The sequence below is a fragment of the Hirundo rustica genome, chromosome 6, assembly GCF_015227805.2.
Source record: "Hirundo rustica isolate bHirRus1 chromosome 6, bHirRus1.pri.v3, whole genome shotgun sequence".
NCBI classification, from domain to species: Eukaryota; Metazoa; Chordata; class Aves; order Passeriformes; family Hirundinidae; genus Hirundo; species Hirundo rustica.
In genome coordinates, this window is record NC_053455.1 from 12,374,928 (window position 1) to 12,653,502 (window position 278,575).

At 42.9% G+C, this 278,575-nt stretch overlaps 3 protein-coding genes across 8 annotated transcripts; 2 read left to right on the plus strand and 1 right to left on the minus strand.

The window, feature by feature from the left end:
* The first annotated feature begins 19,106 nt into the window (after positions 1-19,106).
* CCDC85C (coiled-coil domain containing 85C) lies at positions 19,107-128,687 on the plus strand. 2 transcript variants are annotated; one of them, XM_040068145.2, is made up of 6 exons: positions 19,107-20,176; positions 86,653-86,729; positions 102,799-102,903; positions 117,136-117,231; positions 123,210-123,308; positions 124,952-128,687. In XM_040068145.2, exons 1-6 carry the CDS (start codon positions 19,465-19,467, stop codon positions 125,039-125,041), a joined length of 1,179 nt encoding a protein of 392 aa, XP_039924079.1. In that variant the 5' UTR covers positions 19,107-19,464; the 3' UTR covers positions 125,042-128,687. The 2 variants fall into 2 exon arrangements, with proteins under 2 accessions (XP_039924079.1, XP_058277136.1); XM_058421153.1 differs by lacking the exon at positions 102,799-102,903.
* A 96-nt stretch (positions 128,688-128,783) lies between these two features.
* Positions 128,784-146,144, minus strand: CCNK (cyclin K). 3 transcript variants are annotated; one of them, XM_040067821.2, is made up of 12 exons: positions 146,031-146,140; positions 145,311-145,417; positions 143,863-144,129; positions 142,806-142,887; positions 142,092-142,223; positions 141,181-141,286; positions 140,983-141,040; positions 138,618-138,787; positions 137,408-137,697; positions 133,366-133,399; positions 132,245-132,319; positions 128,784-130,108 (listed from the first exon to the last, which is right to left on the minus strand). In XM_040067821.2, the coding sequence occupies exons 3-12, from the start codon at positions 144,057-144,059 to the stop codon at positions 129,486-129,488; spliced, it is 1,767 nt and encodes a 588-aa protein (XP_039923755.1). In that variant the 5' UTR covers positions 144,060-144,129; positions 145,311-145,417; positions 146,031-146,140; the 3' UTR covers positions 128,784-129,485. The 3 variants fall into 3 exon arrangements, with proteins under 3 accessions (XP_039923755.1, XP_039923757.1, XP_039923756.1); XM_040067823.2 differs by lacking the exon at positions 146,031-146,140 and adding an exon at positions 145,814-145,860; XM_040067822.2 differs by lacking the exon at positions 145,311-145,417 and having other exon boundaries at positions 146,031-146,144.
* A 342-nt stretch (positions 146,145-146,486) lies between these two features.
* SETD3 (SET domain containing 3, actin N3(tau)-histidine methyltransferase) lies at positions 146,487-208,803 on the plus strand. Of its 3 annotated transcripts, XM_040067092.1 has the most exons (14): positions 146,512-146,583; positions 150,292-150,350; positions 170,077-170,186; positions 171,799-171,891; positions 174,900-175,048; positions 176,165-176,237; positions 176,757-177,013; positions 193,718-193,776; positions 195,611-195,725; positions 199,990-200,064; positions 202,651-202,817; positions 203,450-203,535; positions 205,250-205,410; positions 206,015-208,803. In XM_040067092.1, the coding sequence occupies exons 3-14, from the start codon at positions 170,084-170,086 to the stop codon at positions 206,456-206,458; spliced, it is 1,782 nt and encodes a 593-aa protein (XP_039923026.1). In that variant the 5' UTR covers positions 146,512-146,583; positions 150,292-150,350; positions 170,077-170,083; the 3' UTR covers positions 206,459-208,803. The 3 variants fall into 3 exon arrangements, with proteins under 3 accessions (XP_039923025.1, XP_039923027.1, XP_039923026.1); XM_040067091.1 differs by lacking the exon at positions 150,292-150,350 and having other exon boundaries at positions 146,487-146,583; XM_040067093.2 differs by lacking the exons at positions 150,292-150,350; positions 199,990-200,064; positions 202,651-202,817; ... (1 more) ...; positions 205,250-205,410; positions 206,015-208,803 and adding an exon at positions 196,034-196,923 and having other exon boundaries at positions 146,487-146,583.
* The last annotated feature ends 69,772 nt before the right edge of the window (positions 208,804-278,575 follow it).

The window sequence follows — 278,575 nt, forward strand, 5'->3', positions numbered from 1 at the left end:
AAAAGCATCCCTGCTCCTGGTGCTCTGGCTGTTCATCAGCTAAGGAGGATCCAGTGCTTTTTCTAAACGCTGACTCTGTTTTATGGAACACAGGCAGTGTTCCATGAAATAACCACCATTTATCCCTTGACTGAGAGCAGCTTCTCAGGGCCTCTCAGCTCTTTACTGCTCCTAAATGCTGTGAATTGAAGAGCCGAGAAGGTGGCCTTTCAGAGTCACTCAAAGCCCAAGGAAGGCACTGAGGTGCTCCAGGATGGATTGGCTCTGGACTCCACTGGAGGAGACAGCTGTCCCCTGTTGGGATAGTGCAAATCATTATAGCTGCTCTGAGCTTTCATGCATGAAGTTCTGCCAGGGTACAAACTCTTCTGCCAACAGATTCTCAGTTAAATTGTGGTGTCCAATGCATAGCCTGCTACCATATGGATATTTCCTGTCTCTGACATGGCAGAGATAATGGGATGGATCTAGGTAAAGTATCAGTACTTTATTCTTTATGTGACATATATTATGGTGGTTTGGTCTCTAGTGGAGCTAAATCCGTGTTTTCACCTCGGAATCTGTTTCAGATATACTTCAGTAACACCTAAGAGCTGTTACCCTATAAATAGCTGCCACGTGAGCTGCATCCAAAGGCATCATTAATTTGCCTCTATCTGCTTGCTTGGGAAACTGGCTTGTTCACAGCACTGTCCTCACAAGGGAACACCCACACTTTGCCTTCTTCCCCTCCATGCCTCTTCATCCAAGCATTCAGCATTGCCAGCTTTCTTATTTGTAAGGTCCAAGAGAAAATTTCCCGAGTATCTCAGCTAAAGATCCACTCCGTGAGGCAAAGCATTGCCTGTGCTGATGCTTCATGTGGCACGACTCCATCTCCTGGTAACCAGGGGGAAATAAAGCCATCTGCTATTTGGGAGTCCCAGGATCATTCTTGGCTTTTTGCTGTCACATGGAGTGTGTGTGTCCCCTGACTGTGCCAGTGACGTCCTGGAGGTGTAAATGGAAGCTGACCACAGGGTCTGGATGCCTCCAGTGTGAGACCTTCCATGGTCAGGCCAGCCTGATGTGGCCAAATATCTCTCTGTTGCAACTACTGTACATGAATTAGGAGTATTTAGCCCATACCTGTACAGATCTCTCCTTTGATGCTTTAAGGAGCATTAAGCCCAGCCAGCAGTAAGCAGGTAGCCTGAATGCTGAGGACTTGGATTCAATTCCATTATGATGAGACCACCATGAATTAAAGGTGCTTGGGATACCCGAGGCAGGAGGTTAGAGTTTGTAGCCCAGCTTCAGTGCTTAAGTCTCCTCTTTCCCCCATTTCCATCAATAAAAAGGGGAGGCAGGTCTTTTATACTTCACAGTACTCTAATATTGTACCAGTGCAAGCCATAAAAACACACAGAAGTTCTCTTTCCATCTTCTCAAATAAAGACTTATTCATTTTGGACAAGAACATCTTATAAGACTTTAAAATATATAAGAGACACAAATATTGATAATCATAAAAACAGAGAAACTGTAGAGAAGTGGTAACTGATGCAGCAGTTCACTACAACAATGTGAAAGGTTCCTAGAAATGGAAAAATTCCTCCTTCACAGTGATGACTCTTGCCCTTTAAAAAACAGCCAGATGAGACTCTTTCTACCCACAGGGCTCTCCTGCAGTGACAGCTACATTAACCTTTGCTGACAAGCACTTCTCTTTGCTTGTAAAATCAGCTTAGTGAGTGCAAAATTCTTCCAGACTTTAAAATGGTTACTATTGAATGGAGATACGCTCCATGCAAAACAAAACATCCTCGTGCCTTACAATTACTCCTATGTTTTTTTGCTTTGAGATCACTGGGTGGGCTGATACAGGATGATGTCTGGGCATCTGTCTGCTTTGGCTAATATTGCAAAAGAGATGTGAACGTAGGAAGGGACACTGAGGTTTTTGCTGCATTTCTCTCCCTGGGCAGTTTTCCATGCTTATCACCACATTGTCTGGGCAATGAGCAACAAAGCAGAGAGCAGTAATATATGCTTGGGCTGCCTGTCTGTTGCCATTAGAGAAATGCTTCAAAATTGCAGAAGAAGCCAGCCCGCTCCCTCCTGCGCACGGGCACATGCGCACACGAGCACATGCTCCATCCCTGACATCCTATTTCCCCCTATTAATTTCACATCCTTCTGGATTATACATCTGAGCTCTCTCTTACGTGTAAGAAACTCCTCCTGTGCAAAGGGAATTCTGCTGGGCTTGGGCAAAAGGAGAGTGTGCCAGTCTCCTCCCACCCCATGGCAGCGCCAGACCTTTGAAACTGGGTCACACGAGCTCTGCCACCTTGTTGGGGTTAAGCTTTCACATCACCTGGGGCCATTTCAAAGACTTCATAGCCCCATGGATTGAATTGGAATCACGCAACACATACAGCTTTTATGCACTCAGCAGTTCTGTGATATTTCTATGGCATTTGTAATTGCTGACCAGAAATCTCCAGGACTAGGACTTTGGCATAAAATGCAAGTCAGGCTCCCAATCCAGTGCCACCTTGTCACCAATCTGTGACATCAGCAAGGCACAGGAATCCAGTACAACACTGAAAAGATAAAAAAACCTGAATAGAATAGAATAGAATAGAATAGAATAGAATAGAATAGAATAGAATAGAATAGAGTAGAATAGAATAGAATAGAATAGAATTTAAATAGGTTAGAATAGAAATATAAATAAAATATAAATAGACTAGAAGGATTAAAAATTTGTAAAGATGCTTGAAATTATGATTTTTATATCCGGATAATTTTTCAGTGTAAACACAATGTATTCTTACACTGTCTTTTCTTTAAGTGTCAACTTAAAAGAACACTGCCAACCCCTGACATTTATTGCAAAACTCCTGCTGAGCTCTAAGATGCAAACCTTGCATTCAAGCCTGTCTCTTCACTGGTTTTGGTGGGGCTTGAATTGCCCAGGCCAAATAATTGACTATTAAAACCTTAAAGTAAAATATTACATTAAGTGTCAGAAAGAGCAACCTTCTGCTGCAAAAGCAGTGGGAAAGTACTTTGCTGCAAACCCAGACGCATATCAAGTGAAGTTACTTTTCTAATAGCTCCCAAAATAAGTCACTCTTATTATTTGCATTATTCTGGGATGTTGGATTCAAGATATCCTTGTAAAGATGCAAAGTTAACTAGCAAATCAGACCAAGAATGCTGAATTTCTAAGCTAATTGCATCTACTTAGTATTGTCAAATTAAATTTTAGAACTGGCCTCATCTGCTATGTGATAAGATTTAATTGTGTCATATGGTTCATTAAGGAAGAGGTCCATGAAGTCTTGCTGAAACTAGACTGAATTCCTTTGTGAAGTATGTTTATGAAAATTTGTTTGCTGTCATTTAGAGGGGAAATTATTTTCTGTCTCCTTTATACTCATTTGAAGGCCTACCATCATCTTGTTTAACACAGATATAATTCCATTATTTTGACACCAGGGGAGAAACAAATTCCAATAGAGATGTGAGAAATCAGACCTGCTTTCTGCAGATTACAGAGGCACAATCTCCAGCCATGTTAGTCAATGGCAGCACAGTCCTCGGCTTCTTTTGGGCCAGGATTGTAGCCAGGATATTTCGTCATCCGAGCTTCCATGTGAAAAGCTTTAAAATAACCTACTAAAAAAGGAAAAGATCATGGCTATTGTAGCCAGGGTGCATCACTCAAATGGAGTTTAGAGACAGCTTGTAAGCCAGAGCTTTAAAACACAGCACAGTTGTTTGGATGGTGAGGTCCTCAGGACTGAAAACAATTTTTTGCTTCTTTTGCTGGGGCACTGAGGTGCTTCTTTCATTGACGGACTACTTACAGATAGTTAGGAATCCAAATTATTCCAGTGAGAGGAACTAGTAAGACATTAAAGATGTGCAAGTTTTTCTTTCCCACTATCACTGACTATTTAACAACTTAGCTTTATGGCTGGTGGTGGTCAGCTACAGGCTCTAAGGCTTCTTCCTAAAGAGGGTATCCATCCCTTTGCTAAGGAAAAGAGATCATTTGAAAGTCGTGTACAACCTGTGTCCTCCTGGGCACGGGTCCACTCCCTTCAATCTAAAGTGTTCTGCTGCCACAGGGTCCCAAACCTCCTGGCTGCTCTGTGCCCATCTTTTTCAGACTTCCATACCTTCTTTATTTGCACCTAAATTGCTATGAATAATAAAAACAGCAGTTCAATTTCTCCGCTTTAACAGATGCATCTGACTTCTGCTTTTGTTTCAGTTTCAGCTATGAATAAAACTAATCAAGGCATGTGAAGAAGCCATGGGGTCAGAACAATTCAGAAAAGGGTCACTAATAATCTAAAACTGTGGTCAGAATGTCTGGCTTTTAAAGACTGAAAGAGCTGTGGGAAGGGAAGGCAACCTTTTTCCGCTCTTAAATTCACATGTAGAAATGTTTCCAGTTTAATATCTGCAACTCTTTTGACTTAAATGGTCCACAGTTTCTGGAAAGAGATTAACAAATCCTGAAATTGGTATTTGGGAGGTGGTGTGATTATTATTCCAGTCTGATCCAAGATCTAAAAGAATTTCTAATTTATCATATCAAGGTTTCCTGATGAGTAGCCATGAGGGAGATTTCAAAGGTCAGGAGAAATGAAATGCAGATTTAAATTCAAATTAATCAGAGGCAGACTCCAGACTGGCTTACACGTACATGGGTAAACATTCACCGTGGACTATATATCACTCCAAAACATGGAAATGTAATCTGGAATTGAATTTCAGAGCGCTGAACAAAATGTAAGCCATAGGAAAAGAGCTGTGGCCGAAGGTGAAAATCACCCAGCAGAGACTGGGGAGCAACAGAGCAGGGAAACGGGTGGACACAACCCCTGACTCTACCTGGCCAGTCCTTGACACCCTGGGGCAGGGAAAAAGCTGCTCTGATTGATCCTATTGCTAGCCTCAAGAGGATTTCCCAGGATTGGATCCCTGACTTGCTACTTTTTTTGGATTTGTCATTTTTTCAGAGTGGGAAGAGACCCTTAAGGACTTGTTGCCACAACTTTAGGAATGGCTGAGCTGTGTCACAGAGATCACAATGCTGACCAGGCCTGAGGCTTAGAGACTTCATATGACAGCTGTTGAAAGTCTGAAAGTTTTGGTCAAAAGTTTGTCAGGCATATAGAAGCTCTGGTAGATGTATTTGCTTTATTTAATCCATATATTTGTCCATTAAATAATTCAGAAGATGTTGTATTAAACAGACTTCAGAGAAAAGTGATGGGAGTGCATTTGCTGAAGCAAGAGCTTGTATAATGAGACATTTCATAAAAGAAGCTGGACTTTTAAAGTCAGAATGGATTAAGGGCATGAATTCATGTGTCCCATGAGAACTTATTATAAACTCGAAGGACATTCAGAGACCTTCAGCAAGAAGCAGCTCTCACAGATGAGTTTAATTTTAGTACCATTGCAGTTGTAAATAAATAGTTTTTATAGCTGTTCCAGTGTGAATAAGAATTTGATCTGATCACCCAATTATCAGTATGGGGGGGGGTTATAAAGAATGAGAAATGTATTAGGCATGATTTTGTGCATTTCTGAACACAAAAAAAATTTGTATCTATAAAAATTGAACCTTTCTTTTAAGGCCACAAAAAATGAGAACTTAAATTATACCAAATAAACCCCTATGAAAAAGCCAAATAAGTTTTTTTCCATATCTGTGGCATTGTATTAACACAATCAGTTGGACACTGATAACTACTTATCATATTCATGGCTGATTTCATATTCGCATACAGTAATAATCATATTATGATCACGCTAACGACTGTGTTGCCAAGGCTGCAGGAAAATGATAACCTGCCTGAACATAAAACCTTCAGAAGTGGTGTAAAAGACAGAAACACAAGCTGGAAACTTTCCCATTAGTCCCCAGCTGCAGGTGAGGTTTTTTCCCAAACCTGGCTGTGGACACAGCCAGAGCAGTGAGGATGAAGGAGATGGGATCTCCTGCTGCCAGCACCTCGAGCTGGTCTGTCCTTAAAGAGTTTTTCAGAGCCTATTTTGCAAAGCAAGCTCCAGTGTGGCTCAGGTAACACAGACACTCTCTTCCCGTCCTATTCTATTTCCCTTTTCCCCCCTCATTTCCACAGAGACTTCAGCTTTCTTTTGGCCAACCCAGTTACAGGGAAACCACCCTTCTTAGTAGTGATAAAACATAGTCAGTGACTTAAAAACAAGAGAACAAGAGTCCTGCATTTAACTTTCACTAAGAATTAAAAAAAAAAAAAAAAAAAAAAAAAAAAAAGCTGTATAAATGGTCATTCTATTTTCATTCCTCTTTGATTTTTCTGTAGCAGAAATAAGTTGTCCCTCCTGTTTATTTTAGAAGTGCTTTGGGGCTGTTCAATGTCATTCTTGCTTTGGACGTGAGCTACCACAGTTACAGGTTTGTGCAAATTGTGACAGAATAGAATATTTCAGTGTGAGGGGACCTACAATGACCACTTAGTCCATCTAGGCTGCTCTTACATGATGGACTGCTTTTGCTCAGCTCAGGGGCAGGAGGCTTTTATGTCTCACCCATCAGGTGCTCCTGCTGCTGGGAGACACTTTCCTGTGATTCTTCAGCAAGGTTTGACCTCTGGTATGTGGCAGGTGAAAGACAATGTCTGATCTGAGGGCTGGATCTCATCTGGTGATTCTGCTAATGAAGTAGCATGTGGACAGGCAAGAGCCTTCATTATTTGTCCATTTTTTTCCCTGCAGCAGCTGCTGTGTTTTAGGTTCACAGCAAGAGTTATGCAGAACTGTAGGATGGAGTCTGAGAAGAGAAAATATTAAGCTCACTTAGGCACCAGGTTGCCTTCTCATCACAAGCCTTGTACTAAATAATGATATCATTCGTTACCATAACGATCTTTATTTTAAAAATATATGATATAATTTATCAACTGCAAGCTAATTTCACTCTTCTGTCCTATGAATTTAAGACTCAAGTAAGACTGATCATGCTGTAAGAGAAAGCAAGTCCTATTTTTACTTAGCCAAAAGAGTATTTGCAGTATGTTAAAGCAATAGTTGCATTTCTTACTGTTCTAAGCCTTTTGCATTTCAGTTGTCAAATGCAAATATGTAAAAGTTGCACTTCTGAGATTTTTAAACTTCTGGTGTTGTGGCAGTGGGGGGATTTTTTAATTTTTTTTTTTTTTTATGGAACTATTACCTGAGGACTTAAAGCAGTTTAATGATGTGATTAAAAAAAAAAAAAAATCCTCTTAGTTTTCATTCTCTTTGTTTGGCTGCTCTAGATACAGATCTGCCACCTCTTGCCTTGCACAGGTCTCTGGAAGGACAGGGACAATTTCCCTCAGATTTAAGAAGACCAGAGTATTTTAGCACTATCACAGTAAAGAGCAGGAGTGTGTGAAGTTATTGAAACAACAAGGCTTGGTACCTCTAAAGGCATCACCCTTCTGTATATCCCAGGGGCAGTAAAGGGGAGGGACAGTACACCACCAGACATTTTTCCCCCATCAGCAGCCCCCATTCCTGGCTGGGACCATTTTGCCAAGCTCGTTCTGGTGACTGGGTAATTCGTGTCTGGGTACCTAGGGAGGGATGAGGCTGATAATTGGTTTCTCTTTGAGGTGCAGAGATGGGGACACCCGTTCATGAGAAAGCTGACCAAGGACACCAGCCCAACTGACACCAAGTATTTAGCAGCTGTCAGGCAGTAATGACCCCCAGCCACTCCTATCTCGCCTGGGTTTGAACAAGTAACCCGGAGACAAAGGCCTCGTATCTCATTACTGCCCCTCCCTTGAGCCAGCCCACTCTTTTCCAGCAGATGTCTATCGCATTAGTGTCAAAATCGCGTATTTAAAGGAAGATGTTTGCAAAGGTACATCTGTCCAGCACCCAAAGGCTCCCTCCTGCGCCCAGAAAGTTCTGTCTCAGGCTGCCAGCTGCCAGGGAGGTGCTGCAGGGTCTGTCCCCAGCTTGGGCTCCTGCATTCCCACATCCCTTTTGCCTCCCAGTGCCCACCAAAAGTCTTTATTATATTCTTCCAAACTAGAAGTCTTTATTATATTCTTATTAAGAGCACCATGTGTGGCCTTTTAAAATAGCTGGGGGACAAAGGAAGGGGCACCAAATTATAGACAGGTATAAAATCCATTCAAGTTAACTGAGCTGCTCCCACTTACCCTAAGAGGGGATTCAGCTCACCCAGTGGAAATAAAATGAGCAGGCTTGTCTAATATACCTGCTAAGTACAGGGGCCACAAAATAATCTTCCTCTAAGGACATACGTGAAAATATCAGCAGCCAAACACATTTTGGCTTCAATTTATCAGGAGTCTGATCCAGATTGTATTCAGTAGTGAGCACTAACCAAACTGTATTTACAAGCTCCAAAACAACATGGTTCTGGGATAGAAATGGCAATAAAATGTTACCTGAAGACATTACATGCAAAAATAGCTCTTGCATCTTCCTCTTTCCCTTCCCCCTGCTTTCAACCTGGCAGTGCTGAGCTCTGCCTAGGGAAATGAACAGCCCCTGCTCTGGTGGGAATGCTGCTTCCAGCAGGTCTGGCGCTCGCTAGTGGGCAGGGTCCCCTCCCAAGCCCCACGGCAGCTTTTCCAGCCTGTCAGGTCAGGTCAGTGCCGTGAAGAACAAAAGCCTTGCTGTGTGCAGGAAGGAGAAGGGATGGCAGCAGTGACCTGTGGCTCTCACAGCTCACCTCGCCCCTGCCCAGCCCCCGGCAGTGGGGAGAGGCCTTTGCTCAAGGGTCAAAGCATGGGGAGTGCCGCTGATGCTGGTGGCGAGGTGTGAGTAGGAAGAGAGGTGGCATATCTCTCAAATCCTCGGCATATTAGTATTAGTACTGCTATTAGTATTGCTGTTGTTTTTATTATTGTTATTATTACGCAGTTTTATGACAGTCACTTCTGTGGTGCCCAGTTGCAGACTCCCTCCCTCCAGGGTGACAGTGACTGCAGAAAGGCTTCCTCTCTGATCAGCACATCTCCCAAGGATGCCATGTTGTGTTCCTCTGAGGAATGGTTTTTCCCCTCAGAGTCCCCCTGAAGCCTGTGCTATGTAGTTCAACCCTTTTTCCCTATCATACCTACTCCTGACCCTATTGTCTCAGGGCCAATATCTTTCCTTGGCCCACAACTAGGTATACCCCTGTTTCTTCCTGGTTCGGTCTCTCTCTCCTCGGCCTCCTGGAACATCACATCGAGAATAAAGCCTGGACGGAAGCTGGGGGTGAGAGCCACTCTTTTGAAATCTCTATTCTGTCTCTCTGAAATATATTTCCCTAAACCCCCTGAATAACTGAGCTAGCGAGAGCCGGGGGATGGCTAGAGGGAAGTATATTTTCAATGCCAGACTTGCATCTAGGAATTCTTTGCTGTGGATAATCTGTGCAAGAGCAGCAACAGCAATCCTTCTGTACAGTAACCATGCGAGATGGTGACGTGCTCGGTGACCAAGGGGTAGGAAAGGGAGGTGGAGCTCTTTTGCCATCACAGATCTCACACAGATGTGGTTCTGGGAGTGGTGATGGCAGCAGGCAGGCTTGAGGGGATCCTGAGTGGCCAAAGGGGCTGTCTCATGTGCAGGAGGATCTGATCGCTACTCTCTGCTCCCTAGGCACTGTGATGACTCCTGAGGGATATTTTTATTGCTCCCTAAGGAGTTAGGTCTAACCTAGACACATTGCCTGCCAAAGAAGATTCCACCTCTTTTTTTCCCTCTCTCTCTTTCCATTACTTGCACAGGGTTTGCATGGAAATATGTCTCCCAGTTCAGGCAGCATGAAAACTCACAGCCTCTCTCCTTCACTCTTGTCTGCATGTGCCTCAGCTGCAAACAAAACAGGAGTACCATGTATAGCAGTAGCCACGGTTTTTCTTGGCACCGAGAAATCCACTGTGTGGGACTATTCCTAGTCCAGAGATAGCTTACTGAAAGAAGCAGAGTTAAGGTAAAGCTTTGGAAGCTTTATGGGCAGACTGGGCACAGCTTTCTGCTGGTGGCAATGTGTGCTGCTCCCTTGTTGCACTACTTAATTTGCCAGCACCCTGCCGTATTTTGTACTCCTGAGCCTCCAGAAAGCCAGCCCAGCATGAGAGAGCCAGTCCAGGGGGCCCAGCAGGAAGCACCAGGAGGGTTGTTCAGTCCACTGCACATTTTAACAGGCAGGCAAGCAGACCTGAGTATCCTCTTCAATAGGATTGGTCCTCATGGTGATGCTGTTGGTGATCCCAGCAATAAGGCTGACCTAAAGGACAGGGGTTAAGCTGCAGGAAGCACATGGGCATAAGAAATTTGCTTTGATTCGCTCTGTTCAGCTGGAACTTTGGTTTCCGGAGATGTCAATTCTGGAAACTTTCCTGAGCGTTACATTCACTTCTAATGAAGGGAAAGCAAGGAGTACAACAAATAAGCTCAAATGTGCAAGCAGAACTGATCAATTAAGCCTGGTACACCCTGCATGCTATCAAAATCAATGTACATCACGGCTGAAAAGTAGTATCTGCAAAACAAAGCTCGAGTTGTACCCAAAATGTACATCCTTGAGTTTGTTTGCTCTGGTAATGAAGAGACTAAAAATAAGATTATAAATATGGGGATCTTTGCTGCTCTAGCTGCTCGGCGCTAGAACGGTTTCTGTGTCTGACAGATTATCTCCGCGCCACTAAAAATGATCAGAGCCCTAAGGCAATTAATTCCTCACTTTCAGAGTTTTACTTCTGCGGCAACAACCCTTGCCACGGACAATAACTCGGGCCGCCGAGAGGGGCGGGTTCGCGGCGGAGGTGAACGAGCGCCGGCAGATACGGAGCGGTGAATACAGAGGCACGGCCACCTGCTTGCTGCGGGGAAAAGCCCGAGCCAGACCAGCGCTGCTGCCACCCACGGAGCCGTGGGAAATGCTTCATCACACTGCTGACACACTGCAGGAGATGCAATAAGGGGAAAGGTGCCTCCTCACCTCACCTTGGCAATGCGATCACCCCACGCCTGCTGGACTTCCACTGGGCTCCCGTGGGTGGAGAACGGCGTCCTTCTCCTCTCTATACCCAGATGGCATCCCTGCTGATAATGGTGACCCTGTCTGGCAGTGGCAGCAGATGTGGGCAGAATGCAGAGAGGCAACGGAGTCACCAGCCTCCAGGACCTGCTGCGGTCACCCAGGCCAGGAGGGGGATTTTGGCCGCTCCAAAAGGTGTGTTGACTGAGATCACCTGCTAGGAGGTCTAAAATGACACCGCCTTCCTGCTTGGTTCACGTTTGCAGAGCACATCACGGGGTCCCCAGCCCCACAGCACGGAGCTGGCAAAGTGTCAGTGACATCCAGCCTGAAGTATCAGACCCAGCAAGGGTCACCCATCCAAACTATGGGCTGAGAAAAATAGAGTAGAAAACAGATCTGCAGCCTCCAGAGGATTTTTTACTTTCACACATGCAAGGAGAGACAAGCTGGAAGTGCTACTTTTATGTCAGAAGTGCAAGTGTGATTTCCTGGAGGGCTTTCCCTCACTCAGTTCAGTGTGATGGTAAGGGCCTTTTGAAAAAACATGAGTCTGGCTTCAACCCAAAACATCCTCTGAATTCCCAGACTCCTGATGAACCAGCAGCATAAACACCTGATCTCCAGCCTTTGCTTTGGATTTGTTTTGAAAGGCAGGTGCTATAAGGAGCAGAAAGTGATCCATGGCCTGGAGACCTGTGACAGCAGCCTGGGATCCACATCTCTGTGCCAGGAGGAGCCCAAGGGGAAGGGCACTTTTTGTTGTCCCTTTTTCCAATCCAGGCCAAATTTTATTTCATTCCATTTCAAATACCACACAAGGCAAAGGTAACGGGTAATGTGTCAACTCACAAGGAAATCCCTGTGTTTTGTGTGTCACCCCACTTCATGTACCACTGTTGCAGCTCCTCCTTGTAAAGACTGATGATGGATTTTGTGTAAAAAAGAAATTTATGGAGTATTAATTTTTGTGCAGAATGTACCAAAACTGGACATTGTCACCTAAGCCACTGTTCCTTTAAGTTGTGCTGCTTGACACTATGAATTATTCAGATATCTCTATGATATATAGAAGTGGTGTCAGCATTTTAGGGCATGATTCTCCTCTCTTATCTGCTATAAAATCCCAGTGGCTTCACTGAGCTATAAAAGGCAAAATTAGGTCCTCAGCAGCATTGTTGTCTTGCAAGCAGAAAATACTCTTTAACACTGAGTGAGGAGTACCAACAGGCCTTCCTTACAGTATGAAACCAGATATTTGTAATTCCCTGGTGCATCGATACATCTAAAAGGTCATTTATTCATTTGGGAATGAGAAATCAAGAGTGTAATGAAGATGGGGGATAGTGTAACATTGCCTATTTTCTCTGTTGCAGAATTACTCAGGTTGCATCGACCTCCTGCTGCTAATACCAATGGGCTCATCTGCTCAAAGAGCGAGGTGTCTGTGCTGGAGCCAGCAGTGCTGAGCCTGAGCACAGAGCTGTGCCAGGGAAAAGGAGGGTGTGTGTGGAGTGGAGGAGCCCAGAATAGCCCGGGGGCTGCTGCATCCCCCAGGACTCAGATGGTTCAGGGCAAACCCGTCGTGTTCAGAGGCTGATTGGGCTACAACCACTTGCCAAGAAACTGAGCAGTCCCTGGGAACTGTGCTGATGATTTTTCTATCCTTGCATTGATTTTTTTTCTCCTGTTTTCAAATCAATGATGTCAAAGACAATTCAATTGAAACTGTTATAAATTCATTGTCAAACATGGAAGAGCACTCAATCTACCTCTCCAAAACTGAGCGGTTGTTAGAGCCATAAGAGAAACAAGGATAGAGGTGGCAAGAGAAACAATAAAAAATGCATGTCATGTGAATATACTCTTGGCAAAGCCAGGGCTTAAATCAGTGGCTTAAATATTAGGGGTTTAAATTCCTGGAGGTCCCTGTGCCTTGTCAGTGGGTGAGTGCTGCACATTTAGGAAAGATGCAACTATAAACCATAAAGTGCTTTTGTCTGGCAAAATAACCTCCTGTAAGTTCCTCAGCCTTCAGGAACCAAGTTCTGTCCCCACATATGCAGAGCCCCCTCTATGCTGTGAGCTCTGTGTGTAACTCAGGGCACAGTTTGTCCTCAGTGATGCACCCTGAAGGCAGCGTGGCTGCGGGCTACAGTTTAGTGATGCCAAGGCAGATGTAAATTCTTACCTTCCATTTCTCCCACCTCTCTGTTGCAACACTTGTGTAGGTATTTACAAAAGGGGTATTTACAAAAGGCAAAGACATATCAAGCATCTCTGGCCTTCTTCCCATGTTAGATAGGATGGTAAATATTTTTGAAGGCATGTAAACCTTAATGCTTCTGGGAAGAAGCCAAGAAGTGCCAGATGGCAGAGAGGAGAAAACTTACCCTATGGGCAGGTTTTTCACAGTATTCTCATCAGCATCTAGTATTTGCCACTGGAAGAGACAATACAGGGGCCAGCACTTTGATCCAGTCTGCCTGTCTCTCAATTCCTGCTACTGATTGATTTCTTACCTATCCAGAATAAGTTCTGTCCAATTTCCTGACATACATTTGAATCCAAAATCTCAGTGTGTCTCCTCTTTGGGTAGATGATGGTGGAGGATGTGACAGCTCCCTAGCACAGCTTCAGCTGATTCAAATCTTGTAAGTGCAGTCAGAAGATTTTTCTTAATACTTTAAAAAATTACTCTGATATTGTATGTAGCCTTCTGACTACACAATACACTAAACTAGGAGTGAAACTTTTGCTCTAGTTGTGTTTTAGACATGCCAATTGCCTGTAGCTCCCAGGTAAGAGCAGCATTGACTACTCACTCCTTCTTAGGATTTATCTTCCAGTCCTTTCCCAAGGTACAGATTAGGGATGAGGGAAAAAGCTTCCATATTTAGAGTTGCACAAAATGGTTATAAACTTCCATGAAAATGAAGTGGTAGTAAACACTGAGGGTGAGGGGATTTTTATGGGCTTTTATTTTTGGCTTAAACATACTGTGTATGCCCACTCTGTAGCTGCCACTACAAGAGATCTGATTTGGTGTTGCTCCATCAGCCCTGTACAGAGGTGATCTGTGCCTGTACAGCGCAGATCTGGACCCAACATGTGAATGTGCACCTCTTGGGTGAATGCAGGACACTTTGAAATGGACTGGAAAACAGAATTTAAGGCACAATTTGAGGAAACACACCTCCCACGCCTTCCTTCAAGGAACAGCTCTTCATCTCTGCTGGTCTCCAGTTTGGATGCTACTCTTTGTAGCAATGTTTAAAGGCTACTGCTTATGCCTTTTGGAGCACCTGTTTTTCTGGCAAGGCAAAGAGTTTGCTGGTCACAACCATAATACTTCTTGGAATATCCTGAAGTCCTTTAAATGAGTTGGTGCTTTGTAGAAGTTTACTAGCAGTTTCAGGGCACAAAATAAAAAGGCTTTGTGGACACAAGATGAAATCCTCTGGTAAAACATACTATTTTCATAAGGAGAGAGAATGAACTGGATGGCCCAGTTATATTGCCAGAAGCCGGCATTAAGGAGTGCTGCATATTCTTCCAAGAGACTGCGTTTTCCTCATTGCTCAGCCAGATGGGCAAACGGAGGCACAAAGGCTTTTCACAGGATGGTTCAGCTGATCTGGGAAAAGGAAGAATGACACAAGAAGGCTCTTCAGGTCGTTGCTACTTGGAAAAGTGTCCTGGCTGAAAATACTGATTATGTATAGGCTGGAAGTGAGGTGCCTATCTTGACAGCAGAGTTTGGAGCATTGCTCATTTTTTGTTATCACACAGCTTTGTCTCACAAAAAAGCTCCCATTGTTGCAATCTGGATGTTGGAAATTTCAAAGCATTAATCAAGGATTAGGCCTTGGTGCTGATTTATGGGAAAACACCAGTGCCACAGCGGATACATCACATGTAATTGATTAATAGAGTATGTGTTCTTTGAGATGGGTCCTCAGCACATATAACCTGGATCAGGGTCTGGATGCACAGTGTATTTCTCAGGCTGCCTCAGAAAACCAAGGTCTGGGGGAGTCTCACTGGGATTACTCCTGCCCCTCTGCCCACTCCCACACCTATGAGTGGGCTTTGGAAGAGCCACCCCTCTCCGGGGAAGGGAGGGAAGCGGCAGCATAGCTCTGAGCTGTGGTATTCTGTAATACTGATGTATCCCTGTAGAGGGAATGCTTTGGTAAGACTTCAATGAGGCTGTGTATCGCTATGTTCTATCAGGGACCAAATTCATTTTTTGCATCACCTGCTGAGTTCAGGAGTTAACATCAAGAGCATTTTTACCCAGTAGGTTGCCGGTAGTTGTTTTGTCGGGATTTTTTCTAAAGTTCTTATTTTGCTACTATTCACTTTAAAATTTCATCCCTGACTGAACAGGGTGGCAATGCCCATCTGATTCAATGCAAGGGATAGGCTTTGATGCTGTCTTACATGAGCATCAAAAGCTTAAGATAACATGCATATTAAAAGTGTTTTTCACTGGCAGCTTGCAGAAGGCCCCATGGCCAGATGTAACAAGAGGGAATCCATAGCGTGCTGTTTACCAACTGCTTCCACATTTCATTGAAATTGCACGAGGAAATCACAATGCCTTCTGAACAATGCTGGGAAATAGGTTTGTTTCACTAAAACTAAAACTACAAACTCTTCAAAAATACCCCAACATTATGTATCATTTGTGTTGATTAAAGCACGCTTTGCAACACTGCATTTGCTATTGACCATAAAACTGTGCACTGACCTAGTCCCTTCTCTCCAAGCTATCAAAGCATTTAAAAACTGATCTCAACCCAGCCCTTGGTTCCACTGTGCCCATAAACCACGAGTGCCACGGACACATTCTGATACCTTTGCCCTAGCACTGCTGCCTTGCCTTTCCAAAATGAAGGGATTTTCCTCTTCTGCACTGCAAGGTCCACTTTGAAGGGAAGATGAGGGAGCAGTACAGGTGATGATGCATAGTGTCCTCTTTATTCAGGTCACAGTCACTCAGACCATTTGCCATCTGGACACTGGCAGCTTCAATGCCACCTCCTGAGCATACAGGCCTCTGGATGCCCAAGCACAGCAGGTCCCAGCTCTCAACAGCCACCTGGACACCAGGATGGCAGCACTGACAGCAAACCCCTTGTGGATGGCATCAGGGCGATCTGTGGTGTTAACATTTCCAAAAGCACAGACATATACCCACTGAGTACTGAAAGCAAGCCTTAATCATCACAGGGACTTCCTCTGTGGATATTAATAATCTCCTCACTTCCTTTGAGGAGCCCCCCTGTCTGCTGAGCTCCGTGTCTGGAGAAACATCAATAATACTCAAATTTTGAAAGGTTTCACCTAGGAAAGACAGCTTTCCTTGGGAAAATGATGAAGTAAACATCAGGTGAGCCCAGCAATAAACTGCCCGTGCCAGGCACTGCCGCAGTGTAGCTTCACCCATGTCTGTGACACAGCTGCTAGAGGCTTCTCTCTCTTTTTGACTTTGGTCAATGATGAACAGTTTCTCTGCGACGTCCCCCTGCTCTGCTCCTCCTTCCCCCAGCCACTGGCCAGGGACCTGCTAGTCAGATCAGTGCTTGGGAGGGTCTGGGAGAAGCACTTTCCTCTTCCTGTGGGGAAGGATATGATTAAAACCTTGTAAATAAAAGGCTCGGCTGAAAAAATGCCTGGGTGCCTTCTAGACACAACGCAGCCATGAGCTGTGGCTCAGGGTGGTGGGGAGCAGGGGGTGGGACACGGCATGATGCCAGACCACGCTGGCCATGGCCTGTCTGCCCCAGACCCCTGGGGCTGTGACCTCTTGGCACAGACACCTGCTGGTTTCCATGTCCTAAGGGCTAACTGAGGTGGCAACCTCAGGAAAACCTGACCAGCCACAGCCAGGACTGCACCTTCCAGAGAACTATCACCAAGGTGGAACCCAGGTCAGAGCACATCTGTGGTTCTGGGTGGCTGCTGTTTTACTTTCTCGGAGCCGTCCCCCTTGAAAGGAGCAAACAGGCCTCACCACTGGCTGCACAATGTGATTCCCTCCTCTCCAGGGAACTACCCCAGTGTGGGTTTGTGCTGGGGGAGAACTGTCTTCTTCACATCTTCAGATCTGTGCTGTGTGCTACCAAGAATCCACCTACAAATCCCACATGAAGCGAACCAGTGTCCATGCTCTGTCCTAAGCTCTTCTTACCCTTTTGATAATAATGGGATAGAAAGCTTTCTTAGGAGAAAAGGGACAGCAGTGCCCACGGAGGGGGTGAACTCCTCCAGGAGCAGGTGTACTGCTTTAGTAGGGAACAGGCAGTTGTCTAGTTTGCCAAGGGAATATCTGGGCTCAAAAACCCAGCAGCATAGACTTGTGCAGAAAAACAAGAAGAAAATGCAGCTTTACCAAGACTGAGAAACAAAACATCAAAAGGCAGAAGTTGCAATCTTCCATCCTTCTCTGTTCCGATGTTCGCTCCATGCACAGGCCATATGCTCTGCATCCCATGCTCTGGCATCAGATTTGATGTCTCTTTATAGCTAGAGAGAGCCTTGACCAGCTTTCCAGTGTGGTCAGAAACCTGATGTTGCACTGGATTAACCCTGGAGTCAAACCATTTACTCAGGTTCCTAAGAAAGACAAAGCCTGCAATTCCCTTGGGCTTTTAAAGGATACTCCTGCTGTGTCCTGGTGTACCTTTCGTTTTAACAGCGTGTTACTGGCTAAAAAGCAGCCCATGGAGAGATATCATAGCCCAAGGAAAAGTGCATTAGACTGAAACTCGGAGGATGTGATGCAAAGATATAGGAAATCTGCCACATGTAGCCTAGGAAATTAACATTATGAACTTTCCATGCCCTTAAGTAGGTTCTGCCCGATGTGTGCAGAAGTCGAGGCTGGTACCCCAGCCCCGACAGTAAGGACGACCAGAACCTGTGACGATTTTACCGAGGAATAAGCGTTATCTGCGACTTCAGGGCCGTTTCCTCCCGCACCACTAAAGGAATATGCGGTTCCCAGGAGCAGAGAGGTGGCGGGGATGCTGGAGCCAGCTCTTTCAACCTGCCGAGGCAGGAGGGACCCGCGGACAAAGGCGGCCACCCCTGGGGGAGGGTGGGCAGCGGGGCAGAGAGGCGCGGGGCCGGGGCCCGGTGACAAAGCCTTTGGCGGAGATGCCCCCGGAGATCCCGCTCCGCTCCCAGCCCAAGGCGGCCGCCCGTGGCTCCGCGCCTGGGCAGAGCGGGACCGGGGCCATTTCGGCGCCGCTTCCCCGGCCCGCTCGGCAGGCGCGTTTTCCTGCCTGTCCAACCCCACCCTTTCCCGGGATGGTGCTCCCTCCGGTACCTTTTTTTTAAAGAAAACCCGGGGAAACCCATCTTTAAAAAAAAAAAAAAAAATTGGGGTGGAAGCCCCGGGGGGCAGCGGCGAGCCGGCAGGGCCGCGGCGGGCAGAGCACGGCAGGGCACGGCGGGGCGGGCGGAGGGCGGGCGGAGGGAGGGAGCGGCCCCGTCCCTTTGTACCTGCCGTTCGAAGGCGCCAGGCGGCCCCGCATTGGCTGCGGCGGCCGCGGCTCCCGTAACCCGAGCCGGCGGCGGGCGCGGCGCACCGGGCCCGGCCAGCGCCCAGCCCGGCAGCCGAGGGGCGGCTCGGCTCGGCTCGGCTCGGCTCGGCTCCGCTCCGCTCCGCACGGCTCCCTCCGCTCCGCCGCCAGCAGCCGACTCCCTTCCCTGCCGCTCGGCTCGGCTGGGGCAGGGCCGCACCGCCCTGCCCGGCAGGAGGTGGGACCAAGCCGAGGCGCTGCCGCCCCCCTCCTCCCTCGCTCTCTGGCTCCCTCCCTCCCGAGGGCTGAGCCATTCCGGGAAGGCGCCGGCTCCACCGCCGCTCCTCGGCAGCGCCGCACCGGCATCGGCCGCCACCGCGCCGGGCTCGGCCCCTCGTCTCCCCGGGGCAGCGGCGGCGGGTGCGCGGTGCCCGCGGCGGGCGGGCGGCAGGACAAGTGGACGGAGCGCTCGGGAGCGGGGGGGCGGCCGCCGCGTAGTTGTTTTGCCCGGGGTAAGTTGGCCGATTCCTGCGGAGGCTTCGCTGGGAGAGTGCAGCGCTTGGCTCCCGGCTCCCTGTCGCCCTCAGCCTCCGGGGCAGTGGGGGCGCCTTTTTTTTATTTCATCCCCCCACCCCACCCCGCCTTTGGTTTGTGTTTTCTTTTTTTTTAATTATTGTTGTTATTATGGGGTCTATGGGGGAGCTGAATTTCCAGTCCGGCGTTGCTCTTCTTCCTTGTCCAACGCTCAACGGAGAACTATAATATTTCTTCCCCGAGATGCTGCAGTGAATTTTAGTTCTAGGAAATCAGGCGAACAAAATCATCCGAATAATCCGAACCATTTGTTACCCTGTGAGAGCAAACGCAGCCTAGGCGCAGATGATGGCAAAAAATTCCTTGGAAGGGTCTAAAGAAGACCTGAGCAAAATTTCGGAAGAGGAGATGCTGAGATGGAGCAAGGAGGAGCTGGTGAAAAGACTGAGGAAAGTGGAGAATGAAAAGATGAACTTAATGGTGGAACACGGCAACTTGATGAAAGACGTGAACCGGCGGCTGCAGCTCCACCTGCACGAGATCCGCGGGCTGAAAGAGGTGAACCAGAAGTTACAGGACGACAACCAGGAGCTGCGGGAGCTCTGCTGCTTCTTGGATGACGACCGGCAAAAAGGCAAGAAGCTGTCAAGGGAATGGCAGCGCTTCGGGAGGCACACGGCCAGCGTGATGTGGAAGGAGGTGGGCATGTACCAGCAGAAGCTGAAGGACCTGGAGGCGAGGCAGGAGACCCTCCTGCGGGAGAACGTGGAGCTGAAGGAGATGGTGCTGATGCTGGACGAGGAGCGGAGCGGGGCCGGCTCGCGGAGCTCCATCGACAGTCAGGCCAGCCTGAACAACCTCAACGGCGGCTCGGCCACCAGGGACGTGGGGGACGGGAGCAGCACCTCCAGCACGGGCAGCGCGGGCAGCCCCGACCACCATCACCACCACCTTCACCACCACAAGGCCGGCGACAGCAAGGCCGGGGCCATGCGGAGGTCTATGGATGACCTGTCCGCGCCCCTTCACCACCGGAGCATCCCCAACGGCCTCAATGGTGAGCCCCTGCCCTCCCTGCCCCGCCCCGCTGGCCCCGCACCGCCGCCCCGGCACGGCCGGTCCGCCTTTGCGCTGGGGTGAGGGAGGTCCTGGCCATTCCCCACCCTGCCCATCCTTGGTGACCTCTTTGGCAGAGCAGCCCCGGGAGCCGGGGAGGGGCACCTGTGTGCGGGATGTGTGTTATCAGTGTGCTGTGACTGTGTTATCGACGTCCTGGGCTGAGGGTTGGAGCCTCTTTTATCTCCAGCAGGGTTGGTGTTTGGTTTTGTTTGTTTGTTTTGGGTTTCTTTTTCGACAAAAAACAGCCTGGGTTTTCAGGGTTAAATAAACACTAATTGTGTTCCCACTCTTCCTCCTCTTTCTCTCCCCCTTTAAATATTTTGGTTTATGTTTGGGGTGTTTGTGTGCTAGTTTGATAAGATTGATAAAGATGGGATGAGATTTTGGAAGCATCTGATGAAAGTGCAGGTTTGTCCCACAGAGCATCACCTGTTAGCTCCATGGGCTCTCAGGACAGGCTGGCTGTGAAGTGTTCAGCGGTTTGGGAGAGGTACAACTCGGCTTTCTCCTGTCTCCACTTCAGAAAGAGGAGTTTTGTTTGTAGAAAAGAGATTGCTCTCGAAGGGACGCTGTACTCACGATTTTGTTCGGGCTAGTCATTGAAGTTAGAAACAAGCTCCACAATGAAATCGTGCCAAGCCTCCTCTGGCAGTTCGTGTTCAAGCAAAGTTTCTCATGTTGTCTAATAGTGATCAGGCATTAAAATAATATTGGAATGTCTTAAAAATGGAGATTTTTTTTAAAAAAATATTTTAAAACCAACAAGACCAAATACATGATTTCTAGAAGGAGTAGTGTGGTCAAGAGGGCTCAGTAGGAATCAAACCAGGCAGCAATCTAAAAAATTCTTATATATAAGACTATTTTTTAATGTTCCTAATCCTCTTTTCCAACCAGAGAGGACTATTTTCTGGTTGGGGTTTCCTTTTCCCACCTCTGAGCACACAGAGGGGGAGGGAGCCCCAGAGGTTGCCTCTGATTGATGTCAGCAGTGGATGTGTTTACCAGACAACCATGCTTTCAGCTCCCAGAGCTTTTGGTGCTCCTTTTTTTTTTTTTTTTTTTTTTTTTTTGGTGATTTGTGGCAAGTCTTTATGTCCCAAGAGAGCTGAAGGCATGGAGGATTGATCAACTCGTTTCACAAGTGTTCATGCATGAATGTGCTGTTTGCAGTCCTGTTGCCCCAGCTGTGTCTCAAACTCACGGCTGGAGATGTCCTGGCCACCTTGCCCGGTAGTCAGGGATTGCTGGTTTCAATCACCAGATGGTGCAGAGTACAGCAAACCTCTTTAAATGTTCGGTGTGGAATTTTTTAATCTCTCTCTTCTAGTGCTGTGTAAATCAGAAGTATCTGGCTTGTAAATCGGCAGATAGCTTCTGCTCTTGACGTGACTTGACTTTATTTTCATAAAGCATTGCTCTCCGCAGAGGCTTGAAGAGCACGTGACAGATATTGAATGTGCTGTTACTGTTTTGGAACAGAAAGGCTTCACAGTTATGGTTTGTGAACCTTAGATTGTGTCCCTTTTAGGTATTGGTAGCCGAATGGGACAAAACCAGTTGAATTCATCTGTTAACTCAGGGCTCTTGAGTATGCAAAATACCTTAGAGCTGTCCTTTCAATCCAGGGTGAAGGCGCAGTGGGATGCTTCACCTGGGATCCAAAGTCGTCCCTGGCAGCACAAAGAGGAAAGGCTCTGCTTTCAGAGCTCGGTCCTCATTGTCCTGCTCAAGCGCTGTGTGTGGGGCTGTGCCCAGCAGCGTTTTTGGAGGGGACTGAGAGCCCAGACCCGTGTCCTACCGTCTGTCTGTAGGGTAAGGTAGGAAAGGGAGGCAGACCATCCGCGCACACGTGTTTCCATGCGTGCCCTTGCACACCCCTTCTCATTTCCTGTGTCGGAAGGCTGGGAATGGCTCGAGCATTGTGACCTTTAGGTTTTAGTGACTTCTGCTTCTGGGGTGCCTGTGGAAGGTGGTCTCTGTGGGAAGAATGGAATCTCTTTCCTGTGAACCGGTGCGGCTTCATCGCTGAGGGTGCGAAGGATATGATCAGCACTTTTAAAGCGAATAGTCCTTGTGAAGATGTAGACAAGGCTGATCTCTCCACTTAGGTAGTGAAGCTGTAAAATTACTTGAATAGTTGTCATTCTCAGATAGCATCGGTATTCAGCAAGGCCATTTCCCTGGCTGTGCCTTTGGAAATGCCTCTCAATACATATGCAAATGCAGGGCTTATCAGGCTCCTTTTCTGACTGACAGCAAGAAGTCTGGGAGGGGTGTTTGCCTGGGACGAAGCAACACTTCTGTTAAGCCTGTGACGGTGTAGAAGAGCCGGGCAGGAGCAGGTGAGCATGAAAAACCACTCCAGTGAGTCAGGTGGGTGGTGGAGCTGTCACGGAGCAGCCCCGCAGTGAGCATCCTGCTCCCGTCCCTGCCTTCCGTGTGTGCAGCCGAGATCTCAGCCTTGTTGTACTCTTTTCTTGGGGAGTTTTTCCCTCAGGAATAAAACAGAAGGAAGGCAGAGGAAAGAGAGTGCGTGGCCTTTCTTTTTTTTTTTTTTTTGGTTGTAAGCTTGAGTCTGGTTTGCTGTTGTCTCATGTCTTTAAAGCACTGGGGAACTAAGTGGGTGAAGCAGACACTGCCCGGCCAGCTCAGCTAATACTGAAAGGAACAGCCCTGTGTGCTTTCTTAGGAAGAGGAGGTGGCTGAAAGGGATGCACTGCAGAATTTAGCATCTGTAGTAAGAACACAGCAGAAGCTTGGGACAGCTGGTGGGAGCAAGGTGGCTACTTGTGAGCTGCTTGCTAGAGTATTTTTGCTTATGGAAAAGCTGGAAAGTCCCGAAATTGGAAGCTGGAAAATGCAGAACTATACTGCCCCTGCTAGTGGTATCCATTGAGCTTCACTAGTTAAGTGCTTTTCTAAAGCAGTCAGCAATATGGTGGCTGTTAAAACCCTTGCAGGAAGGTAGATTTTTAATAGAATCTTAGTGAGCAGAGGTGGGTTAAATGTTTCTCATTTTCTGTTCAGCGATCCTTGGAAGTGAGTTGTTGAACCAGGGCTTGATTTATTGGCCCCAGTGACCCACCCCAGTGTGAGGTGATGAACTCTAGATTTGTAAGGTGAATTCAGAATAAATGATGTAAGTGTAAAAAAAACCCCAACCCAACTGGTGGTCCACCTTTGCTTCACTTTTCTCAAGTCTGTTTACTTCTGCAAGTTGTCTTTCAGAAGCTGACGATTAATTATTTAATCATGGAAGATAAGATAACAATTATAACCTAGTGTGAAAATGGCTAATATTAGAAGACATGTAATCCTGCTTGTTCTGACAGTGAGCGGTATGGCCATTCTCTGTGTGCACAGGGACGTGGGCTGTGGGGCAGGGGCACCTCCAAACTGTGTGATGGAAACTGGCCAGTTCTAATATGTCATATGTCACTGCTCTAAACCTACCAGACTTAGGACAGAAATTGAGTGTGTGGACTGTGTGTGCTTGTGACTGCTTTGGCTTTCCTTTTTATGCATGGTGTGGATCTCTGTGTGCACACACAGTCTTTCTGCCCATCCAGCTTTAGACAGCTCTGTTGAAACAGCTGCTTGGCTCCTTTCAGAATTAGGTTTAAAAAAGAAAATTAAACAAACAAACAAACAAAAAACCAAAAAAACAAAAAACCAAAACAACAACAACAACAAGTCAGGCACATTTGTTGATATTGATATTAACATGACCTGGAGGAAGAAAAAACCCTCAGGTTTATTCCCACAGGATATATCCCTGGACTGTGAGGTGTGTGGGAACATTGAGAGGAGTGACTCAAAGCTCCCTGAGGCCAGGGCAAGGGCTTCCACAGGTTTTAGCCTTATCTAGATCTGACTGGGGCAACTGTTCATCCATCTTCGAGCCTGGAGGCATACAGACTCAACTAAGTGATGTGCTTGGGACAAAATCCTCTGCATATAGGCAAAGTGTTTGGGCTTTAGTTTTGTTTCACACCCATCAACTGAAGTTGTCATTAGAACTTCACCTTCCATTGAAACTGTTTTCTCTAGGTTCCCAAAATAAACTGGGTGGTTTCCAATGTCTCTGACTTTATTCCGGTTGGGTGAAGTGTTAATTTTGATGTTTTGTTTTTATAAATTATTGAAAACATCAACAATTAAAAAGTGGTGAGAGAAGCCCAGAGAAAAAAAAAAGCCGTGGGTACAGCAGAGAGCCCGTAGTAGCAGAGATATTAATCTATGGCCTCTTATTGCTGTCTTCTCCAGTGGAAGAAGAACGGTCTCTCTGGGTGAGGGGGTGGGAAGATCTCTAGTTCTATTGATTCCCACTTGTAGATGTCCACATATTTACCTAGAGGGTACAATATATTGCAGTTAAAATGGTGGCAGAGAGAAATGGCCGTTCCCTGTGGGTTGGTATTGATTGGTAATGCAACTGCCCTGTACTTACTTCTCTTCTTCACACACCCTTAAGGCCAAAATACTTTGTTTTATTAGTGTATTAATAATCAATATACTTATTGATTGTTTATGATGGCATATTAATGAGGCCTTTGAGACAAGAATATGCAGGGGCAGAAGCAAAAGATGAGGTTTATCCCATTTAACTTGAGATATCTCCAGTATAGGCTTTAACATCTGCATTCTGTTGGACATCCTTTATTGGCCATGTGGAGAAAGGCACTTTGGTGTCGTGATTTATGTGAGCAATGTCTGCATCAAAGAGAGCAGAACTGTGTGCTGGTGGTGCTCTTTCTCTCTGCTGGTGAGGAGGAGGCCTGGTCAGCTCATTCATATGCAACCATCTAAGGCCAGATGAGATCAGCCCTGTTCCAGGTCTTGTGGTGACCATTGCCCACTTTTGTGGTGCACCTGCCCTAGCTGTGGTGAAAGAGAGGAAACTGCCTTTCTCAGCAGTGCTCTGGTGTCACCCTCTTATAGTCCCCATGCTGCATGGGCAGCCCAGGTCAGAGAAAGTCCTGTTCTCTTTGCTGGAGACCTCTCAGTGGCTCCTGCCAAGCTTAAGCACAGGTTTGATTACTTGACCAATTATTTTCTTATATCAAGAGCACTCCTCATTCTCTGAAAATGGCTTTAATGTTCTTTTTTTTAATACTGCTGTTTTTAATGTGTTGGTATTTTTGGTGCTGTAGGCTGTTACATACAGACTCCTTGTGATTAAGACAGGAAATCAGCTCTGGGGTGGCATACCAGATGAATGTAAGACCTCTGGAGAAACACCTCTTTCCATCTCTGCTGTAAATTCCATGTGTTCTGCTGATTGGCTTATCAATGCTGAGGCCTCAGACATGAAGGGTATGGCTTGAGTTTCTTGTAGCCGGTACTTACTGGCCACTCATTCAAAGGATTTCCATTGAGTGCTTCATTTGAGGCATCTTTGTTGTTGCCCACTCCTGCCTTCTTGCTGGGGTGCTGCCTCTGTGCCAGCCTGCTTGGCCCCCAAACTTCGGGGTAGCTGCTGTCCCTGAAAACAAGGCTCAGGATGCTTAAATTAAAATTGGGCCATATCTGAAAATATATTCTCCATGGTAATGTGTTCTAATTTTGTTTTCCTCTTTCAGTGTTATATAGAGATATCTTATTCTCAGCTGTCCTGTTGAAGGAAAAAAGGACTTGTATTGATTAAAAGACAATTTTCTATGGGCCTTTGATGGAATTATCCACTTGTTCTCATCGAAAGCAATCAGAATAAGGGAAGTAGACTGTGTTGGTTACATGTAAATGATTTGGTCCTCTGGAGACATTTTATCAAATAAAGCTGAGGATCGAATTAAATGCTGATTTAATAAAGTGGCAGGCATGGGAACCCAAAATGCAGCCCTGGCAGGTGTTACACTCTAAGAAAGCGTGGAGATGAGGGGCATGAATGCCAAGACTGACAGAAGCATTGCGTTTGAAAGCTGAAGGGTAAATACTTTACTGGGACGAGGGTGCCTGCATCCATGTGACCTTGTGGACTCTGGAGGCCCTCCCTGGGAGGCATTGGGCTTTTTATCTGCCCACAGCATGGCTGTGGCCTTGCTTGCATCTCACACAGACATATCCATGGCAGGGTCTGCCCTTGTCCCCCCAGGCTGCCCTTGCAGCATCCTTCTGTAGTGGGTCTGCCCTTTGGAGATGCTCTGGGAAGGGAGCAATGGACAATAGCTGATGGTAGGTGAGGTGCTTAAACTGGCAAAAACATCTGATATACATCAGGTGTGGAGTGAGGCAAATGAAAAACATTTAAGTGCATTTAAAATTCAGCTAAAATGCTTGAACCCAGAAGGCTGATGTTCTTTCCACACTCACACGAAGGCCTTAATGCATCCCACTGCAAGAGACACAGCGTTGCTCTCCTGGAACAGGGAAGGTTTGGAGGCTGCACATCCAGTTTTCCTGCGAATTAGCTGCAACTGGCTGGGTTTGCTTCTGCATTCTGTATTTTTAACCTGACTTTTTGTCTGCCAGCCAGAATTCATCCTGCCCTGTCTCCAAATGTCATCATCCCCTCGTGGTTAACTTGCTGCAATTCATGAAACACTTGGCTGCCATAAATAGTTACGTGCAGAGGTTCCTGTGCGCGCGGAGCGGGCGGAACGGCGCGGGCAGCGCTGCCAGGCACTCGCGCACGAACATGTCCACCAAGAGAAAGTTGACCCACTTCTGCAAATAGATAACTCCTGGCAGAAAAAGTAACACTGTCTCAGACAATCTATCTTCCCCTTGCCTACTGAATTGTGAAGCAAAAAGCAAGCCAGCTCCATCTTCTGAATTAGCAGCGATGTGAGCACAGTAGTCCCCATTGAAACCAGGGTGTGTAAATCGGCCCTTGATCTCAGGAGGGCTTAAAATGGCCACAATTTGGTCGTGTTTTTATTTTTTTTTTTCAGTATAACGAAAGCTTTTGTTAGTGAATGAGGTGCGTGGAGTTCAGGACTCGGCTGCTCTTAGGCATTAGGAAACATTTATCACCATGGCAATTGAAGGCTGCTGGGCAGGTTATTTTGAACACTTTTCTGGTGACTCATGTCTGGGTCAAGAGCATTTATGCCAGGTTACTTTAGCCCCTGTACACACAGGTATATATAGCCTTCCTTCCCTTAAATTGTTTCTTGCCTTGCTATTTTGCCCCTCTCAGAAAACTCATTGCTTGTACTGACTTATGTCTCCAAGGTGATGGTGCCAAGTGTTCACCTTGCTCAGAGCCTCTTCTGTAAAGGGTCTTTGTGACCTAAAGTCCTGGTGAAGTAGATTACAGGTTAGTTTCGACCGCCTTTGAACTTGCAGTGAGATTGAAGCAATCCTAAATCTGCTGTGAGTTATCTCATTGTCTGCTTGGGCTCTCCTGTGGGCTCGTAGGTCGGGATGTCTCCCGTTTGCCCGCGGTGGCTGTGGCGGGAGGGCTGTCTGCAGCAGAGGGAGCACCCTGGGTGAGTGTCAGGCTTTTGGTGTCAGGGCTTTGGCCGGCTGTACACTGCAGTCACAGGGTGACACGCTAGCTGTCTTCAGTCGTTGTGTCAACGCCAGCTTGCTGGCAGAATTAGTTCAATCAAAGCTGGAGTGCTGTGAAAAGCCCTTCAGACTTTGCTCCATCCCCCAGCTCTGTGCAGTGACACTCAGGACTGCATGCTGCTGCCTTTTCCCTATTTCATCCCAAACTCCTCTGCTGCTGGGGTTTCATTCATGTACAAGAAGGTCAGCTGCATTTGAATGTCTATATGAGATGAAAGATGAAGTGAGAGGAGCACATGGATGGAGTAGGGCTCAAGGTAGGAAGCAAAGGAGATACTTAGCTGCTCTTTCAAACTATCCCCAGGGGCCTGGGGGTTTGACCTGTCCCTGCATTCCCAGGACAATGAGAGCATCCAGGTGCGGTGGGGAAGGATGCAAAGCAGCTGCCTCTCTGTCCTTGTGCTGTAGAAGATCCCCGAAGAGGACAGGAGCAGGCAAAAGGACTACTCAAAGCAGAGCAGCAAAACCAAACCATTGTTTTAGAAAAGAAAAAAGACAGCATTTCCAGTCCCCAAAGCATGATATTTCTATGGAAATAGCAGGAAGAGGCTTGCTGTCAGTCTCTGATCTAGCGGGACTGACTAGATTTTGTTTGTTCTTCCCCACATCTTCCATCATCTCTGGATCATCTGAAGACAGGTTGCTGTGCATCACAAATGTGAGATTCCTGGTTTTTGACTTTTGATTAAGTGCTAAGCAGTCTCTAGAGGGCTGGCATCTGTCTTTCATCTGCAGTTTTTTACTTGCTAAGGTACATTTCTCTCACTCTATGACGCTCGTTGACAATGCCTTGTCCTTTAAATGCCACCTCTGTGACACTCTGCTCCTGGCTGTGACTTTGTATGTGGCCGTGGACTGTTCAGTGGTGTGGTACATCCAAGTGACCAGTGAAGTTACTGTGGGACACTGTTGGACTTGAATGAAATTGAGACTTGGACTCTACACTTGCTTTGGTATTTTTTTGAAGGAAATCCAGAATGTCTTTAATCTCCAACAAGGGAAGTAATCTGCTCTGTTTAGGCAATGTTCTGCTTGATTTTTGTGTTGCCCGAGGACTACTGCTGGTTATATACATGCAGGAATTTACCAGTTTTGTGTTGATGTTTTCACTGTTTCCCCCCCATTTTCTTTTTAGTAGGATCTAACAAAATAGGTTCCAGGACAATCTGCATAAGAGTCTACTGCTTTATGCCAGAGTAACATCATCATATGCTAACAGAGTATCAGTAATTAAAAAGAACTGATTTTCATTGATGCTGAATCTTTTCCAGCCCCTAACAAAGGTGTTAAGAAAATCTTATTTTTATGTACAATCTTAAAGGGCTATTGTGATGCACAGTATTCTTTTGTCTTCTTGGTCTCCTTTTCTTATCTCCCTTACTGGGATTTTCAGTCTCATATTTATCTGTTTCCCAGCAGCTGAATATAACTTTGATCTATGCTTTGGATCTATGGAGCTTTTAATCCCTTTCCCCTGAGTTAAAAGCTTGTTTGCTGTTGAATGTGATACATAGGTATAGGTTATATGATCTTCACCAGTGGCTCATGCATTGCACAGGGATGGCACACTGTGAAAAACTCTGACAAAATGTTCCCTTGTTCATTTTCCTGATTGCAGCTGAAACCCAGCATGGGAGTGAGTCAATCATTCACTCCTGGTCAAACTGCTGATACATCTGTCCTTTGCTGTTACAAATACCTCTGCACTTGCTAGCTTTATTTCAATTATTCAGTCATTTCTCTGTGATGCATATTTTTGAGCCTACGAACCAGCTGAGTATTTCAGTCAGTGCAGCAGCCTTTCCATCTTTCAGTTCTGATAACATTTAGAGGGTTATCCTTTTCCACCCTTTTAACACCTTTTAAAAATAGGGATCCATTTTAAAAGCCTATGTGTTTATTCCTCTTTGATGTCTTGAAGCATGATAATATATGCCTTGTTTGTGGAGATCTTCTCTTCTGGAGTGGCTGTGGTTTCCACCTCAGGAGCAATAATGGTTTCTGCAGCTCTGTCCTCCAGGCCACATGTGCATGTAGCTGCACATGTGTGACTGTATTCCACCATCTTCTGAAAGGTGTTCTTTTCAAGTTTTTGGTGCAGCTGTTTGCTTCCTGGATTCTGTGCAATTTATTTGAAAGTCTCCCATGCTTGTCTCCTGACCTCTTGTAACAAAATGCAGTCCTCTTTTTATGACATCAGTTAAGACTGTATTGGTTTAGATGTAAGCTTTAAAATAACAAGAGGATGGATGGTTCTGCGAGTTAGAGCACTGAACTGGGACTCAGACTCGGAGTGCTGTCTCATTGTTCCACGGCTTTCTGGTGTAATCTTAGCTAAATTATGTGATTTGTGGTTCCCCTTTTATACAACCGGTATAATATATTTCCTTTGTCTTCTCCAAGTTTATTGTGGTGCTCAACAGAAATAGACCCTTACCTCTAAGAGGGCCTCTGACCATTGCTATGATACCAGTGATAACAAACAGGTTTTGAGTTATACTGAACTGGCAAGGAAGGAGAAGTCTTTAGGGTAACTCCACACATTTCTAGTGCCCAGTTTTGGAGTTGCTTCAAATCCTGTTTCAGCTTTGCTGGGATAAAAGCATTTTACATGTTGGGTTGCTTCCCTCTGTATTGTATATACTTCTTGGAACCACAGGATGATAAAGTGTGGTCAGTCTCCTGTCAACTGTAAAAACCCAGAAACTTGTCAAATAATGATTCTCCCAAATGAGAAGATAAGCAAAATTAGATAAAAGCAGGGTTTGCCTCTCCACAAACACAGACAAGTGTAGAGAGCTGCTGCTGGTGCTGTCACGATGACATGTTACCTTGATAATTTTCAGAGAGTGAACACAGCATTTGTTGTTATTTCAGCTCATCCCATCTGTGTTGTCCAGTTGAATATCATGTTCTATATGTGTATATAAAATGTTTATCTGTCAGCCTAGTGCAGTTCTGGCTGAGGTGAAGAATCACAGCTGTGAAGCAGAAGGGTCCTGCTGGTCACGTTGCTCCCCATGTCACTGCAAAGCAGTGGTGTCTTTGCTGTAATTGCTGAAGGCACTCTTCCTCTTTCCAGTTAAATTCTTACCTGATCCCTTGATTGCTTTATTTCTGATGCTGGTAATTCGGTAACTCCTAACGAGTCCTGACTGAAAAGTCATCAAAGTCACTCTTGGGTGTGAACTCAGAGTTTCTTAACCACCTGGGCTTTTATTTCCATTTGCTCGGTGGAACTGGGAGGGAGGATCTATTTGTCAGTGTATCACTGACGCGTTAGGAGGGTGACAAGACCGCAGTAACTCTTCCTAGGCAATTATGTATGAAAGGTTGTCAGCATGAGTAGTATGGGAAGTTAAAAGCCTTTATTTTCATTTGGAATTGAAGCCCTAATCACTTTCCACTCCCACAGCCTGTAAAGACCATGCTTCAGCTACAATTTGACCAAGAAAAAAAGGGGAGGGAACATCTTTTATTCCAGACTTTTCTGTGCAAATTTTTTAATGAAAAAACAGATTTATGAGTCACTGTTCTTTGTACAAAAAATGATTACTGGGGTATGAACCTCAGAAAAGTGGCATTTTATGGCTTTGCCACTAGCCATGCAATGTGAGCTTTTGCTTTCTCTTTTTTCAATTAGTTACGTTAAGCAACACCTCCGTTTGAAAGGACTAATTTTATTCCTGTTTGTTGTTTGCCTTATGTGCTAATTATTTTCTCTATGTAAAGCTAAACAGCAGAGAGGGGAAGAGAAAGGATCATCCCAAATGAGTGCTCTTTAATTATTCAAAATGATGGGTGTAGTTTCTATGGGGTTAAGTGAAGTGTTGTATTCAGTCACATCCCTCACTTGCAGCGTAGTAAGGAGGAGAAACTGGATCACGCAAATTCTTTTGTTAACCGTAGGAACATAAATAAGTTCCTCTGGAAATTTGTTCTTTAAAAAGACAGCTCTCTAAACATCAACATTGTTTAATCTGTGCTTAAAAGTAAAGCTATGTTTTTATCCACTTCTGTGTGTTTTGCTGTGTTTTATTATTATTATTATTATTATTATTATTATTATTATTATTATTATTCCCCCAAGAAATAAGGGAGCATTTTGTAACTCAGTAGCATCTGCTGCCCAACACAAGTGAGAGCCGAGGGCAGGAGTGCTGGTCGAGGTGGCTTGTGCAGGTCACAGTCCTGCTTTGGCTCTGTTGCAGCAGGTCAAGAGCTCACGTGGTGGCAAGTGATCTTTGTCTTTGTGGGCATCTTTGCCTTTGTGGCTCCACCAGGGACATTGAAGGGCATCTTCTGTTCAAAGCACAGGTGCTCAGCATTTTTGGAGTATTAAGTATTCTGAGACTTGATGGAAACTTTGTTCTTGGAAGTGGCTGAGGTGACTAGCTAATTTTCTTGGCCATGGGGCTGTGTTCTTGAGAAAGCATTGCTCCAGAGCTGTAAATGCCCTCTGTCCATAACAGCATAGGTCAACTGAGTTCTCTGATCCCACAGCTGTGGATTTAAGTTTGCTCAGAGACCTACAAGATGAGGAATGGATCATGTGAACAGCAGCTGATACAGTTGTTGGAATGGCCTCTATTTTTTCTTTCTTCTTGTTACAACATCTTGGCCAGGTTGGACAGAGAAGGATTTCAATGGAAGATCTGCTGTCCTGTGCTTCATTCTGCGTTACTCAGATAAAAATTATAGGACTGTCCTTTTAAATTTTTTCTTCTGTTTGGCAGTGTAAAGTGAAGGAAAGACAATATTTTTGGGAAAGCCTTGGAACTACCCCTGTAAAAGGAATGCTGCATAAAGAGTAAAATTCCCTGACTGTGTTATGTTCAAGGTTGGTGATATTTGAATTTGATCTTTTTTTTTTTTTTTTTTTTTTACAGGAGAGATTTCATGTCTGGATTTAAACCAAAACTGTGTCATGCACAAAGGGACAGGTTTCTTGAAAACAACATCTGTAGAGCTGGAGGGAAGGGCTGGGCAGCATGGAGTATGTATCCTGGCATGGGGAGCCATGGAGGTGCTGACTTCCTGCAGCTGCTGTGGGAGGGCAGGGAGCAAGAGGGCATTTGGGGGCAGAGCTTTGGTCAAGCTCAAATGAAGCTCTAATGCAGCCCTTGTGCTGTGCTGGGGAGAGAAGATGTTCTTAGTGTTCTCAGTGTGTGAGGAGTGGCAGCAAGAGTTGCCTGCCTAGCTCGAGATGGAGTTGGAGACCATCACAAAGGGATATGGCAGCAGCTGAATGAGGGGATGGAATAAATCACTGCAAAGATGTGGTTTGGGAGCTAGCTGTTATTTTCAACAGCTGATTTTGTTGAACTGGATTGAACTCCCTCCAGCTCAGCATTGATGATGGTGCCTGGAGCTATAAAGATTGTATTTTGATCAGCAAGTCAAAAGCAAGTGTACCACTAGTTATGAATATATTTTCAGAATTACAAGCAAAGGAGATCTCAGAATAATAATGGACAGAAAAAGTTGCCTGAAGGAACCAGTTTCCTTGATAAATGCTGGAAGAGGTGTAGACCTGAACTTTGCACTCCTTCCCATATCAGCTTTTTAAAAATGTGTAAACAGATCTAGAATCTGAGTTTTGAACCTGTTAAAATCCTGGGTAGACATAATGCAATATGGCAGGAAAACCAATAATGTTGAGGTTTTGAAAATACAAATGGTTCAGCTGTAGATGTGTGATGTGGGTTACAAAAGGGCATGTGTGTCCTGTGCTGTATATCGTTGACCCAGTTGGTTATCCACTGATGAATTCTGATCTGTATGTTTCGAATGACAGATCTGGGTTCTGAAGTGCTGATGATTAGATTAAGACAGTGTAGTAAACCTTAATGGTGCATGAAGAGCTACTGCTGGATTTGCAGTAATACGTACTTTTCTGCCTTAGAACAGCATGCATAATACTTTATGGTTGTATAACTCCTTCCAGACAAGGAGTCTAGGAGTGCTTTGTAAACGCTAATGAGTTTGGCCTCATAGCATATTTATAAGCCTGAGAAGTAGCATTATTCCCCTTTTTTACAGTTTGGATGTTGGCTAGCCTAAGTATGCAAAGAGCAGGCAGCAGAGCTTTCATCTGCTGACCCTCAGTCCTGGGTCTTATCTGGAGGACTTGGTAGGCTTCCTAAGTGTGTCTGAGGCATGCTCAGAAATTTACCGCAGATCCATTCCAGAAAAAGGGTTGGGTTTTTTACAAACCTCTGAGCGTCCTTTGTAAAGCGTAAAACATTGTAATTATTTGATGATAATTTCTTGCTTGCCTTTTTGTTCTACAGCAGAAGAGATTGAAACTAATCCTCTACTGGAATGAAATCAGACTGAGCATTATGAATATTGTTTCCTTGCCCAGAACAAAGAGACTTGGTTAATGTGAATGCAAACTTCTGTTATCTTTACATGGGAGTTGCAGGTGGGTAAGGAATGTGAGGTCAGAAGGATTGGGAGCAGATAATTGCTGGTGTCAAAGGGCAGTGAGAGTGATGCCTGTGAAAAACGCCTCGCAAAGTAGATGGGATCAGACTCTGCAATGGGCAGACACAGATTTTTCCTTAGCAGCTTCCTCAGATGTCCATCCCAGAATGTCTGCATTATTTCTTCAGATTTATGTGTTAGGATATTCTGCAACATTAGCGCCGTGTGGATTGTAGCTAAATTTTGTGAATATTTTGTGTGTGAATTTAGTGTTTGGTGACACGTGCTGTACAGACAGTTCTAGAGGGATAAGTCCCTCCTTAACTGTAGGATAAGCATGTGCTAGCAGACATTTCACATAGTGCTTTCACATCCCTAACCTGAAAAACTGCTTCCAAATCTCACTGCTTTTTCAGGGCCTGGAGACCACTGAGGATCCCAGCAAAGAGTCTGTAAAGTTCTAAATGTGGAGGTGGTGTTCTTCATGGCGTGGTTGTTAGGATTAGCAGCATTTCTGATCTCAGAGAATCACAGAGTGGTTGGAAGGGACCTTTAGAGATCACCCAGTACAACCCCCCCTGCAATGAGCAGGGACAACTTCAACCTGATCAGGTTTCTCAAAGCTTCATCCAAACTGACCTTGAGTGTTTCTAGGGATGAGCATCCACCACCTCTCTGGGCAACCTGTGCCAGTGTTTTACCACCCTCATTGTAAAAAAATGTCTTCCTTAGATTTAATCTAAATCAACCCTCTTTTGGTTTCTAAGCATTACCATTATCCCTGTTGTATCCAAAAAGGTACTAATAAAAATTTTGTCCCCATCTATCTTACAACCTCCCTTTAAATCCTAAAGGCTGCAATGAGGTCTCCCAGGAGCCTTTTCTTTCTTCTCCAGGCTAAACAACCCCAACTCTCTCAGCTTTTCCTCTTGGAGGGGTGTTTCTGCCCACTGATCATTTCTGTGTCTCTCTTCTAGACCTGCTCCAACAGGTCCGTGTCTTTCTCTTGTGAAACCATGTTCAATGTGTCGCTGCACTTCAGACCTGTGTATGGCACTGAATCAAGTACCATTAAAGCAGTTGCCTGTTCCTTATGACTGGACTGGGATTTTCATCTGATTATGGCATATTAAATGTAATATTGGCATGTGGCTTTTCCTTATCTGGCTTCTTCTGGAACGCAGCTTAGCCTTAGCTCTTCAGCACAGAACAAAAGCTTTCCTGAGACACTGTTTGCATATGGCTACAAATAGAAACCTCAGGTGATTAGCAAGAGGTTTTGGCAAGTCGTGCAGATACACGGGGTATTTCAGTATGTGACGTGGCATCCTTGCAGAGCTGGGGCAGGAGCATCCTGTAGGGAGGCTCTTAGTTGACTGTGCAGTGCTTAATCTTTCTAATACACCCCATAATGTGTAGTGGAAGATCTAGATAACGCAAGAAAACAGTTATTTATCTGAGATTAACCTACATAAAACATTTACATTGAGCAGAAACTAGGCCAGATACCACTCAGTCTGATGAGGAGTAGCTGAGGGACCTGGGGAAAAGGAGGCTCAGGGGGGACCTTTTTGCTCTCTACAGCTACCTGAAAGGAGGCTGGGACAAGGGGGAGGCTGGTCACTTCTCCCAGATAAAAAGCAATAGGACAAGAGGAAATTAGCTCAGGAGAGGTTGAGTTTGATATTAGGAAAAATATCTTCAGCAAAAGAGTTGTCAGGCATTGGAACAGGCTGCCCAGGGAAGTGGTGGAAGCATCATCCCTGGAGGTATTTAAAAGGTGTGTAGATGTGGCAGCTGTGGACAAGGTTTAGTGGTGGACTTGGCAGTACCGGGTAAACAGTTGCACTCAATGGTATTCAAGGATTTTTTCCAATTTAAATGATTTAATAATTCCATGATCCTATGAATTGCAATGTGGTACATCTAAAATCAAAAGAGCCTTCGCAGTTCTTTCAGTGAGTGGATATTAGCTCTGGATTTTGTTTTAGTACCCCCTTTTTTGGTTTGTACCACTTGACTTCAGCTTAGTAGTACAGTTTATGTGTACTGATGTTCTTGTATTTAAAGAAAACAAGCCAACCAACTTTAGCCTCCCAAGCACCCAAACAAACACACCAAATAAGTAGAGCACAATTAATATCTTTTCAACAGACAGGTTGGCTGGTTATCAGTACTCCTTATGAAGAATAGCCTGCCTGCTTTTCCAAATTCCTGCTCTGTTAGTGGTGCACAAGGCATTCTCCGGAAGATTTATTATGGTGAGACCTACAGAGTAATCTTTGGTAAATAGATTTATACGTGTGACACTCTACTGAATGGGAGATTTATACTTGGCTATTCCATTGCTGCTCATTACCATATGATGTTTCATTGAATGCAATTATATATCTGCCTCTACTCTTTAAAAGTCCAGAAGGGTTTCACAATATTACTATCTTCCTCTGCTCAGCAGAGCCTCACAAAGAGGCACTTTCCCATGTGATGGATGGGGTTTGAGGGTGGCTTTGTCCCTGGAAGGCCTGGATGTGTGAGGGAAGGTGGCTTTTGGCTGTTAGCAAGACTCACGGAGCTGTCGTGCTGAAGATGTTTGACGAGTTTTGCTTAACTTTGCCTGAACTCTCACAGATTTGCACTGTAGAACTGACCTGGTCTTATGTGTTGTTAATTGTGAAGACTCTTGTAACTCCTACAGGTCTTAAAAAGGCGTAGGTCTTTCCTCTTAATTAATTTAGTGTAACATATTCATTGCACCAGCTCAAGATCAGAATATTTTCTCTGACACTAGAAGGATGATTTAGATTTTCTTTAGCTGGTATTTTTCACCTAGTTTCCTTGGCCCATATTTTGCTGTTTGCTGCCATTATCTGCTACATTTTAAATCAGAAAACATTAAATAATTTTTTTTTTTCCTGCTTTGGGAATCACTGCGAAGTGAAATCTTTTCAAAACTGTGCCCTAAAGCAATGGGGTCTGCTAGTATTTTATTTAGTAGATATGTTTTGCGACACACCTTGACTGCACTGAGTTCTGTGGCAAAGCTTTCCTCGCCTTTGAAAGGACTGGGATTTTACTTTTTATTTTCTGTTTGCCTGCAGCTTTTCTTTCCTGGTTGTTGCATATTACATCTTTAATGCTTTCTCTTCAACGTGGCTTTTAGAAACCATGACCTTTGCTGTCCCTGGTCAAGCCCTGTTGCCGCACCCCCGCGCCCATTCATAAACATCTCTCGGAACGCGGCTCTTTATCCCGTGTCCGGGGATGCGAGAGAATCCCAGACAATAGCGGGGCTGGGACAAAAGGCGGCATTGTGGAGAGGGCGCCAGGGCGGGAGGGCTGCGGGGCCCGGGAGCCTCTCCGGGCTGGGACCATTGTGCCCGTGATTGCATTCGTGCTGGTGGTGGCCGGTCCGAGGGAGCGGGACGCGCCGGGAGCCGCGGCCGTAAACCCGGCGCGGACGGCGGGAGGCAGATGACCTTTAAAGTCCGCGTTGTTGAGCGAGACCTAACACGGTACAAATGCACCAGGTTGCAACTTTATTAGTGATTAGACACAGAGATAAGCCTCGGCACGCTGCCTAATCTGCAGGGTCTAATTCCAGGCGTTGAAGCCGGGGATGCTGATGCAGACCGAGCGAGCTGGGGTGGTTGCAGACAATAGGAGAGGGAGTTTGTGGGTGACCTGGGTGTGGGCAGGTTCTGATCAGCCCCAGCTCTGGGGGATGCTGCGGCAGGGAGGCAGGCACAGAAAGTATGGAACTGGGGGAAGAGTCATACAATTGGGGAGTTCAAACCCAGCTTAACATTTGCAATGGCTGATCAGAGATGTTCACATTGACCAAAGATTGGTCCTTTCAGACAAAAATAAAGGTGCAGCTATTGCTCAAAGTGAATTGTAGAGTATTTAAGAGCGAAACAAACCCTTTCACTTTTCAGTTTTTGCATCTGAGGCTGTTCCTGGCGCTGAGTTTTTTTGTCATCTTCTTTTAGTCTGGGCTCCCTTTTCTGTGATCCAGGGTAATGTCTTAGGCGGGTTTGGCCTGTGGTGATTGATCCATGCTGGATGTAGTAGTCTGTGACTGAATCCTAGTAATGTGTCTGCATGAATGGCGGTGGAGAATGCCAGAGGTTGCAGGCAAAGATGAATCACCACAGGCCAAGGGCTAAGACAGCACAGCAAGTATGATGCCGTGGTATGCTCTGTTACTGGATTTCCTCCAAGGACTGCTCTTTGAGGAGCTTTGGCCTGATGGCATGCTGCAGAGACCTGCTGCTTGGTGCCGTCCCTTAAGCACAATGCGGGAGCCTCCAGCCGGACCGTGTGCAGATCTTCGGCTGTGCTACAAATACACGCGTTGAAATGTTTGGCAGATTCACTCTGCAAATCCAGACAAGCCCATGCAGCTCTAACTTTTAAATCCATGGCTTGGAAATCTGCCTCTCAGAGCCACTGCAAACTGCCTTGTCCTGGACTCTCTTGGATGGCATCGATCTTGTCTTCAGACCCATCTAGACAAGTACGCAAATACGATCTAAGAAACTAGCTTGCTAATAGCCAAATCCTCAAAACTTTGTTGTTCAGAGGAGCTGGTTTTGACCTTTATTTGAGCAAACTGGTATTAAACTAATTCCACCCAATCTCTGTAGTGACAGTGTGACCTATTTCTTTTTAATCCTGTAAAATTAAGTTGTTAAAGTTACTGCCTCTCACTGCTTTTGCCCCCTTCCTCCAGGCAAAACCCATTTGGGATTCCTGCTTCTCTAGTTTTTCTCTTAGCCCTTCCTAACTGTGTTTTGACTTGTATTTTGGAACATCTGTCTCTGTATTTGGGACTGAAAAGGGGTGAAAAGCTTAGTTTGCTGTAAGAGAAGTATCACTGGGTTAACATTTGCCCCCAAGCAGTGACAGACCACAGAAATTAGAGATTCTGGAGAAACCAAAATCTCGTCTTTGTGATGTTAAATTTTTCAGTTTGTCAGGGGGGAATTTGGAGATGTTAAATTCTCCGATGGTCTGTTCAGGACTGGGAAGTGATGTGGCCAAGGCCTAGCTGTAGGAGAGAACTTGGCAGGTCCCAGGTCAGCATCCCTGTCCCTGGGAGAGCACTTTGTTGGACTTCTGTGTCAATTTCCCTGTGGCTTTGCATTGTTTTCCCTTTTATCACCCAGCCAGGGCTTGTTGTTGGACTTTTGCCTCCAGAGTTTTGGAGAGGAGCCGCTGACTTCCCTTTCTGTCCAAGGCAGCTCTGCATTCACTAGTCTTCTTTTCTGTCTAAAAAAGTGTGAATCCAGAGAAGAAGTTTCTGTTGCTTTAAGTAAATGTTGGACTGGACTTGATTTTGTGAAGTCAAAATCTGTGAATAGCAAATGATACAAACTAGATATCTGGCACCAGGTGGCCTGTCCAGGCCATTTGGGCATCTTACCTGCATGTGTAAAGTGGATATTGCTCCACCAACGTTGTGTTTCATGCATCACTTTCCTCAGGATAGGATTATACTTTGTTCTGGAGATGCTTGGAGAAGGTGAAGCAGCAGCTGAAGTGGAGAGAAGATGCTCAGCCCACAACTTCATGGCTTGTCTGTGGTGGGTGATATGTGCGAAGGTCTCCTGGACAGATACAAATTTTGGATTTGTATATCTGTTTCTGTTTTCTGCTTGCATGCTTTACTCCAGAGCACTGTTACTGCTGCTGTAGATACCTGCTATGCCTTAGCTTCTGCTGCAGCTGATTAGAGCCGGATTTCTCCTGAAGCCTTAAAAGAAGCCTAAAGCCTTCTGCCTCAGAAAAGGGAACTTCTTGTTTGCTCTGTTGTCTTAGAAGGTGGTGGTGTGAATTCTTCCCACCCCCTTCCTTGGTGGTAAGGACAGTAGAAGCTAGACTCTTGAGAGAAGAACTTGTATTGGTCCTGTGAGCAAGCATTCATGTCCTGGGAGGAGGTTTAGTGAGCAGCAGGCTCCTCACCACCTGCTGGCAGCTCCTTTCTGGGGGCCGGTGGTGCTGCATCCTCTGCTGTCAGACCGGGGCTCCCGGCACCGTGGGCTTGGGGGAGCACTCTGGAATACTCTGTTTGCTCATCTCCAGACAGTGTGGCCTTGGTTAGATAAATCCATGCCTGTAGGCGTCTTTCTGGGGCTCATTATAATACTAATTCAGTTGAATTCCTAATTAGAGACCAGTGGTTTTGTGTAGGTATTTGGAGTTGGTGTAACTTTCATAGGCTGGAGGAATCATCCACTGAAAGCTGCTTTGAGGGACAGAGGCTGAAATGAGGTTTGAATCTAAAAAAGGATGTCTACAAAATAAAACACTCATTTTAAGTGTGTTATATAGCTGGTGTATTACTTCAAATCAGCCAGAGTTTGGAATTATTATTTTAGTTGACTTTTTTGTGTGTAAAAATGTTCATAGATGAGGAGATACCTTTGCCTTATAATAATAGGAAGGCAAGTTTTCAAGCCCAAGTCCAGTGTTTCTCCTTTGGAGTAAGTGAGAGGGCTGATTCAGATAATTTGAATTATGATTAAATAAAAACAGGTTTTGAGAGACAGAGAGAATCCAGAGTAAGCCTTATGTGACCCCTTGATAACTGTGGAGAAATCCAAGCATTACCCCTCTTTGACCATTCAGGGCTAGATATGTCCAGAACAAGCAGAACAACAATTAATTATAGCCCATGTGTTTTAATTTTGTAAAGTGGAGGAAGTAATCTGTCCACACTGCACCATGTCCTGGTTAGGCTTATGATCTCTTCTATTTATATTGCCTCTTCTGTTTGAAAGGGCTGTGTTAGAAGGGCTTAGCTCAGGGAGTGTTTGTGCATGTGTTTTTGTGTTGGTGCAGCACTCTATCATTGCTCTAATGGGTCTCTGGGGAATGTGATACAATAGTTAATGCCAGCTATGCTGTTAAATAATAGCTCTTTCAGGAAGGAAGTGAAGAATAATTTATGCACAGGAAAACAGAGCAGGTATACAGAGAACAATAAAAATAGATAAGCTGTGATTTCATTAGAACAGATGAGCCAAAAGTGGCTTGGGCTCTATGATGCCTGCTGGTGCCCTCCTGCATGCTTCCAGCAGCGACAGCTCCATGAGGATGCTCCATGGATGGCCAGTGGCTGAGGCTCCAGGGGCTGGAACACTCAGGAGGTTACAGTGAGGAGTGGGCCAAAGCCTGGAGTTGATCAGCCAGTGCAGAGATGTGCATTCAGCAGCCCAAATGCTGTGTCCTTGCCCATGCACTGCCAAAATCCTGCACTGGTAAGGGTTTCAGGAGGGAAAGAGTGTTACCCCTAAGGACAGTTCTGGTGTGAGGGGCACCGGTGGAGCTTGTTTATACAGAGAATGGATTATAAACTGTGACCTGCCTTTTGATTGTACCAATATGCTCACCCTTATCTAAATAGATTTGTGCATTAGCGTACTTAATTATCTGCTGGGGACACTCAACTTTTGTTTGGATAGCCTTCCTTTTGTATTTAAAGGTAAATAAATACTGATAGAGTAGACTGGGCTCCATGTGGGCTGAACAGGACTCTCTGCTGTGGCTGTGCTCCTGTGAGCTCCTCAAATAAACAGAGACCTTCTCGAGTGCTACCGGGAGAGCTCCCTTGCCAATAATCTTAAAAGTAACCTATAAATCAAAAGCATATCACTCTCTTTCCTCTAGCATTTCACTTTTAGAAGTGGTTTCCTTTTGCAGTGCACAGCTGAAATGGCAGCTTTTGGTTAGTCCTAGCCTTTAGTCACAGAGATGTATTATTATGCATTGTGTGAATGTATTGCTTCATGCATTCGCATGAGAAGTGGTATCCTGTGTCTAAGCTGTTGGGAGGTGATCACTGTTTATCTTGTCACAGAAACTTCTTACCCTTTCTGCAGGCTTCATCTGACCCACCTCCCACCTCTCCTTCCCTGAGCCCCAGCCCCTCTCTCCCCATTTCATGTGCGCAGTGGCCCCTCAAACAGAGAAGGCACCAAAGCAAAGAAATCCCAGTTGCCTTCTTGTAAAGAAACAGACCACCTATGTGATGGGGCACCTGGGCACGTAGGTCAGCAGCATATTTTGAGACTGTGGATTACCTGTGGTGGGGCTGCAGTTCGCATTCCCATGTGACAGGGGATGGGGTAATGCTATCTGGTACCTCTGCCTGTAGCACCGCTATCGCTTTTCTACTAAAGTTCAGACGGTAATTTTAAACCATGGGAAAATATTTTTTCTCTTTAAAGAGCATTGTTAGTCTCTTGGAGTCTCCTCCCTTGTTCCTTTGCTGAGTTCCTCAGCCCTCGATCAGGTTGCGGGGAGCCCAGGATTCCCCGGGTGCTGTGGGAGGGGACTGCCCACCGCTGGGGCGGATGCAGGGGACAGAGGGGTCGGATTTTGGATTTTCTTCTGCTGGTCTGTGTTTGTGAGGGCAGGAATGCGACAGACACTTTTTGAGTTACTCTTGCATCAAATTAACCAACATTTCAGAAAAGGACTCTTACAAATTCACAAATTATGGTTAGGTCAAGAAAACACTAATTGCCTGCAATTTTCCTTCTACCCCTTCTCACCTCTCAGCATATCTGTGTTCCCTCACTGAATAATATTCCACTTCTCTGGAAATGTACTCAAATGCCTGCATGAATATCAGTGGAAGTGTCATTACAGTAAAAATGCTTAATGTGTTATATACTGCCAGGTGTTATTGGCACAGGAGGGAAATCTGCACTTTAACAGAACCTTGGCTTAATAAAGAAGTGAAAATGATGTCTGGTATCTTAGGGTTGGTTGAGGGTTTTTTTTAATGGAAAAGCTATCCCTGATCTCTTATGAACAATGCACAGTCACTATAAAGTACTTGCATTTCAATAGCACTGTTTTTGTTTTTTTTGTTTTTTTTTTTTTGACTCTGTGCTGGTTTGAGGGAGATCTGATAATGCAATCCAGGGTGGAAAAACCTTGAAAACTTGAGCTGTTAAAATAAAACATAAAGTACTGTGTTGTATCAAAAGATAAGGCTACAAAGGTGTGGTGCTTATTTTGTGGGTTTTTCTTTTCTACAGGCAAGAGGTGGGTTTGACAGAGTCAGAGCAGAGAATGGGGTGGAGGCAAATCTGTTGCAGGTGGAACTGTGCTGGTGATGAGTGCATGCTGCCAGGCCAAAGATCTATTTCTGTTTGTTAGAAGTATTAGGCCTCTCCTAGAAGATAATGAGAGATGGTAGGAGGCAGCTTGTGAGATTAATGTAATGCCTTTTTGAAGCTTTCTGCCTTTTTTTTTAAATGGGTTCCTGGGAGCTGTTTCCACCCAACACCTCTCCAGTCCCGGGGAGGGTAAGGAAATCCCCGCCTGCAGCCGGGTGCGTGCCAGGCGTGATGTTGCCCTTACGGTAAAAACAAACCTCCAAGAAAACCCCAACTAAACTAGAGCTTGTGCAGCTTCAAAGGAGAGGCAGGGCTGCAGGCAAGGGTATGCTGAGAATCTGACCCTGGGAGCACAAAGCCAAAAGGGCAGCGGAGGAGCAGGTTACGGCCATCCCGGCACGGCGGCTGTCAAGCTGTTTGTTCAGTTGCAGTTTAATTAAAAGCTGGGCTGGCTGCAGCCACGTTGTTATTTGTTTATTTGTGCTGGTAGAAGCCCTTCTCCTTAGGGAAGTTTATGTTTCTGGAAGGGAGGTGGTTTGAGTGTTGAAGAAGCCTTTTTAAAGGATAGCTTGTGGCATTGCCTGCTCTCCAAGGACCTCAGTCCCATCTCCTTTGGTGGGCACGGTCCAGTGGTAATCTTGCAGATAGAAAACTGACAGTAATGCTGTTTAGCTAGAATTAATTAATATAGTTTTGTAGAAATATTTAGGTTGGAAAAGATCCTTAAGATGACTGAGATCCCAGCACTCCCAAGTCCACCACTGACCCATGCTCCTAAGTGCCTCATCTGCACCTATGTTAAATACCTCCATCACTTCCCTAGGCAGCCTGTTCCGATGTTGCACAACCTTTTAGGTAAAGAAAGCTTTTCTAAAAGCCAGTATAAACCTCTCCTGGAGTGACTTGAGACCATTTCCTCTTGTTTTTTGTTAGGAACATCTCCTTCTACTAGAAACTAGAGACTCAGACAATGCCCTTTCTTGGTGGTTGATTCAGTTTACTTTCCCTGGTGTAGATGCCAGGCCAAAGCTCACCCTCTGCCATTTGTGTCCCTGCCTTGTTACTGCTGTTTCTGTTGCAGAAAGGTAAAAACACCAATCCAGGTAGCTGTGTGATCCAGTTAGATCTGCGTAGGCGCAAACATTCCCAAAAACATGATAAACTGATAGAATTTTCTTTTTTCCAAAGGGGTAGAATGCTGTCAATCCATTCATACCAGAGGATTTTTAGATATATTTTGTTTCTGTGCACCAAGGCCTGTGATCTTGGTGACATTCATGACTTGACTTTTTGTGAGGTTTTCAATTAGAATATTGCATTAAAATTCTGCTCTCTTTAATGATACTTACGTGGAAAGTACAGGCAGGTAATTACATGTAATTTTCATGGGGTTTTTCTTCTGAGATAGACAACAATCTTCACATATACTAGAATGAGTGACACAGAACAATCTTTCATCGAGTATGCCTTAATTAATACAAATGTTAACTAGTCTTACAAATAAATCTCATTTAAATGTCAAACATTTGTTATTCTTTGCCTATGAGTAATTTTTCTTGCTTGCATAAGTGTGAATTAAGCATATGTTTTGAAGTCATTAAGTATCCGAGGTCACAACTAAAAATAGCGAGTGTACATTGTTTGCCATCAAGGGTAAAAGAAATTCTTGATTGCAGACACTTTCTTGCTGCGTGGCTCAAGGGAGAGAGAAGTGCTCTGAAGCATTTGTGTGGTGCTATGGGACCTTCCTGAATGCTAGACTTCATAGGTTAGGGAAGGATTTCTTACTTTTCATTACAGCTTTCCTTGTTTGTACAGTCTGCACCGGAACCCTCACTGTATGGGTGTCATTCCCAGCTGTGAATCCAGATATTACACTTTAAAAAGGATGAGTGACAAGGCACAGCCCTTCTATTTGCTTTCCCCCTGTATTCACCAGTGTGTTTATCCTATTGCCAAATGATCAGCAATGAGGTAGCTACAAGACTTTGCATTTCAACTGTCTTTATGTGGAAATAAGTGACAGCTGTTTGAACCCTGCAAGCCTGTGTTGGCTTGAACTGTTTCCTGGTGGTGTTGCTCTGGTGCCACCGTGACCAGAGCAGCCTGCCCTGCTCCAAGCTGGCACAGAGCAGCTCTTCTGCTGCTGGGGTGTTCAATCTTAGGCAGGGCAGGCTGCTTGGTGGCCTGCTTCAGCAGTCACTGCTGGTGGGAGTACTTAGAAGGGTCATTGGTCAGGATGTTTGGAAGAGTCTCTCTTGGGGATACTTGGAAAAGTTCTTGTTGGGGATCCTCAGAGAAGTCCTCAGTAAGGACACTTGAAAAAGTCCTGATGTGACCAATTCTTGAAGCTATTTGTCTGGAATGGATGCTGGTTTTATTTCCTTCAGGAATCTCTCACTTGCAGCTTTTGCTATTTGAAGAGGTGGAAAGCGAGGTTTTCCTGTGGTGAGGGAGGTGAAAAGGGAAGCTTTTGTAGGAAACCACAAGGCAAGTGCCAAGATGCTGCTTTCCAGTTGTGCTTTAAGGCTTTGTGCACCTGCTGGTGCTACTGCTGCTGCTGAGATGACTGGTTCATGAAAATGCTGCTGGAGCTGTAATTCTCTCGGAGCAGCCATCTCATGAGCTTGGCCATGGGACTGTAAAAGCACCCAAAGGAAAACCAAGCTTGTTCTGCTAGAAAGTCCATCCAGAACAGAAAGGCTGGTTTGCAGAGCAAGCCAGGCAGTCGGATCTGGAGTGTTTGGACCTACAAATCCCCTCACTGCTGCAGGCTCAAGAGAACTGGCTCTTGCCTGAGCTGGCTTTCCATGTCCTCTGTGGCCTGGCCATTGAAACTGCTGGAAGAGATGGAGGTGCAGGAGCTGAAACTGGAAATGATGCTCTGCATCAAGGAATGCTACAGGGAGGAAGTCTCCAAATATTGGCCTCTCCTGCAAAACATTTCATATCCATTTACAACTCTTCACCGTAGCAGAGAATTTTCTGAATTTTTTTCTCTTTTGTGGAAACGACTGGGACAGGGTGAGGGAGAAGCTGCAAGGAACAGCAGTCTGTGGAGGAGTGCAGAGGTTTAAAGTGTGGAGCAAGGCTGCCAGGAACGAGTAGACTGGGGCAGTTGTTCTGGAGCAGAGCTGCTCCCCAGACAGCCTGGTCTGGGGGGAGACTGACCTGGCTAACCTCCTCCCCACTGCCTGACCCTCTGCTTCCTCTGATGCTTGCAACTGGGACCTGGGAAGAGGCCTCTGATTATTTTATTGCTGAGTTTAGGGCTACCTCTGGAGCTGTCTTGAGCATGATGCCTTTGAGGAGGGTTAGCCTGTGCTTTGATTTGGCAATCTGTGCTTTGAGCAGTAAAGAACCTTAATTCTGCCCTGAGAGTTTTGCAAAGCAGACATGAGGCCTGGAAAAATCAGATTTGAGTCAAGGAGTCCATCCTGGGCTGCTCAGTTCCTTGGCACGAGGTAGGAAAAAAGTATTTCTGGTTCTGATGGCTTTCAATATCATGGCCTTGGGTGATAACAGGAAAAAAAAAAAAAAAAAAAAAAAAAAAATCCAAGATTTTTCTCCCCTGTAATGAAGGAAATGAAGAGTGACCCCTTGGACTGTCCATAACCTCCCATCTTGTCACGGATGCTCTCGCGGATTCCCCTGCCAGCCTGGGTTCCTGCCTTGAAACACCTCTGATTTATCTAATCTCTGCTAAAGCATCCTAAGTGATAAGGGGCGTTTTTATTTCTCCGTTCCTCCTCGTGCTTTCTGGGAGGCTGCCGTATTTCATACAAGCACAAAGCTGCCGTTTTAGGCAGCAGAAGCCTTGTTAGCTACTTGAATCAGGTGCCCTGTCTTTCTCCAGGTTTTGTGCAGGACTGATGCCACGGGCAGCAATCAGTAACAGCAGTTCCCTGTTGTGCAGATGGAGGTATTAAATGGTCCTTGCTTGGGTGTAGAGAGCCAGCCCTGAGGGTTGCCCACAGTCAGGTTTGCAATGGCTGCATTGAAATATTGGTGACACGGTCCTGTTTGTATCCCTCAGAGCTCGGTGTGTATCAGGAGTGGCTGTCAAGCTCTAAATTGCCATCCCTTGAGCTGGGACTGCGAGCTGATCACTCTGCTGAGCTGCCAGAATGTGCCTGTGACCTGCTGTGGGGTGGACTTTAGCACCTGCCAGGCTCTGAAGTTGTACTTGTGGGGCCAGACTCGAGCTGCTCCCTCACCCTGAGCCTTCCCCAGAGCCAAGCCAGCAAAACGGGTTCAAACAGGCTGCTGCTGCTAATCTGCTTAATGTCTCGACACGACATAACACAGCACTTCGTCTGCTGCTGCTGGGGGGAAACAGGGCTCTTATCACCGCTGGCTTCAAGTGCCCCGTCCTGCTGCCCAAACACATACAATTCAAGTCACAGAGCTGATCTGTTGAAATTAAAATTAAAAACTTGTGTCTTAAATTTATTTATTTATTTATTTATTTATTTATTTATTTATTTATTTATACTTAAAACAAGTCATCTTTTTCACAAAAGAGTCGAACTCCTCCAAAAGAGTCTCCAGCCAATCCTCATCCTTTAGCTGTGGTTTGTTTGATGCTTTTCAGTCTCTTTTTGTGGTGTGTCCCTCTGGTTCCTCTCTGAGGGAGTGAGTGCAATGCCAAGAAGGAGAAAGAGCACGTGGTGCATGTCCAGCTCTGTTCTCACATGCTTCCAGGACTGGGAGGAGGAGGAATGGGAGCCTCCCAAGGTGTGTCATCACTGCAGTACATACCCAGGTCTGTGTGTTTGGTGCCTGCTTCTGGTGCTTGCTTGCTCTCCCCTGTGCAGTTCCTTCTGTCTGAGGTGTAGCTTTCCTGCAGGAACATGCTGTACATCACTGTTCTCGGTGGCAGGGTGTGGTGGAGGTGGTGAACACATGTGTATGCTGGTATGATGCCATCAGAGGAAAGATGGAAGGGGCTGTTTCTTCCTTTGCTCCACTGGCATTGTTGTGATGATTTATGTGTGTTCAGACAAGGGTTTGGGCACAAAGTGGTATTTTTGAAGATGGTTGGCCTGGTGGAAGAAGTTGCTGTTCCCTGCAGAGTGGGACCAACTCACTAGTGTCTCCACTGATCTGGCAGTGGAGTACAGGCTGCCTGGAGAAGCTCTTCATCCTTGGCCAGAGTCAACAATGAATTTGCTGGGGCAGAAGTCTTTTGTTATAAAGGGAGGAATAGGCATTTGTGATTTTGTTTGTAATACATATTTTTTTAAATACGTGTTCTTGAAATGAAAGTAAAGCATAAAACAGCAGCAAAAGAAGACAGAGAAGCAGCAAGAAGTGAAGATGAGAAGGAGGAGGAGCATCAGCAAATGAGTCTAGAAGAGATGAAAATGTAGACAGGATCTAAGAAATAAATGCAAGGCAAAGGCATGGTCAGACGTGGCTTTCCTTGAGCACAGGGTATGCAGAGCGTCTCTCCAGGCAGCGGTGGCAGCACTGCAGGATCCGTCTGCCTTGGAGGTAGTGGGTGATCTCCCAGGTCAGGGTCCAGCCTCCTAACTCCACTTGCATCAGCAGGGGTGTAGTCTGAGAAAGGACCGCTTGCTGAGCACTAGAAAAGAGACCAGCAATACAGCTGTGATCTCTTCAGTGAAAGAGTAGAGACTTCGGTGGATCTTTTCTTTTGCTTGCATTTGAAAAAATAAGGATGAGAAACCTTTTCTGAAGCATCTTGGTCTTTCAAAGCCTACAGAAGATTTATTTTTTGCCTGTTCCACCTATTTGAAAAGATGTGGGAAGAGAGGTAGTGCTCCTTAGCACTCATCAAGGTGTACTTGAGCTTCCAGTACAATAGCTAATGAGATTGCTATCAAAAGCTAGTCAGTGATTTATACGAGGGTGGCTGCTAGCATCAGGCTTATGGATTGCTCTGGGATTTGAATAAAACTTTGTATTTTATAGGAAATTACTCTCCACACTTTAATAAACAGCATTTCATCGTCAGAACTTAAGAATTTCCAACTCCTTCATCTGAGGGCAGCATTTCAGCACATCACAGTTATTTGTCTGTGATGTTTTGCTTCGCTGCCGCTGTCCCACCGTGGGGTGAAAAACTTCAATACAGAAGCCCAAGGGCCTTGAAAAAGAAATCTCTTCTCATAGAACTATATTGCTTTCACACAAATGTGGAACACGAACAACCTCTTCCTTAACAGACACTTAGAGCAAGTTTTTAATTGTTTTTTAATTTTTCTCTCTTTTCTTTGAGAAATTCAGAAACCATCCTCTCATATTCAGTTGTGTGGGGTGAGTTGTCATCTGCTGTTCTCAGGCTGAGTTAAGGGTTTTCTGGGAGCTGCCTGAAGCTTTGGAGACCACTGTGGTTAATGTGTTCAATCTCACCTGTCTCTGTGGTTGGGAACTGACCTTGGGCTCCCTGCTTTTGTGGTGCCTGGGGTAATGGGGCTGTGAGCGCTTTAGGAGTCTTTAAGCACTTCCACAGGTGATATAGCAATTAAATGCTCTGCAGGAGAACACAGGCAGGTCCCCGGTGTGTACAAGCAGAAGGTGGGATGGATTATCGCAGCCTGAGCTGGGTCGGTTCTACCTCAGTGGGCACCACTGCAGGATCTCGTGCACTTGGTGCAATTATTCTCTGGGCACAAACAGGGAGGCAGCCCTCGCACGGCTCCCGCAGTCCCTTGTGTGTCCCTGCTTTAGCTGTGATATCTCCAGTCACCTGGGGATGAAAAACTTGACTTTATTTTGTGTCTGAGCAGCAGCTCAGACAAGGCTTTTTGTCTGTCTGTGACTAGGCTTATAATGCATACAATGCATAATGATTACAACTACATAATAACAATAACAATAATATTTAAGCAAAAGATTGCTAGCAGGATTAGGATTGCAATCTGTTTTAGGATTTTTTTTTTCTTTTCCCAGTTTTTCCTGGGGTTTTGTTGTTAGGTAAATGCTCATCAGCTCTGTCTGACTGCTTGTCACGCAGCATTTATGGAGATGGAGTCTTGTGCATTAGTAACATCTTTTTATAGAGGTTCGTGAGTTGAAACTGTGTAGCTGTTTCACTTCAGAAATGCTCTTTTCAATACTTCTGGGTTTTTGTTTCCCGCCATTGTTCCCTTCCTGTAGGACTGCCATTTAATATGAATTGGAGCTTCAAAACAAATCCAAAGATGTCCCTTTCTTTCAACTCTTTGGAGTGGAAAGAGGGAGTTTGAACCTTTTAAACTCAACAGATCTATTAATTTACTTTGCTGTAGTCAAGCTACCTGCCTGCCTCTAGAAGTAAGGTGCTAGATTTGGAACTGGATTTTAGGAGGGAGCCTAAGGAACAGAGGCATTCCCAGTCCCTGGCCATGTCCTTCAGCTGTGGGACAAGGCTTTCTTCTCTCATCCACTTCTTTTGCTGAAGAGGTGGCCAAGGGAGTTGGTGCTAGAGCTGGTCCAGGCCAGGCAAAGATGAGCTTCTCCCACTTGGGAAGAGGAGTGGACAGGCTGGTGGCTTGTGTTTATGTGGTTTCAGTCTCTTTGAGAGAATGGGAAAAGCAGCAGCTGCTGAATTCTGGTTTTATTCCTGCCTTAGCTGAAATGGCCCTTTGCCTTGCTGCTTTCTGATGTTTTCGTATGCCTCTTGTGCAAGTGTGGAAGTAACAGGATTTTGGGAGAGTAGGTCTGTAGTCCAAATTCACAGCATTGTCTAAGTGCCTCATAGCCCTTGAAGGAAAATGCTCATTGATAATGATGTTGACTGCTTTGGTGTTTTGATGAATTATTTCCTCTATCACTTGGCTAATGTCCAGTCTCCAGCTTAAGGAAGGGGCTGCACCTTATGGCAGCAAAACTATTGTGACTGCTCCAGAGTGTTTTTATTTGGAGACTGGGGCAGCCGGGACCCATTGTGGCTGTGTTGTATCGCCCAGCCCCTAGCAGTGCTTCTGTAGTACCACCCTGGGCACTGCAACCAGTAATTCTGCACTTGCCTTGGGGTTTTGTGTTCAGATTTTCCCTAGCAATTCTCTGAAGTAAGGGATGCAGGAAATTGCAGATCTGGCAATCCCAGTCTTGGGTCCTCTTGACCCTTTCAAAAATGGAACAAACATCATCTGACGTGTTAAAACCTTCTCCCGCTGGGCAGTGTGGATGGGAAGCTGAGCGTGTTTAGCTCTTGCAGAGCTGAGCTGTTAAATTGATAGTGCCTGTAGTTACTTGCTACTCCCGTGAAGGGAGAGAAACATCTTAAATCTTTAAACCACTCAAACCCGTCCTTTGGTGCCATGCTGTGAGAACGTGTAACTGCATCAGCAGAAATCCTACCTGAATGTAGCCACGCCAAGGTGCGCTTGCGGATCGCAGCCTTCTCCTACTGGGCATGAACCAGCGCCCACCACGGTCACCATGGGGGTCTCTCAAGGCTACTGAGGGCTGTTGTTACTGTACCTGGCTTTTGAAAGCATTGCACGTTTCAGAAAACCACAGTGATGTTGTAGTTGCTCCATTCACACCGTGGAGATCTCAAGGATTATCGGTTTCTGTGCTGAAATATTCTTTTCTAAAGGAGCAGTGGATGGCATGTATGTCTGACCAGATCTGTTTTGAGCTCTGGGATGAGTGTGCTTCGTGCTTTCATTTTATTCAGATTTGGTTTAACTAATGAGAAGCACAAGTAAATGTTCTTTGTTGCCTAGAGGGAGATCTTGAATGTGGATCATTAAGAAATGGGGTCAGATGAAGAAGAGAAAATACCATTGTCCCCAAACTGGAACTTGCAAACCCATGCCCTGTGCAACACCCCACGGAGCTGGAAATCTTCTGTCAATGCTCATCTGACTGTGATGGTCTGCAGTGATGATAGCAGTGCCTGGCTCCAGGGGCTGTGCTATCCCTGCTTGTCACAATCACTGTGTTTCAGAAGCCTGGATTGCATTTCCTCCCGGAGAGTTGGTCTGATTGATTGCCCACAGCACATAACAATTTGAAAACGAGTTTGTTTTGTGGTAATAAACCTTTACGGCTCTTGCAAAGTGGGTCTTTGCGGTCTGTTTGGGGCAGAACAGTTTCACCTGACCTCTGGTTTGGGAAGAATGCCAGCCCATGGGGAGCTAAAAGACAAGGTTATCAGGAAAAGGGGAAATGAAAGGTTTTTCTTAAGCTTAACACTTACTGTGAGCTGAAAAGTCACAGCTTGGCAAAATATATGTTTCTCCAAAATTCTGAAGAAAAATACTGAATTAATGTAGCTGTAAGTTATGTGAAAGGAAATCCAAAGGAATTAATTAGAATTCTGAACCATATGGTCATGTGAATCTGGAGACCCACACAACTGCGTTTTCATATCTGATGTTGACACATTAAAATTCATCAGTTTGCAGGCAGAGTTGTCTTAGTTAATTTAACTAATACCATAATATTCCTGAGATGCATCATTACACCTCATAATGTAAACATAAACCAGGATGATTAGTGGAGAACCACTCGCTTCAAAGAATTAATATAGCTGAAAAACTGCTTACAATTTAGAAGGATTAAAAAAAGATGCTAAATATGTCTCCTAATGTCCCTTGTTGAAGCCAGACCTTTATCAGTTTACACAGTACCTGATTTCTGGTGGTACACAAAAGCCAATGGCTTGTTTACACTTGTTTTTCTACCATTGAGGTGCTTGTGTCTTTGGGGCTGCCATGAACATTCTGAAATGAGAGTTTTAAGGAAGAGGTTGTTCAGTTTGTTGAACTGAATCGTCCACTTGGCTCCAAAATGTGTATTCCCCGATGCAAGCTGCCCCTTGCCATGCCTTGGAAGGAAGAAATGATGCTCTCAGGGAGAGGGAGCTGGAAGGGAAGCCAGGATTTCAGCTGAAATGCTGACTAGTTGTTTGGCTGCACTGTGGTGGGAAGCAAAGCCTGGCCCACCTCTGTTGATTTTAACCAGGTCGAGGTTGGACCTTCCTGTTGGTGTCTGATTTTTGGGGGAGGGAGGTGGAAGAGGTTCGACTCTGCTCTCATGCACAGGTTCAGCTGGAGATTTTCTGCTCGGAGGTGATGCATATCAGAGGAGAATATTCTGGGTTCAGAAGGTTAATGCATTCTTGATGTCTGCTTAGACACGGTGCTTTTACCCCGATGGTTACTTGTCGTGTTATATGTTTTATGTGTCTGTGGTGTGTGCATGTACCGAGAGACAGAACATGCTCCTTGTGATTACAGAAGTCAGCTTGCAAGATTTTGGTGGCTGGCGGCAAAAGTGTTCATGGGGCTTTGAGGATAGCTTTCAAAACCTCTCCATTTGTGTGCACGGCTTGGGGCTGCATTGGTCACAGGCTGACCAAGGGACACCAGTTCAGGAAAGCACTGGCTGTGCTTCAGAATTTTGTGTGATCCTCTGTCAGCTCCACCATCATTTGAGAATCTCGTCCTTGTGAGCAAGACCAGCTACTTTGGACTTCCTCCACTTCATGGAAAACAATGTGCAAAGCAGACCTGCTCTTGTGCTTGCCTGCTTTGTTGGTAGGGGTCTGGGACCAGCCTTGGACACAGCAGTAGTCCTGGGAGGACTGGGCTTAGCACAAAATATGCAGACATCAATAACAGGCCTCAAACCAACCAATTGATTTGAAAATTGTGATATTGACTTGTGAACCACTGTTACTAATTGATTAAGCAGCAACAGGATGCGAGTCTTTCAGGGGTCATTTAGCTCATCTCTCCTCCCTAAGGCGAGACCACCTCATATCTAAATAGGTGTTTTTATAGCCTGGTCTTAAAACCTCCACAGATGGCAATTCCATGACCTCAGCAGGCTGTGGCTTCCAGTGTGACACTGGCATTCCCAACTGGAAGGCTTTTCTTAACCTCTAACCCAAATCTTTATCACTGTGGTTTAGGTCTGGTTTTGCCATGTCCAGTCTGCTGTGGCAAAGGAGAACAGGTTATTCTTTCCACCTACTTGTCACATATTTCAGATACAGTTATCGTGTCTATTCTCAGTCTTCACTAGACTAAACAACCTAGTTCCTTCAGTCATCCTTTGTAGGTCATGTTTTCTGGGCTGCAGAGAAGTCTTGTTCCCCAGTGGACTGTCAAATCAATGTGCTTCCTTTTTTGAAGCGTTATGCCCCAAACCAGCTGGCTGTGTGAGGGCGATGCTAAGCAGAGAGGGAGGAGCTGGTACAGGCCCGCTGCTGGCCACCAGGAGCTCAGGGTGCTCATCTCTGTGGGAGTAATAAAGTCATGGCCTGCCCGCAGAGAGGGGGAAACCACCTTGGCACAGGGGCTGGTGCCTTTGAGGTTCCCACATGCCCAAATGGGTTGTTGGAGCTCCGGCAGGGTTTGCAGCCTGGGCTGAGTTTTTTTACAGGCCTGCTAGGTCTTGGAAGTATCCATGAGCAGGTTCTTGCTTTTGTAGTCCCGACTTCCATTTAGATTGTTACTAACTTTTGTATCAGGCAGAAATACCTGAAAAAGAGGAGGCTGAGGGAAGGGAGTGGAGTACTTAGTTTCTCTGTTTCTCCCCTTGGCTCATGCAGCGAGCTACCCGAGTTTCCAGTGAGCCACTCAAGATTTGCCTCTTTAAAAACTTGGCAGGTTGCCATTGCTTCAGGAATTTTTTTTTTTTTTTCCTTTGCTCCTAGTACTCCAGCTGATTTCATAAGAAACTGTTGGAGTGGGAGCAGGAGGGAATGGAGGCATTGCACATTACCTTGTGCAATAAAATCAAACCAAGGGACCACCCTGATTTCCTTAGTGTGACGTGAATTGCGGGACCTCCTCTGCCCTGGAATCACAGTGTATGCTTGGGCTCAAAATAGACCTTACAGGGTGACAGGGAAGGGTCCAGCTACCCAGCATGTTTTCTTCAGTGGCAAAACTGGTTGCTTACCAGTCTCTCCTTCCTTGCCACCAGTCTGCTTGTTCTGGTCCAGGAATTCCAGCATCAGAGTCAAGCCAGCTCCTGCGTTCACACTTGGAATAAAGGATAAAACAAAGCAAGTTCCCAAATCATGGCCAACAGGTACCTTGCAGCCAAGCCGCTTGTCCAAAGCAGGCATCAAGCCCGTGTCCCAACTGGCATTACCTGTGGCGAAGGAATGACTAAAGGAGCCCTCCAGCCTTTTTCCCAGAGCTTAGGATCACACCCCTGCGCATTTTTCTCTCTTCTTGTTGATGGGTGCCGCTTCCATGCTTTCCCCTCCCTGAACCAGTGGGCTTGGTGCCAGCCCTGGAGTTGTGCAAGCGCTCAGCCTTGCAAGGCTGCCAGGCACAGCAATGGTGCAAGAGGACACAGGGCTCTTGCAGCATTTGGAGTTGATAATCCTAATCTAATTTCCTTTTTTTTTTTTTTTTTTTTTTTCCTTTTCCCCAGTTCTGGCAATAGTTGTAATAGTTGTAAAAAGATGGACGATAATTACCCTGTGAAGCAGATTTGATTTCTACCAGGTCTTTTGTCTCTTCCAGACACTTTCAAAACTTGAGGGTTTTGGAGGGAGAATTTCATAACACATGAGCGATCATTCAGCAGTCCACGTGTGGATTTGACCTTGGAGTGTTTATACAGACTTGGTGGAGCTGCTGAATACAAATATTTTTTTTTTCCTTCCTCTGTATTTGCAAAACATTTGGGTCTCGATCATCTGCTGTGCTGCCATTTGGAGCTGCACACGCTGACATGCCGTTTGTTCCACTCTCACTCTGCAGGTTAAACAGTAACCCGGCTGGGACACTCATTACGTGGTGAAGCATCTCTCGGAGCTTGAAACCAAGGTTCTACTGCTATGCACAGCAAGATTTATGGCCTGGTGGATAAATTGGATTTAGCAGAGCTAAAGCAATAATAAAATGATTGTATCAGATTGCAGTGTGTGAATGTGGGGGTGAGGGTCATGTAGGACTCAGATACCTCCTGAACATACTCACTTTTTCTTGTATGTCCTTCCTCTCCTGTAAAACTGTGCTAAAGCAGTGAGAACAAAACAAAGCAGCTAGGTTTGGAAAGAATCACTTCTGACTGACTGACTTCAGAAGGATGGGTAATTTTAAAACAACAGCATTGTTTCTTTGAGGTTGAAATGGCTCAGAGCATTTCTTCTCCCCCTTCTCTCACTCCAAGGGAGAAAATTTTATTATCTTGCAACTACAGGTCCAATCTGAGGAATTAAAAAAAAAAAAAAAAAAAGCTTTTTTCTCATTAAAAGTTTTGAGGGAAACCTTCATGGAGAATTCAACCAGAAATGGACTGTACTTTGATGCATGTTTCTTTCTCTACTCCTTCACTTGTCCCTCCTTGAACCACCTGTTACCTGAAATGGGGAGAAAGCAAAACAATAAAAAAATTCTGGCAGTACAAGGAAAGAAGGATGGAAGATCAGCAGTCTTCCTAGTCTATCCAACATCCTACTGGGATTACTGTTAGGGCCTGTCATTGTTTGTTGGTTTGGTTTGGACAGAAGATGAGATGTTACTGATGAAGTGCTGGATGAAGGCAGACCAAACCCAAGCTAGGCCAACAGTGTAGGCACAACTGTTGATGCATCTGGAAAGGACAGGCTTGTTCCTGGTTTCAAAACTCACTGTCAGGTTGTTGGTGTGCATACCTGAGTATGCCTCTCACTGGCTAAAATGGCTTTTGGTCTGTATTTTGGGTTTAACTGCCCATTATTAGGGTGCTCTCCCTGGCTGGGAAGGGTAGACCAATGGCATATCCATATTGGAAGCTGGTCCTGTTTATTTCTGTGCCTTCTCAACTCAGAATTGATGAAGAGAGATTCTTAGGCATGGTTGTATATTCCAGGACTCCCTGGGAGGGGATGAGAATCAGCCAGCTATGCACTGTATGATAATTGGGATTAAGTGATCTCTTCCTGGGAAAAGAGGATGGAGGGAGACTGATGTGTGGAGGGCATCATGATGAGAAGTGTCTCTCCCCTTCTGGAGCAAAGCAGCTGCCCTTCCATGTACTTCAGAGCCCCACATGATCTCCATGAGCCTCCAGCCATGCAGGCTAATATGGATTACATTAATATAGTCAATCCAAAGATTAATTTTGTAAAGGGAACTAGGATGGGCGGGGGGACAGGTTAACTTTCTCCCTTCAACCCTTTTTCATTAAAATGATTTGGAGGGTGTGCCTGTACCTTGTCATGGAGTGCAACCCAGGGATGGATGGATGCCTGTGGGAATGAAGGCTGTAGCGGAGGATCCGGGCATAACGTAAGCTCCTCCAGGGTTGGTAGTATGTCAGGACTTGCTTACTTGGCCACAGCACTACCCTGCTCCACTCGCTTGAGATCTGCCCAGCAGTGCTCTTGGTTCTCCCGGCCACACCCTCCGCAGGCAGCAGATAAGTGCTTCTGGGGATGATGTAAGGTTTTCCATGTATCAGGGCTACAAAGTTGATCTTAGGGCAACACAGTTAAATTACATCCTGCCTAATAGTAAAGCCTGCTTCTTGGATAGATTTCACTGAGTTTCAGGTGTTGTATAACCTAGAGTAACAGTTGCTGTTCCTGAGAAAGAGGCTTTCCCCATACAAATGCAATGCTCAGTGAGAGTGGTTGACAGCTAGGAGATTTATTTACATTTTATCTATATATACATACATATTTACAGAGATAATAGTAATAGGAAATCAAAACCAAATAATAGCAATAGTGGTTGCAGTCTGAGAGAAGCGTGTCTGGATATTTTGTGGACACAGACATTTTCTGGCATTGACGACTATAGTTGGTAGAAACCCTGCTCGATCCATTAAAAATAATGTTCACAATTGGTCAGTTCAAAATTCACCAGTACAGATCATTGCTTTCCAGAAGCAGCATTTTATGCTTTTCATTGGACATTGCTTACAGCATCAGTGGACAGTGCAAGGAGAAAATGGGCTCATTAGATATGAACTTAATTGAGAGTGACATGACTGGGTATTAATATTAGTCTTGCCTCAGGCTTTTCCTTTTTTTTTTCTTTTTTTCTAATGTGTGTGTGTTTATAGTCATGCTAGTAGATACTGAACATGTTATCCATTTACCAAATTCCACAACAGTACCTTCAATAAAAGGCATAGATTTCCTTTTTTGTTTCTAAATAGAGATGCAGCATCTGATGCCCACCTCCTCCAGATGCAGGAGCAGCAAAGCAGAAGGGCAGGGCTCTGCCTGGCTCCAAGAGGAGGTCACACTTGCTACCGATGTGACCTTTTTGATGATCTTTCTGTTTGCAGGAATGCACATTTGTGGTGGTTACGGTGGCTTATGGAATTTAACTTGGCATTTATTTTTCTGAGGAATGGTCTGGTGACAAGGAGCTGACACAGATTTCTTTGGGGTCCTGTCCCTGGGCGCTCCTACCTATTTCCCCTCCTCCCCTGAAATCTGCTTGGGAGAAGAGAGAAATTGTTAGATGAAATGGAGGGATCCATTTTCATCGGGAGCAGGAGGGGCGCGCAGGGAGGGCGGGTGGACGCGGAGGGAGGCGCCGGTTTGTGTGAATAGCGGGATGCGCTCCTTTGTGCTGGAGAGCTTTCCCGTGCGAGGCACAGCAAAGATGCCGGGTGTGCTGCTGTGACGATCCAACCGCTTCAACTCTCTTTGGTACCGGAGCTTTTCCTTTAGGGCAGGCTTCTTTCCCCTCTCCGTCCCCCGTCCCTGCGCAGCCCCGCGGATGCCGCTCGCAGGGCGGTGTGTGGCTGCACGGTCCCTGGCTCCCAGCGCTCTCCTCCCGGCCAGGGCGAGCAATCATCGGAGCGGTTTGTCTCACAGCTCAGTGCCATCTGTGCAGGGCGCCTCGTTCGCCGAACAAAAGGATTTGGAGGCGATGAGGGGCTATGGCTTTAAAAGAAAACCCCGTTGAGTGGAAGAAAGGATGCTGTCACCTGCTTCTAACTGCACACGGAGCATTGTTCCCTCCCGAAATGCTCAGCATCGCTTTTATTACCTGCAGCCATGCCAGCGCCTGGCAGCGTGGTTTTTGATTGGGGGATAGGGTAATAGATTCAGTCATTCTGCCTGCTGCTGATACGTTTTGTTTTGTTTATAGATATTTGATGGGGTTTGGTCAGGCAGTTTTGTCTTCTGGGTAATTAAGCTGAATTATTGAAGGCCCTGAAATTAACACTGTCATTTTTAATAATTAAAATAAAGTAAATCTCAGCCTGTTTCTCAAGTTAGGTTATTTCCTCTTTCTGATTTTGAAGGGGTGTCTGAACTTGTTTGGAAGAATGTGAGCACTCGGGTAGCTTGGTTTTCAAATTTTGTTTAACAAAAATATGGGGGGAAACCCTAGACCTAGGTAAGGTCTCTTAAAACATCCAAGCCTTAAAAGAAAAGAGAGCAGTAGGTGGGAGAAGATCAGAGTATGGTAAGCACTCCTGGTCAGAGTTTTTCCTGGCCAAATATTAGAGAATAAGAGTTTCTTGGAGATTATTCTGGAGCAGGGAAGGAGCTTTAAAAACATTTTTTTTTTTCCTTTTAGATTGTAATACTGGCAACAAAATTTTTGCTGGCCTGATATTATATGTGTGTCGGTTTTAAATTTTATTTCTTCAAGCATTCAAATTTTTTTGTTGTTACTTCATTTTTTAGTATTTCTTTATTCAATATTGGAATTTCTTATCTGCTGTGGATTTGGGAATCCTCCTCCTCTGCTTTCTGGGAAATCCTCAATGGTGGATTTGCAGGAGCCTGATTTGGTTAACCCCAGTGTTAACACCGAGGCTGTGGCTTTTGTTCCCTAGTTCTGGGTCAGCTGTACCCAGCCTCATGTCTATGAATCACTCAGGCTCCTTTCTCTCAGCAAGGATTTACAAAATCTGGCTCTTACTTTTCTGTCCTATCATTTCTTGCAGGATCAAGATCTGTAAGCATGGATTGTGACATCCACATATTTGTGGAGCTGCAGCAACGATAGGGGCTGCTCCCCATGGGGATGGTCAAATGGGAATTGAGACACTCACATCCCATCAGTGCTGCTGCCTGTTGGGAGTGAGCATTTTGTGCCTGTGAAGAAGCAGTTGGAGTCAGAACAACGGCCAGGAATAGTCAGAGGGTAGCTCAGGCTGGAAAGGGCCTCAGGAAACCTTTTCTCCACCATGCTGCTCATAGCAAGGTTGTTCATGGGATCAGAGCGGGTTCTGATGGGTCTGGAGCCCATGCAGCCTCTCAGGTCAGTCTGTTGCAGTGCTGGACTGAAGCAATGAGAAAGCTCCTCGGGCCAGTAAGTCCTTCTGTGTCTCTGCTTGTGCATGTGCTGGTGTCTACAGCCACAGAGGAGGTCACAGGTGTGTTAGGACAGCTTGAGAACAGGAGGAGTGGCTCCAGGCCCAGCGAATTACACCGGTTTGTCTGTGCACACCCAACACTTTTTATTGATAAGCATATTGTTGTATTTCCTTGGCAACGCTGTTATGGCAACAGCTGACTTCCAGTTTGCAGACTGAAGGTAGAGGAGAGGAGAGGAGGTGGTGGAGAGCCTGGCATTGGCCAGGGCGAGGGCTGGAGCCAAGGGGCTACTTTTTCTAAGGGGAGAAATATGAGCCATGATCTCCAGTTGCTGCATGAGTCTTCAGCGCTGCTCTCAAAGTTGCTGGCTGCTGCATGACGCGTGCCAAGCTCGAGGATGTGGCTTTGCCTTGTGAAACATCAGCAGCTCTTCAGCTTCTGCCCGGTCGCCACATTAAAGAGAAGAGCTGGTGTGTGGTTAAAGCAGTGGATTGGGCCTCGTGGGACTGGGATTGGCCACAGACTTTTGGTGTGACCTTAGGCCAGTCACTTAGCTTCTCCGGGTCTGGGTTGCCATTGGCGAAATGGGCACAGCGGGGTTGGTTCCATTCAGCCTCTCCAGCTGAATTATATGCTCTGGGCAGTGTTGGCTTTCCTGGGCACTGCAGAACCGGGCTTCAGGCTCTGCTCTGGGTTGCCTGGGTGCTGCTGTCGCTGCCAGCTCAGGGCTGAGGTGCTCAGGTAGACCACTGCTTTACATGTGAGGAGCATTGCCTTAGGAGCCAGGAGCGCACAGCTCCCAGGACTGGCACCCGCCGGCGGGTCTGGGTGGGCTGAAGGGCGGAGTGCCTGGTCCCCAGCTTTAGCCAAGGCACAGGGGCTGTCTCTGCTCCGGTCCTGCACAAAGAGGCCCTGCTCCCTTACCTCTGCACAGCTCTGCTGTTGGCTTTCTGAGTTCTCAGAGCCTCTGTCCTCCCTGCAGAAGCAGAAACACCAGCTTATCCCATTTGGGTTCCTGCATGGCAATGAGTGGCTCAGACCTGCCTAGAGAGAGATTCAGCATCTCACTTGGAGGATTTCTTTGGTCTGACTTTGCCAAGCTCAGGGAGAAGATGGGGTGGTAGAATGCACCAGAGGTGCCCATCTCCAAGGCATTTGCAGGTTTCTGTGTCATTGCTACATCTTACTTTTATTTACTGTGCGTGAAAATAAGCAATAGTCTCAAATAATGCTGTTTTTAAAGCATATAATTTAAAGGTTTTAATCTTTGTCTACCTTCTGGCCCACATTCCCTTTCATTCCATCTCAGAGGAATGGGTGAAATAGGAGATCACTGGGGCTGTGTGTGTTTCTGGGGAATATTCACTGGAGCACCTCCCAAATCACTTGCAAAGAAGCATTTTAGCATTCCAATGCCAAGCCGGTACTTCAGAGAACTCCTTCAAATTAAATGTTTGGTGAATCCGTTTTCACATCTCTTAAAAGTGTGGGAAGATTTTTTTTAATTCGAAAATCTGGTTTGAGCCCTTGCTAATTTTCAGGAAAGACTGATGGAAGGATTATGACCAACCCTAATTTTGCAAATGAGGTAAGGGAGCAAAGCTTGTATAACAAAACCACAGGATAATGTGTCATCTTGTGCCCTTTCTTCACTCGCCGGCTGAATACAATTTACTTGTAATGATGTGTGAACTTTTCTTCAAGTGAATTCTGGAATATATTTTGCCAAAGGAAAGAAATCTCAGGACTACCAGATCTCATGATATCTCCCTGCTGTTCGGGGCATGCAAATTTTGGGCGAGTTTCTATTGTGTTAAGTTCCCACAAGCCTAACCCAAATCCTTAAGGAGAAGCCAATGGGAAAGACATTTCCCAAGAACTGCAGGACCTTTTTTTTTTCCCCTTTTAGCCTTGCAAAGAGCCTTGGATTTGGTTTGTTGGGTTTTTTGTTGTTTTTTACTTTTAACGAGCAGCAATATTAGCTAAGATTCCTGCTCTTAGGAACACAAGGCATAAACTTTCCCATTGCTGTGTGGGCATGTTGTGCGAGCAAGGAGTGGTGGATTCAATCCATTGGGATGGAATATTTTCATATTGATGTCTTTGAAGTGAGTAGTGGGTGCTGGGCAGACGAAAGCCTGGGTGCGTGCAGGAGGGGTGAGGAAGGGCCCTGGGGCGAGCGAGGGCAGCGGGGCTGGGAGGGCACGGGGCTCGTGTGCGCATGGGTGCTGCAAGGGCAGGTTTGGTGTCTCGCAGGGGCTGTGATGGCAGGGAAAAAGCCTTGCTCTGGGATCACACCTACCAGTACTGGAAAAGCCTGACTACTTTGCCCTGCCATCATCTCCCCAGTGCTCACTTTGAATTTGTTGTCCTCCCAGAAGGCTGCTTTTCCAAGCTGGTGATCCCTGGATCCAGCTGATACCTGGCACTGTTGTTGTTTTCTTGGATTCCAAGTGCTGCATCCCTTTGCAGTCTGGAAACCAGGCAGGAATTGTTTGCCCAATATTTTTCCTCAGGTAAACATTGCTTTAGATGCAGCAGCTGCATTATGCAACGCAGATAGGTGGGGACAGCCTTTTCTTTCTGCCAGCGGTAGAAAGGGAAAGTTGATTTGGTGAAGTAAAAGTGGGATTTTCTCCAACAGCTAGGTGCACAATATAACATCTCTTCCTCGACTTTGTTACCCTTGGCACCTAGAGGTGGCTGGAGCTCCGCTCTTGTAGGGAGAGGTGGGTGAATCAGACAAGGTTTTCAGAGCGCAGCATTTTTGGCCAGGCTTTGGACAGATCCCTGTTCTCCAGGGGCGAGGGAGGGCCCGAAGTGGGCTCTGCCCGCACCTGGGGCAGCACGCAGGGCTGCTCTGAGCGCTGGCTGTGCCTGCCCCTCCAGCTGCCATCCTGCCCGTGCTTCTGGGCCGGCATTTTGCTCCTGCTGCCGGGGCTGTCCCCGCGGCCCTCAGCTGAGATGCCGCTCCCGGCCGTGTCCTGTCTTTGTTACCCTCGGCGGATCTCACCAGGGGTTTGCCGTTCTCGGGGCTCAGCCGCTGGCTGCCGGCTGCCCGTGTCTGCACGGCAGACGTCCTCCCCAGACGCCAGCAGGGCCGTGAGCGCTAAAATTAGAGCGGGTCGTGGGTCCCCAAGGCCGGCGGTGGCACGCGTGTTGTCGTGGGGCTGCCTGCAGCCTGGAAGGGTCTGGCAGCTGCCTGTGCCCTCGGTGATGCCCAGCACACCGATGGTGTGGGCGAAATAAAACGTTCTGTGCCCTCATGCAACAGACTCGCTGGCAGTTTGGGGGCCGAGAGGGAAGAGGGCGAAGAGTTAAATTTTCTATCCGTTCTTTCTTGTCCTTGGTGATGTCCTTTATGGGAAAAACCGCAGACAAGTGTAATATGTGCGCATCGTTTTAGTATCATTAGTTGTAATTTCACAAAAGGTTTTAAAAAGTCAAGGATGACCCAGTTGCTGTGGTAAACTCCCTGTAATAAACTTTCCAAGGGCCTTTTGTGCTGAAGGCCCCATGGCTTTTCTGGTGATTGGAAATCCATTGAGTCGGTGTAGAGAACCTTGACAAGCTGCCAGTCATCTCATAGGAACATGAGAATATTTGTAAAATATTTGGTTGGGTGTTTTTTAAGTTATTGTCATTGAACCTATGGCTCTGGTGTCCGTGTATTTGAATATTTATACAATGCCAGTAAAAGCAAAAAAACCCAAAGAGCCAATCTTTACCCTTTGCCCACTGTCTAAATTAAAAGTAATTACCAAGAGCAAAAGTATTTGCACTTCATTATATGAGGACTGACTTTTCCAATTGAGGAATCATGAGATTGTGGAGAAAATTCAGTTCAAGGAAGAGCCCAACTTGGAGTCTGTTAGGTAGTGTCTGTCATCTTCCCTTCTTCAGTCAAGCTGTATTAATCTGTCTGAAAGCTCGTATTCCCAAGGGCCACGCAGAGCTTGCTATACTGTGGCAGTGACCTGAAGGAGAGTGTGCTACTTGTGTTATTTTGAAGAAAAGCTGAAACTAAATTTTTTGGCTGAGCAAAAACTGTGGTGAAACTAGCAGATGAGTGCCAGAGAATCCTAAGCCAAGAGGCACTTTTATCCATTGCCTCCACCCCAGACGTGCCCATCTCTGTGTGTGATCATGCTTGTCCAAAAGACCCATTACCCCTTTGTAGGTGTACAGCTCATCTGGTAATAATGAGACATGGGTATTCAAGCCGGCTGAAGTCATCCCTGAGGTCATTTCAGATGACTCCAGGAGAATTAAAACAGGACTGAATTTGCTCCTGAATCTTTGTGTTTGCAAATTAATTTCTGTGAAATCTATTTTTAATTATGATGTACCTAATTATACCTGGTTTGCTATCACAAGGGAGAAATGCTCTAATGGCCAAAACACACGCTATTTTCTAATATGCAAAGTGGAGTGAGTATGGGCAGCCCCTTGGATTAATCTTACGCTGATGCTGTGTGTGACATGGTGATGGGTATATCCAAAATGCACCAGTACAAGGACACAGGAGATCAGAAGGAACGTTTGGGGTTAGTGAATGTGGCCTTGTGCCACAGTGAGCACACACACTTGACACTGCCTGCCTTCAAGTTTTGTTCCTGATGCTTATATTGCAAGGCACATTATATTCCTGAATCTCATACCTTCCTTTCTATTGTAAATGTCTTCAAATTTAGTCTGTGTTCATATTTTCATCTCTTTCAGTTGCTGAACATTTTGCTTTTCCTGCCGTAATATTGCCCAAGGCAAATGCTGCTGAGTCCTGGAGGAGCACAAGTCTGTCGGTGTGAATCCTGGGTTCTGCTATCACGATGTTGCTTTCATCCTAATAGCGACATCTGACCTCATGCTATGTGCTGTGAATGTCATAGGCAGCCTTGCAAAACGAGCCCTTCATCTCCCACCTGGGAACCTGTGCTAGTACATTACTTTGGAAGGAGACCTATACCAGCACAGTCAAGGGCACCTTAAAATTCCCACTTGGTTGGTACATTTATGGAGAAACGTATTTGGGGCGGCCTCGGCTCACAGAAAGGTAATGTAACTCCTGTGCCTGGCAGCTCTGTGCTCAGCACTTCTACCTGTGCTGGTGAGCAGCACGCAGCCCTGCCCTGTGGGCTGTGCCAGGCTGTGGCAGGCAGAGGAAAACCTGCTCCCTGAAGTGTGGGGATGGGGGTAGGCGAGGAATATGCTGCTCATGGCTGTGCTGAAGGCTTGTGATGCACAACTCCGATCCAGAAAAGCATATGGAAGTATGATTGACTCTAGGCGATGGCTTTTTATCATTCCCCAGGTTATTGAGGTGTTCAGCCAGGGTTTAACACTTGCTTAGCTCTGCAGGAAGTTTTGCTTAGTAGATATTAAATTTATTCAGATTTTTTGTCTTGATGGGGAGGCCCAGGTCAGAACTTGGGATGGGGAAGCCATACAGCACCCCTGGAGCCTGGGGGTGCCAGGCTGGTATTCAGAACTTTATCAAGTTGCGTGGGAAGCTCTGTAAGTACTGTGAAGCACACTGGCAGTCCCAGATTTGCTAATGCCGCAGAGGCAGCAGGTTTGCTACCCAGTGTGGCTGGGATGCTGCCCTGACTGCAGTGCTCTGTAGAACATCACAGCGCGCTCTCCATTCCGCTTAGCCGAATATCCTGCGCCGTGGAGGGGAAAACCAGCGGGGAGCCATTAGCTCCGGTTCGACGATGAAGCACCAGGCGTGCGGTGTCACAGGCAGCTTCGACCGACCTCGTGTTGGGCAGCTGCCAAGGGCTGGTGCTGGCTCCCCGTGCCCAGCTGCACGTCCCCATGCCTCGTGCCAGCCCCAGACAGGGATGCTCTGCGTCACCAGGTCATCCCGGGATGTCACTGGGAAGTGTCGCCCCTTTAGGCAGCTGCCTGCGGTTGGATGGGCACAAAAGCTGAGGTCTTGCCCATTGTTAGTGGCAAGCTTTCAAGCAGAGTGTGGACTTTCCAGGTCCCAGGCTTTGGCTCCCTGCCTCCCCCACACTCCAATTCTTGCCCTCTTTGCAATCACTGTTACAGGATTTCCCAGGTCTGAGGCCTCTAGCCAGCTCTGGTTTCTTCTGTGACCAAAACCAGCCCTTTTATGCATTGAGGGAGTAAGTGGGAATGCTTTTACTTTTGTGATACCTCTCAATGCATTTTGCTTGCGGAAGCCTTTGTTAAAAGGGTCGAGTAGGGTTAGAAAAGATAAATTTGAGCCTCTGGGCATTCTGTGGCTCGATGGGCATGAAGCTTTCTGTTTCTGCCTCTGTCAGAGACTTGCAGTGCCATGATGTCAAAGGCTGGCACTGGCTACTGCAGCACCATCAGGACGTGCTTTTCTCCTCCTTCTGGTAAGAAATTTGCTGAGAAAGCATTTGTATTATTTACTAATGATGACTGATACTTGAGAATGGGTATCTGAACAATGCAGGAGTGTGCCTGTCCGAGGTCTCAGCACTTACCATCTGGGGTTTGGGCCTAAGAACACAGCCTTCCCTAAAAAGGTAAAAAAGCTGAAAAATATTTTGTAGGAATCCTTTCCTACTTTTTGAGAGTGAATCATCCTGAAAATGAATTCTTTAAAAATTCTCATCTCAGTTTTTGTTGAGGCAAAATTGGGTGATGAGTAGTTTTGGGGGAGAAACAGAGAACTCCTGGCATCCCTTGTCTCTTCTGGGACATGCACTCCTTTCTGTGTGTGTGGTTTTTTGTCCCTGCTCTGGGTGACAGCCAGATCTCCAGCACATTCCTCCTTCCTCCTTCCTTGTGTGTAGACACAGGTGTAGGGACTAAGGGCTTGTATCTCCATTCTTCTGAGGCTGTCAAAGGCAGGTCTTGGCCCTTGGCAGCAGCCAAGGATGGCTGGAGGAGCCCTGGACTCTGAGGTTGAAGGGCAGATGAGCCTTTGCAAATGTAACCCCATGCAGTCCCATTCTGGTTGCTGCAAGGGGAGCAGCAGCCCAACAGCCTGGACACTGCACACTGAGCTGAGTCCAAACAGCTCCTTGGAGCCTCTCATGCAGCTCAGGGTGATGGAGTAGCCTGACAAAGCAACCCAAAATGAATCTACTCTGTGACACATGCAGCTGGTTGGGCTGAGCTCACCAGGAATGAAGCTTTTGCCTCATGAAGGGCATTTTTGGTGTCTTGTGTATTGCTCTGCTTTTGCCTGAGTGCCCTGCTGTTGGGTACTCATGAAGCCTCCATGGTCTCAGAAGTCTCAGAAGTCTGTGTTTAATTTAATTTTAATTTTTTTTAAAATTATTTACCCAGTTGCAGTCTTACTCTTTTCTCCACACTGCCTTTGAGGACAGCACCTGCTTCCCTCCTGAAGAAGCCATAAGCTTGCGTGCTCCGAACCAAAATGTTAGCTCAGCTGTAACAGATGGATGGATATGGGCATCATGTAGCAACTTAATGAATAATATCTATCACCTAATTTCCCAAAAGTTGGCATGTAATGAGGCTGGTGCCATGATTATTACCTCTGTAAATCATGACTTTAGGATGATGACAACCCCTCCTGCCCCGAGGATACGGGACAGGCAGACAGTGATGTACATTTAATTGCTGTGTGAGAGAGGCGATGTGTTTGGGAGCTCACCGTTGCCTCTAAATCATCTTGTGCAGCACAGGCACTGGAGGAGACCGGTGCAGATTGGAGGGGAGGGGGCTGCTGGGTGCATGTGTGTGTTTATTCCCTGGGGCCAGCTGGTGGAGGTGGTGTGAGCTGGCCAGTGTGGGATGGAGGTGTGACTCCCAGGCTGGCCTTTTTGGTCTCTCCTCAGGGCAAAAGAAGAAGGGGATGGAAAGGAGATTGCTCTCAACTGTGTAGAAATGTTTACTTTGTTTTTCTGCTGAGTGTTTGTGGTGAATACTTCTGTGGACAGAGGACTTTGACCTTCCAAACCCAACCCTGGCTTCAAGGCTGAAAGCTGCCAAACCTCTGCCCACACCTCCTCCCTCTACAGGAAATCTCTGTCCCTGATTTCTTCCTACCACAAACCATGTCTGGCCATGAAGCAGAGCCAATGCCCATATTGTGGGCTCTCAGCTTGCTCATGCAGCTGATTCCTAGCCAGGGGAGGCATCACTGCTTGCAGGGCCCTCCCACACCTTCTCATTCTTCATCAATTGATTGTAAAATTATTGTTCTGCTGGGCTTTTAAGGTGTCTTTCACTAGATCCTCTGCTATGATGGTAGATAGGGATGTGGATGAATCAGATGCTGCAACTTGGAAAGCATCTACTGCCAGTCTGCCTGTACTGCTGGCTAATGCTGCTGTTTTGCTCTGTTGCCTCCCCTGCTTGGGTACTTCTGTGTGTTTGTTTAATTTCTCTTTTCCTTTTAATTCTACTCCATCTCATGGTGTGTGGGTCAGCGTGGTTATAGCTGGCTGGATGTGGGGTGGGGCAATGGACGTCCTGATGCTGTGGTCCTCTCCTCCACTGCAGTGCCTCTGAGCCACGTGATGAGCAGGGGTGAAAATAGCTTGAAAACTGTGGCAGTGGCTGCTTTGGGTCAGACTGAAGATCCCCCTGGCCTGATGTCCTGTCTCCAGTAGTGCTCAGGGGAGTTAGAACTAGGGCGAAGTGATGACCAGGTGTGATGATGGATTTCCCTACAACGCTCTCCCAGACGCTATGCAGCCACCACTGTCAGAATCATAGCTGCTCTCAATTCCTGCAGCTCAGGCCCCAAACCCAGATGCTTGCCTGGTTTGTGGGGAGATGACTGTAAAATCAGCAATACTGTGAATGTCTGGATGATGTGAACCATAGGTCATTTCCAAAGGCACTGGGTGCTCTGGGCTGCATGGGATGGGACTGCTCAGCCATGTGCCAGCGCTGAGGTGCTGGAAGAGGAGGCCCACAGTGCTGATGGACCATGTCTTATGCAGGGGGTGGCATGCCTCAGTTAGGCTCTCCTCCCTCTCTCATGTTGGCTTGCATAGCAGTGACCAGCGTCACCCCAAATGGGTCAACTCCCAGAGTGCTGACCCAGTGTCACCCTCATCTGACCCTGTCTTGCAGGGCTCCCTGCTGGAAGTGCAGGTTCTGCAGGAGGGAGGTGAGGGTGCGAGCAGCCTGCCTAAGTGCAGAGTCAGAGGGGGCACATGCAAATACCTCTGCTCTGAGAGCACACACTCTCAGGCATTTACAGCCAAAAGATGCCCTGGAGAATTTCCTTGGTTTCTTTTCTTCCCCCAAGTAAGCAGATACCATCCTGCCGATGCTTTGTGGTGTCAGACGTTCCCATACCTGCTGGAAAATTCCCATCTGCTAAAGCAGCGCTGGCCATGCTGATGGATTTCCCGATGTAACACCAGTTTCTTCTCTCTAGCTCTCAGCAGTGAATTGGCTGCAGTCGGTCTGAGTCTGTGTTGAGCCTTTTTGTCACTAAAGACATTGTAGTGCTTATGGCATTAGTGGTTACATAAGCTGGCTGTCTCCAAGGGGCTTTGCTCTGGCACGATGCTCCTTTAGGGTAAGGGAAGAGCCTGGCTCAGAAGAGGGGGACACGAAAAAAAATACACATATGTAGTTGACTTCTTTGAACTTAACACACCCCGCAGGAAAACCCGCATTTTGGAGTTTTCGTGTGTTCTCTCTGGCTCCACAGATTAGAAGGGGACCGTGGGAAAGCTGCCAGGGCTTGGAGATCAATCCAGCCTTTGTAAATCCTTTCATCTGACTGGCGGCTTCATACAATTGAGTATTACCCACTTTATTATTGTTGGTTGATTAAATTCCTGTTGGTCAACACAAATAGCGCTGTGCAGGCTGTGCGTTCATGGGATGGAGATTGGCATTGCAAAGCACTTCCTAGAGAAAGGCAGGGGTGACCTGTCATTTAAAAACACATTCAGACGGTGTTTGGCAGTGATGGGGAGGAGGGGGGAAGAACAAATCCCTCCATGCAAGCAACTTCCCAGGCATTTCTCACATGCCTGCCGAGGTTCAGTTGGCAGTGAGGGAGTGCGAGGGTTGGGTCTCTGCTTTTCTGGCAGTGGGAGCAAGCAGCCTCAGCAGGAATGCACTCACCAAGCCCCCGTGTCTGCAAGGTGGGGGAGGTGTGGCGTGGGGTGACTCCAGCCTGTATAACCAGGATTAATGGGATGAAATTAGGTGAAGGAGAAAGTTGTCAGGAAGTGTTTCCTCAAGGTGAAAGCTCTAAGGCTGCAGCACAGTTTCTCAAGGGAAACGATGGGCGCTTTCCTGCTTAGGTAGTGTTTAAATGGCAACATGAGAAAAATCTGGCTTTGGGGAGGAGATGGATGTTATCAGTGGCTTCAGGGGCTCCAGGGAGATATGACTGCTCCCCAGGGACATTTCTGGGAGGGATGGAGGAGACTGCAGGGTCTTCAGCTGAGGTTCAAGTTCCAGGGAGCTGTGGGCTGCTGTGTTCCAAAGCAGGATGTTACCAGTAATCTGGCAGCTGGGACTTGTCCTGGTGTCAGTCAGGGCTCTGGTAGGTCCTGAAACAACACCCTCTAATTTTATTGGCCTTCCAAAACGCTGTCTTGTAAGAAGCAGGGCATAGAACATATTTCTCAAGAGTGGGAGTAACTGGCAAACAAAACAATTTGGGACCCTCTGTGCCTAGATGGCCTAAAATATATTTATGCTTTTATGAATGGCGTTACTTTGACCATCCGTGTATTTCACTTCACTATCCTTGTGCCTGAACCAATGAAACACCCTTTATCTCTGGGTGAGTGATTTGTTTCCCATCTCTGTGCAGCACACACCCCTAGAAAAAGAACCTGGCTGATTATTTGGGGGGCAGATAGGGGATATCAGCAGCTTTAGGGAGCTGTGCTGAGCAGTCTTTAGCAGCACCTCTATAGGTGCAACAAATAGCTGTTCTGTGGAAATGTTGCCATCTTCTCTCCCTCTGCTGGTTGTCAGACAGTTCTGAGATGTGGACACGGGAGCCCCAGGTGACCCTCTGCAGTGAGCAGACAGGAAATGCCTGGAGCATCAGGGTCGTTGAGAATGAAGATGTTCATCACAGGGTCCCTTCCTGCACTGCTTCCCTTTGCCCCAGCTCTGCCATGATGTGTAGCGAGAACCTACTCACCAATGTGACACGAGGGAGGGAGCGGGGTTTCACTCTGCTGAGAGCCTGCTCTTCAAGCCTAAAACACAGAATAAATATGCATTTGAAAGTGGATCCTATGGGCCCCCGTGTGCTGCTGGAGCCGTGGGGCCGGGTGTGAGCTGTGAAGGCTGGGAAGGCTCCGTGCTGCTTTGTAGCCTAGAAAAGCACATGTCAACCTGCCTGGCAGGGAGCCGTCAGCGGCCAGTCCAAAGGGCTCGAGGGAGAGGCAATAAACCGGTTAATAAATAACTGGGAAAGCTGGCTGCGTTGCATTGCTTTAGTTTCTGCATGTAACCTCAGAGAAACAGGTTTGCAGAGCCCTTTGCAAAGCTGTGGGAGCACTTGCTTGGCTTGGGGGGATCAGAAAGTCTCCTCCAACTGCCTGCGCTGTGAATCATTGCAGGACTGACTTTATTATCCCCGGGGGTGAAATGCGTGGGATCTCCTTGGCTACCCCAAGGTGATGGTGCAGTTCCCTGCTTTGCTGTCATCACCAGGGACTTTTCCTGTGGGGTGTGGCCAGGGCACCTTCCCTCACAGTGAGGGTTGCTCTGCATCCCCTGTAAGCGGTCAGCCCTGGCACAGACCAGCTTTGTAGAGCGCTTCCCTAAAATTCCTGGCTCAGGGTGGTAGCATGGACAAGAGTGAGTTATACTTATTAGGGAAACTTATCTGAGGATGGATTTGCTGCTCCTAAATGGTATCTCCTATTGTTATTGTAGTAGCACTGTACTATTAACTTCTTTTAACACAGGTTTAGTTCCCTTGTCTCACTGTTTCAATCCAGCCCAGTGATACACTATAATCTGTGTCTCCACCTTGTTTCTACTCCCTTCAGACACTGTGCATTATGAAATTCTTAGGTATGTATTGTCTGGCTTTTCTTTCCAGGCATGAATTACACATTTGCTGCATTTGGATTCTTAAGCCATACCCTGTGTCACTCGTTCAGGTATCTAGAGTCCCTGCTCTGCTCGGTTCTGGGTTATAGTGTATTTTTGGTTGGCCCACTGCTGTTTGCAGCCGGTCCTGACAAAGCCCGTGCTGCTTTGGCACAGCCAACACATTACACTTGAGAGCCCTTCTCCTGTTTAATTTCCTCTTGCCGACTCCCTTGGCAGGGCAGCGGGTGCAGGCAGGAAAGGGCTGCAGGTAGGAGCAGGGGCAGTGTGGTTTTCCAAAACGAGGATTTCCCTCCACCCTCAGGTGAGAACATAGGCAACTGTCTCTGCTCCCTTTGTGTAATTTGATGGCATAAAAGGTTTCCTCTGTGAAACAGTCGTTTATGGTTTTTTGGTTGAATTTTTTCTCAGGTGAAAGCTGGTAGGGATTGGATCCATGCCATCTTCCAGCTTGACGCTGAAGTACAGTGAATTAAATGCACATACTTTATCATTTTTTATGTGTGGCTGTTTCTCCTGGCTGCAATGAGACCCTAAAGATGTCAAAGAAGCACACCTTTCATCTGATGATCTCACACCACCGCTGCGTTGTGTTTATCAAAAGCCTGTTAAGTTAGAAGGCAGCTGCAACACGTAATGTTTAACTACAGTCTGCAATAGGAGAGTGAGGCTGAGGGGTTTCTGCTGCTGGATGGAAAGGAGAAACTGGGCAGGGGAAGAGAAAATAAATTCCTCAGAAAACCCCCAAATCACGGGGGAATGGGTGGAGGGGAACAGGGTCTTCTCCTCTGGACTGCAGCAGAGCATTTCTTCCCAAAACACTGGGTCTCTGGGAGAGTCCAGCACATTAAACCAGCTAACTGCAAAACACACAGAGATCCAAAACTGAACCGCAGGTGCCCATCCTTGCTGGTAGGAATCACTGACTCTACAACTGCAGTTATTTTTGGTGAATAGGACTGAGTGTGGGGTTTCTGCCTGATGTTTAGGAAAGCTCCATGTCCCTGGCCGCAGAAATTTGTGTCTTTGACACACACACTTACAGTCCCCAACTCCAGAAGAGCTTAGTGTGCAGGGATTTAGACATTTCCTGGTGATGGCCTTAAGCCACAGACTCACAGCTATTTTAGACTTTCTCCCCTTTTCTCTCTGAGGATCTGACCAGAAATTTCATCCAGAGCTAAAAATTGCTTGAAACTGAGCGCGTGGGATATATTAAAAAAAAAAAGCTATTTTGATAAAACAGCGTTTTCCTCCAAAAAAATGCTTTACCTAAAACTTCCCGAGCAGCCCTCATCCCAAACAGTGTGGCACTGTGAAACCAGGCATCTTCCTCGCCTCTTGGCCAGGAGCCCTCCCCCTCCATCCCTCCCCGTGTGGGAATCAGGTTTGTTGCCATCCTGTGCATAAATGCCAGCTGTAACTGGTAAATGCTTTTTGCTGGAAAAAGCATTAGCACCTTTGCTGCCTTGCACTTGTTTAGGCTCAGGGAGAGAGATGGGGGCAGACGGTGCTGAGGTTAAAGATGAGCTGTGGGGCGGCCCGTGCGGTGTGGGGGGGATTAATGAATTCATGGGCACATGGAGACCGCTCAGCAAGCTTTGGGCTCCCGTGGGCCCCTGGCTGGAAGGGCTTTGATCTGACTCCAGCCTTTTCCCAACAAGGCACTGCCTTTGAATGCGTTCCTGCTCTCAGCCTTGCTGTGTGCAGCAGACAAAGACGAGGGGAGCAGGGAAGAAGAAGGGGGGCTGTTTACCCTCATCAGAATGGTCGAGTGGCCTGAGTCAATACAGCCTATTTTTCATTAACCTAATCATTAGTTTTTCCTTGCTGCCAATTAAATTTTTCCTGTCAGTACTCAAAAGGGCATCATTTGCATCTATGATATATCTTTTTTTTCTAATAGGGAGCTTCTTGGACAGGGTGGGGTTATTTGAGGAGTGGAAATGAAAGTTTAATTTCTCTCTGGACGGAAGAAGATTTTTGAGTTTTAATTATCACGCAGCTTGGATTCCTGACGGTTGAGGACCGTATTGGAAAGGCTGGTTTCCATTGTGTGGAGTGGATAATTATGCAGCCCTCTCCCAGGCTCACTGCATTTATTGTCCAGAAGAATCTTCCCAAGCAAAAAGGGGGAGAGGATTTACAACCCAAAATGCATTTTTAGAGTCAGCAAAAGTTTCAGCTTGATGTTTGCAAAGGAAGACTTCTGCAACTATTTAAGATTTTATTTACCCTTTCAACAAAATAACCCCCATCTATTAATCTGGTAATTTGCCTTTCCCCTCACAGGTTGCTTAGGAAATAGTTTGAGTAAACTCAAGAGAGCCCTTCTGCAGCTGGACTGCTTTGTGCTATCAGTTCCTAAGCAGAATTCCTTCAAAGGCAGTGGGAATTTCTGTGTAAAATCTACTGGCCCATTTGTAGGTACAGTGTCAAATAGAAGATTTACAGCCATCTGAAACCTGGCAGTGCTTCTTACCTAGGAGGTAATGTTAATCTATCCAGGAGAACATGTTAAAGGATTCAAACAAACCTAAAATGTCAAAGCAAAGCTCATTTACAACTCTTCTCTTTCACAAGCCTTTGGATTAGCCTCGTGTCTTTCTCAGTGGGTTTTTAGCCATCGATGGTTAGAAATTTGCCATGAAAATAGAGACATTTCAGCAAATCTGGGGAAGTTTTTGGAACTGCAACAATCCCACCAAATCCTCCAAGGGTGGGTTCAAATATGAATGTGATTGGGTGTGTTCAGATTTGGGGACAAGCATCCTGTGCAATTTTGATTAGTGTGATGAGATGAAAGAGAAAAATGCTCGTTGTGGATGGTCACTCTTTTTCTCCTTGCTGAGAAATGGAGCAGCAACAGTGCAAATTAGGGACCAGGGAGGAGATTCTGGAAGCACTTATGCTCATTTCAGTAGATTTGTAAGAGATAATTTAGCAGAGCAGCTGTGCAGGCAAACATTTCAGATAGACCTTATTTCCAGAGCTTTCTGACTGTGACAGGGTGAGGAGGACTCTGAACCCTGCTTGACTTTCATTTGCAATTCTTTTTGGCTTAACTAGCATGAACCCATGAGGTTTTGGGCTTCTGATAGCTACCTTCCAGTCTCAAAGGACCATGTGGCTCTTTTGAGGAAGTTAGCAACTGATTGTGGAGCTTTCTGGATTACTAAAATAGCTTAAAACCACCCAGTCTCCATTCCCTACCCTCAGTTTTCAAATCAGTGCTTTCACTTGTGCTGCCCAAAGACTCATAGACATGGACTCAGCTGTCTCCATGCCTCCTCAAGCCCTTTCCTCTGACAGGGTGCCTATGAGCCTTGACCACAGTTGGACTGTCAGTGCTTCTGAGGCTGTTTCCTAACCCACGTGGCTTCCTGGCATTCTCCAGCTTGCCTGCATACACTGAGCAGCCTCTTTTTTAAGCTCTTTCAGCTAGAGACCATATGTTGTTACTATAGTCATACCAAGCCTCGTGCATGTTGGCCTTCTGTGATTTAGGACTGTGAATTTATGTGGAAAAGCTGGATAACTCTTAAAGGTAAAAACCCTCTTTTTTTTTTTTTTTTTGGGGGGGGGGGAAGTACTAACTTTTGAAATCTCTGTATTCTACACAGGCATCTGTTTCTAATAGAACCTTTTTATTGCAAACATCCCAGTAGTGTCAGAAAGCCCTACCCCAGCACTTGTTCTTCTCCCCACAGTCTTTCCAACCCTCTTTTCTTCTTTGCCAGCCACTGTGCAATTAGGTGAAACTTTCTGCAGGTGATGGAAAACCAAAAGGCATGGATGATTTCAGATTGCTGAATCTGACATGACAACAGAGCTTGCTTAGTGATTTCATTTTTTACTTCCAAGTAACTTGGGGTGTTTGCTTTCTGGAATTAAAGTGAAACATCCACAGATTTTCCTCATGTGATATTGTATAGGGTGGACTTGGAAAACAAGATTGAAAGGCTCTCAGTTTCACCTAACCAATCCCTTTACCCCAACTCTGACTGGGCTCTACCTCAACTGCTCCTGACAGATGTTTGTTTATCCTGCTTGTGAAAGTCATCATCAATGGCAATTCCACTGCCTCCCAAGGCAACCTCTTCTAGCCCTTAAATATTTATGTTATTAGAGACCTTGCTCTTCCTGGATGGAGATGGAGTACAATTTATTCTCTCTTTATTTTTCTGGCAATCATTTACATATTTGAATCCATTACTGCATCTATGTTTGGTCTTTTCTCCCCCAGGCTAAGCAAGCTGGATTTCCCTCAGGCTCTCCTGCTAGATGATACTTTCCACACTGATCCTCCTTATTTCTCTCCTGATTTTTTTCCAAATAGCCTGCATGAGTCTTGAAGCGTGATGCCTAAAACTGGACACAGATCCCTATTCAAGATCTTTAATAGCACTGGCGAAGGAGGATTATTTCCCCTGTTTACTTCTGCATCATGATACGATCTCAGATATTGTTTTCAGCCTAACAACTGGTTCATGCACAGTTTACAAGTTGCAATAGCCTCCAAGATCCATTTTCACAGGACTGCTGTGTGCTGAGTGAAGAATCAAAGGATGCTGCCACAAAAATTTGGGTTGACCTTGGCAGAGGCTGTGAGCTTGGCATGCTGGCAATGGGATGGACTGAGCCTTTGGTTGGTGCTGTAGAGACAGGGACAGCAGCTACCACAGCAGTATCCAAAGTTGGGCAGGAAGGGTTGGGTTTTGGCAATGGGAGAGAGGAATTGAGTAACTGGACTGATACAAATAGAAACGAGTACAGCCTGTCACATAGGTTTCAGGGAATTTCCCCTGGGACCATACTCTCCTGCTGACTTCTAGAGGCCACAGTGTTCATCAGTGCCCCCAAAAGGAGGTTGTGGAGCAAAAGGGGCCACTCTTGCTGAAACATCCACATTACCCCAAATGTTGAGTCCTTTGTAGCTGGTGGAAACACTCTAATCGGCTTTGGGGCTTTTTTTGACCTGGTCACGTGATCATGCTATCAAGATTAAAGCAGCACGAGGAAGGAAAAGAGGCTTAAACAGCTGAGGGTGCCTGGCAGGTCATTTTAACCTTTTCATAGTCATTAAAGCTGCAGAATCCCATTATCAGTGAGTGACTTGCAAGCTTCACTCCTCTAACAAGCACTGGTGACACAACTTTCTGTTCACCTCTGTTTTCCCCCACAAGAGAGTCCAACCCAACTGCTTGCTAGGACCCAAACTTTGAGCAGAGTCCAGCCATTCCTTCATGTGGATCAAGGAGTTTGCTGTAGCAAGGAGAAACAATCCATGGGTCGATCAAAAGCAGAGGATTTATCCCTCCATTTCTAAAATTAGACTCTTGGAAGGTCCAGCTCAGGCCATACTGTGGTAGATCAGCCCTTGCCCATCTGTGGCAATAGTAGAAAGGTACAGGATAAGGAAGATTATGATGATCTCCTAAGTCACTGCTTTGGCACTGGTCAGTGGGCTATGGCTTTACTCTGCTGGGATTGGTGACAGCAGAAGGTCCTGCACTGCTACAGTGCAGCTCTGACATGGGAAGCAAAGCTTTTTGAGTGAGGCCGTGTTAACTAAGGCATGAGACCCTCAAAGAGCCTCCAGTTTGTTGGTGTTACTCATATTTTCCTCTCTTGCGAGTTTTCACGAGTGCAGCATCACATCCAGTAGTCAGTCTGATCTTCCCCTGTCTTTCCTCCAACTTCTGTATCTTCTTGTGTCTCCCTTCATAACAGCTAGTAAGCTCTTGTGTAGAAATGCTTGCCCCACAGTGTCTGGAAGACAGGATCATTCTGATCCACCTGAAATCTGAACATTGTCCCACTTTCTTTAGAATTTTTCTTTCTGCATTCAGGCAGAAATCATTAGTGGTTGCACAGCAAGTGGCTTCTTAAAGAGGCCAAGGCAACCCTGCATTTTGCCTGGTGTCACTGGGCTGTGATGGGTATTGCAGGTATTGCAGCACCTGGGATTGATCTGGAGAGCCCCTGCTTTCTCAGACAGGGCAGGCTTCCGTGAGCAGGGAGTGGGAGCACTGCAGGGGATTCAAATCAGCTTTTCTCTGTTACATGTACACCAGTCGAGACTGTCTGGCTGTGCATGTCTTGAACATTAATATTTCTATTGCTGTGTTTGCTTATTTCATCTAATTACAGTCTATTCACTCCTGACCAAAAGCATCGTCTGAGGCTGAACCATCAGAAACTCACACTGATTTTTCTCGGGGTGATGCCCACAGTCAGGTATTAAACACAACTTGTAAAGCAAACACTTCTTTTTCCCTTGGCTGTTTACCTTCAAACTTTCTGGGGGAATGTCAGGAAAGATGTCCCCAGGAATCCTGCATGACCAGCAGTGACTGGTAACCAGGGCTGAGGCCATGTCGCGCAGGCAGCGCATCTGAGAAGCCTGGTGAAGGTGCTGTCCTCTGCATGCGGGCTTACAGGAGGGCTGTGGAGAGCCCTGGAGCAGCACTGTGCTCCTTTCCCACTGCCAGCAGCAGAGGAGCAGCTACTGGCTGTCCCCTCAGGAGGGGGAAAGTGTGGTTTCAGATGACGAGATTGGGAGGTGTCTCACCACGTTCCTGTTCGGCAGGTTTCAGGGGTTGTGTGGGTCAGACACCTTCGGATGCAAATGTTCTCCAGTGGTGCCTGCTGCTCTGTGCTGTGGTAGAGGGACAGCCCCCACAAAGATTGCCGTGTACACATCACCCAGGCAAGGAGGGGAAACTGCAAGGTGGCCGCTGTGCTGCAGCACATGGGCACACACACACTCCTCCTTCCCTATCAGCCACCTCCTAGTGAAATCCTGATAGCAGGAGCCCCTGAACTGCTGACAGTCATTGTGGGCAGATATTTCGCTGTGCACGGAGATGGTGCCGTGGCTGGAAGTCACAGCTGGGAGCTGTAACAACCAGAGTCAGGAGAGACCTTACCAGACTCTTACAGACCAGCTTGAGGCTGCTAAGCACACAGACAAGTCTAATGAACTGAAACTCGGGAGTTTGAATATACTGAGTTGTGAACACACAGTCTTGAAAACCTTCAGAGCTCGTAGTTAGAGGCTTGCTATGAAATGTTAATTAAATAGCTGCAGTGGCATATGTTCCATCCTGTCAGAGCTGCAGCACAGCCATGTTGCCAGTGCATAGCTAGTCTTGTTAGAGTTAAAAATGTGTGTTATTCTGAGACCGTATTTCTTTGTTTTTTGTGATTGGACTGGCTACACACTTCTTTGTTGTTTTCACTAGTGTTTGAATACCTGACTATGCCTGAGCTGTCACCTGCACCTTGAAAATGAGGCCTGATCCTACCAGTTTTATTCAGTTATATGTTATTGCAGGTGGCTTTGGATGCTACAGATGGGCCTTTTATTTATTTAGTGTAGTCTAAGGCAGTGTCTGTCCAGTAGATGTGCTGTCCCTCGGCACCTCAGCTATGGAAATGTTTAGGATTTGGCTTTAGTTCTCTTTCTGTGAGTGCACTGCTGCCACCTCTTTAACACTGGCTGTCAGAGTGCCGGGGAAACTTCTCCCTACACAACTCATGGTGAATGAGGTGGTGGGACAAGAGGTAGAGCAGGTTGGCATGGTTTCCTTGATGAATATCTTGCAGAGGTACAAAACACTGGGAGCCTTTATTTGCCATAGACCTTGTTGTTGCATATTCTCTTACCACATCTCAATTAAGACCCCAAACTGCCCAAGATGCTACTGTAAAGGCATGCTAATCTGGGATTAACACAGTATGGTACTTTGGACATGATGATCATGAAGATCTGAAGATGATCAGAGGGCTGGAACACCTCTCCTCTGAGGAGAAGCTGAGAGAGCTGGGGTTATTCAGCCTGGAAATGAGAAGGCTCCAAGGAGACCTTAGAGCAGCTTCTCAATACCTAAAAATGGCTACAAGAGCTGGAGAGGGACTTGTTACAGGGGTATGTAGTGATAGGAGATGGGTTAATGGCTTTGAACTGACAGAGTTAGATTAGATATCTCTAATTAGGCTAAGATTAGATATAAGGAAGGAAGTTTTTACAGAGAGGATGGTGAAACAGTGTTGCAGGTTGCCCAAGAGGTGGTAGATGCCCCATCCCTGGAAACACTTGAGGACAGGTGGATGAGGCTCTGAGCTCTGATCTAATTGAAGATGTCCCTGCTTGCTGCAGGGCCTGTACTAGGTGACTCTTAAAAGTCCTTTCCCACAAAGGTTATTCTGAGGTTCTGCACCAAGGCAAACCAAGGAGCGTTGCCTGAAAACCCTGGTGGAGCCATAGCAAAGGGCAGCACCTGGGAAACTAAAATAACTCAGCATTTGCTTTGTGGTGGCCCTGCTCACATTTGAGCCATCCACTGACTTTAGCCTGTTGTGAAAACTTGCCTTGCATACCAGTCTGAAACAGGACATTGGGAATGGGGTTTTCTGGTGGGAGCAGAAAGATGGGGGCTACCTAGGAAAAGCAAAGGTGGTGCATTAGTCCATCTCTCCCAATGGTTTCCTTTAATGACAATATTCAAGATATGTGAGCTCTACCTGCTTTCCAACTGCTCTGAAAGAGTGCTGTTGCTTCAATAAATCCACTTCTCTACAAGATATAACCACTGGCCATTTTTCAGCCTGCTTGTGTGTGTCAAGAAACAAGACCAGTAGAGCAATACGAATATGAAATATAGTAAGGAAGAACACAGACATGATAATGAAACTGCCAACAAGCAAGAAAGTGTTTTATTGAGCACAGGTGAAGGCCTTCTTATGAGATGATCTTTGATGGAAGGAGAGGAAGAGAAAAATATCAGCATTCTGTCATGCAAAGAAGGCAGCTGGCTGCAAGGTGCAAATCTGGCAGAGCATCATTCCTTCATGTGCCTTTCCTCCCTGGTTTGGGAGGATCCCTTTAGGGATGCTGCTTTTTATGAGGGGTAGGAAGAGCCTCGTTTGCTGGACATTGACAAAGTGTGGCTGTGCTTTACTGTCTTGAATCATGCTTAGTTAAAGTAGCTCCTGTGGGGAAAGTGCAGTGGAAGCAGTGGGTGTCGAGCCTGGCTCCTGGCTGTGTGGGACACCTCCGAGGTGCACGTGGGACAGAGCTGGAGTGGGGCACCGTGGCCCTGACCTGCCAGCCAGCTCTCCAGCTTGACACTGCGTGCTTTGTAGCAAAAAGACAAATCAAGAAAACCAAATCAAACCTCAGTGGGGTGCTGTGGAAGAGGACTGAAGCAAGTCTGTTGGTTCAAGCCTGCTCTTGCCATGTTGTTTGGTATTGCTCAGGCTGGGTGTAAGGACTGTCCTGCTGTGAATGTGTCCCATCAATGGGCTCTTGGCAATTTTCTCATCTCACAGACACTTACATTAAGCTTTTCTGGCATCTCTGGTGTGAGCTGTCCTAAGTAAAGGGCAGTTTTTTTCCTGTATTCATTCGGGTGCTAGCACCTCATTATGAAAAGGTCTTAAAAGTGCCTCAATCCCAACGTCGCAGCTACCACACAAACCTCTGCTCTGCATGCCTGTGGTTGGAGAAGTGGCATATGAGGAAATAAAACCATTTATTTTTCTACTGTCAAAATAAATGTGCAATTTATCATATTTGCCCCTCTGCCAGATTCCTCTGAAATCTCAGATGAGACTCAGAAAGGCTGCAAGTGTCTTTTAAAATTACATTGTTCTGTGCTCTGCGGGCTGCAAGATTGTTTTGTTTGTTAAAACAATTTCTAATTTATGTTTTTACAAAGCTTGAGGAGCCAGGCAGTTCCCTGCTCTCTGAGAGACCATTGAGTTAAAACTAGGTAGAGTGATTTGTCTTGCCTCCATTTAGCTGTAATGAGTATTAAGTGGTTTATCTATGTGGAGAAAAGTTACTCAGCTAGATTACATCCAAGCTGAATTGCATCCCATTCCAGATGGAGCATGTTTTTTAGAACAGTAAATCTTGAGGAGGGTGGATAGTAACAGTAGTGCCCCTTTCTGAGCTGGAACTCAGCTCCTCTACCTCTCGTGGTGATAATGTGGGGAGCTACATCCAAGTAGTTTTTCCAAGGCTTTGTAAAGAAACAGGGCTTTGGGTTTTACAGCTCTGTGAGCAGTTTAGCTTGTAGAATTTGCATGGTGCAAGTGAGCGATGGCTGATGGTGATTATTACAGTTTTCACCCATTTTGCTGTCGTGGGTAGCAGCCTGGCAGGGCACGTGGCTGCCTCTCTCCCCGCCTGCCTCTTCTGTGTGCTGCCTGCCACAGGGAGGGTGCTGAGTGGGATGTGAAATGTCTTGATAGGAAACTTTGTTCCCTCTGGTGCCATCTGGTCCACCAAGGGGTAACTAGAGGTGGATGTTGGCCCTGAGGGCATCCCAGGCAGCACTGAGTGCCAGAGAAAAAAAGAGTGCCAGAGAGCTTATCCTCAACCACGTGTCCTTGACCACCATACTTGTCTGGTCACCAGCAGGGCACTAGCAGGCGTGAGTGGAGTCAAAACCCGTGCCATGAGGTGTGGCTAGGGGGTGTGCTGGGTACACCTGGGTCTGGGAGCTGCTTGAGCCGCTGGGGAGAGTCCTTTTGGGCTGGTGAAGGTGGAGCTCATGGCTGGCAGCAGGCAGCAGGCTTTGACACAGCAGTAAGGACCATTTGTGTGATTTGTAATGAAAAGGGATGTGAGGATCTGATCAGTCAGTGATCCAGCTCTGCTGCCTCTCCTGGATGGGTTAGTTGTCTCCTGGCTCTGGGGGAGGCAGGAGAGGATGAAAACTCACTGATAAGAGAAAGGTCAGAGGCAGAAAAATGTTGGGAATGTGTTTCTTGATATAACGTGGGTGAGACCTAGTGTGGGGTTTCACTGCCTAGCCTGGCAGTGTTACTGCCTGCTGTTGTGAGAGTTATGAGCTTTTTAAAAATGAGATCAAGATACAAATGGTTCATCGGGCACCTGCCTCAACACGGCAGGTCCAGAAGATGGAGGTGATTCATCTCTGAGGGCATAGCATAGCAAGGATTGGGATGGCTCTGAGCTCTGTTTCACAGCCTTTGCCCAAGATGGAGCATCTTCTGCTGACAAAACGGCTCATTTAGGGTTTTTTTTTTCTATTTTTCCTATGTATATTTTATGTTGTCATTGGGTGTTTTCTGGCTGAGGTCAGACATCAAACATGGTTTGGGGTTGAACAGTAGTGTCTGAAGAATTCCAGCCGTTCTCAGGTCAGCCTTTCAGGGTGCAGGGAGTACTTTTTTTTCTTTTTTTTCTCTAAGGGGTATGAAACCACAGAGAGGAAATAACTCTCTATTTCATTTTCTTTGGCAGTCATGCTCTATTCTTTTCATCAACCAGTCAGTCAGTCCTGGTAGTATTCAGGGCCTGAACATGACAGCTTCTGCGTCACCAGTCGTCCATTTAACCTAAATTTCTTGTAGCTGCTAGCACAATGAGGGTACTGGTGGAGCTGGAATGCAGGTGGGAAGGACACATTATCTGACCAGATCTACGGTGGAAGCTGTTGTATTCAGCACACAGCCAGTAGTATCTGTTCATCTTCAGACAGAGATTGAGACTGGTTTTGGAGCTGTTTAGCCAAATGGGTATTACTGTACTGAATTTAGGTGTAAGTTAATAAAGTGTGATGGCCCAGGGCACAGAGGAGGTCAGACCAAAGAATCTGTGGTCCTTCTGGCTTTAACAATCTCAACCCCCCCTTGCACCCTGCTGGAGGACAGGTTCATTACTAATTCAGCAAGTTCTTCAAGCTGATCCTGAAATCTTGCTGCGTTCAGCACCGATCTGCTGCAGCATTCTACTCACCACCTTTAGATAAGCGTGGCTAATGCTCTGGTGCACGAGGCCTTCCCAGGGAAATGCTTCGGACTGACTCTGTAACCTGCTCTGTTTGTTCTCTCCTCTGTCCTGGAGACTCCCCCGTGTTAGGGTGGTTGTTGGGCCGAGTTTGTGGTCCCTGCAGCTCAAGCCAATGTTGCTGGGAACCCTGTCACCACTTAAGCTGTTCACTGAACTTACATAGCTCCCTACAGTGTCTTCTTAACCTTTCTCATGAGGACTTGTTTGGATTTCCTGGGTTTGAACAAAGCATAATCCAGTCAAAAAAACTGAACATTTTTCCTCTGAGAGTGTGCTTTAGATGGGCACTTGACTTGGATCCATCCTGCTGTTCCTTTGTGTGGTTTGGCACTGGTGTGTGGTAGCACTTTTTTGAGCATATTCCAGTTTTTCCCCGGAGTGGCCAAAGCAGTCTCAGTGCTAAGCTGTAGCTTCCCTGCTAGCCCTTCTGCTGAGCTGCCCCCGGAGTGGCCAGGAGGAGATTCGGGCTCAGTGCCGAGCGCGTTTGGCAGCCCCTGGCCGAGGCAGAGAGGAGCTGCTCAGCACAGAGCCAGCCTAAACCTCACACGGGTGCGTGCCTGGGTGTTCCTGTGCCAGAGCTGCAGCCAGGGGTGCTGCTCTCCATGGGGGGCTGATCCCAGAAGGTGCTGGCCATTGCAGCACACTCCCCCCGGCACCCGGGTCCTTGCGCTAACTCCGGGCTCCTTGGCAACTCACGCTCTGCAAGGAGTCCTGGGGTTGAGCAGTGGCTTCTGCAGTCATGCCATAATAATTTGTAAAGGTTTTGGTGTTTTCTGTTGAGGTTAGGATGAATGGTATTTGGGAAATGTTAGGCTTGAGTTTGGACTTGGAATGTCTATTATATTTTTTTCTATTTGCAGTATTTACAGGCTCACGCACTGTGAGCTGTTAGAAAACAAAGGTAAAATGGAGTGCTTCTAACTCTTTCCAAGGTTGTTTAAGTGATAATTCTTTAATAATGAGATGATGCTTATATTATTTATACTTTTGACCCAATAATGACCGTCTAAGGCTTGCAGTGCAGACTTTTTTTACTTAATTAGAGAAAACTACCCAAAATCACGAAGAAGAAGGAAGAAGGATAAGAAGAGGGACTTAGACAACAGCTAAAATTCTCTGTCTTAACTCATATATATTACTATATACTAAAATCTTAAATCTAAGTTTCTAGTATTCCAACAATAAATGAGATGAGGGAAATTATAATGTTTCACTTTTCAGAGCCCCTGTAGAAGTGTGGAAAATGTTTGGAGTTTTTCATACACTTATATTGCAAAACTTTTCCTCCTGCTGTTGCAGCTCATGGCCTCTTCTACTCAAATTACAAGTGGAGGAGAAATTTTGCAAAGATCCAGAAATTTTCCCCAGTAGTATGGGAAAAACTCATCAAGCTAGGATGAAAATGGAGAAAAGGTTTTCCCAGTTTCCTTTATTTTCCGTCTGAAATTTTCAAATGTGCTTCTTCAAAGCATGGTTCTAAACAAAAGCCAGATGCTTTGGAGAGCAATAAGCCACCCACAGAGCTCTTCAGTGACTTATCTTCTATGCCAGGCCACCCTACGTGGTGTTGCTCTCTTACTGCAATGGCAAATCAGCCATTGCATTCCTTCAGGTTGAATATTACCATTTGATGTGAGAGTATTCCGTATTTTATTGTCCTGGTGTTTTTCTGGTTAGTGACATGTGCTTCCATTAGAAAAAACAGATGTCCTGGGTAGGCACTTGTTGTGTGTGTCAGGCTGTGTGCATGCTGCAGCTCTGTGGCCTTGTTGAATACACTGCTCCCGTTTTTACAGCACTGGGAGTTGTGGCACTGACCTCTGAGAGCTGTGCCAACAGCTTGGTTTTGTGAGTTTCTCAGTTGCTTTTGAAAGAAATAGGCACGTGTCTGGAGGGGTTGTTTATTCAAACCTAAAGGAAAACATCCTGTTCTGTTGTGAAGTATTTTGCTGCATTTGGATGAATGAGAACAGCTTTCAAAACTAGGAAATTACTTTTATAAAAGTACAAAGCACAGTGTTTCTACGTCACTCTCCTTCTGTATTACCCACCCCTCAAACTGGCATTGATGCAGATTCACAGAGGATTTTGCTTTGGCTGAATCTCAACTTTTTAGTGAAAAAACCTTTGATGGAATCCCTCTCACCCTATACACTTAAGGCTTTATTAATTCTTTCCCAAACTTGCCTTCCTTAGAGTGGGGAAATGTGTAGCTGTCTGACAGTACTTGCCTGTACCACGAGAAGCTTAAATGTGTTTGTTCTTCTTTCTCTTTCCTAAAGATTCGTCTTCCAACTATATCAGGCAACTTGAAACAAAAGTGAAGCTGCTGGAGGATGACAACAAGCTTCTTTCCCAGGTAGGTTTTATGGTAGATAATAGATACTCGTGTGGCTCAGTTCTCCTCTTTCCATATGGTTGTGTCTGACTGCCCATTTATGCACATTGGCTTTTGGTAAATGTCCTGCCCAGGAAAAACACAATACATATTAACCCCAGAAAATTCTGTCTTCTTTTATAAAAATAAAAAACAATAGGAAAAAAAAAAGTGAATCCTCTGTTGGTGTCTGTGGGTGTTTCAGAGATGCAGTAATGCCACCCTGCAGAGCTCCCTCACCCACCTCTGCTCCTTGGGATGCTCTGAGAGTCCAGCTCTGCCTGTGCCCTTGCTGTAGGATTTTGTCCTGCTTGCCCATTTACCTTGACTTTTATCTTGTTGAAAGAGGAGACTGATGTCAAAGGACGGCCTTGGGAATAGTTGTGTGTGGTGCAGGCTCACAGCTTTTATTTGAGATCTTACTTAAATCTGAACAGGCTCTCTTTTGCTCACATCTCCCTTTCAAAGTCTGCTCCACGTGCCACTGTGCTTTTGAGCACTCATGATGCTTACCTGTCTTTATATAGCAATATCAGCAGTGAGAAAAAAACAGCCATTCTGTCTGGTACGTCCTCTGGATCCCCTGTAAAACACAGCAGTTGGTGTAAACAGGGGCAGCTCTGCTGCATTCAATAAGGCACTGTCTATTTAAACCCTTTTTTTCCTGTTCTTTGCACCCTTTCACTGTTTTTATGTTCTACCTTCATGGCATTTAAAAAGTTTTTTTCCCATACTTCTCTTCTTACTTCAAGCACCATGTTTCAAAGTCATTTTGTTCCAGATTCTTCCCAATTATAAGGACTGGAAATAAAAAAAAGGCCTTGTAGTAGTTTTTTTAAAAATGCCTTTTTGCCAGTTTATGTTGCGCTTTTCTTTGCATTTCACCAAATCGGAGAATAGACTGTTCCAGGATCACATTTCTAACACATTCTCATTTAAAATAAACAAACAAAAGTAATAAAGAACTCAATGCTTACTGAAATGTCAATAAAATAATCTTGTCTAATGTTATTTTTTTCCAAAATGCACAACTTGACCTGATTCTCAGCTCTTTTAAAGATTACTCCTTTCTCCCAGCATATTCATTGCCATTACTAGCCATGAAAAAAACTCATAGGGCTCCAAAGGGTTAAACCCCAAAAGGGTGCTCAACTCAACAGCTTTGGGTTGCTTCATGTATTAATTGATTGCTAGTGTGATTTTAACTCCCCCTGTCTTTCTCCCAAACGGAGAGACTGAGCTGGTGTCGGTGCAAACCCTCGACTGTTTAATTGGAGCTATTGATTGGCAGATGGTCTGCCTGTGGACAGTTGGGATGTGCATGGATTCAGGGATGGGCTCCATGTGCCCTTGGCCTAGCTTTGTCCTGCCACAGCCACATCACTCTGTCAGATCTGCCTTAGGAGGTCAAGAAAAAGTTGGTAATTAATGGTGAAAATGAATAGGGTCTGCATAGCTGCATGGGCTTATTGCATTGGGAGGATGATTAACCCAGTTAATTTTGGATTGTGCGGAGCTGCTTCAGGCTCATGAATCAACCCTTCATCTCATGCTGCCCCTGGGTGTGAAGGCTGTCCTTAGGTGTCATCATTTTTTGGGCTGTGTTATTATAAATATTTGAATCTAGGAGGGAGGGAAATTACCTTAAAACAGCCCTGTGTTCTGGAGAAGGCCAGTCCCCTCCCCAGTGGCAGCAGGCGCTGATGCCAGCCTGGCTGTGATGTGCTGTGCAGCCCCTGTGTGATGTCTCAATGGCCCTCCAAAAAGACCAGGATCCAACTTCTTTCAGATCACATTCAGGAAATAACTTTATATTTTATAAGCAGGGAGTCAGCTTTCCTTAGGGCAACAGGACTGTTGAAGCTACCACGGGTTGGCTGAACTCCCTGGGAAGCTGAGCTGCATCTCCTCCAATCTGTCATGCTACACGCCCAGATCTGGATTTTCTTCTCTTTTAATGAGAAAGATTAGGAAAATCTGTACAGACACAAACTCACATGCATATGGATGTATAGCTCCCAGCACTTTCCCAAAAAGTATAATCCACTTTCTGTGTTTTTACTTGCTTTGTCTGATTGGAAAATGTTTAGCTGTTACCATGCGGATCTTGGGATAAGAATCTAGTCAGAAAGGATCCTGGCAAATTTTTTCCTGTTTTGAAAGTTGCCAGGTGATCCTGGCTGTTTGAACTCTGCAGTGCCAAGCTGGCTTGTCAACACCAAAGTCACATTTTAACTCGGCTTGGCTTTCTCCCTGGGAGTATTGACTTTGCAATAATATTTGCAGCTGGTGTCAAGAAGTTCTATCACCAGCGTGCCGAGGAGCAATGAAACCTGACGTCCTAAGTAACAAACAGTGCCTGTGCATTAAGGGATTAACAAATCAGGGGTGGTTATGGAAGTCTTCCTGGCTTCCTTCCAGCTGCTAAACACAGAGCTGAAATAGTGCTTCATCCAGAGAAACCTGAGAAGGCTGGTGCTTGCAAAGGATATTTGCAAGCTTTGTGGCTGGATTTATATTCCAGCGGCCAGTGACATAATACCCTTTTGCTGGCTGGTGCTGTATCTTCTTCAGCATCTCTTGAGTGAAGGTGTGCTGAGAGGTGGTGTCTTTGGAGCCCTTTCTGGAATCAAGTTATTACAGGGGATCCCGAGCTTGCACTTTTTCTCCTGCTTCCCAACATATCCTTTGTCTGTAAGCACTTTAGAAGAAAGCCTCAGTGGGACAGGCAAAAGCTCCCCAGCCTGTGCCTGGCAGCTGCTCTGCACTGTACATGTCACCTGCAGCACAGGTGTGCTGGGATTTACACTTCTGTTTTTCTAGTGAGTTACTTGAACAGGTTAATGGAGAGAGCTTTTCTTATTCTTGGAGATCAAGAAATACCGTCTCACAAGCCACACTGCAGTGGGAGGAAAGGAAATGGAGATAAGGGTGTTACTATGATATGTGGGATTTTGTTGTTGTTTTGACTTCTTTTGCTTTCTGGAGAAGGACATGCTGTGTATTTCCAGTTGGAAAATGATATGTTTCTGACGTTGCTAACCCATCAATACTCATCACTCTCTCCATTTTCCTTTCTCTGAGGAGAAACGACTCCAGTTTTTACTTTTTTTGATGCAGCTTATGCTGTGATGTTTTGTTGGTGTGGCCATGTCAGCTGGAAGGTCATTCTCTTGGCTGGCATCATTGTGCTGGCAAAAATCTCTGGCAGCAATTCTGGCAACCCACAACTTTTGTTGCCCTGGTTTGTATTGTTTGGGGAGAGGTTTTAGCAAATGCCACTACCAGAAAAGACCACTCAATCCTGCTCTCCAGGGCTGGTAGGTGTCTGTGGTGTAGCCACAGCGGCAAAGACCCCATAAAGCCCGGTGGGGATGGCGTGTGAGCCTTTCTCACAGGTGTAGCTGGTTTCTGGAAGTTTTAGTTTTGGTGTAAAGAAGATGAATGAAAGCTCTGAGAAATGTTGGGTGTTGGTTTCTGAGAGCTTCACAGGCATCCCTTCTGTAGTTTCACATTCCTCAGGGAAGAATTGCACTGAGCTCTGCTGTGTGCATGCATTTGGTCTGTGCAACATCACGTGAGTGAAGTCTTGATTTTCCTCTGTGCCATTGTGGGAAATGCTCAGAAGAGCTGGCGTTAACCTTTCCTTAGTGGTGTCTGGTTGACTGGGCAAGGGTACTTTCCATATTGCTAAGATATAATCCCTGAGGTGGGAGACCATATTTGCTTTCCATTCCTCTGAGCTAGGAGTGTCCAAGCACAAAATAGACCCCTTAAACCACTTCACACTGCCCCTTGAACCAAAAGGAATTTTTAATGCTACACTTTGCCCTTAAGGTTAGAGAGACCTGTATTTACAACATTTAGGAGCTCCAAAGGTCAGTTCTGTGTAGTTTCATAACTAATGCATACATTTTAGAAATAATAAGGGTAACAAACTTCTGGCCATTCTTTCACATTATTTTGCATTTTCAGCTCATTCTGTACACACGTAAGGGTTGAGCACTTTTAGCTGAAATTGAAGTTTCTAGGCTGTGTGGACTCATCACTTTTCTCTCTCAGTGTGACTAAGTACTGTGCACCATGGGTGGCTGTCAGGACTCCTTTTGTTTTATAGCCTCTGCTGAGCTGTGTCTACCTTTTCCCTTGAGAGGAGGAATGCCAGAGGCATTTTTCTGTTCAGGAATGCTCAGGGCACATCACAGACTTTTGTTTCAAAAAGCCCAGCTTTTAACAAAGCAGATCCATTGGGCAGGTGAGGCTCTAAGTAACTGGACATTTGATGATGAAGTCCTGGTGTCTCTGACAGAAAATTTCAAGTCCCCTGGTGCAGAGCAGAAACGAAAAAAAATTCTTCTCTAGGGAGTGACAGCCCTTGAGATTTATGAGGAACATAAGAGTATTTAATTAAAATTGCCAAATAGACTTCAATAGCACCAGCACTTCACAGCAGTTCAGCCTGCTAGCTGCCTGGGATTTGGAGTATCCTTGGAAGATCTTTAGAGCATCCCTAGAAGTTCTTGAAAGCAGTTCTTTGTCTTACTTTTAAGAAACTGCATGCTTTTCCTGAATTAAAAGAAGGCTGCAGCTATAGGCTTAATAAAGTGATAGTAGGCAATGCCTGTAACACTGCTGTTAAAGCAGAGCTGAGGTGTTTGAGCAAAGAACTTCCATGGTCACAGCATCTGCAGGCTGCCACAATTCTTAGGCAAATGGGATCTTGGCACAACCATGCACTCAGCAGGCAGTTTCCAGCATATTGTTCTGAAAACAAGGGGGAAATCTGGACCCCGGGGCCGAAAAGAGCCTGACAATCCTTAGCACTGCAAAGAACAAAGATGTAAATGCCATTCAGTGGAGAGCCTGATCTCTTCCCAAGGAGAAGGAAGAGAAACTGCCCACAATGTGCTCGCTGGCTTCAGGAGAGTCAGAGTGCAATTTCCTCCGTTGTTTTATTATCAGCCGCTTCTGGGCCAAGTCTGCCATTAACAGCTCCTGCTTGTGGAGTTTCCTCTGGGCTCTCAGAGCTGCTGTAAGGTCTTGGCATTTGGGCCTCTGTGAATTGGCTCTGGAGGTTTGTCTGAGGCCATGGCTTGTGCCAGGAGCACTGCACACGCTCACCACGACAGGAGCAAAATTACAAACCTGTATGATTTCCCCAAAGTCTACCTATTGTTTGTGCGTGAGGAGGATAAGTATAATTGCTTTAATTTAAAGTCTCACAAGGGAAATTGAATTTTTTTTTTTTTTTTTGTAATACAGAGCAACTCAGACATGTAGGCTTTCCAGGCAGTTGGTCCCCATTTAAATTCAGAATACTGAAAGGGATGTGCCCTCAGTTACTCTGTTACCGTTTTTAGACGGTGTTTCAATGTTTAGCTGCATATTAATTTTAAGTAATAAAAATGGAGATTCGTATTTGGGGTCTCATCCAAATATTCCTTGGAAGTCAACGGTGAGAATTCCTACAGGACTCCGTGCATTTTGGAGTACAGCTCTTGAAGAAACAGATTTTCACAAGACCTTCTCTCTTGAGACCAAAACTTTGATATAGTTTTGAGAATGCACTGCATTGCTTACATGTGTAAATGCAAAATATGGTAACAGAATCCCTCAAATGTTGCTTTCTTAGCTGTGGAAGCAGAATCTTAAAAAACCAAAAATGTAGCATGCAAAACCAATCAATGTCCAAGTGTGTTCCATTGCACCTCCTTCTTTTATAAATTGCAAGGACAAGACTGATCTGACCAATTTGCTATCCAGTAAGCTGACCTGAGATGTAAGTAACAATATATACTTATTGAGTAAAATGCTTTTCCTCCCCAAATGCAAAGTGTATGATTTTATAGGAGCAGTTCAAAATACCTTCAAGCCCTCTAAGACAGTGGAGTTCCTTCTGTTTGCTTTGGACATCAGGGGTTTGAGCTGCCACCTACCAAAATAAATATTCTCTTGCATTCATGCACTTCTAAAATGTGCAATCGATGACAGAAATGAGCTTTTGCAACTTGTAAGAGAATCTGGGTGATGTATTTGTGTCCTGGGGGTTGTCACTTGTGGTATCCAGGGATTTTATGAGAATGTAAATAGAGTTCCCTAAAAACCTAGGAAATATAATTCAAAAGATTTGGATCCAGAAGCCGACTAACAGATAGACAGAGACATACTGAGTTAATTGAGTCTTACAAATTTGAGACCATCATATAATTTCTTGCAACTTAAAAATTTGGAAGGGCTGGAGCTGAATTTCAGTGTTTGAGTGTCTGTGAGAGAGATGCACACATGCAAAGCTCTGTCATGCCCCATTTGTTTCTGTTGTGGGTAAGCAAGAACATTGGGTTTAATGAGGCTCAGTTTAACCTCCAGCTGTGAAATACAGGATTAGTCATATCCTGTGCTTAACCAGCTTTGTAATAATTTCACTAGATTCCACTTTTTTTCTCTGTATGAGGACAGGGCCAGGGAAAAAGCTCTTAATTGCAGTTAGATCAGGCTATGAAGAAGCAGCTTTCTGCATCTTAGAAACATGCGGGGAAGTTCAAAGTACACAGAGTCTCAGCAATCCGTCCATCTGAGAAGTACTGAAAAATGTCTTGAGGGGAAACTATGCAATAACTGCAGAGGCTTAAAAACAGATTTTTCAATGAGTGAAATGCCAAATTCAAGCTCAGATCAAGAAAAATTCAGAGTCGGATATCTGAAAACAACTTGGGCAACAATGGGAAAGATGTTAATCATTCATTGCTTTGAGAAAGTAAAAGCTTCTTTCCTCAGAACTGTATGTTTATGCCAAGATTTTCAGTTTTGTTTTTCATGAAGCCAAAAATGCAAATATAAACCTTTATAAGACACTTTTAAAGAATATCCAGATTATCTCAAAAAAAAAAAAAAAAAAAGAGAGAGACTGGCAGTAACTGATTCGCTCTGATTGCTTGAGTCCCAGTTCAGCAGAGAGCTTGGAACATCCCAGTGGTCCTCCAGAGGAGAGGGACTTGGGTGCCCAGCAGAGCCCTCAGTCACCTGGTGCCCAGCATGGGCTAAATCCTGCAAGGGACCTTTGCTGATTTATTGGGAGAGGTTTCATGTCTTTATTTTTCTCATTCCCCACTACTCTGTTGTTTTATGGGATGTGGGGAGTGCCTTGAGGGCAGCCCAGCAGTGTTGATGTGGCTGCCATTTTGGGAGGAGGTGCAGTGGTTCCCTTTAGCCTCCCTTTAGCCTGGAGTGCAGTTGACAGGAGAAAATGAAAAGTGACTCCAGGAGATGATCTCCATATCAACATCTACTTCCCTGCAGGAACTGGGGCAGCATTCTGTAGTTTCTCCAGTGGCACCCCTAGTAAAGACACTGATTTTGGTTCTAATGAGCCATGATGGGCTCTGTTAGTCTGTGACTGAAACCAGACTTGGGCTGCACCAAATGCCAATGGCTGTAACTCCATTTGGCTTTGTTAACTATTGAGCTGCATTTCTATTTGGGTTATAGGCTGTGATACTTGGATCTCTCGGCCGTGCCAGCTCATATTTCCTCTTGAGCAAAGCCTGCCAGTGGTGTGATTATAATTATATACTGCAATTTGGTTTGAACTGATTATCCGAGTCTCCTGTGTGTTATGGGCTTGATCTTTCTCTGCAGATCTCAAACAAGAGGACAAAAATACAGACATTCTTGAATATTAACATTGTACTGATGTTCCCTACCTCAGTTCTACAGAGAATGGAGAGGTTTGAAACCTGCACTGCTTTTATACCCTGTACCCCACTGAGATACTTATAAAAGTCTTTTTCCAAGAGTGATTTTACATGGTAAAATCCACTAAGCCTCTTACTGACTGTCTCCTGCCTTTCCCAAAGTTGTTAGCTCCCCGAACAATAGAGAATTCGAGCTATCACCAATGCAACCAGGTGAAATCTGGTTGCCCCTCCAACTTCTGTGAGGGGGGAAGTCATAACCTAGGCAGAAGTGGGGATCCTCATCCCTGTGTTACATTTGTGAGCGGCCGAGATCCAGCCGTGGCACAATGCCCAAACGCATTTCCAATTCTACATGAACTACTAAAAATGGATTTACTGATGGAACTGGCTGAGGCTGTGCTTGTGACTTCCTGGCTGAGTACTGAAGAAAGAATCAGGCAAATAGATGTCTTGACAGACCCTTATCCTCTAAAGCCTTTGTCACCTGTTCAAGTGATCCCCAGATGTGCTGCATGTACAACAGGGATATGAACCAGTGTGAAGGAATTTAATCTCCTGTCACAGGAAGCTCATATTATTGCATGACATGGAAGATGTTAAATAGTTTTAATCTCATCCCTTAATTTTTTTTTTCCTTATTTGCAGAGTTCTTTCAAAATCAAATACGTTGATTTTTTTATTGCACTCTCATGTGTGTGATTTCCAACTTGCCTGATAAACGCTGCTGAAGCTAATGGGACTCTTCACATATACTTAAAGTCAGATACGTGCTTTGCTGAGCTTATTTTTGCTTGAATATGTCTTGTAGTGATAACTGCAATTACTGAACCTTAATTCAATTATTTGCTAGCTTTCACACAGTGCAATTGCCCATCCCTCAGATTCCTGGTGCGTGAGACGCTAAACCATGGATTAATGAGATAAGGGGGAAATGTTTGTGTGAGATCACGTGGTAGGGGATGTTCTCTGGGGCACAAGGCTGCCTGACAGGGCCAATCCCTTGTGGTGCTGCGGCCACAACAACCACGGACCATTGCCCTGCTGCCCCTGTGAGAGCTGTGCAAGGCAGGTGCTTTGCACCTCCCGCACCTTATTTGAGACGTGTTCCTGCTTTGCTTTAGCCCAGCAAAATATCCCTAAGGCTGCCTCGGGCCGGGTTGTTGTTACAGAGCTGCGCTGATAGTGCCATTGACCCCTGCAGGTGTGCAGGTAAAATGCCTGTAGCTGTGAGGAAGAGTAAGGTGATCAAGCTTTGTCAACTGTTTGGGGGATCACCATGCTCTGAGTCTGGATAATAAGATATTAATGTTTGTGCAGATGGGTTCTGCAAGGCTTCAGTCGTGAATATAGGGAAAGAGGTTGAAGTTCAAATAATAATATTTTCTTACCAAGTGCTGCATATAAGACCATTTGGTCACCTGTGGTAAAGATAAGAGTTTTTTTCAAGATAATAAAATAACTTTATTTCTGTTAAGTTTCCACATGTTCTTCTGTTCCCTCTGTTCCCTTCTAGCTGACTGACTGCAACAGCTTGCCACAAAATTTCAGTAAGGTAGAGAGAGCTAGTGCATCCATGAGCAGCTTTTTGGAACTGGGGGGCTGCCTTTTGATACTGCTGCTAGTTGTTTAGGGCTCTGATTGCTTATTCTTTCACTTGCTAATGTTGGTGATTTCCACTTTTTAATTATCTGAATGTATTAAATATGCCAGTAATTTATTTTTATTTTCATCCTGTACTTGTGCAAAAGACATTGGTTAGTAATATCTGTGTTTTTGCCTGGTTCAAATCAATGCCATTTGCCTACGTGAAGAGAAGTGTGCACTTTCAGCCAAATTACTACATGAAATAACAGCAAAAGGTTTTGAGCTAAACCTTCCATTTAATTACTCAATTGCAAACAATGGGTTGTTGAGTGTCAAAATTGAGGCAGTTTCAATTACTGGAACAATTATGGTTTAGAGTATTGTTGCTGGTAGGTTAAGAATTTATATTACAGTGACAGACAAGTAATCCAGGTAATGGACAGTGCAAGAGTCCATAAAGATGAAGGCAGACTGACATAGTAGGCTGAAATAAAATAAAACCTTTGGGTTTTTTTTTTTTTTTGTTTTTTTTTGTTTTTTTTTTGTTTTTTTTTTTTTTTTTTTTTGTTTTTTTTTTTTTTGTTTTTTTTTTTTTTGTTTTTTTTTTTACCTCTTCACAAATGTATAAAATCAAAAACCAAGGTCTCAACAGAGTTTTCCATCTTATATCCAATATTTATGGGGTGAAACTAAAATCTGAAGTAAGATTTTTTTTTTTTTTTAAATATAGACTTTTATTTCCCATATAGAGAATTACCCAAATCATAAACCAAAATCCTTATGGGCTTACGTGGTCAGGGTGTGATGCCCTTGTCTTATTGCTGGGGACCAAGTTCACTCTGATGTTTAAATGGTGGCTGAAGGAAATCCTGTGCTTTGTAAAAGGTGAGGTAGCCACTGAAAAATGGGATTTGCGTGTCTATCAGGGGGCTGGGTGATGGTGCGGCATAATAATTTGTCCAAAGAAAATCTTCTGGTGTCAATAAGGGTATGTTCTCTTGTCAATATTGAGTTCCTTGCAGTATTCATTTCCATCTAGTTGCACTTCATGCTGTTACATAATTTCTTCTAAAGTTCTGTTGAAAGCAGATATAATATTAATACATTTAAGCGGCGCTGTGTGTAATCTGCTGTCTCTTGAGCTTAGTGCGAGTGGGTCTGCGTTGTAGGAGAATGAAGGCGATTATTAGAAACCCTCGGAAATGACAGCCCTTTGGGAAGTCTGCTGTCAGGGACTCATGTTTGCTCGATCCTCTCTGTTCTGGATGCATTTTGCCATCCCTTTATACTCCCCAAAGGTAAACAAAAAGGGGCTCCCCACCTTCAGTTCGGTGCTTTTTTGTGTGTTTTTAAAAATGACTTGTGAACCAGGAGAGAAACTTTTCATAATGCAGGAGCTTAGAAATGAGTTACAAAGAGGTGAAGAGAGCTGTAGTCCCCAGGTGCCTCCAGACCTGCAGAAGGAGGCTGAGGGTCTCTAGCAGCTCTTTCTCACATCTACCAAGGCTCCAGATATGCTCAGGCACAGGATGCCCATGTTTAGGCACCCAAATTACTCCCAAATGAGCCCACAGCCCACAGGGAGAAGGGAAGCTGTGACCCTTTGTGAAGGTTTTAGTGTTTCCACAGGGCACAGGGTCAGACTGATCATTTATGATTAAATACTTTTTTTAACCTCTTTTCAGCCTTCATCTGTTACGACTTATGCGAAAGGAGAAAAAAGTGTTTTCAATTAAAGGCTACTTATGTAACGACCCTGTTTTGAATGCTAATTCATGAATTACTGGGAGCTGACAGTGCTGCTTTATAATTTTCCTCAGTCACTTCAGAACATAATTCTAATTGAAATCTTTTTTTTTTGCTAATCTCTAATAAATGCTGAGAACTTTCTGTCAAGTGAATTTCTGTCTTTCTGTATTTAATTTATGTTAAGAACAGTCCATTTTGTTGCATCTAAATATTTCAGAATTAAATATTTGTCTCCTTTTTTTCTCCCTTTCAGCAAAAGTAACACTGAAGGGTAACAGAAAAGACAATTTGTCTGACTTGTCTCTTAAGATTTCAACACTTTATCTTCACAGTTGGTCCAACATGGCCACAGCACTGATCTGACTTCACTGGACAAAATTGAAAGGAAAATAAATTTTTCTTCTTAGTACTTTGACCTTAAAATACCACAAACACCATCCATCTTCTGGTGTTATTTGTGTTATTTTTCAATTGAATCACTCAGCACTGCAGGTCAAAAAGTCAGAGGCCACCATTTCTTCTCTTTGCTAGCAGGATAGAAAGCTTTGATAGGAACAAGTGTTTGCTGTTTTTTCATTGTTTTGTTTTGGCTATTTTTTTTTAATGTAATTTTAGTCTTTGGTAAGCACCAAGACTTTAATTTCTATCTCAAGCATTTAAAATTATACATTATTTGTTATGAAAAATACCACTTTCCTCCCATCAAGTTGCATCTGTAATCAAATTGCTTCTGTTTTCTACAAAGAAAAAAAAAGTTGGGTTTGCAGTCTATTTTTACTAAAAGGCTTGATTTGTTGGCCCTACTCTTTTCCCATTGGTAGGATTACGCCAAACTCCCTTCCCTGGTGGGAGGGGCATTCATAGCAGGCTGACAAAGGTCTTGGGCTTTGGTCCAAGAATCTTTTGGGGTCACTCTTAAGTCCTGCCTAGTTGAAAATTTTATCAATAAATGTTATATCTTTTTTTTTTTTTTTTTGAGTACTGAAGAGTGATTTTCTTGGAATGACCGCTGCAGGGTGTCAGTGCTGGCAGCGTGTGGCACAGGTTTGTGCCCCAGGCGAGGGCTCTGGCTCTTGGCTCTGCAGGCTTGTCCCCATGCCCATCAGCTGGGGAGGGGAGGCAACACTGTGGAGAGAAGTGCTGAGTTGGACCAGGGCAGATCTTTTGTACTGCTGTGAAAGTCAGGATTTTTTTTTTTTTTTTAACAGTGGATGAAACTAGGGTTTGAAAAATATTCCCAGTAAGACAGCGAGAGCCACTCTGGTGTAGTCAGTGGCCAGTTGGTGTTTGCTGGGGACAAGTGTGTGTGTCTCCTGAGCTCTCACTTGGTCTCCTTTGCTCTGTCCCTCCTTCTGTCTCTGCTCCTCAGCTTAGGGAACATTTCCAACAAAAGTTCTGTTGAGACCGCATGCTTCCATGGAATTTTACTTCAGATCAAAATGATTTTGCTGATAAATTCCTTGAAACTATAGAAATGTGAAGTGATTTTTCCTGAAGGATAATTTATTATCGATATGTTACCCATTAGTTGAGATAATCTCCAGCAATGATGATGAGCGGAGATGATCAGGGATTCTACTTTAAAAATGTCTTTCTGACTAGAAAAGCAATTTGGGATCCACTTACATCTCAGTAATGAAAATTCGGTGAGGTAATAAGAGATTTCATTTTGTGAGTGAATAGACAATGCAAATACCAGGATTTTTAATTTAGGTTTAAGTGGAATAATGGCTACTCATTCTGATGCATCATTAGTCATATCGCTTTTTAATAAGGGATTCGCTTTCTTTCCCTGGTTAGCTCTAACACTGATAGCAGAGCCCAAGGAATGTGCAAATGTTTAGGGGGATCTGTTGAATATCTGTCACTGCACCATTCTAATTTCAAAAAGGAAGAGAAAGCAGTTTTCTTTCTGTGTGAAAACCCACACATTTGCTTTTAGTACAGGGAAGATAAATAGTGCAGGGCTGTGATTGGTAGCCTGTTGTAAAAAACCACAAGCAATTAAAGTAAGATACATTCCCAAATAACTTCTAGAAAATATAGAAGGAGAATTGCATTGAGTGGAGGGCTCATGAAAGGGGTTGGCTTTATGACAGACAGTGGGAGGAAAAAGTTTACTCTGCCCATTTCTGACAGGGTTGTCTTATAAATAATGGCAGGTGAAGACTCTCTTTGCCCTAACAAACCCACTCGCTGCTCCAAACACCTCATTCCTCTTCTGGATACATCTCTGCTCAGCATTTTTATTTCTTAGATGTTTTTCCTTGTCCTATTTTTTTTTCTCTTTTTCCTTTATGTTCTTTAATTAAGAGCTTGTTTTGATGTTCACTGAACTCAGTGGGAATCTTTCCATCAAATTGCATGCATTAGGTCAGATTCATAATCAGCAGCCATTGAAACAACCTAACAATAGTTTTGTCACACACTAGTGCAGTCTTAAATGGGATTTGCTTTAAAAAAAGCAATAGAACTAATCCATTATGAACACTTGTTAGAGGTGAGTTTTGACTGTATCTGTGTATTTACCAACACAATTTCAAGCAATTTAAGCCACATTGAAATGAATTCAGACTTTTTCTACAGGCAGGAGCATAGGGCAGTTAATTAAATCAATTTAAACTAGTGTGTTTATAGCGACATCAGTGTGATACTGGGTGTTGTTGGGGCTTGGGTCTGGTTATCTTCCTTCCTTAGCTGGACAAAGCATTTTGCCTTTCTATGAGGATGAGCTGAAATGTGATGAAACACGTGGGGACTCCAATGCAGACCAACCCATTCAGATTTGGGGCCAAGACAGAGTTTCTGGGATGCACACAAATGCCCACCAAATCTCTCTTTCTCAGGCCTGTTTTTTTTTTACATTTGTGGTGTCTCCCACAATCATGTGGTGTCTTGCAGGTCTCAGTGTGGTTTGCAAAAGTCTGAGTAACCCAGGGTCTCTAAACTGCTGAGGCAACGCACACTGTTCTGGAGCGAGAAACTTCAGAGAGATCTGCAAACTCTGGGGTCTCCAGCACAAAGAGACAAGCTCACATTTTGGCTCTGCTGTTTCATTCTGCTTTTCCCTTGGCCACGTGAGTGCCTCTTCATCACAGATGTCAGGGAAGAGAGCCTGAGCTCCTGAGCTGACAGCTGAAAGGAGAGGGTAGCAGGGTGTCAGGACGTCTCCAGGACGTTGCTGCGTCCCCACGCACACACACGAGCAGAGAAGAGGTTGCACACATCAGGGCCAGGGCAGCACAACCAGCCAAGGTGAAATCCTTTCAGGGTAACCACCAAGAGACATCACATGATTGGGACACTGCCAGTAAACTGAGAATCTTCTTATCATCTTCCTTTGTGACCTGCTAACCTTCCTTTGAAATGATATACCTCCCAGGAATAGTGGAAACTCAGTTCTGCAGCAGTCACTTTTCAGCTTCAGAAGGAGTTATCTGCTTCAGATCTCTCTCTCTCTGACTCTCTGTTGTGAAATGTGAAAGAAATACAGGCCACGTCTTCTCTCTTCGTAAATTCAGGGGAATCCCAGATATCTGATATGCTGAACTCATTCTGTATCACTTGATTCCATGTGAGGCACAATAGCAGATTGGGTCATACAGGACTAGCATCCATTTCTCATTATGGCTTTCTTGAGAACTGCCCTTCTCTTCACAGCTTATAAAAGGAAAGTTGATAGGGTGAGGCCTCCAGAATGGTTGTGAAAGCATTGGGTCACTGTAGAAGTTTTAACCTATGAAAATGACAGTTTGAAATGAAACAAAAGCTGAATGTCAACTAAAACTAAAATAGGCCACGTAGCTATAAGAAAATATTTCTTGACACTGATGGAAAATAATGTATCCACTCAGAGTGCATCAATTCTTCTCTTGGGGCAGGAAATGGAAATGAACTTTCAATATTTCCAGAGATTTGTGCACGTCAACAGTCTCCAAAGTCTCCATTATGTTCAGGCCTTTGGGTTACTGTGAGGTTTTTATATACAACTGAGTTGATTTATGAGATTCCCTGTTAAATTTTATTGCTCCAATGACTTTTCTTTGGTTCTTTTGAAGTAGAAAACATCATTTCTGTAGCAAATGCAAGTCGAAAGTCTTAATGGAGCATAAAAATCTGAAAGGTCATGATTTTTTAGCTTTAAAATAGAGGACAGTGCGCTGCTTGATACTCTTAAAATATGAAAAGTTAATGAGGATGTTTATTGGTGATAAAGATAGACTCTTCTCCCAGTCCTTTGATTTTGGCTACTTGTGTATTGGCTTTTTCTGGGTGCACTTTTATAAATGAGAAACACTTCTCATTCTTCACATTTCAGGATCACAGAGAGAGTTAGAAACACAAGGCAGAATCTTTATCCCAGGGAGATTTTTCAGTACTCCTAACACCCAGTGCTCCTTCCCCTGTGAGTGCAGACTACTGGTGGCATTTATTTGGTTTCTAGGGTTATATAGACTACTTTCATTTATTTCACCATGTTCAAGACCTGTGGGTACAAGCAAATTTGTAAGCAAACAAGAAACTGTTCCTGTCAACACACCTTTTGCAAGCTTGCTTTTGTGAATCCTAGTAGCACTGCTTACAAACCCTTAATCTAGAAAATGTCTCCTGGTGTGGGGTTTTTTTTGGTTAGGTTTGTTTGTTTGTTTGTTTGTGGATTTTTTGCTGATTTTGATTTAATCTGAAGTCTTAAAAATATTTTTATGTACCTCTTAACGAATGCTTTTATTGAGCATGTAGGAACTTAGGTAAAAAAATGCCTTCCTGCTGTATCACTTAATGCAGCAGACCTTGAACAGTTCACCTCCAGCTGCTTGCAGGTGTTTTCTCTAGGACTGGGCACGGAAAAAGCATTTTATTTTTTATTTTATTACAGTGCTCGCTGCCACTGTTGGTGCAGGGAGAAGTAATGAGAACAGATCAGGGGACAGATGTGTTCATGGGAAAAGCCAGGACATCAGGAGAGGCACAGCTTGCTTTCTTCTCATTCACATGGGCTGTCCTGTTTTCTGTTGTCGTTGCAGCAGTCCAGCACGGGGGACCTGAGGACTCTGAGGAAAGGATTGTCCCCGTACCACTCTGAGTCACAGCTCTCGTCACTGCCACAGTACCAAGACGCCCTGCAAAATGTAAGAGACGTTTCCTTACCTATACAGGCAGAGCCATGGGCTTCCCCAAAAGTGGGCATGGCTGGAGGGGCAGGTGAAGATTACAGGGGAGCTCTCCCAAGTGATTGTTCCCCCTGAAGCTGGTGGTGCAAACTTGTGGCTAAAACCTGCAGTTGTTGGGAGGATGGGGAGCTCCTGGAACATTAATCTTTGCCTGAATTTAGTTCATCAGCTTCCCAGCATGGGTTTTCAGCCAACTGACTGTCACTGTTGTGAGTCTTTTAAAGCTAGGGTGAGTCTTGTAACACCTGCATCTTCTTCTTGGTAAGTGCCCTGTGCCTGCAGCAAAAAGGCTGGTTGTGGATGAGGCTTGCCAGGTGTCTGGCACTGCATGGACAGGGTTGTTTAGTGAGTAAGTTCTTAGGTTTTTCTGTACCACAAATGAGGTTTGTGCTTCCTAAAATTTGCCTGCATTGCTTCTCAAACCACAGAAGATTCTTGACTAAAGCCTCTTGCATAAGATGGAATCTGTGCTGCTGTGCCAGGGCACCCATGTGCCAGGCATGGCTGAGGATCCTGAGCCCTGCCTTCCAGATGTTTCCCTCACTGCTTGGGTCTCTGTGTTTGCATGGTAATACTGGTTTCCAGATTACAGGAGGAGTGTAGAAACCATCAGAGAGTCCTGGTGGGAGTGGGCTGCGAGTGTTACGAATGTGAGCAAAATCCTGATGGCAGCACAGCTGGAGAAGCTCTGTGCTCCATGTCTGGGACACTGGTCAGCAGTGCTGCAGGTCCTGTAGGAGCAGTCATGTGTTGGCTGCTTGACTGGGAAATAGTCATTCTGTAGATTTACTGTATCTCTTACAGTCGTAAAGAAGGGCACGATAATAATTTAATAAACTTTACATAAATAAAACTCAAGTATGGAGGCATATCCCCTTCCTATCCCTGCTAAATGGTAGAATGGATGGGGATGCTTCAAGCAAAAAAAAGGAGGATAAAACTGTCCAGGTGAATATTCATGTTTCTAACTTTGTGTCCCACGTATAAGGACAGGAGACTTTATAGGGAGTACAGAGAGACTTGAATCTGGAGATGTTTGTCTGGGTGTGCCAGCCTTACAATTTTGGAGATTTTGCTTTGCTTCCCTGGTGCTTAGGCTTTTGATCCCCACCTTAGTTCCAGGTTGGTGACACTCAGTCAGCCTGTGCTGGTTTGCCCCAAGGACTGCTGCTAACTCATGATTTTATGTTCGTCAGTCAGGCTGGGATACATCCAGCAGCTCTCTGCAGAGGAGCTGTGCTGGGATGGGAGCTGCCAGGAGAGTTTTCAGCTTGAGCATTGGCCCCCGCAGCTCACTGGGGCTGTGCGAGGGGTGGTGGCAGATGGTCCTGCCTGCTGGAGCCCTTCCTGGCTACTTGTCCCTGTTTCCTCTCCTTCCTCAAGGAGGAGATGGCACCTGGTGTTTATGGAGAGGCCTGGGTGCTGTGCGACATTTGCTTTCATCTGTGTTCTGCCTTCTTTACAAGAATTTGATAGAGAAAAAACGAAAACAGCTTTGGATCCAAATCCACATTGTCTGAGATACTTATGCAGCCGTTTATTTGCTTACCCCTAGTGAAATCCCTTTGGTCTGTGGCTTGACATGATATACTGTTTTTGTGATGAAGGATAATGACCACAAATTTGTGCAAATGTCTTTGAACTACTTGAGCATGCCCTGAAGTGGACAGACATTTAGATGTACCTGAGTTTCTCCGTGGCTTTTTTTTTTTTTTTTTTAATAGACAGCAGGCGTGAGTTTGTGAGAAATCATTCTTCTTTGTGCTTGCACAAACCTCATGTGGGTGAGTGACGGACAATTGGTGTCAGCTTCAAAGCTGTCACACCTGTTCAGGGTTTCATCATCGGCACTGCCCGTGCTACTCTTTGGGAAGCTCCTCAGCACGTCCCTGGCTTTCACACAGCTAACCAGCAGGACTCCAGCTCTCCAGGGCTCTGGCATACCCCAGTTAATGACACAGCTGGGTGTTTCTAATGTGTCCTGGATCAGGGACACGGGTGCAGGCTCCAGATGCAGAAGCAGAAGACACAATTGCACTCTGCGTTGGGATTCACGCACATGGGTAATTATAGATTTGCTCTGTAGTCTGCAGTGGTGACCGAAAATCCAGGAGCGGCAGTCCTTGGGGTTAGTGTGGCCTCCAAGGCCCTGGCCTTTGCAAGGGAGGGAACTGACAGCAGAGTGGTCAAAGGGAAGGAACTGACAGCAGGGTGGTCAATCTTCCCAGCTCTGGGAGCTGCCACCCAGCCCCATTTCATGGAGTACCAGAGGCTCCCTGTGGCCTTTGGGAGGTGTGGGTGATTTCCTCTGGCTTGGACTCAGAAGAGGAGACAGCAACAAGCTTCTGGTGGGACCTGCCGTTTTCCTGGGATGAGACTAAGCTGGATAGGCTGGCTCCATTTTTCCCATTGCCAGCAGCCTCCAGGGCTGCTCAGACTCATGTAAGTCCCAGGCAGGAGATCTGTCTTTGAATTACCTGTGAGCCGTGTGCTGCTGAGGATTCTGTGGCCCACCGGGCATCTGGGTGTCATGGCTTAACTGCAGCTGGCAGCTGAACCCCACACAGCTGCTTGCTCACTGCCCCCACATCCAGGGGGACATCCAAGAGCGCCGCAGCACAGCTGAGGATGCATGTGGGGCTGAGGCATGGCCCAGAGCTCACACCTCTCTTTTCTTTGGCCTCTTTGTGGCTGCCATGTGGACACGTGCTCCCTGCAGAGTTCCCTGTGCCTGCCCGCTGCCCTGTGGCTGCGCCCAGGCCCCTCTCAGTGCCCAGGCACGAGAAGGTGACCTGAGGGCTGCTTATGGTCCTATGGCTGAAGGCACCATCACCTTGAGAAGCTCATAAACCGACTGCCTGGGGGAACCATTTATCCACATCGGCAAAGAACACATTAAATATGAACCAGCTTGTTGCTAGCAGTTGGAGGTAGCCTGGCTGGCTTCGACTTAAAATCTGCTAGCAGTGTTCATGTGATTTATAATGGGAATCCTGCCTTTGGTGGGAGTAACTGTGGAGATTTGTAATGGAAATACTAAGGCTAGTGTGGGTGGAAAAGTGTGTGTGAAAACACCAGCGGGAATTCTAGAGGAAAGGATGCTTTGGCCTGTGCTGATGGCCAAAGACGTGACTGGCAGCAAGCAAATGGGTAAACACCACAGGATGTGTGGTTTGTGTCAGGACTGGGAGGTCTGTGCTGTGATAAGGCCACAGCACAGATGGCTCATCAGCAGAGGACTGGTTCCCTGATAACGGGAGCAATGTCACACCGTGATTTTTCTTCCTGTGCTTCCAAGAGGAAGGAGTAGATAAGATGACCAAAGTGATGGAAAGGAGGCAACAGGCAGCAGCTTTCCTAGGGTTTTTGGAGGGTGAGTAAGCAAGATGCTGAGATAAAGATCAGCCTGTGATAACCAGAAACTCCTAAGGCATGTGAAAAAAAGTCTCCCAGAACCCATTTCTTTGCTGTCAATGAGGAGGGATGCCAGGGCTCTCATTAGGACTTGCTAGTGGGTGTTCCTTGTTTTCTGCGCCACACACAGGGATTCTGACCATCTTTTGAATGTGTGTTTGTAGGTGTGTGAGTGTGAGTGACATGTTAGGTTAAAATAATCATCATCTTCCCCTTCATTAAGCTTTTGTGCTGAGTTTGTAGCGTTCCCTTGCTGAGGAGCAGGAGCTCCGAGTGGTTCCCCATTTGGGTGCAGGAGGATGTGTCTGCCCGTGCTGTAGGTGGTGGCTGGAGACCATCCTGGAACTGGGAATCCCTGGGGAAAGTGCCTGTAGATACACTCTGTGAGAGCTGAGACAAGCTCTCTCTTTTTGAGAAGGCAATGCTGATGATGGCAATACCCAGCTTTTATAAATGCCCCTAGGGACCACAATAAGTATCTCCAGATAAAAGTGAGATTTCCATTATTCGAAGCTGCTTCTCTCAGGAGTCTGTAGACTACAGACCACGCTGGGGAGACACAATTTCTCATTTTCCTCTAAATCTATTCCAAAAACAAGGTCCACAGGAAAATGCAAAGATGTAATAGTGTGCTTATGTAGTGGAGAGCATTCATCTTAGAGGGCTGCTGAATCTCTGGCTTCCTGACACTGTCTCTGATTGTATTTTTCTCCAGTGTCCACTTCTTGGAGGATGCAAAGCCTGGGAGATACCTGGGGCATCACAAGCCCCTTCCCTTGGTCCCCACCATGCTGTCACAACAAGTCACATTTTGTACCTCTGCCTTGGAGAGATTCTCAGGGGAAGTGTATTTCATTTTGCCAGATGGCACACTTGCTATTACAAAAACAAGCCCAAATGTTTGTGGTCTGTAGGTGTAAAGAGAAGCCATTAGATGGAGTGGGAAGGGATGAGGAGTCCTTGGCTGAAGCGCTGGCTGTCTGCTGAGCTGGTGAGAGCAGTGGTGAGGAGTGATGTGAGGTGAGGGCACAGAGTAGCTAAACCCCAGCCTCAGTGACAGTCCTGTCTCGCCCTGTTGGTGGGAAGACAGTGGTCTCCATCCTGTTCAGTACCAGGGCTAAGGCAGAAGAAAAGCGAGAAGGAAACTCGGTATCTCTCCCTCAGCTCCCTGCAGAGGGAGGACATAGCTGGCCCCTGAACCGACCTGGTGTAGGCAAGGAGATGTAACTGTGGCCCAAGCCTGGTCTTGGGCCTCACTGGGGAACCCAGAGCAAGTCTTGTAGTCCCTCCTCAGCCTGCATGGGAGTAAATCTATTCCTCTCAGGGAGAACTGGATCAGCTTTGTAAGGCAGACCTGACTTTTAAAATCAATCTTGAAGTGGCAAAAGATCACCACATTGTTCTCATTGTGATGTCCTGATAATGTACCCAGCAGAGTCAGGAGAACCCTTGGAGCATTGATTGTCCCTGCGGAGTCTCTTGGTGCACTGGAGACCTTAGCAGAGCCCCAAGGTGTCCCAGAACAGCACAGCAACCCCTCCACTGCCAGCAAGGAACCCCCAGCCCCTCACAGTGCTGCATGATGCCCCTGGGCAGGAGGTGGGGGTGGGGATCCATGGCTACCCAGTGCCTCTGGCATCCCCAGGACTGCATTTGCGTCTTCAGCATCTCATTGCAGCCTCTCAAAATGCCTTCAGCTCCTTCTGTTGCTTCAGAAGCCCATCCTATGCAGTGCCTTGAGGGTCCCCTACCTTCTCCTATCCCTGCACCCCCTCCCCTGTAGCTGTCAGGTGAGCTGAGCACAGCTGGTGTGTGTCAGAGGATGACTCTAGGCTGGTTTCTCACCTTCCCACATCAGCAATGGCCATGGTGCCTTTTTAGGCAGGGGGAAGCAATGATTGAGAGAAGTATGAGAAGCGTGGCAGAAGGCAGCTCCATCCCACTGGCTTCACCAATACCACCAGGACTTTATTGAGCAGACAAAAAGAGAAATTCAAAGAGGCTGATTTGCTGCTGCAGCAACAGTAGCTGTGGAAGAGAAAGTAAAATGAAAGGTTTGTCAGGATTTATGGCCCAGGGAGTGCTATGGTGAAGCTTCAGGGTGTTATCACCAGCAGCTGAGAACAAACCAATCCATTTTTGAAAGCAGCTGCCCTTCATCTGCTGCTATTGCAGAGGCTCTGAGCAGTGGGTGGTTTTTTTCCTCATGGCAGCTAACCAGCACAAAGTTTGGCAGTGACAAAGGCTGGGAATTTGATGAGCAGAAGAGGCATTGACAGGCTGTGCCCATAATCTGCCCTTACAGGTAACCACAGACAGCAAGAAAAATTCATCTGCTTTGAAGCTCTGCTGTAGGTTCTCATGCTCGTTTTTCATGTACCTTTATGTGAGGCTGGCAATGGGTCAGGGGAGAGGCAGGGGCACAACAGACCCTTGCTCTGCCATGGGTCTGGAAGGGCAGCCAGGCTGAAATGGAGACCTGAGGGGTGATACGGTGTGCGCAGGAATCCTCTTGCGCCTGCCTGCATCCTCTACCCACTCAGAGGCTTTCACCTGCATCATCCCCAAATCAGATTTGCTTCAAAATCATGAACATCTTAAAAATGCCCATCGTTTTCTTCTGAAAACAAACGTGCTTGACTTTCCTTTATCAAAAGCAGCAGCACCTCTCAAAATCCTTACGCTGACAGTGCCGCTGTGAGTCAGTCGGAGTTAGTGCACTCGTCAGCTGGCGCGGCGTGGGCTTGCTCTGCCCGGACAGACTTGTTCTGTTTGCTTGTGTCAGGTGGTTAGGGGCTGGAACTGCTCTGAATGTGTCATGTCGGTAAGGGTTTCAAGGTCCAGGGGCCAGCTGAAGCTGTCGGTGGCGATTTTGCCGGGGCGCACCCATCCCAGCTGCCCGGCGCTGTTACCGCCCGGAGCGGCCGCTCCCCTCTCGGCCCGGGGAGGCTCTCACCGGCTCCGAGGAGCCTCCCGAGTCTGGAGCTGCGATCAGCTCCGTGCCGAGAAAAGACACCCTTCCTGTTTGTACTGACAGCCCGTTGCAAACAATGTCCTGGCTTTGTTTTTCTGTTCGGGGCTGTCCCGAGATCTTCCCTTCGGTGCCCCAGCGCAGCCCGCACAGCCAGCGCTGTGTCATGCCTGCCAGGGAGAGGAGCTGTTCTTTTGTTGGGTGTCTGTGATGTTTGCTGAGAAGGCAGTGAAACAGTTAAATTGCTTCTTTAATAATCAGAAAGCACCATGTAAGTCCTTGTTATTACTAGTTGGACATCCGTGTGTGCTGGGGACACTGAAGATGCAGGAGGAGGCGGCTGAGACACACAGACGGGCTCTGTCTGGCTCTTGTGTGGATCCAGCAGTTAATTCATGGATTTGAATGTTTACATGACCAGCTGCTCCCTATGATTAAAGGCAGCAAATTAAGTAATGCCAAAGGAGATTATCATCTGCAATAAAGTCCCTTGATTTGATAAGGAAGATGCTAATACAGAGTACTGATGGCTCTGAACTCATTGGTCAGTGGCCAGGACCTGTCTTGTGCTGGGGAGCTGGGTCTGTCTCGGAATCTTCCACAGGTTCCTTCTCCTGTGCCTGGTGGCAGGTGCTTGCCCAGTGTGTTTTTGGGAATGTGCAGCCATTGAAGTGCCCAAGAAGGGAGCTGGTGGTTTGGTTTGACCTGGATGCTGGGTGGCTCTCTGCGCAGGAGGCATGGAACAAGAAGAGCCAAGCACCATCACTGCTCTGGATCGTCTGCCAGGCAGAAAAGACACACTGGGGTGCTCCCTGGCTCCACTGAGGGTGTCCCATGCTCAGGATCAGAGCTCTGGCGTCACCTGCACAGACGGTGGGGTGGCAAAAAGGCGTGGTCTGCAGCGGAGCCGGCACCGGTCTCTTCTTTGTGCCTCCAGGAAATCTTGTAGCCAGCAAGGAGCCCCGGGGCGGCTGGCACAGTGCCACCAGGTGCCACGGGAGGAGCTGGGCTCCCTCAGGAGCACCACACCTGGTGACAATGGCAGAGCTGCCGTGGGCATGAGGAGATGCAGCGGGGAGGGAAGGGACTTTGCAGGAAGGGAGTGTGAAATGTCAGCCGGGAGTCGTGGCATGCTTCAGCGCTGCCGGTGCTTTGTTTCAGCCATTAACCCCTCTGCAGCTGCAGGGCAGCGGAGCACGGGAAATGTGGCCCGGGGTGCAAAATGGTGAGGGGGCCCAGGGAATTCCTCAGGCTGGCGGTAACAGGAGATTTTTTTGTGTGTGTGTTATCACCCAGGATTGCCACTCATCTTTGTGTGAAGGGGGATTTCTCATTCTGAATGGACCATGAGCCCGTGTGAGCCCAGTGCCCTTGGTGCTGCCTGTGCTGCTCTTCTGGTGGGGACACCGTGCTTCAGGGGTTTGGTGCATTCCCTGCCTTCCCTTCTCCCGTGCCAGAGCAGCCTTGTGCTTTCAGCCCTTGGTTTTGCTGCTGGTTTTCCCCATCTGCCCCCAGCACTGCCTGGCTGGAGCTGCTCCAGGCACTTCCTTGAACTTGTAGCCACATGTGCCATTCACAAAATAGGAATGTGCTGGCCCCCCTGTTCTGTTGGCACACAGAACATGACTGGGATGCCAGTCATGGCACCTTTCCATGGTTTTACCCTCCTCTGCCACCCACTTTCAATGAACTGTGGGTATGTTACTGCCTCCTCCTTGTCTCTTAACAGCTCCTAATTTGCAGACTGGCATTGGCACCTTTTTTTGTTTATTTTTTCTTTAAAACACCTGGGTGGTGACAGGTGCTAAGGAAGGGTCCAAGTATAATTCAGACCTGGGTAAGCAGGCTGCAAACAAAACCACAGTGAGATAATAGATGTGCCTGGGAATTTTATTGTGAGCTGTCTGACAGTGCCTGATGTAATGTAATTTTCTGTGTTCTGTCTCGGCAATAAAAACTTCACGGTGTCTGATATGACTCCATTTAGCTTTAATGTTGTCTGAGTTATGCCATTAGAAAAATGTGGCTTATATAATCAGGTTTGAATTCTAAATGCTTGTTTTTGAAATGGGAGACAAAAATTAATAGAAGGAAGAGGAAGATGTGAGGTTCAGAAGCATTAATATTTGCTCATATGTTCCATGTTGGTCTGAAGCATCCTCAGTGTCTAGGTTGTGCCTGCTAGCTGAAGTAAAACCAGCATGATGTTCTCTTCTGGATTTTGAAACTTAGCCTTTTGCAGTCTTTCTGTAGATCGTGAATAGCTCTCTTGGAGGTGAGGTAGGAAAGGGTGCCATTAAAAAACAGAATATAATTGTGCAAAAAGAGATTGAAAACTGATGGAAAGCCCAAGTTCTCATGTCTTTTCAGATCCCTGGAGGAATTGAGGAGAAATTGTTTATCACAATTTCTTTGTTTTTGTTTTTAAATTTCTTATCCGAAACCTCTAAAAGAGCCGACACCTGTTATCGCTGGTTAGGCTCTTTTCTTCTTGGGTTCCAAAGCATTCCCACTGTTATTAAGAGGTGTTCATATTTTAAGCCTCCCTTTACCTCTGTGGAGGTGTGTCATTATCATGATTTCGTGGCCCTATTGAAGAGAGTCTTACTAATTCTGGTCCTCCGAATACACAGGGATGGAGTATCCATGGCAGTGCTTGTCAGCACTGGTGCTGGACCACATTCCGTGCAGCCAGATAGAGCCAGCAAGGACTCATTAGGAAACTTGGTTTTAGACACTGGTAATGCCTTTGTGGCGTGACACAGCAGCAGATGTTCACCAGCTGCTGCAAGCTGAGGCCTCTGCTCTTCATTTTTTTGGTGTCCGATTGAAAAGGATCATTGGCAGTATTTGTGGTCTGGGGATTTTCTTTCTCACATTAGCACTATTGCTTTGCTGGTGGATTTTGGCTGGGGCAGTGAATGGGGCTGCTTTGATTTGCTTTGTTTTCTGCTTTGGGTTGGGAGGTGTCATTATCATTCTAGCAGCAGAGAACTGGGGAACTCATCCCCTGCATGTAGCTTATTGTTTCAAGGATGCTCTGGCATGAAAGACTGCAGAATTTCTCTCTCTTTTCTTAGCCAGTTATACAGCTGGACTGTGACTCTCCATACAGACTTGGAGACAAGCCCTGCAGGCTCCAGAGAGAGGTTTCTGGGAGGGACTCAGAATTGAGCTTCTCTGATGGGTTTGTGGTTTCAGTGTGCATGATGTGGGGTGGGTGGGATGGGGACTGATGCCACATGGGAGCAGTAAGCTCATAGAAGTGCATTGCTCCCATCACTGATACGAGCTAATATTCAGCACTGATCTGCTTGAAATGGAGGAGCAAGCAAGGGCTGAAAGGGAAATGTGTTCAGTGGTGCTTCAGTACTGCTGTCTGCAGAGAGACAGTGGAAAATGGCCTGGATATGGGGGTACTTGGCACTGTCCTCCCTTGAGGGATGCAAAGAGTCTCATCAGGACCCTCCCAGAACATTACAGTCCCAGAACCATCAATTCCAGAACCATCCTGGCAGCAGAGATAGGGCTGTTCTGTCCAGGGCTGAACTCATCAGAGATCCATGCTCAGTGATCTTGAGTGTTCTGAGCAGCCACAGTGGTTTGGAGTGAAGCAAAACCACCTACTTGCTGAGGAAGCATAGGATGGGTCACACAAAGCTCCATAGCCTCTGGTTCCTTGGGACTTTTATTTCTTAAGGAGAACTATCTTTGGGTCTCAGAGGTGCAGTGGTCGATAAACCTTGTGCATAGGATGCTTCCTGCAAGCACCTGGGAACTCAGAGACATAACCTCTTCTTAATTTGATTGGTAGTCTCACTATTGGGCAGCTCTTCCTTTTGGCAGGGTGACTGTGGCTATGGATGTCGCTGAAAGTGGTATGCTATTTCTCAACATCTTTATTATAAATTTTAATGGCAATTTTGGCAACTTCTGAGCTGTCTTGTAGCATTCATTTATATAATTATGTAATGCCTCAGCCACATATCTGAGGGTGAGGAGTAAACCACCTCTGAACTACCAAACACTATAAAAACCTAGCAAGTGGAAAAGCCATATGTCCCCCTAATACAAAGACTGCGTGCTCGACAAAACCAGACGGGGAGAGGAAACTGAGAGTGACGCTTGCCTCAAAACACACCATATTGCTTTTTGCCTATATGGACAATTCCTGCTTCTTAGGATGTAACCAGATTAACCTTGCTATTATTGTCTGCCAGGCTGCTGAGTCAGTTGTGTTCCTATGTCTGTGAAAATGTCAGCTATAGGGAACAGGAAGGACATGGATTTCTGCAGTGGTGGGGGTCCTCAGATTAGCTGAGTTTGAGTGCTGGGGGGCAGCTGTGAGAATTCTTGCCTACAGTTGCCAAATGCATCTGTTCTAGCTATGAGGAATATCCTCCATCTGTGCAATTTTACTTACTACTTTAACACTGACTACTTGAGATTTTCCCTGCCCTCCTTCCAATCTCCTGTCTCGAATCTCTGGTTCCCTCTCCTCTGCCTTTCACCTCAATGGGTTTCCTGCTGGGTAAAATACACATCCTCCTCTTCCTTCCCATTCTCTCCCTTCTCCCACTGTTGGCAGTTTTCCAATATAGCAACCTTGACCTTATCTCCAATTCCTTCCATTTCCTCCTCTTCAGCTAACACTATCGGTGAACTCTGCCCATTTTCCTCTCCTCCATCCTCCAAAGGCTGGCCATGCATCCTGCTGGCCGTGTATCCTGCTGGATATGTTGTCATTTCTTTCCTTGCTGACTGCAGTCCCCTCGGTTCTGGCCTCCTTTATGTGTACCTCCGTGCAGGAAGCTGATAGGAGTTTGGCTGAAGCTTTTTTTCTTTTGTGAACCGCACTGAAATCAGTGGGAACGAAGCACCAACCCCTTAAAAAACGCCGACAGTTTGTGTGTGCGGAAAGAGCCTTCCCCTAGGGTGCAGCTGCACAAGAAGCACTGACTGCAGCGATGAATATTGAGCCACCCTCAGCCGTGTGCGCAATTTACTGGTTGCATCCCGCAGCTGCAACGAGCGAGGGTGTTGGGGAGATCCTTGCTTGGTCCCCCACTTTCTTCACATTTGTGCTCGGCCTTTTTTGGCACCAGCCTGGCGTGGTGGGGAGGTCTCTGTGGCCTGGGGCAGTGGGCCATGTGGTGCACTCACCATTGCTGGTGATGGCACTCACCGGTTTGGACATCTCTTTGTGTTGGCTGGGGCTTTTGGCTTCCAAGCTAAGGATCAAGGATCGTGCCTGTTTTAGAAATGAAGTCATCTGTCACTTAGAATTTGACTGCAAGTTTTGAGTCTACCTCTTTTGCTGCATTTCTCGTTCTTTAAACTTATTTTTCCCTTCTTCAGTCAAATTCTTCACCTGTGTTCAGGGGCCACGCAGTTGACTGCCCTAGTCTGAGAAGGAAGGTGACCCTTTGGATGCTTTTTTGTGTGATATGATATATCCAATATATCACCGTGTTTGTGAGAATGCTTTTATCTTATCAGTATGCTGATTGGTTAAGTGTGATCAAGCTCTTTAGAAAACATTTCTCTCTAATCATTTTTTGTTTCATTTGTATTCTGTAATAATTTTGAAAGCGATTGTGATCATGGAAGTGCTTTGTAGCTCATTAGTGACTTCAGTTATGTGAGGAGAAACTGCTGCTGTCTTTCATATGGGGGACCTCGTGATCTACTCTAGTTTGGCAGGAAACTGTATTTAAAATGTTGTCAGCAAAAATATCCAACAGAATTACTATTAATTTTGTCATATTACTCTCAACTCCAAAGAAATATTGAATGTTAGACCTTTGCTTGACATTTCCTGTGTTAGTTCTGAAGAAGGCCATGGGAGAAGATCCATATGAAGTATGGCCAAAACCTCCTGAATATTCTTCTTTTGGTTGTCGTGAACCGGGTCATTTATAGAAAGGAAGCATCTTTCATGATGAAGCCGGAGTAATTATGCATGCACTGGTGTCTCTGACCTCTGTGGGAGGCTGATTTTGGGAGGACTCTTGTATTTACCAGCCCTGTGAGAAATCTGTACCCCACTTTGCAGTCGTAAGTGGCAGCTGTAGACTGGCTGGATCCAGTCCCTAGTGCTCCCTCCCCAGCCTCTGTCTTTTCTGTCTGATGTTGAGGATGTGTCCCCAGGTGGCCACAGCTCCAGCAAGCTGTAACGCTCTGCCACTAGGTCCAGAACCATGCCCATCCTGAGAGTGCCTCTGCTTTTTCTGTCTGGTAAATAACCTTGGAGCTTTATTGTGTGTGGGGTTAGTAAGGCTAACTTTCCTTTTTCTGAGATGCCATCCCCTCTCCAAAGGAAGTTTGTGTATCACCTGCAATTCGGTTCATGAAGGTTGCTATTATGAGAAAATGGCTGTTGGTCATGGCATGGCTTAGGCTTAGATCAGTGGCCAGGGCTTGAAAGGCTCCACGCCTTTTTGTCTGTAGCCTAATGGATTAGCCCATCTTTTCCTTCAATACATGCACATGAATGCTTTTATGAGTAAAAAGGCCCCCTACCACTTAAAACATTTCAAAGAATGAGGGCTGAGAAAGTGCCCCTCCATTGGTTCTCCTTTACTGTAAAAGTGGTGAGGCACTGGCACAGGTTGCCCAGAGAAGCTGTGGGTGCTCCACCCCTGGAAGTGTCCAAGGCCGGGCTGCATGGGGCTTTAAGCAACCTGATTGAGTGGAAGGTTCCCTGCTCATGGCAGGGGGCTGGAACTAGAGGAACTTTAAGGTCCCATCCAACCCAAACTGTTCTGTGTTTCTAATATTCTATGATTCTTCTGGCACAGCTAGCTTGCTGGCCCTGGCATGGAAGGCAAAGTGATGAGACAAAGCATAGAACATGCTGTGTTTTTAAACGCGGAAAAGACGTGAGTGCAGTGCCTCGTGTGTTGTGTGTGAAAGCATTCCTGTGATGGTGCTACATGCCGCTCTGCCATCCTAATTTGCTTTCAGAGGCCCCCAAGTATAATAATTCTTTGTGTTTCCTAAAGGATGTGAAGACCAAACACAAGTTTGGTCAATGATTTCATTGTTGATTTCTCCTGGAGTTACAAAGCAATGCAAAAATATTAGGGACAGGCAGGGTGCATCTCACTGAATAGAGATATTGTGTCTCTCATAATTCAAGCTGGATGCCTGTAGAAAAAGGAAAGCCCTATGAAAAAATGCTTACAAGGCTGGTTGGACAGTAGAAATCTTTTGTAAAATGTCATTTCGGCATCTTTCCCAATGGAATCCTTCATGCGGGAGGACTGGCCAGCATTTTGGAAACAAACCCAGCCAACATTAGGTTTGGACATCTGCTTGTTTTAAGGTTGCTTTCACAATTTTCTCTGTAGCTGAAGATCAGTACTTGATGTCTATGTGAAAACGCTGCCAGAGAAGCAATGAAGTTATGCCAACTGTTTCTTTTGTGAACACAGCTTCTTAGAAATGACCGTTTTATGCTGGAAAATCATCTTGTTTGCATTGCTCCTGTGTCCAGAAGGATGAGTACTGTTTGATCTTGTCCTCGTAGAAAGCAATCCTAAGTGAACAAAAAATGTTTCTTGAATCAATTTAGATTTGAACTGCGGTGATCTCTTGCCTGAACACATCTAGACTGAGTGCTGGTACTTAAATGGTGTCAAATCGAGTGGCTTGTGAGGAAGGGCTAGTGGTGTCTTTTGCTTTTGAAACATGGCTAAGGGGATTGAATTCGAGACAAGCTAGTGGTTAAATTTTCTGGATGTTTTCTTCATCCTTAAATCACCCAGAGGGGAATTAACATGTATCTTATCTGATTTCCACAGGGCCCAGCTCGCCTGACGTCTGATCTTGCATCTTCTCCTGCAGCAGGGTATGTCCCTGTGAGTCAGAAGCCAGAGGCTGTGGTGCATGCTATGAAGGTAAGGCTGTGTGGGGCACTGAGGTGTCCTGTGTTGCACCTGCGTGGCAGAGCTGGGCATTGGCTCTTCTTGTGGAAACAACTGAACACAGAAAGTTAGTACACAGGCAGGATGTGGGTAACCAGCACCTGTGTCATGATGAATAAGCATTGCTTGAAATAGTTGCAGAGCTAAGCAAGATTATACACAGCTATTTTTTGGAGGGTGGAAACCTCCAATAAAAGCTGCTGATGCTGAAGGTGTTGCTTACCCTTTGTGTTCATCAGTCCTATGTAAACTGGGTCGCTGGGATGGCAGTGGTGACTGAAATGCTGTTTTAAAAAAGGAACATAAAAACTGCATTTCCTCATATATTTTGTTATTAACAATAACAAAAGGCAGCAGCCTTCTAAGGCAAAAGATTTTATTTTATGAGCATATACAACAAGCAGTGGCATCCTACCCATGTGGGATGTGCATCATCAGTAGGGATTAAAGTTAGGACCATTGACAATGGAACCATGGGAGACTGGTAGGTGAATTAAAGGAGAAAACTTGCACCATGATTTCACAGCAGCTCTCAGGTTTTAGTGACCATCCATTAGCAGAAAAAGTGTAATTCCCCAGTGCTACATGTTTAACCAGTTCAGCAAGATACTTCTGAGTATCTAAGAGACACAGAAGCACAAGTACTTTACAAAGTGCCATAGGGATGGCTGGAAAGTCTCTTAACTAAATTTGTCTTTGGTTGAAATATAATGATTTATAGATTTGGATTTGCTGAAGCTGAAGAGTTTTGTACGGGGTTAAAAAGATTAGAACAACTCAAAGGAGGATTCTTGGATGGCTGCTGTGGAGCTCAGATCCTTACAGCCATAGCTGGAGAAAAGATCCAGCAGTGGCATCGCTAGCTTGAGTGATCTTAGACTGGAGACAGCTGCTTACAAAGCTCTTTGCTCTGTAGCTTTCCGTATCTGACATAAATAGATGGCACAGATGTTGCTCATGGTTATAATCCACAAATTCCCTAGATTTTCTGATTTTTAGTGTTTCTGTCTTAGTATATCATCCCTGTCCAGGGTTTCTTGGCTCCAGGACAGATGTGGTGGTGGTAAGACCAACAAATGTTGGGAGAAGCAGTAGTGTGGCTGGCAAGGATATTGGTTGCACTAGGCAGTTGCCAGGTCCCAGGAGGATATTGAATGCCACTATTTCTAAAGTAGTTATTAAAGGCAAGACAAGTTTGGTTTGATTTGGATCTAATTTGAATTTAAATTACAAATGATCCTTCAAATTGAAAATTTTGATTTTTCAGCTTTCTTGAGACTTTAGACATCCAAATTGTATAACTCCTATTGATTGATTGTATAACTTATTAAGAGAAGGATTTCCAGCATGGTCAAGGATTAAGGAATAGCTTTAGTACAGTTTTTGCTTGTTCCCAAAGGAGCTGACCACACAAGTGGCAGTTTACTTGCTGCCATGTATTTGTCCTGTGTTTTCCAACAAGTTTTTTGTTTGCTTGTGAATGGCTCTGTGCTATCAGAATGCTCCATCCTGTGCTTTGCTGCAATGTGCTTGTGGGTGACATTTTTCCTGTGTGTGTCTATATATATATACACACACACACACACATATATACAGATGGATCTGCTAAACTGTTGCCTTGCAGAATATTGCAAACTCATGTGAACCTTTGTTTTTCTGTCTCTTTGTACTGATTTGGCTTTGATGTCATTTAATCATCCAAGTCCTGATGCAGTCCAGGCTACTGCTGTTGGTTTTGTCCTTCCCAAACTGTGGATTTCATACCTTTCTGCTCCTGCTCTTCATTGCATTTGGTGAGGTGGTGGTGAGGGATGGTATTAAGCAGAGTTGGTAGGTTTTTTTAATTACAAGATCAAATACTTATAAATTGATTATGATCATATTCTGGGGAGTAATTAGTTTCTTATTTGCTTTAGGAATTGCAGGACTGAATTTCTCACTAAGGGCAAGAAACATAAATGGTTTTAAGATGTGGTTTGATAAGCTCTATGAGAAGGATTGAAAATTAATGAGGAAGATTCTTGGAAACTGGAAATTAGATGTGGAAAATATGGTGCAATTTTTCATTTAAAGGAATTGAAAGGAAGTTGGATGACTGGTGGTTTGCATGTATTAGTAATCCCTCTGCTTCAGAGCTTTGTAGATTCCTAGGAAGGGCTAGAATAAATTCAGAAAAAATTCTCCTTTGCAATTTCATAGTTTAGCTGGTGAAGTGCATTTGTCTGTCTCCAAAACCCTGGAAACTGCCATGGCTTGAGTCAGGAAGAAGGTGACATAGCAGTCACATCTCATGGGGCATAAATGAACTCACACGATCTCACGTGATGTGTTCTGTACACTCACTTGAGGTTAAAAATATTCTCACATTTGAAATGTGGAGGAAATTCTCCTGTAGGTCAGTGTGGCACGGTGAGATGAGAAGGTGTCTATTTTCCCATCCTGTGGCCCATTTCCAAGGATCATCTGGAAACTGAAAGTCTGAGGACACTGGTCATGGTCTCAATCTCTCCTCCTCCCTTGTGGCACAGTGAAATAGTTAGTAGCTGTTGGTCTCCAGCTCAGACCTTTTTTTTTTGGCCACATCACGCTGTAGCATATGGAGTAGGTCTTATTTGCACCCTGCAGGACTGGGTGGCTTTTCCAGTGCCAGCCCCTGCATGTGGGAAGCTGGGTGCAGCTGCTACCTTCAGCCCTCACCTCCTGTGATACAGATCATGACTCTCTCTTGAGAAGAGAGCAGCTTACAAATGAGACTTTGTGCTTTGGCTATATCAAAACAGACATTGGGAAAAGCCTTTCTCGGTTGAAAAAGGAACTCCTTATGGCTCAGCAGGCCAGCTCCTTACTGCAAGAAAAGGCAAGGAGAGGTGGAAAGGCTATGAAGGTGATGAGGGAATGGAGCACCTCTCCTAGGAGGAAAGGCTGAGGGTGCTGGGGTTGTTCAGCCTGGAAAAGAGAAGGCTCCAGAGGCACCTTATAGCACCTTCCAGTCCTGTGAAGGAGGCTCATAAAAGAGAGGGAGAGGGACTTTTATGTCACATAGTGATGGAACAAGAGGCAATGATTTTAAACTAAAAGAGGGCAGGTTTAGATCAGATGTTGGGAAGAAATTCTTTCCTGTGAGGGTGGTGAGGCACTGGAACAGGTTGCCCAGAGAAGCTGTGGGTGCTCTGTCCCTGGAAGCGTTCAAGACCAGGCTGGGTGGGGCTCTGAGCAACCTGCTCTAATGAATGGCATCCATGCCAAACCATTCTATTATTCCATGATTCTGTGCAGTTGGCTCCACCTGTCTTGTGGAACACTTGCATGCAAGCCTGTCCACAGGTGATGAGGCTGCAAGGATGTGTCTCTGTGCCCAAGCAAAAGTCGCTGAGGGTCTGTCCACTCCACCTGGATCTGCAGGGCTTCTGGACTGCCCCTGTCTGCACCCACATATAGAATATCCCCTAGGCTTTTTTTAATTTTTTTTTTCCCTTGGGATTTTCTGCCAGTTAAATTCTATCTATGTGGCTGAAGTGCTGCCTGCAATTTAGCATAAGTTCTTCCTTGAATGTGTTTAGGATTTTCTTTATTTTTTCCTTCTGAAATAGTTTTGTTTGTTTGCACCTACTAAATAAGGAGCAAGATGACAGGTTGGCACTCCTAACAGCTGTTTTTGCTAACAAGAATAAGAGGTACATATGCTACAGTTCAGTGTCTCACTGAACATCAAAGCACTTTTCTTAGGAACTGAGCAAACCTGCTAAAGACGTGGGGAGGTGATGAGGAGACAAGTGTAAAAGAATGACATTTAGCCTACAACCCAGCTGCCCCCACAGCAGCAGCCTGGACCTCTTCCATGCACACAGAGTTATCAAGCAGGTGATCATCACTCCCACTAATTGTGGATAAGACAGGATTTGGCCTTCCAAAACTAGGGAAAAATCCTAGCAGGGCATATGGACTGTTCCCTTGCTGAAGTTTCCCAGTGCTGTGTCCAGCTGACTTTGAAGCAAGAAAAGTAGCGAGGTTAGCACAATTTGGAAAGTATCCCTCAATCCCAGCCTGCTTTGTGTCACAGAAATGAACACCTCAACTTTCAGCTTCCCTTCCAAAGCTTTACTACTGTCATTCAGATTCTTTAGTGGTGGTTTTTTGATTGTATGTTTGTTTTTTAAATATGTTTGGCTATATGGGGTCAGTACAGCAAGTTGGAAGGGATGTGGTGGACTGGGTGACCTTGAGGTGATGCTGCCCTGCTCACAGACATCAGTGTGGTCTCAAAGAGCACTAGAGGTGTTCCTCAGTTTATGTATCAGTAGGGAAAAAGCCAGACAAGCCAGCATGCCCACAGAGAGCAAGGTGAAAGTTGTTTTTGGGAAGTGACATCCCTATGCAGAGGAGCAGCATTTCCCAGTCCAGCCCCATCCTCCTGCCTGTGGAACAGCCCCATGGCCAAGTGGAGCAAGCTGTTCTTGTGGGATGGCATTTTACCCAGGGAGATCATGAAGGGCTGCTTTGTCAACAAAGGACCAAGGGCTGTCAGTGCAGCTTGAAGAAAAGCAAAAAAAGGAGGGGATGGCATGAGCCACTTTGAGCCTGGGGTACATTTGTGTGTTTTCTTTAGGCTCCTGGGTTGAGAGGGGACAGAAATCACAGAAGGACGTTGCCCAGTTTCTTAGACCCATGCTGAATGCACAGTCCTTGAACTTTAGCTGACCCACAGATAGCTGATGTGAGGGCATGTCCGTATTCCCCTGTGGTGTAACTGGAGGAACATTAACCTGGTCCTTTTAAACAGCTGAGGAGGCATCTGGCGGGATCTGAGAATAGCTGGGGCTGGGTCAGCACTAAGAAAAGGCCTTCCTATCTTTCTTTAGGAGGTTATTTCACTCTTCAGAGTGTATTTTCTTCCAACATGCCTTTCCTGGATAGGCTGTTGCATTTTATTGCTTTGAATCCCATTTTCCCATACCCAAGATGCTAGCACATTTTTACAAAGTGCCTAGCCAGACATGGGTTGAGCCTGGGAAGCAGGATGATTTCCAGAGTAAATGAGATTCAGAATTTAAATGCAAACATAAACTTCTGATCATCTTTCAGCTCCAGCTCCAGCTGCCTGGTTAACACTGTTAAAAGACATTTCCACTGAAAGAAATATGCTGTGCCCCCTTTTCACACCTCCTGGACTAAGGAATGTGGGTTTAGTTTAAGCACACGTTGTAGAAAAAGAGTTTATTTTAGTCCACTGAGACTCTTGTGCCTGCAAGATGGATAGCTGTTGAAAGCAGAGGCTGGGGCTGATGTGATCTTTAACTAATCTACCCACGGTTTCCTTGACACTTGCCCTGTGGACACAGCCGATGTTTAGCTGCCCTGGTGCTCCGTGCCAGGATGTGATCCCGCAGGCTGCTGGCTTTGCAGCCAGCATCAGAAGCACACAGGCTCCAGACAAGCAAGTTCAATGTGCAAGTCCAGCTGGATCAATAATTAATTCCCTCCTCTTTAGCAGAAAATAGATGCTCTCTTTGTCAGCATGTACATGCTTTTTGCATCCCTCTTGCCCTTCCTCCCTTCTTAGAATGGATGTGGATAACTCCTATCTGTGCAAAGACTGGTCCCAAGTAGGCCGTAGGCCCTCGGAGAATGAACTAATTTTTTTTGTAACTCATTTTGAGTACACCAGGATTGCTGTGCTGAGGCAGACCTGGGGATAATCTTCCCTGGTATCCCATTTCATGGAACAGTCGGTGCTGTATATACCTCAGCAAAGGCTGAAACCCATCCTAGCACGGCATCTGGCTCTGTACCTCCCTGGGACGTACAGGAATATTTATTCATATAACTACACCTCCTGTACACCTTCATACGTGTGTGGCTGCATCGTGTTAATGCATACCTGTTAATGATGTTCTTAGGGACACAAATAATTATTTGAGGATCATAATGGTTTTGTAATATTTTTTTTGTAGGTCCTTGAGGTCCATGAAAATTTGGACAGGCAGATGCAAGACAACTATGAAGAAGACCTAAGTGAAAAGGAGAAGGCGATCGTTCGCGAAATGTGCAATGTAAGAACTCCCAGCAACTCTCAGGGTTCCTTTTGTGGTCTTTTGTTCGCAGTGTGGAGGAACAGGGATGTGCTGCATGTGAGGATTGTGAGGTCCATAGGCACAAGGGAAGAGTGGAGGCTCTGCTGGCCACTGTTTTGGGTAATCTGAGTGCCTTGTTCACTGCACAGAGCAGCCTTTGCTCAATAGATAGTTCACTTTGCTGCCTTCCTGGCTGTGGGAGTAGCAGCTTGTCTAGCTGAGCAGAGATGTGCAAGGGGCTCTCCCTGACTAAGAGTCCTGATAGCAATTGTCTCCACCTCTGCTCTTAAGGACTCGATTTGGGCTAAGCAGCAATTGCTTCCCATGCTTAAAGCTGTACAGCTTGAACGGGTTTGAGTCTAAACCACAGGGTAATGTCAGAGGGAGAATCTTATCTGGAGTCACTGAACAGCATCATGAAATGTGGGGTGCTTTTAACACTGCCAGTGTTTTGGGCAACCACAGTTAGCTGGGCTGGCCACCTCCTGTGTGGTGAGCGCTCGTAGCCAACCTCTGCTCTGCAGTGTCTGCTGTCATGGCATTGCCTCCAGCCTCAGAGCACCTTGGCCACGCTCGGGCTTTGAACAAAGAGTTTGAGATTTCTGCTGGAACACAGCCTGAGCTGCCTGTCCCCTGCAGCTGGGGCTGCACTCTTCAATTGCACTGAGTAGGGAGGAGGATGCTCATGAGCCTTCTTTTTTTAAAGTCCATATAAGAGGTTGGCTCAGGTGACATCATTTAGTGCCTTCCAGCAGGTGAGAGGGGCCTAATGCTCTGTTTAAATTCTGATACTCACCTGAACATAAAAAGAGGGTGTAAACACAAGCACAGCTAAATCACTGTGAGCATCCTTGGCAAGGGCTGAGGCACTTCACTTTGGTTGCTGGATCTCTATAAGCAAAGACTAGAGTAAAGGAAGGCCTGCTTTTTAAGATATTTTGTCTGCTTAATTGCCCAGTCTCTTGTAGCTATGCTGGGGGAAAGGTAAAATGCTGCAACTTCAACCTCCCAAACAGACTCATCTCTATTTGTCTATCTTCAGCTGTTTTCTCTTTAAATATTAATTTCGTCTAGATTCAAGGCAGCTATAAAGTTTTTTTTGCAATTTGTTTTTTATTCAAATAGTGGCCCTAGAGTGATAAAATGTATGTTTTTAGAAAGTTTTTTATATTTTTTTATATATATATATATATATATATATATATATATATATATATATAAAATTTTAATCATGATCTTTTTCATTATATTTTCTGTTCATGGTAGCATCTTTTCTGTGATCATGGCAGGGTTGACCTACCATTGAACTTATGCTCTGAATCTAGTGTATTTGTTTTATACTATTACCCCAGGCAAAAATGATTTTAATTTCAAGAGGGACTAATTAGAAAAATGCATCAATCTTTTTTCCCTTGGAAACTGGTGCAAAGATGCCATCCAGTGTCCCTGCTGAGAACTGCAGCCCAGCTTTAGGAAAGGGCTGGTTTTGGCTCTCAGACTGGAATTAAAAAAAAAAAAAAAACCTGCTATTCATCAGTGGCTTTGTTGTTTGATTTTTTTTTTTTTTTTTTTTTTTAAATTCCTGTCTTTCTCTCTCCAAACCCTTTTATTTTTTCTTGCAGGTTGTCTGGCGAAAGCTGGGAGATGCTGCAAGCTCCAAACCCTCCATCAGGCAACACCTATCAGGAAACCAGTTCAAAGGTCCCTTGTAGGAACACCATCCTGACGACTGGAAGTGATGGATTCCGTGAAGACTAAAGAGGCAGAGCTCAGTGTTTCTAGCTGCCTGTTCTTTGGGAGTTGGGATTGAGTTTTTTTCAGGGTTTCCTTTTTTTTTTTTTTTTTTTTTTTTTGTAACAATAGTGTAAATATGGCAGCTAAAGGCCTGATTTCCAGGCTGTGGTGCTCTGGAACTGCTGTTCACCGGGTAACCATCCAATAATGCCAGACTTGCATCATTTTTATTGTAGTTCAAACCTGCTTTGTTGTAATGGTCTGTTTGTAGAATTAACTAACTCAAGAGAATTTCTAAGAGGAACAAGAAGAACCCTTAACCTGCGGAGAAGTCACCGTTTGTATTGCTCCTGTCCACCCGCTTGTCAGTGATTCCTAGCCAGGTTAGTGGCTCCAGGCAGCCAAGGAAAATGCAATTCAAATTCTTTGGCTTTACTGCCTGCCAAGTTCATGAGCTGCTAACACTTTTTCTCGAGGTCCTTATTTTGAAGAATGACGTGCAACTGTTTTCACAAGGCTCTGTTTAAAATACTGAGTGGCAAGCTAAAAACACTTGTACTGCCCTGCATTGTATGGTGGTACCCATCACACAAGCGTACATAATGGCTTAAGACTCTGTATCAGGTGTTAATGAACAATTTTTCATGATCAAATGACACAAGATTTCTGCAGTTGTAATGGGAATGAAGTCACTTAGCCACACAACAGTATTCCCTACAAAATGGCAACACTTGTAAAGCTTTCACTATGAATTAATTCAGCAGAAACTGCTATCCTGACAGTGCTTATGGGTTTCACAGGATCTTCAAAAGCAGCTCATCTTTCACATAAGAAGGATTTGGGTGAGTTTTTTAAAGTTCTTGCTGGATCCCTCACCTATACTGGTTCCTGTGTAAGGTAACCAAACAGCAACCTTGCAGAGCTGAATAAAAACTCCATAATCACGGGTTGTCAGGTGAGACTACTTCCTGCCATTTAAGCTTTATTTTTGTTAATGAACCAAAACAAGTGGGTTTTTCCTTCTTCATTCAAATGGTTGTATGTAAAGTAATGGGACTTACATTTTACTATTGTGGAGTAGCTGCCTGTGTAGTTCTAAGAATTTGACTCCCTCCTTTTCCAAGTTGTCACAGCAGCTGTCCCTGTATTTCATTAGATGTTCTTTCCCAATAGTCCAAGGAAGCGGGGCTTCATTATTAGAACTCATTGGTGTAAAATAATTTTTAAGACAGGTATGTGAAAAGATCAAAGCCTCCTCTTCAAAAGTTGCATCGATTTTAGTGATTAGTTGGAGATGTAATGACCTCAAACACCATTACTTTCTTTTTGCTCTCTACAAGAATCAGTCACAGCAACAGACAGCTGTGTTAGCTGGACAGGTTCTTCCTCTAAATTAATTTGTTCTACCAGTTGAGTTCTTGACTTGTGGTACTGTAGTACATGGAGCACCGATACCATACCAAGGAACCCATGTGGCAACTTATGAAAGGTAATTGGTCCCATGGTGTACAATAAACTATAGCTGCCTGGTTGAAGAATTAAGTGTCAGAGCCGAAACCTGTAACCAGTAAAAAAATAGAGAATGAATACAACCAAAATACACAATAACCACTAAGAGTAAGCACCACTTCATTATTCATTTCAGAAATAGAAATGTAACAGTTGAGTAGGTTATTTAAAAATAACCAAGAACCACCCCCAAAACACAAGTGCATACTCTCACTCACACACCCACCAGTAGATTACTTCTTACTACTGCTCAGTCAGTGAACACTGAGCTAGATAGGTCTCAGTCTAACAGTATTTACATCCCATGGAGTCTGGAAAAATCCATTCTAGAGTCTGACTGTCTTCTTTAAGCATCTTTAGAGGATTCTGGATTTCCTCCTGTTAGCTTTTTATTTTGACCTCCAGTTTCTAGTCACCGTTGGTGATTACTTGTCTTCCTCCTATACAATTTATACTTTGAGATTTCTGTACCAGAAAAGGTGATGTAAAGCAGAGCATCATTATTCCTTAACACCTAGGGTCAAACTGAGGGTTAATCTATCTGCTTGAAAGCCCATTTTAACTTCGTTGACATCTGATTGCTGGATTAAGCAGAGAGTTCAAGTATATTTGGAACAAGGTTGATTTATGTCAGTGAATTTTAACTAAAGCAACATGAATGTTTCCAGCACTCAGAGTGAGTTAACTGTTCATGGCATGCTTGCTATTTAAGGGGTACATGAGGCAGGTCCTCTCCACAACACAAGAGCTATACTCATCAGATTACTAGTCTCACCACTATGGAATTCCCACTCAAATATTCCCTGCTCTCAAATCTCTCAAAATCCATTCAATGACTTCAAGCAGCTTGTTTTGTTCCACCTGCAGATCTCACCTACAAGGGAAACAGTGCTGCAATTGAGGTCAGTTGAGGTCAGCCCTGCAAATCCTGAAGAGCCAGTTTATAGGGTAGCCAGCACTTCAACTGAACAAACTTCATACTTGTAGGGTACTGCCCTTTTAAGATTTTATTAATCATCGTCAATGCAAAATGTGCATCACTGATTTTGCAGAAGAACATGACAGTGCTGTACCTTGGGGTGTTAGTCTAGGGGTTTTTAGGCTTGCCAATCTTCATACTTGGCTCCATTTGAGCTATAAAATGTCTTCCTGGGGTAAAATGATGCTCAATGACTTTACAGGATGACATGGGTGCTGAATTTTCAGCTGTCTAAATAGATATTTTATATGCATATTTAAATTCACTTACCTAAATTCACTTACCTATGTGCTCAGTATTCAGTGAAAACCACCTTAGGAGCTTTGTACATTAATCTGGAGAGGAGCATCCCTTGAAATAGTGGCCATTAAATTCACATATTTGGGGCAATAGCCCAAGATTATGTCCTCAAGATTGAAGCCCTGGGTTCTGCAATCCTCTGGCAAAGAAAGCATCCACTGTTTACAAATGGACTTTGCTTGCTTAAGGAAAGTAAAATCACATCTTTGACTTTTGTTGGAGTGACTGGAGTAAGCAGCATCTCCCCAACAGTTCCTGAAAAGCTGCAGTGTAACCAGCTTCAGTTGGCTCTTCGCACCTTGAAAGACTGCTGAGCACAACCTTGTTTGAGAATGGCACATTTTTATCCAAATATTAGATATTAAATGAAATCAGTGTTAAAGTGACCTTTTATCTTTCTAGAAACTGGGGGGGAAGAGTACTACTGATCTTTTTCAAAGTGCATGACTGTAAAGTGATAAAATTGTATATTTTTCATAATGTGGGGAAAGTCTATTTGTGCTGCTTTAGAAATCAGTTTAAAATTTGATTTCTGTTAAACCTGTGATCTTACAGCCCTGCTATATTTTCTGTATATGATTTACAAAGAACTGGAAAAGTTAGCACCTGCTGTTGTGTATATAGCAAAATTCTTTAGACCTTAGCACGCGTTTTTACCTATTATTGAACCACTCTGGCTTTTTTGGGGAAGGAAAGTAATAGTACAGGTTTTTTTGATAATGTGTGTAAAACATTCATTTGAAATATTTTAGTAAAAATGAAGTAAGAGATTGATTGTGATAGTGTATACTTCTAGCTGAATAAAATAAAATACATTCTTTTTAAATAAACTGATGTGTAAGATTTGGGAGACCACTGCTGAAATACCTTGGAGTAAGTATCTTGGAATAACCGTAGTTCTGACCTCTGAACTAATATAAAAAAACTGCACATCCACTAAATTCAGAATCAATTTTATTTGGGTAGAGTGAACAAAGTAGTCCCATTTATAACTATGATGTACATCACAGTAGGCTGTTACATTCAGACTTTCACACTTAGAAAATATATATATTATGTACAGGAATTTGCAAATAGGTGTAAACATACAATATTTTAAGATACCAGTACATTCCAAACCAAAACTATCAGCAAGGCAAACACCTCAAAATTATTCCAGTCAGCTAGCATTCAGAATCTCTCTTAAATAAAGCAGCTTTTATGCTTGACATCGTGTTGTTTTACTTACTATTAAAAATGAAGTTTTTTATTATAGATCAAATATCATAGTATCTGGCTATTTTGATATTTAAAAATAGGCACTGATTTCTAGAAGGAAATTTTCTTCTTACTGATATAATTGAGCCAATATGGCTGGTTTTGCTAGTACAAAGTAATCCAGTGCTGGAATAAGTCAAGACAAATTAAACTTAAGTCAAATGTATAAAGTTAGAATAGATACTGCAAAGCTGATTAAAATCTAGAAGCCTATATAACTCACCATAAACCATACTGCAAACAGATCAGCTAAATTTTCATTTATTCTCATTTCTTCATCTAAATTATACAGATTACCCTCCTCTTCATCTTTACAATGTAGATTTTGGCTATCTACTCCTGCCTAATCCAAGGTATATCGTGCAAATTACCTCATGCTATCTCATCCATGTAGCACGTCCAAGTCCTGCTACAGGTGGCATACCAGGTGGTGGAATTGGAGGTGGTACAGGTGGCTGTCCCCCTGGGGGAACAGTAGGAGGGGGGTAACTAGCCGGTGGCATTCCCAGCCCTGGGGGTGGATGAGGTGGTACTGCATGAGTTGGAGGCAGTCTTGGAGGTGGGAAATTAGGGTTGTATGTAGGTGGAGGAGGATATCCAGGAGTAGGAGGTGGAATATTGGGCGGGGGGAAAGAAGCAGGAGGTGGAGGTGGAACTGGTGGTGGAGGGTTGGGAGGGTAGACATGAGGATGGTATGGTAGATGAGCTGGTGGTCCATAGGCTGGTGGTAAAGCTCCGTATGTTGGTCCTTCTGTTTTCATCATTGACTGGAGACTTTGATAACCCTCCCCTGACATGTACGAATTTGTAGTAGACATCCCTGTAATATAACTGGTGGGGGGTGGGGGTGGGGGACGATGTGGCAGAGGTGGAGGTTGATGTACTGGGGCAGGATGAGCAGGGGGAGGAATCTGGACCTTTGGCATATCTACTGAGTCCACTGTAGTAGATTGCTCTGGTTCTCCCATTGAAACTGCCGTTGTCAAAGGAGGCTTACGCTCTGGAAAAGAAAATTGGATTTTTTTTTTTTTGGAAGGATAGTGGCAAGAGCAGCTTCTGAATACTTCATATTTTTTCCTCCAGTTAAATTAGCAAAAGAGAGCTCAATTCTCGAAGTCTCTGAATGCCATGTGGAATCCAGTCAGACCTTCTCAGGTTACTAAAAACCAACTAAGCTGCTTATCAAAGCTTCAGGGTCAGCTTTTCCCATTCTAAAAGTTAAATTCATCTTTCTTATTACTATTTTTAATAATTTAAATATTGTTGTACAATCAGCAGAATTAACAGACCGGATGGATGGAATCACAACTAGTGGATTTAAAAAGTCACAGGATTCATGACACCAAAATTCTTTAGTTCAGTACTTCTACCTTCTTTAGTTCAGGCCTCCTTTCTACCTCTCTGGTAGTCCAGGAGGTGGCCTGGGATTACTCTCTGCACTTCACCTGCCTCCCATATTGGGAAACATTATTTGAGAACACAGGCCAAAGTCTCAAGTCTTTAACACTCAGCTCTAAACCTGTTTACCAAAGAAAGAGAAAAAGAAAACCAAAGGGTAAGTAAGAAGGACATGAAATCTGATCAGCTTTGTCCCGCTGATTAATTTCAGTGAACTCAGTACCTGTTGGTCTGGAGAAGTTAATAAAAAGGTCAGCATTTTACAGAATTATACTTAACCACTTCTGGAAAGAACATGCTTTAAGCTGTCTTCTAAATAAGAATTGTTTGTTTTCCCCTCTTAATGCAGACATTATAAAATAAGTTATACCAGTAGGATGACTAACAGCAACCTCTCTGTATGGTCAGAGAGATTATCAGAACAACCAACAAAAAAGAGTTTGAGACACGTTGACATTCATCTTGCTTGTATATATAAGCATCTAAACATTGTTCAGTAAGAAAAGCTATTTAGAAACACAGGACAGTCATTTCTAGTGGCACGCTAGATTGTCACTGTTAAAGAGAATTTGAGATAAATCCTCTTCCTAGTTCACTTGGTCAAGATGCATTCTTGGTTTTCACCTGGATCTTCCACAGAGCTGCCCTTTATTTTGATAATGTTTCAGTGCTTTTACTATTACATCCTTGTATAAACAAAGAGGAAAATTTTTCAGGTAACAAGGGAAATATATCCATTACCTGTCTAAGTAGGGTTTTAGCAGCAAAACTGCCCCCCAGGAAGGCCACATAATTAAATCACACAAGGGGGCTATGCTGGCTGTGGTACTCATGATTTCAGTGACTTCCAGCTCCTAAATTGTAGTAGGCAATAATTTCCTCATTTGCTCATTTTCAGAACCACTCTGGATGCAAGATGTGCATTCAAGATTTAACAACTGAAGGAATCATGAACATGGCATTTATAATGATCATAAAAAATCCTTAATTCTTAATTAGATTTTAACAAATCAGAAAAATTGTCCTACTGTGTTCCAGGGCACTACTTTTCTCTCTTCTAGTTCCCTGTTACAAGCTGTCATCTTACAGTTATGTTATGGACCATGGTCTGTGAAATACTTATTCACAGACCATATTCACATGTCATATTTAAGGGTCACTGGAAGACAGCTAATGCATCAAGGTGCTTGAAGCACATTTTTACAACAGGATAGATTATTTTGCAAACATATGGCATGTGTCCAGTATCAATGTTGTCTGGCAGATAGAAGTCCTCTTTTGAGGTACAGCAAAGAAAGTATCCCCCTTATTGTTTGGAAGCTGCACACCTGCAGAATTCCTGTATGACAGATATAACATGGAAAACTCCTACAGGACAGCTGAAAGCTGCTCTAATTATCTAATATGGCATCTACCATCCTTTTGAGATCAAGAAGTCCCTTTTAGCCTGCTATTAACAATTAGTTTTAGTCTTCTAGGCCCTTCACTGTTGCAGCTTTGTTTTGCATTTATCCACCTTAGTATAGTCTGCTTCCATCCATTTTTTCCTTCTGTCTGGGAAAGCCTGTGGTACTATGATGAAATTCCCTCAGAGCTTATTAACTTTGTATTTTTACTTGCCAAGCTGATTAACCAAAGCAACAAACCCCTGCCCCCACACCATTACCTATCACCACTTGAATGAAAACCAAGGAAGTTAACAAGAAGAATAAATGTATTTAAGAAAATAAAAGCTTACCTGGAGGTGGATGCGCGGGAGGTATTGGTGGATGTGAAGTTTCAATTTTAGGAATTTTAGATGGTGGCGGTGGTTCTAAAAAAACATTTGTCAGTTTGTGATTAGTTATTGCTCTGCAATATTTTCTAAATTCCAACTCTGGTCTCATGCTAATGATTATCACATCACATTACACTATGCAAAAGTACAGTGGATATCCTATTTACTAGATATGTTTAATAAAGAAAACTAAAATCAACACCTTTGCGTAAATAAAGTGTCATCCAATATTACATACAAGTCTTCAGAAAGAATGTATGCCTACAGGTTCAAGTGACTCTGTAACTGGAGACAAACTGTCCCAATAACAGTATATAAGTGAAGATGAGTAATTATATGTTTTCCAGCCCAAAGCTTTAGCTTGTAAGTAGTTGGAACAGCTCTCAGAAGAAGTTGACCTATGTTCTGCTACAGAAATGGGTGTCAGAAACCAAACAAAATGGCAACTGGACAGGAGAGAGGAGGGAGAAGGGACAGCTTTCTGGAATCTATCTGCCGAGCTACAGGGGAGTGAGTTCCTTAGGAAGTACATCCTAGTTATCCTGAACTACTTTGCTCCAAACCAGCAGAATGAAGAGAAACCCACAAACAAGCAAAAGAACCGGGTATGATCACTGCAGTGAGTCCACATTTCTTTTGCTACACTATTGACACAAAATGCTTTTTAGTAGCAGCCAAGCCAACAACCAAGTACAAACATCTCTGATTACCAACCACTTACTGTTAGTGCAGCTGTTTAATGACATGGTACCTTCCGTCACTTCAAGGCCTCACAGCTTGCTAAGGAATTACTCCCAAATGATGCATGGAGTTATACATTGAGAGTTGACTAGTTTAGCAAGACTCCTGCTGCACATACTCTATTCAAGGGACTCTTTGGGCACAGTTATACTAAATTTATTTCAAGTTTTGCAGTTAAGAACATTTCAAAAACAGTTATATATTTAAGGTATATTATCAGGATCAAAATAGTTTAGGACTGCCAAGCCTATAAGCAAACAAACGAAGTGCATATCAGCAAATTACTTATTCTGGTTAAAGCAGTAAAATGGAAGCAACATGAATAGAATATTAATATTTACCTGCTGCCTTTGTTTCTTCTTTTGGAGATACAGCCTGTTTCAAAAAAAGAAAAAAAAAAAGATAAAAATAAGACCACTGCAGTCAGAGTCTTCTCCCAGGTAACAAGTGACAGAAGAATCGGCCTCGAGTTGTGCCAAGGGAGATTTAGATTGGATATGAGGTAAAATTTCTTCATGGAAAGCATGGTAAGGCATTAGAACAGGCTGCCCATGGAAATGGTTCAATCACCATCCCTGTAGGTATGCAAAAGACGTGCAGATGTGGCATTGGGGACATGGTTTAGTGGTGGACTTCACAGTGCTGTGTTAATGATTGGAGTTGATGATCTTTAAGATCTTTTCCAACCTAAATGCTTTTATAGTTCCTTATGACAAATGCAAGACAAGCACTGAACAAAGTCAAATCACACTGGGAAAGCCCAGCTTAACTAGCAGAATGAAAAGACTGGAAAAATAGCAGGAATTTTATATGCAGCATTTCCTGCTGCTCCTACTGTTGAGTATATATCTCATTTAATGTATTTATAATCCACTGCACATACGTCATGGTCTAGTTCACTGCTCACTGAGCTGAAAACGAGAGGCTTGGCCTCTGTTCCTGATTCTGCTTTGACCTGTCACTCAACCTTTGCCAAAATCACTTCAGGCTCTTATGCTTTATTTACCAGGAGAGGAGGGCAGTGAGAGTGTTGCACAGCATAAAACATTTCAGAAGCCTTCAGATGGAAAGCATTGTATAAAATCCAAATGTTATGCCAGGAAAAAAATGTATGCATACTGAACAAAACCCACAAACCCTCACATCATCCTTCCAATCACTATTTTCTGGCTGGGTTTTTTCTTGTTTGGTTGGTTGTTTTGTTGTAGTTTTTTTTAAACAACCATGGATAACGGAATAAAAAAAATCTTCCCAGATTACACAGTCCTACTGAGATGACTACTTGATGGTTTCTGAGAAAAGCAGAGAACTTAACTTATATTTTAAGTACAACTATATTTAGAATGAATTATGAAGGTCAGAGGGGTACACTACTTAGCTTCTCTGTCTTTTCAATGAAAATGGTTTTTTAAGGGATTGTTCATCTCCAGTAGCTTTACCTGCATAAATTATTCCTCTGTTTCCTTCATTTCACTTTCCACAGCAAGAATGGGGACACACTTCAATCCAGCTTGAACAGTACTTTTCCTTAATTCTGAGTATTCTCAAAAATTTTTGCTGTCTTATTTTTGCCTGCTTGAGGCAACTTCATTCTTATATTCCTTTGACAGTCATTTCAAATTTCCAGACACGTTCCAGCTGCTTTCCTGCTTTTTAAGGACAATCTTTATCTTACCATTTCAAACACACATACTTTTTTTTCTTAGTGACTCTCATGGACTCATCTGCTGCCTTCATTTTACTTGGATGGTATTTTCGTGACTTTTTAGCACTAAATTCCATGCCTGTAAAACTGCATCAGCTCTCCCTGCACTTTCAAATAGAAGCAAATCACTATTTGTTGGATCTTTTCCAAAAAATCACTCATTTTGTGAAATCAGTTGATCACTTCAGGTGACAAGCAACTCAATTACTGTGCATTTGTTAATATGGAGCAATATTCAAAAATTCAAGGTACATCATTACAGTATAACAAGAAACTGGAGCAAAATAACCCATGACAGAAAAAAGAAAGTAGCAATTTAAACTGCATTTATGCTAAATTAAAAAACAAAACAAAACAAAGAATCAAGCAGCAACAATTCTCTAATAATGGCAGCTGCTAAAATAGAGATGAGCATTTATTTGGTCATTCTACTGCACTGTAGTTTGTACTGCCCCAGCTAGAACACCTGAGGGTCATAATAAATAATAAAAAATTATCAACATTATCTACTGTCATGCTGATGGGCATTTAATACCTTCAGTTCTATACAATGGAACTATTCCTTTACTGCTGTTTCAATGAGCAATAAAATTGTTCCCCCTAACAATTTCTAGTTTAATGAAAATTAAATGAAATACTATGAAAATACTATTTACATCTAATGATTCACCAGTGTATTTTTAGTGAAATCAACTGAAAATTCGAGCACTCTTCACCACTAGAGATGTACAGGATGTGCAGATGCTTTAGACATCTGATATGGGTCTGTAAGTCATGGGCCAATACCTCAGCTGCTTGAAAGCATCTTGGCTCAGTAGAAGGTAATGGGAGTTACAAGAGTTCATGTAAATTGAAAATCTGGCCTCCAGGAACAAAGCATATTTCATCAAAGGAGAAGTCATGCAAAGCCCTATTTATAGAAGCAGGCAAAGATTTTAAGTAAGGTTTAAGGTACATCTAACTCAAGAACATTTTAGAAGCACCAAGTAAATCTTTCCAACACCACACATCTTGCTCTCCCAGACTGCTTTCTGGATAAAGAACAATTTTGGATCACCACATTTACTTTTCTCAAATTCATGCTGCTTGTGCTGTATTCCTACAAAACTTCTTTGAGTGACCCTTTGCTTTTTTATTTGTTGTGGCTGCTTACAGTGTATCTACTATTTTTCCCTTGATTATTAGGTGATGGACGTCAGACTAATTTCAGGAAAGGTAAGTTTCACAGATGGCTTGACCAGAGGCGACTGTTCAAGAACAACAGATACTACTCATGCAAAATCATCACTTTTTTTCCATGAGACACTTCATTAACATATGGGATAGGGCAAAATCAGTAGTACTGTAATGGTAAATCCTTTACAGGAATGAACAAGCATTCGTAGCAACTTAGATTGTGCATGTAGGAAAAAACAAAATTGTTGTTATTAACAGCTTCTGATGTGCCAAGCTGTTCCAGGCTTTTTTTTTTTAAGAAAAATAGTAAGAGATCCTAGAGGTCTGACAAGTCAAGCAGAATTTGTGCTGATGGCATAAAAAGTATGAGAAGAAATGCATAATATCTAGAAAGAACTCTCACACTTTTCAAGCTAATTAATATTATGACCTTTCTACCCTGAACAATGCAGTGCAACAACTAAAAATTCCAGTGCAGGCCTTTTCCTCTAGTAAGCTTTATCCTGCACTTACAAGACCAAAGTTTTACAGTCTTACATTTTTGTCTTTTTTGGGAGTCTGCCATCAGGAAGATGCTGCACTCTTCCAATTCCATTTCATTCTGATATTTGCTGCTTACTCCTCGTTTTTGGTTTGATTTTTTTCAGTTTGTTTTGGTGTGTTTTTTTTTTTTTTTTTTTTTTTTTTTTTTTTCTCCCCTGATGTCAGTTCTCTAGTTTTGGCATATATTAATTACAAGTTAGAGCAAAAGTCAGAACAAAATTTACATCCTAAATGGACTTGTTCCAAAGACTGTACTTCTGAAAACAGTCCCCTTACTAAGTACACATGGAAGAAGAGTTGGAACCCTTTTTTTAAACTTACAAGTGAAAAAAAACAAAACAAAAGTATAGATTAAAATCTGAAAGCTTCATTTGAACTTGACGGCTGCTGAAAAGTGCTCTGAGTATTTGTGACACTATCCAACTGTTAATGTACCTTCTTATTTTCAATTATGATGTGATACTATGGACTATAAAGTATGATGATTTATAGGCTGCTACTGTTAAGAGGATTATTTTTAAAGACTTTTTTTTCAAGAATTTTGACATAACGTTAGAAGTCACTATTCTCTTAATCTTAGTAATCAAAGAATCAAATAATGTCTTCATCAAGACTCTACATTCAAGTACAGCACAAGAAACCCTCCTTAAATTAAATCTGCTTAATAGAGAGAACAAAGAAGTTTGATAACCCAGAACTACAAACACTGAGAACCTGAATAGCTCATGTTGACTTAAAAGCCTCTCCATGGCTTTTGGCTCAAGTGCAATAAGAATGTCATATGCCAGAACTGTAAAGGCTGTTCTGCACTAACAAAGTTGCCACATAACCAAGGAAAGTCAACTACATAAAATTAATTACATGGCTCATTCTTAAAGCAAACACAAGTCTGCTGTACACTAAATCAAATGGGCATCAGATCAGCCTGAAAATAAATTGCAAGTTAAAGTTCAACTTACTGCTGGCCTTTTAATCTGTCTAGGAGGACTTGACTGGGGAGAGGGCTTTTTAGATTGCTGTGCTTGTGTTTGCTGCTGCTGCTGCTGCTGCTGTTGCTGTGCTGACTGCTGCAACTCTTTTTGCTGCTGTGTCTGGGATTGCTCCGAACTCTGGGATTGCTGTGACTGCTGTACTGTAGGTGCCTGAGGTGTAGACTGAAGAGATGGTGGCTGCTGCAACTGATGAGGAGTATGATGAGGCATTTGCTGTTTTCCCTGTGAGTATAGATCCAGGATCTGATGACAGATATCTTAGTAATAAAGAAAGAAAAATCCAAAGTATTACAACCTTATAATGTACAAGTGCATATTTAACACAATTATCACTCTGATTTTTACTGGACATCAGCTTTGGAAAAAATTATTGCAAATATTACTCATCATTATAACGAATAAAATATCTTTAAAAGGAGATTAATTTTTAACTTATACTTGCATTTCTGAGTTTCTTCTGCCTATCCTGAGCAATATGTACATGTATATGCACACCTTTCAGAAGAGCACAGTATCTTGGTAATAATACATTGCATGCCATTACTGTGTGCCTGGAGAGCCAGGTAACCATGCTCACAGGACAGTAATACAGCAAGAAAGCAAGTGGAAGAAGATTATATGTTAAAACATACATGTCCAGGCCAGTCAAAAAAGTTTTAGGAAATTAAGCAAAGGACTAGCACTAAATTCTTCTTCCAACACATTAGGAGCTAAAGGTGCCCCATAATCTGTTCATCATTCATGGCACATCACAAAAAATCCCTCTATCCTAGCACAATTTGGTCAAAGACACCAATTATCAACAGGAAAACCACTGGAAATCAGGCTCCATTAATAAGGTTCCAGTGTTTGTAGAACCATTTATTTCAAACAGGGAGTAGATAATCATTAAAAAAATAGAAAACACACCATGGCAATTCAGGCTGATTAGATGTGCTATAAACTTAAACAAATTGTAAAGCAAACACTGAACAAAAGACTAATCATGATGATTAAATAAACTTCTAAACTAAGCCAGCTCAATTTAAAACCTGATGAAGGCACAGCACATACAACCTGAGTTTCAAACTCAACACAAGATTATTTTGACTGAAACCTAGATAAAAAAGCCATCTGCATTTAATTATGACCTAGGCCACACAGTTACAAGCAATGTTGTGGGAAACCATTTTCATACCTTCCAAAACATCAACAGGAACATCTTGGACAAACTGCTCCCACCATCTTCTGTACATTGGTTTGGATGTCCATTCCTGTATTTCAAACTTACACAGACGGCCTGCTAAGTACATAACTGCAACAGCTATGATCTCAGGCTCCCACTGCAGGGACAGTGTAGTGCAGAGACTGCAACAGGAAATAAACCAAAACAGAACACAACCCTGCAGATTACCTGATGGAGCAAGTGCACATTAATGTACAGCAGCTATAATTAACAAGGTATAAAATCCTACCACAGTTCTAACTTCGCAGGCAATTTTAATTAAGAGCCTTGTTAAACAGAAGAGTTTAAAAACTAAACTATTTCTGGACTACTGCTGTCATGAAATAAAGTCTCAAATCAGATTTTAGAGCTTCCAAATGTTTGTCAATAAAATGTAAACAAATACTAAAAAACCCCCAAAGCCCCACAGAACCGCCAAAATGAACCTGTAAAGCAATTTGCCAAGTGCAACACAAGTATTAGAGCAACATATAAAAGGTTATCTCTTGAACAGCCTTTGTTAAAGCTAATGCTAAAATAATTGAAGCTATTGGTATTACTGATATTAACTAAGGTGCTGTCATAATCAGTTCCTATTTCCTGATATCAATTTTAAGTTATGATATATTTTTTCTCGTCCTTCTCCACATATTCTGTAATATATCATCTGCTTACAGAATTTTAAATCCAGCCAGCCAGCTGAAGTTTCACGAATTCACTGTGGCTGTATAAGAACAGAATCCCCTATTCTAAAGGCCTGTAGTGCAAAGCACAGAATTAATTTCCCGTGATCCTACAAACAAAGTAAACTTCTAACATGGTAATATGGCACTTATTAAGTAAGCACAATATAGCCACTTCAAAACAGAGATAATTATTATGCATGATTTGAAACAACCCCTCTGACTTCATACAAGTGTTTTCCTGAAGTGCATTTTAATTGCTAGGTTTTTTTAAAGTATTAAACACTACCTAATTCCAAGTACAATGGTGTCCAGACTTTGACAGATAAATTACTGTAGTTTCACAGACTTAACAGTGACAGTCATACTGTAATTCTGTTCTACCTGTAAGGTCATCACCTGCAAGACTGACAGCAGCTGAAGTAAACATCTCTTGAGTTCCATAAAAATTTTGGTCAAATTAATTTGGAGAGTTTAGGTGGTATCTACAGAATCTGAACCCGCACAGGGCTAATGCAAATCAGGCATATGATTAGAAATGTACCTTTTTTTAATAATATTCTACTACTGTAGACATGACTGAAAGATATGTATTCACAATTTCTGGACAGTCAGACCACTTTCACATTTTATTAAGGGTTTGCCGTGGCAACAAAAAGTAATATTTTAAGTCCTTAATGAATTAACTTGCCTAGCTCTATAGAATCCTACTGAACAAGACTGAAGTGTATCAAGATGTTTTGGTTTTTTTTCAATACCACACAAGAAGTGCTTTTACATGCACTCCGATTAATTGACGTGACTCTTACAAGCTCATTATTCAAGAAATTGTAAATCCAGTGCTAAAAACTGTACTCCTCAGTGAATTTAACGGCTTCGCTATTACCAAAATATCACATTAAAAATATAGTGATGTGATGGAATTGAGAAGTGAATTTGTTTTTTCAGAATGCACCATGTATCACAAATTTGGCAAAAAAGCCAAATACAAAAAGATACAAAAAGATACAAAAAGATACAAAAAGATACAAAAAAGATACAAAAAAGATACAAAAAAGATACAAAAAAGATACAAAAAAGATACAAAAAAGATACAAAAAAAGATACAAAAAAGATACAAAAAAGATACAAAAAAGATACAAAAAGATACAAAAAAGATACAAAAAAAGATACAAAAAAGATACAAAAAAGATACAAAAAAGATACAAAAAAGATACAAAAAAGATACAAAAAAGATACAAAAAAGATACAAAAAGATACAAAAAAGATACAAAAAATGTACAAAAAAGATACAAAAAAGATACAAAAAAGATACAAAAAGATACAAAAAGCCTGTTTGCATTCTGTAGATTTAGGATTTAGAATTTGTTTTGTCCCTTTCCAATTTTAAGTTTCTTTTTAATGCAGCACTAAATTAGTACCACAACATTGCAAGGGTCTTACTTGTCTACTTCACACTCATTCCAGATTCTGTGCTCATGGAACTATCATGGTAACAAGGGAAAGAAAAACTGAGGAAAGATGTAACCAAGAAAAGATGTAACAAGCAGAAAAAACAAAAAAATCAAATATTTGTCAAAAAAATATCCAGTACCAGAACAAAGTAAGCAACAGTAACTATTTAACTTTCAGAATGTTTCCTACATGTATCTTACCTGTCGTTGACAAACGTCCACGCCATTTGAACCAGTTTTTGAATTTTATTTTTGTCCCCTAAAAAACAATCAGAAAAAAAATTAGGACATAAAATTAGGAGGGACGAATAGTTGCAAGTAGAATATTCTCTCACTATTAATATATTAAGTTCTGGAAATCAATAACAGGCATTACTTGCTCACCCTGCAATATTTTACCTTTGAGTTGTTTGGCATACTTGAGAAGAAATTGGTATGGATGTTCCACTTGTAAATCAAACTTTATTGTTTGTAGTAAGATTCTTTCAAGTACCATCACTTCTTCCTATAGAGAGTTACAAAGTAACCACAGTATTATTTCTTCTTTCATTCAAAAAATACTTTATGCTAGTATAGAGCGTGACTACACAGCACCTCCACATATCCATGCTTGCATCCAAGGAGAACAGAAAGCTCTCCTACTAATAATACTATTTTAAACTCACATACCTTTTCTTCACACTTATTTGAGTGAGGACAGGGGATGTTGGTGTTTAAAATCCCTGTTCCTCTGCACAGGAATGAACTGAACCAGACACAACATGAAATTGCCAGAAACAAAATCACAACAAAAATATAGGCTCTACCACATTTCACTCAGAAGTTTCAAGTCCTTCTGCTATTTAAAAGCAAATTTTAAGAGAAGAATGGTTTTGCTAAGTCAATACTGTAAACAAGAAACTTCTCAATACCTTTGAGCTTTTGAGATCTAGTTCTCTTATTTAAGATTCACTAATAATTGCTTCCTAAAATCCCATTCAGATGATTTATGATTTTTGTCTTGGTAACATTTCTTGCTCTGGCTGAAATGACTCAAATTTCCTTTAATTTGCAAAATAACATCAGAATTTACATGAAATAAAATGTGAACTTTTTATGAAAACAATTATTGCAATAAGCTCCCAAAGCTATGCGTATTAGGAAGAATTACTTTCATAGCTACCAATCACATTACCAAGAAGAGCCATAAATGCTTGCTGAACATCTAATTTAAATTAGAACAAGTGAAAATCAGTCAACGCTCTATTGAATGTGTGTCATTTTACTACAGCACAACAGGATGAAATCAATTTCAATGTGAATATTTTTACCTTTGGGTCATCTCCAAACTGCCCAAACTGTACATCATTTAGCAAGCTACGAGCTGTTTTAATTATATCTTTACATTTCTTGGGTGTCTCTTCAACCTTTCCTGCCAGGAAGAGACAGCAGGCTCCAGTCACCTAAAAAAAGGCAAATGCTTTCAAAAAGTGGTCTGCAGGTAGATATGCAATACAGTGTAGCATTATAAAAGAACTGTCAGATTCCATTAACAGTTCTGTAGAAGTCTCACAGTTAATGAGCATACTAATTTCTAATTTTAATATAGTGTTAAACTTTTATTTTCTCAGAGGAAAAATACTGAACTTGGACGACTGTCTATTTTATACAACTTCATTTCAAGGTCAGAAACCCAAAGCACAATTTTTCCCAGTTCAGTGTTGTCTGTCAAGCAGTTTTAAAACTGTATTATACTTCTTTTTTCTTTCAGCTAATACAGAAGTGCCAGAACTACAGCTGCTGCTCCTAAAGAACAATATCAGCAAGTCATAACAGCAATCTCAATACATTTCTGGGCACAGACAGAAATGCGTAACAGGCAAGAACAACGAATTTTAGGTTGTAACAATAAAAAGACAAAACGCTAATTTTCCATCTTTCTGTAGTGAACAGCAGTATTAGTACCCAAGTGCCTAATCATCATTTCAAATAGTCCCTGCCCAGTGCAATCATTAAATTAAGTCATCAATATTCTAAATACTTACATATCTTGGGAACTGTTTGAAGGAATGAAACATATAAAACCGATGGAAATAAATTATTCCGGTTGCTAGAGTGTCATAATGTCTGTGGTGTAGATTAAGGACTTTCAAACCGCGTACAAAACAAATATAAAACCAAACATGCACAATGGATTCTGCTTTATCAACTACTTCAAGTAATTGGTTGTTCAGTGACCAGTTAGAAAACACTGCAAGTAAAACAGGAGCTTTAGGGGGGAAAAAAAAAGCCACAAAAGCCCTTCAAGCTGTGTAAATACTATGATCAGGCCCAGGTGCAGCTGATATCTAAAGCATTTGTTGTAAATGTGCAAAGTCCTGATTGTATGTACAAGAGGATGCACATAAGGTCATCCCTGTGTTGCACCATACCTGCTTCAGAGAAGGTCAAACCCAGCAGTAGGTACACGAAGGAAGAGAACAATAATCACTTCACATTCAAGTGCTGGTGTGGAGGGAAGTTACTATTCACACCTACAAATGCAAATAAAATCCAAACATGCTCCCTATTCTTCGCTTTAAGGAAAGTAAAAGTTTTCACCATGCATTATTAAAGAAAGAACTAAGGAAATTAAAGGAAGCATAGGAACATAGGAAGCAGAAAATTTAAGTGGCCATCTATAAGAGAGTGGGACAGTCAGGAGAACTCATAAACAAAGCTGTAAATCCCAAACCAGTGAAACAAAAAACAGCCACCAAAGACAAAGACTGGAGAGGCAGAGGTTAGAAACCTCAAAGGCACAATCTAGAAAACTGGGGGAAAAATTCAAAGTTTGAGAAGTCATGCAGATTCATACAGTGAAACAGTTTCATATTTCACAGAGGTTACTCTTAATTTGAAAGTCTGTATCTTCTTACCTCCCTATCGCTAAATTGGAACCTTGTTTATCCAATGAATGGATAGAACTGCAAGGCACATAAAACACAAATATATTTTTGATTAACATTTGAACATCTGAGCATGTCACATTTCTTGTACATTTTATGCTGTAAATTCACTATTCACGAAGACATTTTATACCAACATGAGTTTAAAGGATACAGCCCTAAACGTGTTCCCACATCGAATATGAATCTGGCCCCTTCCCTGCGGTATCGTGCCTCTGTAGCTGGATCAAGCCCTTCAAGCTGGGATGGTGTGTGTGCCAAATCTTTCTTATCCCAGTACCAGCATGGCTTTGTATGGTCCAGGTTTGCCAAGTTTACAGAAGGGCTGGAATTTTCTTTATTCTCCTTCATTTATTAAAACAGAATTGTCTTTGCTTTTTAAATTTTCAAAAACGAAGTCTTCAGAGAGTCACTTCAGGACCTTGAAGAAAAGAAAAAAAGGAATTCTTTAAAAATAGAGAGAAATGTCCCCTCCAGTTCCTGCTCAAAGAGGAGTAAAGAGGAACTGTGCTTAGCCTTGCCTCTTGGAAAGAACTTTTTCCTATGCTCAAAGACAATAAAGAACTTTGCCTTTATCCTCCCCATATATTAGAAATACAATCAAAGAAAATGCCATAGGTTATCCCTGCTATTAACTGTTTAATAAGGAAACTTCAAGAATACATTTCCAACAATATCTGCTATTTCTTAGTAGAACAACTTCCATCTAATTTGTCCATAAAAGTAGCGGGGAAAAAAATCAGTGATGGCTGCAGAAAGACAGGAAAAGTTAAGGAGATTTGCTGCCTATTAGTAAGTAGGAAAGGCACTGCTGAGGTGAGCCTGAACAGCCATTTAATTACCTGCCTGCTTCCAGGGATACCCTGAGCAGCAGGCACTTCGCAGAAGCTTTGTAAAGTGATCTGTACTTATATTACTTTAAGGAAAAAAAAACAAAAACAAAAAAACCAAACCAAACCAAACCAAAAAACAAAACAAAACAAAAAACCACCAAACAAAAACCAAAAAAAAACCAAAAAAAAAAAAAAAACCACACAAAAAAACCAAAAAAACCCAAAAAAAACCAACCAACAAAAAAACCCCAACGTATCAGTGTTCTTTCACACACCGAGATTAAGACAACCGATGTGAGTTTGTACAGTAAGGTAGCATCTAAATCATCCCCCAAACAAGGCAACTGAATACACTCCAAGAGTCTCCTACTTGCCTGCGTTTACGAGCACTTTGTGCACATAGATGCAGATCACAAAGCTCTGCAGGCTTTCTGCTGTTTGAATTATGACAGATGTTCAGCCATGCCTCAGCTTAAAGAACAAACACCCGCTGCCTTTACTTCTTTCAGGCACACAACTGCTCCTGCTCCAATTCAACTAACTACAGACACTATGCAAAGATTACCGCAGTCACCTGCAAAGGTTTGCATAACAGACAGTTATTACATATGATGCAATATAGTCGCTCTAAGCAAGACGGTCACAGGAATGCCCAAACTCAAAACTCTTAAAATCAGCTATTACTTTTCGAGACGTTTCCCTTCCGAAAACGGAAGGAAGATCACGTGAACAGCCACAGAACGATGCCTACAATCAGCACCTCGCTCACCTTCAAAAAGTTTCTCTTTTTCAGAATAAAGGAAACTGTCTCTGCCACACGGTGGTTTTGGAATCACCTTCACAACTCGTGGTATCGGTCACAGACAGATCTAAATTCTGTCACAAGAAAAAGTAAACGGCTACTAAAAACTATTTCCAGAATCAACAAAAGCGCGCCAGGCCACGACCACACATTCCCATCATATTTACTAGAAAGGTCCCAGTTTTTATAACTATAACGACCCTTCTTCCTTAGTAGACATTTTGCTTGCTAACTTCTAAAGCGCTTAAAAACGAATTAACACTAAAAGCGTCTGAAGCGATGAGATCTGCTTCTATAAAGGAGCGAAAGCATTTCCGAATACCAAGAACGAAACATCTTAAACGAACCATCTCAAACGTCCCAATCCAGACCTCAACGCCCGAAAACAGTAAGTTTTCCCTGCCTTTTTACGCACCCCATTAAATTGGAGGAGAGTTCGAAAGCACAATCGCGGCTTTTTTATACCTTACCTGAGACGAACCCGCCGAGCGCGACTCCGCCCCGGCAGCCTCAACCCGGCCGGGGATGCTCAACTCCTCTCAGACCCGCCCGCCCTCCCGCCGTTGACGGGGCTATCAGTGCCCGGGGAGGCGCTCGCTCCCCACCCCGGCCTCCCCGCTCCCTTCTCCCCTTCCCAGGCGGTGGCCGTCGCCGGCGGCCGGCTCGGGCGGGGCCCCGCGCACTCACAGGGCTCGCGGGGAGCGGGAGCCGCACCGGAGCGCGGGGCCTCTCAGCGACAGCGCGGCCTCCGCGCCCTGCGCGCCGCCATCTTGGGAGCCAGGCCAGGCCGCGCGCTGCGTCATCACGTCTCAAAGGCGTAGAGCGCGAGGACGGAGGCGCCGCCAATGGGAAACGGCGGCGCCACCTCCGGGGCCCGGCTCTGTCAGAGGCTGCCGAGCCGCGGCAGGAGGCGACGTGCTTCCGTTCTCCGGAGCGGACCAATCGAAACTCTAAGGGGAAAGATTGCGAGCCTCACGAACCAGTAGAAGCCCGAAGGCGGGCGAAGAGGGACTGAATGACAGCCAATGGGAGCGCTGCCGTGCCCTTTCTGAGGCCGGCCGCGAAGGCGCGGGAGGGGCGTGGCCTTCCGGCGGGCGGCAGCTCGGCCAATGGCGGCGGGGGGCGCAGGAGGGGGCGGGGCCGGGCGGAGCCACCGCCTCCCCTCCGCGGGCAGCGGCGTCCGGCGCGGGCTCGGGTGCGCCGCTCCCTCGGGCCAGGCAGGAGCGGCCGCTGGCGGGAGGTAAGGCGGGGCCTGCCCGGGCCCCCTCCCCTGCCTCTGCCCCTCGTCCCGGCGCGGCACGGGCCCTTCCTCTCAACCCTCCGGGCGGCGTGGGCTCGGCCCGTTCCGTCGCCTCCTTCCCCGCGGGAGGCGCCGCTCTTTCCTCTCGCTCCTGCCGGCCCGGGGCGCGCTCCGCGGGCCTCGCCGCCTCTGCCTTCCCCCGCGCGGCCGGTGCGGGGCTGGTCCGGGCCTCCTTCCTCTGGGAGCCGCCGCCTCTGTCGCGGCTCGCCCCGGCCTTTCGCTCTCTCGCTGCTCGGCCGGAGGGGCCGGCGCGTCCCCCGGGTCCGCCGTGGGCGGGCCGGGTTCGTTCCAGCCCGGCTTAGGCGGGTTTCTAGTGAGCGAGGAGGCGGCACTGGCGTTTTCCCTTGCCCCATTCCCCCTCGAGAGGCTGATCGAAACGAGAGTAAAGCAAATGGTTTAAAATTTCTTTCCTCGTGATGTAATTTTTTTTTTTTTTTTTTTTTTTTTTTTTTTTTTTTTTTTTTTTTGATATGTTAGGTTTGAGTACGTCTGCTCCTACTTCAGCTTCCTATAGAGCCTCCCATGCCCCCAGCTCTCGGGGTCTGGCTCAGGGGCGTCTCTGCGGGTGCCTGGCTCCTCAGAGCCCTCCTCTGGCTGGAGAAGAGTGCTCTGGTTGCTTTTCTTTCTCACCCCGAGAAAGCCTGCTTTAGTAAAGGGGTTAAATCTTTAGAGGAAAAAAGTGGGGGGAGCCAAAATTAGAATAAATCGTAAACTGTTTATTGACAGGGGTGTTACTTCTGAAGCAGCCTCGGTGTTTCAGCCTTCCTCTATTGCTGCAACAGCTGCCCGTCCCATGAACCCTTCCTCTTCTTTCTTACCCAGCAACATTTGATGAGAGTTGTTTGAGCTGAGGCTGTCCTTTGCCTTCAGTTCTTAGAAAATTCCTGAATTTTGAAGTAGATAGTTTTTTACCCTACAATCAGCTATCAGAACAAGCTCAGTTGTTCCTTTTGAAAGTTATCCCTCACGGTTCACAGCTGCTCTTGTCCCAAGCTTGGTATCTGCTCTTCTGGATAGACTTGTCCTTAGAACCCAAGCTTGTTTCTGAGAGCAAACTGAAAGTGGATCATCTTCGTCCCTTCTAAGAGCATGTAATGGAGGCACCTGTCTATTCAAGTGACAGCTTTGTTCTCTGAAAATTGCTACAATGTTAGCTTAATGTCTCTCAAGTGTTTTCTGCTTTCAGTTGTAATCTCATAACCGTAAATGGAACATAAGTATTTTGTAGGTTAGTGAACAAATGTGGCATTCTGTATGTCCACTATCAAGTTCCTGGTATAAAATAGTAAGCCAGTGTGCCAGCTGTTGGAGGGAAAGGCATGATGGGCTCAAAGGCAGGGGTGGCTTCCTGATATTTTTGCTCAATTAAGTAACTTAATATGGTAGAGATTCAAGCATGCTTACTTGTGCCTTAATAAAGTTTTCGGTTATGTTTAGCAAGGATTGAAGTATATATTGCAGTACAGTTGAAAACACATTCTTGACATTGTGTGCTGAGAAATAGATTTAAGCTGTTGGGTGAAGAAATGCCACAAACCCTGAAACCAATAGTCTGTGTATCACTATTTCCAGAGATGGCCTGATCTGTTGCTGAAGTCAGATGTGCCTTGAAATAGAATTCTGATTTCAGTGTCATACAGAAATTAAAAATAGACCGTATTAAGCCTCTCTGTATGGAAAAGTATACACCTTGATGATGTTTTCATTGTAATAAATCTATTTAGACACATATACTCTATCTATGTAATACTTCATCATAGTGGTGCTGGTTATGTACTTAATTTGATTAACTGTGTGTTCTCTGCAAGTGAGTATTTCAGTGGTTGCTCTTTGAAAATAGAAAAGAGGCACTTTGAGTACTGGAGGTCTTAAGGGATCTGTATCTTTTCTAGTAGGCTGTCACAGTGCTCAGTGCATGCCTCATGATGAGACTTCATGATGCCTGTGGCTTAAGCTTTTGGAAGCCTGGGTGGTTCTGTTAAGTCTGGCCATATTAATGGCTGAAGTCAGGGTGGCTTGCTTTATTCTCAGTCAGGAGTTATATTGTATGAAGTGAGGTTCATATTTTCTAAAATAAGAACGTTATTTAGGGACATGGAGATAAAGACAGTACATAAGGGGTTTTAATTAATGATGCTCTAAAGGAATTAGGAAAAAAAGATTTGTGGGAGTCTTCAGGAGGAGCAAAATTCAAGCAAAGAAATAAAATTGCAAAAGTAGGTTGGCAAGTTGGTAGAGTTAATCAGCTTCTTTTCTTCAAAGACTAAGTATTTTTTCTTTTCTGGTCAAATAGCTGTCTGAGGATCTGATTCAAGAGAGAGGCAAGGGAGTTAAGAATTTGTTTCCTTTGGATAGTAAACTGCCTTCCCTAGAAGGATCAGTCAGGTGTTAGTAAGAAGCACTCCATCTGCTTAAGAAAGCTTTAATGGGAGGTCAAGGGCTATAGGGACAAACCTATAGTAAATAATGTAATAGTTCTGAATTAGCAGGCTGATAAAAGTGAATTAAGAAATACAGACTTTTTTTGAGCTGTTCTGTTGGATATGGACTTTCTTTTTTTCCCCCTTCAGCGTTTTGTGCTACCTTCAAATTAATAATTTCTTACCAGAAGTTTATATTTAATGCATGAGACAGTCTTGTGCTTAGTATCTAGCTAGGTTCAACTATGTGGGGAGGGAGATAATATCAAAATGACAGGACTTCCTTTTTTTTTAGTGGATTAGTACTATCTCAAGCATCTGAAATCAGAATACTGTCAAGACATGTTTTAATTATATGGATATGATTCTAATTATAAGAATAAATATCTTTTGGAATTTGATTCCCAACAATTAGCTACATTTGTTGTAGTTGGTGCTTTTGTAAGTGTATCAAAGTATTTAGGTAATTTTAGTAGCTTCTTTTGATATTATTCTGTAGACTGGCTTCTTCCCAGTATCACAGTAGTATTTTTATGTATTCTTTCCTTAACCTTACACTGTAATGGGATCAGCAGTTTGTTCTTTGCAGAGTAGATGTATGCAGTGCATACAGCAGGGGTTCAGTCTTTCCTCTCTTCCAGATGCTTTAGGCTTGTGCTCATGGTTGGCAAACCTGTGGTGGTACAGCTTTCTATAATAAAGGGAATTATTTGATTCTGACCATCCTTTGCCAGATAACTGGTTAGAGACATTTCAGCTTCCTAGATCTGGTTTTAGATGACTAATAATGTTTTTGACTTAGACTGTTACATAAAATATGAGTAAAAACCTCTCAAAACTGAAAGTCTAAAGTCTAACAGCAGGAGTTCATCATTGCTCCATAAAAATGGCCCATTAGTGTTGTCTGGCCTTAATCTTGTGTATTTGGAGCTAGGCTTGTGTTTGTAGCAATTAAGAGGTGACTTCATGCCCAAGTGTATTTTAATATTGCTTTGCATTTTTGGTCTTGCCCTTCCTCTGCTTTAACCTTCTTTGCTCCCTTTTTCTGTTTTTAGCTGCTCTGCCCTACATTGCCTCTTGCTCGCATCTCTTCTAACAAATGACTATTCCAGTTGCTCTGTCTATCCCTTCCCTTCCTTTACCACTTCCCATACTGTTCAGGTAGTCTGTTAATCCTTTTTCTTTCTTTGAAATAAGGAAGAATTGGAGCTGTATTCTTTCATTTCAGTTCTGGGTTCTGTGACCAGGCCAGAACAACAGACCTGTCCCTGCAGGAGGATTCCACCTGTAAGTCTAACCTGGGCTGAATCATGCAGAGATGTGAATGACTATGCTTGAGATCAGTTTTATCTCCAGTACTGGTGTTTACAGGCTCTGAAGTTGGCTAGATGTAGGTAATACATAAAGCAGAAATAAAGGAAAAGACATGTTTCTGAGAATGTAACTGCTGATATCCTATTAGGAATCAAAACACAATATAACTTGTAGCTAGAGAGATATAATTTTACTTTTCAGGAGGTTTTTCTGAGCCTGATGTTAAAGCCTATTATGTGCTGGGGGCTGACTGATTAGTTGGCTTATTTTATTCTTGGGTATATTCCCAATATCTCTGAAGGAATTGGCTAACCTGTCCTAGAAGTGCCTGCAGCAGTGTTTGAACACGTGGTTTTCAACTAATGTTTTAATGTAGGCCAAAATTGTTCTTGTAATTGAAGATAGGCTGTGATGTCTGTCAGTTCTATTCAGTTGCTTTTTTATTGTTTCTGTTAAGAGTGTGATAACCTGCACTGAAAGGAGTGGAGTCAATCTCTGGGGCTCTTGCTTTAGCTGTCTGATTCTAGCCTTTTGCATGCAGATCAGTTTGTCCTTTTTATATGTTTGTAAGTATTTTAGAATATGATAAATAATGATGGAATCACCTCAATAAAGCTAAGTCTCTTATGTTACAAATGCTGCCTGTATTTCTTAGTTAATCTTGCTTTGTCTTTAATGCTTTATAGCACTGGTGTCCAAAGTTTTCAAGTAGTGTTTCAGCAGAGTAGGGAGAGGATGTGGTATGTGGATTTCTATTTCTATGGAACCTGTATTGCTGGTCCAGAAATTCCCTGTGTGCTGGGTTTCTCCTGGTGTGCCCATTCTCATGCTAAGCTGAGGGAAGACTAGTTACTTCGTAGGAAGGGGTAGCCAACCAAGCATGAGGTGCAGGCTATTTTGTGCCCTTGACAGGTCCTGTGGGTGTTGTCTTTGTGGCCACTGTTGGAGGTACTTGGTTATCTTTATTTGATGACAGTTTATGGGTGTAGTCACATAATAACTTCAAGAACTGAAAGAATAAGATTTTGCAGTTAAGAACTTTTGTATTGAAATATTTCTGACAACTACTTCTGAAAGATCTCTTTTTACAGGTTTGCCTCTAGGTAATTCCAATGAACAGTGTCTTGATGTCTGCAATTATATAATTTGTGGAACTGTATATCTACTTTGTCCTACTGCTCAAGTCAGTAGTGAGGATGATAATCGGTGTTAGTCCCAGTACTAATCCCTGGGGTATGCTGGTGTGACTAGCCTCCAGCTTAGTGCCATTCACCACAACCTCTTCAATCCAACAGTGCAGCCAGTTTTCAGTCCACCTCACTGTCCACTGCTTTAGTTGGTAGTTCATCAGCTCATCTGCATATGTGATGGTAGATGTTGTTGAAAGCCAGTGTAAAGGTGAACAGTATCCACTGCTCTCTCATCAAGGTTACTTGCTTCAACAGCTTCCCTCCACTCAGCACTGGTGAGACCACATCTGAAGTGTAGTGTCCAGTTCTGAGAGTATCTGTAGCTCCTCAGTGTGAGGGGTGGTGTTACTGGAGAGAGGCCAGTGGAGAGGCCGCTGAGATGATTAAGGGACTTTCTTCATATGAAGAATGGCTGGGAGAGCTGACACTGTTTGGCCTAGAGAAAAGAGGGCTCAGCAGGATCTTCTCAGTGTGTACTTTTCCCTGAAGGGAAAGTGCAAAGAAGGCAGAGCCAGGTTTTTTCAGGGGTGCCCAGTGACAAGAAGTAATAGGCACAAACTGCAACAGAGGATGTTCTCTCTGAGCATCCAGAAACACTTTTTTATTGTGAAGGTGACTGAGCACTGTGTGGGGACTGAGTCTCCATTCTTTGAGATATCTAAAAGCTGTCTGGACATGATCCTGGGCAGCTGGCTCTAGGTGGCCCTGCCCAAGCAGGGGGCTTGAATAAGTAGTCTCCAGTGGTCCCTTTCAGTGTGAGCTTTTGGGGTTTTTTTAACGTTTGTTTAAATGTTTGTATTCCTGATCCTATTTCACCAAAGATAAGTCTTCCTTACATCAGATCTCAGGGCCTGGAATTCCTGAGGACAAGGCAAGTCTTGTCATTGAAGAAGACATGCACTACCAGTCTTCTTTTCTGTGTCCTTTGTCATTAGATTCCCTGGCCCCATTCAGCATCACTCACGCCTTGCCTTGGCTCATCTTCCTTTAGCTCCTGATGCACCTGTAGAAGCCATTCTTACTGTCCTTCTTGTACTTTGTCCCTTGCCAGATTCAGCTCAAATGGAGTTTAGCTTTCCTGTCCCCACCCTTGCATGCTCAAACGGGGCCTTGATTTCTCCTGGCCTTGCTTCCACCTCTTCTGTTTCTTTATTTGAGTTTTGTCGGCAGTGTCTTGTCCATTGATGCAGACCTGCCACCTTCACTTAACATCCTGCACGTAGGGATGGAGCATTCCTGAGCTTGAAAGAAGTGATCATTGAAGGTCTCACCTCTTTAAGATCTCTATAATGATGGAGTAGTAGCAGAATGATTTGTTTCTGCCCTTCAGTTTTCAATTGTGTACTCTTAGAAGAAGCAAAAGTAGTAGGCCGTTAGAGTGTATAGAGTGAACAGATGCCTCAGTTAACAAACACCAAGTTACCCTTGTGCATCAAATCTCTAGTTCCAGGCAGCTATATAAGATTTGTTTCAGCATTCAATGTTACTTTTTTCCCCTAAATACAACAGAATATAATTTATCATTTTCAAAAGTAGAAGGTGTTAGGCATATAGGTGCTTTTGTTGCATTTTTGATACCTGTACAGATAGCATTTCAGAATTTGTTAAAATGGTTCTGGTTTACTGCATTGGTAGTCACTACTCCTTATTCTGGTTTTAACATTTGTTTTTCCAGACTTTCACTGGGATATGATGAATAATCACTAATATGTTCTATCATTCTTTTGATAGAATGGGACAGGTGTTGATATCAATATTCATTAAGTTGTTTTTCTTACTTCTTCAAAACCAGTGATAAAATGGTCAGATCTTCCAGTTTTAGCTAGTTCTCTGCAGCTATTTACAGGCTTATTCATTCAGTTTGGTCAATTGAACCCTTGATACAAAAACATTTCTTCAATGCATCTGTATAGTTTCTTTCTTGTTGAATATGTTACTCAGAAATAGCTACTGGCCTCTGTCTAAAAGTCTGTGTCCCATTTGTCCAGGGTTTCTTTTTTTACATAGACAAAACTCACTTTTCAAAATAGGACTCACACACAACCTTCTGGGTCACTCTCCACTGCCTTGTACAGTCTGTGGCATCTGGATGGTCTGTGAGCTTCCAGGTGGCATGGTTAGAGGTGCTGGCATCCAGGAAACTGGTGACTGACTCATTTCAGCACTCTTATTGTGGAACTCTAACCTCTGTAAGCCAGCAGCCATTCTATTACTACTCCTGCTCACTTTGGAGGGTAACTGCCTGTGTTTGGATATTCCTTTCTTTGGAACCTGCCTTTTTCAAATGAAGCAGATCTTAGCAGGAAGCTGAGCTGTTTATGGATGAATTTCTTTCTCTAAGGAACTTTGTGCGCTGGGATAGTATTTTTAGACTTGCAGAAAGTAGTAAGGGTTGGCTGGTGAAGAAAGAAATGGCTGGTTACTTTGGATGACCACCTACAATGTGTAATCTTCTCCTTTGCTAGGCAGAGTTGCATTGATAGCATATTAATATATTAACTCTGCTTAAAATAGAGAAGCATCCATTCCCTCTGGACTATGCTGCACCTGTTCTGTCAGTCAGGAGCAAGTAAAACGGATGTTGTCAAACCAATTTGAGAAGCTCTGTGTGCTGATACAGTGTGTACACTGATAGAACTTTAAAACTTAGAGTTGCAGAAAATGACTGTTGGGTTTTCATGTGGTTGTCAGACTCAGATTGTATCTGTTCTCTGCCCCTATTTTCAAAAGCCAGCATTCAGGCAGTTATTTGTTCCCAGCTGATGCTTAGGAACAGTGGGCTCTGTAAGCGCTCATGAAATTACAATTTTTGCATTTGTCAATGCCCTATTTGAAAATAGAATTCCTGTTTTCAAGACAATGACATATAATATTATGATTTCCTTCTGTCACTGTAGGATGCCTGGCTTCTACAGCCTGTTTCTCTGGCTTACTGAGTTTTTGAATCCATGCCTGAATATAAAAAACTGGCCTGTTTTACTTTGAGTTTGAGAGTTGGTCTGAGAGTTGGTCTCTAAATGGTTTGGAGGCATAGTGTAGAGTTTCACATAATGATATGAACAGCTAAAAACTTTGCAAACTGTAGTCTTGAAGGCATGGTGTATGCCTAGTTTGAAAGTGGGAAGTTAGTTTTATTTGTTGTCCTGGGGTTTTACTGTAGCTCTCTGAGACACTGAAATTCTGTGCAACTTTGAGTAATATTTTACCTTCTGTAAAGATAAAGTTGTATCTTTTCCAGAGAACTCTTGAATGGCAGATCATGTTAATAACAAAAAGCTGGTTTGAGCACATTTCTGCAGACTTCTGTCCTGACTGTATATGACATGTTGGCCTAAGGCCTAGGGCATGAGTGGTCTAGTTTTGGAAAGTATTGCTGCTCCCAGAATGCATTTTTCTCTGGTGGATAGAGATTCACCAGTATCACCTGCAGCAAGACATCCAGGTGCAGCTTTGCTACAACATCTACGGTGTTTGTATTCAGTTCTGTCCTTTGTGTCTCTCAGGAAGAATTATGGTATGAGTAGAAGACATCTCTATTCATGAATTTGCCAGACTTGTAGATAATGATTCTATTTGTGGCAGCCGGAAACTCAGCTACCAGAACTGGGAATTGTAACACTAACAGCCAGTTTTGTCTGGAGTCACGCTGCTGGGTTTTTTCCCTTGTTTGAGATATATTCAGTAGGAACAACTTTTCTTCTTGGGCTGATGGATATAAGTATCATCTTACAAGTGTTGCGGGTGTGACTTGCTGGTTATTGCAATGTCCGTCTGTGGTCCTTTGTGGCTGAAAGAGACCTGGCAATGTTGCTGGCGAGGGACACGGGGCTGTGGCTGCGACAGCAGGCCCTGAGGCTGCTGCTTGAACTGGATTCTTGCTGTGCCACAGGAAGCCATGCAGATCTCAGATGAGATGGAAGGTGCAGGGTCTGCAGAGTCCTGGGACTGTTGGAAGTCCAAACTTCTGGAATCTGGCACAAGTGGATTGTCTGTGCTGGCTGTGCAGGATGAGATAGGCCCAGGAAACTAGGAAGGAAGGTACTTAGAAATAAAACCATTGAAATCTAAGTTTGGAGGGGTCAGAGGCAAGACAAGCTCAGGCTTCCTAGAGGTTTATAGGAAGATTATAGAAATCTTTCCAGCTCTTTTTCTGAACATTTTGAAATACTGCTTCTAGGGTCTGGTTACCTTGTGAAAACATACTGGTCAATCTTTCTGCCTTAATGCAGAGAGGAGGGCTTTGTTCAGAAAGTTACATGGTCTTCCTTGATATTTTAGAAGTGGAGTGGGCAATGTGCTTGCTCAGTAATGTGTGTGCTAAAATAAACGTTTAAAATTTTTCTTCTTTGGCTTGTGTTGTCACCTGTGAGCATACAAAAAGAAAAAAAAAAAAAAAAAAAGTGCTGCCTAGCAGTTCTCTTATCATTCTTCTGAATTGTGAGGATTACCGTTCTGAGAAGATGATGGCAGTTTACAGTACCTTATAGTCTGTATACATTTTGTTTATTACTTTATGAAACATCTGAAAGCTCAGGGATGAAGCTAAGTAACACTTAATACTGCTGTGCCTTTCCTGTTCCTTGGAGCCCAGTAAATGTGTATGTTAAAAGCTTCTTTATTTCAAACTACTGCAGAGTTTGAGTAAACACGGAGCAGACTGTAAGGTCTCAAGTTGCCAACTATGAATGCCGGAAGGTATGAAGGGGCTTGAAAAAGTATGCTACTTCATTTTCAAGGTCTAGAATAAAATGATCAGAAAACTGCCAGTCTTTCACGTGAAACTTCCAGATACCTTCTGGAATAATCACCATTTTAACCACTAGCTAGGGAGTGGGTTTAAGGCAGATGGGTTTGGAAGCCTTTCTGACAGTTGTTAAACCCTCAGTTACATCACTTATCAGGCATTCATAGCAGAAACGTCTTAATTTTTTTTTTCAATGTGCATAGCTCTTAAATGTTGTCAGAAGTTCCTCACCCGTCAAACAGTACTCTTTTGGGATTTAGAAATGCAGAGTGCTTGGTCTGCCCCAGGTGGCTTGAGGACACTGAAATTGCAGTGAATTGAAATGTAATCATAACGGGGCTTGAGGGCTGTGATCTCTTCTATAAGGGTTTGCCAGCAAAAGAAGCAGCTCTGTAATAAATGTATTGGTAAAAAGTTTCTTTCAAGCTTTTAAGGAGCATCCCCAGAGTATTTCTTATCAATTGCATGGCAGTAAATCTGTGCACTGCTGCAATTTATACATTGGCAACCATTGTACAACCTTGTATAACAAAGCACACAACTCTCCTCGAACTTCACATGGGATGAATATATATGGAATGAATGACAGTAATGCTCATTCATTATTTCCACAAATGAGCAGTGATAGTTTTTTATATATGTGTGTACAATGAGCTGATGTTGCTCTGCAGCCAGAGCAGGAAGGCAGGCTGGGTTTACCTTCTGTGTGGGTAAAAGAGCAGCACATTCTCATGGAGGTGGAGTGCCCCTCTGAACTTTTTGCCTTCATGCAACCATGATCTATATCAACATGATTTGTCCAGTGTCTTTCAGAAGTGTGCAAGGCACACAGCATAATTTAACAGCAAGCCCGTTAACTGGCATAACTATCCCCACGTTTTGGAAAGCTTAAGAGGAGGTACATAAATACCCCATGAAATTCTCCAAACTTGTCTTTTCATTGTTTGCATTAGTTTCTGCTGTGGTTCCTGGCTGCAGCCTGGGAATCCAATAAACATTGCTGTGTCGGGGGCTTTCCCTGACATTCAGGTGGTTTCAGGGTCCTTTGCTCCCCTGCACAGCTCTGAGCCACGCCAGAGGAAGAGACGGAGTTCTCAGGTTTAGATTTTTTAATGTTGCATACTTCATTTATTGTTTCTTATCTTACAATTTTCTCGGAGTCCGACAAGATGTTCGCAGCTGCATGGATTCCTCACGTCTCCCCCCGAGCTGGGTTGTCCTTATCTTTTATACTAATTACTACGTATTTCTTGTTTACTATTTCTTACTAATGTCTATCACTATTACTAAAAAGGTCATCTTTACTTTGACCCAATTCTAACTAACTACTTTGTGCCATATCAATGCAGCAATGGAGTGAGGGAAGGAGAAGAAGAAGGAGACAACGCCCCAGATTCTCCATCTTGTCCCCATTCACTTTAATGCTAGGAACCTAAAACTATTATTTTTTCACCCTGTGATAAGCTAAACTACTATTTTTCACATTCTTGTGGCCTGTAAACCTTCTCTCAGTGTAGGAAGTTTTTCCTATGGACTGAAATCAAAGCCAGTGTCTCTTTGAGCTCTGGGCTGGGGTCCCAGACCCCCCTGCCCAGGTCTCTGACCCTCCAGGGCAACCAAAGGAATGCCCTGGACTCCAACATTGCTGGACCATATTTTGTTTGTTGTGGTCTGATAGTGGTCCTAAACTCTCCTGGTCAGGGTGAAGTGCCACCAGTACTACCTCTGACTACATCTTTAAGGAATTCATCTGCTCCAGAAGCTTGATGGAACAGCTGTGCTTCATACTCTTAGCTAGAAAAAAAATGCAGCAGTTAATTTAAAACTACTTAGAATCCCTTCTTTAAGGACAGGGTATTCCAGGAAGCAACATCAAACTGTAGCTGAATTCAGATACTTATAATTTCAAGCACAGTTTAATTGTGCGTACTGGGTGGTGTCAATTCAGTGTCCAAATTTCAGCAGTGGTATTGAAACCTTCAGCCAATTTAAGTTGGTACAAGATGTGAATGTATAATGAAACTCATTTTGAGGGCAAGAATTACATGTGTTGCCACGTAGCCTAGAACGAGTCTTAAAGCTTGTGAAACTTGTTTTTTGCTCTGGATATCATCTTTCCTTCCTTTCTTTCATTCGAGTGATTTGCAAGAGGTTTGTTGTAACTTTGTGTCCATATTGCAAGGTCTCTGTGGGTAGTAGGTTCCTTTCAATGAAATGTAGGCGATGTATCTGATGTTACATCTGCATCCCCTGGCTGCTTGGGGGAGTAACTTCAATATGAGAACTAGTTACATGAGAAGGGTGCAAGGGCTGTCCCTTTATAGGATGTGCTGCTATGCTGGGACTGGAGATGTGCTTTGTCAGTATGATGGCCCTACGTAATTATCTCACTGGAAGGGAGCTGTGTAGGAGGCAGTAGTAAATCTTAATGGAGTTGCAGTATGTGTAGAAAGCAGAGGGTAGGCAAAGGTGTTAAAGCAAAAACTAAGCTGAACTGAGAGGAGAATTTTTCAGTGCATAGCCATAATTGTGGCCCCAATTGCTACTAGGTTGCTTGAGGGCATTCCACTTACGTGGAATTATTGTTGCAATTAACCAGTAGTCCTTGGCATTAAGTGTCTTCAGCTTTAAATCTCTTCCTTTGAGACAATCCAGTTAATTGGAATATATGTTATTGCCTAGTTATGTGTTATTTATGCTATTGACTATAATGCAATTAAAAAAGAACTTTAAAAAAATCTACACAGTGATACCTAAGATTTTTTTTTTTTTTTCTTTTCAGCCAGGCTCTGTTCCTTCTGCCCTAGCAGAAAGAACTACTAAATTTTATTAGTAATTCTTTCCCCCATTTAAAGAGGTGATGCCTCTTTTTTGTTGATTGAAATTACTATGATTCTTAATAACCAAGACAGAGCTATGTGAAATGTACATTTTGGGTTAAAACACAATTGTCATGGAAATATATACTTGAATAGCATCATCCTAAAGTCCTAATTGCATGCGAGGCCTTGCCAAAATTTTAAAGCACGTCAGCTGTCTTCAACAGGGACAGAGCATCTGCTCTTAGCTGTTCACTCTGTAGCAATGTATTGAGTGTTACAGTGTTTTGTTGCACCTGTATTTACATAGTATTAATTTATTTTAACTTGTGCCTTCATAATCACCAGTGTGACTAATTTTTTTACTTTTGTAAAGTAGTCTGACTAAGCAAAATACAGGAAACGGTGATGGCAGATAGGTCCTAGTTTTTGATCTCATTAGTCATCATTAATATTGAGATTTCCATGAAGACACTTGGTAAATGTTCCAGCATGGCCAAGGAGTGGCTGTCTGAAATGACATGCTGAAGTGATTTTGAGCCTTGCTAGCACATTGCAATGGCAAATAGAACAGGTTGTGTTAAGCCATCACAGGATCTATTTTTGAAAATCGTGGGATATTTAGATCTTTACAAAGCTGTTTAAGTACAGCAAAGGTAGCAAATACTTACTAGTTCATGTCTTAGCGCTTTTACCTAAGCTTTGTGCAGTCTGTATGTGCACAGGATAACAGGTAAAATCAAAGTAACTTTCTAACTATAAGTCTTTTGTAGCTATGAGATACTGGATAATAAATATTTTGGTCCATATTAACTTTTCTGTATTTATGGTTTTACCATTTGGGGACTTTTCTTATGTGAGCAGTGGTAGGCTAGATCTAGACAACTAATCTTGTTCTGTATACTAAACTCTTTCAAAGTTTCTTTTATATGTTGAGGGTGTTTCCTCTGGGATTACACTGCCGTAGCAAACAGCTCTTCCAGGACAAAACATGTAAGTAGTGTTCTCACAAACAAACAAAATGTATTTTACATCTGGGTTTATTGAAGTATATGTCAATCATGTGACTGTCTTATGCCTTAGTAAACAGCCCATATGAAGAATTAGGTAAAAAAGATGGTCTAGCTGAAAAACAGATGCTTTGCAAGAATTGGACTTTTGTGAATAAGTATAAAAGCAAAAATCTAACAGTATTTTTTTATTTACTTAGTTGATGTTAACTGTTTTTAAAGCAGTGGCATACATATACTGTAACTGAACTTCGACACTTCCTGTAAGAAGATAAAGCATTCATTTGGAAGCATTAAGAACATGGGCATACATTTCTAATGATTTTTTTTTGCCAGGAGATGGTGGATGCTGTTCAGGGCAGTTCTTTGTGGATAGGAAGATATGAGGGAAAGTAGTAAGTGGTTTTTAATCAAGAAGATTGTGGAGGAATCTGTGACTTTGGGGGGTCTTGAAGCAGACACTAGAAAGGGAGGGGGCAATGGTGAGCAGAACCTCATAAGATGGAACTGGAAAAAAACTGCAGCACGTAACCAATATATGTGTGTTCCAGGCGCTCTCTCTTCCTGCAGAATGTGTATCTGGATCTGTGGGTTGCTGCTGGAGATGGCTTTCTCGACTTGATGTTCAAATGAAAAGCCTAAGCAGCTGGCCTATATTTTGTATAGAATAGAGTGTTCAGATTAACTAGCAAGAAGGGACTGCATTTGGGGGGTGCAAGTTATTTTGGGAGAGCAGAAGATCCTAGGGCACTCTGTGTTAGTTTTTTTGTGCATTGGGCTGATTCTAAGTACAGCATCTTGCCACGAGCAACACGTGTACCAAAGCTAGCTCTTCAAGGAAATTGTGTGGGTTATGGTTGAGGGAAACATAAATTCACATTGTATTTTAAGTGGAATGCAGTCATAAGTGGGAAAAAATAGGGGTTTTTCTATTATTAATCTTATTAGTGCTTTCTTTAGGTCATTTTTGTCAGCATTGTCATCGGTGTTACAGAAATACTTCAGATCCTGTTTTAAAAAAAGAAGGCTGCCTTGTTATTATTCCTCTATACAATCACAGAAGGTCCAACTTCCAAAAGACTTGCAACTTAAACAGAAGAACAGAGATGTGCTGGAGAAAGAAAATACACAAACAGTGAACTGCAATGACATTTGTATTTAGAACAACTTTTGGAACAAGTTTGTAGAGGAAGTGGAAGAAAAAGGAAAAGGCGGTCATAGGAGAGGAGAATTAACAGCAAGAAGAGAAGGGGTGGTGTACATCAAAGGTGAAAGAGCTGGGGGGAAAGGGATTGAATCAGTAACTAATTAGTCATTTATTTAGTGGGAACATCTAGATTAATACCTTGGGAGTGATGAGAATGTTAATGTGGTTTCCAAGTGACATGATGTAGGTGGTTTTTCAGAAGAAAACATAGTGTTCATTGTAAATGTATAAGCTGAATTTTTCTTAAAGATCACAGATCTCTTCCTCAGCCCACACTGTTCTTGCACTTCTTGATTTCATCTATTTGCTATGAAATGTATTTACCTTTTTAGCCCCAGTCATAAGATTCAAGTTTAGGAGAAAAAAACCAAACTTGATCAGTGGAAGCAAAAGATCACATTCTGCATAAAACTGGTCATATCAAGTGTAAAACTGATGTGTTCTACATACAGATTGGAGAGCTCCATTCAGTTGCCTATAAGGATTAAGCTTGTCCTTTAAGACCCTGGCTTCTTAACATATATTGATATAAGAGTTGATGCACTTCCATCTCTGAAGCAGAGGGGAAAAGGACTTAGGCTAGGCAGTCAAACTAGAAAAAGAAATTGCAAGCTTCATTTGTGTGCATCCCACTCATCTGTCCTCCCTTTTGATGCAGGCAAGGAACATATCCCACAGCCACCTACAGTACTCACCTCTTCCTGCTCTTTGCATGGTTTGAGAATTCCCTTGTTTTTTCCTTGTCTGCCCTTGTTTACCCATATGTATCCTTCTAATACAGATTCTAGATGTGCACCCCTCTGCCATCTGTGCCCATATGTGCCAAGTAGATGCATGGAGTGGTAACTATTATGTAATAATGAGAACATAATGTAATTAGCATCTGCAAGGATCTGAATTAAAGAAGATACAATGTTAAGATACTGCATTGAAATGTACTGAGTCCTTGAAGCAAAGTTAAACTTGGAGAGGTAACTCTTCCTGTGGGAATTCCTAAGTTGTTTGGTATTGTAAAAGTCTGGCAAATTTTTGGGTAGCTGGTTTACTGCTCTGTAAAGTAAAAAGTAACAGCTGAAGCAAATAAGGCTTGTCAGTTCTCTCTGCTGCTCAGTTTGTCCTGTTTCACCCATCAACTTGTTGGATGTTTTCAAACAACTTTGGTGGAGTGGGAGGACTCTACCGGAACTGCTTGCTAGAGGAAGAGCTGTGTTGAGAATAGTTCACCTGCTTGGCCTGTTTGTCAGGTAGTGACCACGTGTGCTGGTGGTTTTGCCCAACATTCACAGTTATACTGAAACCTGCAGAGGAAATGCTGCCTGGATTGTGTGGTCATGTGGAGAGGGAACAGAAAGCGGCGTGGAGTCCTGGAAGAGACTAGGAGGGTGACAGAGCACTGCAGGGAGTCTGAGGCCACTGGAAAAGAAAGTGAGATACACATCCAGAAGAAATCAGCCTCCATGTAGTCTGCATCATGTAGGATAAAATTTTTAATCCCAGCACAGTTAAAAATTAACACAGTGTTTACTTAGCACAATGATCACATTCACAGTTTTGTAACATAGGTTGCAAACTTGTATTTTTACCCAGTTAGAGAGAGGAAGAGGTAGAGGTAGGTGTCTTTACAGTGCTTAATGATAGATATTTTAATTTTTTTTTTCCTGTTAAACATGACTGTAGCTCTGTGGAGTGCTGTGATGAGCTTCTTAGTTGTCATGTATATGTGAAAAGCTGGGGGGGTTGTTAATGATTAAATGGAATTTTTTTTCTGACCTATTATTTGGAAGGATCTGTATTTTATCATGCAAGCTGGCATTGCTTCCATAAGGAAATGTGGTCCTGTGATGAAGTCAAATTCTCTAATACCATAAGTATTAGGTTTCTTAAATACAATGCTAAAGGAGGTTGTTTTTTAAATAGAACAACAAAAATGCATTCACTTGGTGGCATTTCTTTAGTACTTCTGGGGTTTTGTGTGGACTTCTCATGGTTACCTTCTAAAGCTGTTAGATGAACGTGCTCACTTTTTAAAGCTGTAAGTCAAGAGGAGGCATATTTTACAGCTCATTAAAATATTATTTTTGTGTGTGGTGTGGAAACCAGTTCAAAGTCTGGCCCAACACAAGTGCTCTTTGATATTGGTATTAGAGAGGGAGATGGATCATTTACCCCCCTCACTGCCGGTTTTGGCATGATTCTTTTTGTCAAGCCAGCTGATACACTATATTTGGAAATGTGGCTGTGTTCTCTATTACTAAGCTTATTCATCATTGCTGTCAGTGCACTTGCTCTTTGGAGAATGCTTTCAGGAATTTTCAACAACGTTCATTTGAAAGGAAACATAGCATAGTACTTAAAAGCTATTCACCAGAAAGCCAAACTCGGAAAGAAAAAAAACCCAAATTACTTTTCCACTGAAATGTGTGATGCTTCTTCAGACATTCATCAAGTTTGTGGTTCATCTGAAGGATTTTTTGCTTTGCTTCTCCCCATATAGTACAGCTATATTTTACATAGGTATATTTTAATATGTATTTATTGCTTCTTCTGTTGTCATGCGGGTGCTGGGAAGCACCCCTTCTTTTCATTGCTGTGCCAAAAAGAGGGTTCATACTTTGTTTAAAGAGGGTTCATACTTTGTTTCTTTCTAAACAATAGTTTAAGTCACTTGCAAAAAAATATACTTTTTGGCTGAAATTGTATTTAATATTGAAAATATAATGTGGTTTTTTTTCCCTGAAGTTACAAATATTTCTTGGAATTCTGGATTTTTTTTAATTGAAATTTTACTCTAGAATCTGTTTCATGAACTGAATTACAAAAGGTAATTTAACAAAGGAAGCACACTTACTTTTTCCATATTGGGTCTCCCGCTGTCATTATTACCCCTCATTTGCTGGTTAAATACAGCAGAGCACTCCTTAAACTAAACTTTCTTCCCAAACATGAAATTGGATGAAATGTTCTGTTAGATTTCATAAGTTTTGAAAAAACATTCATAATCTATTTTTAGATTATATATTTTATAAGATAAAATGTGTGACTTTTTAATGGTACATAGACTTCACTGTTCTGGTATTTGGAATACATTTTCTAGACATCTATGTATAGCAGCAAATCCTTTCAAATTATGGCTCTTACTAAACAATACAGCTGTCAAATGTGTTCGGTTTAAATAGTTATATCTGTTTCGTGTAACTGAACTCTGAATGAAGGTAAGTATGTAGGAAGTAGAAACCTGTTTTTCTGATTGGGAATTGGATCAAAAAGCACAGTTTTGATCAAAGTAGATGATTCCTTAAAAGGAAGCATTTCCTTAACCAGATATCTCAAGATATCAGTCTAATGGTTTTGTTGGGGTGTTTTTATGTAAGAGACTTGCTGATTTAGTCATGCATGCAGAATATTTTCTCTGTAGAAATTCTGATGGCTAAGAAGCAATAGTTAGGATGCATGTATCAAAGGAGAGAGCAGAGATACTTACAGAGCTCATTTCATATTCATATACTGGTAGCAGTGTACTGAAAAAATGCATTTCTGATTATGGTGCCGTCAATCTTACGAGTTGTGTTCAATGAGCTTGTTTTTTTCTATGGTATGTTTGCTGTGTGTTATTTGAACATCAGTAGTAGCTGAGACATCTCTTCTATTAATCTTGAATTTCTTACTTATGTAGACCAGATTTCAGCTAGATTTTTGGTTTTGGCCTTTGAAACAATATTCATCTAGGATGGTAATACAAATACAAAGCATTGTTCAAATTTTCCTTTTCGTTGTATTTAGGAAGCTGAGGTTCACATGCTCTGAAATCAGCTTTTCCTTTAGACAAAATTCTTGGCAGTACTTTCATTGGAATAATGGATTTTTGCTACTAACTTGTTTCATACAAGGAAAAATACAAAAATTAATGCTGACTGTGTACCTTATTTGAACAGCTTCATGTATCACTGCATTGTTCTGAATCAGTGGTGGCACTTTTCATGTCTCCATGTATAATATGTGCACAGTTTTCTTTGGTTTTTTTTCTTCTCATAAATTTACTGGTTGATGTTTTTATTTCAAGCAGATTATTTCTCTCAATACAACTTTAAAAAAAAAGTGGAAAGAAAAAAGCCTGCAGTATATTGTTAGTTGTGTATACAGAACTTTTGCTAATATTGTTTTTCCCCAATTTATTGACCAATTAACTTGCTTCATTCTTGGAAATGAGAAAACAAAATAATTTCATTTTTTCAATCTACGTATCTTTATATCAAGTTACTCGTAAGTATTAACTGTAACTTTTATCATGAAATACACAGCGTGTGAGTGCTTTAATTTTCTGATGATTCTAAAGATTCAGGGACTTGTGCTTAGAGAGAATGTAGAAAAGATTTGTATGAATCAGCACAGAACTGCATTGTTCTTGCTCTTAAGATTTTGGACTCCATCTCCAATCTTGCTGTTGGATCCATTACAGACCTATCTGACTTGATTCTTCTTAAGAGCAGAAGAGTCTAAAATAACTGTTTCAGGATAGTGTACAGGAGAGGAGAGCACTCAAGTAAATAGGTGATATGCAAATAAAGCCTTTGTGAAGGATGTACCATGAGAAGACTGCTGGAGGGTAAAGAAAGAAACAAACCAGAAGGAAAGACTGTATAATGAGAAAAACACGAAAATAAACTCTAAATTAATTTTTTGTTGGTATTGTTATTCTTTGTCTCACTTGCTTTATGCAGGTTGACCTTTTATATTGGTCCTATTTCCTGTGAGTACTATTATAAATTCAACCTGGATTACATAATGAGTGTTATTGCCCCTTCATCTGAGCTGGAAAATATTAAGAAATCTCATATCCAGTGCAGCTGTTTGTGGTAGAGCAACACCTTTCAAGAGGCTGTCCAGTGTTCATTCACAAACATCAAGAGATGTGATCAGACACTGGTTCTCACATTGAATCTCTGGGATCTCTCCTTACCAGCTACATGTGTGGGCTTTTCATGGTTGAAATTGTATTGGGAAAGTAAATGATGTGACTCAAGGGGGATGGATAAAATTAAGCAGCACAGGTGGGTTGTTTGAGCCTCTGACATCTGTCTGTCAGAGTGCTAAAATCAGGGTATATGGATATGCCCCAGGACTTCACAGTTTCTGTCTACTCAGAGCTACTCTTGTTCTTGCACTATGTTTAATGACAGAAAATGAAAAACTCAGTTTCTTTGCCTTCTCTTTGGAAAACACCTTATAGTTTTGCCTTTTTTCCCTTTTATGAAGTGTTGCTTTTCAGTCAGTTTTGAGCTCCTTTAATTTTGAGTTAATAAGTTAACAATGTTAACTTGCTTCCTGATCATTCAAAGTTACTATTTAAAATAAACCTTGGGTTTGGTAGTTTCTTATTCACTCTAATCTTAAAGAAAAAGGAAAGCAGCCAGATTCTATACCTTTCCTACTAGAATTTTTCAGCTGCTGGTCGAAACATTGCAGTATTATTATCAGTTTCTGAAGAACAAAACTTTTTAGTAGCATATGAGAGGAAACATTTAATTTTGGGTCAGCTAACTGCACTGACCAAGGATAAAATGATTCCTTTTATATATACGGAATGCTCAGAACACCTGGAGCACAAAGCACTGCTTCTGTATGGTGATTTTTGCATTTTATGGATATTTACTGTGCAGTGTGTTGTAACTTAAAGCTGCTATGGCTGTGGCGATCTTGATGACTTAGGTACATGTTTGAAGTCTTTGAGATGTCTAAAGTTGTGGACATGATGGTCTCTCTCCCATCTCACTGCAAACTGGACATAGAATCTTCTATGCTGTACAGGGAGATATTATTTACTGCATAGACTTCTTATAGATGTGAAGACTTCAGTTGCAAGAACATGTGAAATTGTAGGGAAAAAAAAAGTACATCTGGAGATTGAGAGGCTCCATTTTCTGCTTTAGTTTCAAAGTTAAATCAGGTTGCTTAGGGCCTTGCCAAGTCAAATTTTTAAATTCTCCAAGGTTGCTTGGAGATGCTGTTAAATCTCCATCCTGTTCAGTGCTCAGCCATCTTCAGGGTGAGGCTTTTCCTTATGTCTGTGGAATTCCCATTGAGGCATTGTGTGTCTGTTGCTTGTTGAGTTTTTGCTGTGTTTTCAACAACAATAACAATTATACAACAGAGAGGTGAATTTGCCTTCACCTGTTATATAATTCCCTTTAACATAAAGTGAAGGCAGTAGCAGACTGCTTTTCATCTCCAGACTGAAAAAAATGATGTATTTCATCTTACATGTTAGCCCTCTTAGTGGCCTTCCTCTGGGTGTGCTCCAGTTTGCCAGTACCTACTGCTCTGTGTGGCCCAAAGCTGCAGTACTGGACTCATGGCCTCACCAGTGCAAGCAGAGGGGAATAGTTGCTTCTTTTAACCTGCTGCTTATGCAGCTCAAACTGCAGTTGGTTTTCACTGGTTTATGGGTGCTGGTTTTTTTGTTGAACTTGCAGTTTCCTAGTCTCCAAATCCTTTTCTGCAGAGCTGCTGCTGGTCCAGTCTGCAGCTATGATGCTAAATATGATCTTTTCCTTCCCAAATGCAGGATACTTTGTATAACTTAACAAAGTCACTTCTGGCTTATTCCTCCAGTTAGCTGAGATCCTTCTGAATGCTGGTTCTGCTCTTCAACATGTTGCTGCTTTCCCCATTTTATATCATCTGTAAATGTGCTGAGGATCCTTTGTGGCCTAGCATCCAAATCTGGTGATGTTGGCCAGTATTATCTCCTGAGAAATACTGCACCTGATCAGTTGACATAAAGGATTATGGACCAAAACTCTTTGAACTTCATTATTCAGGGAATTTTTTGCTTGCTTATTCAGTCCATGTCTCCTCAGTTTGACAACTGGGGTGCTATGGAAGATAGTGTTAAAAACCTTACAAAAGTCAAAGCACTGGCAACCACTAGTTCTCCCTGATCCATGAAGCCACTTACTCTTCTGCTTAAGGCAATGCAGGGTTTGTCTTTAGAAGTCTCTTTTCTGATCCCGGTCACTTTTATGTTCATCATGGCTAGAAATAACTTCCTTTTAGAACTCATTCTACATTTTGTGCAGCAAATGAGGTGAGACCCACTACTTTCTAGTTCTCAGGATTCTTTACTCTCTCCTGCCTCCACCTTGCCTTTCAGTTGGATTTTGTTTAAGTTTCTAGTTTCCTGTCATGAGCAATTGCCATGACTTTTCAGAGATGGTAGCCACCAGCCTTCCAGAGACATTAACTAACTTTTTCAGTACTTTGGATGTTTCCCACCTGATTCCTCCGTACTTGCATAGGCCCAGCTTACCTACGTAGCTTTTTGACTTGGTAGCTCCTCTCCCTCAAACTTTGCCACTAGATACAGAAACATGGTAAACCTGATAGCAGCCCTTGCTGCAACCATGCCCGAAGTGTCTGCTGTCTCAACTTTTTCTGTACCTTTCATCTCTAGGTAGCTTCCTGATTTAGCAGCTGAATTACTTTCCCCAGAGTGTCTTCTGCTCATGGAAAAAGCTTTTCTTCTTGCCTCTCACATTCATCTTCAATATCAGCTCCAAACAAGCTTTGGCCTCCCTCCTTCATCCTCTCCTTGCCCAGACAGTGAGTGCATCTATATTCTCCTCCAGTTGCCTGTCCCCTTCCACTTTACCTGTGTTTCTGTTTCATTTGAGCTCTGTCAGTGAGGAGTCAGCTGGCCTCCTGATGAGCCTGCTGATTTTCTTTCATGTTGGGAAGGCTAGCTCTGTGCTCAGAGAAGAGAGCTCAGGAAGATGACTGGCTGTCATGGACTCGTTTGTAGCTCCAAAGTCATTCTGCTTACCATTCCCTGAGCAAGTCCCAGCTCTGTCTATTGCAGTGAGTCCAGTGTCTTTAGTCTGCTTTTTAAATTCCTTTCTTTTCTTTTCTCAAGACTTACAGTACAGTTTCACAATTACTGCATCCAAGGCAGTTGACTGTCCTATGCGTGAGCAGTTCTTTCTTATTCATGAGCACCAGATCCTGCACAACCCCTCTCCTAGAAGCCTATTCAGTGCCAGCATCAGAAATTGCTCCCAGTGTATGTGAGAAATTCCCTGGATATTTCACACCTCACTACACTGCTGTTCCAGGAGGTGTTGTGTGATTTAAGTCCGACATGAGTACAAGGGGCACTGAATGTTGGAATACCAGCCTAAGATGATGCTCCATTTACTTTGGGAACTGAAAATAAGTTTTCTTTAACTAGTTGCCTTGAATCACAAGAAGCTGCAGCAAAGATATACAGATGGTATTTTGATTTTCTTTTGAAATGGAATACTTAATTTTCAATTAATTTTGAATTACTATGTAACATACAGTCAAAATACTAATTCAGCTGCTATTGGCCATGTAGCTGATGAGATCAAATAACCTGGTTTTCTATAGGCTGAATACTTTGGAATCCATAATATTTGTTCACAACTAATCAATTTGCATGTGATTCAAATAATTTTTTCTTTTTGTCTGTAAGATTTATAGTTTCTAATTACCTTGAAGTAATTAATGTACAACTATATGAAATATTGCTTCAGATTGCGCTGTATGGCTCTTACATTCAGGCCATACAAATAATACTTGCACATATATATGTGCGAGAAAAAAATTCTCATTCTTTTCTTTTTTACATGACTCGTAGAAGAAGATCTTGTTCATTCATACTTATATTTTGTTTCATGGTAACTGGTGACAGAGTGCTTTTTAATCTGTTTTAGTTAGAAGATGGGGAAGAAGAGCCGAGTGAAAACTCAGAAGTCAAGTACAGGAGCCACAGCGACAGTATCTCCAAAGGAAATGTTGAATCTAATTAGTGAATTATTACAAAGTAAGTTTTGTTTTTGTGCCTCTGTGGGAAAAGGGATGGGGGCAAACCACTCAAAAGCATTTTCTTGCTGAGGCCAATGAGTTGTATTTTTTCTGTAAGTGGCCAAGCTTCCTGTTTTAGAGTGCTTAAAATAGTAACTCTGAGATACATACTAAGCTATCTCTGTTAATTTGTGCCATCATTGCTTATTTAAATGTGTATATATTGGACAGATCATATTTGTGGCAGCATTTGGCTTTTCGTCTGAATGCAAGTATAAATACTGGGTGAGATCAGACTTTTAAATAATTAGATAACTTGATATTGAAGCTTTGTCAAAAATGTTTTCATTGTAAACTTGAAGAATTACATTGTTTCCTTTATCACTTGAACAGTACTTTGAACTGATACTAGAATAGGGAAATTAACTATGGGAAGCAGTAATACAAGTCAGTTCAACCGCACAGATATTTTTGTTGCTTAGTTAAATTTTTTGTTGTTGTTGCTGTTTGTTATCTTTTTGTAGTGCTTAGAGCTTGTGTATAGACCAAAGATTGTTCCACTTGTTGAGGAACTTGGAACTCATCCATTATTTCTAGTAAATATGAAAAGCAGAGCATAATTTCATATAATAATGCTAAAATACTAATGACTCTTTATACTGTCATTAGTAACTGTGCTGTGATGCAGTTCTTTTTGAAACACAAGTCCAGATTTTCATATTCTGGACACATCTAAATGTTGCCTTAGAAAAATTAAAATTTTTCTTCCCATGAAGAGGAGACAAGGAGTTGGCAAAGCAGTTTGATGCTTATGCTACAATTGGCCTCTGCTTTGCTACCAAAAATAAAATGTAGATCTAATTTGCTAAGCAAAGACAAGTATCAGCTGTTCTTTTTGTCAGGCTTCCATATTTTATTCAATGTTTCAATTTTTCAAATCAGTTGTGCAAGGTAATCTTCAGCTGTCCACTTGGATTTACATGGCTTAGATCAAGAAATCCATACACTGACATTTAGAATATTGGCAGAGACACTGTGGATGTAATCTAAAGCTAAAGCATGGCTTTGTGTTCCTTTGCTTGTCCCTCCAGTACTTGTGCATCCATGAAAACAGTATTGACTAGGCAGGTCAGATGTATGTACCAGCAAATTTCTCAATTAATTAAGGTATGCTCTGTGCTATTATTATCTGCTTTCATTGCAGTAAAAGTGGTGGCAAGCAGGCTAATGTAAACAGAGAGGTTTGCTTGAATTATTGAAAATAGACACTTTTTTGTTGTTTGTCTTATCTGAGATATTATTTACGTATTAGTCTGGTTGTTTACCTTTTTTACTTCCAAGCTTTTTAGACATTTGCTATTCCTTACATCTGAAAGATATCAAAAATAAAATAAGTTATACTGTGAAGGTTTTAGAAGTCTAAATGAATTACCTGTCACATAATGGGATGTTGATAACAGTGGAGCTTGTTTTACTTGCCATGTGAACATATTTGAAGGACAAATAGTACTGGGATTCTGTTAAATTACTGCGAAACCTTAATTCTGAGGTTAAAATATGTATGTATATGCGTGTGTGCATATATATATGTATATTATGTACTTAATTAAAGAAAACACTTTTATTTCCAGAATGCAGCAGTCCTCCCCCAGGTCCTGGTAAAGAGTGGGAAGAATATGTACAGATCCGTTCGCTAGTGGAGAAAATCCGCAAAAAGCAAAAAGGTAAAAGTAAAACACTTGCAAGTGTTTCTGAAATGTTCAGGTGGGCTTCACCACTGGCATTAACCATTTTAATACTCAGAATTCTGAATGATTATCACAGACAGATGATCCTGTGAGAATTCTGTCTGATAAGTAGAAAAAGGAGCTTGAAATTGTTTTCTCATCACAATCTGAAGGACTAGAAGTAAAAATCCTTAGAGAATAAGAGGCCGCCTTGGTTCCTGATTGCATGGTCTGCTGCTCTGTCTCTATAAATCTGAACATTCTGAATTTAAATTTGTAACTGTTTTACATCAAGACTTCAGTGGATGTTGAAACAGTTTCAGCAATAAAACATCAGGACATCAAGTGATGACAAAAACATGTAAATGCACAAAATAAATACATCAACTAATAAGTCCAGCTGCTTTAAATGATGCACATAATCAAAATAAAGAAATTACATCACAGTTAATGAGTAATTTTATTGCCAGTTTTCTGAAGTTTAAGGTATGCTAATTTTTCATACTAGACCAGATTTCTTCTGTTATGCTCTGTGACATCTTGCTGTTGATCACACTTTTTTAATATTAATTTTGTTATATTTGTAGGCACGCTCTAAAAAATGCTATTCATATAAGTTTTAGTAAAATTGACCTCTTTTATGACTGATGTATTTTAATGACTGGGAAATAACTTTTTAAACTTGCAATGAGTAGATTTGGGCTGGACATACCTGAAAAAGCCATAAACAATTCTTTATTCTCTGGTATTTATACAGTAACAGCAAGAAAGCCAGACTACATATAAATGGACCATGACTAGTTCATGGTGTTAATTGATAAAGCAAATACTTCAGAGGCTTGAAATTCCCCTTTCACACCTGTTTTTAATATATTTTGACTGATGCATAAAAATCTTACTTCATGAAAGGACTTAACAAACATCTGAACATCAGTTTTTGGCAGAGGGTGTATGGAATAATAAATGATGCTGTTTGAGTGACTGCATTCTGCAGTGATGTAGACATGAACTTGGTTTATTTTTTAACTGTGCCATGACTTCTATAAACTTATTGTACATGCCCAGGTTTTTTATGATGTAATATATATGTTAAAGTGAGTCATAATCCAGGTTAATAAGAGCAGAGTTAGCATTGGGGTTGGCCTCTTTGCTGTATCCTTCTTCTGAACCAGAAAGATCAAACTATCCATGGGGAAGGCGCTGCTGGCAGAGATGGTAGAATTATCAAAGTATCATGTTAATAGAGCATATTTTTTTCTTTGGAAGATACAAAACCTACTAACCACACTGCTATTGACCTACAATTCTTTTTCCACATAACATTTTTTTTGTACGTAGTGAGTAGGAATGGTACGGCAATTTTCAAAACTTTTTTTTTAGTGGAACATAGTGGTTAATACTACACAGTTTGCTAACTTAATAAAGGCTTGAGACAGTTAGACGGGGAAGTTCCTGTTGGGAGCTCTGAGATGTACAAATTAATATGCATTGTCAAGAGTATTATACTTTGTGCTTTCCTTGACTAGAACACGGGGTTGCAGAATGTGAACTGGAATGATCTTCGATATAGAAAACTCTTAATTTGAAAACTGAGTGTTTTTAATTTCTAAAATTTTCCTTGTTTGACTCATGAGCAAAATCTTAAATAAAACTACTTTTCAATATAGTTTTTCATCAGTACAGCTATATTTTGTTCCATATAGAAACAATTTATTCCCCAGTGGTGCTTATAATTCAAAGGAGCTGGTCTTTATTTTCGTTTGGAAAATTTTGGGAAATATTGGACCACACTGTATATGAGGAACAGAAATAGAATTTCAGAGATGCTTAAAGAATGGTCAGAAATACAGGCTGGATGTTAAAAGCCTCCAGTAGTCTTCTACAGTATTAAAAGCTGGAAATCAAAAGAGCAAAGTCTTGTACAGTATAAACACCTATCGAGTTCTGTGGAAACTATGCATCTAATCTTACCAGGTTTGTGAGGTCATTATATTCCAAAAAGTACTTTGTGAATACTTTATAAATTTTTATACTGCGTCATCAAAGACAAAAGTTTTAAATGATACTTGCACTTAACTTCAGATTTGATTGGTTCTGGGCCTTAAAATGCAAAATTTGGAGGCAGGAGGGGTTATTTTAAATACACTAATGCTACTTCCCTAAAATTATTTTAATCTCAAAATGTATTTTATTCCCTGTGCTTAGCCAAAATATCTTTGGATGTAAAGTCTCTTGCTGATGACATTTTGTCACTCATAAAATGGCCTGAGCATTCTGGGGGCTTTTGGACACTTAATATGATCTGACTCTAGAGTTTGGCTTGAAGAGAACACACAGAGGCAAAGAAATACAAAAGGAGTATTACAGAGAGATTGAAATGAATTCACAGTAAAGAGGAAAACTGAGGAAATGAATGAAGCTTGTGATTTCACTGGTGGACCACATGCCTCTAGAGAAGCAAAGTGTAAAAATTTGGATTTGCTCTTTGATCTCAGGAGGATCCTTAGATATTTTAGATCTATCCTTAGATATTCTAGTAGATCCATATGCTACAGGAAAAGGCTAACTGCCTTGTATGTGAAAGAGGGAACTCAAGAACTGCTTGTCATCATTTGCAGTGCTGAATTAATGAAATTACACCTTGCCTCTCAAATTCTTCTTTGTCTGTATCAACATGTTGTGGTGATTGCATTTATCATTGATATTAGGATTGGAAATATTTTGGCTTTTATTAAAAGGCAAAGAGGAGTAGAATTTCATATTTCATTACTCCTCAGTTGCATTTTTAAGATGGTGCCAATTTGGCACAATATTGAATTTGATGAAAATTGGGCATGACATTTGTATAGTATTGAGTAACATTTAACAAAGACCAGTTCTGACTCAGCTACTTCAAAGTAGCACTGCTGTGTGATAGCAAATACATTGGCATCTGTATTGAGCTTTTTTTATCTTTGTGGATACTCTTATTTCTGCATTTGTTTTTCAATAAATTGTGTATATAGGTTTGTCTGTTGTCTTTGATGGAAAAAGAGATGACTATTTCCCTGAATTGATAAAGTGGGCAACTGAAAATGGAGCATCCACAGAGGGTTTTGAAATAGCTAACTTTGAAGAGGAGGGATTTGGTTTGAAAGCAACAAGAGAGATAAAGGTGAGCATGTGAACATTTGACTTAGATTAGAAAATTGTGTTTGGAATGTAACTGCAGAGCTCTGAAATGCTCACCCTTTTCCCCCTTTTAACTGCTTATGCTGTTCTGAAACTTTACATACTGAATCTCTGTGTACTTGAGAATAACATTATTGATAAAACTGAGTATTATTTTTGATGACTATTGATAGTACTAAGAATTTTTGGTCAATATTTTTTTTCCTTTGTGTTGCCTATACTCTTTACTTAATCACCAGATTACTCTACCACACTGATGCATCCCTTTATTCCATGTTTTCTAACTATTTAGTCTCTTCCTTCATGTCCCTTTTAAAGAACTGAAAAAGTTTTTGCCTGAAAAAGAGGTATTTGCAATGCCTATTTAGTCTCGTCTCTTCTTCATTCATGTTCCTTCTTTTAAAAAATTGGGTTTTTTGTCTCAGAAAGAGGTGCGTGCAATACCTATTTTCCAGTGAAAATTAAAAAATCCCCAAATTATAATAATTGTAAGGGATTCTTTTTATCATCAGATAAGGAGTATAGACACACATAGAGCTTGCTAACTGTTAAAAGGTAAGTTTTTAAAATTGTCTTTCCATTCCCATTTTGTAGGTGGGAAACAGCTTTGAAGACCATTCAGCTGTTGTAGAAGGACTATTAGAAAATGAGCATAGTATAATTTAAGAGCTTCGTTAGCACACAGTTAATACACTGACAGAAATCCTGAACAGTTCTTCTAGAATAAAAGCTACCAGTATGAAAAAACTCTACTGTGAGAAAGAATGTGATTATGTCATTATTAACAATATAATGTATCTGGTAGCTTTAAGGTTGTGTTGTGTGTATTAGCAATTCCAAAATGGAAGGGCTTTATTTTGTATCTGAGTGTCTGTGTTTAAAGCTTTGTGTGATGCAGATTGAAACATTTGGTTACCACAATATGAAACACAAGTTGTTTGTTGGATTTGCAGTGGAAGAGACGGAAGAATTTTGATTCAGAATAATTTTGATTTTAAAAAAGTCCAATTTGTAATTTAAAGCTGGTGTATATTTGAGACACTTGGCATATCATATAAATGCTAACTGACCCTCTATTGCATTTCTTTCCTTTCTGTAGGCTGAAGAATTGTTTCTGTGGGTTCCTAGAAAACTGTTGATGACGGTTGAGTCAGCTAAAAATTCAGTCTTAGGTAAGAGCTCAAGGAAGTTCTTAAGAAAGAAATTAATATTTATGGAATCTTTCAGTAGGAGACTTTCTTTTTTTAGCTGATCTTTTTTATTACAGGGCTTGCTTATCATGCCAGCCATCAGGTTTGGAATACTTAGAAACTTGAAGTGTCAGTGGAAAGAATTTAATTTCCCGGTTAGTTTCTGGCTGAGTACACTGGATATCTTCCACAAGTGTCTGTGTTATTTTGAACACATATCATGTAGCTTGTATAATACTTGGAGATAAAAATGTTCTGAGGTATTGAGAATATTGTTCTAGTTTTGTCGTGCAGTCGTACACAAAGCATTTGCTGTCTCAAAAAACATGCAGTATAATACAATGTAGGCAGCTAAATATTTTAAAAAGCCTGAAAATCTTTTTTTTTTTTTTAATGGTTAAGTGCTTACCTATTATTTAATCATGTTAATTTGAAGTCAATCTAGGATAATATTTTCCATGGAGAATCAATTTAGTTCCTCACCTTTCTTGATTAATTCAGGATCCCTGTATTCTCAAGATCGAATTCTTCAAGCCATGGGCAATATAACATTGGCGTTCCATCTCCTTTGTGAGCGAGCCAACCCCAACTCTTTCTGGCTGCCCTACATCCAGACTCTCCCCAGTGAATATGATACCCCTCTCTATTTTGAAGAAGATGAAGTACAGTATCTTCAGTCAACTCAGGCCATACATGATGTTTTTAGCCAATATAAAAATACAGCTCGACAGTATGCCTATTTCTACAAAGTTATTCAGGTAAGAATCTCAAATACAGTGTATACATGTTGTTTTCATGGTCCTTATTGTGGGATGTGTGAAAGCAGTGATCCTGAATAGTAGTACAAGTACATTGCCCTTAAAAGTCTGAACCATTAAAGCAATTTCCTGCTGGTTTTTTGCACCACTATTGAAATTTTGCAGTTCAGTAGGCTTACGGATATATAAAAATGTATTTTGTTGGTTGAGGAAAGTGATTACTGCCCTTTGTTTAAAAATGGGTGGTGCTTCTTCTGGAATACTGCAAAAGTTTGAGCCCACCAGTGCAAAAGATATCTTGACAAACTGGAAACTTGTTGACCAACTGAAATGAGACCAGAGGAGGGCTATTAACATGTAATTTTCTTCAGCCCTTTATCTGTATGGGAGACTAAGGGAGCTGGACTTGTTTGTTCTGGGGAAAAGGAGATAAGCAGTGACAGGATCATTCCTTTCATCTTGCTACTGTTAGCCTGTCTCTAGAAGTTTGCAGGTTAGAAACTTTTCTACATGACCTGCAGAAATCTACAATCTATACCTCTATGTTTCTTTGAACAATGTGTAGTTTATACTTAACAAAGTAAAATTATAATTGTTAATTGACAGAATAAACCCAATGCATATGTTGTATTTCCAATGAATGTGGATTAACTGTTGTTTTCTGTTCTATTTAGCGTAATTATTTTGATTGCTTTCAAACACAAAGATAAACCCATCTGGTAACAGTTAGGGTATGGAGAGGCTTGAGATGGGTGAACTTTTCATTGTGTTCTGAAGTAATGATTTAAACTGAGTTTCTAACAGAACTCTGTTATTCTGACTAATATCTAGATGAAATGTTGTAAGTGAATGTTGATGTGTTGTTCTCAAGGTAGTGCTTAATGTCCAAACATCCAAAGCCTTTTGTGGCACAGTCTGTATAAAAAAAAGTATGGCTCTATGCACTGAGTCTCCCCAAATGTGTGATCCTGAGACATTTTCTTTGGCTATGGGAGAGGTCAGAAGACACAAAGCAAGTCTACTCTCCTTTAGTGTTACCAGAGCTCCAAAGCTTTTCTATCAACTGTTTTAATTCAACAAAAGTTACACTATTTTGTGTAGCAGTTTGATGTTTCAAGAACTGAATGTGTTTCAAACACATATTCAGTTTACGGAATATAAGGAGCAGAAAACTGAAGCAATTGAAAATGATGGGTGAAAGTCAAATCAAATGCACAAGCTAGGAAAAGTGGCTTTGATATCAGAAGGAAACTGAATTCTTCCTTCTGGATCTCACACTTCAGGAAATGATAGTTCAGCTAACTTTTTCTTTCTGTATCATATCCTAGACTGCCAGTCCACACTTGGTCTTCCAGCCTTCACTTACTTTCTCAAAATATGCTGCCTGATCAAACAGAGCTTCCAAATGCTGTGCCTTAGAACATTTTTTTCACCCTAAAAAGGTCCACTGTTTTTAAGAAGTTATTAGCAGAATACTGTGGAATATTATCCAATTCTGCTACCTGCTATTCTTGCTCTTGCAGTTCTTTTCAGAACTGGATCATCTGAATCAGCTGCATTATAACTATGACCAGTCCATCATTTTCACTGACTAATCCTACACTAGTAGTATTATGTGAGAGGTTATGTGACTGCAACATTAATTAAAAAAAACCCAACTCTAATGCAGAATGATCAGAAAACTAGATTTTTTTTTGTTCTCCTGACAAATGCTTTTATTGCTTGTGTTCTTGTTAAATATCTTGTTTTATAGCTGTTTCACATTGTTGAACTTGAGCATGAAGGTAGATCAGGTAGGATTCATTTGCTTTATTTATTTTCCTTTGTAGAATTAGAGGTAATAAATACTAGTTAAATTTTATGTGGTTTCTGGTTGTTTGGTGCCTTACTTCAGCACTGCCATGTAACCACAATTTCAGCTGAACGTTTCTTTACTACTATTCAGGAAATACTACTATTCACATTAGAAAGTCAAATAAATTCAGTTGGCTCCAGGAATGCCCACTGTATGTATTGGGCATCTATTAATGTTTTTGATGAAAACTTATGGAAAAGTTTAAATTTTTGATTTCTGTTTCTGCTCTCAAAAATAAGAGCTTGTAATTTATGAAATGGTGGAGGAAAAAAAAGTTCATAGGGAAAAGATAGAAGTCTTTCTTCCCTAAACAAAGTACCAATTTTCCTTATTCATAAAAGCGGAAATTAATTTTAGTATCAGCTTGCTAGTACTCATTTCATTTTGTGAACAAAACTGACCCACAAAATACTAATGCTAAGGGTAATTCATGAGCAGATGGAAAAGGGAAGAAACAGCGAAAGAGAAATTTGTCATATAAATGAAAAAAGCAAAGCAAACCCACTTTATCTATGAAAGGCAATGTACTCTGCAAGCTTGATGAAATGAGGGTTTTTTAGATTTTTGTATACCATAATTTCATTCAGTACTACTACTGCTTTAGTGTTTTAATGAAAGCTGTCCTGTGTGACCAGGATTTTCATATTGCTTTCAGTATGCAGACTAATATTTTTCAGAGTACAAATACCTTTTAAAGTATATTTTTTAAATACAAATATATTTTTTTGCAATACGAAAATCTTAAAACTAAGTTTACTTTATTGATAGTTGTTCTACTGCAGGAAGTAATACTAACAGTATCTTGAAATAAAAGCTGGGTTTTTTTGCTATTTGATGGTGCTAAAAAAAAGGACTACTTTGTGCAGGCAAAATATTCTGATTACAACACTTTTAGTCTACAAAATATTTCTTGGGGGGGGAAATAAAAGGCTTAACAGGTCCTATCTTCAGATGCTTCTTTTTCTTTCAAATAGGATTGCTAGACTGCTTTTAAAATAATTTGGCTTCTGATAGGTTTACAGTTTCAAACATGGTTTGAGAAGTGCTGCTCTATTTTATTTCCTGAGCTTCTCCATAAGAGTGACTGCTGTGGTTCTGGCTTTCTCCAAGTGTGTAGTCTGGCTGCACATGAAGAATGGGCAGATTTATGAATTTCACAGCTGTTGCAAGCTAAGCTGTAGTCTGGTTTGATAAGCAGAAACAGGTGGGATGTTGAGCAGACAAAAATAAACTCTTGAGCGTGTTAGCCAGGCTCTATAAACCACACTGACACCTCTCTAAACATAAGTAATTTGATAACTAAAAACTAGTAAAAAATTGTTGCAGATGTACTTTAATGGTGCATTTGGCCTCTGCATTGGTATCAAAATACAGGGAATGGTCAAAAGACTACCTTCAGTGCTGCAGACTTGTAGTTCGGAAGATTTTGTTTATAGTTTATTCCAAAGAGTAATTCTATAAGCTGCAGGGTTTTCTCTCCTCAGGGGAAGAGAAAGGAAGGTATGTCTGTGACTTCTTTAACATTTATGAGCACTGCAAGCCTGCAGGACTGTGAACAAAGCCCAAATATTTATGGTTTGATGTTAAATATTTTTTGTCCACTGAAATGTGGTATGATAGACACAAGAGGGAGCCATATAGTTTACAGACAGTCACAGTGAGATTATATTCTTAAAGAAAATACAGCCAAGTCTGAAGCTTTTTAAAAAGAATATGCAGTGGTCTTTGTGTTTGATTTTCAGGTGCATCTCTATGCCTGTTTGTAGTCAGCTGCAGAGAATTTTTTGTGAATCAAAACAAGATATGAAGACAAGGAATGCACTTAGAGAAGGTGGAAGTGTCCAAAGCATTTACGTTTTGAGCATGATGGGTTTGAAGCAGTGTTGTATCTTTTCCTCAGCTGTAGTAAAGGCTGTTACTACCTGCCTAAATAAAAGACAATTTAATGATAACTTGAGTTTTAAAATCTTTTAAGTGGCAAGTCCAAAACCAGCAGAGCCCATTAGCTAACCATAGCTTTTGCCATGGCTATATCCATTCAGAGGCACTCTGTATGTGGGTAATAACCTGTATATAGTTGCCTCTCATGGGCTGGAAGAAACACCAGTTTTGTGGAACTGTCCAGGATGGCAGTTTGGCATTGATTTACACAGTGTTTTCAGCCTGTAGTCTTTGGATCACTGAGGGACCACTGTGGTTGGTTGTTTTTTGTTGTTGTTTTTTTTTTTGTTTAGTTGGGTTTTTTTGTTTGTTTTTTTTGGTTCTTTTTGTTTTGTTTGTTTGTTTTGTTTGTTTTTTTGTGTTTTTTTTGGGGGGGGGGTGTGTGTTTTTTTCTGAAGAGCACCAGCAAGTTGTCTGTCTGGAAAGAAAAACAAAAACAAACAGACAAAAAACTGAACCTCAACCAATATGGTTGACATTGTACTGTGCCTCTTCTAGAAGGCTGCCTGATCAGGAGGAAGGAAGACGTGAATGAGACCTTCTACAGGTAGTTAAAAATAGCCTCATATTTGCAGGGCCTGGTCCTCATGGGGGACTTCACTCCGGTATCTGTTAAAAGACCAACACAGGAGGGCATAAGCAGTCCAGGGGGTTTGTGGAGAGCTTCCTCACTGAAGCAATAAAGGGGCCAAATAGGACAGATGCTACTTACATTCATGGACCTCATACAAAAAGGGAAGGGTTTGTTGGAGATGCAAAGGTTGAAGACAGCCTTGGCTGTAGTGACCATGAGGTGGTGGATTTCAGGATCCTGAGAGGAGGAAGCAGCGCAAACAGCAAGGTCACAGTGCTGGACTTCGGGAGAGCAGTACTGGTTACCTCTTGGATTTGCTTGAAGGAGTCCCATGGGATAAGGCTTTGGAAAAAAAGAAGGATCCAAGAAAGAAAAGATGGTTAGTATTGATAGATCACCTTCTCTAAGTTCAGGAGCAGTTCATCCCAAAAACAGGAAGTCAGGCAAAAATGTCAGGAGGCCTTCGTGAATCAACAAGGAACTCCTGGTAAAAACTCAGACATTAGAAGGAAGCATAGAGAAGGTGAAAGCAGGGACAGGTAACCTGGAAGGAATTTGGAGACATTGTCCAGTCATCCAGGGATGTGGTTAAGAAAGCTAAAGCCCAGCAGTAATTGCATCTTGCAAGGGGTATCAAAGGTGACTGAAAGCGTTTCTGTATGTACATAGGTGTCATGGGGAGTATACAATGGAGGACCAGGGAAAATGTGGGCTACTGCTGGATGGAGTGGGGACTATGACATAGAACATGTTAAAATCTGGGGTGCCAAATGTCTTCCTTTGCTGGTAGGACTGGCCTTCAGGAGTCCCAAGTACAAGGATGCCATCCAGAGGTGCCTGGACAAGCTTGAGAAGTGGGCTCTTGGCTCCATCTGTGTTGGGGCAACCCATGCTATCAATACAGCTGTGGGTTGAAGGGATTGAGAACAGCCCTGCAGAGGTGGACTGTGGGAGTGCTGGTGGATGAACCAGCAACGTGCTTGCAGCTCAGAAAGCCCAGTTGTACCTTGGGCTGCATCAAAAGCAGTGTGGCCAGTAGGTTGAGTGAGGGGATTCAATCCCTCTGCTCTGATGAGACCCCACCTGGAGTACTGCACCCAGCTCTGGGGTCTCCAGCACAGGAGGGACATGGAGAGATTCCAGAGGATGGCCACAGAAATAATAAGAGGGCTGAAGCACCTCTCTTGTGGGGAAATGGCCTTTTTCATCCTGGAGAAGAGAAGGCTCCAGGGAGGCCTTAAAGCAGCCTTTCTGGAGTTAAAAGGGGGTGAGAAAGATGGGACCGACTTTTTAGCACGGCTTGTTACAAGAGGACTGGGGTAGTGGTTTTAAACTAAGAGACGGTTGATTTAGACTAGATCTGAGGAAGGCATTTTTTACAATAAGAGAAACTCTGGCACAGGTTGCCCAGGGAGGTTTTAGATGCCCTATTCCTGGTCAGCTTGGATGAGGCTCTGAGCAACCATGATCTAATTGAAGATGTTCCTATTCATCACAATGAGAGTTGGACCAGGTGACCCATAAAGGTCCTTTCCAATGCAAACTCAAATCCTGTCGGTGATCTTTGAGTGGTCATGATGACTGGGAGACATTCCTAAGGACTGGAAGAAAGCAAATGTCACTCCTATCCTCAGCATAGAAAGATGACCTAGGGAACTACAAGCCTCTCAGCCTCAGTTCAGTTTCTGGTAAGTTGCCATCCAGTGGGACTTTGACAGGCTGGAGAAATGGGCTGCCAATTGATGTTTAGCAAGAAGTGCAAAGTCCTGAACTTGGAGTGAAATAATCCCATTATTATGCTGGGGGACAAACTGAACATAAGCCAGCAATGTGTCCTTGCAGCAAAAAGGTGTAATGGCATCTCAACTGCATTAGGATTGTTGGCAGCATGTTGAGAGAGGTGATCCTTCTCCTGTACTCAACGTTGGTGAGGCCACACCCAGAATACTGTGTCCAGTGCTGGGCTCTCCAGTACAAGAGAGATCAGTTTAATTCTAAAACTCTAATTGAATGGAGGAAGCAAGCTCACCTATTTAAGTAACATTTTAGCAAGCACTTATTTTCTTCGATTCAGTGTTATGTTTCTTTGCAAAGTTAATGAGCAAACACTCGCTAGTGCTTTCTTTTCCTTCTGTCAAGCTACTCTTACTCAAGAAGGCAGAAGCTGCCCCATGAGTCACACTCTTTTTAATATTTTTTTTAATAGATTCTCTTTGGTAGAAGTTGTTAATAATTTTTAAGTATTATCTGTAGTCTCGTTTGCTTCCAGCATTTCACAGGAACACTGTCAAACGCTTTTCTGACTAGGGTGTATTGACATCTGAACACTGTTTGTGAAAGTGGTGGTGTAGTCCCATTGTGAATACAAGCTTTGCAGTAATCTAGCCAAAGATGTTTTGATCTGTTTGCGTGCAGTACTGGACAGAGAACTTAATTTGCTGGAGGCTGTAATCCCTTTTGATCAGATACTAAATTTCATATATTATTCATTTAAAATTTGACTAATTGATTTAGCGTGAATGAAATTCTAAAATCCAGTCATTAGCTGTTGGGGACTGGAATATCCTTTTAGTTAGGATGTTTAACACATCAAGTTCTAGATTTTAAAATAATGTTATAGCATCTTTAAAATCAGGTATCATGTGTGACTCTGCAATATTGGATATATTAGGTGAGATTTCACCTCTCTAGCATAATTTTTACACCAATTTTTGAAGTTGTGATGATGCTTTCAATATGATTTATGCTGCTCTTACATTATTTTTCTATGTTGTTTTTAGTCTGTCCTATTCCAATAAGCATATGATTTTCCAGGTCAGCATGAAGTGGTGTCTCTCTGTACTTGGCTTGAAGACACCACCATTTAACTTTTGTGTGTTAAATGATATTTGAGTTGAATGCAGACAAGTATACTGTCTTTTAAAACACCCTATCAGAAGGTGTTTATTATTTTTAAGTTGATGTAATAGAAAATATTTTAATGCTTCCGAAGAGTTCAACCAATATGCAGTCAAAAGCAAATGGATTTGAAACAGAATTGAGTTTTGTTTCTGTACCAGGTAGGTCTTTAGGATTCTCGGTTTTCCTCCCTGCTTGATTTATACTCATTGACGTACCAGTCAAATAGCTTTTTTTCAGAAATTATGCCAGCAACACTGTGAAAAATGGGTGGAAGAAAGACGGCCCAGTAGTAAACCCTGTAAAATCTTTCCCTTTTGTTTACTTGTCTGCCATGCATGTCACTTTAAGGAGAGATTTAAAATTGCATTGAGTGGGCAGCTGCAAAGGTAAAAATAGAGCTCCTATCTAATTTGTTTTTTCTGGATTTCAATGCCCTAGTTGTTCTTCTTGATCAATAATAAATAAATAGGCAGTTAATAATGAAATATATTTATGCTTTTCTGTGTTTTTCTTCTCTGTGAAGGCCAAAATATTGTATTAATCTGTTTTGCTGGCAGCAGATTGAAGATTGTCAGTATGCTTGTACTGTACCACTTAGTGTATCTGCTGTAAGGTGGTTTAGACTTTGTAAACATGTGCCAAATTCCTGATTTTTGTGTCACTTCTGGTGTATCCCACCCCCGGCTATGATGACAGTAACAGCAGATCCTGGGGCTTTGTTGGGCCATTCCTGTGGCCGCCCCTCTCCGTGGCAGAAGCAGCTCCAGGCTTTGCTGGGTTGCATCTGTCCGAGTCAGGCAGATGAAGAGCTCAAGTCCATGCGTGGGTGGGAGGTTCTGCTGCCTTCTTCCCCCGTTCCTTCCTTGCCTTGCACAGGAACACGGCGACAGCTCTGGGCTTTGAGCCAGCCGGACACAGGAGGAGGTGTTTGGCTGTTCAGGCAGCGTTTGCTCCTCAAACAGCTGTTCCCTATCTCCTCCAAGGAAAAGGTGGCAGGCCATATGGAGGCATCCTGCGGTCCAGATTCAGATGACGGGCACCAGTTGGACCGTGCTGGCCTAGATCGAAATACAGGCATGTCCTGCATGGTGTCTGCTATTTCTTACAGTCAAAATGATTCAGAGTTGGAGGACAGACAGGATAAAACATATCTTCCATTTTAGATGTAGATGTTATCTTTCATCGTACAGACATTGTTAAAATCTCCTAATCTGCAGGTTTTAATTTATTTCATATTCTGAATGGATTCTGCTATAGTGGCCTAAACGCCTGCTTTCCTCTAGAGAAGCAGAGATGTACTTCAAAGCGTATGTGCCAGCGCAAAATAAAATTTGTTTCTGCATAGTTTAAACCACATTTGGGAGGAATAATACATTCTCTTGTTAGTAGTATGGGCTTTTAAGACATTTTTTTGACGATGGAGTTCTCAATCACTCTCCTGGTTGAGAATGCAGATAAGCATCTCTTTTTACAGCCAATAGAGTAGAGACAGTTTTTTGTTTGCTTTTCTGTCAGTAGCCTTTTTTTTTTCAACTGAGTTGCACTTTGTGAGACATTTGAGTCTATCCCCAGGGATGTTGTCTGTGTCTTTTGTGGAAGCGAATGCCTCAGCAGACCTCAGGAGATCATAATGCACTTACAAGTATACTTTCTCATATAAAGTTTGTACTTATTGTGCAGATTTAATATTTTTCCTGATATAACAGCAGTTACAAATGTTCCATAAATTTAAAATATTATAACAAGCTGATGTTTCTTAGAGTGGAATACTCAAAGGATGTATTCTTTAAGCACTGCAAAATTATACAGGGTACTTATCTTTGTTAAAATTAGTAATTTAACTAAATTACAAAGTGGATTATCCTCCTCAGTCAGACCCAATGCTAATACTCCACACAGTAGGACATTGATATGTTGCTAAGTAAACCAAAGTTTATTTTCTTGTACTATTGTTTTCAAATGCAGGTTGAAGAGGAAATGGTAAGTTTTTAGTTTTGAATGTGTGTGCCACTGTAGCCCCAGTAGTCCTCTAGTTCCAGGACTTACCATGGCTTGTGGAAGCTTGGTTATGAGGTGATCGTGATCCAAGCTTCCATCTAAGTGGCTCCTAGTAGGATTTATTGAGAAACTTGAGTAGTTGATTCACAGGTAACAAAACTTTGGCCATACTGCATAATATGTTTGCTTGTTAGCAAACTCTTTGGTTGAGGAGAGTGGTTGTGAATCAGAAATACTGTTTCTGTCCTTTCAAAGCAGCTCACTTCAGGGTTTCTATCACAGGATTTTTTTTTTTTTTTTTTTTTTTTTTGGTGGGTTGTGATTCACTTAATAGTGGAGCTCACTAATAGTAGAGTTGTGGGATGAATTTGTGCATGAGCATAGTGCCTGTGTGCTGCTCTAAACAGAATCATGAGTTATCCAGAGTTGGAAGGGACCCACAAGAATCATCAAAGTCCAGCTCCTGTGATTAACAAGGTAGAATGTTTCCTGACATGAAAAATGCTCAAGGTAAACTTTGTACCTCGGGAAGAGCCTATAGAGTAAATGATGTGTCATGGTATGCAGACATAGACCCTTGCAAGGAAGCTGGGTTTTATAGCTATCTTACTGTACCTATGTGAATGAAACACTGCAGAGTGGACCTATAAATCTAAGGCTCGACATGAACAGTAAACTCATATTCTGCAAGGAGATTTACCACAGGAGATAATGGAGCTCATGTGTCTTTCTGTTACGTGAACTGCTTTGGGAGGGACTTGGGAGGCTGTCTCATTGCAAAACACCTCTAATCTCAGCCCAGCTTCTCCCACTTCAGCCCTTAATGGGGCAACACTCAGCTCTAAGTGATTTTGTGAAAGTACAAAAAATGGTTTAGAAAACTTGCTCACTTATTTAAGTGCTGTATCTGAGTGTCTTCTGTTTTGGGAAAGATGAGTATTTCAGAATTGTGTATGCATGCATACACACATACAGAATTAGTAGTATTTTGAAATGGAGTAATCAAGAAGTGGATGTTAAGGAGTCCATGGCTTTCTTGCCTCTATTTAAAAAAGGAGTTGGCACTGGATTGGAGGCTGCAGTCAGTTTGGAGTTGTTTCTGTGTCCTCTGTCTACCAAGCAGTAACAGCCACGTTGCATATGAGGTGGGTTGTCAGTCGTTCGGAACCCTTGAGTTAATAGTTAATGGTTTGAGTTGTCTGCTGCGCCACTGCTGTCTCATTAACAAAGAACAATTTTTGCAGGTAGAAGGTACAGAAAAGGGGACTACGCAGTTGAATTCCATTGCACCAGAAGGAGTCATTCCACTTTGCTTCTGCAGCATGAATCCCCTAATAGTCTGGAACAGTGCTTTCTTGTGTTTATTGGCAGAAAGTAAATAAAAATTGCTGATATAAAGAAATAAGTGAGAATATTATTTAGATTTAAGAAGTTCCAATCCTGTGGCACTTTTTTTTTTTTTTTTTTTTTTTTTAATTAAGATTCATTCTATTAAGTTTTGCAAAATAGAGTTGGTTTTTTTTTCCTGCTAGGAAAGTCATGTAACCGCACAAGTTTGTGAACGTTATTCGTAGCACTTCATGAATTGGGCTGTTTGAAAATTCCATAGCATGTCTCTGTAGTTATAAACTGTTGTTACAAAGTAAAATAGTCTTTGGCTTTGTCTCCTGTCCTGTACAGTGAACTGGCTTCCGTCATTAGGTTAGGCAGAATATGTCCAATGGAAAAAGTGAATTCTTGTTTCCCTGTAGATCACTAGGATCCTCCATTCTGAATTCTTTATTTTACTTAGCTTTAGGGCAGTTAAAGCCTCAGCAGCTCCACAGAGAGGAGTTTCTCTTCAAGGCTGCTGCTTCAAAGGATTTCTAGAGCTGGGAAAGGGACAGTAACCAGCAAATGCTGACAGATCTTCCTGCTTCTGGCCCTGAATGTGTGTGTGTTTGTGTTTTTGTACACCTACACGTTGGCCTGAAACCATCAAACAGCATCCACTAAGGCTCATAACGAAATCTTCCCATGTTAATGAGTACAGTGGAAAGAGGGAAGGATCTGCAAAGAAGAGGAGGAAAAAAATTGTTTGGTCAAAAGCAACTAACCCTTGGGGTTTATGTTCAAAGGAATGAAAGTTAACAAGGTGGAAGCTTAAAGTGGTTTTGGCTTTAACTGTTTCAAGCACCCTGAGTGTTTTGGGGGCTGTGAAGGGAGTGCAGTGGTGGCCTCAGTAGACTCTTAACACTAGCTACGATCATTTCCTGGGGTAGAGTGGAGCTGTTTCCACTTGAATGGGGATACAAGAGGTTTCTGAGATTATTGAAATCTGATTTAGTGATATCAATGCAGTGATTGCCCTTGTGAGTACTTGAAATAGTTGTCACAAAGTCCAACCATCTCTTTGTCTACAAACTCAGGAAACCAACAAAACCAAGGATTTTTTTTAAAAACCTTTTTTTGGCTATGTATTACAGTGGACTAGTAGATGGGTCCAATGATCAGTTTATCTCAGAGGTGGTGTCTTTTAAAAAGAAACCTAACTTGGATCACATCTAGTGATTAAAATAATTTTTTCTTACTTGGATTATACAAGGGTTAATAGCAGAAAGGAAACACTGGGCAATATGACTTCACATAAAAATACATCAGCTCTTTTCAAGAAATCTAGTAGTGTAGATATGAACACAAATTTAACACTAAGTAAACTTTAATTTTTCCTTCTACTCAGACATTGTATTGTGTGTTACAGTAATTGGACTTGTTCTTTGCATCACTTGGTAAACAAGCAGATGTTAAGCCAATTTTAATGGAAATTCCCCATTAAGATTAGGAGCTCTGATAAATGAGCTTTAGCATTTTGTGATTGAATAGGGAAAAGGGTTACTGTCTTCAGAAGTCTGGCCATTCTGACAGGAGGTGAATGCCCCTAGGCTGGAAAGCAGAGTGAAGGTTGTGATGGCTTCTTAGCTGGAAGGGCACCCACCTATTCTCCACTTCATGCCATTCAAACGAAACAAGCCCTCAAAGTGGGAGTACTTTAGCATCTACTTTTTGGAACTTGAGAATCATTACCTTGTGATGTCTGTCTAAAAGTGTGATGGAGAAATTAATAACCCAGAGGCCCCTGTGGTACGTCAGCAGTGTTGCTTGTTTGTGAGGCATTAAACGTGAGGTGTGAACCCCTGGATATTATTGCTTCACAGAAAGAGAAAAAATGTTTGGAAGTTTCCTTCCCCCCCCCCCTTTTTTTTTTTCTTCCCCCCACCCCCCTTCCTCTGATTGCCATACTGAGTAACTGGCTTCTAGTCTGATAGTGTTTTAGGTGACTAGAATAACAGTCTGTCTCTTTCCACAGTGGCTGCAGACAATCTGGCAGCAATCACTGTTACTTTTTAATATTTCTGGTTATTTTGAGATATCCTCCAAATGTCTCAAAGAAGGCTTGGAACACTGAAGGGGAAAAAGCCTTTTTTTTTTTTTTTTTTTAGGAATAGCAGCATCAGGAGGAAAATGAAATTCAGCATGCCACTATTTGTTTTTGCAGTGGTCATCACCCTGATTGCCAGCTCTAACAATATTTTCACAGAAAGGGTAGCAAAATAGATGGTATTTGTTCTTTATAATAACTCTTTCAGTAGAATGTCAGGACCTGCATCTAAATGAATATATTCACATTTTCATGTTCCATTTTTTATTTAAAGCTTCCCCTCCCAACTTTCTGAAACTACTTCATAGAGACCTGGTAAGTTAGAATTAGGGTTCATGTAGTGGATAATGTCACATTTGAAAGTTAATCTGTAGAGACCTATCTTCATGAACCTGTAAAAGCTCCATCTGATTTTTTTTTTTTTTACGTATTAAGTGTTTGTTTAGTTTAAATATGTCTGTATCTTTTTTGAGCAGTCTGAGCAATTTGCATGCTATGCAGCAGTCATCTTCTATACTTTATTAAATATCTGTCAATTATAAATATCAAGGTTTTACATTAATGTCAAGATAGTACATCAAAAATTCATGGAATATGTGACTTTTTTCAAGGGTATTTAATACTTAATGCATTTGTGTCATTTTTCTTTCTAGATATATTGACAGGTTTTATTAAGTGTTTGTTAGGGAGATTTCATTTTTACCAAGGGACTATAAAGAGAAGCTGCATACTAAATCAAGTTCTTAATCAGAATATTGTTCTTTTTTGTGTGTCTTCAGATTCTTGTAATCTATAGGGTTTTTAAGTTGCACAGTAAAATAGACCAAATCAGAAATCTAACCTGATCAAATATGCTGACGTATCTTAACTTTAAAAGAGCTACTAGAATATTGTACCACGGAATGTTATAAATATGGTAATTACATGTGCTGGGATTTTATTCTGCCCTGTATATTTTAAGACCATATATTTTGTCATTTATTGTAGTTTACTAGTGGTTTTATGTGAATTACACCTGGATGGTGTCCACATAGGGGCACTCCCGAAGTTTCACAGATTTACAGACGGGGAGGGTGACAGACTATTTGTTGGCATCCAGGATTGGTCCCATGGGTTGGGTGTTCGGCTTGGCTGTTACAGGGGGCTCTGTTCCATGTTTCCTACAGCGGGGACAATGACAACGTGTATATATCTTGCACCCTGTGGTTATTTGCTCCAAGTTCGTGTTGAGGCTGTAGTTTGGTGCTCCCGGAATGGGGTGTGGGTTGGAACTGGACACAAGGGCCGTAGCAGTCGCTTTTTGGCTGTTGAGCCCCCGCAGCGTCTGCAATGCCTTTTCACTTCCAGTGCATTATGACCATGGTCGTTCTTACCCTTGGAAGACCAGCGCGTTCCGCTGCGAGCTGCTGTTGGAGGGGCAGGAGGAAAGCAGGAGAGAGCAGAGGGGACAGTCAGGGGTGTTTGCGTTCCCAGGTGTTCTTTCTCCTGCCATGAGCGGGTCGGACGCCTCTCGCCCGGGGGTGCTCGCTCCCGCTGCAGGTGCGCTGTGCGGCGCGGGCTTCGGCCGTGCCGCGGCCGCTCGGTTCGGTGCCGTGCCCCGCGGGCCGCGCGGTTCGGGGTCGGGGCCGCTCGGTTCGGTGCCGTGCCCCGCGGGCCGCGCGGTTCGGGGTCGGGGCCGCTCGGTTCGGTGCCGTGCCCCGCGGGCCGGGCGGTTCGGGGTCGGGGCCGCTCGGTTCGGTGCCGTGCCCCGCGGGCCGGGCGGTTCGGGGTCGGGGCCGCTCGGTTCGGTGCCGTGCCCCGCGGGCCGGGCGGTTCGGGGTCGGGGCCGCTCGGTTCGGTGCCGTGCCCCGCGGGCCGCGCGGTTCGGGGTCGGGGCCGCTCGGTTCGGTGCCGTGCCCCGCGGGCCGCGCGGTTCGGGGTCGGGGCCGCTCGGTTCGGTGCCGTGCCCCGCGGGCCGCGCGGTTCGGGGTCGGGGCCGCTCGGTTCGGTGCCGTGCCCCGCGGGCCGCGCGGTTCGGGGTCGGGGCCGCTCGGTTCGGTGCCGTGCCCCGCGGGCCGGGCGGCGGGAGCGCGGAGCGGAGCGCTGCAGTGCGCGGCGCCGCCGGCAGGGGGCAGTGCCGGCCCGCGCGGCCGGCGCTGTGAGGGCCCGGCCCGGGGCGCTGCGGGCGCGGGGCTGGAGCGGGGCCGAGCGGCCGGGCGCGGGCCGGGGCCGCGGGCAGCGGCACCCGCGGGCTCCCGGGGCTGCTTGCGGAATGCCGGCTGTAAACCTGGGGCTCACGGGGAGCCGCGGCTCCATCGCCACGGGCCGAGGGAAACGCTGTCGTGCTGTAAAGGGAAACGGAGAGGCTGATACTCGCAGTGTCGGTGCTGTCTTTCCCTGGTTAATTTATCAAGGTGCTGCAAAATACGTTAATAACGCGAGCAATAAAAGTTGAAATTAGATCGTCGTAAATGAAAACTGTAGGGAAGTTTTTGTTTGTGATAATTCCGGCTGCAGGCTGAGTTTCTGCGTTCGTTTCTAGCCTCGGGTCTGGACCGTCCGGCAGCGAAGGTGCCTCTTGAAATGTCTTGGTTCGTGTCTCGGTCCTGGGTTTGTGCTGAATGCTTTTTGTGAGAAGAAACAACTGTACCATGTGTAGCTACAATTAAATTCGAAAGGATTTGTTATGCAATGACCGTGCCATCGATGTGAGTGAAAATCATACGGAAACGTAGAGTGCTAAAAAAAAAAAAAAAAAAAAGTAAGGGGAGGGCCAGAAGCCCCTGGAATTGTTAATTGTTAACTCCAGTCGTGTTCCGGAGAAAGCCCGTCGGAAGGGTTAACCGGAGGGGCTGAGGGAGAGCAGCCACCTGGGACCTCACACCCAATTGGCAGTCTTTTGTAATGTATAATTTGCCTAAAATTGCGCGCTGAGCACAAGCTTTTGTTTTCTAATTGATTTACGGTTTGAGCCACTTTTACCTCATCCCCTACTGTCCTGCACACAGTGCCAGCAAGTACATTACAGTGAGAAATGATAAATTACCACGCACTTGTGATGCTAATGCATCAAGAGTAAAAAACTGCGTACTACATGGAGCTTCATGCATTAAAAGCATCGCAAAGATAGAGCTATGCAAAAAATCATTTGTATCTTCTGAAATAACCGTTTGATCATTTGCTTCCATTCGTCTCAGAGACCTAATTGAACCTGAAGATTAAAATTTATACCACTATGGCTTTCCATTTGTGAATTGGAACAAAGTTCTAAAGAAAATGTGTGAATGTGGCTTAAAGCTACCTGTATTTTTTGAGACTTTAAATAAGTTAGTTAATCAGAAAAATAACGGGTATCAGAGCTTCTTAAAGCTTTTAGAAATTAAATGTTTGCTCGTTAATGAGAACTGCGGTAAGCATTCTCAAATGACACGGCTCCACTTTTAGATTGGAGTGTGTGTAGATGGGTTAATGTAGATACTGCCTAATCAGTGTTTGTCACCAAAGCTATTTAAATATTTTAATCTGCTTTTGTTTCAGAGGTGTAGTGCAACTTTTACTTAATAACACTGTTACAGGTATCAAGGAAGAATTGAAAATCTTGTATGATATTCCTTGCATTTGTGGAATACCTCACTGACATCACAGAGAGGAAAATGTGGAAGTTGGTGAAAGCTAATGTACACTTATTGTCTGATTTCTTTCCCCCGCTGTGTATTGAGGGCTGGATTGTGTTTTACCTTCCCATACTCAGTCCACCTTAATTTTTTTTTTTTATTTTTGTACAATGTCTGTGGGTTCCAGTCTTGAAATATGAAGAAACAGATTTATGGCGGCTGCTGGGCACAACAAATTAAGTTGACAGTGATGTATGAGAGCATAATAGCATGATGATCCCTCTGTAGCGCGGCTGGACGCCTCCTGCTTCATTTGGCTCTTGTTAGGATCTGTTAGGCAGCTAAATAATGAAATTCTGCTGACTGATTTCTGATTTCTCTTTTCTTCCTCTTTTCACCTTTTTGTGCAACTTACATTTTGCAGACCCATCCTAATGCCAGCAAACTGCCCTTAAAGGATTCTTTCACCTATGATGACTACAGGTTGGTCTGTCTTTTAATTATTTTTGCTTTGTTTCTTTTCTGGTTTTACTATGGTAAACTATGGGGCCCTGGAATTCTTTATTGGTGGGAAAGCCCTATTGTTACCGAAACGCTAATTGTAGGATTTGATAGTAATACACTTTCTTAATGAAGAAGAAAGTGAAATAAATATGCAGATTTTAATTGTTACAAAGGAATAGTCATTCATTATAAGCAGTTAGTTTAGCCAACTGGCACACATAGATTACTAATGTTATTCCTTGTTTCTTAAGAAAATAATTCAGTTGATGTGGCAGGAGTTTTAGGGTTTGGGGAAATTTTTAAAATTTCTTTCCTTTTTTATGAAAGATTTTACCAGCAAATAGCAAAAGTTAATATCTAGAGCTGCTGCTGTTGAGCAGGAGAGCTGGAGAATGGAGGTTGTACACATGAAGCATGAGTGTCACTTGGAGGTGCTATAAGGGGTGACAGAACTAAGATAAAAAGAATAATAATTAAGATAATGAGAGCTTTAATTCTGTTAAATGATTAAAATAGCATGAATTAAAAGCATTCATGAGGGATTTTTTAACCCAGATGTACGTGTGAGTAAGGCTATGAAAGTGGGATTTCCAAAGCATACCTCCTTCACTGAAAGGGTCGCTGAGAAACACACCAACTTACATGAGAAGTGGTCTAAAATTTTACAGACAAATTACAACAATTGACAAAAAGCATATTGTTATTGTGTTTCAAGCAGTGTTTGTATATCAGAATTATCCACAATTTAACTTTCATTTTAGAAATCAGGTAGATTTCAATTTGCCAGTGTCTTTCTCAGCAGTCTAGTCCTTCTGAAGAAATCCTTCAGGAAGTCAAATTCTGTAAAGTACACATTAGTAGTGGAGTCTGGGGGAATTAAAATTATTTTGACCTTCTCCTGGTGACATGTTTTTTTACCTCAAAAAACCCCACTACACATACATGTATTAAGGCCAGAACATGGTGAAACTAAGATTATTTTTTCCACTGGTGTTTAATATTAATTTTTGTCAAGTATAAAATAAATTAAATTCTAGAAAATACTGAAATTCTAAGTTTTCTAAAGATTTTTATGTTTAAAAAGGTAGCTTTCATTTTGTTTACTTAACCTGACTTAGAAGGGTTTTGAATGACATCCTTGTGCTAAAGAACTATGTAATACTCTCTTCATGGTTTTTACCTGGGTATCTGTTTGGAGTGTTGTGGGTTTTTTTTTTCCTCTCAAATCTATTAAGCAGAAAATTTAGCAATACTGACCTAAGCCAAAAGCTTGCAAATTGAAGAGAAACGCTTACCAAAAGGTCATGCATGTGTCAGGTGGTTGCACTGGTTTCCAGTTCATGCAGTACATAAGCTTTTTGGAGAGTGAGGGGAGAAAACACGTCCTGGCTGTTACAAGTGTCTGCACTAGGTGAGAGCTCCTGCTGCCCAGCAGGAGAACCTGCAGGAGCAGGTGACCCTGGGTTTGGGATGTGTAGTGTGAGGTATGTACACAGCGAAGGGCTGGGGAGCAGAAGCTCACACAGGGAGTGGATCCTGGTTGAGGAATGAAGCCAATGGAAGGTGTGAAGATTCTCTTGCAAACAGAAGAGGGATCACAATCCTGGTTTGGTGTTTGTGCTGTGTGCATGTCTTGCAAGCTACTGCTTCTCCTGCAAGTGATAGTGCCTTCTACTGTTCCCACAGTCAGTGTGATCTTGAAGGAAACTAAGTTTGGAAACTCCCAGTCTAAACTATTGCTTCAGGTGGGACTGTGACCAGTCGTATTTTAATGCTTTGAAATTTGACCATCTCATGTTTTTAACTTTTGCAGATGGGCAGTTTCCTCTGTTATGACACGGCAGAACCAGATTCCAACAGAAGATGGTTCCAGAGTTACACTGGCTCTAATACCTTTGTGGGACATGTGTAATCATACTAATGGACTGGTAAGGATTTCTTCAGTGTTGTTGAAAGACTTTAGGGTTTAAGTATTAAGCCTTTCAACTGCTTATACAGCAGTTTAGTAACACTTTCCTTTATGCTTCTTAACACAGGTATGTTATCTTCCCAGGAGATCCTAAAGACCTAACATATGAAAGAAATGTTTGTCAGTTTCTCAAATTTCTTATGATAGCTTTTCAGGGAGAGCTTTCTTCATCTAGAGAAAACTTTACGAGCGATTTGATACTTGTATAAAGTTAGCACATATAACGTACTTTAAAAAGCTTTCATTTACTTGAACTATTTTGTCCAGACAGGTCTGATTTGTCTCCTGACGTGGAACTTTGTTTCTGGTGGGCTGGAAAAGATGCACAGTACCAGACAGATTTGTTCTGAGAACAGAAAGCAGGCACTGATGGAGGTTGCCTCTTGTAGCTACCACTAGGGAAAGCGGTTAGAGATTTGCAACTAAGAAATACTGCCTGCTCTCCTAACCGTGCCCAAAGAGTCCTGTTACAGAGACAGCAACAACAAGAACAAAGCCTAGTTCAACAAAAACAGTACATCTGTTACTACATAAAAAAAAAAAAAAAACCAAAATGCAAAAATACTACTTTAGGGCATATTAAACATTTAAAAGGTGACATATGTATATAGAGAGTCAGACCTGCTGACATTTTGGCTTACGTGCACTAGTTCAGGGGATGGTTCCTGATTTCATTAGCAGACTAGTTAATGCTGAGGTGAGGAAATGGAAACCCAGAGAGGCTGGTTTATCAATGTTATTTAGTCATGCATCATGTAAGCTTCAAAAGTCATTCCCCCTACATGTGTTTCCAGTAGATATTATTTCTTGTAAACACTGGGTATGACCGTACTATTCAAGTGATCTGGTTCTTTTGTGGGGGGGGTTGACCTGAGTGTTAGGACAGCAGTATGTGTTAGTGCTGTTGATATGAATAACATCTGTTTTAAATGAACCAACTGTAAAGCAAGTTGTTTTTCACTTGACATTTAGCTAATTTAGTGTTACTATGACTGTATCAATTACAGCTCGGTAGGCTAGGCTACGAAGTTGCAAGTGTTTGGGGTTTATTATTTATTTATCTTTCCTTATTGCAAGGTGATTACATGTTGTTCTTTAACAGTGATTCTTGCCTTTGCCTATTTGTTGTGCAATCTCACAGCTTTGATTTAGCAATAAAGTTCATATGAGAGTCTTCAGTATAAAGAAAATTGCTTAAAATTCATAAATGTGTGTTTTTTGTAATATAAGTCATAGCTGCAAGCGTCAGTACTTCCTGTACCTTTTTCCTGCTGGGCATCTCTTTCAGATGCTTTTGCAGAGACTTGTCTGTATTCATTAGACAACTCTTAATGAATGCCTTCAAAGTTGGGATTTGAGTAAAGAGTAAGAGTCAAAGTTCTGTGAGGGAAAATTTAAGTAGCATATATTTAAAGAGCAGCTATTTATGTTGTTTTACTTGTTCAAACTTCTATTTAAATTGATAAAGTACTTTTTAATTTTTATTATGCTGTTTAACGATGGGTTTGATATGGAGCCAACCTCTGGAGCCAAACCTCCTAATGCAGTAGTATATCAGGATTGGAAGCTTTTTTTTTTTTTTTTTAAATGCTGAAGTATATCCTAAAGGGCAAGGGGGATTGTGTTGAACTTAAATATTTTGCATATATGTAAAAATTTCCACCATTTATTTCATATTTCCACAGAAAATAATTTAAATAGCTATAAATTCAGGAAGGAGAGAAAACTGTAATATTGGTAATGGGCTAAGGAAAGCTACTAAAGCTATTTCTGTTGTATGCTAGTTACCTTGTACTATTAGAAATGGGGAGGCGGGGTGACTGCTAAGATAACTATAAGCTGCCTGTATTTATATTATTGTAGTGAGGTGAGAGTGGGCTCTGCTCTAATCATAGCACAGTCCCTTTAAAATACTTTAAGGGAACTGTTTTTCATTGAAGGAAAGTAAGAAACAAAAAATGACATTGAATGCACCCCTAGTTTAAAATTTCTAGTTTATTCCAAATGTAGTGCTGAAATACTTCTCAGGTCAATCAACTACCACATATATCCCTGTTCTTGCTTTATTCCATAGGGCCCCCTTCCATGAGCTAGATAATAAAATGCTCTTTGGATTTTAACTGGAGCTAGGTCCATCCAGCTTTTTCTTGCTTCTGACACTATTAATTAGATCAACCTGCATCTAAGAACTATTTCAAAATGGTTGTCTTCTTGCATTTCTCATTGTTATTCTTTAGTGGGATTGTATTTTGACAGTCAGAGGTTGATTACCAGTTCTGACAGAGCTTTGAATAAGCTATGTTCTGCCTGTTGGGCTGGGTCCATTCTTAATCACTGACCAAGCAGAGTATTGCATGCTTTATACACAACTTGAAATTCATGTATCAGTCTGCTTCAAAAATAAAACTGAAGGGATGCAATTTGTCAGCTATCATGTGGGAAGAGAAGTAAACACCCTGTTAATTCTCTTACGTGACTGCTATTAAAAGAAAGAGGAAATAGGAGTCTAGCACTCCATTATGCTTTATAGAAAAGTCTACCAGAAGTGCTACTGGGGTTTGTGTGTTGCTCTGTTGTGTTTTTTTTAAAGCAAAAATAAAAATTTAAAAGAAAGATCGGTACTCCAGTGAGGCATGTTTAAACTGACAAAGTCCTCCTCTTAGAATATTTGAATTTCTCCAGTCTGTGAAAGCCTTCTGTTCCACCAGAATTTCAAGGGATTGGAGTGGACTTTTCACATTCAGAACTATTTCACTGAGTTTACACACACTAAGAAAATTTCAGGACAGGTCAAGAGTTTCTTTTTTTGGATGGAAGGTACAGTTTTTTCATAAGATGACTGTACTTGAAGTAGGAAGGTAGATTTGTCATCCTCTAGCATTTGTAACCTGCAATTCAGGGTAGGATAACTTTCTAAACCGAAGCTGTTAATGAAAATGGTGTGATCCAAATTAAAGAATGCAGAGGAATGTCTGTGTTCAAGTGCTGCAGCCTGTGTTTCTCAGTAGGCTGTACTGCATGACTCTCATGTTCTTTACTCATCTCCACATGCCACAAACCCGTTAAGTAGACCTGCAGTGAGGCATCCACGCAGGGAGGCTTTTGCAAGTGTCTGCAGGGCCAGGCTGCCCGTGCTTGGGGCTGACGTTTTGGATTTGCTCCATTTGAAAGCACTGTTTTGGCTGACAAATGCACATTTAATGATGCAAGCAGTGCAAAACTATTAATGTGTAAGCCATCAACCAAGCTTTTGAAATAATCTGAGGAGTTCTGTCTTTGGACGAGCTGCATCCAAGTTGGAAATCAGGGTATACCGCAACTCATGTCGCTTACAAAAAAGTATGTTTTCATTTTCGAAGGCTGAGAGAGAATCTTTGGCTTCTTCTAGGTTTTTCCCCAGGCTTAGAGCATATTTTTCCACAAGTTACTTCTGTCAGTACTGAACTCAGACTACCTACTGTAAACCTTGCTTTCTGATTTTTCAGCAGCTTATGTTCCATCCTGTGCCTGCATCTCTGGTCCTACTATTCAAGAACATGCAGTTTGTCACTTTATAAAAATACTACATTTTTAGGATAGCTTTACTTGTTAGTGTGACCCATTTACAGTTTAGTAATTGTTTTTGGGGAAGTACAGGTTTGTCAAGAGAGTTTATCCTCTTCCATTGCCAGCTACCATCACAAAAATCCTTTTAGCATTTTAAGAGTATTACTTAACTTTTAGATAAAGGGATTATTTTCAAGTAAATTATAATTCTCTGAAGATTGTATCCCCTGAAGATCCACAGTTATCTAATCCTTTTTCATTGAGAGATCAAAAATGTGTTGGCAGTTGAAGGATAAAGCACAGCATATAGAGCTGTCAGTGCCTTGCTCCCTTGGGCCTCATGGGAGTGACTGAAAGCTCCAGAACTTTATAACAAGCTGCCAGCTTTAGCATGGTACTTTGTCTGTGCTCTGTGGAGGGTACTTTCCTCAGAGCCTTCTGTTCACTTCAGGTAGGTTCTTTCCTCCATTAGATTTCTTTATTGCAGAGAATTTTTTAAAAAATAGATTGCTCAGGAATCGTAAAACAATCACTACCAGCTATATTCTGTTATGCTGAGAAAGAAACGTGTGCAATTCCTATTGTTAACATGTATTTCCAATAGGAAAATTTGTCAGTGGTGGGAGAGAGAAATATAAAATGCTAAAGGTGCTTTTTGTCACTCTTTTCCTGGGTAGATCACTACAGGCTACAATTTGGAAGATGACCGGTGTGAATGTGTAGCACTTCAAGATTTCAAGGCTGGAGAACAGGTAGTGTGAAGAGTTGTCTCCACTATTGTTGTTTCATTAAGTTCTGTGGACACTTGGTGACTCCCTAGAAAATTTTAATAAAGTAGTGGTGTGGATTAAACCCTGCTATATTTGAATTTTATTATGCTAAGCTAATTTTGTAAAAATGCTACCAAACTAAATACATATACATTTTTCAGAATATTTTCTATCACTTGGTAGACCCCGACTAGAAGAGTTTTATTCTTCATATTTTATAGAACTCGTTGAAATTTTTAATCATTGGTGAATGAACATATGTAGCCACCAAGTTTGGTATCCTGGAAGAGCTTAGTAAAAGGCCATATCCAAAGGACCAAAGATAAATATTTTTTAGATTTGTCCTCAATTGTGGATTGTAGAGTCTTTTTTAACGATGGTGTTTGTTGGCTAATGTTTCTTGTTAGCCTTCATTCATTTAAAAGAGGTGAAATGCAGTACAGTTGCCAGTCATTTTAATCCATGCTGTTGTCATTGCAACACTTAGTGGAGATGAGAAAGGACCTAAGAGCATACTCTGTTCCTTTCACACAGGCATGCATGCATTTTCATCCTGAGACAGCAGGACAATCTTGCAAAGATGCATGGGACAATTCAGAATCCAGTATTTTGATCAGAACTGCTCAAAAACAAAACTGAGTGTCCAAAGTAGTGATGCATTGACGACAGTGGTTCCAGGAGTGTAGGCGCTGTGCTGTGCCAGCAGCCAGCCTAAACCCTCAGGTGGAGCAGCACTCCTCCTCTGACTACAGCCTGTGCAGTCAGCATGGCCAGACAAAGCCTTTGTCTATGAAACATCCTGAAATGTTTTGTAACTTAGCCTCTGAGTTATTACTTTTACTGTATTATTCTGCCAGTCTTACAATTTATAATATTTTGATTTTAATTTTTCTTACATACTGTTATCTTTTTTTTAACAAAGGAGTGTCTGGATATTTTTCTTTTTTGAATACATCTTTCCAGAAGTATAGTTATCCTCATTGCTATGCTGGGGTTTACAGTGATTGTATATTTTTGGTCTCAGAATTTGTTATGGTAGTCAAATATTTTCTGTTTTTTCCAATTGTGGTGTGATGAGTTAAAAGGGGTCCACAGTTTTTCCAGAAGTGATCCAATTTATAATTTTCCACAGCTGGCAATGGATGTGTCATATAGCTGTTCTGGCTGCCGTCTCCATTTCAATTTTAAAAGGTTCCTATATTTCAATTTTATTTTAGTAGTTTCACTTTGTCTGCTATTTATCAGGGTTTTTTTTAATTTCTGTGCGAACTTTAACTGTTAGTGACACCTTTAAAGCACTGTAATTATGTAATGCTTCAGTCCTTTAATATACCATGCAGATGTTATTTCTTACAGTTTCAGCAGGAAGAGTGTATGATCCATGCTTTTACTACTAAAAATGTTTGGCAGCAGAAGTCCGCAGAATCTGTCAAACACTGTCCTGAAATAAAGCAATTCTCGCTCTGTTTAATTGGATTTTTTGTAAAACAGTCTTGGGGTGTAAAAGCATACTGTATAATGTGTATGTGATATGTGACTTCTAGTCTGAGATGTATCACAGTAGTTTTAAAACTTGAGAGGGTGAGCAACTCTCTCCTTACCCACTGCCTTGATATACCTAGGCAGGTCACATGTTCATCATATGAGTGTATTACGGTATAATATTTACTATAATTCAATATCATATTAAGCATTTAGTGCTTAGGATAAATAGTTCTAATACAAAATTGAAAACAGAGAAAGTAAATGGCATCATTGCTGTTACTGAGCCCTTTAGAGAGCGCTGTGTCTTTCTCTGTCAGCTAGAGGGGAATGGAAGCTTGCAGGCATCTTAACTGCTGGGACTTTTTTTTCTGATTGACAATTCTGTTATCAAACACAAATGGGAAAATATCTTCTTGATGTGGGAGAATACAATTGCTACTCTGACCTCTAGTCCCATGAATTTCATACCGCCTAGCCCAGAGTTAAATACATTCTGTAGGTTATATTTAGGAACTTATTTTTAAATGTGAATTAAAGTAACTATATACTGTATAGAAAAGAGTTCAGAGTAAAGCAAAAATAAATACTGGCTGAACACAGCTCAGATCTCTCTGTATGATGTACTGTGGTATATCCATATCTTAGGGTAACATTTAAATGAAAGCAAAGTTGATCTATCAGCACTGTAGTTTTGAGTGGACATTTGGTTGGGGAAAATGACTCCAGAAACACCATTTAGGCTTTTTATAAGCCTTTGAAAGCTTATTTCCCTATGCTGGTACTTCATGACAGTGTGAGAAACCAGAACATTTTTATTTTACAATACAGAATAAGAATTTCTTCTTGCCTTTCAAAGTCTCTGTTACATGGATAGATTTGCATCTACCTCTAAAGTGTAATTGCCACATTATATGCAGCATTTGAGTCAATACCAGAAAACAAAGCATGTGTCTTCATATAACCAAATATACCTTGTATTCAGAATAGTAACTCTTTTAGAAAATAACTTTCAAATTATGTCAGTTTTGTGAGCTGATCTTAAGCTTTTTTCCCGTCCCTTCACTTCTCTTTTCATCCTTCTAGATTTACATTTTTTATGGCACTCGGTCAAACGCTGAATTTGTGATCCACAGTGGTTTTTTCTTTGATAATAATTCACATGACAGAGTGAAAATAAAGCTTGGCGTGAGTAAAAGTGACAGGCTGTATGCTATGAAGGCAGAGGTCTTAGCTCGTGCTGGTATCCCAACGTAAGTAAAACACAATGCCATGGGTTTTTAAAAACATTTCCAAAGTATATAGTGCCCAGAAGAGGCTCTTTTGTGATCATTTTCTAAGGTGTAATATTTCTCCTGTTTGTATAGCAAATTAAAGTTATTGTAATAATATTTATAGAAGTTCTCTGAGCTATGTTATCATCTAATTTGAAACATATATAAGGAAAAAAAAAAGTGCCTTTGCTTTAATAACCATTTGAACAAAAACAGAGCAAGGATTAATTTGATTAATTTGGAGTAATCTGTGGTTTTACTTTCTTTCCTATCCCTTACAGACATACTACAATGCTCAGGATGTGAATCACAGCATTTTCCTTTAGTCATTTCAGTCCAGAGGGTACTATTAGGAGCAGCAGACATGAAACATTGTATTTTCATTAATTTATTATGAAACCTGTATAAAAAGTTTTAAGTGTAAAATGGTAGAGATAATCATTCTTTTCAGATACAGGTTAGGGAAGCTTTTAAGTTTGAGCTAATATTACCTAAGTTACTTTTGTAGCAGTACATTTGTTGGATATTTTATGGTCTTCTGTGTTGAAATAAGTTCAATGATATGACAATTGGACTTGTATTTACTGTTGTTTGGTTTATTCTTTTATTAGTTCGAGTGTTTTTGCCTTGCACTCCACTGAGCCTGCAATCTCTGCCCAGCTTTTGGCTTTCCTTCGAGTGTTTTGTATGAGTGAAGGTAGGATATTTTATGAAGATAACCTAATTTATGTTTGTCTTGTTGTGAGGATTTTTGATTGGGTTTTTTTTGTTAATGTAGGAATGTGATAGACATTTATATAAAACATTAAGATAGAAGATCAGAAAAGTTGAGGGAGTTTTAGGTTAAAAAGGAATCTATAAGCTACCAATCTTTGGCCATGTCATTTGAGGGAATATTTCAGTAACTCTAAAAGCCTGAGATGATACAATTTTTTATTTCTTTTTATCTCCCAGACTCTTGTGAATGAGTGAGCTTTGGAGTTTGATCTCTAATTCTTAGGTTTCAAAATAGTTTGCAGAACAAGATCATGCAAGACCTAGGGGTTTACGTGCTTAAAATCACAGCATTTTAGCCATCACCACTGGAATCATTTAAGCATGAAATTGGAATAGTCTGTACTGTAAAGGAAATATGGAAGAGACATTTTAAAGTTGAGTATTTTCAATATTTTAGTAATTTGTAATTAAATATTCGATATTTTGGTAACTGGTAATCTAAAATAAATTTCTGTATTTGCAGACTGTTTCTCTTCTGTTACTTCTATTTGTGGGGCAAAATATGTGTATATTTAATAAATATTCACCTCATTTGCGCATGTGAAACTTCTCATTAAATGCTCATAATAGCTCCTTGCTGGTTAGATGCCGTTTTGAAGGTTATGGATGTGACATTTTGTCATGACAGTGAGAGCACTCCCTTGCAGTTAGGAATACTGTGCAGATGATGTGGATTTTTTTGTGCCAACAGGAATACTGAAGTAGCTGAGTTTTTGCATGGGGTCTATTTGCTTTCTTCAATAAAAACAATGTAACTTAGTAATTCCTGTAATCCATCTTTTAGAACATTCTAAGAAATTAGAATATACCAGAAAAGTTCAGTTGAAAGGAACCTACAACATCCATCTATCCCAATTGCCTGATACTTCTGGGAAGTAAATTCAATGGAAGGAAATTTTAGGATGCTGATGAGGGAGTGAATTTTGGCTTGGAGAGGAAAATTGAGAAATTGTATTTCTCTGGTATATGAATGTGCTCGGTTTATTTGTATGTCTCAAATACTGTTTAAGAAAACTGTTTATGGAGAAACTACATGCAAGTTCTTGGTGAAGTTTGTGATAACTGCTTTGCAGTAGTCAAATTTATTAATTAGAAGTTTAATGAAATTTAGGTGATATCAAGGAGCTGATTAAATATTTTCTGCTCTTGAGTTTTGATGGTTGTCTTTTCTGACCACCTGTAGGAAGTTTCTGCTACTGAAAAAGATTACCAAAACAACAGGAAAAAGAATTCCATTGCTATTTGTATACTCTTTGGCCTGTTCCTTTTATTCTCAAAAAGTTCATTGAACTTTTTACAAATTTACTCACTTTCATTTATGAATGATTTTGCAAAACATTCTGTTTCACTGGCACAGATCTATGCTGTGTATGAGAGGCTGTGATATCTAAAGTGTCTTTATTTCCAAGTGGAGAGAAGGCCCATTTTCTGCTGACCTCAAGACTTCCAGTTGTCTCTTGGAGACAAATCCTAGAAAAAAGCGGCATAGCTGATAATTCTTATTTGAGGAGAGAGTTATTTTTTGTTAGCTGCTCAAAGATATACGATTGAAAATAAATCTTTCTGTGGTTTGTCAGCTGACAAAGTGAATGATGAGATTGTTTTTTAACAGATTGGTTTTATACTTATTGCAGAAGAGCTGAAGGAGCATTTGATAGGTGAGCATGCGATTGGCAAAATCTTCACTCTGGGGAACTCTGACTTTCCTGTTAGCTGGGACAATGAAGTTAAACTTTGGACATTCCTGGAAGCCAGAGCATCCCTTCTTTTGAAAACCTATAAAACAACTGTGGAGGTAAAATTATCATGTGTAATTTAAATGTCTGAATTCTTCTGTGTATTGTGATTGTAGAAAAGATACTTTGTCCTCCACCTTGTCTTTGCAAACTTCCATCTGAATGTTAGTACATAATTCATTCTGTACTTTTTAAGTGCAGAAACAGTTTTGCATTATCTAAGGAGAATCAAATAAGGTTGCAAAAAAAAAAATTTTGTTAATGTAATTTTATTAATATATTTTTCCTTTGATTCTCCAAGCAGAGACTACCCGCTTTTTTCTCTGCAAATAAGATGAGGAATCAGTTTCAACTTGTTGTCTATTAGTTGCATTCTCCAGACTGCAAAGAAACTTGCTCCTATTGCAAATGTATAAGTGAATCTACATGCTGCATGTACTTGTGAACTAGCCTGACTTTGCCTGTCATTCAGACTGATTTATGTGCAGAAATTTTGGGCTTTTTATGATTTCATGACAAATTTCACTTGTAGACCCCCTTCATGTCCATTTGGCTCCGCCTGGAGAGCCTGGTGTCACTTCCTGCTCAGAGAAAGAGATGATGAGAGGGGCTGTTCTATTGTGTTGGGTGTTAGCAGCAGGCTTGCTTTTTCTTTTCTAACAGGTCGATAAGTCCTTCCTGGAGACTCATGACCTCACTCCACATGCGATAATGGCCATCAAATTGCGCTTAGGTGAAAAAGAGATCCTGGAGAAGGCAGTGAAGAGCGCGGCTGCCAGCAGAGAGTATTATACCAAACAAATGGCAGATGGAGCTCCGCTTCCAAAGTATGACAAGGGCCATATTGCCTTGTTGGAGAACACTGTGGCAGACTCTAGGCTTCCTATTGTCTTGAGAAACCTAGAAGATGTGGAAGAGCAAGGGGACTTAAAGATTGATGAAGCCATTGATGCTGAAGTCACAGAGAATGGGTTTGTAAATGGTGAAAACTCTTTATTTAACGGGACCAAATCAGAAAGTGAAAATCTTAGTAAAGAGAAAAGCAACAGAGGGACTGAAGATGCCAAAGAATCTTCTTCAGAAAGTACTGATGAGGTTAAAGAATAGTCCTAAAATTTTGCTTTCTTGTGAAATTAAACTAGCTGAAGTTTATCAACAGTGCATTTATGTTGGTGTGTTTCTTTGTTAACATTTCTCTTTCTGCAGAGAAAAATGGTTTTGCTGCTTTATATAAAAATGAATTTTTAAGTTATTTAAAAGATTTAGCATCCCTTTTCAATTAAGATTGCCATCTTGCTTTCAGGCAAAAACTGGGGAAAGAGGTGCCTTTGGAAGATTTTGCAGCCCTTTGTTGAACCAAATGTATTTTCTTCCTGGGGAAGAATTAAGCTCTTCTATCTGCTGTGCGTTTGTTGTTCTGTCACTCTGACTACTGAAATTAAAAGCTTGCTCTGCCTCCTGCCAAGAAAAGCAGAAGGCAGTACTGACTCGGTATTCAGCATGAAGGTAGGGGAGCAGTGCAGCAGAAAACTGAATGAGAGAATCAGAAACTTGGGAGACTGGAGGAAAACCTGTTTAAAATCAGGTGTGCCAGTCCAGAAAAAGGTAAGGTGGCAACCTTATGATTGGTAGTTTTAAATGTCGATGAGAATCCAAATTGTATACGCTTAAAGTGATCTCTGAATATTTCAGTTTACTTTGTCTTTTGTTTACTATATAAAATATCTTTCTTCTTCAGTCAGAGTTAGGCTGCTACAATACAACATTCACAAACTTTTAAAGGCTGACTACTTTTTATTTCCAGGCAGTAGTTTTTATTTCCAAGGTTGGCAGAGCTACTGGAGATTTTGAAAGCAGATAGGCCAAGCCACAGCTTTAAACTGATCAAAGTGAGGTCACTTCCCAGCTTCTTCCGGTTTTCACAATGAGCTAGAGATTTTCAAAGCTACACTTTTGACTAAACCATTATTAAAAGAAAAATATTAATAATGTTCTTGTCTGCTACTCCTTCATTTCTGTGTTGTTGAATGTAACATTGAATGTCACATGGTTACCTGATCTTATTCAACTTGATCTTTTGGTTAAGATATTACTTGATCCTGCTTCCTCAAAGGAAATGGCAAGCAGGTATTTTTGGCCCAAGTCCAAACCACAGCCAAGTCTGCAGTGGTTTTTGCCATTTAGATTGTGTCTTCATCTAATGCACATTTCTTGGAATACCTCCACAACTTAAGCAGGTCTACTGTCACCAGCAGTTTTGGTCACCGTCGTAGTACGTGTTTGAACTTCTAGGTGGAAACAATACAATCCTAGCACTGTGCAATATCGGAACAAGGGTAATTCCATGGCTTGACTTTGAAATTACCAGGGTGTATTAGGAGGAGAGGAGGGCAGAATATTTTTATTTTGTGGATCAATTCAGAGGAGTATAAAGCGGTTTAATTCTGTTCTCAATAATAAAGACTTTGTCTTTTACTTTTGTATCCTTAAGTTCATGATAATGGATAGAATGGAAAGCTTGGACAGTTGTTTAAAACTCAATAGAGGTTGCAAACTGCTCATCTAAGATCAGTTGCAGTAAAATGTCATTTGGCACATTCATAGTTTTATTAGACTTTGCTGCTTTTATACTGCAACCTGGAAAATGTGGTTTTGCATCAATCTTTGGTGCAATACGCATTTAAGTAGTGACTTTCAGGTTGTCATAGAAGTTCTGGTGTTCAGCTAGTATCAGTGTGGGGAAAATAGAAAAAATAGTTTTTTTAAAAAATATTTCACTAAGAATGGCGTGTTGCCATTGCACCTTGGATATTGCTTCATCACTAACAAGATGCTGGACCAGTATTTTTGTAACTATATGCTGCCTTTGGTAGAATGTTATGAAATTGTTGTCTTGACAATTTAAATGTCATACAAGAGTCATTATAATTTGGTTTTTATTAGGACCAATACTCCGTTTCTGTTTCTGCCACTTTCATTGCACAACATTGTATTAGATACTATGATGCAATTCTGAAACTAGCTTTCCCTGAAAATTATAACTGTAATTCAGAATTTAAATGCTTTGATTCAATCTGATACACTGTATTTTGTTCCAGTATTTGCTCATATCTATGGCTTAGCAAAACTTGTGGTCACCACAGGACAGAGTGTGTGGGTTTTCTTGAATAAAATATAGTTCTACCATGTTTTTACTAGTTGAGTGTATTATACAAACAAAACCTCTACTTGCTACTGACTGCTGTATCTTTTGGGGTCTGTGGGGAGAGGAATATCTGTCCAGGTGTGCAGATAAAGATTAAAGGACAAATAGCTGGGGAAAAAACAAAGAAGGATTCTAGTGAAAGAAAGGGAAAGTGTTCTACTGAGTGCATGGTCAAATTCTTACTCTTCATCTGTTAGTGTTATTTAGAAAAATATGTTGCACACAATAAAAATAGTGAGTAATCTAATTTTGTAATTTGCATTTTTCCTCTATGCATGTAATGGTTACTTCAGAAGCACTAACCTAAAACTTAAGCTTTTGAAAACTGAGGTGGAAACAAAAAAAATTGGCACTGATGAGCCCTTATTACCATCTGTCATGAAAACAGACCTTTCAAAGCATTTTAAAGTTAACTTTCTTCATAATGTTTGGTTAAGAGGCTGTTCACACTAATCCCAGGCTAAATGCCAAATCTTGCTTCTGTTTAGCTATCTAAAGTATTCCTGTAAGAAAGACATCTCTTGCATTTCTCGGACTGTTCTCCAAAAGCAAAATAGGGGGAAAAAAGCCTTTTGAATTTTACATGAACCTACCTACTGATGAATCATTTCCCTAACAACCTGTAACTAGTTTGGTTCTGTGCCACGAGGTGATGTCCACATTTCCATCTCGATAAAGTCAAATATACAAAATTGAGCAACAACTGCCAGCCTGAAAAATGTTTTTAAAGTGTAAATGCAACTGTAGCTTAAGTGCTGTCATGAGTGAAGGAGAAATGAGAGCCTTCTGGCTGGGGGGGTGGGATGGGTTTTATTCTTGGCTAGAATAAATATTCTTTGCCTCAGACATCATTATAAGGTGGTATGTACAGAAAATCTGTGCAACCCAACAGTAGCTGCCTTCTTGAGGCTGATTTGCCTTTAGGGAGGAATGATCATCATGGAGTCATGAAACTCGCATGATTCAAAGGTATTCTGGAAGATTTGAGTTACAAAGTCTCCTCTAGTTCTCGTGTTTAAAAACAGTATATAATACCTACTGCTATCCCTTCTCTCACCCTCATTTTATAGAAAGGCATGTGAAGTAATTATGAAACATCATTTGAAGTGTTTCAATGAGACAAAAGAAAGGTGTTCCCAAAATCTGCTCTTCTTTCCTGATTTTGTGGACTGAAACTCAGTCCAGGTATTTCTTACAGTCTGTTCCAAAAAGGAGTTTTCAGTAAAGACATTGCCCTACCAAATTTATACCCATCCCTTTTCCTCCAGAAGATTTTTAACTGATCCTTGTTGAAGTCAGATATGACCACATGATTTTCACGTAATTACCGTCTATATTTAATAGTTTCCTTCTATCGTGTTTCCTTCTTTGCATGCACTGCATGCTGTGCAAAGTACAGCACATAAATTGGTGACTCACGGTTAGAGGAACTTTCTTAGCATTTCACGGGTTCTACATCTATTTCCTAACAAATGCCACAAGTTTGGAAACCATGTGGAGGATTTTTCAGTTAAAATTAAAAAAAAAAAAAAAACAACAAAAAAACAAACAAACAAAAAAAACCACCAAAAAAACCCCAACAAACAAACAACAAAAAAAACCCCACCACCTCAGTCCATAATTAAGAAAAAAGAAAACCACAAATATTCTTGTTTTCTGGACCTGGTGTAATTTTTGATCATGGAAGATTAAGCTAGATAAGGGAAGAAACTGAGGAGATGTCCTTTCCTGAGTGGAAAACAGGAGATGGACAAGTGAACAACAGCTAAACAGCTACTTTGTTTGGGAGGCTGGGGTTGCTGTTCTGAAGAATAGGAAGTTCAGGAATTATTTTAGTGAGTGTTCAAAATCGTCTCCAATTAGTTCTGTCATTACTGTGCAATTTCACCATTAGGCAAGTGTCACCGAGACACACAAAGCGGTCACACGCAGACAAGAGATTTTCGCAGGGCAGAGGTCCTTCCGATCCAGCTCAAATCGAGACAGGCGGAGAGAGCCTCTTTGTTTTATTTCTTACTTTTTATACATTTGTGGGTCTAGCAGAAGATTGGCTTCTGGGTTTTTTCACCCCTCAGCCAAGTGGCTAAACCAGCTGTCAGTTACAATTGTTTTCAGGTTAGAAATATGCAAACAAAGGACAGAGAATGAAAAACAAAGGATTTGTTTATGTTACATCTGTGGGAAAAGGTAGAAAACTGCTCTTAATATTTTACAATAACTAAAAAGATCTGACTCCATTTATGAAAATCAAAAGGCTATAAAAAACTCAGAAAAACCAGGGTAACCGGCAAGGGCTTCACTACCCCTAGGAGCAGGTGAGCACATATGGATCACAAACTGTTGTGTTGAACTGGCAGGGAAGAGCAGATTGAGTGGCTGCTGCTTTGTTGTCAGTGCAGTGCTGGGGTAACCTCAGGGAGCCGGGGTTGGAGGTACTGTGTCCTCTGCCATTGTGGGACAACTGCTTAGTACTAGGGGTTAAGGAAAGGCTTTGCAAATCCAGCATGAAGGACTGGACAAAGCCACAGAGAGCAGTAAGGAAATAGAGGATAGTGTATGCAGGTCAGCCACCTGGAGCAATGTGTCTACAATTAGGGACCTGCATCCACGTGATTTTTGGTGTATAATACTATTTTATTATTTAAAGTTGATCTAGCATGGAAGAAGCTTCTGAACCTGAGTCTTCTGTCTTCCCAATCTAGAGAAACTAAACATTTTCCAATTAAATCTAGTTCAGACATAGCAAAATAGTTGATGCTGACCACCACATCTTGTGCCTTGATCTGAACTGGAGTGAAACAGATTTGTAGCCCTTTGAGACTGCTTCTTCAGAAAGGTGCTTAAAATCTGCATGAGTATAGGGAATAGAATCTTGCACGTGAGTAATGTTGGTTTCACATCTGAGTCACCATTACTTAAGTACAGATTCGATCACCATCAGAACTAGATAATAGAACTTAAACAGTGATATTTTATTTAAGTTTACTCTTTTTAAAAAATGGGCTAACTTGCCAGCCCTGAACACACAAATCAATTGTCCTTTGAATAGGATTAATAGGGGCAAACCCCAGGTTTCCCTGTAACATCCCATGCGTGGCAAACACCAAGAGCAGCTTCATTCCTGCTTGCAGCCTTATTTCACTTACACAGGTTACTGACCAGGTACCTTCTTGCTTTGTGTTCAGTTGGGGCAACCTGCCTGTTCCCTAGATGCATTTCTATCCATGGAGAAGTGTGGGCTGTCCTCTAGGCCAATTCATCAGTGTTTGACATGGTGCTGTGGCAGTCAGTAGATTTCACGTTGTACTGTTACCTTGGACCCATGCAAATGGAGTATTTATTTCTTTCTTTTAGCTTTCTTTTTGCAAATGCTGTTGGGTTTAAATACGCTGCGGTTTGTTGTCGCATTCACAGAAGTTGCCTGTTCCTCCTATGTAAGGATGAAATTTGGAAACTGCGTGGGTGTCCTGCATCCAGCAACTGCTTTATGATATGGGTTTAAGGGAAATTCAATTCCCTTTGCTTTATTCCACACTGGTTCACCGCTTTCAGTAATGTTAATACCTCAGCCAAGGCTCCTAATTTCAGCACTAGTAAGTAGGCTTGTATACAGATTTGTGGTCAAAAGGTATGAATAATGTGCTTTAAAACTGAATCTCCATGCTGAAACAGGCATGCTCAAACAGCCTCCTATGAACTGCAAAGGAATTTTTAGATTGCCTTGAATATCTGTAAGTCCCACTGCCTTGCAGCAATTAATTCAAGTGATTGGATGCTAGGAATGGTTTATTATAATTGCACACAGGTAGTAATTTATTAGGGTGGCTGTTTCTTTTGGCATATGTCAAGAAGGTCAGAGTTTAGGCTTTTTTGGACATTAACCTAGTCTTCTGAAACTCTGAAGTTCCACTTTTTGGTCATTAATTTCATACATGCTGAGATTGTGACAATTAACCCACTTAATAAAGGTCAAGTTTCAATTTTTTCCAATTTCTGGAACACTTAACTTTATTCCTTCTTGAAAATGGGCAGATACAGAATGATAAATAGTTATTAAATGAGAAGGAAGATGTAGTTCTGCTGTCAAGATACTATTGAATGGTTAGTAACAAAAGGGCCAGAGTTGCTGTGGATTTGAAATAAAAGGAACAGCATAGATCAAACTACAGGTAAATGAAATAGAAAAGTGTACATCACAGTGAGCCATTTAAAGTAATTTCTACATATTCCCCTGTTAATTTCCTCTACTCAAGCTTCTAAATTATGCAAATCCATAATTTGTCCCTTTAATTATTTTCATGTACACATGTGATTTTTCCCACAGCTATAAAGCAGCATCAAACCACAGCTAAAAGGCATAAACAAGCAAAGTGAGTAAGGAAATGGTGGTGGTGTTTTCAGGTGTCCAAAACCTTGTTATACTGCATTCCTTAATAATACCTGGATTTAAGGAACCACAAGATTAGGTAAAAATAAACCCTTGGTTCTGTGTAGTGGCATCAATTCCTAAAGGCTACATTGGCGTGTTGTGTCTCTTAAGCTATCACTTAAAAATTACTTCTGAAAAGTATCTATCAAAAATGTATTTATTAATTTTAAATTGTATCATCCATTGAAGAAATGTCTGCAGACGTATCAGAAGTAGTCATTTCCTGTGTTAATAAAATCATTTTACCTTTAGTAGTATGTCAACACAGAGTGATGTTTGAAAACCTGTTTTTCACATTCATTTTTGAAGTTTGTAGGTATTGGCTAAGACAGTGAGTCCTCCTGGAATATTACAGCAGCAGTTTATAGGTCGGTGCTGAGCACTTCAATGTAGGAATGACACACCAATCTTTCAAACAGTAAGCAGCTGAAGAATGAAAATAATAGTGTTTCCTGTATAATTTTTTCATTAAGTAGTACAAGTACTACTACGCAAACATAAGAAATGGTGGTATCACTTTCACAAATTCTCAGTCCTGTGCTGCTGAACAGGCTCACTTCAAGTACAGGGATACAAACTGTCCAGCACTGTTAACATGTGCACCAATGTAATTGCACCACATTCATATTCAAATATCATCGCTCAGGATTAGATTAAATTATTTCCCCCTGGAAAAAGAGTGTGGCTTTTGAGTTCAAAACGCTACACAGTTTGGCATGATGCAGCTTATTTTTCACAGCAGAGGTCTAGCTGCTGCCTTAAAAACTCTTGCCTTGTCCCCAGAGGGTTTTACGCACGCACACACACACTCTTCAGGTACTCCCTGCCCTTTCTCCCTCTGAGAGGAGTTATTAACCTGTGCTAATGCTGTCTAAACGCTCACTAGCTGGTAGTAATACTTGTGGGACAGATGATTCAGAGCCACTTGATTCAAAACATTCTCAGCTAAAGCTAAGTAATCATTTCAAGTGATCAAATATCGTCTGCTGCGAGAAGCAAATACACAGCTCAGTGATAGTTATCGAGCTTACTCTCAGCAAAGCATATTAATATTTTCTTCAGGTTTTACTTTTGGGAGTAGTAATATCCTCTGAAAGGACAATTCAGTTATCTTCAGCTGAGTTTCCAGATGCAGCAGCATTTTTCCTCAGCAAAATTAGGTTCAACAGGTAGAATTTCAGCCTAAAATGATGTGCAGTCTTGAGGCAGACCTCATGCCTTTGCAGTAGGAGAAATTAGCTAGTATTTTCTTTCTCTTTATTAAGAAAGCTATTTTTGTCATCCATATTGGGCAGCTGTATAAAAATAGGCAAATTTTGTATCTTGGCAGGATTAAATGAGAAGTATGTATGTCTTTTTTTCATATCCTTGAATATCAAAGCAAGACAAGCCTATTTAGGAAGTAGAATTTTATTGCTTAACATATATTTGCATCCCGCAGTGAAGACATTCACTTTCATGGCACGTTTTCTCCCAATGGTTTCTAAATGCCTTGCAGCACTCACAAAGCCAAATTTTTGCAGTTTTTCTCTGAGATGAAGAATCATTATTATGTTTTCTGACATGAAGAAGGGGCTGCAATAGGGTGGCAGAGCCTGAATCTGTAGTTCTGGTCACAGGAGATGGTTACTTTTTTAAGTTCAGAAATAGTTTTGTGAACAAACTACAAGATTGTTTCTAGAAAGAGGAAAAGAGTTGTGCCTGGTACTTGCTTAGAACAAATGTTTACTAAAATAAGTATTTCTTCTTTAGTAATAGATCATTAAATGTTGGGATCTTTTTCTCCCTAGCTATGGGTTGAGGGAAGAAAGTATTGCCGTGACAGCAGTGCTAAGCCTTGCCCAAGGATAGACTGGGGTCCACAGGTGTGATTGCACCTGTTCTGACCTGGCTTGGTCAGTGGTGGCAAGTGCAAATAAAGTGTTAACTTGGAAAACACTGAGAAACATCCCATTTCCAAGAAGATGCAAAGAGTCAAATACGGACAATGAAGTCAGGGTGAAGTCTCTAAATGAGGGCTCTCTAAAGACTCTTAAAGGGAGTGAGTAGTTGTGATACAGATAGATGAAGAAAGACAAGGTGTTTAAGGAAAGGCATAGCTGGTTGGTTTACTGACAAAAATGTTCTCTTAGGGGCGTGTTAGTCTAAACTGCACAATGCAGGAAAGGGTGAGATTTAGCATATCTTCTTCATGTAAAAAACTGAAAACATTTGATCCGTCAAAACATCCTATTTTGATGTTTCAAGGCTGTTTTGTTAAAGAAAAAAAAAGCCAACAACAACAAACAAACAACAACAACAACAAAAACCCCACCAAAACAAAACAAGCCAAACCAAAACAAAACAACAAAAAACCAACCCAAACTGGGCAGCGACGTGATCTCTGCATTTCCCTACATGTTGTTCAAGCATTTCATATGTTACTTATGTGTCAAGTGTTAAGAATTTGTAGGTCATCTTCAAATCTAGCAAAATTATGGAAAGCTCAGAGATTGCTGAGCCCCTTTAAAATCACCAGCCAGGTAGTGCCCTGCTTTAGGGACAGTCCTGCTTCCTTAGCTCATATGTTGCTAGCAGAAAATTCATGTGGAGTCAGCCCTAAACACAATTCATGGTCAGTCATGGCAGAAGAAATCTATGCCTTGTTCATAAAAACAACTTAAAATTCAAACTGCTTTGGGTTTGAAATTACATTTCAAGAGTATAAGCTTGTATGATTCTATGACTTTTCCTCTGGTGCAAGTGGTCAAGAATGTGGTTTGCTGCAAATTGAAGAACAAACTTGAAGCTGAATTGTAAAGTTGCTGTTTGCTTCAGCTGCAGTTGCATTCATCCTCCTTTACACAGGAGAACCAGAGGGAGTGTGAAAGGCAGAGAGCCTCAGGCTGACCCAATGAAACATAGTTGATCACTGACACTTCATGCTATGGCAAACAAAACAAGAAACCCACCACTCAGGAGGAACCTGAAAAGGCTAAGCATTAGGCTAAGGCTGATCTGAATCTCAAAGCTTCAGATTTCTGTTAAAGGAAATAAGCAAAATTAGGATGACAATTAGCCCTCAATCCTAAGATTACAAGCGGATTTGGATTGGGGGGGAAAGGTAGAAACTTATCCCATGGGCAAATAATTGTGTGGTTGTCTAAGGAGCACGATTTTTGCATTGCTTTTAATGCTTTCTCTATGCATGACAGCATGAAAGTTCAGTGGTCTGAGCTGGATTTCCTGCATTCCTCAAAAGACCAGTCAGACCAAGTCTTTGATAACAGACTCATCAGTTTGGCAATATGGAGCTTGAGGAAATGTGCATAAGTTTCCCTCCTGTTTTATTTGACAACCTTTTTTTGAAGATCAGAGCATACTTACAATTTTTATAGAACTCCTAAATCATTAAGCTTACCATATATGCTTATAAATGGGTTTTGTAGTCTGTTCAGTTTTTTCATATGCTGGGTTTATGTCAGGTAAACTGGAATAAATGCAGGCTCCTGACTCCCACCTGATTATTAATATCCTCGTGAACACTTGCTGGCAAGCTGAGTTAACTCCCTGTGACTTGAAGTAGCCACTAGGTAAGATCCACTACTTTTGGACCTTTCTGGTCTAGTTTCAAGTCAAATGCAGCATATAAGTGATATATCAGCCTTGGTAGAGGTTGATAAGGCTGTCCATCATCTTCAGTCTTCTTGGGCTCCTAGAGAGTACAGCTGCTTTGGTCAGCTGGAATTTGGCTATAGGATCTCACCAGTTAAAAAAATGAAGGAGGACCTTAGAGCAGGTGCCACCAAGATGTTTGAAAGGTTGGTATGAAATAATACAGACAGAACAATAGTAATGAGTCAGTTAGAATCTCGAATATAGAAATGTTAAACCTAATAAAGCCTCAAAATCTGAAGTGTGTCAATTTTCCTGGTTTTTACATTTGTTAGTTTTTTAAAACATCTTTCGTATTTGCAAGATCTCTAAAGACACCCGTGCCCTTTCTTGTAACAGGATAAATACGGTACTTACTGGAATGAGATCTCATTTTGTTCCATTTCAAACCAAATAAGTGTGCTTTAGAGATCATGGAACTCTATAAAGGGATTTGCCTCCAAAGCTAACAAGCCAGCCATGGAACAAAGGGAGAATAGCCCTAGTTTGAAGTCAGCAGTTACCAAAATGCAGTGTGTTGCACTCTGAGTGTCAGTTTTCCCTTTTGTAAAGCATGCTGCAGTATTCTGGAGTAAGTGCCCCATGCTGTGGTGCAGATCTCTACCTTTGCTCGTCTCTTTTCTCCTCTAATTGACATTCAAAGGAAATTGACAGCAAGGACAGTCTTTGCTGCATCATTCCCTGTAGCTGCATACAAACATTTTCATATGTTCTGTGTGTCTGGTCATAGAAGTTATAGGAAAACATTTTTTCATTAGTACATGCAAGAACTGCAGAAGGACTTGGTGTTAGTGGAATATCAGGCCAGAACCTTGCACTTGGGCTCCAGATTATCCACTGAGCACACAGCAGGGAGCAGCTGGCCAATCGTGCCAGAATTGTCTAACTTCAGGCATGACTGAGCCAAGCTCACAGGGTATGTGCATCCCCAATTTCAGCACAAATACAAAGCCATCCTTTGTTTAAAAAAAGGACCTGGCCATTTCCTGTCCCTCTGAGGGATCTGGAAAAGAAAAAAAAAAAAAAAAAAACAAAACAAAAACCAAAAAAAAACCCCAACAAAACATAACACCCTAATTCACAAACTGTTCTGCTGTGTTTCTGCCTGAATCTCATCAGGCACTAGCTGGTGCCACTTTCAGAGCACTATTTCTTAATTCTCTCTTCTTCATTTCATACTTATCTCACTTTAGAGAGTGTGAAATTTTTCAGTTCATTATGTTCTGAACTGTTGTTTAATTGAAGCCCCTAATGTTCTGTCAGTACACACTGCACACAGTCATTTAAAATATTCCAGCAGTGCACATTTTTTATAAGTGCTTCAATTGGAAGTGATCAAGGTTTGAGACTTCCAGCCTATAAAGGCTTCTGCTGTGGAAATGTGAAGTGCTACTCTCAATAATTTCAAACTGCTTCCTAAGCAGGCCTTCTGTTCCGACTCTCTTAAACTGCAGCATAATTTCTCAGCATGGTTTATGCCCAGAACCTTCATTTAATGGCTCATACAGAAAGGAGCAAGTTGCAGGATTTGATGGAGGCCGCTAGCTGTGGAGCATGGTGGGAAGCCCTGCTCTCTGAACAGAGAGGCTGGGTGGGAGATTTTTGTTCCGCTCACCCCATCTTGTCCAGAACTGCTGGAACAGAGCGACTGCCCCCACTGCCCTTTCTTCTGCATGGTGTGTGCCATGCTTGCAGCTTTGTCCTCAGCTCCATGGGACCTGGTGTGACTGAAGTATGAACAAAAAGAGTGTCTCTAAATGGATTTTTTCCAGTGACACACTCTGAAACTCCAGCGTTGTAAGGTGGAGGGCACCTGGAAGAAATTAAGATGCACCATGGCATCAAGGAGGGCAGATCACAGCCAGCTGCAGTGTCCCTGTCCTGGAGTGAAGCTGTGGCACAGGGATTATACTGCCCAAGGATGAGGCACAGCTGTGCAGCTCCTTAAAGTTTTCTCTGCCCGTATTTTGGACATGGCTGCTACCTGTGACAACACAGATGGAAAGGTCTCTTTTCTTCCCTTTTCCACAACCTTTGTGTAGATGACACAAGGAACTGTGCTGGGGGTGGTTCAATCTTCCCGAGCCTGATTCTGCGCAGCAAAGGCTCATTCTAAGGGAGACAATGAAGCTCACCACTCTCCTCCTGATGCTCAGAGCAAATGATACACAGGAATCACCAGCTGTCTGTTGTGGTGGGACAGGCTAGTGGCAGTGGTAGACAAAGAGCCTCCACTACTTTTCAGGGTTCAAATTTAAAGCTGAAGAGATTCCAGTTTTATTGAAAATGCTTGGTAATCTCTAGTAATGACCTAATCTAACTAAAGAACAAGCACTTGTTAAAGGTCACTTTCCAAGTGCTGTCATCCTCTATTCTAATTAATATCAGCCATGTATGATGTTGGCAGTGGCTTCAAATATTTTAGCATGGAAGGACTGGACTTCCAGTGACATTTTTAATGAAAAAATGTAAATCATCTCTCATGAGTGCTGTAATCAAGGTATTCATTAGCTAACCCTGGACTGCAGAGGAACACCTACAGAAATAAGCTGTGAATCTTGGATAATATTTTAGGAGTGAGAATTCTTCCAGACATAACCCAGTAAGCTGTTATAAGCTAGGGACATGTCTAAAGAGGAATGGTTCAGGTAGTCAAAAAGACCATGAAAAAGACAAATGAAGCACAAGGAGGCAAGGTCTACACTACTGATGCTTAATGAAAATGTAGAACAAGTAGCTCAGGTATCTGCAGATTTGGGAAACTGTTTCCTTGAAGATCCCTATCTTGATCCTTTGAAAAGATTGATGAAAGCCCTGAAGCATGAGCAGATATTATTAAAACCTTTCCAGAATGCACTAGGAGTGACCACACCAATTCTAGATTTATACCTTGAGGCAGGAAGGGTTCACTAGAACACTGACCCTGAATCCAGTTACCTGGCATGGCCACAATGTGCACTTGTCCAAGACAAAGGCATCAAGGCATCAGTGTTGATACAAAGACAGGGGGAAATGGTGATTCTGTTGCTATTCTTGTCAGCTTGTTTCAATATTTGATGACTCTTACTTTCAAAACCAGAATTTTCCTATTGCTTCAGGTCCTAATGGTAGATTTGAAGGTACCTAATGGTAGATTAGAAAGGTACTGCTTTGTTTTGCTGGATGCAAAAACTCTCTCTCTAGTCCTCAGAAATTTCCCTCTATGAATACACTTGTATGGAATAGTCAAGTTTACCTCCCAGGCTTCTTCTTTTGATGAGAGAGGCACAGAAGGCCTCTTGCTGTAAGTTTCCTCCAGCCTGAAAGTGATTTTAGGTTCTCTGTATTCCTCTAATTTTTCAGTACTCCTCAAAGATTCCTCTGCTGGAACATACATGGTTGCTCATAACACCAAAGCTGTTTATGGTGATATTTCTCTTTTTGATTGCCATTTTGCTTGGTCAAATATCAAAGTCCTTCAGTAGTCCTCCTTGTTTTGATGTTCCTTGGCAATCCCACTGAGTTCCATGTTTACCATTTCAGTCACTGCTATTGATGATACAGTTTCCACAGTTCACCGGTAGAGCCTGTATTCTGGTTTCTAGACATCTGGCTTTGAATTCAAGTGCATTAAAATTCAAGTGCATTCTCTGGTTTCTTCATGATCCCATTTAACAAGTATTTTGGACAAGAATGTAAGAGCTTCATAATTATCTTAACTTATAGTGCATGCAATTCTTATGTCTTCTTCAATTTTTAAATTTTTTTTTAAAATGAATTTTCTTATTTTTGTAAGTCCAGTGTTGGTGTTCTTTAAAATCTCCTTAAGTTCATGTGCTGCATGCCATGATCGCACACGAAATTCTATAGTCAAGTTTAATGTCTCCTGGGATATTTTTACTTACACAGATAAAAATAGGGACATGTTCTCCAGTACATTTTCTTGGAACAGAGATTGCTAAACTCCACACTTTTCACATTTAGTCATAATTTCAGAAAAACAACAGAACATAACTACTTGTAAAGTTTTGTGAAGTTCAGCTCCAAATTCAGTTTTCCAAACGGTGGGCTGAATCAAAACCTTGTCTCTCCAGGTACTTTCTCTTTTGTACAGGGTAAGGACTGCACAGAATAAGTGTTTGTGGCTCTTGTTAAATGTCTTCATGCTCAGGAGGTAGTTTGTACAGCCATTCAGTAAGGAAAAACAAGGATCATCTGCAATAGACAATTCTGGAGGTAGGCATATCCTGGGAATGATTTGAAAGAGATGCCTCTGCTCAGGCAGTGTCAGGCCAAAAATATTCACAAACAGTGGCAGAGCTGTAGAGTTTCTAAGCAAAGACTGTGCAAGCCTTCACAATCATAAAATCATAGAATCGTAGAACCATAGAATCATAGAATTATAGAACATAGAATCATAGAATGGTTTCGGTTGTAAGGGACCTTCAAGATCATCTTGTTCCAAGCAGCTGCCTGGGCAGGGACACCTTCCACTAGACCAGGTTTCTCAAAGCCCTATCCAACCTCGCCTTGAACACTTCCAGGGATGGGACACCCATGGCTATTCTGGGCAACCTGTACCAGTGCCTTATCACCCTCACTAAAGAATTTCTTCCTAATATCTAATCTAAACATCCCCTTTTTCAGTCTGAAGTCATTCCTCCTCATCCTTGTACACAGTCCCTCTTACAGGTGCCTCATACCCTTCAGGTACTGAGAGGCCTCAATAAGGTTCCCCTGGAGCTTTCTCTTTTTCAGGCTAAACATCACAATTCTCTCATTCTTTCCTCTTCAAGGAGAGACTCCATCCCTCTAATCATCTCTGTGGGCCTCCTCTGAATTCACTCCAACAGGTCCACGTCCTTCCAATATTGTGGCCTCAGAGCTGGATGCAGCACTCCAGGTGGGGTCTCTGGGGAGCAGCGTCAAGGAGAGTCACCTCCCTGCACCTGCTAGTCATGCTGGCTTTGGTGCAGCCCTGGAAATGGCTGGCTCTTTGGGCTGTGTATTGGAGTTCACTTGCAAAAAAGACTATGGCCATGAGTGACCTGAAGTAGTGCAAGTAAGTGTAGGATCTGATCTGAGTGACACTGCCAAATGGCACACAGGAGGAGCAGAGTTGCAGCCCTGCCACCTCTCTCCATACTGAGCCAAGATTTTAATGCCCTCTGTAGTCCAGGCAATTTTTTCTCAATTCTTCCTGCATTTTCTTTCAGCTACCCCACTGTGTACCTGCCCTGATGCCATAGTCTCTGTCCTTCATATATGTCCTTCACGCATATTCCACACAGAATCCAAACACAAACCCAAGATCTTAAGTGATTTAAAAGTGTGAAGCATTTCCCAGTTTTCATAGACACGTGATACACATTTTGGTGTGCACACATAGATACCAGCTTGTAGCAGCTTCTTGTGTTGTTGAAAACACATGTGGGTAAGTTTTGCAAACAGGTGGAGAAAGAAAATGTAGCACTGGTTGTTTGTATTGAACTGTTGCTGGAGACCAGAGCAAGCTGACAAACTGTCACATTAGAACCAGATTCCAAAGAGCTCATACCCTCGTGGTCTGTCATCGTTTTGAGTGAACATGGCACTCCAGTGTTCCAAATCCCAAAAGCAGGTTGGCTAGTCAGAGGTGTAAAACTCTGGAAGAGATTTCTAAATGAAAGACCACAACTCTTTCCAGTGTATTTGCCCCATTAATATCCAAAACTTCTGGTTCATGCTATAAACATAATGAGCTAATAAACTCCATTCCTCCATGAGGATGTACTTTTATCAGAAATGTTTCTCTCAATGACAGGTCTCTATAGCATTAAAAAGATATATACATATCTTGGAAGCAGTTTGATTATTATTTGGCTAGGATCACACAAAATCAATACTGGCACTGTGAGATTAAAATTTCTCCCTACATTCCTCCAAAGCATGAACCAATTTCTGGAGTCCATTGCAACTATCTTGTGTCTGAATCACAGAAACCTTGGTATGTGCTTACCTTGGAATTAGCTACCCTAATTCCCGAGATGGATGGCATGCTTACGGTACCACGAATGCTCAGGAACCTCTGGAATAGTAAATCTGATTCTGAAGACTCTGCTTCTCATATTTATTTATTATCCCATTCATAAACTCATGAAGTTACAGTTTAAAGTCTGTTATGTTTCTTGATCCCACTGCCTGTACTTAGGACTTGCTTCCCAAAACCCCCGTTGATGTGGATGTGAACAGTCAACTTCTTCTGCTGTTGAAAACGGGGGTCTTCTCCAAAACACCAAGAATGTTTTAAGAGGCATCTCTGTCTTGCATGCTACATGTTAAGCCTGAGGCTGTTTTCATAGCAAAAAGGAAAAATAGGGTCAAAATGCAGGGAATGAATGCATATATCAGCACACTGTACTTACAGGTGGGATTAAAGGAGAAGTGCTCTGTGAACTGCCATGCCCACACTGCCTTCACTTAAACTCCTTCTGCTTTCACACTGCTTTGAGCATCAGCATTTAAGCAGATTTATGGGGAGAGAATTTCACTAAAATACACATTTTTACGTAGAGTGACAAGCTTGTGTACTCTTCCCTAGCAGAGACATGTAAAATCCAGTTGAAATCTATATTAAGTGGACATCCCTGTTTGATATCTTTTTGTTTTAATGTGCAGATTTCAGTAGACCTTTTTGGTGATACAGCCTTGGGAAATTTTAACATCAGTAAGTGCCTGAGCTGTCCAGGATCCAAGTTGCTTGGGAGGTGCTGAGTTATGCTGAAATGGCATCCTGCAGTGGCTCAGCTGATGAAATTACCATGGTGTGTGGAGGTGGCACTGGCCAAGGGCAGGACCCACAGTGGTAATTGAGCATCTCAGCTCTTCCACTGCTCTACTCTGTGACCTCAAGAAAGGTGCTCTGTTTTTCTGTGCCAGCTTTTCCACCTATAAAATGACATTTTGAGCTAAATATTTGGAGAATGACAGATACTGTCTAAACCTTCCCTGGAAAAACTGAGCTAATTTGGTATCTATGATGTAGTAGAGTCAAGCCCTGTTTGGTAAGATGGGGGAAGACAGCACTGGTAATACTGGGGAAGAAGCACTCTTGAAATCTCTGCAGTTTCTTCTTGAGACTGGTGAGTTTTGGCTTAAGGCTACAGCACCGGTCCATGGAGTGAGTAAGAAATGCTTCTGTGGAGATATGGCCTAAACTCCCTCCTGCAGGAAAATGGGCAATGGAAATGGAAAATGCAGCCATTTGTGAGTCACAGGGCCACATACCACAACAAATCACAGAACAATTGACAGGCTGCCACAACAGTACTCCGTGCAGAGAAGGCACTGTGCATGTGCATTTCAGGGGTGTTGTGCATTTACACTGCCAGCCCAGTCAGGAAGAGCCGTAGGTATTTCAAAACCTTGGTTAAAACCAGGGGCAGAAATGTTGGAACCAGTCACTGTGGGCAGGATGACTTCTGAGGAGCCATGGTAGTTCTCCAGTCCCATCAACATCCCAACGTAAACAAAACTCGTGCTCCTAATCTCAACACTTGCTTTTATCTGAAAATAATTAGCTGAAGAAAAATAAAACTCTTTCTGTCCTTGCTAAGCTGTGAGGGAAGGGAAGTGCATCTAAGATTGCTTCAGATGAAACAGTGAGGCTCAGAGGAACCAGAGACCTCTGCTTGTATGCTGCATTCCTTACTCCTGAGACAAGTTTATGAAGGCATAGAGTGCCTTTAATCATTTAATTTGGCTAATTTAAAACTACATATGCATAATTTATTTACAGAGAGGTAAAACCCTCTAATTCCTGCATTTATTATTGCAACACACAGTATTAGAATGATTTTTTTTTTTTTTTACTATTGTAATCTGCACACTGTCTGAGAGTGTTAGTGTGCTACACATCATGCCTGAGTGAGAGTGTTTGAGGGGGTTTGGGACTCCAATTCACATATACCACCCTCCATAAATTATGTACTTAACTTCCATTTATATACAAAGGCGTTGCAGAAATTATAAATTAATTTATAGGGCTTTCATTCCCAGCCATTGTTTCATGCCCTTTGTTTCAAAGGGAAAAAAAAAAAAACCTACACCCAAAAAAAGGGTCTTGCCTTTCCTACTCCAGGGGAGTTCAGTTTTGGTAATACAGCAATAGTGCCTTATGTTAAAGGTGCATTTGGCGCATTCACAGCAAAACCAAGGGAAGCAGCCTTGTTGAAACTACCTCCAAATAGAATTTATGCAACCTATTCATGTAAGTGGGACACTTTCTAATTCCAGCTCATGGGAATTTAATTGCCAAGTTCAAGCCTTTGTCAGGATATCTATCATTTTTCAAGGACTTAATGGATGGAAAAAGAATTCAGTGAGGTCCAGCTTTTTTACAAGGCTTGACAACTATTCTGACCTTCTCAGAGTATAAGATGTGAGAGCCCCGAAAGACCTGGCTGAGGTAAAGTAAGAGAATTGATTCCCGAGCTGCCTCATTCACAGGTACCTTTAAATTATATTCCAGCCTGACCCAGAAGGTTTCTGCCATGTAAGTAGCACCCCATTCACCTTTAGCTAGCTGAATTTCCCCTCACTTCTTCGCTGACCTGGGCTGTACTTTGTGCAGCCAGCTTCACTAGAGGCATTGTGTGTCCACCATAATGCCTCTCATCACTAATTCACAGTCCCTTGGCATGTATGAAAGCTTAAATTATTTCCTGCAGTGTGCATTAGCTTGCACATGTCTACACTGAATTTCATCTTCCATCATGCTGTCTGGTCAAGTCTTTCTGGAGCACGTCGTAGCTCCCCATAGTCTTGAGTAACCTAAAAAATTCTGTGTCATCCGGACATTTTGCTAATTCACTATTTACATACCTACTCCCAGGTCACTAAGAAACATCTCTTACTACAAACTTTGGGCTGACAGGTATAAATTCTTAATGTGTATTGAAGCCATGAGCCAATCTAGGGCTATTTCTTAGTTTGATATATTCGAAGCAGCTTTTAATGGCTTATCAGTAGGTGTTGAAGGCAGGGAAATCTGTGACAGCAATGCAGGTTCTGCTCTCTTCAGCTGGGGTTGCTGCCAGAGACACTGGGGCTGGCATTCTGCTCCCCTGGATGCGAAACTAGCTCTTTTCCAAATCTGCACAGGATTTGAGCCTCTTCGATTCACTGCATTTTTCCTGTGCAGGAAGAATGACAACTCCCTTAGGCAGCAGCAGCTACTCAAGGTGCAGGAGGAGAAATATATGTCTCTGTTCTAAGAATTTGGCTTGACCTATTCCCCTGGAGCTGGCACAAGAGGAAAAAACAGGAGCTGACAGCCAGACCATGCAGAGGGGCAGGAGAAAATATGTGGGCCAGTCCCTCCTGGCTGTTGTTGAGCCTCCCACCAAAGTTATCTCCCCCAGCTCTGCTTGTGTGGTCACTGATGTGCCCCTCAGAATGGGTCCCTGCCTGGTCTCCTTAGAAATGCTAAAGGCAATATACGGTGATGTGGCTCTTTTTCCCAAAAATGGGTGATGGGCCATGTAGAACATAGCAGGTACAGCGTCTGACAGTGTGCCTTAGGAAGAAAGTGTGGCATGGCCTCATCCTTTTAATGTGAGATGCACTTCAAGAGAGTTATTTAACCCACCTGGTTCCTTACATGCCATTATAGAAGCTCTCTTTTATTTTGTAAATACTTTCTGCTTCTTCTTGAGCTATAGGAATATATGTCAGTACTTGTAGTGACGAAGAGGGACATTCTGTAAGCTATAGCCCGCTTTAGAGGAGAGGAGAGGATCTGAAAAATGAAGGTAATGTAGGAGGAAATGTTGTATTTTGAAAAATTTTAAAGTAAATTTTACAGAGGAGAATGAATCTCTTTTTTTCTCTCCCTTCAAAATCATCTCAAAGATATATCTGAGGGTTGTTAGCTCTCCTGGCAATGCCAAACCATCCTGAAAAAGTTATCACCAGTGTATGAAAGTATGTCCAGCAGCAGCAAAGAGAAAACATGAGGTGAACAGTCAAACGATGAATGGGTGCCGCTAGCAGCGATGCTTTGTTGACAGCAATAGAATAGTGTCTATTTCTCAGAGGTATTTGTCATTCCGGGATATACAGGCTCAAGCATATGAAACTTATTTGGATTATGGTCGGCAGCACTTAGGAGGTTATCTTTGCAATCAGAAGAAAAAAGGCTTTTAATTACAAGCACAGTAATAATATCAAGCTGGGGCAAATCCTTTGCGTAAGCCTGTACAACTGCTCTGGAGTTCTGCCTGGTTTGGATACTTGTCTCTGTCTGTTTCCTCATGAAATCACTTCCTGAACTGCATGTTTTTGGTAGAATCATTTTTGCAATAAAATGATGGAGGGCAGATAAATATTTATCTCTCATGCTGAGCACACTTGGGAAAACACTGCTCTGCCCACAGCCCCTACCCGAACACAGGGAGAAGGCCACAGACCTGCACAGGTGCCTTTATAAACCATCTCTCATTCCTACCATGGTAAGGGACCAGGGTCCTTTAGCCAGCAGCTCAGACCCCTGGCGTGCTGATGAAACCAGCAGCATAACCCCCTCCTGCTGTCCCAGCAGCACATCAGGTATGGAAGAAGATAAAATCTCTGTTTCCAGCCTGTCAGTGCGCCTGTATGAAGCAATACTCGTGTGATCTCCTTCCCGCGGTGGCCAGCTTTCCACACGTGGGCTGCACTGCTCCCGAGTGCTTTGGCAGGGAGCTGGTAGGTGCTGTGATCCCCGGGAGGGGGCTGTGCTGCAGGTGCAGTGAAGGCACCTGCTTCCCTCAGAACCTTCTCAGTCACCTGGTTTCCAGCCTGGAGGCTTCGGGCAGCTCTGCCTTAGATCACAACTCCCACATCATCCCATACCTCATCACCCTCTCCGCCCTCCGCCCCGTCCTCCAGCCTTTCCTCTCCCCTCCTGCCCTCAGTCGCCCTCCAGCTTCCTCCCTGCCCCTCCAGCCATCCCTGTCTGCATTCCTGTCTGCTCTGTTTGCCGCCCACCGCAGCATCCCACAGCCGGCTCCTTTCTGCAGATGGACCGGGCCACTCACGCACGGCTCTCCATGGGGCACAGCCTCCCAGCAGGCAGCCAGGGCCCTTCCCCTCCTCCTCCCTTTGAGGTGGTTTGCAGCTCCTGGGCGTTCCAGGAGCCTGGAGCAGTCCTAGCGAGATGGAGTTCAGCAGTGCTTCCCTCCAGGAAGGTTTTTTTGAGGGCTAGGCAGACAGGGTAGACAGTCTGAGGGCTGCCTTATTAAAAAGGGGTCTTTGGGGTTTGTGGCTGCGCATGAGGCGGTGGGAAGGGGAGCAAGGGATGGGAACCATGTGGAACAGGACGCACACGAGGCTCCAGGCTTTTGGGGAGCTGCGGCTTCAGGAGTGAGCCGAGCCATTAAGCAAAGCTGCCTCCGGCACTGCCCTGCCAGAGCATGGAAATGGGGCCAGCCCCTGCTCCAAGGCAGCACAAAGTCCCTTTTCTTCCCGTGGTGCCCTGGCCGGGCCTGCCCTTACCTGCCCTGCAGAGCCCTGGGGGAGCCCGGCCCCGGAGGGAGCTCTGCCCATCCCCGCTGCCCCACGGAGCCCCTGGAACCCGAGCGGCTCCCCCGGCCCCCGAGAGCAGCACCGGTGCTCGCCTGGAGCTGGGGCTTGTTGCGGGAGGAGGAGTTTCTCCCTTGACATTCTCACAGCTCGGGAAGGAACAGGAGGGATTGATGACTCCGAGCCCTGGAAAGACAAAGAGGTGATACTGCCCTACTGGGCTTTGATAAACCCAGGCAGCCAGCCACCACTTGTTCTTACAATCCCTCACTCCCACATATGCATGAGAAACACTATTGTGGGGCTTTTTCAACATTACTGCATACTTATTAACTGACGTGCTTTTGTTTTCCATCAAAAATCTTGTTTCTAAACCTCTCCTTATAACCCACCACATAGACGCATGCACGTACTAATTTTTCTGTCAAAGAAATCAGTACTGTAACATTTGAAGGGGAAAGTAAAAGACCATTTTAAACTACTTTTTTTTTTTTTTTTTTTTTTTTTTTCTTTTCACCATTTTCTCTCACCAAATTACTCTTCAGCTCTTAATTTCACAGACATTGTGCTCAATTTCAGTAGCCTGTGGAGGTGTGATTGGGCAAGCTTCTGCTAACAAAACCCTCTTCATTTTCTTCTCATAAGCACAGTGTTTGCATCTTGTAAACCTGACACTTGTACCGAGGCACAGATTTGTAAAGGTATTTTGGCATCTCCCTCCCAACAAGTCAGACTTGGAGATTTGGCTTTTCCAGTACAATAGTTTGCTCTTTTGTTAGTTGAATTTTCCTCCTGTTGATGGAATGGCAAATCTAATTTGACTTCTCTGGGGGCAAAATCACAGGACCACAAGGCAAAATCCTTGAAAAATATCACCTGATTAATTCTCAGATATCCATCAGGAAAAACAGGCACTTTAAGTCATTTTCTCCCCACAGTGCAACTGGCTCAGAATACGAGAACTCACTTCTAATTCAGGGTGATGGCTACCTGGCTGGATGCAGCAACATGCAGATGTATTGAAGAAAATGTGCCACAGCAGCTTCCTAGCAGGACTTCACAGCTTTCCAACCCCTGAGTGCCTTTTAAGCACTAACTCAGTAATTATGTATCATGGACAGGCCTACTTTTTCGCCATCACTTCCACATTTCACTGCATCTCTGCAAAAGGATCAAATGATTGAGATCCGGAAAGTTCGTGCTCTCTGTCCTGTATTCAGGCTATTGCATGACACTGCTGTGCCATTGAGGCACTCAGTGAAACTAATTGTCATTGCTGCTGTCCTGCCCAGAGTGCCACAGGGAACGGGACCCCGTTGTGCTCACTTCTGGATAAGCGCAGGATGTGAGGCCCCATACTGATGAATGTATTACATAAATGGAAAAAGAGACCCAGAGAGAGGGAGAACACACAAAGGAGTGAACAGTGCAGGAGCACAGAATGCCAGGTCACATCAGTGGGCCTATCAGCTCCAGAGTGTCCTGCTCCCTTGAGGCCGATGATTGGAATACCTTTCACAGAGGTGGAAGTCTGTTGGATGCACAAGCCCCAGCTCAGGCTGCAGCTCAGCATCGATGTGTATCCGAAGGGACTGACAGGCTGGAGATGTTCTGCTTGCTGTGTCCTGCATCTGAATAACATCTCTTGTGCCAGGCATCTCCACAGTGAAACTTGAGATATTATCATTCCAAAACACCCACCAGACCCCAGAAAACTGCTGAAATGGATTTGAAATAGCAGAATTCTGATGTGGTCAATTAACCCCCTGCTATGTAGAATCCTGATATCTCTATAAATAAAATAAAAAGCAATAGTGTTGAATTGATGGCATAACTGGGGAAGAAAGCAGTGATACCATGAGATAGTTCCTTATGAATTATTTATTAGGCACTGTGATCAGAGCTCTGTTTAGCCTCTGTCCTGCTCTAGGTCATCACAAGCACACAGCCCATGCCCTAACTCAGAGCATTAAGCAGCCATGCCAAAGACAGGATCTTTGCATGACTGCCTCCAGATCCCAACACATACCCGTGTAGCCCCTATAATGGACAAGCACATGTATTATTAAGCAGCAGAAAGCACTTGTACAAGGCTGACGGCACACATGACTTATTTACACTGACCTAAAATAGCAGCACTTTAAATGATACAAACACAGAAGACTTTAAAGTGCTCCATGGAGATTTGTGAATGCTGGAGAACCCTTTGGCTAATCCTGAAACATAGTTTTCTTAAAAACTCATCTGATTTTCTTTTATGCACCTGCCATTACTTTCCCTACCTAGAAGTGACTTCCTTTGGTTTTCCCTATATATTGGATTATTAGCAGCTTGGTTATTAACAATCCTCCCACTTTTGTTGGCAGATGCAGCCTTTCAGAGCTGACAGTTCCTAAGGGCTTAGGAATACACTCCCGCAGGCTTGCAGGGTGGAGGATTCGTGGGATTTTCCCTTCTTTCAGCTGAGATTCCTGATGGAAAGGGGCTTTAAACGGCCTTGCTTCAGCTATGCCCACTGGCCAGGCTTGGCACGTTTTGTCCCCACTGTCACCCGGTGTCTGTTTGGGGACAGGGGATGTGTGCCCAGATGAGGAGGGAGGTCACTGCCAGGGTGCCTGGGGAAGGATCCTGGGGGTGTGCCAGGATCATGGGGTAAAGACCAGAACCAGTGAAACCTTAAAATGTACGTATGTGTGTGCAGGGTGGAGGGGACCTTAAAGATTATTTAACCAAAAAAAAACCCCTCAGAGCCTGACTTATATGAAATTTAATTTAATTTATTTTTACACCAGCAGCTGTCAGTTCAAAGAACAAAAACAAAGTAGCCATCTGTGCTTAATTTCATAAATCTACTGTAGATTGTCACATGATAGTGGAACTTGGACAAAAACACGTCATGTGATTGGGTCCAGTCCCTTTAAAGTCAGGCTTTCATATATAGTTAGATGTAGTTGCAGCTATAAGCATGAGGCCCAGCTAAGCAGGCAGTGATGTGTCATGAACTGAGAGGGGTCAGTCTCGCAGAAACCCTGATTTCTAGGACTTGTATTATCTCTCCTTCTTTTCATGGCAGAATTGTTTTCATTATGTTATGTTTTTAATTATCGGTATTGGAGCAAAACTATGAGCTTTTCAGATCATAGCAATGCTTGCAACATGAAATACAACATGAAATAATTCCCCTCCCATGAGATCTGCGATGGCATGGAAAAAGCAGGGTGCCAGGAGGCTGTGAGGTACCAAGGGCAGTTGCAGTCAGGCAGTCTCACCTTCCATTGGAAGCTCTTCCTTGATTCCTTAGATGTGACAAAAAACATTTCTTTTAAACTTCCACCGAACAGAGGTAAATCAGAGAAACATAAAAAAATGAGATTTTCTTTATCCATTTGAGAGGCAGGGCTAATAGAGAAAGTCAGAATGTGTTTACTCTCCAAAATCATATTACTAAGAAAGTGCAAGGGAGAGAGATCAGAGGGGGTGTAATTAAAATACAGATCAAAAAGTCACATTTTTCAATTTGCCATGTGAAAAAAAAAAATAACAATCAGCTTGTCATATTCTCATTAAATACCAGATGGTTGAGCATGAGTAATAGATCTCTGGCTGACAGAAATCTGCAAACTCTTTTCTTTGGAGAGTTTTTAACTTCGGCAATCCGACCATGTCGAACAGTCAATAATGCTATCAAGGTGAATGCATTTGTTTGGTATTTACGTGCATGTATTTGTCTGTGCGTGCCAGAGCGTACGTGCATGTGGGGTGGAAACCAGAGCTGGGCCCCAGACAAAGTGAAATTGGCTCTTAGCAGGTCAGTTTAGCTGCCTAACACACTTTTACTCTCACACTCACAACACAAGGGTTTCCTGAGGTTTGATGCTTTCCACCTTCTCATGGACAATTAACTGATGACTACAGCCAGGCTGGAAGGAAAATGCCACAGCTCCTTTATCTGATGCAGCCTTGTAACATTAAACCAGGTTGTCGCTCTCGCCCTGAGCCCCACAGATGAATCTCTTTCTTGCACCACTGCTATTCTCTCCAGTGGAGATCCTGCAGCTGCAGGCAGCTCTGTCCTGCTGCGTTTTCCAGGGCCAAGTCACCCCTGGACTATCTCCAGCAAAAGTTCTACCATGTTCAATATATTTCTCTGGTTTGTTGTCATTAGTGCTATATTACAATGACATTAACAGGATCTGGCCATAGCCCACCACTGAGATGGCATGAAGAGAGAATGAGCAAGATGCTTCTTTTCTTCCCCATGTGATCTACTCTCTCAGTGTGCAACATGATGCAGCACAAGGATGTGGTCAGGCGGGGAAGCTCAGAGGGTGAGCCATATCAGAGGGTGCTCAGCACCGTCAGCACTGCTGGTCTGCTGAAGCCAAACCAACCTTTCTGCAGCTGGGTTCCTGTCTTGATCCCAAGTACAAAGAGGTATCTGATTGCTCCCTCACTGGACTTGAGCCATTTGCAAGGCTTGATAACAGCACAGCCAAATGACTGGGAGCCCTGAAATGACAATGTAATAAAGGAAACATTTAAGCCTGCCAGCAACCCATGGAATTCCAAAGAAATCCTGAATGGGTGTAGAGGGAGCAGCAATGCTCCTCTTGCCTGCTCCAGCCTGTCAGGGAAGTGGACACACACTGGTCTCTCTTGGAGACCTTGCATTTTATTTTAATCCTGTCACCACCACCCCCTGCCCCCTTCTTCTCCTTCTTCCTGTTTTCCCTTAACCTAAAAGAAGTAATTTTGAATGAAAGTAGATGATCTGGTCCTTGTCTGTGGAAAAACATCAATTACTGTCAAAGAACAATGGTTTTTGTGGTAGGAGTGTGGTACCTTTATTCTCCTACAAGTTTGGGCTGGGCTGATACTGAGAGTAATAGACATTACTGCCAGAAGAGAGCTTGTGAAGTTTCTTGGCCTACCCTTTTTGCCAGTCAGGGATATTTCCCTACGGGATATTGTAACCGAGATTTAATTAAAAAAATTAGAAGGCATTAAAGCAGCACAGAGTAATAACCTCCTTTGGTGTACCTCACATTTCCAACAAACCTGTTAGCCTCAGACCTTCTTCATTCAACCTACTGACACATCTGTGCTCTTGGCAGATCCAGGTCTCACAACACTGTTGTTCAGGGATACCTAGCAGTGGTATAACTGCGTTAGCACAATACATTGGCATGGGTAGAGCACCATGCTAACAGGCCTGGATTGCTTCTCCTCTTCAAGCTTGTTCTTTCAGACCTACCTCATTTAGTGCTACAACATGCAGTGCAGATGTATCCACACACTATCCAAATCTTTGGGAATGACCCTGTTACAACGAGCTCCGAAAATCCATGGGTATTGGCAACAGAAGTGAAACTGAAAAGTTTGGGCTCTCCCCACCTAAGGCTTCTAGTTGGTTGATACAGTGGTGTTTTCTCTTTCTACAAGGTCTTTGTGCCACTGAGATCTGTAGAAGTTTTGACACCACCTACAGCTGTTCTAAAACTTTATCCTTTGTTTATTTTTCTAGTCAGAGTAAAAATGTTTTTCCAGTGATAATACGTTAGTCTCTCAAAACTGTTGATTTCTTCTTAAATTCTATTCCATTTTGCCAGTTTCACAACACTTTCCTTATGCACTTTTCATGTTTTTAGTTAATACCAGCATATATTACTGCTTGAATTTTTTTTTTTTTTTTTTTGTGAATTGCCATTTTATCACACCAGGCTTGCTTTTCAGCTGTTACTTTTTAAGGAGTTCACCCCCCATCTCCTCTTTTTCTCTTGGATTGACAAGGCTGACAGAGGCACCTGTATGCACTTGCTTTCTTGATCCTGGCTTTAATGATTAGCTTAAGGAGTCTCATATGCTCCTGTCATGCCTATTGCTACCTCTGTCAACATTCTTTTCAACACAGCAGACTTTGATTGCGCTTAGAGACAAGGTCTGCAGCACCTGCTTTCAAGGAAATGGAAAGGCAGATATTCTGCTCATGAAGATTGACTTAGTAATGGAGCCAAGGTTAACAAATTCACCTGGAGATTTCCAATGGCTCTTGACTCTGGGCTTCTCTAGTCTGGAACGATGTACTGATGGTAAGGTAACAGTATCCTCACCTGCAGACACTGGCAGTGGTTTTTGGCAACTTCCATACTGTTTGGCTATTCTTTGAGGTCTGTTCCCTCTCTGTTTAGCAGACCGTGCCTTGCTTGCCTGCCTTCTGTCTGCAGGTAAGGTGGTTTTGGAGAGCTGCTGGCGAGCCTCCACCACAGGTTTGCCTATACTGCTTTCATCAAGACACCATGTCCAGCCACCAATACTCCAAGAGACACCTCGCATGGCACAAACCTGGAGGAAGTTTCCATGTGGATTTAGCCCACCTGACAGCTCTTTCATCTCTCAGGTCCTCACGACCAAGGTCAGAGGCTTGAGCAGCGTTGCTATTTGCTCATCAGAACAAAGGAAGTCTTTAAGCTGGTTTTACCACCCTATCAAACTTCTGTGGGTGAGGCAGGAGAGAACAAACTAGTTTTCGGGACCGCAGAGGTATACAAATCTCAGGGTAAGCAGATATACATATAGGTGTCTGATGACTCGTCTGATATACTTGATTAGTGAGAAAGGGTGCTTTTGAGGTTAAGACACTGGAGCGGATTCAGGAAATCTTGATTTTTTTCCCAGCCCCACCACAGATTGCCTGTGGCGTCTTGAGTTAATGCGTTTGCTTGCACCTCAGATCGCTGTGTGTGTAAAGGGGGCACAGGGCTATTTGCCCCCTTGCTTTTCTTTCAGAAACACAGGACAAGCACATGGGTAAGTATCCCTAACCCACATGGGCTCTCATCTCACTGGGATCTCTTGATATTATCACTGTGTGAATCACAGTGCTCGGGGGAAGACAGAAACCTATATGTAACACATGTATGTACAAAGGATGAACGGTTCCAGAAGTATCAGTGAAGTATCAGGAGCTGGCCACTTCAGGGAACAGTAATCATCTTCCTGGCATCTGTCGCTGGCAATCTCAAACTGTTAATGAAAATTTGAATCAAACAAGGACTGAGCATTTTATTTCATGGTTCACCAGGCAGTTAAGTATTTAAATGCCTCCACTTACCTTCCTTCATGACAACGCATATTCAAGTCCTGTCTGCAAGAACAACAGAATTGAAACAAATGCAGGACAAGACAAAGCTACTTGGACAACATGGAAGTAGTGGGCAGCAACATTATTTCTCTTTCTTCATTGGTCACATCAATTGCATTTATTGCATGGTCACATCAGTCATATGGGTCACATGACATTAGTTGTTAGATGGGCCTAAGGAGGTGGCACTGAACATCAGAAATGTTTGGTATGATAATTTGTCCATCCTATTAGATTTGAATTCTCTTCTTGCTGGCTGAATTACAAGTACAACCAGCCATTCACCCCTCCACATTCTCTTGCAACCAAAAATAAACATTATTACTGTTATTTGCAATAGAAGTAACATTGATGAGTGAGAATCCCCAGAGATGGCCCCTTATGTGTTTTTATGGTTGAATCTACCTTTTCAACCTTGGTCTTTCTACCTTTTTAACCCATTCTAGGTTAGTATTCAGAGATCATGCTTTGAGGTTCTGTCTTGCAGTATCTTGCTTTAAGGCTGTTGTAAGGCACTCCCTTGAGAGTCTCTTTTCTTGGCAAACTCTTGTAGCAGCAGGCTTTGTAGGCAGACTTCTTTCATTACATAACCTTTTCCTCTTGATAGGGCATCTGTAGTACCGGAGGGAGGAGGATGCCTGATGCAGACAGGTTTTATCCTCCCACCTTATTTTCATGTCCATGCATTTTCTTCTCTTTAAGAGAACTCTAATACTTCCCCTTGCTACTGAAAGTAGGTGGAGGAACAGTCAGTTTTTCCTATCCTTGGCAAAATGTTTTCCTGGCACAGTTTTGTACTGTGGAGCAAGGAGCACAAGCACTCTCACTGTTGCTGCAATGCAGGAGGAGGAGCTGTGCTCCAGCTAGATTTCCTGGGCAGGTATGTGCAGACATGCACTGACAGCATCAATAGAACAGTGACATGACCACCTACATTAGATTCTCCATGTACAGCTGAAACTGCAGTGGTGCAGGGATCTCCTCCTGGCACACTCTGAACATGCACAGTAGAGTGGGAAATGCCATAAGATCTTGTGGGAAACAGGCCTTTCAAGCCTCATAGTTGTCTGAGCCCACCTCCTTGGGAGCAGAGATTTAAAGTTGAGTCTCACATTCTGGGTATATATCCTCATCCTTTAGCCTTACAGAGAATGGTGACAGAGTCAGGTTTTTTTATAATTGAGTGCAGGTGTTTAATTAGCTGTAATGAAGTTGATCAGGTTCAGCAGAATATATTAAGGAGGTCCTGGTCCCAAATACCTGAGAAGGTGATGATGAGGATACTCTCCTCAATGGGAGACCAAGGTTTGAATCTGATTTCTAATCAGGTGTGTGGGTGAGGAGAGAGGAGGAAAACTTAAAAGCAATTTCCTGCCTCTTATGTGGCTAAGGGAAAAATATGGGGGAGACTACTGTTAGTTGTTTTTTAGTATTTTTTCTTATCTCTGAGAAAAGATTTACAGCCTGGACTCCCAGAGGAGATAGGTGTCACCTTCTCTCCCAGTGGCAGCTATAACTGCCTCTGCTTAATTGCTTCACCCCTAAGTACTGCACATCACATGGCCTCTTGTAGACACTTATCCGTCAGCTTGGGCAGCTCCTTCTGCTCTCCAGCTTCTCTAATCCCATCCTGAGGCATCAGATTTACTTTCTCCCTTACACCAGACCTGGCACCCTGGGATGCCTGTGTGTCTAACCCTGGGCTGAGAATTCCGGTGTACACTGGCATAAGTGGAAGTTAAGTATTAAACCAGTGTGGTTTTCCTCTTTTGGTGTGAAATCTCCTTTTGCCTCAACTAAGAACATGTTGGACAGTGAGGAAAGCAGTAATTGTGGCTGAAGCATGCATACAACTAATCAAGCCTTGTGATTCTCTTTGTCTCAAATCTTTGGTAATGAATCCCCTCTGGCTAAAATTATACGTTTAAAGTCCTTTGTGCTGTTAAACTCAGCCTGCTTTATACGTTCTGCCGTGTGTATGGGACTTGCAGGGAACTGGCAAGAGATAACGCTTTTACTCCCACTGATACATGGCTCTGGTGTTATAGATCAAAAAGTTTTTCAGATATCAGCCAGGAAAAAATTAATCTATTTCTTGAAAGTTTTTTCTTCTAAACGAACAAGCTGGGTTTGTATGGGATGTTTCTCAAATTGCTTGTTTTGCTATGGAAACTTATATTCTTCTTTCTTACACTTAAATTACATTTACTTCAATGGAAAATATCCCCATTACCACACATTTTAACCTCCAGTAACTTTCCTATGAGATAAAGTAGAACCACAGAGGAATGAATCAGTGAAAAATAAGAGTTAGTTTGTTTTTTTTATCTGTGATTCTGACACCAGAGCCTACCTGACAAATAAAATTAGTCACATTTTGTAGCATTTTATTCCACTGCTTTCACTACTCTGGTCACTTTTACTCTAGCCTCAGCATTTCAGGAGGAAGAAAGAGAAGGAAAGCATTAGTCTTTGTTTCAGGACAGAACCACCTTTTCCCTTAGCCAACTCAAAAGTTAAAGCAGTGTGTTCCTGTCACAGATTATCCAATAGATACCCCGGGCCCATCCTTGTTGGCCCCACTGAAGCCTTAACTCCCTTCAGAAGGATGCTAATTTTCATCGATGCTTGAACAAGTCCTCAGATCCAAAGTTCTCCCCACTGGCCAATGTCCCTGGACCTGGCACACATGACATTACATATGTACATTTCTCGTGTTTGCTTCCATCATGAGGTTTTCCACCTCTTGCAAAAAGTGGAAGAACGTGATCCACGGGTCTTGTCACGTTCTGGTTGGCATGGCACCATTTTCTATCCACACTGAGCTGTGGCTGTATAACAACCACCAAGTAACCCTTTAAATGACACTCTCCTACACTCTCTCCTGGATCCAGTAGCTGGTGCTAGGAAGCTCACCAGAGCTTTACTTCTTGGGTTCCTGTTCTGCAGGTCTTCAGTTTAACATTTCTAGCTTTAATCAAAAAAGGCGATGTCAACAGGAATCAAACTGTAGGCTTTCCTGGTGCTGATTGTAACCTTTATTGTTGGTTAATTGATGAAAGTGCTAAAAGTCTGTTTCAGAATTTCTGTTTCATAAAAATGTCTCCTTTGCTGAAGTATCAATTAACTGTCTTGGTTCAAAGTTTATTTCTCTTGCGTGGAGCCATTTATTCTGTAATAATTGCCTAGGTTCTGACATTAAATACTGTAATTTCTCCTGCTATTTTTAAAACCACTTCCAAAGGCTTCTAAGTTTTATTTCCTTGCCATTTTCTACATAAATAGCTCGAGTTTTTTCATGCTTGGGGAGATTAATAAAACTCTAGAGTAGATTGTGAAATTCATCCCAAACCAAAATACAATGAGCTCTATTCCAAGACCTCCTGCAGGCTCCATTTCTTTAATTAAATATATGCCAAGGTTCCTCTCCATGAAGTAAATATATAAAACTGCATATTTGAGGGCAATTATAAGCTACTGTATTTTGACATTTCTTCACTGCAAATCTTTTAACCTTTATTAAGGGAATTCTGGTTGAATGGATTTCTACTTGAGATATATATAGCAAGAAAGCTTAATGTCTGTACGAAATTATGGACAAACTAAAGGGAAATCACAGGAAAAGTGAGTAAATGATTTTGGTTCTGCCAAAGGCTGTGGCCAAGAAATGTTCATCATTAGCAGGAGTTACATGATAGCACTGAAAGCAGAGAAGGGTTTGTCGTGGGGAATCTTCACCTTTCCTCATTCAGAGTCTGGCTTTTCTGGTGCACAGAACAACGTGTTTCCAAGCCTTGTTGTAGTAATGTCATAGGAAAGGAGACAGGGCTGGTTTCAAAATATAACAAAAGGTTCATGAGCTGAGGTAGGAACAGAGAGAGATCACTCACCAAATACCATCACGGGCAAAAAAATACTCAAATTTGAGATATTAACTGAATTTATTATGAACAAAATCAGAGCAAGATAATGAGAAGTAAAATAAAACCTTAAAATCACCTTCTCCCTAGTTGTCCCTCTTCCCCTTTGGCAGCCCAGAGAAACAGGGAATGGGGGTTCAGGTCAGTTCATCGCACATTCTTTCCACTGCTCAGGGAGAGGAGTCCTTCCCCTGCTTCACTCTCCTCTGGCCACAGTTACAACAGCACAATATCTTTAATTTTTTTTCTTCCTAAATATGTTATCATAGAGGTGTTTCTACCATTTCTAATTGGCCCAGCCTCAACCAGCAACATGTCCATCTTTGGAGCTGCCAGGGATTGGCTCTGCTGGACATGGAGGAAGCTTCTGGAAGGTCCTCACAGAAGCCACCCGTGTAGCACCCCCACTACCAAGGCTGGGCCATGCAAAGCCAATACAGGCAGTGCTCTGTGTACAAGCCCAGATAGCCATGACAAAAGCACTCAGCTCCTGCCCTGTTCTGTTTGGAATGGGAGCAAGACACCAGTTGCCTCCTCCTCTTTGGTCCATCTTCCTCTGTCACTAGTTTCTTCTGACAGTGGGTGGTGTGAAATGTGAGATGCGAGTGTGGGTGACTCTGGACAAATAAGCAGGGCAGGATGGCTTGGAAAGAGGAGCACTGAATGGGGAAGCGTTGCTCCAAGGGAGGAACGTTTGCAGGTATGTCGACGCTAAAGTGGAGGACACAGGAAATTCCTGGGGTGTATGGACCTTCTGCCCTCAGGAATAGGGCCACATTGTGAGTGGGATGGCCAAGGCAGAGGTGGGTGGAGGATGTGCAGGGGAGTCCTCGAAGTCCTGGACTGCATCCAGGTTTCCACTCCCAGAGGAGGCCAGAATCCTTCTGACTCTTGTATCTTTATCTCAGACCATCAGGCATGCATGGTATTTTCCCAAAACTGCTCTGGATGTCAGGGGAAAGGGAGAGGAAGCTTTTCTGGGGAGGACACAAGAGGGGTGAAAGTAGAAGTCATGGGTAAGGTTCTGTTTCAGACGTGTCCTGGAGCAGCAGAAGCTTCTGCAGCTGCCATTGCAGACGCTGGCATGTTGGCTCATCTATGTGGGAAACCCCTGTGATACGGGAAACCTCCTGGCAAAGAAACCACAGCTTCTGCTCGAGCTGGGAAACAGCAGCATGCCCACAGTTTGGGTATCATTTTGAGCAAACCCAGCAGTGTTTGGGAGCTGCTGGAGACTAGTGGTTTGCAAACTCTCCATATGGTTCTGCCTTGCGTATAACCGTGAACTTTGCTTAAGCTGAGGCTCTGTCCTGGAAACACAGACCAACACATGCTGCACTTTATGTTAGATCTGAGCCTGTTCAAAGCTGCTGCCTTGACAATGGGCTACTAGATGAAAGCAGGCTTAGTTCACTTAAAATCCAGAAATAGAGAGTTCCAGATGAATTTTCTTACATAGCATAGTTTCCAGCTTTTTTTTTTTTCCCCACTGGTAATCATCCTATCATAAGAGACAACAGCAGAATAAAACTTGAACTTGCCATTCTTAGCTGGTCAAAACAGATATTGTGTCTCCATAGCTCCAAATTTTCCTTCCAATACATGTGTTGAAAGTTTGCCATGGATATTTTTCTGCCTTTTAAGAAAAAACATTAGATGATCCATCCATAAGAGGATCTCTGACATCAATTGGTAATGGATACTGCACATTAAAAAGATTCATTCTGAACAGCTCCTGCCCTGCACAAACCCTAAGCCTGTTTGGCCTGACCTTCTGTGGCTTTTCTTGCCTGCAGAATAACTCATGAAATTTTTAGCATTCCTGCAATCGTAACATCTGGGCCTCATTGTTCTATACCTTGGGAAAATGGGGGGCAGTGACAAACACACTTTGAATTTGCATCCTCTTTCATCTGCTTTTCTACAAGTCTTGAATCAGGATGCTCAAGCTCAAGCACAAATTTTTGCTGGTCATTTCTGGCTGCCCTCCTGAGGAGCAGCCAGCAAAGTGAAAGGAGGAGATGAGGCAGCAGAGTGATCCTGTGCGTACAGCAGTGGGGTGCTTCTTTGTGTTGGGCTAGTAAACAGAGGAGTCAGTAATACGAAATATTCTGTGTGTTGGGTTTGTGTGGTGAGCTTTTGGTAGTGAGGATGGCTGGAGGGCTGGCTTCTTGAGAAGGTACTGGAAGGTCCCCCCACGTCAAGTGGAGGCAATGCCAGTGGGCTCCAAGATGGACCCAACCCAGGCCAAGGCTGGACCCATCAGTGACGGGAGGGGGGTAATGTTTTTAAGAGAAAGGGAAAAAATTGCAGCACTGGAACAATTTCAGCTGAAGAAAGGATGAAGAATGTGTGAGAGGAAAACCTCTGCAGACACCCAGGTCAGTGCAAAAGGAGGAGGAGGAGGTATTCCAGGCATCAGAGGTGAGATCCTCTGCAGTCCATGGTGCAGTCCATGGTGAAGCAGCTGTGCCCCTGCAGCACATGGAGATCTGCAGTGGACCAGAGAACCACCTGCAGCCACTGGAGGACCCAGTGTCAGAGCAGGAGGATGCCCAAAGGAGAGTGAGACCCCATGGAAATTGTACACTGAAGCAGGGTCCTGGCAGGACTTATGGACCTGTGGAGAGAGGACACCATGCTGGAGCAGGTTTGCTGTCAGGAATTGTGATGTTGGTGACCCACGCTGGAGAATTCTGTTCCTGCAAAAGGACTGCATCCCGAGGTGGTGATCCATGCTGGAGCAGTTTGTGAGGAGAGGCCTTGGGAATTAGTCAGATTGGAGAATTGTGTCTCCTCTGGCAGGGACCTCATGTGGAACAAGGGAAGAGTCAGAGGTATCCTTCCCCTGAGAAGGAAGAAACAGCAAAGCCAACATGTGATGAACTGACCACTGCCCCCATTCCCTAGCACCATTGGTGGGAAGGAAGGAGAGAATCTGGGAGTGAAGTTAAACCTGGGAAGAAGGGAGGTGTGGGGAGGAGGTGTTTCTTAAGATTTGGTTTTATTTCTCATTATCTTATTCTGATTTGATTGGTGACAAATTAATTTTTTCAAGTTGAATCTGTTCTGCCCATTAGCTCTTCCTCTCCTTATCTTGACCCATAAGCCTTTCCTTGTATTTCTCTCCCCTGTCAAGCTGAGAAGGGAAGGGACAAGAAGCTGAGAAGAGGGGTTTTGGTGGGCACCTGACATCCAGCCAGGGTCAACCCACCACATGCTGGAAGATTTTTGGCAACCTATTAAAAATGCCAAATTAGGTCTGGAATGTCAATTATGTTTTCTCTTGTTCCTTTAACAGATGTACAGGAGTTTCTCTCTTGGACATCACTAAACTTTGAGCTATGCACATTAAGAGGAACTCAATGATTTGAAGCAAATCATCTTCCTGTACTCATTTGCAAGGAGAAGTCAAACAGTTTAAAAAAAAGTAGTTATGAACCTTAATATTTTACTCTTCTCTAATAATTTACTTTTGCATCAGCTGCACTTTGTCACATTACACAGCGTGTAGGAAATGCCATCAGTAACCTGTAGCCTTTCAAAGGTGGGGGGTCATGATGTCCATTTTGATGGACAAAAGCATTATAGGAGAAATGCATGTGTCTGGGGATGGAAAGGGTACGATTTTGGTGCAGCCACAGGATCATTAAGTAAAGGAGTACAGTGCTGCTTTGTTGTTATGATTTGATAGAATGCTTGGAGACAAGCAAAAGATCAGTTTGTGTTTGCAAAGGAATAATTCAGCTTCCTGTGGATGCCTTTTATTTTTAGAGAAATGTGTCTCCCTTAGACCCTTGTAAAAATAAATTGTGTGGAGCAGAGGGACATTGCCTGCATGCAGAATCAAGTATTTGCCAAATGTTTTCTTTGTTTAAAATATGCACTTGCTAGACTGAAGCCCAAACTGCAAAGTTCAAACCAACACTCAAATTCTAAACAGTGCAGACTTTAAAGTCACTGAAGTCCAACTGGGAATCATGGCACTATAAGCAGTCCTGGAGTTAAATTTTTACAGCAGCCTTTGCTTACAAAATATCAGAAGAGGTGCAAGTGCTACCACCTGTTTCCTTCGTCACCACTCCCAGTTTTTGCAACAGCTCAGCGGTTGCTGTGCTCCGCCAGGATGGGAATGACCCGTTTGGTTTTTGGAGAGATGATAAAGCATTTGAACCCATGGACTCTCAGGGTGTGGTCAAGAGGGTCTCCTTCAGAGAGTCCTGCAAAAGGACATTGTTTTAATCAAATGTTAGATTAAAAAAAAAAAAAAAAAAAAAAAAGGTATTTGAGCATAAATATTTTTTATCCCAGGCAATATTTCCTGGAAGAGAGAGAGAAAGGTAGCAAGCCTTGCTCCATCAAAAACTTTGTTAGGGCAGAATACTCAAGGAGGGGTTGGAGCTAAGAGCTGGAACCAATTTTTACTTTTTTCCTAAGTAGACACCTTCATCCTCAATAAGGTAGTGTCAAGGATGTGTTTTGTGTCCCTGTTTGGCTCCCTTAGTACACAGGACTACTGCAGGCAGGGCAATAACTGAGAGCCTGGACTTGGGAGGGGGTGATGGGTTGGGGGAGCATGGAAGGAATGTCCCCATCAGCCCAGGACGAGCCACTCTTTCATATCTCTAGGGAAACACATCAAACCATTGGATAGTAGTACAGGGCAATCAATGGCCTGATATTCCTTACCCACCCTAGTGGGTACACACAATTACTAGATAACATTGTTGATCAGGGGCCATAATCAATGACAGCTTTTGGTGGAATTTTAGGTGACTGGTCACACATTATTAGTTAATTTAGTTTAATAACCTATGAATAACTTTGCAGACAAGGAGTTACTCGGTAAAATGGAAGGGTTTTATTTAAAACCTAATTTTTATTTTTAGTGAAACATAATGAAGGACAACGACTAGTGAGAAAAGCTCCTGTATATGAAAACAGGTTTGTCATTCAATGTATCACAGTGCATGGCTTGAACCTTCAGAGCTGTCTTCTTAGCAATTTTAAGATGATACCTGTGAGTGTTGGGCACTTGGATGTTTCTAGATCCTTGGCTCCAAGAGCTCATTCACAAGGCTATTCTGTGAACCAGGTTCAAAGCTTTCAGTGGGGAAATCTCCTGTGAAAGAGAGATTCTCGTGCTTCCTCTGTGATCCCTGGTAATCTTTCCCTGAGAGAAAAATCTGCAATACTGTGGTCTGATTTAAATATGCAAGCGGAGTTTGACTTCTTCCCTTACTCTGTAATTAATATATAAAGTACCCATCTCTTGGCAACATCTCTGTGTGGTGTGTAACACAGGAGCACTCAGCCCACCTGGGCTGCAGAGCTGGGCTTTGCTCTTGCCTCCAAAGCCGACACTACCGGGCAAGGAAAAACAAACTGAAGGAAGGCTGCCGTGCTCAGGGATGGAGTGACCTGAAGAGAAAGGCCTAATGTACCCAGCCGGGATGGGAGCCACCGAGAGACCCCAGTGGACATCCTCGGGGAAGAAGCACCATAGATGGAGTCCCCGCCGAGAAGGTTCAAACAGCAAACCCAAGCGCAGCAAAACTGTACAGTTAAAAAAAAAAAAAAAAAAAATAGTTTTCATGTTCCATAAGGCTATGATTATGTGATATACATATTTTTATTCAAGATCAAAGCGTTGTTTTTAATAGTTAAATATTCACATATGCAAATGAGCTTTGATTTGAATAAAGTGATAATTATGTTATTCATTAAGACTTGGTAAATGTTGTGTTCAAATTCCATGATCATTTTGCTTTAGGGTTACTGAGAAACAAGTTTATGAGTTTGAGGGAAAATCTATTGTGAAAGTGAACGGCGGAGTTTATTTCCACCGAGCCGGGATGATTTCCTTACCTCCTACGTTCCCAGGACGGCGTGTCCAGTCTAGCCCATTCTATCAGCTAATGCCTGTGGGGAGGCCCAGGGCTGCTGTCCCTGCAAGGTCATCTGTCAATGCCAGCCGGGGAGGGGGAGCTGTCAGTCTCCCCGTGTCATTGTCCCTTCGCAGCTGCCCCGCCGCGCTCCGCCCGGCCGGCTCGGGGCTGCGGGAGCGCTCCCGCTTCCCTCCCGCTTCCCTCCCGCATCCCTCCCGCTTCCCTCCCGCTTCTCTCCCGCTTCCCTCCCGCTTCTCTCCCGCTTCTCTCCCGCTTCCCTCCCGCTTCCCTCCCGCATCCCTCTCGCTTCCCTCCGGCTTCTCTCCCGCATCCCTCTCGCTTCTCTCCCGCTTCTCTCCCGCTTCCCTCCCGCTTCTCTCCCGCTTCTCTCCCGCTTCCCTCCCGCTCACACGCGCCTTCCCCTGGGTCAGAAGGAACAATGGAGCAAGCAGGACAGGGCAAGCCTGTGCCGAGCTGCAGACACTTGATAAATGGGTGGGCAGGCGGCAAGTGACAATATGCAGACAAGTGATATCATTTGCAAATGGATCCGGCAAGGGAGCACGAATACGGGGTGGGGGGGGGGGGGAAGACAAAGTCAGGGGCACGGAAAAGGTTTCTTGTTAACCCTTGCAGGAAGGTGGGAAATACGCTAGCTTGGATCTCTGGGAAGAAAGAGGTTGGGAATACTGCTTTTTAGTCCCCTGCCTGCCACCTCTGGGATAGTGGAACACCCCAGGAGGAAGACATACAGCATTCATTGCTTTCTTAAAAAATGCATTTTTAACATCTTTGGGCTTGTCTCCTGATGCATAGCGATGGGCATCTTGGGAATTAGCTGGGATATACCTTCCTTAACTCCTTCTTTGGAAAGATTCCCATCTCCTTGTTCACAAGTGGAGGTAAATGAGTCCTTAGAATAAAGCCCAGTGCTCAGGCTGCACTGACCTCGCCCTTCGGACACCCCAACACTGACATTACGCCATCAGCCTGGTGAGCCGGCATGCCAGAACATCCCACTGGCAGGCCAGTGGAAACAGGAAGGGGTTAGAACTGCTGTGTGTACAAATGGCTCGTCAGGAGGGCCTTACTGAGCAGAGACAAATTGGCAAACAGGAGAGGTGCTATGCATATTTTAAATACTTGTGTATGTAAATACTTTGTAAAGGTCAGTCATGAGATTAAACCCTCTCCTTTACCCCAAACTCTTTCTAAACTGGAATGAGAAGCAATCATCATCCAGAAGACTGAGTGCAGAAAAGACTGGATGGTCTACTTAAGCTGTAGGACCAATTTTTTTTTAATTACAGAACTGTTATGTGTCTTTCCTAGTGGCCAACAATCTCCACTTTTCTTTCATGTGTGTATTTTTTCCCTCCTCAGTCACACAAGAAGTTTTATATCCATACTATTTGCTTCCAATGAGCACGGGCTGTGTTCACACACCACGAGATTTGCCTTCCTGTGTCAGTGGAGTGGATCTGCTGTGCTCAGGCTGCCATGGTGCACAGCAAGGAAGTCTTGGCATCTGCTTGGAGAACATGTTCAGGGATGGCTGGTGGGGCTGAGCACTTTGGGGTCATAGAGTTACTCTCAATCTGCTTGTGGCAGCATCACCTCTGCAAATGAGCCCCATGCAGAATATGCGAGACCATGAGGATGGAGAGTGCGTCTGCAAAAGCTGGGCCACCTACAGTCACTGATTGTGTGTAGAGACAGTGCTATGGTCAAGTTTTGGGTTCATGTTTTGTTCTTTGTACAGAAGAGGTTTTAGAGAAGAGCTGAAGGGATCTGTAGAATGCTATCTAGGCATCGCAAATTCTTCTCTGCTTATGACAGAACCACTGTCAAAGAGGTTTGAGGATGTTTCCAGCACAGATCCTACAACTCATCTAAACTAAAACAACTATCAGCCCCCTGTTCCATGACAGGTGGCTGCATTGGCTTGCAGTGAACACTGGCAAAATGAACTAGATCAGGATATAATTCTTCTGTGGTGAGATGTGCAACCAAGGTTTTGTGGTGACAGAGGTTCCCAGAGTGCAGTATTTTTTGTGATACAACCTCTCCACCACCTCTCCTGCCCCTCTTAAACACAGTGTAAACTTTGAAGTAACACTTCCAGCCCATTTCCCTGCAAAGACACGTCATCTGCCTTTCTCTCTCTCTCTCGCTTTTGCTGGATATCAGCTGTAGTTAACATATTTTAGTTATTCTATTTAAATGCACTAAAAATACAGGTCAAATAGTTGGATCATCCACTGACTGCCTCATTATCCTATTGAATGAGGACTCTTTTTGGCTTTTACTGTGGACATAGACAGGAGATATTAGAACTTATGTGTCATTAATAACTACACACACACCCATCAAAAGGGCCAATGAATGTTCACAACTGCCTTAATGTTATTTATTAATTTGTGCTACCTATAACAGCCGCTAATGTTTTTGGAACTTATTCCACTTCATTCCTGACTTTTCTTCTGTTCTTTGGCCCCACATTAATGCAATATTTCTTTCAGAACCTCTCTCATTGTAGGAGGATGGACAAGATGACCTGATAGCCTTTCTCATCTCTAATTTCTATATGCACACTTCCCTCATTAGGGCACTCCTGCACAATAAAAAGGCAGAATACCAGACTTAATATCTGAAAAAAGTGTTCTCCTTCTCCCCAGCCGTCTTGCTGTGCTGTCAGGCCTGATTTAGCCTTACCAGCTGTGCATCTGTTGCTCTTCAGGGCACTGAGAGCCCGAAGATGGGAGGAGGTCATTAAGGGTCGTACAGACTCCATCATTAGAAACAAAACTGCACATCTCCTTTCTTATCCATTGCTAGGTTTTTTTTTTTTTTTTTTTTTTTTTTTTTTTTTAAGGAAACTCTCACATTGGTCAGAGAAACAAAATATATGGGTTTTACTCTTCTTAGGCCAAGCCATGTCTTTCTGGCCATCAGCAGCAGAGCCTTTCTCTTAATTGCTGAGTTGTACCCTATCACTCAATTGCTCATCGAAATCCTCACTTCTGCACATGGCTTCTGTGCTGAGGACATGCATTTAGAGTTGCTGCTTCTACATGCCAATTACTACAACAGTTTAAAAAAAAAAAAAAAAAAAGTTGGTCTTGGTGAATTTTTTTGAATTGTATTTTGGTTTTCCTTTGCTGTTCTGTGTGGTAGGAGGAAAAAATTGAAGATTTTCCTCTGTCGCATTTTCCTCATCTGACAATGCAGATGGGAAATTTTATAGAATTAATTACCTTTATCTTTGTGAGTTATGTGAGAATCACACTTGGCTGGCCCCTGTTTCATATTATCTGCATTAGGGGATAAATTTGGGCTTACTCTGAACCACCCTGGAAATCCTTGTTATGACAGTTTTGCTTGATCTTGAATGTGACTGGCCTTTCCTTTCACCTGAGGTGACTGAAAAGAAGCTGAAGAGCAGCTGAACAAACAAAAAAAATTCTGTGCTAAGGAATCTGTAGTCAGAGCAAGACTGAAAAAGTGATATTTGGGAAAATAATAACTAACAGTAAATTCCTGTTCTGTGCTTTTTACATAGATCCTTTGGAGAAACTCCTGGGCCAAGAGGGGATTTTTTGGGTATCCTTAAGGACCTGAACTACCAGTAGTGACTTACCTACAAGCTGCACAAGCATTCTTGTAGAGCTCTGCCAATGAGGTAGTTCTAGACGTTGCTCCAGGACCCTACTTTGAGGCTTGTCAAGTCCTTTCAATGACTCAGTTATTCTAAAGTCACTTTAAATGTAAGGGAAATGTTAAGGACAATGCAAAGGATACTGGTTTTATTGCAATCCAAATTTAACAGCATAGTTACTCAATTTCAAGACAGGTGGATAGAAATAGAAAAACATAATTATAACTATCTATATGTTAGATCACCCAAGAGGTGTCTCTCTCTGTTTCATCCAGCTAGCAAGCTGTCAGATGCTTATGCAATGTCTTGGCATATCCCTTCCTTACATAGAAGTGTAGTCTCAGGCTGAGCTTTCAGATTTAGGAACAGGTTTATCTTTACAACCTTCCCTGAGGATCCATTCTGAATCTGATATCTGTGCAGGATAAATGCTCCCTTCTGCCTTGCAGAGCAGGGGATCAGCCCTCAGCATATGATTTCTTTATACACTGAAACCGACATTTTGTGTAATCACCTATACTTTATTCAACCTTACTTCTACAAAGAGAGAAATGAGAATAGTGTGCATAGTGTTTTCCAATTTCCCATCAAGATCAGACATGATGATAAGTAACCACTTTGGAGTGATAGCAGGTGTTAGCTGGGGTGAATCAACCTTGGGCTGGGCTCTGAGGCATTCTGGGGCAAGGAATTCCAGTGCTATGGATATTACTGACTAGTGATAAAGAGGCTTACATTCATGAATCATCCTTTTATTTTGTATCTGTTTATTTTTAATTTTAATTTATTATAAACAGGGAAAAAAAAACCACATTCAAACCTCTACAAAGGCAGAAGATTCTGGTTTTAATATTAAAATATGTAATTTGCAACAACCTTTATGGCTTTGTCATATACTCTCAATAAATGACTTCTAAGATTGATTAAAGACCTTAGCTTCGCTTCACATGTTAATCAATCTCACCAGCCAATTAGAGCTTTGGTGCTAGAGAGCAGAAGAGATCATCTCTCTGGCAGCATTTATTGTGCAAGCCAAATCTTTACAACCTAATACTGGTAGAGAAACTCATGGCAATTTATGGGAAAAGAGCATCAAAGAATTGCAGTGTTATTCATTGGTACTTGATGAATAGATATTTAGAAGTTGTATTTCAGAAGAGGCAAAAGTTAATGCAGAATTGGCTTTCCTGGACTGAAGCAGAATTGGTGCTTCAGAATAGCAGACTCCTACTTCTAAGATACCCATGCTCTTCCTTCTTTTTATGACTCGGGATATGTCAATTAAATTTGCTTCAATTTCACTACCTGTAAAAAGGGAATAAAACGACCTGGTTTTCCATCTGGATGAGCTGAGGATGAATTAGCTCATGCTGGAGGTAAATGAAAAGCAAGATATCTGTTCCAGAGATACTACAGTTTCCCACCTGAACAATTTAACTGAAAATGAATTTGGAGCAGCAAGAACAGAACTACATCAATCCTGCAGGTCACTGCTTCCTGGTCCTGACTGCACTGAGCATGGCAGGCTATGGGAAATGAGCAGAGCGGGCTACAGTCCATTTTCTGCCTGTCTCCACAGCTGACCTGCTTAGTAGCTTTTATAACAGTGAGACCACAAGCTAGACATGGCAAATCAACACTTGTTGTGTCAGTTCTACTCAGTGCTGAGGCACACTGATGTGCCTGAGTTATACATGAATAAACAGATGATTTCAACCACCAGGGCTACAAGCCCCTACATTTTTCAGAGGATTTTTAGCTCACTCTAAACATAAAGAGAAATTCTGCACTGTGTAGGATGTAGTGATTAAGTGGCCAAGAAAGAACTGCTTTTTTAAGTGTATGTGCCCTGGTCCTTTTACAACGGGTTGCTGTGTCCTGATCGGAATCTCTGAGTATGATGTAATTTAAATAAAAGCCAATGATAATAAATTAAGAGGTACAGTAAAAATAAAAATTGAAAATAACTGCAAACATCACAAAAGTATTTTATATTTTCTATGATGAATATTTATGACAGACTTCTTTGATATTGTGAAGTATTACAAAATGCTTTATTTCATGGAATATACATTTGAGTGTTGAAAGATCAAATTCCTAGAATTCATCTATTCTTGAGGTGGATGCTAACAACATGTTAGGACTAGACTGGGGGCATTATCTGAGTTCCATGTATTGCCTGAATTCCAGACGAGACTGAAGCCAATTTTATTTATGTTTCATCTTGGTATAATATCTTCCCGTCATTCAATTGTCTCGGTCTAAACACTGCAGGAAAGTTACTTTCAAATGAATGTCTCGGTGTCAGGGGCTAGCAGGCTAATAGTCTAATTACTTTTGTAGTCTTTATTAGTTGAAATGTTTATTAGAAAGGTAGCTTTTTATCCAATGAAAGATGACAATCTGGGTTTGATTGAGGGCTGTTTGTTGTTTTAATATTGTTAGCTGTGTGAATGGGTTAACACACTTCTCATCTTCCAGAAGCTGAAGGCGATGAGAAATCCCAGGGGTAGCCACTCCTCAGCCCACATTTGCTGCCTTTGCCAAGGAAAGATCCCATAAGATTTCACCCCCTCCATCACTTAAGGGTTGTGATGATTTTTAATGTCACTGCCTAGATGGCCTGGAGATTTTTATCTATTGCACTTACAGGTCACCTTAATATTATCTCACTCAGAGAGGGGAAAAGTTTCTAGTGGGATAATATTAAGTTATACAGCATGACACAAGGTCAGACTGTGAGAGACAGGAATATATGAATAAAGCCAGTGGCCATGAGAGTCACCAGTGTGAAACCCACCCCCCTCCCCCCCCAAAAAAAAAAAAAAAAAAGAGAGAGAGAGAGGGGGGAAAAAAAAAAAGGAAATAAGAGAAAGGAACAAAGAGTAAGAGAGGAAAAGTGCTGGTGGAGGAGAGAAGTAAGGAGGGGGCAAAGAAGAAAGATGAAAGGAGAAAAAGAAAGGCTCAGGGTCAGAGTGGGTAATGTAAAGTCATCTTTCTTATCCCAATCAGCTGCACACTGTGTGCTCTCGCTGCCCATGTTCATACTGAATTAGCTCCAGACTGTTTCTTTTCTCTGGGACTCCATCTTTTTGAAAATACATCATCAGTACAACTCCATCCTGAAGGCATATTACGCTAATGCATCATTATTGCGCCGGCTGACTGATGATGCTCCCGTGTCATACATCACCAGAGCTGCGCCTCGCTCTGATGAAATGTTGGAGTGATACATAATCAGGGAGAAGCACACAGGTCCCACAGCTAACCACTCCAGAGATGTAAACTATCCAGAATTAAAGCTAAAGCCTTGGAGAAGGGGAGCCAGGAAAAGCCAGCATCCCTAAGAATCTGGCAGCAACCTGAAACTCCTGAGAAAACCTGCAGTAACTTTGAGTTACATTAGTGGAAGTGCCTGGAAGGCTGCCAAAATCCAGCTGCTGGGCTTGGACAAAAGTCACGAAAACCTTAGCAACATGGCAGTAATGAGAGGCAGCTAACAGAAACCAGAGAGGGCATACAGCAATATCCCACTGCAGCCCTGCCTGAGAAGGCAAAATCGCTGCTGATAAGCAGACACACAGCAAGGGAAGGGAAGGAAGGGGGAAGATGGGGACATCTGTCATGGAGGGGCTGGTCTTGGCTCCCTTCCAGAGAAGTATCTCTCCTCACCTCCCTAAAACACAGTCATGCTGCCTCTATGGCTTCCTGTGGAAGCTGTGGCTGCTGTGATGATGGGCTCGCAGAATCCTGCCCTGGCCATTGTGAAGCTGTATCACCCTCTTGTTAATTTTTTGGGGGAGAGTGGTAGAAGAAAAATGGAACTTGGCTTAATGGAAGCCTGAAACTTGGCATGAAACAGTAGCTTCTTGATCCACACGCACATACACTCTTCCTGTCCTGCAGAACGTTCACCCAACACTGTGTAGAAGCCCAACCTATTGCTTTGTACACACCTTCCTTTAGCTCAGTGCTTCCTCCCAATACAGCCTGGCACCTGTCTCCTACTCCCAACCAGAGCCTGGTTCTCCCTCTGCTGTGGCCTCCCAGTGCCCCGCAGCAATTTCTGTCTCTGTGCCCCAGCTCCCCAGCAGCCAGAGTGGGACACGTGGATAAACCTCTGCTAGGCACAGCATTGTACTTTTCCGAGCAATGTCTCTGCTCTCTCTTTCAGATTGCTTCTTACAAAACAAGTTTGAAATAAGGCTCTTTCTCCTCGTCAGATACGTCCCTCACTTCTCCAGCTGTAATTCCCCCGGGGATAAACATATGCAATGGTCAATTTTGGTAATGGTAATCATAATTCCATGAGCTGGATTCCTCTCAGCCTTTTTCCATCATGTCACCTAAGTTACAGTGGGACTAGAGCACATCTAAAGTATCTCTGCCATTCAGAATGGAATTACTCCAATTCTACACCCACATTGCTGAGAGTTGAATTTGCTCCAGTGGTGCTAACCAAAGAGGATTTTTACCAGATAGGTTGGAAATGTAAACTGTCAAAAATTAGAAAAGGCCTCGGTTCAGCATAACAAGACATAATTTTCTCCCTTAGTCTTATAAAACTATGTAGTTGCCATACTTCACATATCTTTTAACAGACTTGATATTCTGCTTTTTCACTAGGGAAATAATCCCATCACAAGGCTGCTACTATATTAAGGAGCATTGGTTTGCTGTGTTCATCATGTAAATATCAAATTTGGCTGCACGCATGGAGTATGATATTTAAGAATGAATGTGCTGCAGGAAGAAGATTGGAGACTTTGCAAGAATGAATGAATTTTGGCACCATTAAACAATAGTTTTAGTTTTAAAGCATGATCCCTTGCAAGCCACTGCTGGTGTAAGTTCTAGAAATGTATTTGTAAAATTATCTTCTGATACAGAAGGTCCCAGAACAGGTCTCTGAAAGATTAATTCCAGATCTTTGGGAGATTCATTGACAACTAGAGTTCGTCTTCTATAGGAATAGCAGGCAAGGAAAAACCTTCACAGCAAAATCGCAAGTGTGTGTGCAAACACATAGTTTGAGAGAGCTGTCTCTTTGCAAAATAATCATTGTCTCTGAGTCTCCAGCCTCTAATTTACAGTTTCTGTATGACCATAATCAGGAGCCAGAGTCACTGTCAGCGGGTCAATCATAACAGGACTAACAAAAAACTGCCCCAGGATACCTTGAAGCAAATCAGCCCCTGACAGGTTCATCCTTTCTGTTGAAGGTGGCTGGAAGACAGACTCGGCCAACAGCTATGTCCCTGCCTTCCCTTCCTAGACCTGACAAAGTTCTGTTCAAAGCTAATGGTAAGCCTGAAATAAAATAATGACAGTTCAGTTCAGGTAAGCACTGTGAAACACAGATGGCTATGTGGGCTGTCCAAGTAGCTTTGGCCTGCAACAACAGGGACTGCAAAATTAATTTGAAAATACACTTTTTTCCCCCCTACTTTTTATGCTGTCTGAAGCCCTGTTGTTTCTCAGGTGATTTTCCAGTGCTGAGACTCACTCAGTTGATAACTCTGTCCATCTGGGTAAGATCAGGAGAGAGATTCTGAAAACAATAGTTAAAAGAAAGTTGCAGAATGCCAGGAAAGAAGTGGCGATGCCCCACAGGAGAGAAAAAGTAGGTGGCAGAAGATGAGGCAGACAAGAAAGAGCTGAAAGTTTCAGTAATGCACTGCTACGTTTGCTTGAATTTAAGTCTGATTTTAGCCAGTGGTTTGTGTTGTTATTTGCCTGAACACCTGGAGCTCCACAATTTTTTGACATTTACTTCATAGCTTGTGTATGTGTCCAGCCATATAAGAAGACAACACAGAAATTAGGCTGAAGTGACAACACAGAAATTAGGCTGAAGTAAGCCTCTGAAGAAGTCACAGATTTGTACTGCCTTTGCATCAACCAGAAGCCTCTCAAAGGAAATCAGTAATGCAACTTCTTTCCCTTGGATTTAGTTAAAGAAACAATTCAGACTGCAATTTGAAAGCAAATACAAACAAAAAACCAAACCAACATAAAAAAACCCACAAAAAAAAAAAAAAACCCAAAAAAACCCTAAAAACCAAAAAAAACCCCCACACCAACAAAACCAAAACCCTTAATCATTGACTTTCTCTTACATCTACTGTCTACCCTGTGCATTGAAAAGTGAAGTAGAGGAATCATTCAATAAGACATGTAGAACAATTTCTAATGTCTTAATTATTTCCCATATGCACGAAGCATTTTAGTCGTACTGTTTCTTTTCACCATCTGTTTGGGTCATTAGTAAGTAGATCACTTTGCCCACCAGAGGACTGTGAAACTCCAGGGAAAGCTAGAGAATCACATGTGCGTTGGCTGGTCCAAGGCTACCACTTCAGTTGCTTACAGTCTCCCCCCATGTCCTTTGACAAATCAGTTTATAATATACATCTCAAATCTAGTTAAATGCCCAGTCAAGACAACAGAGTTGGTATGAAACCCTACAGCAGTGCATGGATTATCAAAAATATATTGTATTCCAAGATCTTTAGTTTTCTGCTGCACAAACATCTAAGGGGCATGTCAAGCCTCAGCTATCTTCTCAAGAAACTGCTCCCCAAAAAATCCAGACTATCATTTCAGCCTCCTCGATAAAGAATGGTTGGAGGCTCTGAGCCTTGGCTCCCTGGCTTTTGCTGTTCTAAGACTGAAACTAGGCTGAAAAGAGGCTGACATGGGAGACAGAGCTAAGGCCACCAAGAGCAAGGTGGTCCTCTGCTGCCAGGGCACCATGCAGCTTTTTGCCATCTTCTTACCAGCCTTACAAAGGAAGAAATACCTGAGTTAAAAAGATGGTTGGTTCAATTTGTTCTAGAACAAAATGTCCATGAGAGATATTAGTCAGAACCTTAATGCACTTCTGCATTCTTCCATGGAAAGTAAGAGTGGATAAAGCCTGAATTTCTCCGGATTTCAAAGGCAAGAATTAAATTTGACTCAACACTTCTTACACCCATGCTGCACCAGGTAGGTTCAAGCCAGTTCTAGTCAAGTACTTTGTGCTTGAGAGTGTGGAATTCCTTTCTACTTTCCCCAGCATTTTATACACTAATTGAGTTGTAGTCATTAAACCCAAATAATTACAACTAACATTCAGTCTGTTTCTGCTGGACAACCTTCTATACAAGTCACATTTGAATTTATTCCAAATGACCGTTTATTCCAAATGGAGGTAAATAAATGAGTGACACTATGGTGTAGGTGGGATCTGTGAAAAGAGACATCAGCTGTGGAATATCTTCTGGAAAAAGAAACACATATTCATCTTTGAGGTCTTTATTTATAGCATATGCACACACATATATACACACACACACATCACCCAGGGTTAGTCAATCACGTGTAAGTTAACCTCCCTTTTGGTAAAGGACCTTCTCAGGGAACAGAATAAGCAATTGAACACTCAAAAAATTTCTTGCTGTGCAACGTCTCCTCATTTTTCAGTTTTACTACTTTGGCAATTCTGAATTAGCATTTATTCATAGCAATCCCCAAAGCGTCACCAAATGAATCCTGCACTGAAAGAATATGCTCTGTGTTGCCTCTATGTGCAAACATGACGGGGCAGAGAGCTTTCTCCCAATGAAACTTCTGTCAGTCTGGATCTGGGTCAGAGAGTTTGTGCAGTGGAGCAGCTGTGTCACCCTTCTCCCTTCCACTCTTCATTGACAGGACCCTGAGCACCCAGAATGGCCTGAGCACTAAAGTTCAGGACAAGCAGTTGCAGATAGATATGGCAGTGACTCTGCTGTGTTTGGAAAGCAGCTGCCTCTTGGGTTGAAGATTAAAGACCAGCCATTTTCCATTATTAGCAGAGAAAGGAGAAATTTAATTTTTTTTCCTCTGGGTGAACAGGAATGGGAGTTTCATAAGAAGGCACAACAGATGAACTTGAGAGCTATTTAAATTCTATTTTCTTCAGTGGGGGAAAGCATTTGTCCTTGTATCAGAATTACTCTTGGAGATGAGAACAAGGAAAACAAAGCTGGGCCTTGTAATTGTTAGACATGTCACTGCACTCTCCTTGGTAGCATCTGCTTCTGAACAGAAGCAGTAAGCATGAAAGCTCTCAACACACAAGGTTGTACACCTGTTCCTTACTCTTTACAGGCCAGAGTCTGCATGTTCACAAGCAAAGGCTGAGAATCACCAGGTCTTGCCAGCTTTCTTTAGGAAGGCTCAATATATTAATGCAACAGGCATGATTCAAAACATTTTGCAGGGAACAGTTATGAAGGTGGGAAAACCCACCAACTTTAAGTGTATTTTTCATCTATTTTTTTTTTTTTTTCTTTCACAGTAAATGCAGGATGTATTGGAAAGGGTAAATTTCTTGGGCAAGCGGAGACATTTTCATGGGGGTCTTAGGGAAATTTGATCTTTCCTCATCAAGCAAGAAGACACTTTCTCAAGCTGTGGAAATTACAGCAGCTGTGCACATTACTGGGGAGAATGACAAATATTTGGATCTTCCGTTTAATAGCACAGGAGGGGTGGAGGAATGGGGGGGACCAGCATATGGAAAAACTGTCACTTTCATCCCTTAGCAGTATCATCTGATAATGCAAGTCTCCTCAAGGGTCCTTGGGTTTAGGATTTATAACATCATGGAAACACCTTCCCCTAACCAAAGGTAATTTGGAAATATGTTACGGTATTTGGAAGGCTTTGTTCCAAATAGCAAAGCTGCACAGACAATATGCAGGTATCCCTGAGACATAAATATATGTCCTGATAGACCTGATATCCCTCCTGGGTACAGGTGTTTCAGGCAGAACTGCCAGTACTTTAACACAGTAAGCCTAAGACACTCATTTCTTTTGGAACATATAAAAATAATGTGAATTTTTAAAACTATATTTGCCCACTCTTCAATTTATCCATGGCTAAGGAGAGAGTATTTTTGACAGCCAGGTGTGGGCACTATTCCAGCCTGATACCTCCTCACGTCCCAGGTCAGTGGTGTCTCAGAACAGGCTCTCCTCTCCTCGTCATGTGCTTCCAGGATGAAGTGCCTCTGCAGGGCTTAACCACGTACACACATCTCCCATCCCAGCAGCTCCTAGCACACCTGTGCAGCCTGAGGTGACTACATAAAAGAAGCTCATAAAGCAGCGCTTACTTTTCATTCATTTCATTCACCGGCTCGAGATTTTAGGAATGGAATGGAGCACAGCTGGCCTTTGGATGTCAGACGTACTTCATAAGCCAGCACTGGTTCAGCACACAGGCAGAAGGCTTCTCGTCTCGTGGCTCTCCACAGGCAATAGAAAGGAAGCATGTTGGCACTCTCACAGCTGGCAGTGGGGCTGGCACAGCAGAGCTGTAAATACTGTGTAGGCACAAAGGTGCAGGCTGCCAGGGTGAGAGCGGGTCACCGAGCCTCCGGGGGCTCCCAGCCTCCCGCACAAAGGCGCTTTGCTCTCCTTTAACTGGAGGGCAAAGGGTACAGTGGGTAACAGGCGTGTTGGATCTGGTCTGGTCTGACAGGGACAGATGCTGCTGGGTGTGGAGATTCATCTCAGGAGGCTTTGGGGCTGCTTCTGCTTATGACCATGGAAAGCTCCACACTCAGAGGAACTGTCTGACCTGGGGTTTCTCCCTCCCCTGGCAGAAGTAGCCTTAAGTACCTGCTGTCCTGTACCTGCTCTGGGTCCTGGTCTACCTATCTATTCACATGGCAGAGGTAACCTTCCTTTTCCACCCATCTCACCTGAGAATATGCACCAGGATGGGTATGAGAGTACCCCTAAAAGCAATGTCATCTCAATGTGATTTAGGCTGCTGCTGGAGCAGAAGGGAGTGCATGGCAGAGAGATGTGTTATATCCTCTGACTCTTTCTTATTGATTTGAAGATCAGAACATACTTTGTCAACTTGTTCTTTTCCCTCAGAGCCAAAGCAATTAAAGAGGACAGTGGCATGTCCAACAGAGGGAATTAAAGGAAAGCTCTCTGACTAGGTAATGTTTGTATTTACAATCCTTGATGTGTAATCTGCTCCTTAGGACTACAGCCATAGTCCCAGAGAAATTCTGGGTTTATTAAATTATCTACAGCATTTCCCTTTTGGATGCACTCTGAGCTCCCGGGGAACTTCCTTCAGATAGCTCTTTCCCAGAGCAGGATGACTGCTCACAGAATGTGCCTCCACTGTCAGAGGCTGCCTGATGGGGCTTCACTTTATCACATACCAAAATCAGTGCACAGATACGCAGACCTATGGGCTGAGTGCAGAAATATCTCGAAAAGAAGCTATAAACATTCAGAATGGCTGGTGCTGAGCACAAGTGAGAGGTAGGAGACAAAAATGACCTCTCTTGGACTTAAAGTTTCTCAAAACCTTTTTTTTTTTCTCCGCAGACACATCCACATATCTCTTCCTGAAACACGTGAACAGCCAGGCTTCAGACTCAACACAAAGCCTCTCTTCAGGCAATGCTACCTGAGTAGGGTCTGCAAGGAAGGAGAAGGCAATCCAGAAGCAATTAATATGCCAGGCAGTAGTCACAGTTCTCTTAAAGTAGCCCATAATATCTTTATTTCCCACAATAAACTTAAAAGAATTTCCCTGGATTTCCCTGAGGCTGATAAATGAATAGGATTATATATCCAGCCTCTATGAGCAAACGCTGCTTCGAGAAAACCTCAAAACAATAACAGCAGAAAGAGCACTGATCTTCAAAAGGACTCAAAGTGCAGAATATGGGTCCTCATTTCAAATGTTCCCAAGGCTGTGGATGTTCACAACTGAGATTGCATCTTGGCCCCTTGTAAAACTGAAGAGTCATGTAAAAATTTTGAAACTGAATTGCTTAAATTCAAGGCTTTTTTCAGCCAGACACTTCATTTGCTCTTTCTTTTTTTTCAGAAAGGGTAAACTATGAGCCTTCCTTTAGAGCTTGCATTGTCAAACGACATCCTAATTTCAGTATCAGCTGGTTAAATCATGTTTTCATCCCATTTACTCATGGACAGTGCCCAGTGGTTTAGTAGAGTTGTCCACACTGCTGTAGAGAAGCAAATTAGGGTCTAACTTTGCCAGAAAGAGCATTTTTCAGGCAAAGTGTTTTCATTTGCTTCTCTTTGTGGTAATCTTCTGATATATTCAAATTCTAATTTTAATCTTTCTTTATATGTTTGTAAAAGTTACCTGAAGCACTTAATCATATTTAAAAATTATTAAAGAAGCCCTAGGAGCCTCCAAGTTCTAACACTAGAAATATTTTCCCCAGGGCACCTGATTACAGTAGAATTTTTTTTTTTTTTTTAAATTTGCAGAACTCAGAAAAGTCAGAAGATGGCAGCAGCTCATTCATGCATTAAACAATCCCTAAATCTCATGAACAGAACAGCTCTTCCTTAAGTTATCTGAATTATGCAACCGCATAAGAATAGAGATTGATAATTTACTAAGCACAGTAATTCTGATTATCCAGGCTCTGCGGTCATCAAAGCTATTATTTCTCATATTCTTTTTTTTCATTTTCATGAGTGCAGGGGAGAAATCTACAAGGGTGAAGGAAAGTACATTGTTTTGAAAGAGTTGTTAGATGGATACTCTTAATTCCAGACATATATTTCCAGGATTCCTAAAGTTTCTTCATTTTTTTTTTTTTTATTTTTCCCTTTATTTTTTTTTTTTTTTTCTATTTTCCTTTTTTTTTTTTTTTTCCTGTTTTGCAAATATAATATTACAGAAAATAGAAATAAGAAGACTTTGCTATTTCCAAATAACATGAGATGTGAAGAGGAATTGTTGTTTTTCCCCTGCTTTTACAGTTGAATGTTTTTATCTCGCTCTGTGCTAATCTACATACCTCATCATTTTCTCACTGCCAGCAGTGGGATCTCTTCTCTCCAAAGATTTAATAGCGTTAATGTTGCAGTAATGACCTATATTACTAAATTTTCTCTACCTTGAGAAAATATATCATAGCATATTTAAAGTATGGCACAAAGGGTTAGCATAAATAATTAAACTAAATTACAGCAATCAAAGAAACCAAGGCAGGCCAGATCCAAGCCGCCTCAGAAGAAATCTAGTGTAACTCCATTGCTGTCAGTGGGATTATTCCCAAATGGCATTGGCTTAAGGGATGCAGAATCTGGCATCCTAGCTTTTGTAGCACAACCTCCTTGTTATTGTGTGTTCACTTATTCACTTAATTCATAAAATCCAATCAATCGCAATGGGCCACCCGGCCACTGGAGCGAAGAAAAGAAAATCTATTGTATATGATATTTCTTTGATCAACTACATCGGAAAGCGCATTTCCCGCTCCCGCCCCCCAGCAAAAGAATGCATCAGAGACCGGGGCTGACACTGTGGTGCAGGGAGCTGATATTTCCCTCCAGCCTCATTTGTATTGCTTTATTGACGTGTTAATGACAAAATGCACCCCCAGGTCCTATGAAGTACAGAACAAGTCAGAGAAATTAGAATAATACCTAGACCTAATCAGAAGCCAGGTATCTGCCTAACATGCTCTCTTGTTGTATTTAGCTTCAGATAGTTGTACGTTGATTGATTGCCTGGTTGTTTGATTGATTGATAGAGAGGCTTCTCTGAGCTCCTAGACACACACACGAAGGAAGCTTTTGATGTCAATATGAACAAAGGTAATGATAGACTTGCAAACAATGCCAAATGCTGGGTCTATGTATTAGGCTTAATGCAAACAGAAAATATGCCCGCCACTGTTCTAAGAGCAGCGAGACTAGAAGGAAGACGTGTTGTGTGTGATTGAACCTCATAGCTACAGGCAAAATTGTACTGTCAGGAAGATTTGCAGGTGATGTTTCTGATTGCCTGAAGATCTCTGCACATAAGCAGGGCAACAGAAATTAATCCAAATCCTTCCTTCTCAGCATCACAAACACTCTTTTTGAAGTGGGCTTCTAGAACTGGTCTGCTTTGTTAGGCAAGGGTTTCTGGAAAGGAATAAGATTGATTTTCTTTATATGAAGATCACAAATATACTTCTATGTGGGTGCTAAGGCATTAATTGACAAGACTCCGTGTGCCACATGCAGAAATGATCAGCAGCACACAGAACTAGAGGGTTGCAGAGTTCTCTCTGCATCTCCCCCCTCATATGCCCCAAAATAAAAATATTTAACAACAAATAGAAAACCAGAAAATCTTTAAGGGACACCTTGATCCTCGAATGCTGCTGAGCCCATCTTTCTCTGATGCCTTTGATCCGTACTCCCCTCCTCTGTTCTGCACAGTGACAAATGCACTGCACACAGGGCACAGAGTGCAGCACAGCAGGACAGATCCTTTTAGCTAGAGCTGTGCAAAATGTTCATAGCAGAGCCCCAAATCACAAGAAACTTGCCTGGCTTCAGGTTTCATTGCAAGCTTGGAACTCAGACCACGTTTGTCAAAAGGTTGCTGAGATTTGCTGGCCCTTTGAGAAATTTCTCTCTTTCCCTTGTGCTCTCCTTTTCTCTCTTTCTCTCTCAAATTTGCCTGGATTGCTAAAACTATTTCCACACTGTTCAGGAGCTAGGACGACTCGCAGGTTTGGACTGAAAACCTGCCAAAAATACTCTGTTGTGGTGCCAATTTAAAACCAGGTGAAAGAAGACAATTCTTTCCAAAAACCCCAAATCACAACAAACCAAACCAAAAAACAATCCCCCTGCCCCCCCCCCCCCAAAAAAAAAAAACCTGCAACAAAAACTAAAAGCCCCCAAAACAACCAAACAATAACCTTAAAAAAAAGAAAAAATCCCAACAGCCAACACACATTCTCTCCCTTCCTGCAAATTTGTTAGCCACAGACCTGGTTCATCAAAGAGTTTGAAAATCTTTGGAAGTGTCTGAGTAATCATACTGATTGCCAGTATTAGGGCCAACACTGTATATTATTGAAACCCAAAAGTCAAACCAGAACATGGTTAAGAAATTCCCTTGCAGACCAAATTGAAATGAGTCTTGGCAAAATGAAATAATGTTTTCACACGGGTCCTTTTTTCAGTATTTTTTTAGACACACCAGAGATTAACGAAAAGTGTGTATCACCTGGCTCTTACATGATCCCTCACTCAAAGGTCTCACATCACTTTACAAAGATTATCTGAGCAATTAATTGACCTGTGGTCAAACAGAAAATCAGTGGTGAGGTTTGAACTCAGGTCTCCTTAGAGCCTTAAACTCAAGCTCATCTGCCTTGCTGGCAGAATGCTGTCTAATTCAGTTTGTGCCAATGGCACTTCATGATTCCGCTTGCATATTTAAAGAATAGGTGAGTGATCTCTCTCTGGACATACCTTATGTGCTCTGGTGCACATAATATCAAGTGGCATATGAATTCAGTACAGTGATATGCACTTTTTCGGAGCTTTTTTGCACGGTATCTGAAGCATCTACCCTTTCAGTACCTAACAAAAAGGCTGGAAGTTATGCACAGACTTAATGAACACCTTCAGTTCAACACAGACTTTTAAGCAGTGTGTGATGTTATCACACAGTGAGAGGGGATGATTTGGGTTTTGACTGACCAAAACCCATGAATTTCAGAAAACCTAACACTTCCACAGATGCTCCATGGACATGATCACTATGAAGTTAACACCTCTTATGTCCTGATGAAGATGTCAAGCTGGCTTTATAATCTTAGAAGGACATTTAAAACAAAGGAAGAGAAAATGGGCTAGTGCAGATTCAGTTGAGTCATTATGTTTTAATGCCCAACCTTTGTTTGTTTTCTATTTCTCTTTGGAGATCTTTTGCCATGAAAGGTTAAAGATTACTGAGATAACTAACAATAAATGTGTCTGGCGTTGTGACTTTTGACCAATAACTATAACTTGGATTGATTGAAACAAATCTGTATCCAATTTTATTTTATATCCTATTGCAACAAAATTGTCAGGGGTGTGAATTAAAACCTTAGCCCTGGTGATTAACATAAAAATGTGGATGGACATTTCTCTGAGCTGTGACAACCTGAGTCCCAGTCTTTTATCAGTAGCATGGACTGCAGTGTGCAGTAATTGCTTAACTGCTCCTTTGCCCGTTAGGACTCAAATTGGCTTTGGAGTGGACTTGAGAAATGACTCAGAGTTTCAACAGACACACCCAGTTACTGGCTTTGTACTACACTAAACTCTTTCCAATAGAACATATTTTTTAAAAGAAAGGATGTATATTGCTCTCTGTAGACCTGAGGGCATATATTCAGTCACAGCCTAGGTGCAGGTCGAATGATATCTGTGCAAGCTGCTGTCTCACACCCCGCCAGCCTGCTTCAGTCCTACTCTGAAAGGGTGCCTGGTATGGGGAGAAGCCCTGTGTAAGCCCCACATGACTTCTGCAGCTGCCAGAGTTAGCAGCAGGGATGGCTTACACAGGAGGCAGTGCCCTCGTGCCCTGTGCAGGGCAGAGGCTGGAGCTGCAGTTGGCCATCAGCACATTTCCTGGTGCAGAGACCAAGGTTAGGTGAGATTTGCATAGGTGGTCAGTCATTAACAGTTGTGGCTTTGATGGTCTACTCTGAAAAGAAGCACCTCAAAGCCATTCCAGTTTGGGGAGCTTTAGCTAAACCAAGCCCAGTGTTGGTCATGTCTGAGGTAGAAACTGGTTTATGGAGAGCAGCTGTCACAAGTGGGTGGTTACAAACCAGGGCTATGTTGGAACGAGGCACTGAAGCAAAAAACATCAGAAATTCTCATCAGCACAGCATCCTGTCGCCCAAGCCAAACAATCTTCTCTATCCAGCCCAGGAACCAACACTCTGGTCCTGGTCAGAGGCACACTGAAAAAATAAACATAAATTCTTCTATATATGCTTCTCCCATTCACAAATATTGAAATAATAAAGCCTGGCAAGAGTAAATGAACTTTTTCCCCCAATTTTTTTTTTTTTTTTTAAATACAAATTAGGTGATTCTTCCACTAGAAAAGGTCTAGAAACTCTGTCTTCCACAATCAAATGTTTATTAAACAGATTATTATCTTTCCTGCTTTAAGTAGTTTCTAGCATTTTGGTGCCACAGAGGAAGAACAGCAGCAGGTTTAGTTATTAATAATATGTTGTCATGACAATTTTTCTTGCAATGTTGGAAAAATACTCTCAATAACATTGTAGGTACAGCCAACTTTCAAAGTAGTTGCAAAGGCTGATTTCTTTGGGGAAAAGTGGTAACAGGTAGGACTTGCCCTCTGTCAAAGTTTGAAAGATTTTTTTAGGAGACAAACTCTGATCTTCTTGCTTAAATTTGTAGTTGTCCACTCATGTAAGTAGTCATGCGAGAATTTCAAAGATTATTGGATAGGAAGGAGATCACAGAATTCATGATACAGTGAATTTTCTGTTTATTTTCAGGATCACAAACGCCAAGCAATTTCAGAATGATCTTTGAGTACTTTTTAATTTTTTTTTACTGTCTTTGACTCAAGCATTCAATGAGAGAAATTCTCAGATGAAACCCTTTAATTCCCCGCAAAGAGATTTGTGTCAGAAAAGAGGCATCATCTAAGCCCAGAGAGATAAGGAGGTGGTTTTGGCTTTGGGTTTACACCATCCTTAAGCTCCATGCCATTGTTATGGAAAAAAAATGATATTAGACACTGTGACTTCAGTCCCACCAAGGGACTAAACTTTATATTACAGGAAGTCCTTTCAGAGTTACATTGTAAACTATTAGATGCCCTCCCTATTTGGGTTAAGAAGGCTGCTGAGCCATACAGGTATCTTGTTTTACCCCAGAGCAACCACACCATTTAAAATGGAAAGCAGAGACCACCCTTCAAACTCTTTGCCTGCTTGCTGCACATCATTTCAGCACAGTGCACTGCCCCCAGGTAATCAGATACTCTGGTTTTCCAGTTAGTCTACTTTATATGAAAAATAAATATCCATTGAAGTGAAGGAGGAGAGCACCCGCACATGGTGAGGGGGAGAGAGACTTACTCTGCTGCCAGCGATTAGCACACTAATGTGAAATAAGGAAGAGTGGTCCAAATCTCCGGGCAAATAAATATTTTATAATCTACAACAAGTGGAAGGGTTTCTGCAAGAGAAGTTGTGCTGGTGGAAACCGAGTACGGCGGATTGTGCCTCTTCTCAGGGGAAACCTGGCCTTGAGCTCAGGCAGGATGGTAAAGAGGAAAGCAAGCTCCACTTCTGTGTTGCATCTCTATCCAGGGGATATGGGAGGAGACTTTTCCTTCTTTCCACATAGTTTTTATGAGAGAATGATGACCTGCTTTAGGCTTCTAAAGCAGCCCCTAATTTCAAATGGAGATAGATCCTTATCTGCTTTTGTGAGGCAGGACTTAGATCTATTTTCTCTTCCTAGCAGAAGTACCTCTGATTTCAGCAAAAATAACCCACCACATCATAAATCACTTCTGGCAACCAAGAGCTGGGTGTGCATGTGGCAACAAAGAGTGGGGGAACCCTCCCGCGGCAAAATTGACCCCATCAGTCAGCTAGTGTTCCCACTACCCAGAGAGGGAGATGCAGAAATAGGAGCAGGATCAAGAGGCGCTTTTTGTGCTTGCTCAGTCACACTCCCATGACAAAACACATCAAGGCTTGTTTGTCCCAGCCATCAGCCCATCCAGCATTGCTAGGGGCCTTACAACAGCAAGGTACCACAACAGGACACCCTGGGCACCCTGTGTTGATTTTGTTGTTGTCTGGATTGGTACCAAATTTATTTCTGAGTCAACCTGGCAGGTTTAATCTGATCTAAGCTATCAGCTGATATTAAATGTACATTTCATTATAAAGTGTGTGCCACCTCCTTACATCTGAGGACCTTGGAAGGTCCCTTAGGTTTCTTGATTTCTCTGTTTGCATGGGTGGATACCCTCAGGAGAGACAGCACTGGGCTGCAGCTTCCCTTGTGCCTGGGGGAGAAACAGAATCTCTTAACTGGGGGAGAAATACAGGGGCAAACAGCAGCAAAGAGGTACTGATAACCTGCCCAGGGAGGTTTGGTACAGGATTTAATAGGGGCCTCCACTACATGACACTGACGTGCAACATTGGCAGAAAGGGGTCCTCAGCCTTCTGATAATATCAAGGATGAAGCAGGGAATGTTCTTAGTAAAGGACTTTGAAAAATATTTCTTTTGGAGAGATAAAAATATTTTTCCATATCTTCAGGATGTTTATGAGGAGAAGAAAACAGGCTCTGTACGAGGGATGGGTTTTGTATTTTGGAACAGGCAAACAGTGTGTTTGTCCTTTCTCGGTACGTGGGAAGGGGAGGCAGAGGATTTGCTTCTGTCCTTCATACCAGGAGAACAATGATCCACTGTCTTGGCAGAAGGCAGGACTCCTGTTAAATCTGTGAGGGTAGGGTTTATGAGTGCTGATAAAGTAGCCTAATTTAACCTGAGTAGCCCCAAGGTGCTTTATGTTAACACTCTTTCAGTTTTAGCTCTGAGCTATATACCTGCAGATGGTCATGAACATTTCCTGGCACATCAGGATACTAGGCTCATTGTGGCAGCACTGCCCAGATATGCAGACATGGATAAACTGGCTTACAAAATCCTTGGACTAGCCCTGAATTATCTCTTTTACATGGGATTGAGGACCTCAGCACCCAGCTGTAGTCACACAACCCAAGGCAGCAACAGTATTCACACTGGGATTGTTGGGATTGCTTTGGGAGGAGAAGCCAAAAAAATTCTAAGCTGTGAAAAAATTGTAGATCATAGTTGCATTCCTGGCATATGTCAGAAGGAAGAGTTGATAGAAACTCCTCTGGCAAACATGGACTGATACGGCTTCAGAAGGGCTAGGTCTGTCCACCTAGGAAAACCTTGACAAAGACATGCATCTCATACTTTTGCCTCTCAGGAGCGCCTACAGAGAGGATGCTTTCACCTGCAGGTAGCAGATGCCTGAGTAAGGGATGGCTGAGAGCACACGTGGTAGATGGGTGCAATGAAATCAGATGTTAAGAGGCAGGTAAGGTGTGCTGAGGAGTCCCAGTCCCAGTCTGTGTAGCACACTGCGGTTCAGTCATTACAGCACGGGGCACTGCAGCTGGCATGTGGCTGCAGGTTCCAGTAGTATCTGGAAACCCAAAACGCCCATGGTGAATGCAGCCCAGGGAGTCTCTCACCTGATTTTTCTGCTGTGAGGGTTTCAGGATGGTGGAGGTCCTGGCTGCAGTACTGGCAGGCGTTTCTCTGGGGAGGATCAGGTTGCAGCACTGCAGCAGCTGACGCATGCAGAAGATGGTTGAGGTCAGCCTGTGCTCCCATAACATATGGTTGGGCCATGACGGATTGCAAACACCGTCTCTACTGCACAGAGCAACTGGAGGCATTTAAGCCACTGCTGAGCTTTTATGGCAGTGTGTTTTTACTGTTTTCCCAAGCCAGGTATGTTTGGGAATTAAAGGATACCTTGGGTACTTGAACAGTATCCACTGTCTTGTGGCTCTGGAGGGGAGAAACATCCAGGACATATAGTTAATGTTACTCACAAATAACACTTGAGGCTCTAACATCTACCTGTGTGGTGGCAAAGCATGCTTCAGGTGACGTGAGGTTTGTAAGCATGAATCATGTTTTCACTAGAAACGTGATAGACTTGTATAGAAATGGACAACCTCCCAGGAACACAACTGCTTCCTCCAGGCTGAAAGGAGAGCAGCAAACAATAAACATATTCCTCAATTCCCACCATTTCCTCCAATGAAAGATTTTAGCTCTCCCTGCACAGCTTTCCCTTCTTGTCAGGGATACAAAACTACAAAATCCAGTCTGGCGGTGCCATGGTGATGTGGGGCTGCCTTGCAAACACGCCGGTAACCCCAAGCAGGAGGTGTTGCTATGTCCCCAAACACACAACTCCTGGTGTCCTCACGAGCAGAGCTTTCTCACAGAGGCTGTCCATCGCTGAAAGAGTTAAGAACATCTTGTCAAGGATATGCAGTTATCTGGAACTTTTGTTTATACAGAGAGGCAATAAAACATTCAGCGCCTTAGACCAGTGTAAGAAGGGTCAATACAAGCTCCAGCAGTTGTATATAAATTAACCTTTTAAGTATGGCCCAATCCATAATGATTCATTGACAGGAATTATTCCAGGAGGCTGAGCTGCAACAAATTGTAGCAGTTGTAGCTGACTACAGTATCTCACAGCTGCTGGGCTGCCTCTTAAGATGAGGTATCTAAGGGAACATTTTAAAAGGCTCTGACAATGTATTTCCACAATACTTGTTAGAACTAGGACGTCTCCAATGATCTTATGTTCCTAAAGTGGAACAAAAGTACGAGGAATCTGAATATATACATGAAGGATGTTTTGAAAGATTTTTGCTTTTGCTCTAGCGCTGACAGAATATGAAAAGGATGCTTCACTCCTACACACTGGAGTGGTCACCCAAGAGAGCTCATTTCTTCTCCTCAGTAGGATTTAGCCAGGATAGTGCACCGAGCGTATGAGCTGAGAAGCCTGCAGCGTATTTGCAATTGTCAGAATTAAAAGTGAAGGAAGACAAAACAACTTCTCCCCTCCCACCCTCTGTCAAACATGCCTAATGAATAGCTCTGCATGCACTGTATCAGAAACCCCAACGTTGACGGCGATGCGAGGCACTAATTTGTTAGTTATCATATCTCACAAATTGTCATCGTGGCTCCACTCCTTCAGAGGGTGTTGTGCGTGTGACCCGGGGAAGGGCTCTCAGGCTTGAGCTAATGGGTGTGCGACTTGGAACAGGAGATGATGTGCCAAGATGGGAACCACAGAGTGGGCTGCCAAAAAAGAACAGTATAATTATCTGTGCATAATTCACGGCCGGAGAATAAGCTTTTCTCCAAAGTTGTCTGCAGCGGAGCTGTACCAGATTCATGGCTTTTTCAGTGAGTATTCACAAAGTAGTGACAATCTGTGCAGAAATGTTCACTTCTCCAAACTTTTTTTTTTTTTTTTTTAATTGGACTAAAATAGACATTTCCATAGCACTCTTTGCTCTCAGGACTGGTCTGTTAAGATAAGTGATGACTCACAGATGTATATTCTTACTTTCCTGGGTAGTTATCTCTCCCCTCACCCCACCTTATCTCTTCACCAATAGGCTTTGAAGGAAAAAAACCCTCTTCAAGTAAAGGCACTATAAATACGAACTATTACAAGAGTATTGGCTCATTGAATCTTCAGAGTTGCTGCTGTGCTGTGAGAACAGTGGCCCTAGTCCTCAGATTCTCAGGACAAATAGTTGGACAACATGACCCAAAGGCAAATTTCCTTTAATTTTTAGCACTTCTAGGCAAGATGGCTTGCCAGTTCAGGTTCTGTTCAGCAGATGGCTAGACATGAATGCATTAGTAAGAGTGTATGTATATAGCCCACTGCTCTTTCAGTTATTATTGGACTGGGTGAGGGTTATTTGCTTTCTTTTACCCTAATCAGAGCAACCACCTCTTCATCCATATCACGGAAGATGGATATTTTTTCTCAGCAATAAGTAAAAACTCATTTTACAGAGCGTGTTCGTTTTGTAGAAAGAGATTCAGCTTCCCAAAGAGAAAGCCTGGGAAGTTCTTTAGCAAGTAAGTCTGCCTGGAGGAGATCAGGGTGAAGGACTGAAAGTCCTATAAAGTGAATTTTGAATGGGAGGGAGAAGGTTCTCAGAGAAACGCAAAGAAGATGGAAAATGTTCCTGTAACTGCTGGCAAAGAAGATGCAGATTTTGCTTGGGCACATTTCTCTTTGAAAGCTGATCCTGTTTTGTAAGGGCAGACAGGGAAGAGTTGCCAGATTTGTAGGACAACGAAGTTTGGAAAGCGCTGGCAAAATATGTGGAATTGGATTAAATTTGACAAAATGTCATATTGCTTTAAGGCTCCTCAGGGTGTCCTGAAACAGTTTTGCTCCACGTAGCACAGATTTCCTGTAAAAGCTTTGGCACCACCACCTGCATCCTGAGCTGCTCAAAAATGTTGCTGTGGCCATGCTGAAGCTGCAGGGATTCCGTCTCACAGGAATTTCCCCAAAGAGTAGGTGCTGATCTCTCCCTGGTCTATGTGTAGGAAACACCTCAAGGAAAGTTCTGGGGTTGCAGGGAGCTTGTGGGCATGTGCATAGGAGCTGTGCCATCCAGGGGGGCTTGGACAAAGCTGGAGGCCAAGTGGGACAGTCCTAAGTGGACACAAATGTTCTAATCTGAAAGTAAAACAAAGCACAAATGTGCTTTCCAGGCCCCAACTACCTGACTCTGGGGCTGGTTTTGTGGGATGATGCTTGTGCACTTTTGTTGCAGCCTACCCTGTGTCACTGCCTTGTTCTCATTTACTCTGATAATTTATAATCACAAAATGAAAAGTCAGGACTGGTTCTGACAGACTGCTTCAGTCACAGGGATAGTTTGTAATTTTAAGCACATGCTTAACTGCTTTGCTGGATCAGGGTCCAATTTCTTGGTAGATACTGCAAGACTTTCTGGGAACACTCTTAGAAGGAAGAAACAAAAACATTTCCCCTATAAATGTTTGTGGAAAATGAATAAAAATGTGTGAGTATGCAATGAAAATGAATTCCCACTTCTTTATAGAGAAACCCAATGCAGCAATGAGGATCTAAACTTACATGAACAGTCAGGAATGAGCTCTGCAGCCTATTAAGCTGAGCAAGAAAACCTTGGGGCACAGACATGTCCTGCAGTTTGCACTCATGTAAGTATCTATGTCAGACTGACCAGCTGAAAAAAAAAAAAAAAAAAAAGAAAAAAAGAAAAAAAAAGAAAAAAAAGTACTGGAAAATCAGGTGTATACATGTAACCATCCCCAGCATTGATCGAACATAAATGATGGCATTTATGAGGCAGATAATCCAGCTTCTCATTGATCTTGGCAGTACTAGTAGGGGGCAACATTTACATTTGGTTGAATTGCTCTTGGACAAATTTTCTCTGCAGTACTAAATACAAAGAACCCTTCCATTAACACCAGGAGAGCAGGGATTTTCATTCATCTATTTTTTCCACCTTTTTTTTTTTTTTTTTTGATACATGTTCTGCTTCTCTATTCTGTTGCTGGTCTTATATTGGGATAGCTGCACTGAGTAAAGGAAAGCAACTACATCAAAAAATATTTGGATCCTGAACACTTACTGCAAACACCAAAGTTTTCTCCTTTTCTAAGTACAAAAGAACAAGGAATTATTATCCTTCTCCCAGCAAAACAAAGCAAAATCAATACTCTTCCCTGGGTCATTTCTCTGTGCTTCCATCTTTCTTAAACACATTCACCTTATGTTTCCTCCAGTTTGGAGATAGTCTGCTCTTTTTTTTTAAAAAAAAAAAAAAAAGAGAGAGAGAGAGAGAGAGAGAGAAACAAGCATTTAAGGTGCTTTTTTTTTTTTTTTTTTTTTTTTTTTTTTTTTTTTTTTTTTTGGTGGAGTAATTGTTTACATGAATTTTAGGCTAGGTTGAATTGTGCCATGTCTGTTTTGTTCCATGTGTGATAGAGCTCAAGGCCTGCATATGTGTGTGTGGGACTGCAGGAGTCCTGCCCGTTGTCCATTGTTGCACACAGACAGTCCCACCATGTCTGTCCACCTGTATCCTGCTGTCTGCTCAAGATCTGGACACCTGACTGTGCTCAACAAGAGAGCAGAAGAGCAGATGGGTTGCAGTTACTGCGTGTCCCATCCCACGTGGCAGCAGCTCAGGGTACTGTGATGGGTGACGGCTGGACAATTCTAGCCTACCCCTTGGAACAGGACAGGCAGACAAGAATTGCAGGACAGAAGCATTAATCAGCAACAGGAAGCCAGTGTCTGTGGCATATCTGCATAAACAAAGAAATTGTCTTAATAGAGAGCCACACCTAGAAGTACTACAGCCCTCTCATGGGATCACACAGCAGGTGGCACATGAACCCAGGCAGTCGACCCAGAGCAAGCAAGGAAAAGCAGGTTTATAGAGCACAGACAGAAACTGAGAGCAAACAAGTGATGAGAAGGTAGACAAAAAAGCCCCAACCCTGTATGGTAGCAGGGAAGCCAGAACCAAGTCTATATGCAGAGCTGACCATGAGAGATAAAGATGAGAAAATGAAGGTAAAGATTTTTACTGTCTCATTGGGAATTAAAGGACAAGAAGCAAGTGAGATGCTGTTGCCAGGAATAATGCCTGAAACACTGGAATAGCTGATAAAGGTGTTTGATTAGAATCATGACCCTGCAAGACAGAATGAGACTCTGGAGAAATATCGTATCTTTTACCCCACCCCAAGAAGCAGGAGCTGAGATAGACACCTGCCCTACAGAACTGCAAAATCTATAACTCTGGAGATGTTAAACACTCCCTAAATGGAACCAAGATCATCTGTAGGACATGAGTCCCTCTTACAGAAATGTATAAAAAGAGATCTAGCCCTAGAGAAACACCTCCAGATATCAAGGGAACAGCTAGCTCTCCCAGGGAAAGGTCAAACCAACACAGCAAAGGAAGGCAGCAAGCAGGAGGGAACAGTCTACCAATAACACAGACAGCGGGGCCAGTGTGGGAGCTCTGCCATGAAACAACAAGAGAGGCTGGAAGAAAAATGCCTGGCAAGGGCAAAGATGCAAGAGAAGTAAAGAAACAAAACATTTGCTTCAATCCTGCATCTCCCTAAGGAATTAAAAAGTGGAATGCCTCTTAGATACCCACAGCATGGCTTCAGCAGCAGGAGGGACTTTGGGGGTCCACGCACCTGACAGAGCATAGCCACCAGACTTCAGGCCCCACATCCATCCTTACATCAAGAGGCAGGCCAGAGACAGCTGGGTCATGAAGCTGAGATGTCGTTGAGAGAAGCGATAAGCAGCAATTCATTGTAACATGCAGATATGTGACCACAGCATGGTGATGTACAATAAAACCACCTTGAGGTCAATGGGCAACACAGGCTGTTGATAATAAATCTGTGAAACAAGGGACGTTATTGCTCAGTTTATAACAGTTGACATTCAGGATCACCACCCAGGGCAGAGCACGGGGCAGTGCACAGCTTTCCTCCAGGCACAGTACAAACCCTCCATACCCTATGCTTGTTCAAGGAGACAGACAGTCTCTGTGGGCCACGTCCAGGACTCAAACAGGACTAAAGGGCATAGCTCTGTTCCCTGTGCCATGTCAGAAGAGATAACATTGCCCAGAGAATCTGGCCCAGACACAGTCTGTGTTGTGATCAGAGACCCCCTGACTGCGTGTTCCTGCACATCGTGTGTAAAGGGTAAAGGGTGGATAAAACATTTTACCCTGATCTGGTAGCTTTGGGCACTCGTTTTTTGGACATGCCTGAATGCCTACCCAAGGTATCAGACAGACATAGATCAGGTCCAAAGCTTCTAAGTTCCTGTTTCAGAAAATGCATTATATATTTTACAATAGATCTTACACTGCTAATTTATATAATCATCAAAAATTATTTCTTCAGCCTGTATTTTTAAGAGCTAGCTAAATTTGTGGTTTGCCTACCGTGCCAAGAATCTGGCACATGGCCACATGCTTTCACACATCTCCTTGCAGACTATGGGCTTGAAATCTAAAACCACTGGTGCCATCCTACAGCTGAAGCACTTCCATCCACAGGAGCTCAAGTGCAATCACAGTGGGACCGACTGCCTCTTTGTTTGGCATCAGAATGCATAAATATCCATCACTTCCTATGCAGGTATCTATATATTTCAAAGTAACTGACATGTTAGAATTATCAATAAAAGAAAGATAACTTACACAATAATCATCACTTGCTGACAGCTGAAATTTCAGAGGAATCGGCTGTGCCCTTCTTTTAATGAAAATGAGTAACAAAACCTTACCTGTGTGAAGCTTGTCTCTCACTATCAAAATAACTCAGCTGACCTGTGCTAAAGACTGCGTGAGAATTTTTGGGGAATAACAAGAGAGGAATAGGCAGAGATTTTAAGCTAGACATTGTATCCAGTAGATATAAGACAGCACCAATGACCTAGCTTTAAAATAGGGTCTCATTGAACATCTGCATTTTTATTCCAATATATAGTAGGCAAAGCATAAAACATGTATTTAAACACGTATTTCTTTTGTAAATATAGTTTTTGAAGTACAACTTGAGATAAGTCATCTGTGCAACAACAGTAGATAAAAATACAGTTGCTTTAATTTTCTCTGAAAAGTTATGCTTCACAATATTGTGCAATGGGGAACTGTAGATTTTTTGTGCTGGTAAGGTACAAGCAAGATCCAAGAAGACAATCCTGTGCTTTGCTTAGGAAAGTGCTTAGCCCAAATAATTTTCTTGTGTACTAGGGACATTACTGCATTCTGTTCTAAGTAATATTTAAGCTAGAATATAAGGGGGGGAAAAAAAAGATAAGTTTGTTAAAATGAATACCGACATTGATAGTGGTTGTTACTAAGTGCATCTATCTCTCATGAGTCCCAGCTTCATGCTCTAGCCAGCAGAATTTTGAAAGGTATATGTGTCTCTTAAAAATGTTATTAATACCTCAGAGGAGCCTTCAAAGCACACAAGTTCCTGGTTGATATCTGTTTCAGTGAGAACAGAAGAATACTGGGCGTCTCTGGTTTGAAACAGAGTGGAGATGATAACCAAAGGAGAGGGAGGACAAGGGTAAATATAGTGAAACCAACAGGATGGGAGACAGCAGTGCTGAGGATGTGAGGGCTCTGCAGAGATGTGGCAATTCCTTCAGCCTGTGGCAGGAATATCTCTCACTGATTAGAGCTAATTAGGGAGGACGAGGTTGAGCCTTTTATCCTTCTCAATAAACCTGTCTTTGATGCAGACTGGTTATAGCACAGCTCTGGTTCTGCAATGGATTTTGAATGCCTTTTCTTCACTGGTCCATTTAAATAAATACAACAAGCTCTCTAGGTTTCTTATGCACAATAAATCTATTTTGGTTCCTGATGACTGATTTCCTTGGCTCTGCGAGTGAGGTGAGAACACCAGCTTTGTTTCTTTTTAGCACTGTAAAGGAAGTCTTGTGTAATTTTGTGAGAGCTGGGAAAGGCTTAGAAAAGAGGTAAGGAGGTGATTTGGATTCTGAATTCTGCACCTTATATTGATTGAGGCACCACAACTGATTAATCGATGGCAAAGTTCGGGAATTTCATGACCGGAAATTGGGAATGACCAGTTCTGAAAAGGATTCAGTTCTCTGTCCTAGCACAGATCAGTGGGTTGGAAGATGAAAGTGGACAATTTCAGGTAGGCAATAAGGTGCATTGGTTTTTAATAAAGGAAGCAATTCCTCATTGAAACCACTTCAGGTTGTTTTGGACTAGTCCTTAAGTCAAGGTGGGGTGGTTTTCTACATTTTAAATGGGAGTTGTGGGTTTGGTTGCTGGAAAGCCTGGGTGAGCTTCTGGTGCCTGCATTATGCAAGTGGCCTCTAGCCTTCAAACCAACTAATGCAGGCTCTGAAGGGCAATGGGCAGAATTGAAAGGTTTGAATTGCACATGTCCCAGAGACATGCAATTTGAATACTAAATGTCCCAAATGGCCACAAAATGAGCCTCTTGGGGATTCCAAACGTTTCAGCATATGCGCCATGAAAATTAAGACCTCAAGCACACCGGACTGGTGTGGTTACATCCAAGAAGCAGTCAGCAGCACACAGGCACACAGTGTACCCTGTATCAGGGAGCAGCAAATATTTTGCACATCACCAAGCAGTGCAAGTGGCCAGGGAAGCCAAAGCAAAGTCAATGCCAGGTTGGGCCAGGCAGCCTGGAGCCTCCAACCTGGTTTCCTGCACTGAACCTCCCCCCCGACCTCTGAAAGGTGAGAGAACTACGGCTGAAGCTTTACCTCTCACACAACCCATAAGGCTTTTGCTGTGCTTGGAATTGCTGTGCCCCAGAAGAGGAGGTTTTGGTCAGGCAGAGACCCCCAGCTCTGCAAATTTATGCCTTGGTGGATGCTGGCCAGCTGGGAATGATTTCAGGGTTCATGCTCTCAGCAGCACATGAAGCCCAAGCTGAGAGAGAAGAGCAAGACTGTAACCACAGACACTCTGGATTCATGAGGTAAGACTGAGCACCCTGCATGTGACTGAAGAAGCATTTGCTGGTTTAGTTCCTTTCATTGTGTTTAGGAAAGTGTCTTTTTTTTTAAATTATTATTTTTTCCCTCTGGAATGCTGAGCCTTTTGGTTGGTACAGTTTGGAGTTTTGGCACGCTTCAATTTTTTTTTTTTTTTTTTTTTTAACCCACTGCACTTAGGAAAAGCTCCTTTTTTTACTGTGAACTTTTTATCACCAAAAAAAAAAAAAAAAAAAAAAAAAAAAAAATCCAAATCTTAATAAAATCTGAAGGTGGCAGCAATGAAACAGTAGCAAGGCTGTGGCTACAATTCTAGGGCAAGTTCACATCGCACAGTGAAGAGGTCCCCAGCCCACTGCCGTGCTGAGTTTGTGAGGTCTCACTCCTCAGCAGTTTGGGTCAGGAAGGGTGTGTGGCTGAGCTGGCAAACCCTCCATCTCTGGCAGGACCGTCCAGCCTCGAGATGGGAAGAGCAGTGCTTGTCTGCCCTGGCTGCCAGCAGGCAGGAGCTGCCTGTGCAGAGCCCCCAGACATGTCCAGCCCTCCCTGGTGGGTTGAGAGCCCTTCTGCAAACACCCGAAGGCCGGGCATACAGGCGTGAGAGGAACTGCAGGATTTGTCTGTAGAAAGCTGATGTACACAGAGGCTCTTAGGTCCAATGATTTTGCTGTGTTCATATCCTTATAATTTCATTAGAATATATTATGCTGAAACTGTAAATTGATTTGCATGGGTTGGTCACCTCAGAACAATCTCCAGCCTACAGCAACCGATATTCTGTACTTTGGTTCAGAGATAAGCCTTGGTTTGTCAGTGGTAGAAGTATTGTCACGGGTGCTGCTGGCCTCTACCTGTGGTCCAGAGCACCCCATCTCCCCTCCTGCCAGTCCCATGGCTCCTCCTCTGACTTTCCCTGTAGCCAAAGGGAAGTGTGGAAAAGTTCAGCAACACCCACGACCATTAGGAACTGGCTCTGATAAAGAACGATAAAGCAACACCCATGGCCATGATTGACCAGCTCAGTGTTAACCACAGTGAAATCAATCCTGAAAAGCCATTCTGTGAGCTTTCGTCCTGAAAAAGGCACAGAACAGTTCATTATCCCAGTGAGCTGCTGAAAAAGGACGGGGGATAGTAGGTCTGAGTGCCTCATGGAGGCTGCATTGAGATTCTGGATTGCCTGAAGTATCACAGGTGTGGTAGCAAGAGCCACCTTGGTGGGGGCTTTGAGTGGACAGAACATCTGTCAGGTGCGTGACACTTGTGTCCTCGGGTGCAGTGGGTCCCGAAGGTGCCCGGGTGTCCTGGCTGGGTGCTAGTGCCCGACCCCCCGCAGGTGGTTGTGTGACCTTGGGTGGGGCAGGAGGCTGAGGGGGTGAGCAGATCTTCCTGGAGGGCACAGTGGGGGATGATTAGGCAGGGACTGGCAGCGTGCTCCTGCTGCTGCTACCGCTACCGTGCGGTGCTTCACGGAGGGGATGCAGAGGCGTAGCAGGCAAGCAGCAGGAGAGTAGGATGCCACATGGCGAGGAGGAGGAAAAGAAAGAGGTGGAGGAGTAGGCAGAAGGGAGATTCAGTTTAACATGGCATGCCAGGCCTCCACTGCTGCTTCCCTCCCTCAGGCCTGCTCATCATGAATTTAATTTGCGCATGGGGTGAGGGGGATTTTATTGGCATAGTTTTACTCTTATTCGATGTGCTCCTTTGCATGGCAAACGCTGGTACTGTGCTCATCGCTGTGCATACAGGCAAACATGG

Coding starts and splice junctions, on each gene's coding strand:
- CCNK (XM_040067822.2), bottom strand. CDS start 144,059: ATGAAGGAGAATAAAGAAAATTCCAGCCCTTCTGTAAACTTGGCAAAC. Junction 142,224..142,805: donor TCAAACAGTTCCCAAGATAT/GTAAGTATTTAG, acceptor GCCTTTTTTTAG/GTGACTGGAGCCTGCTGTCT. Junction 133,400..137,407: donor GACAGATTAAAAGGCCAGCA/GTAAGTTGAACT, acceptor TTTTTGAAACAG/GCTGTATCTCCAAAAGAAGA.
- SETD3 (XM_040067091.1), top strand. CDS start 170,084: ATGGGGAAGAAGAGCCGAGTGAAAACTCAGAAGTCAAGTACAGGAGCC. Junction 177,014..193,717: donor ATTTCTACAAAGTTATTCAG/GTAAGAATCTCA, acceptor TACATTTTGCAG/ACCCATCCTAATGCCAGCAA. Junction 193,777..195,610: donor TTCACCTATGATGACTACAG/GTTGGTCTGTCT, acceptor TAACTTTTGCAG/ATGGGCAGTTTCCTCTGTTA.
- CCDC85C (XM_040068145.2), top strand. CDS start 19,465: ATGATGGCAAAAAATTCCTTGGAAGGGTCTAAAGAAGACCTGAGCAAA. Junction 86,730..102,798: donor ACAACAAGCTTCTTTCCCAG/GTAGGTTTTATG, acceptor TTGTCGTTGCAG/CAGTCCAGCACGGGGGACCT. Junction 117,232..123,209: donor CTGTGGTGCATGCTATGAAG/GTAAGGCTGTGT, acceptor TTTTTTTTGTAG/GTCCTTGAGGTCCATGAAAA.